Source organism: Spermophilus citellus (genome assembly GCF_964194105.1).
Source record: "Spermophilus citellus genome assembly, chromosome: 17".
NCBI classification, from domain to species: Eukaryota; Metazoa; Chordata; class Mammalia; order Rodentia; family Sciuridae; genus Spermophilus; species Spermophilus citellus.
The window spans coordinates 30,679,055-30,946,646 of NC_138199.1; the positions used below are offsets into that span (position 1 = coordinate 30,679,055).

The 267,592-nt window shown below is 39.2% G+C and overlaps 5 protein-coding genes across 10 annotated transcripts in view; 2 read left to right on the top strand and 3 right to left on the bottom strand.

Annotated features, from left to right (window-relative positions):
* ANKRD13B (ankyrin repeat domain 13B) overlaps positions 1–6,768 on the bottom strand; it is a 19,943-nt gene extending 13,175 nt beyond the window's left edge. The window contains exon 1 of one of the 3 annotated variants that reach the window (XM_081272267.1): positions 6,164–6,768. In XM_081272267.1, the coding sequence (XP_081128393.1) occupies positions 6,164–6,277 (114 nt within the window). In that variant the 5' untranslated portion in view covers positions 6,278–6,768. The remainder of the gene's footprint in view (positions 1–6,163) is intronic. The other 2 variants (XM_081272265.1, XM_081272266.1) reach the window with 2 other exon arrangements.
* Positions 6,769–10,201: 3,433 nt separating this feature from the next.
* On the top strand, positions 10,202–26,757 carry GIT1 (GIT ArfGAP 1). Its single transcript, XM_081272452.1, has 20 exons — positions 10,202–10,515; positions 16,759–16,892; positions 17,560–17,672; positions 17,795–17,900; positions 18,436–18,653; positions 18,736–18,830; positions 19,169–19,211; positions 21,627–21,675; positions 22,056–22,128; positions 22,654–22,751; positions 23,107–23,218; positions 23,354–23,487; positions 23,625–23,777; positions 23,905–24,135; positions 24,222–24,275; positions 24,440–24,526; positions 24,625–24,698; positions 24,833–25,015; positions 25,142–25,205; positions 25,365–26,757. The coding sequence occupies exons 1-20, from the start codon at positions 10,464–10,466 to the stop codon at positions 25,575–25,577; spliced, it is 2,286 nt and encodes a 761-aa protein (XP_081128578.1). The 5' UTR covers positions 10,202–10,463; the 3' UTR covers positions 25,578–26,757.
* Positions 26,758–27,517: 760 nt separating this feature from the next.
* On the bottom strand, positions 27,518–31,745 carry TP53I13 (tumor protein p53 inducible protein 13). Of its 3 annotated transcripts, none has more exons than XM_081272270.1 (7): positions 31,050–31,745; positions 30,750–30,860; positions 30,526–30,567; positions 28,900–29,028; positions 28,570–28,767; positions 27,930–28,485; positions 27,518–27,848 (listed from the first exon to the last, which is right to left on the bottom strand). In XM_081272270.1, exons 1-7 carry the CDS (start codon positions 31,368–31,370, stop codon positions 27,736–27,738), a joined length of 1,470 nt encoding a protein of 489 aa, XP_081128396.1. In that variant the 5' UTR covers positions 31,371–31,745; the 3' UTR covers positions 27,518–27,735. The 3 variants fall into 3 exon arrangements, with proteins under 3 accessions (XP_081128396.1, XP_081128398.1, XP_081128397.1); XM_081272271.1 differs by having other exon boundaries at positions 27,521–27,848; positions 30,792–30,860; positions 31,050–31,742; XM_081272272.1 differs by lacking the exon at positions 30,750–30,860 and having other exon boundaries at positions 31,050–31,744.
* A 504-nt stretch (positions 31,746–32,249) lies between these two features.
* Positions 32,250–38,879, top strand: ABHD15 (abhydrolase domain containing 15). Its single transcript, XM_081272277.1, has 2 exons — positions 32,250–33,874; positions 36,718–38,879. Exons 1-2 carry the CDS (start codon positions 32,994–32,996, stop codon positions 37,241–37,243), a joined length of 1,407 nt encoding a protein of 468 aa, XP_081128403.1. The 5' UTR covers positions 32,250–32,993; the 3' UTR covers positions 37,244–38,879.
* A 5,186-nt stretch (positions 38,880–44,065) lies between these two features.
* TAOK1 (TAO kinase 1) lies at positions 44,066–180,103 on the bottom strand. 2 transcript variants are annotated; one of them, XM_081270403.1, is made up of 20 exons: positions 179,425–180,103; positions 125,960–126,184; positions 114,869–114,940; positions 110,707–110,808; positions 107,745–107,790; positions 107,115–107,211; positions 105,380–105,493; positions 98,011–98,102; positions 94,308–94,401; positions 92,114–92,195; positions 88,908–89,075; positions 85,737–85,940; positions 82,907–83,041; positions 77,039–77,275; positions 74,075–74,203; positions 71,654–71,857; positions 68,776–69,015; positions 65,338–65,550; positions 64,142–64,324; positions 44,066–53,418 (listed from the first exon to the last, which is right to left on the bottom strand). In XM_081270403.1, the coding sequence occupies exons 2-20, from the start codon at positions 126,089–126,091 to the stop codon at positions 52,957–52,959; spliced, it is 3,006 nt and encodes a 1,001-aa protein (XP_081126529.1). In that variant the 5' UTR covers positions 126,092–126,184; positions 179,425–180,103; the 3' UTR covers positions 44,066–52,956. The 2 variants fall into 2 exon arrangements, with proteins under 2 accessions (XP_081126529.1, XP_081126530.1); XM_081270404.1 differs by lacking the exons at positions 105,380–105,493; positions 107,115–107,211; positions 107,745–107,790; ... (2 more) ...; positions 125,960–126,184; positions 179,425–180,103 and having other exon boundaries at positions 92,114–92,169.
* Between the last annotated feature and the right edge of the window lie 87,489 nt (positions 180,104–267,592).

The window sequence follows — 267,592 nt, forward strand, 5'->3', positions numbered from 1 at the left end:
TGTTTAGAAAGTGAGTTTGGCTTTCTGCCTTTTTAAAATTTTAGTTCTGGGGATTGAACCCAGATGTAGATCTACCACTGATCTACATGCCCAGCCCTTTTTATTTTTTTATTTTGAGACACAATCTGGCTAAATTGAAGATTCTGCCATTGAACTTGCCATCCTTCTTCCTCAGTCTTCAGATTAGCTAGGATTACATTGGCTGGGATTCTAGGCCTGGGCAACTGGGCCCGACACCTTTCTCGCCTTCTTGGCTCCCGTGTTTCCACTTTCTCCCACGTGTTCCTTCTGTGCATGCATGCTCACCCATGACTCTGTGACACAGCTGGGGGCCTGGAGCCTATGCTGGCACCATGCTGTTGGAAATTTTCAGCCACCAGCATCATGAGCCAAATAAACCTCTTTTCCTTGTAATATACTAGCTCTCAACTATGTGGGAGAGTTGTTTTGTTTTGTTGGTGCTGGGGATGGAACACAGGGCCTAATGCATGCTGGGCAATGAAGTCCTTGAGTTATAGCCCCAGCTCATCAGGTATTCTGCTGCAGCAACACAAACAGGATGAGCCACCTTGAGAATCACAAAGCTCTCTCCCTCACTCCAGGTTGCTGCCCAAATGTCACCTCCTTATATTAGTTTTCCCTGAAAATCTATCTGAGATGACAGTAGCTACTTATCTATCGACTGTCCCTTATTCTGCTCTAGTTTTCTACCAACATCCCATGCTTATTTACTTTTTCATTGTCTCCCTCCCCTAGAATGGAAGGCAGAGGTGCTTTCTGTTTTGTTCACTGTTAGCTTCCCAGCCCGGAGACAGCACCCGACAAGCAACTAGTGTTTATGTTTTTGTACCAGGGGAGCTTAACCACTGAGCCACATCCCCAACCCTTTTTATTTTTTATTTTGAGACAGGGTCTCTCTAAGTTGCTTAGGGCTTTGCTAAATTGCCGAGGCTGGCTTGGAACTTGTGATCCTCCTGCCTAAGCCTCCCAAGCCGCTGGGATTACAGGCATGCAATACTACATCTGGTGAAACTGGTGTTTAACAAATGTGTTATATTCATATTTGACTATATTGGAGGGGCACAAGCAATGGAAGGTAGTAAAGTGTAAAGGTGATAAATCAAGAGAGAGTTGTTGTCATATATTGCTTATAAATATGGAGACAAATAACAGAAGAACCCAGAGTTCAAAGTGGTTGCCTCTAGGGAATGAGATTGGGAGATGGGGAGTTATGGAGTAAGGAAGGCTGCTTCTCATTAGAAGCCTCCTAGCAACAGCTAAATATTTTAGAATATGAATATGAAACTGGTGTTTAATAATAATAGTAAGACTCCTTTGTCAAAAATAAGACATTTTAAATAATTTAAATTATATCATTTTTTGCAACCTGTGTTGGCATTTCTTCACTTTGAAAAACACTGGGGAAATTGAAAAATAGGTGTCTCAACTTCTGAGCTAGGGCTTGGAGATGTGAGAGGCCCCCTGCAGCTCCTCTGTAACAGCTCCTCACAGAGAAGTGAGCTCTTTGCCTGTCCTGGAGTGAGCTGGACCCCCGCCCACCCCAAGTCCCAACCTTGGTGGGGTCCGGAGCCCTCAGATGAGATTGGTGGAGGATCCACAAACCCTTATCTGGCTGAGGAAATCAGGAGGTGGCATCCCCATGGCACTAGAACTGAGCCACAAGGACCTCCCCCAGTCCTTACCTGCCCCAGATGCTACTGATGCTGCTAACAAGGCCCCAAGGAGCTGCAAGGCACCCTGCCCAGCCCCAGGGCCCCAGATGCTGCATATCCTCCCTGTCAGGTGCCTCAGCTCCAGGTCATAGGGAGAGGTTGGTGTAGCCTGCCAGATTGGTCTCAGCATGCCCCTACTTTTCAGGGGTGTTTCCAGCAGCCTTCCTCAGGGCATCATTGATTACAGAGTCAATGTGGACCCCGTACACCCAGCCAGGCTCCAAAGCAGCTCCCCCACCTGCCCAGAGCAGGGCCTGCAGCCCAGGTGGGAGAATTTATTAATCTCCTCAGCAAAGGCCTACAGCAGTTTAATTTCTGGAATGAAAAGGTTTCCCATGAAACCCAACACCCAGCCCTCCCCACCAAGAGAATAGAAACTCCTCTCCCTGACAGACCTCAGTTGGAGTCAAAGCTGGTATCTTTGGAGCTTGGGGCTGTGGCTCTCTGGGAAGAAAGCCTCCCTGCCTCCACTCAGGAAGGAGCACACATGCACACACACATACTCCTACATACTTCTGTTTCCACACGTGGTACCTGTGTACCCCTAAATGTACAAGCACATGAGTGCGCAGTTGCCCTCTGGCTCTGCAGGCATCTACTCATGTATAATACAACACACATGTTCATTGCCAGAATATCTGTACTAAATACCTCTCACACCCACATGCACTAGCAGGATATTTTTCAAACTCTTTTAGCATTGGCAAAATCCTTTTGTCAAGTGAAACCTTAAAAGCACACACCAAATGTATAGACTAAGCCTGGTTGCTGGAGAAAACGGGCCCAGAGTATGTGTGAAGCCTTGCCTGCCCAGCCTCTGTCCCCTTCCCAGCCTGAGGGAAGATAGCTGGAGTTTGATCTGGCTATTGCTTCTAAGCTCTACCACCAGACGCACAGTTAGGGACAGGCATGTCTGAGCTCTCTCAAAGGGCAGCATGTGAAGGGAGCATGCTCAGGTTGTGTAGGAGGCTCTGGGCAGCTGGGGACAGTGCTGACTCTCCAGCTCTTCCCTCCCTGGGCAGCTGCTTCGCTCATCCCAGAACACACTGATTTTTGGTTTCTGGGGTTTGTGGCTCCCTCTCCTAAACATCCTAGCTCACCAGCTGTGGTGATACCCCACACCCAGGATTGCCCACTTTAGGGCAAAGAGGGGTTGTAGGTGCTCCCTAAGGTCCTGGAAACAACCAGTACTTTTAGTAAGGCAGCATCTGAGCATCCTGGTGCCACCCACCCCCCCATCTCCACCACAACCTCACCTAGCCTGCCCCTAGGTGAGAAGGATTAACAGGGAAAGCAGGAAGGACTGTGGCAGAGGCAGCCCTAGGAAGAAGAAAATGTTTCACTGGGACCACAATCTGTCCCTGTTGCCAGGAGAAGAATCCTGCTCTCCAGGCCTTCCCTGCACGTCACCTCCCACAGGGAAATGTGCAGTCTAACCCCTACTCCCTCACCCCCAGGGAACACCGCGGACTCGTGATTCCAGAACCAGGGCTGTGCCAACCTCAGGGCTGTGTCAGGCAAGGGGGAACTGGCACATTCTCTGACTACAACCAGCTACCCCTCCTAACCTGGCAGGGTGCCAACCAGGGTGCCAACTAGGCCCTTTCCCTTTACCCCAGCATCTCTTACCTGCCTACCACTCCCAGAAGAGCTACCAGGGGGTTGAGCAAAGCCCATGAACCTACTCTGAAGGCTGCCATGCTCTCCCCTCCTCAGCCAGCCAGCATTGCCAAGCTTGCCCATGGGAGGGCCTCTGCAGGGCTTTTTTGGAGTGAGACAGAGACAGCTGTGCCAAGTGAAGATCAGGGAAACCCAGCAACCAAGTGCTTTAGGGAAGCCTGTCTGTTTCCTGTGGTGGCTGGCCCCAGGGGGACCAGAGGTCAGGGACCCCCCAGCTGGGATGCCAAGAGTCTACATGATTTTCATCATGGTGTTAGGTGGCTCACTCCCAGGACTGTCCCCTGCAGAAAACAGAGCCTGTTGCCCTGAAGACAGGACAGTGCACATTTGCATACAAGCATCACTCTGGGCCAGTCTTAGAATTGCAGTGTAGCCAGGAGCTCTCCCACCCAGACTGACTGATGCCCCTCTGGCTTCTCTACTGTTGAAGAAGGGTTAATCTCAACTATGCCCCATATTTCCCTGGCCTGGATTGAGGGGAGGGCAGGTGATGTCTGTTTCAAGGAGATGTTAACTCATCTGGGAGGGGATAGGGGTGAACCTGGTACCAGTTTTCTATGGCAGCCTGAGAGAGTGGAAGTGGATACACTCAGCAGCCCCAAGCCTTGTGCTCCCCGCCCAGCCTCTCTAGCAACATGGCTGCTGACTTCAGAACTGTCAACAGTGAAAAAGTCCTTTCTTCCAGGGCATTCAGCCTCTCTCCAGTCTACAGGAATTCTTCCTTGTCCCTGGGGCAAGGAAGTAGTATTGAGAAATTCTAGAGATTCAATCTCTAGCCTGCAGTCTAATAATCCTTGGACCTCCAGAAAATTCCTCTCAGATCACGTTTAAATCCCTCCAGTTATAACTTCTGTCGGGGGGCTTCTTTTGCCCTCGGGAGAAAAGCAAAGAAGAGCCAGCGGACTAGAGAGTCTGTGTTTGAGCATCTTGCACCTTGAACTGTAATCGCCTGTCCACACATGCCTCCCCAGAACCCAGGCTCCTTGAAGGCAGGCACATCATCGTTTGCCCAGGGTTCTCAACCAGGCCTCTTATGGCTGAAAACCACAAAATAAATAAAGCACCCAGGCTGAGGGACAACTTGGAGACTTCTAGTGTAAACAGAGGTAGAAAGGAAGTAGCCAGTGCCTGTAATCCCACCGGCTTGGAAGACTGAGGCAGGAGAATTCCAAGTTCAAAGCCAGAGACTTGGTGAGAACCTAAATAACTTAGTAAGACTCTTTCTTAAAATAAAAGGTTTGGGGATGTGGCTCAGTGGTTAAGTACCCCTGGGTTCAATCCCCACCAAGATAAATAAATGAAGGAAGATGGAAGTAAACACTTGGTCTAGCCCAGAAGTTTTCAAACCCAGGTCACCCTACTATTGATTGGGACTACCATGCACAGCTGGATGCCTGGGGGTTCAGGGAGGAACTTCCAGGATAGTCTGAACCTCCCCTGGCTCAGTCTGATGTCCAATCTTCAACTCTTTCCTTGGGAACTGGACAGCTCTTCATACTGAACTTCCATGGCTCAAGAAGTGGCCTTCAGAAGATAGACCTGCACTGTGGGCAACTCCTAAACTAACTACTACCAGCCAACCACCCCAGAGTCTCAGACCCAACCAAGTCTAGAGGTCTTAACCTGAGACACCCAGGGCAAGCTGTACCTATCTCTGGTCACTGCTCCCCACCTTAAGGTAGGTCTTCTGCACCATAAGTCCCTACCTGTGACCTAAGTGCTAAAGAAAGAATTACAGACTATCTGTGACCTATTCCTACCTTTGACCTAAAGTATGGCGGGAAGCCAGGGCCGGTGCCAGTGGCTCAGGAGGCTAGAGCAGGAGGATCTCAAGTTCAAAGCCAGCCTCTGCAACTTAGCAAGGCCCTAAGCAACTTAGACCCTGTCTTTAAATAAAATATTTTTTAAAAGGTCTGGGGATGTGGCTTAGTGGTTATGTGCCCCTAGCTCAATTCCTGGTACACCCTCAAAATAACCAGGAGACCCCACCCTTTCACCTGTCTTCTTGGAGGCCACTGAACACCTCCAAGCTGGCTGATCCATTGGTCCTCACTGACAGTAAGAACCAAGGAGTCTATTCTCTGGGCAGAACTTCAAGTTCTTCCTGAGGCCACTGTCCCCTAGCTTAAAAAACAAGCCCCAGCACCAGAGGGCAGGAGAGCGCCTTTCAGCACCTGGACAAGGTCCTTGGAGGCCTCCCAGGAGGGTCCTTCTCCACTCCCATTCCTGAGCCTTAGCTAGGGTGGAAGGCTCTGCCCTGTTTGAGCGAAAAGAGAAAGCACACAGGAAAGAAGAGGGCCCTGGGTGGGGCTAGGATGCCCGGAGTGTCACACAACCTATTCCCTGACCTGTGGCCCCCACCCCACTCAGGCGTTTCCCACCTCCACCCACTCATGCGGAGGTGTCGCGGCTCACGCGAGCCTGGATGGCTCTTTCACCACATGGAACAGAGAGTCGTCAGTCCCTCCCCGCAGCCCTCACTGCCCCGACGAAGAAGGGGTACAGTGTCCCCTACCCCAATCTGGGAGGGCCCGGAACTCGTGTGGGCCGCCTGTCCCAGCAGGAGGGGAGCGGGCGGGGGCCGCTACCATCACCCTCTCCTGGTCAACAAGCACAAAAGCCGCGGCTGCAAACAAAGAAGCGCTGCAAACTCGCCCGGGAGGCGGGACAGCTGGCGCCGCGCCCCCTCCCCACGTCGGACGGGCATGCCGGGCCGTGGGGTCCCCGCGACGCCCCGACGGCGCTCCTACCTGGCCCGCGCGGACCTTTTTCTCCAGCTCACGGTGGCGGTTGTGCCACACGAGGTAGTGCAGCGGGTACTTGCCCTCGGGCCCCTTCCTGGTGGAGGCGTTGGCAGGGATCATCGCCCGCTCCTCATGCCGGGGCCGCGGCGCCCAGCCGGGGAGGAGGGACGGCGCCGGAGTGCGGGCCCGGGGCCGCGGGGCGGGCGGCCGGCGCTGCCTGCTCGCAGGGCTGAGGCTCGGGCATGTGCGAGCGGCGGCGGCGGCGGCAGCGGGCGGGGGCGACGCGCCCGGCGCGGTGCGGGCGGCGCGGGCGGCCGGCGTCCTCGCGGGGCGGCGGCGGCGACTGGCGGCGCGGAGAGGCCCCCACCCGCCCTGGGAGGGAGCGGGCACTCGGCGGCGCGGCGCGGACTCGCGCGTCGCCTCCCACACCCCCGCACACAAAGACTCCGCTCCGCCGAGGGAGCAGGCGCCCGCAGCGGGGGCGCACGGGGCGCGGGCCCCGAAGACGCCGCCGCCGCCGCCGCCGCAGGGACGCGCGCCCGCAGCCTCCGGCTCCCCGCAGCCGCATAGCCCGGCGCTCAGCCCGAGCGGCCGGCAAGGGAGGCAGGGACTAGCGGGAGAGAGGAGGGGACCAGGGTGCCCGGGGCAGAGCTTGTTACAGCTCGGCCCCGCGGCATCATGGGGCTTGTAGTCCGTCTCGTGGAACCGAGCGTGGCGGGTGACCAGAGAGGGTCTCGCACTGTCCCCTGATTCCCTAAGAGAGTAGGCAGGGAGTCGGGCCTGGTGAAACAGGCACTGCCCTGACGCCGGGTGGGCTGGGGCACGCCTCCTCCCGCTGGCATTTTGCCTTTTACTAGAGAGGGAGGGGGCTACAGGCCACATGACCATTTGGGGGCCGGAGGGAGGTGTGGCCTTCAGAATCCTGCACGGGTCCCAGGGCCCTTGAGGAGAATTCCAGATTCCCAGAAGAGAGTGGCTTATGCAGGACACTTGAGAAAGATGCAGGGAATCAGTACCAGAGACACTGGAGAAGCCAAGGGTCTAGCACCTGAAATATTTCCTCAAGATATTCCCTGCCCTCTTATAAATAAACTCACATTCCACACATGACACTGGAAAGATGATTGCTCAGCAAGAACCAGAGTGAGGTTGGGTGGAGAAAGCAGCAGGTGGCAATTCCCCACCTCTACCCCCATGTGGGCCCCTCAATAAGGGAAGTTTACTGATTCCAGACTGCTTCCTCCCTGGACGACCCAGAGCAGAGGTCCTTCCAGAAGGGTCCCTGCAGAGGGTGTGGTAAAAATGGAATTGGCCTCTGGAGCCGCCAGTTGCAAGAGGGAGCTGGAAGAATCGAGAGGCTTGGCCCAGCCCCTGAAGGAAAGAGGAACTATGATGTCAGAGACCTGAGTTTGAATACCTCCTTCCTAATTGCTGGACCTTAAGCAAATGCTCACATCTTCTGTTTCTCGGTCCACTCACCTCTAAAAACAGACTGGATACTACCTCCTGGGGTGAGCTAAGGATAATAACTGCCCTGGAAACGGGCGCCTCCCTCCCACAAACAGGCAGACTGAGACAGGTGGTACAACCAGACACTGACTGAGACAGGTGGTACAACCAGTGCATTCTTGAGCCCACCTTAAAACAAGGCAGGAAAAAGGGATTCCACATCAGCCCTACTTAGAACAACAATCCAAGAAGTGTTTGTGTGGGAGGTGCCAGAAAAAGCTTGCAAATTCCCACGCCTCTCTCAGGTTTCTTTGTGTGGTCTTCTCTTCTTCCTCCTCCACACCCTATGGTGCCAGGCCCGGGCGGGAAAGGATGAGGGCGGAGCGGACTGCCTCGCCCCTTTCTCCAGCCTGGGAGGAGTCGGCTGGCGTCTCGGGAACTCGGAACCGCTGCCCACCTTCACCACTAGGGGTCAGCAGAGTGTCGTGGCTGCAGCCCGAGATGGGTAGTGCTAAAGCGAGGGAGGGGCGTCGAGGAGCGGCCTGGAGAATGCCTGTACATCTCATTAAATTGTTTTTAGACTCTTGTGTGTGGTCCCACTTTAGCTGTCCCGCTTCCTGGGGTGGTGACATCTCCATCGAGAAATCCAAAATCCTTTTATCCCCAGCCTCAAGCGTAGAAGCTTCGCTATGACGAGGCTAGGGGTTCAGGAACAAAGTTTAGACAGTGTGTCCATGCCAGGACCAATCCAGGGGCCAACCAGGAGATGGGTGGGGACAGGGGGTGAATCGTTCTTCTTTCTCTGCACAACCCCGAACCCGAAGGAAAGGAAGGTTCATGCTGGATTCGAAGGCAACTGTTCCCTGGGCAGCCCGGTTCTCTTTTTGCCAGGCGGCCATTGACACTAAATCTCCTTGGTCTGAGCGCTCTGGCTGCCACGTGCTCCAGACGCGCCCACACAGCGAAGAAACAAAGACAACCAAGCGGCTGGACTGCCAGCAGCCGCCTCGACATTTAATAAATGAAATTCCATAGCTGGGGGTCGATCGCGGGTGAACCGGCGGCCACCGTACGTGGGCTGAACGCCCAGTACTGGCTTCCAGGCCACTCCTCCAGTGCACCCCTCCTCCCATTGGAGCTCGAAGCCCATGGACTCCTTGGAGCGAGTGCACCACAGGGACTGCAGGTGGTGCTTCTCCCGCCCCTCAAACACACACCCGCAACTTATCTGCTTGCACAAACCTCACCAGCTGAGCTGCTGGGGAGAGGAGAAGTCTATTTTTTTTTAAGGTGCGATTATAAATATATCCCGTGGATCGCAATTTCAAACAAACTTGTCAATCTGGGCTGCAGTGAAAGGCGGTGGAAGCAGCCTTGCATGTATTTCGGGTGGTGTGACTCATAAGCATTCCTTGTCTTCCCTAGGGAAGGAGTCTGCCCACCTACAAGTCACTGCTGCTCTGGCACCGCTGGGATAAATCGACCCATCCGGGAACCATGCCCAAAGACTCCCCCTAACCCCTGCCCTGTTATTGAACAGGAGTCCCTTGGCGCGGGGGCGGGGAGGGGGCGGGGGAAGCTCTCCCTTAGTTGTGTCACCACTGAGCTGGCCCCCAGGCCTCGTCTTAGGCACCTCTGCCTTCTCCCCACAAGCAGAAAGCACTGGCCTTTTGCTGCTGCACAGGGATGGGGGCTGGGGCCACAAGAGGCACACGTGTATGAGGGAGCATGCTCAGTGCCAGGGTGCACCCACGTGCGGCCGGTACTTGGGCTCTCTGCCGGCCCCCCACAATGTCCCCTCCTTCCTCTCCGTGTGAAGTCTAGGAAGAAAGGCCTCACAAGAAACGGCCTGTGTATTATATGCACAGTCTCTGTACACACACACCTCTGGTGGCCTAGAAACACCATGTATACATACAAAGCAGATTTTAAAAAGGGGAGGATATTAATGCATACAGGCACACTGGTCACTCCTCAGGAGGGCTTTAAAAACATCCAAATGGAAGCAAGAATGAAGGGATAAATGTATTTTTAGTCTGGATGCAGGGGGACACACTGCATGACCTCTCTGGTACCTGGGCATCCATATTGTTGGCAGTGTGCATACAGAGCAAGGGTGTGACCAGATACCCACCTAGTCACAGATGTGGACACACAGGGAACCTGGAGGCGAACCTCGCCCCAGCCAAAGATAGATGGGCACCCCAAGGCACAGCCCCTTTGATGGGGAGGGGACCCAGGCCTCCAGCTCATTCCTCCCTTCCCTGATCTCCACACGACTTGGCTCACAGTCGCGGGGCCAAGCGTCTCAGGACCACCCCCGCCCTCAACACGCACGCCGAAAGTGAAAGGGAGCAGACCAGAAGAATGACTCACACAGCCTCCGGGCCTGGGGAGCGCCGGAGCAGAGGCCACCGTTGCAGGCAGCGCAGCCTGCGTCGGCCGCGGTCCCTTTAAGGACCCCCGCCCCCTCCCGCCCGCGCTCCCGGCTTCCTTTCTCCGGGAGGCGCGGCCGGCAGCGCCGGGCGGCGGGGCGGGGGTGTGGGCCGCCCCTCCCCCGGTGGGCAGGGCCTGCGCCGCTTCCTGCAGGAGCGGCCTGGAGCCGCGCAGGGGGCGGGGAGAGCGAGCGGCGAGCGGCGGTGGGGTGGCGCGGGGCGGAGGGCGCCGAGGGCGAGCGGGCAGGCGGGCACGGCGGGTTCCGGGCCAGCCCCAGGAGCGGACGGTTGGCTGGGCGCGCGGAGCCTACCCGGGGCCTTGCGGGAGCGGGGCCGGGCAGCAGGGCCGCCGCTGCCGCCCGGGCCCGCTGCCCGCGCCCCCCACGCTGGCCCAGAGGGCTGCGGCCGCGTCGCCGCTGAGGATGTCCCGGAAGGGGCCGCGAGCGGAGGTGTGTGCGGACTGCAGCGCTCCGGGTAAGCTGGCTGGGCCGGGGGCGGGACCGCACACCCAGGCCGCCGCCGGGCGGGCGCCGGGGCCTGGAGGGTGCGCTGTGCCCGGCCGGAGGGCGGGGCGGGGGGCTGCGGCCTCCGGCCTCGGCCCCAGCCCCAGCCTTGGCCATTGCGGAGCCGCGTCCTTGGCGGAGGGTCGGCCTGAGGGGCTCCTAATCGGTAGAGTCCGTGGACTAGTGAGGTAGGACATTCCCGGCGCCGCCTCCCACCTCCCCTCAGTTTGAGGGAGGCGGGCAGCTAGCTGCCTCTCCACCTCTATCTCGGTATCCAAACGGAAGCGCCAGCCTAGGGCGGCTGGAGGGCTCCGGCAGAGGCCGGCAGGATTTAGGAGGTGGGCGCGAGTCCGTTTTTTGTGTCGTCTCAGTGCCACCCCCGCGTCTTGCACCTGCTGCTTGCACGGTCCGCATGCTCGCTGGGGTGGCAGAGGGCAAGGGGCAGATGAGCCAGGGGGCTTAGATACAGTTGCCTCAGGAGCGCCTAAGGGGATGGCTATTTCTAAGACTCCCTGTCTCTCCCTGCCTCTGGTTTCCAAAGCTGGGACTCCTTGTAGGGCCTGGTATTCAGGGCTAGTCCGAGCCAGGGCATCTTCTTCCGGAAGCATCCCCTGGCCTGCTGGTTAACTGGGAACAGCTGGATTTGGCTTTTCCTGTTCCTAGTGAGGCCTGCCTGGGAAAGTGGTCTTGGCATTGACCAATCGTTTCATTGGTCTGGACACGAGCCTCTTCTGGTTTTCTAGCCCAGTTTGGCCAGAATTGGGTAGAGGGTAGAGAGTAGTGGCAAGGGGTGACCAGATCTCTCCTCATCCAGCTGGTTTCCTGGCTCGCCTTCTGGCTGTACTTATGCAGTGTTTTCCTTCTCCTTTCCAGCAGAGTTAGGTCTGATTGGCTTAAAACTCCTTGACTTGCTGAAGAAGTGAGGGGCAGTGACCCAAGAGGCTGCTCCCTTATGATATGGGAAGACACAAGCAATGATAGGGACTAGCAGCTGGTCTGGGGAAGGAAGCTCTGGACCTTGACCATCCTTTCTTTAGAAAAGGAATTATCTTCCTGGGCAGGCTTGGGGGGTCTGTGAACTCCAAGGAGACTGTGAAAGTATAGGGTGCTATTGTGTGGGCCCTTAACTTCAAGCCACTCACTTCTTGGAAAACCTCAGATCCCAACAATTTGGGCCCCACAGATGGCCTATTAGTTCTTGTGCTCCAAGCTAGAGCATTTGGGAGCTATGGATACCTTGCAGAAGCACTGGCACAAGATATCTCATTGTATCCTCTCTTGGTTTGGATAGCCCTAAAGGAAGTAACCTGGGATGGGTGTCCTTACCCCAAATTAGCTAGAAATTGTGATTCTCTTTCCCCAACCATGGTCAGGTCTGGGAATGGAAAGGGTAAGAGGAGACCTTGTCTTCCTTCTCTCTGTCCCAAGCTGTTATATACCACTGTTAGGGGAGGGAGAGGTTTAGCAGGCAGGCACCTCATCAGGTAGCCTGAATTTGGGTGTTGCCTCTCTCTCCAGTTTACTCTGTGATTCACTGAAAGACTTTCCTCACTCTGGGCCTCAGTTTCCTCAACTGTGAGGCAAAGGAATTAGAGTAGAAATGGATTCCAAGCCCCCACCCCACCCCCAATCTCTGAATCTGTGCTCCTGATTCTGGGGCAGAGGCTATAGAGCAATATCAGCAAAACAGTTGTCCTTTCTGCGTTCCCTGTGAGTGTCACTGGAGTCTCTGGATGCCCAGTGGCCTTGGGGAGAGGAATAGTATTCATCAGATGTGTTTGGCAGCTCTGCTCCCAGAGGCATTTGTGCCCAGGGTACCTCCTTTTCCCCTGATCTAGGATGGCCCTCACCTCATCAAGAAGATAATGAGGTGAGCAGGATATTGACAAAATCTTACTCATCATCCCACCTCAGCACATAGCATGGTGTCTGCCACATGGCAGGCACTCCCCAAATCCCAGTGTTTCAGAGCTTCTCAGGACTATACCATACCCCCACCCTACCATGCTGGCCCTGGCGCAGTGGCATTCTCAATCTGGGCCTGTAGCATCTTGGGCAAAAGAGACGTGAGGATACCCAGCAGTTTAGAGTCCAAACCCAGTGCCAACCTTCTTGGTGTATGACTCCAACTCAGTCACTAGCTTCTCTCACAGTGATAGAAACCCTACAGTCCGAGCCCCAGGGGTGGCACCATGGCCTTTTCATAATTGGTTCATTTGGGGGAGAGAGGCCGATGGACCTGAGAGGTAATGCAGCCTATGCCCAAAGGGCCCCATCACCCAGGGATTAATGTACAGTGCAAGACAGCTGGACATGGCATGGCTGCTATGGCAGTTTGTGCTACCTAAATAGTGATATCTGCATCCCTGTCTGCCTTGGAAGTCCAGGAGAGGAGCAGGCATTGGAGCATCCTGGAGCATGTTGGTTCCCCATTCCTTTGTCTTCACCCACCCTGACACATGGCCTCTGTCCCAAGCTTCCTGGCTTGTCCCTCAAGAACCTACTTACTCCATGGGAACCTTGGGCACAGGCATGAAGACCTCAAGATCCCCATCCTGTAGGTGGGCAGGCCACTGACAGGAGACATGTTGCAAGTTAACCTGCAGGCTCATTTCTCTTAATGTAGCTTTTGGGATGGGGTAAATGTTGGACTTTTCTTCTTCTTACTGAGGTATAACTCACAGACATACCTGCACCTTAGTGTTCCTCTTGTGGATTTTCACACTTGTGTAAACCTATGAAAATACCACTGTGTTCAAGGTGTAGAACATTTCCATTACTCTCAGGGGCTTCCTTCTACCCCTCTCCAGTCCATATCACCAAAGGTAACCACCAGTCTCACCTCTGTCCCCACTCTTGTCTGCTTTCCCTCTTGCGTACCGAGGATCTGGCCTTTAGCTCAGGAGAGGAAAGCCTGAGGCTGGTCTTTCTATCTATACAGACCTACTGGCCCTAGAAGCCACTGATGGCTTTGGGTAGTGGCATGAATTCACCTTAGTAGAGACTCCCTTGGGGTTGGCACTAGTTTAACATTTTATCATGATCCCTCCTGCAGCCTATTCACACATACCAGACCCACACCCTGACTATGGAGCCAGAAGGAAGCTACCACCTCCCCTTTAACACTTATATTCCCTGTTCCTTCTCCCCCAAGTTTGGTCCAAGGAGCTTCTTAGGAGCAAGGATTCCTTAAACTCAATAGCTGTTTGACTTTCAGAAACTCTTGCTAGATCCTAGCACATGCTTGTAAACCCAGTGGCTCAGGAGGCTGAGGCAGGAGGATCATAAGTTCAAAGCCGGCCTCAGCAACTTACTGAGTCCCTAAGCAACTTTTAAAAAAAAAAAAAAAAAAAAAAGAGCGGTAGATTCTCTGGGGATGTGGCTCAATGGTTAAGTGCTCCTGGGTTTAATCCCTGGTACAAAAAAAGAAAGAAAGAAAGAAACTCTACCTGACCCTTCTGCTTAGGAACTGGCCCAGGTAGGGTTTAAGGATTCTGTTTAGTAGACCCAAAGCCACTTGGGCAGATGGTGTAGGTAGAATGGTTAGGGTAGGCTCCCCTTCTGTGTCATCCAGAACTCAGAACTGAGCTGGCAGCAGTGTGGCCCAGACCAGGACAGTGTCTCCTGCCCACCCTTCCTGTTTCAGATCATCACAGAGGAGAGAGGAGCATTCTCAAGCTGGGCTGTCTCTATTGCCAAACAAAGCCTTGGACCATATTCATCTGGTCCTGGTCTTTTTTTTTTTTTTTTTTTTTTTTTTTTTTTTTTAGAGAGAGGAGAGAGAGAGAGAGAGAATTTTTTTTTTTAATATTTATTTTTTAGTTCTCGGCGGACACAACATCTTTGTTGGTATGTGGTGCTGAGGATCGAGCCGGGGCCGCACGCATGCCAGGCGAGCGCGCTACCGCTTGAGCCACATCCCCAGCCCATGGTCCTGGTCTTTTAGAGATTGCCATATCAAGAGCCTTACCATGTCTGGTCTGCCCACAGTTTAGAGCTCTGGGGCCACTGGCCCTGGATATCTAGCTGGCCTTTCCAGTCTTAGCTTGTTTGGTAGAGCAGCAGGCCTGGGGTGGAGGCCTCGGGGCAACCCATTTATGATCCTGGCCTGGGCGGCTCCCCACTTACAGGAAACCCCACCATTTCAACAAGAGGAATTTAGGCTGCATCATTTCCCGCTTCCTGCCTGGGCTGCCGGAGGTGACTGGCAAGCAGACCCCCTGACCCAGTGGTATTTGAGAGTCGGGAGGGTGGTTTCCATGCTTGGGATACATTACTGTTTTGGTAAAGCCAATACAAAAGTGTGCCCTATGGCTCCCCCTCTTGTCATAGATGGCTGGTTCCTTCCTCATGAATCCCTGGTATCAGCCCTCTAGGAAGGTATATGACAGTTGCCTTGTGCATCCCTCATTGCCCTGTTTTGTGGGGTCCCTAAAGAACCCTAAGCCCAAACAAAGACTGAGCTCTCTTCCACTTAGTGTTCCCATTCTTTATTGGGGGACACTGGCCATGGGCAAAGTTCAGACCCTTAGTCTGCTCACAATTGTGGAAATTTTGATGGGTGTCCTTCTGGGGAAGGGCCTTAGAATCTCCTGGTTGGGAGAGAATCTCATCATCTTAAGCCTGTTTCCCTCTTTGGGGGACCACTATTGGGCACCCTGAGCACTACAGTGCAAGGCCAAGAGTCATCTCCTTCATCTCATCACAGCTGCTGCCACCACCCCAGGAAAGGACTTCCTGAGCTGGGGTGGGGGCCTGGGCAGAGCCGAGTATCTGGGAGAGAAGCTCCCTGCCCCCTCTTGGGCTACACACAATGACTGCTTTCTCCCCAGTGACCTTTCCACAGCCTGAGTTGTATGCAGCTGTCTCCTCCCCCTCTCCTGAGGGGCCGGGGATGGGTGGCATCTTACTTGCCCTTCAGAAGGACCCCAGGGGCTCCCACCCCATCCTAGCACTTCTTGTTTCCAAAGCGTACTTCTCCCTAAGGAGTGGATGGTGGCTCCCAAGCTTGTGCCCATCCAGGGCTATAGGGGCAGAGGGCATCAGCAAGTATGTAGACCTGAACTGGTTTGGGGAGTCAAAATGCTTGGGTTCACATCTTACCAATTCTACTCATTAGCTCTGTAACCTTGAGCAAGACCTCTGACCTCTCTGAGCCACTATATCCTCATCTGTAAAGCAGTACAGCATTTCCTCCTATGCCTGGCAGTTGTAAGAGGCCTCAACTGCAAAGCATCTGACTTGTTCCTTTGCTCTATTCATCCTTCTTGGAAGTGGGTCCAGCCCACAATAATGGTGGTAAGGAGGCTCAGGTCTGAAAGGGCCTCTCACCTGCTAGTGCAAGGGCAGGAGCAGGAGCCTGTGGAGCAATGTGATCTGTCAAGCAGGTTCAAACAGTGTTGGGTGCCACAGCCAAGTCGCGATGGTGCCTGGCATTTTGCCAGAAGGAGTGGTTGAGAGGTGATGCCAGTGAGCCATTAAGATGATAATAATTAAGTTAAGCTGTGTATAATTGCTGTGACTGGATGATGCTGGATTGAAACAGGCTGTGTATTCAGTTGTATATAGACCCCTGCTGTCCGGCAATAGGGCGGCTCCTGCTTTTGAGTTCTCCTGGAGTTCCCATTGAGTTCTTGCGGAGCCCGGTAGAGGGCTGAGAGAGTTCCTGGGGAGTGCGCGTGGAGTTCTGGTGAGAGTTCAGGCAATAAAGTAGTTCCTGTTTGAACCTAAAGTGCCTCGTGGCGGCTCGGTTATTTTGTGCCCAGCCAGACTGCGGCCCAACAGAACCATGCGTGTAGGAGAAATATGGTACTGCCCCAGAAGAGGAGGGCTACCCTGGGCTCTCTGGCACATGATGTCAAGGCCACATCCCACAGGGGATTCTTGCCTTCCTGGGAGGAGACTAGGGCAGCAACCTTGCTCCCTGAGGAAAGGCTGTGAGATCTGTAGTGGTGGCTACAGGACAGGAAGCTTTACCCACTGAACAGGCCCTGGGGATCCTAGGTCCCCAGAGGAGCAGGTGTAAGAAAGGGTGTGGCTCTGTCAGTCCCCGGCTGTGAGCCTGAATGAGGGAGTCCCTCATTGGTAACTCAGCTCCTAGACTACTAGGGACTGAGTGACTGTGTATACACAAAGCACTAAGCATAGTATGGGCCCAGTGCAGGTACTCTCACCTATTGTTCAGCTCCAGCTGACCCTTGCCTTCTTTCCCCAGACCCTGGCTGGGCATCTATCAGCAGGGGCGTGCTGGTGTGTGACGAGTGCTGCAGTGTGCACCGGAGCCTGGGACGCCACATCTCCATCGTCAAGCACCTTCGCCATAGCGCCTGGCCTCCCACTCTGCTGCAGGTACAGGGCTGGGCTGGGTGTTTCTTCCCACAGACAGTGTACTGATCCTGGGCATATTTCCTTCATACCTACTATATACCTATCTGGGATCAGCAGCTTTTAGGGGCATTGCCCACCTGGGCAGAGCCTGATTCCTAACCTTTACTTTTTTTTTTTTTTTGGTACCAGGGATTGAACTCAGGGTCATTTAACTACTGAACTACATCCCCAGCCTTTTTTTGTTTTTTTTTGAAACAGGGTATCACTAAGTCCTTAAGGACTTGCTAAATTGCTAAGATTGGTCTTGCAATCCTCCTGCCTCAGCCTTCTGAGCCCCTGGGATTACAGATGTGTACGACTGTGCCCGTTTGATACTAACCCTTTCTACCAATCTGCTTACCCCACACAGAAAGGAACCTTTTAAGCCAGATTTGCCACTTATTATATTGGACAGGTGGCATTAAGCAAGTTGCTTAATCTTTCTGAATGTTGGCACACTCACCGTGCAACCTAAAGTGTTAAACAGGACCCTCATCTTTGGGTGGCCTGACTGGATGGAGGCATGCAGTGCCAGGCACACAGTAGGCCCCTTAGTACTGTTTCTAGCCATGGCAGGCACTCAAGGCGTGTTTCCCCCAGTGCCCGGCACGCAGTGGGCACTCTTTCACTTGGCATCTCTTCCCTGCAGATGGTACACACACTCGCCAGCAACGGGGCCAACTCCATCTGGGAGCACTCCCTGCTGGACCCCGCACAAGTACAGAGCGGCCGGCGCAAAGCCAACCCCCAAGACAAAGTCCAGTGAGTTGGGGCTGCAAGGGTGGTGGGCAGTGCTGTGTACTCTAGTACAGGGGCCTGGGAGGTGGCCAGATGACCAGCCTCTCTGGCCCTGCTCCCCATTGCCTCCTGTGTGCCCCATGCAGCCCCATCAAGTCAGAGTTCATCAGGGCCAAGTACCAGATGCTGGCGTTTGTGCACAAGCTTCCCTGCCGGGATGATGATGGGGTCACCGCCAAAGACCTCAGCAAGGTTCGAGGGGCCCCACAATGGATGGATAGACCTTTTCTCTTTTTCCCAGACCCATGACACCCTGAAGCCTCTCCTTCATTACCACTGAGCATTATACCCCCAAAGCAGCCAGGGAGGGGAGAATAGGGCACAGTGAGGGGGTAAGACTGCTCTGTCAAGCTGGAAGTGGCAAAGACTCTTCAGATTCCAAGTGGTCATGTAAAGCTAGACTCCCCCAGCTGTTCCTTGAAAGCTGGGACAATTTCTTAGGCAGTCAGTTTCCTCATCTGTAAAATATAGTAACAGCATCTCCCTCATAGGTAATGTCTGTCACAAGCAGAGCACACAGCATGTGGTACGTGATGATTGTCAATAACTATTAACTGGCATTAACTCTGAACAGGGAAACCCTCTGTCCTCCCTGACATGACCCAATTTTGGCTGGGCCCCTTGGAGCTGGTACGAGTCCCAGGAGCAGCCTGGGCCAGGTACAGCCTGGGTGTTGGCAATGTACCTTGCACACTCACATATTTACTGCACACTCTGCCCCTTACAGCAACTGCACTCAAGTGTGCGGACAGGCAACTTGGAGACATGTCTACGCCTGCTGTCTCTGGGTGCTCAGGCCAACTTCTTCCACCCAGAGAAGGGCACCACACCTCTGCATGTGGCTGCCAAGGCAGGGCAGACACTGCAGGCCGAGTTGCTGGTGGTGTATGGGGCTGATCCTGGTTCCCCTGATGTCAATGGCCGCACACCCATCGACTATGCCAGGTGAGGGTCAGCTGAAGGGTGAGGCTTGGGTGGTAGAGAGTGGGCTGCTGCTGCAGGGCTGAGCCATGCCCCCTCCCCACAGGCAGGCGGGACACCATGAGCTGGCGGAAAGGCTAGTCGAGTGCCAGTATGAGCTCACTGACAGGTTGGCCTTCTACCTCTGTGGACGCAAGCCGGGTGAGCAGAGCACAGAGTGGGCATGACTGGGCCAGGCAGGTGGGACCCAGACACACCCCAGCGGCAGGTACCATAGTGACAAAGCCAGCTGGGGAACAATGTTGCTAGGCAACTAGCTCCTATGAAATTGCTGCAGGCTCTGGGCTGCAGCATGTTGGGGCCAGGGAGTGGGGGTGGGCCTAACTTCCAGCCAGTTCCCAGTTCTCTTGGGTTGGGTTGCCCTCCTTCCTTTCCCCTGACACTTTCTGGGTGCTAAGCCTTGCTCTCAGAAGTGAGGTGGGCTCTGAGCTGCCTAAGCCACCCAACATCAGTGACTTGGCATTTTTATTTTTGTTCAGATCACAAGAATGGGCATTACATCATCCCACAGATGGCTGACAGGTAAGTGCCCACCTTATGCCCCTTCTTAGAGACTGCTGGATGCCATGTGGGTGCCTGACCCCAGAGCCCCACCTTGCCCCTCCCCAGGTCTCAGCCTGGGACCCCACCCTTCATCCCCAGGTGCTGGAGGCACAGGTACTCACAGCCCAGTCTTCACTCCCCAGGGTAGGTACATGTCAGCTCAGTATGTGCAACACAGCTAAGCCATATTATTGTCCAAGTACATGAAGGGCTTGGGTGCAAAGAAAGGCCCCAGGCTGGGAGGGTGGACTACTAAGTTCTGACCTGCCTTACAGTCATTAGGAAAAACCTCCACTCAGTGGGGAGAAGTTAGGCTCCAGGGAGCTGGCTTACTGTGTGACTGCTGACAAGGCCCCTGTGTCCTCTCAAATTGGGCAGAGTATGAATGGGACATTTCTGCCTCTGATCTTAGAGGCCCCAAGAGCCTGGACTGTGAGGGACACCCCTAGCCACTCAACCAGCTCAGAAGATAGATGCTGGCGCCACCTGGTGGCCCTCAGATAACCATATCTTCATGTCTCCATCTGGGGAGAGGATCTTTCCTCCCTAAGGGCTGGTAGGCAGATGGGATGGTCAGGCTTGGACAGGTCAGATCCCTAAACCCAGACAGACCTCCTCTGTTTTAAGACCCCAGGATTCTGCCCTACTTCTCTGATCTGATTCTGCCTGATATGTGTGCATGCATGTTTGTGTAATAAACATATCCACATATGGATGTACACTCAGTGAAGAGCCCGCTCCTCGTCAGAGCCCGCTTCTGTCTGGAGACACAAAGGTAACTCAGACATGATCCTTGCCCTTGAGGACTGAGACTAGACAGAGAAGCAGCCTGGCCAGGCCTTAGTTCACTGAGAGGAGTACAGCAAGAGCAGCATAACAGAGGCACAGAGGTCCAGGAATTGCAGGCAGCTTGTGTGGCCAGAGCATACTGTGAGAGACAGGGAACAAGACTGGAGAGAGTCAGGTGTGAGAATGACCAGCCCTGTGAGCTTTAGCTGCCATTCCCAGAGCAGAGTTCCAAGCATGGATGTGAAGAGTCAGCTCTGCTATTTATTGATTCTGTGACTTGAGGTAGGCTACTTAACCTCTCTGAGCCTTAGTTATCTCACCTAGAGATGGGGTGACCTAGCTCAGGACTATTGCAAGGATTAACTAAGAAATGCATGCGAAGTATTTTGCAAATAAAGTGAACTTTTTGATAAACTGGATGAAGGATGCTGTTATTATTGAAATGTTTTAAGGCAGGGTGTGAGTAGTACAACCAGAGAGCTGCAAGGCTAGGCCTTACTTTGTGCAGCTTCTCCAGGAGCACAGGGATGCCCGCCAACCACTTTCGAATCAGATCACCCTGATGGGATGCAATGGTGTACATCTGTAATCCAGGCTACTCAGGAGGCTGAGGCTGAAGGATGGCAAATCAAGGCCAGCCTCGGCATCTTAGCCAAATCCTGTCCAAAATAAAAAGAGGGCAGTTCTTATCAGGGTCCCCTACTCTTTAAAAAAAGAAAATAAATAATAAAATAAGGTAAAGAGAGTTGGAGATTGAGCTCAGTGATAGAGTGCTTGGTTAGCATGCATGAGACCCTGGGTTCAATCCCCAGCAACACACACACAAATAATAATAACAGTAATAGTAATAATAAGATTTGCTCTGTATGTGTAATATGAATTATAATGCATTCTGTTGTCATATGTACCAAATTAAAATTTTTTTAAAAAACAACTTTTAAAAAAAATAATAGTAAAAATGGCTAGGAGTATAGCTCAGTGGTAAAGTGCCCCAGGTTCAATCCCTGGTACTGCCAAAAAAAAAAAAAAAAAAAAAATCATCCTGGCTGCTGGCTGGAAAAAGTTCTAAGGGCAAAACTCAAAGCAGGAGATGGGTTAAGAGAGTGTTGCAAAGGCCCAGGCAAGAGGAAATCATGGCAGAACTGGGAAACTTGGCTAGGACTTTAGGGTTAGGAAGGCTGTAGGTAACTCCCAGGTAGCAGACAGTGGATGAATGGGTCACGGAGAAAGAGCAAAGCAGAGGATAAGAGGTCAGGGGGAGGTGAGTTCCCTTTTGTACACTCTGGGTTGGGTGTGTGTGGAGACCAGTCTGAGCTTGACACAAGAAGGTGTGTGCTGCCCGCTCCTGGGTAATTGCTGCCTCTGTCCTGTTCTCCCCTCTGCTGCCTTCCTCTGGACTTAGATCTCGGCAAAAGTGCATGTCTCAGAGGTATACTGTGCCTGCCGGGCAGCAGGCTTTGGAGGTTGGGTAGGGCGGGGGGGGCGCTTGGTGTGTGACATCAGGGTCTTATCTCCCTGGGAACCCTGCATGTTTGGGAGGTCACTGGCAGGGGCCTGGCCACTGCTTATGTCTGGTCTCTCCCCTTTTCCCTTCTTCATCTGCAGCCTGGATCTGTCAGAATTGGCCAAAGCTGCCAAAAAGAAACTGCAAGCGGTGAGTCTGCTCTCACGGGCCTGTGACACTTCGAACTGCCTCTCTTGACTGCTGCATCCCATGCTATTACTCCTCCTTCCTCTCTCCTGCCCCCTCACTAACCTTACTGGGCTCCCCTGTAACCTCTCCTTGCTCTTGTCTTTGACCCTGACTCTGCCCTCCAACATATTGGGAATCCCAGAGCGTTAACTGGCCTGACCTCTTGTCCTCTTCCTCTCTGGAGCTTGGCACATAGACCCCTACCCATTTTCCAGTTCTGAGACTGTTGGGGCTGGGCAGCACAGAGGATATGATCCATTCCCCACGTCTCACAACATCCTGCCCTTGTTGGCACTCTGGGGTGGTTGGTCAATTGAGCCTGGATCCCCCTCTGCCTCCAGCTCAGTAACCGGCTTTTTGAGGAACTCGCTATGGACGTGTACGACGAAGTGGATAGAAGAGAGAATGATGCTGGTGAGTGATGGGTGGACACCAGAGGTCTTGGGGAGAGGGACCTGCAGTAACATGCTGGGGCTTGATGTGGGTCTCTCTGATCCTTTAGTGGGACTAAGAAGGGGTGGCTGGGGTTTGAGCTACTCAGGGGCCTGGCAGGGAGCCTCTGCCAGTGGTGAGCCCGCCTGGCAGCTTCCCCCACTGGGCAGGGTGTGCCGAGCTAGAGGCAGCCAGCCTGTTCCTTCCGCCCCCAACCCTGGAATGGAGCTCATCTATACTCTGGCTGTCTCCCACTTTGGCTGTCTCCCCAGTCCTGCTCCGCCCCCCTGCATCACTCCTTCCTGGCCACAGCCAGATTCCAGCCCAAATTCTGAATGTGGCCTGGCGTGACAGGCCTTGTTCTGTGCCTCAGTCACTAATGGGCCTCACCCACCTCTGTTGGACACCCACTTGGTGGGTATAGGGAGGAGCTAGGAAGGCTTGACCCCACCTCCGCCCTGGAGGCCTGGCCCCTATGGATGATCTGCTCCCTTCCCTCCCCGACAGTGTGGCTGGCTACCCAAAACCACAGCACCCTGGTGACAGAGCGCAGTGCTGTGCCCTTCCTGCCAGTTAACCCTGAATACTCAGCCACACGGAATCAGGTAAGAAGGCTGGGGAGGAAGCTGAGGCGGTCTCTTCCTTTCCTGGGTGTCTAGTCTTCTCAACCTGGGGAGGGGAAGGCGGAGTGGTGGTGTTGACACTGGGATCTTAGAGCAGGAAAGAAGTCCTTCTTTCAGCACTTAGAGTTCCAGTCTCTTCCCAAGGGCTTCTGTGGGCACCTGAAACTATGCTGGCCCAGCTCCAGGTACAGCTACCAGGTGAAGTTGGTCTGGTGTTTTCTAGCTATGGTTGAATCAGATGGCAAGGTGCTATTTTGCTACTTTGTTCCCATCCACGTGGATCATCCATATATACTCCCCTTATCCCTATGCTGACCTGGCCCTTTCTACCTTACAGGGGCGACAGAAGTTGGCCCGCTTTAATGCCCGAGAGTTTGCCACCTTAATCATCGACATTCTCAGTGAGGCCAAGCGGAGGCAGCAGGGCAAGAGCCTGAGTAGCCCCACAGGTGGATGGGCATGAGTGGGGATGTGGGCAGTGGACACTGTCCCAGGATATTCTCCTCAGTGGCTCCCTTCTCATGGGAACATGATAAGTGGGTTGTATGACTGAGCAAGCAGAGTGACAGGTCTTTTGTCCTCAGACAACCTGGAGCTGACTGCACGGAATCAGAGTGACCTCGACGACCAGCATGACTATGATAGTGTGGCTTCTGATGAGGACACAGACCAGGAGCCCCTGCGCAGCGCTGGTGCCACTCGGAATAACCGTGCCCGGGTCTGAGCACTATCCCCACTTCTGTGCCCCCATCAAGGCCCAGCCCTGTCTTGTATCCCAAGTCCTTGGGAACACATGGGCTGGTTGCAGCTTGGAGGGCCCTTGACCTTATGGCTGACTAGCTTCTGTCTCTACAGAGCATGGACTCCTCAGACCTGTCTGATGGGGCAGTGACACTACAGGAGTACCTAGAGCTGAAGAAGGCCCTGGCTACCTCTGAGGCAAAAGTGCAACAGCTCATGAAGGTCAACAGCAGCTTGAGCGATGAGCTCAGGAGGCTGCAAAGGGAGGTGAGGGCTGCCGCTTCCCTGGGAGTAGGGGGAAGGCTTCTAGGCCTCCTGGAGGGGGGGAATCACCCTCTCCCAAAGGTGGGGGTGCCTACCTGTATCCAGCATTGGACACTGTGTGCACTCACAGATCCACAAGCTACAGGCAGAGAACCTACAGCTCCGGCAGCCACCTGGGCCTATGCCCACACCCCCACTCCCCAGTGATCGTGCAGAAAACACACCCATGGGGCCTGGCGGGAGCACCCACCGCAGGGACCGCCAGGCCTTCTCCATGTATGAGCCAGGCTCCGCCCTAAAGCCCTTTGGGGGCACAGCTGGGGACGAGCTCAGCACACGGCTACAGCCTTTCCACAGCACTGTGAGTTGCCCATGGGTCTCAGGTGGGGTAACAGGGATGGGGCTACCATAAGGCCCATCATGACACCCACTGTGCTACCACCCCAGGAGCTGGAGGATGATGCCATCTATTCAGTGCACGTCCCTGCTGGCCTTTACAGGGTAAGCTGGGCCTGGGGAAGGTGGGTTCATTGCAGCCAGAAGGTTTTGAGCCCCAGTGGGTGTCAGGCTGTGCTAGATGCTGGGACAGACATGGTCTCAGCCTTCACTGTGGGTGAGCTGGGGCTGGGAGGAGATACTGACTTGAGCCCTGCCCTGGATTTCAGATCCGGAAGGGGGTATCTGCCTCCGCAGTGCCCTTTACTCCCTCCTCCCCGCTGCTGTCATGCTCCCAGGAAGGAAGCCGCCATGCGGTAATATTTCTGCTCCAGTGGGGACCGTGTGGGAGACATGGGCTTTGTGGGCCCAGGGACACACACACTGACCTGCCACCTTTCCCCTCACCCTCTAGAGCAAGCTTTCCCGCCATGGCAGCGGTGCAGACAGTGACTATGAGAACACGCAGAGTGGAGACGCTATGCTTGGGTGAGGCACCCTCAGGTCTCTTCCCAGGCCTGCCAGCACCCAGAGGGAGGAGGTGGAGAGGGCACAAGCATCTATGGGCACAGGCAAGCTGCCTGTGGCTGGAACATCCTTCTCCTTTCCAAACCTGGGCTCAGGCTGGAAGGGAAGCGGTTCCTAGAGCTGGGCAAGGAGGACGATCTTCACCCCGAGCTGGACAGCCTGGATGGAGACCTTGACCCGGGGCTTCCCAGCACTGAGGATGTCATCCTAAAGACAGAGCAGGTCACCAAGAACATTCAGGAGCTATTGCGAGCTGCCCAGGAGTTCAAGCATGACAGGTATGGAAGTGGGCTCAGGCTTCTTTTGGCTTCCAGTTCAGGGTTGAGGGAGAGATTGGTTCTGTCCCTGGGACCCTTACTTGAGCATTCCCTCACCCAAACAATCTTCTCCATTCCCCTCTACAGTTTTGTGCCCTGCTCAGAAAAGATCCATTTGGCTGTGACTGAAATGGCCTCTCTCTTCCCAAAGGTACCAGGGCCAGAGGGAAACAAAAGTGGGAGGAGGGCCTTGGGGTGGGGCAGGCATAGGGAATCCAACTGCTGCCTGGTGGAGACACAGAGGCTGGGCCGTAATTGAGAAGCATGGCTTAAAAGTCCAAGGCCTGACCAACCTCATTCCTCTCTTCAGAGGCCAGCCCTGGAGCCCGTGCGCAGCTCCCTGCGGCTGCTCAATGCCAGCGCCTACCGACTGCAGAGTGAGTGCCGGAAGACAGTTCCCCCAGAGCCCGGTGCCCCTGTGGACTTCCAATTGCTAACTCAGCAGGTCATCCAGTGCGCCTATGACATCGCCAAGGCCGCCAAGCAGCTGGTCACCATTACCACCCGAGAGAAGAAGCAATGACCACTCTCCCTGCCCTCACCCACACCCTGGGACCTCACGGGAGCTGGGCCACTCTAGACACTAACCCACCCCAAAAGAGCCACTGGCACAAGTGCCCTTAGTGCTGCCACTCTCCCCTGGCAGCCAGGTGCCCTGGTGCCCATCCCCTTGAGCCCCAAGTATGGGGAGGTGGGGTGGCAGGAGCTTCTGTTCCCCACATTCCATGCACCTCCCCCCTGTACATAGCATCCCTCCCTTCTTTTGTGCAGGGGCCTACAAGGCATCACTCCCAGCCCATCACCCTCTGGGGCACCCTCACCCAAGGGTTGGATGGGGACACTCCAAATGGGGCAGCTCCCCCTACATGCACCCCACCCCCATGAGCCACTTCAGCCCTATTGGGGACTGAGCGGGGGCATCCCCCTCCTTTGTACATAATCTCCAAGGATGTCCCTGCCCTGTAGCCACCAGCCCCCTTGCTGCTCTCCTTTAATGCCAAACGGCCCCTACCTAGGGCATAGGCCCAACCTGTGTGCCGGGGTCCCCAGCAGCAAACACTGGAAAAATCTTTTTTTCTCTCCTTTCCCCCACTTCTTAATTTTAACTTTGTGGTAACTTGAGTGTCCCTGCGTGCCTGCGTGTGAGTGTGCGGGCGGCAGTGCCGTCCTGTATGCCTGGCCCATCTGGAGCTTTGAGGGGCAAAGGGAGCAGAACAGTGGGAACAGCATTGGGGATCAGCCTCCCTCTTCCACATCTGGGACCAGGGATTGCTGGGGTCACCAGCTGTGGTCCTACCACTGCCTCCACTTGGATCCCTACTCTACAAAACTTAAAAGCAACACCACTTCCCTCCATCTCTCCTCCCTTGAGGAGAAAGTACTGGCGAGTGGAAAACTGAGCACCTGGGGCTGGCTCCCCGGGGTCCCGCACTCAGCTGGTGGCTGTGGAGCTGAGAGCCACCTCCCTGTAACTTCAGTGGGCCAGCACTCATCCTCACTCCTACACCCATGGTGGTCCTACCATCTGGAGGTGGGGACCTGGCAGCAGTCTGAGAAGGCTGGAGAGGCAGACAGCAGCACCCACCAGCTCTTCTCTATAGCCTCCCCTAGGAGGCCAGGCCCTACCTGTGTGGTGGTGGGTAGGCTGACTGTCGAGATGTGTGTCATGTACATTTGTATCAAAAAATAAATAAGTGACCATGTGCCAGCTTCTGATGCTTAGAGAATTGGGGGTGGGAGTGAAGGCAGACCTGAAGTGGAGAGGGACAAACCTGGAAAGGCAGGGAGCAAGGGAAATCCTTAAGGGTCAGAAGCATCTTTTGGAAGAGGAGCTTGGAAATAATGTTTGCATAACTGATACTGATAAACCCTTAAAAGCCTGTGCCTAGGAGCAGCTGGGCACTGTTGGCGCATGCCTATAATTCAAGTAACTCAGGAGGCAGGAGAATCATGAGTTCAAAGCCAGCCTCAGGAATTTATCGAGGCGCTAAGCAACTCAGTGAGACCCTGTCTCTGATAAAATACTAAATAGGGCTGTGGATGTGGCTCAGGGGTCGAGTGCCCCGAGTTAATCCCTGATACAAAAAGGCTGGGGTTGTGGCTCAGTGATACAGCACTTGCCTAGCATGTGTGAGGGGATGCCAGTTGCTTGGGGCCAAATCTTTTTTTTGTGTGTGTGGAGGGATTACTGGGGATTAAACCAAGGGCACTTGACCACTGAGCCATATCCCTAGCCTTTTTTTATGAGACAGGGTCTTGCTAAATTGCGGGGTGCCTTGCTAAGTCGTGGCAATTTAGCAATGCCCTCTTCAACTTATGATCCACCTCAGCCTCCGGGAGTCTTATGGGATTACAAATGTGCCCCCCCCCACGCCCAACCCTATTTTAATGAAGCCCCTTCTCAAACACTGTTGAGATGGGCCAGTGTCCTGGGATAGCTGTGTCTGGTGGATGCACAGGCTCAACTCCGGGTTCTAACAAAATAATTTAATTAGAAACGGAGTTTAGGCCACCCTGCTCCCCACAACCAACCCCTCAAGGAAGCGAAGCCTCTGCAATGAATAGGCAGGGTCGCTCTGTTTGCCGCCAGGGGGCGGCCCTGCACTGGCCCACGTGGCAGAGGTAGGAGCCGCCCAGCAGGAGGAGGAGCCCGCAGGCCACAGCCAAAGCACTGGGACAAGTTAGTCGGAGCTGTCCCCATCTGGGCCGCTGTCTGGCGTGGGCGGGAGCAGGGGTCTCCGGCGAGAGCGTTTGACCCGGCGCGCGGGCATCAGCAGTCTCCGCTTCAGCACAGCTATGGGCAGCGGAGCGCAGTCAAAGGCAGGGAACCTTTGGGGGTGAGGCCTGCTGGGAGGTGGGTGAGGAGATAACTTACCAGCCACCGTGTCCTGGCTGTCCGAAGTGGGCCCCCAGTAGATGCTCTCACCCCGGCGGAAGTTTCGGTGCAGCCGTGTGCAGAGTGTGGCTAAGGTGAGCAGCACTAGCAGGAAAGTCAGGGCCATGGCAGCCCAGGCAGCCTCCTCGGTGCGTGGGGTGGGGCCCCGGGCTACCCGGGGAGGCCCTGCTGCCCGAGGGGCTGGGGAAGCCTGATTCGGGCAGGCACAGCCTCCTGAGCTGCCTTGCCTGTTGGGTATGTGAGCATCCGTCCTGGAGCTGGCATTGCTTCCAAGCTGTCCAGGCAGCAAGGAGACAGGGGACACAGAAAGAGCCTTACTCCCCTCACCTGGGTTTCCTAAAATGGGCTGCTGGGCCTTTAAGCTCCATGTAGAAGCAAAGGGAATCCTCAGGCCAGAAGGAGTGGGCTGAAGACCAAGGACAGCACGCAGCCCCCGCCTCTTGGCACTACTCAGAGAAGGCCGTCTTGGGCCTCTAGATGTCACCTCTGTACCAGGAGGCCGCCAGCTCCGCAGAGCAAAGGCCAAAGCTGGGGCCTAAGGGGAGAAGAGATAGTAGTCACCCCTGCCCTGTTCAGACTGACCCCACCCCCAACCAAGCCTGGGCCCAGCACCCCTCACCTGCACACACCCTCTCCTGCATAGCCTTGCTGTGCTGGGGGTTGTCACCAAAGGAGAAGGCCCAGGAAGGTTGTCAGAGTGGAACCATACATTTTTCCTCTGCTTCCTCCGCCGTCGCCTCTTTAGCCAGTGGGCAACCCAGGCTGGTTCTACCCATGCCATCTCTAGTGCCATCCCCCATACTGTCAGCACCAGGGGCTATGAAAGAGGTATCTGTTAGATCTGAGATGAAGGTGAGGAGAAAAAGGATGCCCCTGAATTTTCTTTTCCCTGCACATGAGGCTGCACCTTCTGCCAGAATCAGGCAACCATCTTTCATCAACCACTTACCCGATCCCGAGTGAGGCTGGAGTCAGGAGCAAGTGAGGGCTTAGCCACACAAACGTGGGCAAGGAGGACAAGCTGGAGCTTCAGCCAAGGGTGGGCACAGGGGTGGTAGAGGAAGGTGACATCCTCAGCCTGGAGGAAAGGCACAGAGACATCAAGCCAGGCCCAGGTCCTTCCCAGAGAATCACAAGTTCTCTCATCCTTGGGACCATTATAAAGCGACTCCCAGGATAGTCCAATGGTCCTTTCACTTTCAGAGTCCAGGAAAGAGCAAAAAGCCTTGGGCCCTGGTATGTACTCCAGACTAAGTGTTCCCTTCATCCCTCCTCTCCACCAAATACCACCAGTCAAAGCTGAGCCTCTAAGCTTCCAAGACTGGGCTACCCTGTTACACTCAGACCATACTCTTTAGCTATATTTCTCTGTAGCTGTAATGATACCTCTACTGATTCCCAGTCTTGACTGTAAACATCCCCCCAAATGAAGACCAAGACTTCTATTTATTAATCCAATCTATACATTCTCCCAAGAGCAACCAAATACAAGACATGCAGACAGCAGGTGCACAATCTCAGGATGAAAATATTTCATCAATCATTATTCTTTGAATGAGTTGAGCTGGTGCTCAACACTGTGCTAGATGCTGTAGAGGATGCCAAAAGAGAACTAGATTCTGCCTGCGGGGAATTTATGAGAAACTCAGGGAAACAACTAATGCCAATGAAAGAGCAAACTAACAAAACTCGAAGTAGTTTGTTGTTAAATTAAGAGACAGGTTATGAGCACTACAGGGATTCAGAGGGAATGAAGGAAAAAAGGTAGACATGATCAGGCAAGGTCTCAGGGAAAGGCGACACCAGCACTGGCATGTGAAGATAGATTGCGATGGATAGCAGGAAGGTAGGGAGCTGCATACTTCAGGTCAGGAAAGTCCAGGTGTGGAGAATAAACAAGAGCAAAGGTACCACCAGTGGTGGGTAACATGACTGACCAACATGACTAAAAGGAACTAAAGACATGTAACTTAGATGAAGCTAATTTAATTAAGGCCCGAGAAGTCAGGCAGGGAAGCATAGCCTTGATAAAACAGGAAATAAGGAGCCACTGATAGGTTCAGAACAATGAATGACTTAATGAAAGGGTGACCAGTGACAGCAAAGACAGGGACAGCCATGCAAGCTGAACCCACAGTCTGGAAGTCTAATCTGAGACACATTCCTAAGTGACACAACTTTGAACCTTCCAAAGTGCTATCACACAGTATTCATTCACTCCTTACAGGTAGGGACAAAATTAATACCCTCTCTTCTAGAAAACTGGAGCTCAGAAAGTCAGGAGACCTCCCAGTCACACAGGGGAGTTGGGGTGGATTTTCTCCTGCTACCCTCAGAGTTCCACTTGCCACAAAGCCAGCTATTTGGCAACATTTGTGACAGCATTGCAGAGGACTCCAGGCCTGGTTCACTGTCTGCCCTCTGTCCTGGGATGGGGAACTGGAAACCTTGCCTCTTTCTGCAGGAAATGGTAAGAAATGGAGCTCATGAGTAGAAAAAGCGGGGATATCTGCAGGAGTCTCAGCTGTCCCCAGGTGCAGAGATCAAGGATGGGCCGGCCCCTGCTTGTACTTACCTGCCCTGGTCTCACCTGTGTGTAGGTCACTCTTGGTAACACCTACACATGGGGAAAGAAGAGAGCTTAGAACAGCTACCAGACTCCGTGTGCGGGATGGAGAGGGGACAGTAGGCTCCAGGCCCCGTGCTGGGGTGGAGAAATTGGTAACTGAAGACGGGAGGAACTGGCAGAGGTCCCCAAGAGCGTAACCGTGGAAAGTTCAGAGAGGCCAGCGCAGCTACCTCTTCACATCCCTTTCTCCTTCGGCCCTCCAGGGCTCCTACCTGTGGGGGCAGAGGCCACAAGCCCTCGGGACAATGGGCTCCCGCCTCCTCCACCGTCTCAGCCACCACCTGTGGATCCAAGGCGCAGAGCTGGGGCGTCGGCCTCAGCGAGGGCCCAGTTCTTTCCCTTCCCTGGCCCGGAGTTGGGGTGAGGAGGACTCTACTCCCCTCTCCGCGCGCCACCCTTCCAGGACGAACTTTTTTGCAAAGCGCTTTGAGAACCCCAGCCGAAGCCTGCCCAGGAGCGGGTCGCCTTACCTCGCTGGGACCCAAGAATCCCGCTAGGGCTGCCAGGAGAAGCAACTTGGGCAAAGACTGAGGAGGCGCCATCCCAGCCCGGCCAGTCGCTGGGCCAGCGAGAAAACGCGTAGCCCTCTCGGCCCCAGCGCCCTGGCGCCCAGGCGCCGCCCGCGCGCCCACGTAGATCCCGGGCTCGCGCGCTGTCCTGCCCCCTCCACCCCCGACCGCGCGCCCGTGCCTCGCCCCGCCCCCGCTCCGCCCCCAGCAACCAGGAGTGCGCGCACGCGTCCTACACCCGAAGCCGGAAAAGTTGTGTGTGCGAGCGCAGCTGGAGAGCATCGAGACGCTGGGCGGGCGGAGACCACCTCCCGCTTGCTGGAGGATTCGTCCTGACGCGTTTTTGCAGCCCACGGAGCGCAGCAGTAGTGCCTGGGTGGGATCCTGGAGCGGAGCAAAGGGCGGGAAGTGGGAAAACCCGCTTAACACTCATCAAGTGTGACCTGCAGCTAGAAGAGTCAGGATCACGAAGTCCGAGCTGCCGAAGTGAGAGGATCCCGGTTCTAGAACTTTGTCTTCAACCCATTCCACTCCCGTCCTTGAAAATAAGGCCTGAATCCGGAGGAGCCTCGAAGGCTCTCAGCCCCTATTCTCCAGGAGCCCTGGAAGGCCGCAGCTAGCCGGCGAGCTGCTTTGTTTTCCACCTTCGCCCCATCCCTCTCTGGGGTGATGTGAAACAGCTGCAGACCTCTCCAGCAGCAGGGCGCTAGCTCTTCAGGATTTTGAGGAATGACAGGGACGAGTGTAGAGTGTGGGGCTTGAGGTGTCCTGCCCAAAACTTTGAAATAAAGCAAAAAAAAACAAAAAAGTGTTATTTCAGCTGTTTCACATATCCCTGACTTACAAGGGCCTTCTTCCCCCCACCTCCCGCCAGTAATTGTCAAATGTTGGGCTGATGAAGGAACTCCAGTCTATCCTCGCCGTGTCCCTTCGCCAGCCTCTTCCTCAACTTATTAGGGGAGGCTTGGGCCTGTTTCTTCTTCCTGGGGAACGTTATTGAGGATTTCCTCTATGTGAGGCCAAGCTCTCAAGGAGCCTCGCTCCGGGTGGGCCGCGGTCGTCAATCGGACAGCGCCCTGCTGCCTGTAAGGAAAGGAGCAACCTCCCGCCGCAAACTCTCGTCCAGAACCCGACGGCCGCTCTGGCCCTGGCCCTGGCCCCTCTGGCCCTGGCCCTGGCCCTGGCCCTCTCCAGTCGGGTGCGGTATCCCCCGCCCTGCCGCGTGATTGCGCAGTTGCTGGGCCTGCGGGGCCGAGACAAGCACCGAGGTCAGAGAGCGCAGCCAAGGAAGGGAGAGAGGGTGTTCGGTGACTCTGGGCGCAGCTGCAGCAGGCGGGCAGGAACTCTGGAGCCCTTGTCCGGAGCCGCGAGTTATTCACTTCTCGCTTTTGCAGCTCCTCAACGGCAGCCCACGAGGGCACAGAGACCAGTCTCCCATGCTAGCCACTGACTTCATAGGATGGAAGGACCGGAGCAGGAGGCTCAGATGCTCGCCCCCGGCCCCCAAGTCTCAGCCTCCGGGTCTTCCCTGGTCTCTGCTACTGACACCCCAGTCCCTCCTGCTTCACCGGCGCGCCCTCACTCCCTCCCTCTAACCCCAACTCCTTTCACCCTCTGCTTCTGCTTGTTGCAATCCCTGTACAAAGGGCTGGGGGCGGGAGTGGGGGGCGGGAGAGGGGAGCTCGACTCGAACTGGCTGCCTTTGCGGGGCTGCGACCAATCCGAAGCGCGCCCGCCCGCCGGCGCGGGAGGGCCCTGGGCAGCCGCTGGAGGCCCGGCGGAGCCGCGGGCAGAGCGGGGAGATCGCAGAGGGGACTGACTGCCCGGCTGCCTGCCGCCCGCCGCCCGCCGCCCGCCGCCCGCCGCCCGCCGCCCGCCGCCCGCCAGAGACTCTACAGCCTCGCCATGCCGCCGTGGGGCGCCGCCCTCGCGCTGTTCCTGGCGGCGCTCGCCTTGCTCCTCCTGCTAGTCCCTCGGCTCCAGAGCCCTTGGAGGCGCGCCGTCGGAGCGAGGACCCTGCCCGGGGCCCTATTTCAGGACGATCACAAGGAGGTGAAGAGTGGAGGCCCCGCAGATCAGTTCAGCGAAGGACGAGAGCCGCTGCCCGGCGGGTGCAGCCTCATCTGTAAGCCGTCTGCGCTGGCTCAGTGCCTACTGCGCACCCTGAGGCGCTCGGCTGCGCTGGAGCCCGGCCCGCGCTTCTGGCTCTCTGGTCCACACCTGCAGACCCTCTGCCACTTCGTCCTGCCCGTAGGGCCCGGGCCTGAGCTGGCCCGGGAGTACCTGCAGTTGGCGGACGACGGGCTAGTGGCTCTTGACTGGGTCATAGGACCTTGCCCCCGGGGCCGCCGGATCACCAACGCTGGGGGTCTTCCAGCTGTGCTGCTGGTGATCCCCAATGCGTGGGGGCGCCTAACCCGTAATGTACTCGGCCTCTGTCTGCTTGCCCTGGAGCGTGGCTACTACCCGGTCATCTTCCACCGTCGCGGCCATCACGGCTGCCCTCTGGTGAGTCCCCGGCTACAGCCTTTCGGGGACCCGTCAGACCTCAAGGAGGCGGTGACTTACATCCGCTTCCGACACCCGGCGGCCCCCTTGTTCGCGGTGAGCGAAGGCTCAGGTTCGGCGCTGCTGCTGTCCTACCTGGGTGAGTGCGGCTCCTCTAGCTACGTGACAGGAGCCGCCTGCATCTCGCCAGTGCTGCGCTGTCGAGAATGGTTCGAGGCCGGCCTGCCCTGGCCCTACGAACGCGGGTTCCTGCTGCACCAGAAGATCGCCCTCAGCAGGTGGGTAATGAAGACCCTAGACGGGCAGGGCAGGAGGAGAATAGAGGTCTTGAACAGGCTGGGTGGAGGGGTGTTCTGCCTGGTATGGGAATAGGTGTGGGCCAGTTTGGGCAAAGTTCTTACACATGTTCCAAAGCTGTTCAAACCCCATGTCTAGTCAGAACCAGGGAAGCAAGTTTCAAAGCCACAGGTGGCCTTATAGCGTCAGTGAGCATCACTGCTAGATCAGGGACTTCTGGCCGGGCCCCTTGCTACATCTCCTTCCTCCTCAGGTGTCCTAGCAACTTGAGCACCTCGCCTGTGGGTAAGCAGAGGTGATAGTCGACATTTACCACTTAGCCCATAGTGCCACAGATCAGCAAAGAGGGCTCTGAAAGCAATTCAATCCATTATCTTCCAGAATGTTTACTTACAGTCTCTGAGCCAGGAGGTGACAGAAATCAGAAACATGGCAGCATTTGATTTATTCAAATTTGTTAGACTTGACAAATGTCCTAGGCATGTACTCAACATTTAATTTTACATTTTTAAAAAATATTCATTTATTTTTAATTTTCAAAAGGAGAACAACATAACACTGAACAAACAAGAGTGATTCATGTAGATCAGCAGCTGCAAAGTTAAATGCTGGCTCTAGGGCTGGACAGGTGACAGATGAAACTTCCCACTGATACAGCCTGAGTGATATTCCCAGTTCTACCACGCGGCCTGAGCAGTGGTTTCATTAATGAGGTTCTAGGCATAAAGTTAGTTAGAAGAGATGGAAATAAAACACACAGACCAGTTACCTTATTTCTATTGCTAGGTCCCAGACGGCTCACCTCTCTGGTTCCCACCTCTAGCCGCCCAGCAGGGCAGCGAGGATTACTCAGGGCTAGCAGGAGAGAGAGAGAGCACGAACACGCCTGGGAGTAGCCCTTTATTGGGGAACAAGAGATTCAGGGGAGAATTCCATCCAATGAAGGTTGAGGGGGGGCTGCACTCCAAGGTCAGGGTCAGTGATTGGGTCCCCGGGGTCAGTGGTCACGCACACCCCCACACGGATGGGCTCTCTCATCAGGAAAGGGTCGGGAAAGCTTCCACACAGCCAAAGTGCCTCAGGCCCTTAACGGGAGTCACCCAATCACGTCAGAATGGCTTCCCACACCCAGTCTTTTCTAGGAGATGGCAAAATGAGATCAAAGGCATTATGGCCACAGGATGTTGTTGCAGAAAGACCTGGAATATGGTCTCAGACATGCTTAGGTTCAAATTCTAAATTTCCATGTCAGTTAACCCCTTTAAAACTCACTTTCCCCTTCAGTCAAATGGGGTTAATGATCACCTCCCAATCATTAAATGGAAAAAAGAAAAGTGAAGGGCTGGAATTGGGTAGGTGATCTCTTTCCTTTTCCCCATTTTGCCTCCTATTTGGTGAAGGTCAAACCCTGAGCTGAAAAACAGCCAGAAGTGCTGCCATGGCAACTCAGAGGGCTGGTGCAGCCCAGGGGTAATGTGCTCTGATCTGGCTTAATTGCCATAGTTTCCATTCCAAAATGACCATCACCAGTGCCAACCCTGGGCACCAGCTGGAGGGCAGAGGGAAGGAAGTGTAGAGGAAAACTGTGCCTTTAGGAACTGCTCTTCCATGGAAATTTGGGCCTGAAATCTCAGTGCAAACATCTTTGAATGTTTGCAGGAGATACATGTCTAAATTCAACTAGCCAAGGCTAGATGAATCACCCAAAGGACTGAGCTGTCAATCCTGGCCTCCTTAGTAGGACCCAAGGCCCCCTGCAAGGAGCTAGAAATAGCAATATTGTCTCTTTCCCCAAAGCAGTTGGTCTCAGGCCCCTATTTGGGAATACACTCAGTAAATTAATCACACTCCAAGTTGCTTTTTCTGCCACTTAGTACTTTCTGGGAATACCTGTCCCACATGTTCCTGACCAAGGTCACATTGATTTGTCATCAGAAAATCATATTAGTATAAAAATATAAAAACAACTAGTGCAATAAAAATGCAATTGATTAGGGAGAAGGGTGTCACCTACTGATTTTGGATAGTCTGAGCCAGTGAGTTCTTCTAGGAGAGGTCCAAGAGGTAACAGTTCATAACAAGTTCCCTGGAGATGGCTGAAGCTGATGTTAGGATAAGAGTGGTTCATGTAGATCAGCAGCTGCAAAGTTAAATGCTGGCTCTAGGGCTGGACAGGGACTAGACAGGTAATACAGGGAATGACAGGCCTGGCAGGCACTATGACACAGGAAGGAATATTCAGCCCATGTAACCAGATCTTTCTATTTGCCCTGAGAGGCCAGAAATCAGCATGTTATACAATATATCCTAATTTTAATTTTATTTATTGTACCAGGGACTGAACTCAGAGGTACTTTACCACTGAACTACATCCCAAGCCCTTTTCATTCTGTATTTTGAGACAGAATCTAAGTTGTGTAGTGTCTTAGTAAGTTGCTAAGGCTGATCTCCTGCCTCAGTCTCCCAAGTCACTGAGATTAAAGGCATCCACCACTGTGCCTGGCTGCAATATAGCCTAATTTTAAATGGTGGCCATTAAGTGGAAATTTTTAAAAGCACTATATAGTCAAAACGTCTCTGTGGCCAGAATCTGTCCTGTAAGCTGCTCTTCTGCAACTTTTGCTATTGCCTGGTGTTCTTCTTCTTCTTTTTAATATTTTTAGTTGTAGATGAACACAATACCTTTATTTATTTATCTGTATGCAATGCTGAGGATCAAACCCAGTGCCTCATGCGTGCTAGGTGAGTGTTCTACCACTGAGCCACAACCCCAGCCCCTGATTCTTCTTCTTTTCCTCTTTCCCCATTTAACTTCTGCTGCCAGGTATGCCACAGCCCTGGAAGACACAGTGGACACCAGCAAGCTGTTCAGGAGCCGCTCCCTGCGAGAGTTTGAGGAGACCCTCTTCTGCCACACCAAGAGTTTCCCCATTAGCTGGGATACCTATTGGGACCGCAATGACCCTCTCCGGGATGTGGACGAGGCAGCCGTGCCTGTACTGTGCATCTGCAGTGCTGATGACCCTGTGTGTGGGCCCCCAGACCACACTCTGCCCACCGAACTCTTCCACAGCAACCCTTACTTCTTCTTGCTGCTTAGTCGCCATGGAGGCCACTGTGGCTTCCTGCGGCAGGAGCCCTTACCAGCCTGGAGCCACGATGTCATCTTGGAGTCCTTTAGGGCCTTGACTGAGTTCTTCCGAATGGAAGAAAAAATGAAAGGGCTGAACAGGCGCCGAACATCATTCCTAGGGGGCCGGCGTCGCTGGGGAGCCCTGCAAAAGAGGGAGGTCTCTCCCTCTTACAATCTGGAAGAGATCTTTAGCTGGAAAAGATCATATACAAGGTAAGGCCAGGGCAGGAAAGCCTCTGGTCCTGAAAAGAAGAACAGAGTGGGGCATGGTGGAGTCAAGAAAAGATGGTAAGGACTGAACAGGGCAGCTCTTTGCTCCTAATTCTGTCCTTTGTCTTTTTAACTGGTCTGTGGAAAGAAATGGAACTTCCAGCAAGCCTGCGTTCACTACCATGAGCAGAACTGCTGCCCAGGCTCTGAGAAACATATTTTTGCTCCTCCTGGCCAGTGCTAGTCAACTTCATAAGCACCTTTGAAGTCCATGGACTCTGCCTCCTTCCTAGCCATGACTACACAGAAGATGAGTTGTTGCATGTCATTGGGCCACTCTGTCCCACATAAATAATCAGCTTAGTGACTGATTTTTGAGTTGGAGCCACTTGATGTAGAAAGGACAGGATGTTTGTGTCTCGGTCCCACTTCCCTCATGTGCTCTGTGGTTGTGGCTCTGCTCTGACTTCATGCATCAGCAACTGGGGAAGAGGCTCCCAGAGTTGCTTGGCTGCTTCAGGCTGGCCTGAGTCTGAGGAGTCAGCAGAGGCAGGAAGTGCTGTGCTAACATTGGCATTGGCCAGGGTAGGCAAGGGTGAGAATGTGAAGTCCTGTTCCTGCGTGCTGAGGTCCAGTCTCTGAGAGGAGTTCCACAAATTTCTTCTGGGAATGCGGCTGATCTGGGGATCCAGCCTAGGCCTTCAAGTCTCACTAGAGTGATCCCACAGGCATTTTAGGAATAGAAAGTGCTCTCACCCCCTGGTCTCAAGGCTCCACTAGACCGTGGGTTAAGTAGCCAGACACTTGGGCACCTCAGATGCTCCCTCCAATTCTATTTCAGGGGATTCCTCCAGAGAGTCCCTGAGATGTGGGCTTTCTCTAAGTCAGTGGATAGTATAAACCTTATAACTTTGGATTTCTGGTTAGTTACTCCCTTTTCTGACTCTAGTAGCCTCTCCTTTTCTAAAACCAGGAGAGACATCTGGAACCAGAGGAAACAAAGCACCAAGAGGTTGACTAGAGTTGACTCTGCAGTGATTTATGAGTGTTTCCCATTACCAGGCTTTGTTTGTTCAATTATTCAAAAGGCCATCCATGTAAAGGCAGAAGAGCTTCTTTCTGAACCTGACTACTCTAAGTGGGTGTTTCATTTTATGAGAACAATGCCGAAGACCAAAGTAAAATAAGATATGGCATACAGACCGATGTACATACCTTGGTTTTGATTAGGCCATTAAAATTTTGTTGACTACAGGAGATTTGGTTCCATGAGTTGTTAAGATTCATAAGCATTTCCCAAAGTTTTATTGATTGATTGACTGATTTTGCAGGGCTGGGGATTGAACCTAGGACTTCACACATGGCAAGTACTCTATCACTGAGCCATCCCTCTAGCCCAATTTTATTTATTTATTTTTTAAATATTGATTTATCTTTGTCACTTATTTTTTTAAGAGAGAGTGAAAGAGGAGAGAGAGAGAGAGAATTTTTTAATATTTATTTTTTAGTTCTCGGCGGACACAACATCTTTGTTGGTATGTGGTGCTGAGGATCGAACCCCGGCCACACGCATGCCAGGCGAGCGCGCTACCGCTTGAGCCACATCCCCAGCCCCCCAATTTTATTTTATAAATGGAAAGAGGGTATCTGTTTGACCTCACAAACAGCAAAACAATTTTAAAGAGATGTTTATGCCAAAAGCCACAACCCAAAGCTTGGTATGAGTTATTCCTAGGGCCCTGATACCATGTATGGATAATCTTGTTCGAGTCTTATTCTTTTAGACCAAATAAGAAAAGACTCTGAATTCCAAGAATCTAAACTGAAATACAACTCAATTGTCCAAGGCACAATATTCTGTTGTGAAAAAATGATCACCCTCCTTCTTACTCCTTGCTCCTCCTCCTTCACACTCCTTTTTTTTTCACATTCATTCACCATATCTGAGCAAGAGATATAAGAAACTGAATATAAAGAGTCAGTCTGTCATGAGATGGGAGGGAAAGGGAGAGAAAAGGGAAATTGCATGGAAATGAAGGGAGACCCTCATTGCTATACAAAATTACATATAAGAGGTTGTGAGGGGAATGGGAAAATAAACAAGGAGAGAAATGAATTACAGTAGATGGGGTAGAGAGAGAAGATGGGAGGGGAGGGGAGGGGGGATAGTAGGGGATAGGAAAGGTAGCAGAATACAACAATTACTAATAGGGCATTATGTAAAATTGTGGATGTGTAACCGACGTGATTCTGCAATCTGCATTTGGGGTAAAATTGGGGGTTCATAACCCACATCAATCTAATGTATGAAATATGATATGTCAAGAGCTTTGTAATGTTGTGAACAACCAATAAAAAAAAAAAAAAAAAGAGTCAGTCTGTCGTTGGTGAACCGCAGCCTTGGTAAAGGGTTGCTAAGGGAGAATTACTGGCAGCTGGTACATTGGGGATTTCAGTTAATTAGGGTCCTGGAGTCCCATATGCCTTTGGACCAACCATTAAGGCTGCAAAATGGGAAGCAGCCAAATGGTTTTTAAACCTTAAGGCTTAATGATTCCCTGGTGGCAAAAATCTGGGTAGTTTCTCTAGACCAAAAAGCACAGGATTCTGATTGTGATTCTGATTCATCAAGAGAATTGATTTTCCTTTCTCTTTAATTTTTTAAAAGTTTATCTAGGTTTTTTCTTCTTCTTTTTTCTTTCTTTTCCTTTTATATAGGCAAGAATGCTTACAGAGGAGAGGAATGTACATACTTTGCAATTATAATTATTATAATTTTTGGTGGTACTAGGGTTTGAACCCAGGAGCACACCCCCTCTGAGATACACTCCCAGCCTTTTAAGTAAGTAATTTATTTATTGAGACAGAGTCTTGCTAAGTTGCTAAAGCTGGCCTCAAAATTGTGATCCTGGGCTAGACTTGTAGCTCAGTGGTAGAGTGCTTGCCCACCATGTGTGAGGCCCTGGGTTTGATCCTCAGCACCACATAAAAATAAATAAATAAATGTATTGTGTCCATCTACAACTAAAAAAAAATTAAAAATATTAAAACAAAACCCTCATGATCCTTCTGCTTTAGCCTTCAAGTTGCTAGAATTACAGGTGTGTATCACCTATGCCCACTCCTACCGTTTTTTAGTTTTTAGATTCTGTCCCCTGTCCCCACCGTTGGGGATTGAAACCAGAACCTCACATATGCTAGACAAGTGCTCTACCACTGTACAGTTAGTCTTTAAGCTCTCAGAGGAATGTCAGAATAGCTCTAGTTCAGGTTCCATTAGTTTCCTAGGACCCTAAGCCCGTTACCTAAATCCTAAAACATATTTCCTCTATGTCCCTCAGGTCAGATGTGCTCACTGCATATCCCAGGAAGCTATTTCTCTCATCTCTGCCCATCACTGCTTGAAGACTAAAGCTGAAAAGTTCATTATTGCCAAGAAAGTATAGTTCCTGTTCAAGCAGGAAAGGTTTGGGTGACCCTGTCATTTAGCCAGATTGGCTCTGTTTTGGTAAATAACTAATCAAGTGAATTTGGAGGAGACCCAGGCACACTATTCTGAGGAGGTGTAGTCCCTTGAACAAAATGGCAGGTTCTGAGTTTAAGGAAGCAAAACAATAAAACAAATCTCTAAGAATTACCACTGAAGGGACTGGGGTTATAGCTCAGTGGTAGAAAACTTGCCTATCATGTGTGAGCCCAATCCCCAGCACCACCAAAAAAAAAAAAAAAAAAAAAAAAAAAACACTGAATTGGTGTTTTCATGTATTGAGTCTTTAGAGATCCTCTCAGGTCTTCTTGCTTGCCTCCCTTTTGTCCTCTTTATTAACATCTTCAAATGATAAAGGAAAAAGCAGCTGATGACTTCAGAGAGACATTATCTCAGAAGTAGAAACCAAGTCCTGTTTCCACTTGGGGATCAGAATGTAGGAAGCAGACAACTTCCCCTGAAGGTTACTTTCAGTTCTGCTAAGTTCTCACCTCTGATATCAAGATTGTGCTAAGGTATAATTTCTCCTGAAGATTTAGTTTATGTACTTATATATAGGTTTCCAGAGTGGTTTGGCTGGCAATAATAGTATGAAAAACAAAGCACCAAATTCTCTCTTTCAGAAGGCATCATCTGTTTTGAATGAAGATATCCTTTCTAAGACTTGAATACTGTAAGAAAAGTGGTCTTGATGCAGGAAGTGTCATCTTGTCTTTATGTATAACCTCAAAATCACCCAAGTCAGAAACTCTCTGGTACTCATCTTCCATCCAAACCACAAGATCCTTTGTCAGTCAGAAACCTTTAGTAATGCCATGTTATCATCTCTTAGAAATGAACTTTAGCATGAATTTCTCTTCCTGCTTCAACAAGCAAATACATCTGGCCACTTCAGTAGAACTTCCTACCACCACCAGTAGAGATCTATAATTCTACAGTCAAGCATAAAAGCAACATCAGAAGTTGTTTGCACTTGTTATCACAGTGTATAAAGATTATTTTTAGGAAGGCTTGAGTTCTACACTCAGTGGGAGGATCTGAGTGCCCAGAAATGGAATCAATGTCTTCAGAAAGCAAATCTACATGTTGGGATATTCCAGTTAGACCACCCTTGGCATTCACCATGGAGAAAATGTGTGCCAAGAAGTGAGGGTGGCCTGGATCAGATACAAGATCTTTGCTCAGGGCTGGGGTGTAGCTCAGTGGTAAAGTGCTTGCCTAGCATGCTTGAGGCCTTGGGTTCAATCTCCAGGACCATGGAGGACAAAGGGACAAGGTGTTTTCTCATCTGAGTCTGTGAATTGAAAGCTTGGTGAGTTGTGAAGACTTCTGGTTGTTTTTTGGGTTTTAGAATCAAGAGACCACAGACCTGACCTGGATACTGGAATCTGGGAAAACAATAAAGATTTTAATTAAAAACAACCCTACTGGACTGGGGATGTGGCTCAAGCGGTAACACGCCTGGCATGCGTGGGACGCTGGGTTTGATCCTCAGCACCACATTAAAAAAAAGATGTTGTGTCCACCGAAAACTAAAAAATAAATACTTTAAAAAAAAAATCTCTCTTAAAAAAAAAAAAAAAACCCTACCAAAGTGACCAGAGTATTTTTTAATGATACCAGTAGCTGGGGATAGTGGTACAGGCCAATAATCCCAGTGAAATGGGAGGCTGAGGCAAGAGGCTCACAAGTTTAAAGCCAAGCAACTTAGTGAGACCTTGTCTCAGACAAACAAAATAACCCCAAAACACTGAAAAAGGACTGAGGATATCTCTCAGAAGTAGAGTGCCTCTGGGTTCAATCCCCAGTACAAAAAAATGATATCCATTTTTTTGAGTAATTTTGCTCTAGTCACAACTATCCTGGAAGAGCTAAAGTTCTTAAGGTAAAATAGAATTTCATCAAAACAATGAAAGACATTAATGAATCAAAAGCAAGTCTCCAGGCTGGGGTTATAGCTTAGTCGGTAGTGCATTTGCCTTGCATGTGTGAGGCCCTGGGTTTGATCCTCAGCAACATAAAAAAATAAATAAATAAATAAAATAAAGGTATTGTGTCGATAACTTAAAAAAAGCAGCAAGTCTCTCTGACCCTCTTGCCTTCCCTGATAATAAGGCAAGCTTGCCCTGTGTTTATCACTAGTGCAGTTTAACAAACTTGTTTGCCTCTGAATAGTAAATAAACTGTAGTCTCCCTGCAACACCAGAATGTTATTTCTTAAATCTTCATAGACAAATACATGTTGTTTGTCTTCCGAAGTCCTCTGTGTACTGAGCCATGCTTACCTGCTGTGGAGTTTAACAGAGCCTCTCCCACATTGTGCACTCCCTGATTGTTGCCTCACTTCTGTGGATCTAGCCTGGCCTATGAGCACTAACCAGCGGCAGCTCTGTTTATTCAACAACCAGGCCTCCTGCTCTGGCTAATAATTTCTCAGCAGGTTTTAAACTCCCTGAACATCAAGGATACCTACATAGATTTTCAGTGGGTGATTCGTTTGTGTGTAGGACAGAATACTAAGGTAGTAACTTGGGAGATGTGGATTCTAGTTTCTACTTCATCAAGGGCTTAAATGACCCTAGGACAGTCATTTTATTAATTGTTCCATATGAAAAGACAGGGCAAATATAAGCCTTAATTTATAAGGTTTGCCAAGATATAATGATAGTGAAAGCATTGTAAATACCATTCTCCAATGCTATTTAAATCCTCAACCAGAGCTTGAAGACCTCTATGATGAAGAGGAATCTGCCTCCAGATCAGATTCTTATTCTCTAATCAATACCTTCCAAGTCCAGGAAGGTCAGTAACTCATTCCACTGCAAAGTTGGGAAGGCCCTGGAAGGGCAGCACTTTTGAGGCTCATGAGCTGGATTCTGTGTTGCCCAAATGAGGACATATTTTTCCTCTTCCATCCAGAACACAATAGCCTACTTCATTATCTGGGTAAAGAGAAGTTGAGACAATTAGACGAGAACATTCTTGTCTATATCAAGTACTTCACTCTTACGCATATTTTACTCACTTTTGTAATCCCAACATTGTGCCCAATAGTCACTAACTTGAAGTACAACTTTTTTATTTTTACTACCAGGGATGAACCCATGGGCTTTTAACATTGATCCCCAGCTTGCTTTTTTTTTTTTTTTTTTTTTTTTTTTTTAATTTGAGACAGGGTCTCACTAAATTGCTTAGGGTCTTGTTAAACTGCTGAGGCTAGCCTCAAACTTGCTACCCTCCTGCCTCAGCCTCCTAAGTTAGGATTACAGGGTGTACCACTGAACCTGACCCTGAAATATATCTTTATAAGAATAAAATTACTTTAAAAAAACAAGCAGACACTCTGTGTACTAAAATTACTTTATTACAGTTGATTTTTAAACATTTCCTTTGCTATGATACAAAGGATACTTACAAACAAAATATTACATATGACCTTGTTTTCGCTCTTATGTTCTGACAACTTGGTAACAGCTTTAAATGCACAATCTATACAATTAATACAGGTTATATATGAACTATAAGGTATGCTGAACCAGAAGAATACTGACAATGTACTGTACAATAAGCCTTACCAGTTAGTGCTGTGGACCATTTCTATCAAAAGGAAAATGCACATCTGTACAGTCACCTTTACCAGCTGGTGCTGACAGTGAGGGAGAGGCTTCTTCTCCATTGCAACCCTTGATAAGCCTCCACTGTGGGCATCTGTTTGGTCCAAAAATTGAGAGGACTGTGAATATTCAAAATTAGTCATCGGTAAAGTGGTAGAACATCACCACACTTTCAACATAATAAACTCTCACCAAAAAATCAGTCCCAGTTTTAAAAGACCACAAGTCCTTTGTCCACTATGAAAACCCTACAGGCTCAAGGGCTTTGGGAGATGAGAAGATGAAGGCTGCCAAAAGAGGAGGCAAGAAACCAAGCCAAAATCTAGGTCTTGCAAAATCATCATTTTTCCCTTCACCAAAGGGAACTAGAAATGTACAAATTCATTGATGAACCTCAATGATAACATATCAGTTAGCTGATAACCCTCATTTTATCTGGACCCCTGACTTGTGGGAATAACTGAAATAGAATTGATAATAGATACCACTTTTAGAAAAGAACATCTTGCTTAGTTAAAACATTCCCTTTTAGCCACCAAAGCTGGTCCTGGGCTATGACAGGTGTGCATTCATCTCTCAATGGTCTACTCAGAAATGATAAGGTTACAGCTTTTTTTCTTTTTCTTTTTTTTTTTTTTAAATAAAAAGGCAATTGACTGAAGCATTTTCTTTTTTTTTTTTTTTTAGGTAAATAGCAAAAATAAAAATAAAATCCAACCCTGGCATTTGCACAAATAATGCAAATGGGGTGATATGGCCTTTAAGGAAGGGGTTAGTAGAAAGTAAGAGAGATGTGAAGAAAATCCAGAGAAAATGATGTATTAATTTCTTTCTCTTTAAAAATTTCTACATGTGCAAAAAAATCATGCTGTTTAAGGAAAACAAAGGGAAATGAGAACATAAAATTAAAATATAAATAATGTTTGAATGACTGATAAAATCAGAAACCAACCTGGGTTACAAAAAGGATTATACATTCAAGATGCTCTTAAACCCAGTGGGATAACTTATGTTAAAACTGTGTTAATAGTTATGTTAAAAATCTCAAGTTTGTTTTTAAATCTTCACAATACAAGCAAAGCTGTTTAAAATATACACTATACATATTTCTCATAGTCTCTCCAACCTCATGAATGTGCATTAGGCTTTTTCATATACTAAAACAAGGGGGTTCTGAAAGCTAAATTGCTTATAGTAACCCATCCATTATTTAAATGTTGAAGGTTTTAAGTGGGTTAAAAACTTTAGCAGACTTACATAAATAGGATTTAGCAACACAAGTGTTAATTTAAAAAACTCTAAAGCATTTACAAATAATCTGGTTGAATAGTCCGGGGAAGTTATGTGCACTATACTTTAAAATGTTATTTACATCAGACCATCACTTTTGTAAAAATTTCCCTATACAGTTTAAAAAAAAAATAGGAGAATTAACCTGTTCTAATCTAGCAAAGAAGGATCATAAAAGGAAAGGTAAAGTAAAAACAAAATAACTATCTCTTAATAGAAACCCCACACATCCCTCTTCAGTTGGATTTCACTCTATGAAACCACTTGTAACTCCTAATAGGCTCATATATCAAGTGTCAAGATAATGTGGTAAAAGACCTTGTCAGACAAATTACTGGCCTCAAGTGGACTTCTTGTTTTTTTGTTTTTTGAAATGTTTTCCCACCTTGTGTCTCCAGCTTGGATTGTTTTGGGACTCGTGCAATTAATTGGAGGGGCACTCTTTGTAGGCACAATTCCCATTTTATGTGGAATAAAAGGCAGAAAATGTGCTAGGAAGAAAGGGTGGTGGTTTCTCTGGTAGTGTGAAATGCAAAGGAAGGACAACAGCACATTTGGAATGGGCACCAAATAACAGCTGTCTGGCAATATACTAGGGGCAGCCAACATTTTGATAAACTAAACATACCTGTTTAACATTCCCCAAAAGGGTTAGAAATGTTCCAATACCCCCTAGGTATTTTGATATGTGCCAAACTGTCACAATAGCTAGGAACTGCAAACAGTTGGCAGCTGCATCCTTTTTAATTACATAATTCACTCCATGACCATGTGCAATTTATACTAACAATAATGTTCATGCCTAGGCAATGTATTTGAGGGCTAAGAAAAAGCAAAAATGTGCCACTGATAGAAACCTATTCCCATATAACTGGTCTTCATGCTTTCAAGTGGCTCTAATATACCTTGGATACTAAGCCAAGCCATGCAAAAGCAAAGAGTACACACTTTTCATTAACACTGGTATCTCATTTCTAAAGCACTGACTTCAAAGTTGCCGTAGAAACATAACACAAGTACTGAAAGCATACAATTGAGGGTTCATGGATTTTTTAAAAAATGCATTTCCCTCATCTATATTCACCAGTCTTTAATACCTTGGCTACAAGGCATATCAGAGAAAGGGAAGTTAAGTGGGGGTAATGTCTAAGGAACATATGTAATTCTGGAAATAGGAAAAGTGTTCCAGAAATGGGATGAATGTGCCAGCAATAAGTATAGTTCGTTTCATTTGAAAATTCAGTTAAGGAGCCCGTAAACAGTCCCAAACCATAATGTTATCACCTGTGTAATTTACATAAACATTAACACACTTGCACTTTATAGACAAGACACACTCTGTAAACATGGCCACTGGGGGAGGGAGGCTCCCTACCTTACTCATGATTGAGAACATGTAATCATTATATTAAATAAAATTACTTAAATTTCAAAAGATTTCAAACCTGACCAATAATTAAGCTTCATTTCCCCCATGTTTAACAACATTTAAGCATTTATTCTAAAAATGTCACCTAGGATGGTTTCAGGGTTAGATGCTAGAACCACAACTGGCAATGACAGCAACTCCTTTCTAGCTGGCACAGACCTATAACTTTAGTACAAAACCAAAAAGATAAAAAATAAAAAATAAAAAAAATACAGAAACTAGGTCAATTTGTTAGCTACATATTTACAGCTACTTACATGATTTTCCACTCACAATTGCTAAAAACTATGAGTGAAAGGAAACTGTGCAGGTTGAATTACCCGTACTTTGAGGGGAATTCTTGGGCATCAAGATACCCTTTTTCATTCATTCGGAAGTCTCACCCTTACTTCACTTTTTCATGGCAACTACCTACAGATGTTCAGATTAGTACTGTCCAGTGGGCATTCTTCAGTTTGAGAAGATTAACCTTTTTCTCTACTTAAAGAAGAACCCTTTGCATAATTAAAAACAAAGAGTACAAACAGACACACACACGCAAATCTCTGAAATTTCAAAAAGTCTGGATCACTGGGAAACAATTAACAGTGATAGTGATAAAGCACATGGCTCCCTAGTTTTAATTCTCTGCCTCTTTTTTAAAAAATATATCTATCTTCAGGTGGGTGGGAAGTGCAAGTTTAAGAAACTCACAACAGGCAAATAAGGTGCATAATTTATATATTTGTTATGATCTGAAGAGTACCATTAGGCCAAATAGGTTCTATTCCCTTGTAAAAGTGAAATTTTGGAAATCTGAATATAAACAAAGAAGGGAAAAAAAATCAATACAACTTTAAAGAGGGGTACCAAAACTCAGTAGAAAATACAAATGCACAAAAGAGGAAGAGTTCTCAGCTTCACTTTTTTCTAGACAGTGTTTAATAAAACTTACTTCTTTACAAATTAATAGTCATTTCCAATGCAGATCTACTGTAGTGATTGCATAAAAGTGCAGCTAACATAACCAGACACAGCAAAACAGACTTAATCAGTAGTCCTTGCATTTAAAAGGCAAGTATGCTAAATGAACAGCACACTCTTCATCCTTTACAGAATCTGAGGATGGGAAATTTCCAGTTCTTAACAATTAAGAATGAACATGTGCCTTTTAAAAGGCAATGCTATACCTAGGTGGGAATAGTATCATGTCTGATGGGGGAGAACAAAATGGAGAATTTCTCTTCAATAATGATCTATATTTTGGTAAGCAGCTCAAAGATGACAGCCCAAATACTGGCTTTATTCCTTAAAGAAGGCTCTAAAAAATGAGAATCTCTTCTTCCATTGTTATAGGAGATTCACACTTACACACCTTAAATAAATTATTTTCCGACTGAATACACACTAGGACACTTCACATTTTGAGCATATGACAAAATGCAGAACTGTATAAACCTCCAAGGGTGCTGTGTTGGGCCAAATCTCTGCTTGAATAGTCGTGGCTCAGAAGGGGTGGAAGGTGCACAAAGAACTTACTATTAGCAAGCAAGAAGAGGCAGCTAAAAGGAGAAAGTCCCTCACACCATATCCTTCTCTCCCAGTGGCCATTTCCTGTTGATTTTATGCTTTAGGAGTACCTTAGATGCTTTCGTAGTAATTCCTTTTTTGGCTGTTTTGATCCTCAATAAAATATATAACTGCTACTATTAATGGAGTTAAAAAAAAAAGGAAGAGGATCAATAGTATCACAACTAAGAAATATATGCAAAAAAGTACATAAAGACTCTGTGACTTATTGGTTCTTTTTATCATCTTTGCAGAGGAATCACCACCAGTGTTCTTCCTTTTCACAGTTCATTTCTCTCTGCATCATTTACCTTTTTATTGTATCATAACATAAACTCAAAGAAATACTAGCTGGCCCTTTCCCCAGAACAATTTTACTGCATTGCAATTTATGGGTCCATATTTTACTTAAGTTTCTCTCCACTCACACAAGTGCTAAGAGGGGATTAAAAAGGAGAAGACTGCACAAATTGTCATCTTCTCATAAATATCAACCCAGAGTACACATTCTTTAAAACACATGCATTCTGGCCATAACTGAGGACTGAAATAACAAAAGCAAACAAACAACAGCAACAACAACAAACAGAACCTTAAGTGCCCTGATGGAAATGTACAGTATGAGTTACATCCATCCATTTATACACACATATAGACACTCATATGTATATACAATATATACATACAAATGATAATAGCTATACCAAAAATGTGCATATTTAACAGTTTTTAAAAGCCAGTAGATCATGGTATAATACAATTTATTTCCACTAGTGAATGGCACAAATGGAGAAATGCAAAGGAGGTGTTTCAAGTACAATAAAGTCATTTTTCACAGGTGAAAATAAACAGTATTATTCCAGTGTCTAACACAATGAATTCTATAAAAGTTTAAAATGCCAGACATTTAGTACTTACAGAAGCAGAAAGTCTGCCTTATGGTTTGAAAAAGACACAGAGTTTTCAATTTTTGAAAAGGCAGTGAGGAAAAAGTGGTGGAAGTGGGAGGGGAGTGTCCAGGACAGTTTTTTTAGTGTTTTGAATGATGTTTACATGATGTCCAGTCAAAAATCATAATGACTATGCCAAGAAGTTCAATTTAATAATTCCTTGACTTAGGGTACTTAGCATATTACACCTGTGGGTATGACTTTAAATGTAGGACTATGTGCTTCAAAAGAATGGCAGCTCTTAATAAAAATATAAACATTTTTTAGCTAACATTATCTACATAATGAAAATGCTTTCAGATACTCTAATTTGGGGTTAGAATTGAGTTTAAAAGGGAAGAAAAAAATATGTGCAAAGGGGAGGGAACCTAATTAGGAATAAAATGTTTCAAGGTATATGAGGCTTTGCATTTTTAAAATGCTAGCCCAAAAAAGGGAGAAGGTGAACACAAGAAGACTTTCACTGCCAGGCTCTGGATACCAGATATAGCATTTACAACCTCTGATATGCTACATAAATTTCCCATATTTAAAATTTTCTTAAACACACACACACACACACACACACACGCACACACACATGTATATATAAATGAACACCAACACCAGGGAGGAGGTAGTGTTAATTTGATCAAATGTTGACATTTGCACACTGATTCAGAAAGTGCTTGCTCTTTCCTTAGGATAGCTCATCAAAACCATTCAAATTTTCCTGTTACCAGTTTCACTATGTGATGATTCCTATCGTGTATGAGATTCCTCACAAGTTAGATCTCATAAACATAAATGAACCAATTTGAATCATTTTTGCAGACTACATATTTTAATTAAGATTAGTTTAATGGCATAATCCAGGTATAGTCATAACCTACATATAAACTGGTTGCCATACAATTAAATTACATACAAAGCCCTTCAGGATAGACACTTGGGAGTCAATATTCAATCACACTTTTATAAAAGTACATATGATCTCAATGAACTTAAGTGACTCAATTTGACTATTTGAAGTTCACAACTGGACTTTAAAATGTATTACTGGTAGTATTTTAGGTTTAAAAGAATTTTGTATGCAAATCTGATCTGCTTTCCTATTCTATCTCTGCAGTAGTAGAGAAGGGCCATATCTAAGAAGGGTGCGTTTAAAGGTATTCTATATTTTGGGGCATTTTGTTAAATTCTGAATCTCTTATTATTTTCCTCCAAGTAGGAAGATTTCTCTGCTTGCTTGAAAGACCTTATAATATCTGAATGGAAAAAAGAACATCAAGACTAAAAGTCCTTTTCATTAGATGGAGCAAGTACACATATTTATCTAAAAACTGGTGATCTGGAGCATAGCAAAGAGGACAATGTATCAGTGCACTACTTAAAGCACTGTCTAGAAGTGTGTATGAACTCCACTGTGATTTGATTTTTAAAAGATTTATATAAAAATATTAATTTTTCGTCTTGTTCACCTTCAAATCAGTGTCAGAAATTCCTAAAGGGGGAATTCTTGGAGACTGGACTGACATACCCAGGGAAGACTTAAAATTTGAGAAAATCAAGACTTTAGTGACATATTACAATTTGGTCACTAGTTTGGTCTAGGTGAAGAGTTTTATTTTGAGGGACGTGTAGAGTTCTACCTTGGAGCCCTCTGACTACATGAAAAGCAGGATGCAGAGTTAGCAGCAAGTTTTTCAAGATAACTGGGGAGCGGGCAGGACATCAACTTGTAAGAAACTCTGATCTGTCACAGAAAGGACATTTTTTTTTTTTCTTCAAGTCATATTCACAGCTCCCCCCCACTTCCAACTTAACTTCCATACAAGCAGTGGAATACCAAGTAACATCTGACTTTCAACATTGGGTTGATCCTTCATTGTAAAATAAAACAAAACATAAAACAAAACAAAAAACATGACCCCCAACTCCCCGAAAATTAAAAAAAAAAAAAGTTAGCTTTGTCAAGAGATTCCCTGACCACTATAACTTACTTTTATTTATTTATTTGTTGTTGTTGGTTTTTTTTTTTTTTTTTCCATTTAGCAAACCTCCTAGTTCCTTTTCAGTAGTATTTCAGCTCTGAGGCTTGAGACTTCTGGAAGTGGTGTTTCCTATTGTGTGATGTTAACATGATCCAAAATGATTACTAAGTCTCAATGAACTAGAAGTTTGTAAAGTACTGCAGCAACAAAAACAGCAATTAAAAAATAAGAGGACCTGCATATGCAGCAAAATCTACAGTGGTGATGAGGATTAGTCAGCAGCTGGTAGTCATTGGCTCAGTGACTCCTGGATCACTATGGCAACTAAACATTTAAATAATCGACTATTCTACTTGTAAACAGGAAATCCCATAAGCCAAAAGGGAATAATCAAATTCTGTCTATGTAGTGTGATGAGTATTCCAATAGATGGCAGTTTGCAAATATGGCATTATTCAAATACCTCTGGCATTTGATTTGTATTGGCTATGTCTTTGTTTTTGCACAAAGTAAAAGTACTGTTTGGGGTCTTAAAACTTACAGAGCTTAGCTAGGATGAGATATCACAGTATAAGCAACAAAATGTCAGGATATACAGGCTTCATCTCCTTACTAGGTTGCTCGACATACCTATCAGATGAACTTTCTAGGAACTGTCTCACCCCTTTGAAGGCTCACAGGTTTATTAATGCATTCCTCACACAACTTGTAATTTCTTTAAGCAACCCCATCTTACTGTGACACAAAGAAGGCACAACTGAATGAACAAATCATTGACAAATTTATGAAGCTTTCAGAAAAAGAAGTAAGTTATTTTCTACCATCTGAAATGATCAATATAATCCCTTAGTGTTTGTGGATTTCTGCTTTTTTACTCCAAATCAGGCTGAGAAGTCAAACCAATTTAACAAAAAAAATTCCTTGGTGGGGGTTGCAGGTGTATTCTAATAATACCTTGTTTCAGCATAGGCTGCCTGCTGTCAGTGGCTCATAAGAATTCGAAGAACACTTTAGATCTTCTCAAAAACTCTTAGGATATGGATACCCTCAAGTGATGACTCAAGCCACTTTGCTGCATTTTATTTCTGCAGTGTTCAGAAAATACCCCCTCTATCTAGCCAATTTCTTTTTACCACATGCATGAGATATTTAATATCAATTACCCTTTTCAAAATTTGCCCAAAAGTTTAAAAACAAAAACAAAAACAAAAAATACACACACAGTAACACAAAAAACCCGGCAGCCAAATACTATGACGTCCCAATTAGTAAACACAAAACAGAATGCTTTACAAAAATGAATAAAATATACCATATGCACTCAGCTCCCACACTGTAGTACCCAAGTGAGGAGACTGCTGTGACGATGTCTGTAGGCAGTTTCTTTTGGCAGACAGCTCCAGAGGAATTGCCACTCTCAATTATTAAGTTATGTATAAGACATGTGTGACCCATTGGATATTTGTGAAGTGACACTCGTGCTTCTGCTCATGCCCTGCTCCGTCCGTCCCCCAGAAGCTGTCCGCCTCAGAGCCTGAGGGCTATTGCGGACTCCCATGCTGCTACCTCGGGGTACCCCTTGCATTGGACCCGAGGGGTGACCCCATGGCTGGGGTCCACCTTGCATTGGATGGCCCCAAGCTTGTGGTGGGCCACCCATGGGATGACCCCAGTGAGGTCCTGGACCCCCAGTAGGATTGTGAGACCAACCAGAAGCTCCCGGGTAGCTGTGGCTGAATGCCTCAGGGGAGAGGTTAGAAAGGACCATGTTACTAAAACCTAGTCTCATGCTTTCAGAGTCAAAAGCTTCAATTTCTCTCGCTTGACGCTCTAGCAGGCTCCGTATTCGTTCTGTTCGTTCATTCTGCAAAGCCAACATTTCTTCTTCAATCTGTTGCGGAATTAGGAGAGGGAAGGAAAATAAAGCAATTTATTTTTTAAAAATCTAAGAAAGCAATTAAGTATTCAGCTTAAAAGAAGCTATTTTATTGATACATATTTATAATTTCAAGATGTACTATAAAATAATTCATAATTGTTATTTCTAAACATGTAAAATCAAATTCTTAAAAACAAAAGCAATAACCTCTATTGAAATAATAAATTAAGACAATTATCATGGATGGATGCTAAATCCATCAGGTAAGAAGCTGTTGGAAAATGCAAATGAGTGAGAGGAAATCAGCTTTATCAGATACCAAAATGTCACTCTAATAAATAAAATAAATATTGGTGTAGGAATAGATTGGTGAAACAGAATCAGAATGAATTCAGATCCTACTTAGGTTTTTAAGCCAGAACAGGGCTATAACTCAGTGGTAGAGAACTCAGCTAACACTCATGAGGCCCTGAGTAGTTCGATCCCCAGCAAGACAGAGAAAGAGAGAGGGTGGAGAGAGGGGGGGAGGGGGGGAGGCGGAAGGAGAGAGGGAGAGAGGGGGAGGGAGAGAGAGAGACACACACACAAAAACAGACACAGACAGACAGACACACACACACACATATACACACACACACCCATATGCAGAACAAAACATTAGTTAATTCAGTGGAAATAAGACAAAAATAAATAATACAGAAAAACTGGCCAACCATCTAGAGGGCAATAAAAATGGAACCCCATTTTATGCCATATACAAAGGTACATTCCAGATGGAACCAACCCTTAAATGAAAAACAAAAAACTATGATAATCTCATAAAAAGTTAAGAGACTATGTACAATAAATCAATAGTGGCTGTGTGACCATCATAATTCATTATGGAAAATTGGAAAGCATTATAAATAAGTAAATAATTTATATAGAAAAATATATAATAAAGTCCAGTTTTTAAAAGTTGAAGGAAGATGAGTGTGGTACTACATGCCTGTAATTTCAGTGGCTTAGGAGGCTGAGGCCCTAAGCAACTTAGCAAGACCCTATCTCAAAATATAAATAAATAAATAAATAAATAGGGCTGGGGGTGTGGCTCAGTGGTGAAGTGTCCTTGGGTTCAATACCTGGGACCAAAAAAAAAAAAAAAAAAAAAAGGTTGAAGGAGAACTTTTATTGGATGACTGGATTGACAACACTTGAATCTACCAACTAATATTAATATTACCTTAAAGTGGGATAACACATTATAAATGTCTTAATGTAACGCAAAAGGAAGTACACAGTAACCCTTATGAAAAATCCTCGCAAAAAAAATGAAAGAAAAAAAAACTGAACCTAACTATCAGTTTGTAGAAAATATATAATCAGCCAAACCCAAAATTTAGACATTTCTATAGTGCATGATTCAACTCATAATTAAAATAAGGTAAAGGGTACTGATAGATGAGAAAGCTTAAAAGGCAATTAGCCAAATGTATGGACCTTGTTTGGGCTTCAATCCAAATAAACCAACTGTAAAGAGTATTGCTTTGCCTTGCACAGTGTAACCTCAGCAACTTGGGAGGCTAAGGCAGGAGGATCACAGTATCAAGTCCAGTCTCAGCAACTCAGCAAGGCCCCTCAGCAACTTAGACCCTGTCTCAAAATTTAAAAAAGGGTTGGGGATGTGGCTCAGTGGTAAAGCACCTCAGGGTCCAATCCCCAATACCGAGGGGGCGGGGGACTTTTTTGAGATAATAGGGGAAATTTAGATGTGAACTACAAAGTTATTAATTTTGTTAGATATAACAATGGAATTATGGTTATTAACTATAATTAATGTGATTTCAAAGTCCTATCCATATTTTCAATAGTCATTGTTCTCTACAGAAATCTAGCTGAACAAATATGTTTAGTTTTTTATACATCAAGTTTATAAAAGTGCCCTTTAAAAAATACACTTCTTAAAAAAAAAAAAAATACACTTCTTGGGGCTGGGGATGTGGCTCAAGTGGTAGCGCGCTCGCCTGGCATGCGTGCGGCCCGGGTTCAATCCTCAGCACCACATACAAACAAAGATGTTGTGTCAGCTGAAAACTAAAAAATAAATATTAAAAATTCTCTCTGTCTCTCTCTCTCTCTCGCCTCTCTCTTAAAAAAAAATACACTTCTTTTACATAGAAAGCACATACAAGATTGCAATAGAATATAATAACACATAAGAGATTTATAGATATAGGATGAAATCATTTACATTATATGGAAGTGTTAAGGGGCAAAGAAATCTTCTCAAAAAAAGATGGTTTATATACTGGATTGTAAAGGAACAATAGAAGTTGACCAGATGCACAAGGCAGGAAAAGATATTTTTTAACACAGGAAAGGTGGAAAGGCATGGAGAAATAATAAGTGGTGTCTGGGAATGTATAAACACACCAGAATGCACTGGAGTAAGAAGAGTTTAAGAATTAAGCTGGGCACAGTAGCAAGCACATCTGCAATCCCAGCAACTCGGGAGGCTAAGGCAAGAAGACTATATATTTGAGGCAAGCTTGGGCAAATTAGGCAGACCCTGTTTCAAAAAGGGGAAACAAAAAATTCCAGTACCCCCAAAAAATAAATAGGTAAAAATAAGAGTTTTAAGAATTTAAAACTGGGATTTAAATTTAAATTTGGGATTGTGGCTTAGTGGTAGAACGTTCGCCTAGCACACATGAGGCACTGGGTTTGATCCTCAGAACCACATAAAAATAAAATAAAGATATTGTATTAATCTAAAAACCAATAAATAAATAAATAAACAAATAAATAAATAAGAATTTGTATTCTAGGGCTGGGGTTGTGGCTCAGTGGTAGAGTGCTTGTGTAGCACGTGTGAGGCACTGGGTTCGATACTCAGCACCACATATAAAACAAACAAACAAAGGTATTGTGTCCACATATAACAATTTTTTTTTAAATAAAAAAGGGGTTGGGGCCATAGTTCAGTGGCAGAGACCTTGCCTAGCATGTGTGAGGCACTGGGTTTGATCCTCAGAACCACATAAAAATAAACAAATAAAGGCATTCTGTCTATTTTACAACTACAAAAAATAAAAAAGTAAATTTAAAAAAATTTGTATTCTAAGTGTAAAAATGTTAATAAAATAGGTTTAGAAAGGCATTTTATATGAAAGTTGAAGGAGGATACAGATTAAACATGATTTCTTCTGAGAGAGATTAAATTGTTAAATGTGGTAATTTCTCAGTGGTAGAATGAAGGACAAATTTTAAGTTCTTTTTATGCTTCTCAATATTTTCCAAGTTTAACAAAACATGTAGAACTGGGGATGTAGCTCACAGACTACTTTTCCCAGTTCAACCTTGGTACCCCCCCACTTCTACACAAGTATCTGTAAAATAATTTTCCCATTATTTTAATATTTCTATAAAATACCCAATTCATACAGAATTAAACTTACACATCTTTAAGGATTCAGTTTTTATTTTAAATAAAAATGTAAAAAATTCATTCACTAAAATATTTATCTTAATTCAAGATGTAATAAATGATGAGAATGTGGTAGGCATATAAATGAACTGAATTTCTACATATATCTGAAGGGAACTCATGATAAAATAATAAAACCAATGAAACAGAATAGAAGAACACAGAGACAAATCCACATATCTACAATCATCTGATCCTTAACAAATATACCAAAAACATTCACTCGAGAAAAGACAGGCTTTTGAACCAGTGGTGCTGGGAAAACTGGTTATCCATACATAGAAGAATGAAAGTAGACTCTTATCTCTCACCCTGCATAAAAATCAATGCAAAATGGATCAAAGACATAGGAATTAGACCAGAAACTATGCAAGCCCTAGAAGATAACGTAGGGCCAACACTCCAGCATAAAGGCACAGGCAACAACTTTCAGTAGGACTCCTAACACTCAGGAAGCAATGCCAAGTGTTAATAAATGGGATGACATCAAATTAAAAAGCTTCTGCACAGCAAAGGAAATAATTAGGAATGTGAAGAGAGAACTTACAGAATGGGAGAAAATCTTTGCTACTATTCTTCTGCCAAATTAATATCCAGAATATATAAAGAATGCAAAACAATAACCCCCTCCCCAAATAACCCAACTAATAAATGGGTAAATGAATTAAACAACATTTCTCAAAAAAAAAAAAAAAAAATGGCCAATAAATATATGAAAAAATATTCCAATCATTAGCAATTAGGGAAATGCAAATCAAAACCATACTGAGATTTCATCTTACACCAGTCAGAATACCAGCCATCAAAAACAAACAATAATAAATACTGAAGAGGATGTGGAGAAAAGGGAACACTTTTACACCGTTGAAATGATTGTAAATTAGTATAAGCACTATGGAAATCAGTATAGAGGTTCCTCAAAATACTAGATATGCATTAAATAGAACACTAATCTTTAGAGTATATAAAGAACTCAAAAAGATAAACACCAAAAAAACAAATAACCCAATCAATAAATGGGCCAAGGAACTGAATATACTTCTCAGAAGATGATATACAATCAATCAACAAATATATGAAAAAATGTTCAACATCTCTAGCAACTAGAGAAATGCAAACCAAAACTAATCTAAGATTTCATCTCACTCCAGTTAGAATGGCAGCTATTAAGAATACAAACAACAATAAGTGTTAGTGAGGATGTGGGGAAAAAGGCACACTCATACATTGCTGGTGGGACTGCAAACTGGTGCAGCCATTAAGGAAAGCAGTATGGAAATTCCTTGGAAAACTGGGAATGGAACACCATTTGACCCAGCTATCCCATTCCTCAGTCTATTCCCAAAGGACTTAAAAACAGCATACTACAGGGACACAGCCACATCAAAGTTTATAGCAGCACAATTCACAACAGCTAAACTGTGGAACTAACCTATATGTCCTTCAGTAGATGAATGGATAAAGAGAATGTGGTATATATTACTCAGCAACAAAAGAGAATAAAATCATGGCATTTGCAGGTTGATGAATGGACGTGGAGGATATAATGCTAAGAAGTTGTCCAGTCCCAAAAAACCAAATGCTGAATGTTTTCTCTGATGTAAGAGGCTGATTCATAGTGGAGTTGGGAGAGGGAACATGGGAGGATTAGACGAACTCTAGATAGGGCAAAGTCGTGGAAGGGGAAAAGAGGGGGGCATGGGGGTAAAAAAGACAGTGGAATGAGATGGACATCATTACCCTAAGTACATGTATGAATACATGAAAGATGTGAATATACTTTATATACAACCAGAGATATGAAAAATTGTGCTCTATATGTGTAATATGAATTGTCATGTATTCTGCTGTCATAGATAACAAAGTAGAATAAAAAATAAATAAAAAAAAAAGACTAGGTATGGAACCACCATATGACCCAGCTACATCACTCCTCAGTATTTATCCTCAAGAATTAAAATCATTATACTATAGTGATACAGGCATATTCATGTTTATAGCAGCACAATTCAAAATAGCCAAACTATGTGAAACCAGCCTAAGTGTGAATCAATAGATGAATGGATAGAGAAAATGTGATATACATACACAACAGAGTTTTACTGAGCCATAAAGAAAAATGAAATTGAGACCATTATGTTAAGGGAAATAACCCAAATTCAGAAGGTCAAGGGAAGGGGTGGGGAGGGCAGGGATCTCATGAAATTCAAAGGTAGATCAATAGAAGAAAGGCATGGGAATAGAGGAGAGGGAAGAAGTGCTGGGGAGTGATACTGGCCCAGTTATATTGTGTACATGTACAAATATATAACAACAAATCCCATCATTATGTATAACTATAATGCACCAATACAAAATGTAAAAGGAGGAAAAAATAAACAAATTAATACTTATCAATATTTCCCAATAAGCATTGCTTCAATTTTTTATGCTGCTAAGTTTTGTCATACCTTTTTTTCTTTTTTCTTTTTGTTGGCAATGCTGGGTGGGGATCAACCTAGGATCTTGAATATTCTAGAATTTTTTTCAACTAAATAAAATTCAAATCTAAGATTTGTGACAGGTTACTCATTATTCCTTTTAAAACATGTTATTTATTACTATAAACTAGATAAGTGGTTTTTCCTAAGCAGGTAGTTACCATAATTAAACTTCTGAGAGGCTTTCCCAACCTATCTTCTTAGAAACCAATTATGATCTTTTTGTGTGAATATTTTCATTTTCAAAAAGAAAGGTCTTGTAAGATATTCCAATTAGGGCTGGGGATGTGGCTCAAGCGGTAGCGCGCTCGCCTGGCATGCGTGCGGCCCAGGTTCGATCCTCAGCACCACATACAAACAAAGATGTTGTGTCCGCCAAAAACTAAAAAATAAATATTAAAAAATTCTCTGGCTCTCCCTCACACTCTCTCTCTCTTTTTTTTTTTTTAAGAGAGAGTGAGAGACAGAGAGAGACAGAGAGAGACAGAGAGAGAGAGAGAGAGAGAGAGAGAGAGAGGGATAATTTTTTAATCTTTATTTTTTAGTTTTCGGCGGGCACAACATCTTTGTTTGTATGTGGTGCTGAGGATCGAACCCGGGCCGCACGCATGCCAGGCGAGCGCGCTACCACTTGAGCCACATCCCCAGCCCCTCATACTCTCTCTTAAAAAAAAAAAAAAAAAATATATATATATATATATATATATAAAGATATTCCAATTATTAATTCTTACTTAAACATTATCAACTAAGATGTTGATACTAAATAAAATATTGGGAGAAAATTAAATGAGATAATAATAATAATAAAAGGCCATCTAGCAGGGCATGGTGGTACATGTCTATAATTCCCAGCAACTCAGGAGGCTGAGTCAAGAGGACTGCAAGTTCAAGGCCAGGCTCAGCAATTTAGCAAGACCCTATCTCAAAATGAAAACATTAAAGGAGGGGCAATTTAGCAAGACCCTATCTCAAAATGAAAAATTAAATGGTTAAATGCCCCTGGGTTAAATACCTGGTACCAAAAAACCAAAAAAACTATACTTTGGAAATACTACTACTTTTTATTCATGTGTAAAATTCACATGGAATTTAACATTTATAATTATGTTGTTACTTAAGCCAAAAACAATGTAAATGAAGGATGAGAAAAACTGAAAATAGATTTCATATATACTGGCTGGGTGCGGTGATGCATGCCTGTAATCCTAGCAGCTCAGGGGGCTGAGGCAGGAGGTTCTCAGGTTCAAAGTCAGCCTCAGCAACTTCAAGGCACTAAGCAATTCAGTGAGACCCTGTCTCTAAATAAAATACAAAACAGGGCTGGGGATGTGGCTCAGGGGTCAAGTGCCCCTAAATTCAATCCCTGATACCCCTCACCCCCGCAAAAAAAAGATTTCACATATAACCAAGTCTCTGTTTTTAGTATCTCAACCTAAAGAAACAATTTTTTGTTCACTTGAAGCTTAAAGTAGTCTTCAAACACAGAATTACTACATTCATTAACATTCACTCTAGGGACCATTAACATTCACTCTGGGGGGCTTTTTGGTGCTGGAGATTAAACTCAGAGCCTTTTGAAAGCTATCTTACACAGTCTACTGCTAAGCAATAACTTCAACCCATATTTTTCAGTTTTTGTAGATAGGATTCATAGTCTTGGTGAATGTCAACTGACCTCAGACTGCCATGAAATCATGTACTTCACTTGAAATGTAAACAGCCCCACAAACCAAGTAACATCTCAGAGCACTATAGATTTATCATCCTTTTGTTCTTTTCTTCTTTTAAATACTAAAGCATCTTATGTATTTTAAACCACATTAAAAAAAAAAATCAGCTGGGCAAGGTGGCACCGGCCTTGTAATCCTAATGGAAAGCTGAGACAGGAGGATCACAGTTCAAAGTCAGCCACAGGCAAGGCTTGGCACTTAGCAACTCAGTGAGACCCTGTCTAAATAAAATACAAAATAGGGCTGAGAATGTGGCTCAGAGGTCAAGTGCCCCTGAGTTCAATCCCCAGTACCCGTCCCCCCAGTAAGTCTAACATATTAATCTAGCCACTACCAACACTACTTCAATTTAAGTACAATTTGCCTTTTTCTACTTTATTCAAATACCACAAGCCGTTTCCCACATTAACTCTTTTTTCTTTTGGTACCAGGGATTGGACTCAGGAGCGCTTAATCACTGTACTACCCAACTCTTTTTATATTTTATTTAAAGACAGGGTCTTGCTAAAGTGCTCAGGGCCTCACTAAGTTGCTGAGATTGGCTTTGAACTTGTGATTCTTCTGCCTCAGCCTCATGAGCTGCTGGGATTACAGGCATATGCCACTGGGCCCAGTTCTATGTTAATACTTTCCTGAAGGCCTTATTTAAATGACTGAGTAAGATTTTATTTGTGGTACTGGGGATATAGCTCAGTGACAGAGCAAGTACTTATTAGCAATGTGCAAGATGTACAAGGACCTAGGTTTAATCCCCAGCACTGGGGTGGGTGGGTGGGATTTTATTAGTCATATTTATTTAATTAGTTAAATTATACTCTACTTTAGAAGGCTAGATTATTTTAAGTTATTACAAAATGTTACAAGTAACATATTTGCCTATTGTTTTCCTTATACTATTATTTCTTTTCCTTAGAATGCTCAAAGTTTTAAATTCTTAACATTTTGTGGGCTCAATATACAATTCTAAATTGCTACCCAATGTGCACTGATAATGGACAATAGTGCCACTGCACATTCATCAATGGATATTGGTATTATACTCACACTTTACTAGACTTTTCTAACATAAGAATTTTTTCATGTATTAAAACAAGACCTTTCTGAAAAAGTGCAAGTTGACCTTTAACTCTACACCACTAGGTGGAGCTAAAATTACAACCATACTTAGAATAGTACCCATATTTTTTCCCACATCACCATTCCTAAAATACCATAGGGAGTTTTCCTTCAAGTGATAATTATTTTAAATATGAAAGTTGAAACCTGACAGATTTTTTTTTAGAAATATGCATCTCTCAAAGAAGCTGGTAATAAAGACAGTTGTGCCAGAGAAACAGTAACATCCTTGTACAGTTTTTATGTTATAACGTTTCCTATATCAGTTGAAAAATAAATTTAAGAGAAAAAAAGAAAAGAAAGAAAGGGGCTGGGCTAGTGGTACAAGCCCGTAATCCCAGCTATTTGGGAGGCCGAGGCAGGGAAATCAAGAGTTCAAGGCCAAGCTGGAAGCAGTAGCACAAACCTATAATCCCACACACAGCCTGGGGAGGCTGAGGCAGGAGGATCACAATTTTGAGACCAGCCTCAGCAATTTAGCAAGGTCCTAAGCAACTTAGTGAACACTGTCTCAAAATAAAAAATAAAAAAACTGGGGATATATAGCTCAGTGGTAAAGCGCCCCTGGGTTCAATCCCCAGTACCAAAAAAAACCCCCAGAGTTTTCAAGGCCAGTCTCAGCAACATGGCAAGACTGTCTCAAAACCAAAATCAACCAAAAACCAACAAAAAGAGAAAAAGTAACATCTTCTTTTTGTGTTTTTAAAAAGAGTTCATTTAAGGGGACTGTGAGAGTGTGGCTCAGTGATATTGCACATGTCTCACATAAGTGAGGCCTAAGATTCAATCCCTAGGTACCATCACCACTAACAAAAAAATATATATTTTTTAATTTAATAAAGTATTCTATTTTTATCACAAGAGCTGCAGGAAATAGAGGACAATCTACAGGCCTATGATCTACAAACAGTGACAACTTTAAGAGGACTGATAGGCAGGTATTAACAGTGCCCAAAAGACTTGAGACTATACCAGCTGTTGGGAACTTAGAATTCTGGAACATAGCTCTGAATCCTGGGTACAACTGATATTCTACCATTTCTTATAATTTCCCAACACACACACACACACACACACACACACACACACACACACTCTCTCTCTCTCTCTCTCTCTCTCTCTCTCTCTCTCTCTCTCTCTCCTTGGTATCCTAAAGGATGGAAATGAATTTGGAGATTCTAGTTCTATTCTCTATATATCTGACAAAGAAAAAGTCAGAAAAAAGTAAAGGTGTACCAGAAAGTAACATTTTTCAGCCTAACTTTTCACCTGTGTGGAACTGGTTTTACCTTCTGTCCCTCAGTAATCTTCCACCAATCTGTATAGTTCCAGGCCAAGGATGTATGAGTAAAGTACATATTCCTGATCCTTTGTCCCTGCCTCTCCCAGGCAATTACTGCAGTTCTTTTTCTTCACTATTCAAGTCTCTCTCCAACCTCCTTAGGTAGAGCTAGGTATACAAAAGAAGTGAGGAACATGGAGCCAGAGCTGCTACTCTCACAATTCAACTAACTGCACACAACCTCAAATTCTTTCTCTAACAACTACTACTAAACTATATCCTTTGATTTTTAGAACTCATTATTTATAAGGTTCATTACTGAATTAGTAATTTTAAATAAAAGTAAAAACAAAAACCGTACCAAGGGCTCAGGGTTGTAGCTCAGTGGTAGAGCACTTGCTTAGCATGTGTGAGGAGGCACTGGGTTCGATCTCCAGCACCACATAAAAATAAACAAATAAAATAAAGGTATTGTGTCCATCTAGAACTAAAAAAAACCAAGAGCAACCAAAAAAAAAAATTGTACCAAATTAGAATTAAGAACATAAGGTATTATGAAAGAAATGTAATGCAACCTGTCAATATAAAGCACATATTTATAAAATGTTTTTGATAAAAGCACATACTAGGATAATTATCTTCCTTCTATTATTTATACCTTTTGTTCTAAGAGTGCCCTGCGGAGGGAGACCCTCTGTTCAAGCTCCCGAAGCTCTCGATCATGTTGTGCCTCAGCCTGCATCTTGATTTTGCTCTGATATGCATTCAACAGCTCCAGTTCCTGCTGCAGCTGCATCTTCAAAACCTGGCACTCTGCTTCCTGTGCTTCATCCAAACGCAGCTGAAAGCAAAAGAAAACAGATATATCCCACTGTGAGTTATCTATTCATGACTTATGGAAAGGAGAAGGAGTGATAGAAAACAGACTACTCTTTTGTATGCTATGTAATTGTTTTCTCATGTGTCCAGGAGTAAACATATCTGATAAAGAAAGGCACAATAACCAATGATGGCATTATGAAGATAAAGCTATCATAAGCTATTTGAAGGGTGGTTGAATAACTACATTTTTCTTATGAAAAACCTAGAATCTGATTTGGTAATATAAAATTCAATTTCTTCCTCCCTAGTGGAAATAACTATACAACAAAGGACAATCAACTATATAGGTGGCTGCTTTACAGCCCTCAAGTTATGAATGATGTTTGGGGGATACCATGGATTGAAGCCAAGGGCCATTTAGCCATTAAGCCACATCCCTAGCCCTTTTTATTTTTTGAGACAGGGTCTTGCTAAGTTGTTGATGCTGGCTTTGAATTTGCAATGCTCCTGCCTCAGCCCCCTGAGCCACCGGGATTATAGCAATGCATCATCATGCCCAGCTATGTATGATTTTTATATTCGGAAATGATTATACTTTAAATGGTTATGTAAGTACTCACATATATCCTCAACTATGCTTCCTGGTCTGCAAAGCTTAAAATATTTATCATCTGTCCCTTTACAAAAAAATTTTCAATATATTTTATTTGCACTCAAATGTGACCATTTGGATTTCCAATATAATACTACTTTTTGCACACCAAAGCTCCTGTTGCAATCTTCTAAAGCTACTGGGCTCTGTTCCTGAATGGAGCTGATATAGAACCTCTTAAATGTTTCAGTGAGAATTCTATACAGATCACAACATTTCTAAGTAATGCTGAGAAAAGGAAGAATATGGATCACTACTACTGTTTCCCTAGCTTCAGAAGAGCTATCATTTTCAGCAAATATTTTAATTTGTTGGGATTTTCTTCAGTGGTAGAAGGAAAGAGGCACTAAATTTGTCTTGCCTAAATAAAGCAAACTCACAGCCTGTGTGGAGAGCATTTCATTAATGCTGTGATCATACTGTTCAGCCAAGATGGCTAACTTGCGGGTCTGCTCCTCCTTGAGCCTTTTCAGAACAGCTTTATGCTCACTCTTTGGTGTAGTCTCCAGTAGGTGATTTCTTAATGCTTTGTACTGTCTGGTTTGGATTTTGCAGGTATCCTGAAACTGCTTTTTTATTTGGAGTTCTTTAGACTGGGAAGAAAAAAGATGGATGTATGTTAAGTTTTAACATACTGCATTTGGTATATCTTGTGCATACTCAAATAAGTCTAATAAGAGGAAAACCAAAAAGGTCAGATACTAAGGTTGCAGGTACTTCTTGCATTTGGCTGTTTGGCCAAACTACTGGATTCTATGCATTTTCACAACAACAACAACAAATATTTTATCACAGGACTTCAAGCAATACTCATTATTTCACTAGTAAATTTAGTGATAGGAGTAAATATAAAATTACTTAAAAACTATGTATAATCATAATAAAACATAATCAAAACAAAACATAATCAAAAACTAAATTTCTTAAGAGTAATAAAAGCACTTTATTAGCAACTCAAATTTTCATCAGATATCTGAGACAGAAAATAAAGCATATTTATTCTGTTGGGGTTTTTTTAAATTTTTTTTTTTGTAGTTGTAGACAGACAAAATGCTTTTATTTTATGTGTTTATTTTTATGTGGTGCTAAGGATCAGATCCAGTGCCTCATACATTCTAGGCAAGTACTCTGCCACTGAACTACAGCCCCAGCCCTTTATTCTGTTTTTTATCTAAAATACCTTTCCCCCAATTTCTTTTAATGACAATCTCAACTCTAACTACACAGTCTATAGTAGACCATACTTCCTTTGTCCATTCTATGTATCAAACTTGAGGATGACTAGAAGTTTGAATTAGTAGTTGGTTAATATTAATAATGTTATTATAATTATCTTTTAGATATCTTAAGATAATAAATTAAGTAGAAAGATAATCAGTAATGGTCTACTCTTGTTTTTGGAGGAGCGTATTGGGGATTTAACCCAGACATGCTTAACCACTGAGCCACAATCTTAGCTTGTTTTTATTTACCTTTTCATTTTTATTTTGGCATACCAGGGGTTGAATTCAGGGGCATTTGACCACTGAGCCATATCCCCAACTCTGTTTTTGTATTTTATTTAGAGACAGGGTCTCACTGACTTGCTTAGCACTTTGCCATTGCTGAGGCTGGCTCTGAACTTGAGGTCCTCCTGCCTCAGCCTCCTTAGCAGGCGTGTTCCACTACACCAGGGCTTTTATTTTGAGACACGGTCTCTCTAGAGTTACTTAGGACCTCACTAAATTGTTGAGGCTGGCCTCCAACTTGCAACCCTCCTGCCTCAGACTCCCGAGTTGCTGGAAACACAGGAATGTGCCACCACATCCAACTAAAAAAATTTGTTTACTGGCTGGGGCTATAGCTCAGTGGCAGAGACTTGCCTAGCATATGTGAGGCACTGGGTTTGATCCTCAGTACCACATTAAAAAAACAAATAAAATAAAGGCATGCTGCCCACCTACAACTATATTTAAAAAACTAATATAAAAGTACATTTTTAAAAAATTTGTTTATTGTTGTGCAAAGAAAATTGTAATCATTACATACTACTGCCAAATAAGGTGGGGGGAACCTCCTTAAAAGTTTTTTCTTCAATGTGAATAAGATTAATGCTTTATACCAAGAATAAACTACATCCCTCAATGTTTGATTCAAGTAAAAACAAGAAAAACATTACATTATCTCTACTCTCATAACACTGACAAAAAAGGATCATCTGGATGGCAACTGAAGAAACAGCAGAGTAGGCAGCAGGTATTTACCCCACCCATTCCATAGAAACACCCTCCCAACATACAAATCTTAGTCAACATATATACGTGCTAGATATGAAGTCTCCCCTTCTCCAGTTTAAAAGTTTTACAGAAGATTGGAAGAAGCAATTATTGAACATAAATAAACACAAACAGGACTTGGTGTTAGAAACTATAATGTATTGTTCAAATTGACCTTTGAAAAGATAAACTTTAATAAAGAGGAAAATGGAGATTCCCCCACCCCCCACTAGAGTAAGACCCTGGGCTCATTTGTCATTAGATAGAAGTATCCTATTTAAAAGTCTGATTATAACTGTGAAACATTTTCTCTTCATTTGTTATGTAGCATATAAGAAAAAATATATTAGGTTTTAATAAGTTCTGAAATTAAAAAGGCTCTAACAACAGGACACAGAAAGAGTCAAACAATTATTCTTTACTCAAGCCCCAGAGAAATTAGTCATATCAGATTTATTGTATAATTAGAAAAAACAAACAAACTTTTAATTTGGTTTAGTTCTGGGTGCTGCTGGCTTTAAAACCATAATTAATTTAACAGACATGTTAAATCACAGGCTATTCTATGAACTCAATTAATAAGAATGTTTTAAAGTAATCCCAGCAGTTTGGGGAAGCTGAGCAAAAAGGATTGTGAGTTCAAAGCCAGCCTCAGCAACTTAGTGAGGCCCTAAGCAACTTAGTGAGACCCTGTCTCAAAAATACAAAGGTCTGGGGATGTGGTTTAGTGATTAAGTGCCCCTAGGTACAATCCCCAGTATCTATCTCTCTGTCTCTCTCTCTGTCTCTCTCTCTCTCACACACACACACACACACACAAGATTCATTTGATTCAATTTTCTATGCTCATTACAAGTTACAAAATTTGAAAATTTCTTAGAATTGTGAACTGTTAAGTCACAAATTTGGTAAAAGGGAATAGACAAGGTAGCTGAACAGACAAGGGAAGAAAGGGAAATACTTTATTTTAATATTTCATATAAATCACCTTTAGAGCAAATAAATATTCTAAAACTATATTACTTGAGACAAAAGAGAGAAGCGAACAGACTGTTGACATGGGAAATATAATCCGAGCATAGGACACTGGGTAGATGTATTTACTTTGGTACTAGTGACTGAACCCAGGGGCACTTTACCACTAAGCTATATCCCCAGTCTTTTTTACTTTATATTATTTTTATGAGGCAGGGTCTCACCACATTGCTAAGGCTGGTCTTAGTCTGTGATTCTCCTGTCTTAGCCTCCTGAGTTGATGAAATTACAGGCATGCATTGGATACAAGGCACCCGGTGGATACTGGATATATTTAAAATGAGAATCTTGGTTTTTATTTCCTGGTACTTCCCACAGTAGAAAGTTTTAGCCATTTGTTTGTACTTTGAAGAGAAATACATAAGCTAATATCTGCAGTTGACAAGCATTGAAACCCACTGAAGATGCTAAAAAGCGAAAAGGCTGCTCAATTTCATAGTGACCAGATACCTGTCTTAGTTTTTTTCTGCTTCTATGGATGCCTTTAATCTTTTTTCCCCTTTGTCAAGAAGCTTACACTAAAGATACCTTCAAACTCTTAGGCTGTTGTCGAACTTCCATGACATGCTTTCGCCTTAGTTCTCGTTCCCTTCGCTTATTATATTCCAGCTGATTAGTGAGCTCAGTTTGATGCTGCAATCTGATCAACTCACAGCGCATCTTCTGAATTGTATTGAGGTGGCGAAACTCCAGTTCTTGCATGGATTCATGCTGTCGTAGTAACATGGCATGCTCTAAGTCCTTTTGAGTCTGTCTTTTGTTTAACTCCTATTCCATAACACAAAAGACAAAGGTATAATTTACAGCTGTACAATGACAGAAAAAAAACAAAATTCTAAGGGGGAAAAAAAACCAGATGCAATTAAACCTCTGCTTCAATTATAGCTACATAGTAAATATTAGGGTTTTGTGATTTCTTTTATTTCTGGAGGTACTGGGGGTAAAATTTAGGGCCTGTGCATGCTAAGAACATAGTAAACAAAACCCTCACGCCCCCAGTCTTGTTTCACAGATTTAATGTGAGGAAGAAATAAGTTCATAAATAAAAAGTTCTCAGAATACTACCCAGCAAAGGTGTTCAATGTTATTCTTAAAACAAAATTTTTTTTAAGATTAAAAAGAACAAGTGCACACATACACATTACGTAAAAGTCATACTCACCCTCCCTTAGTTCCTGCAAACCCTCTCCCCAGAAGCCAAGAGTTTGGTGCATATGCTTCTCATCTTTTCTCTTTTTATTTGTGACATATTCATTATTTAAAAAACATAGTTTCAATAATATACATTTCAGGCATGTTTAACTTGCTCTTTTCACTTAACAGTGTAATATATATCTACCTCCAGATGAGATAAGTAGTTAAAAACTTTTCAAAAGTTTCACTGAAAGCTACTGGCTTCCCCCCGTCCCCACCTTTTTTGGTCCTGGATATTGAACCCATAGGCATTCTAACACTGAACTGTAACTCCAGCCATTTTAGTTTTTTATTCTGAGACAGGATATCACTAAGTTGTCCAGGCTGCCCTGGAACTCCTGCCTTGGCCTCCTGAGTAGCTGGGATTGCAGGTATGTGTGCTGCCATTACTGGCTCAAATACAACTTTGTCGATACCATTTTATTTTTCAGTACTGGGAATTTGTGGGAGACCAACCTTACACGTGACTAAGTCACACTCCCTGGCTGGGTGCTGAGGTGCTCAGTCACAGAAATGCGGGCGGTGTCTTGTGCATGGGTGTGTCTTGCTACAGCCCCATGGATGAAGCTACGCTCACCTGTTCCTTTGTAATATAACCCTTTGCCCTTGCCCTGTGACTGAGCACCTCAGCACCCAGCCAGGGAGTGTGACTCAGTCACGTGTAAGGTTGGTCTCCCATAGGGATTGAACTCAGGGGCACTCAACCATTGAGCCACATCCCCAGCCCTATTTTATATTTTAATTTAGACACAGGGTCTCACTGAGTTGTTTAGTGCCTCAAAGTTACTGAAGGTGGATTTGAACTTGTGATTCTCCTGCCTTTAGCCTCCAGAGCTGCTGGGATTGCAGGCATGAGCTAACCACATCCGGCTTTTGTGATAGCATCCCCCCCCCCCCAACTATTCCTATATGACTGGGTAACTACATTGTTTCCATTTTTTTTTTTAAAGAGAGAGTGAGAGGAGAGAGAGAGAGAGAGAGAGAAAGAGAAAGAGAGAGAGAGAGAGAGAGAGAGAGAGAATTTTTAATATTTATTTTTTAGTTCTCGGCGGACACAACATCTTTGTTGGTATGTGGTGCTGAGGATCGAACCCGGGCTGCATGCATGCAAGGCGAGCGCGCTACCGCTTGAGCCACATCTCGAGCCCTTGTTTCCATTTTTTGATTTTTAACTGTTTCAATAAACATCTATATATAACATATCATATAATCATGTTTTTGTTTTGGAGGATAAGAACTCAAGAAGTAGATAAAAGCATACATACATGTATTTTAAAAGCCAGGGCTAGTGGCTAGGGATGTGGTTCAGTTGTAGAATGCTTGCTGGTCATGCATGAGGTCCTGGGTTCAATTCCCAGCATCACAAAAACAAATAAACAAAACCTCCTAAAAACAAAATCCAAAATACTACTGCTAAACTATGCTCCAAAAGGGCAGTAGTAACTGATACTTTTACTAAGAGTGTCCAATAATCCATGCCACTACCAAGACTAGATATTATCTTTTTTTAAGTTTTTTTGTTTATCTCACGGATACATTTTATTAACATGGCTTTGATTATTAGAGTATCTGCAAAATTATGCTATATTTGAAGCTTTTAATCCACTCCTAGAAATAAATTTATTTATGTTAACAGGTCCTGATCATGAGGACAACTGTTTTCACTGGCATAAGTTTCTACATTATTTGCCCAATTAATAGTTAACATGATTATAAAAAATCTTAAATGGCAACATTAATAATATCCATTTCAAATCAGAGGCAAAGATTGACCAATTAATCCCCATATTTAAAAATAATATTTCTCTTATTCATATATTATTTAAGTTGTTTATTGAATGCCTACTATGGGCCAGACTGACAATAATATAAAGAACTGAACAGAGTCTGCAAATTTTATACAACTTCAATTCTAGTGAGGGGAAACAGACTCCATTTCCCCCAAAGTGTATGTGTGTGTGCATAAGAAAGGAAAGTGCAAGGACTGTTCAAAGGGAAAAAGATTTGGTAATCAGGGAAGGCAAGTCTGGGCAGGTGACATTTGAGTAAATAAAGAAAACAGAAAACAAGTCCTGTGATTATCTGGGGAAGAATGACTCAAGCACAGAAAAAAATAAGTACAAAGGCTCTGAAAGTGGGATGTGACTGGCATATATTCAGGAAAGAGTCTGGTGATAAAGGATTATTATTTTCACATCATTCACACACACACCTCCCTGACAAGGTCCTGCTCCAAGTTATGCCGTCCAAGTAACATTCTTCTCTTGAAGCGACGGCATTCCAGCTCTAGGTATTGTCTCTGACGTCGAAGAAGGTTAGCTTCTTCTTCTGCTTGGAAATGTTGTATATTCTCCTTTTGCTTTGAAAGCCACTCTTGTTTTTCTTTCTTAGGGGTGCTCTGGTTTTCATTCAGCTCCTGGCAACATAAAAACAACAACAAAAACTCAGTTCATGATACATAATTAGCTGTATGAATGCGTCACTTAGTATATGGTAAACTTAAATAGAAGTATTTAATAGCTTTCTCTCTAATGATCAGACAGGGTAATGATCTGGAGAAAGCAGGTAATATTTTCCTCTTTCTTGAGTTACTTATGAAACAGGACAAGAAAAAGATATATGTGGGGCTGGGGTTGTGGCTCAGCAGTAGAGCGCTCGCCTAGCATGTGCAAGGCCCTGGGTTCGATCCTCAGCACCAGATAAGAATGAATGAATGAATGAATGAATAAATAAATAAATAAAAGGTATTTGGTACAAGTAAAAAATAAATATTTAACAACAACAACAAAAAGATATATGTATTCTAGAAAACCCGCATACTTTCTAGCTTTACGCAGTTATATCTTTTTTTAATTACTTTTATATTTTTATTACAGAACCTCCTTTCGAAGTTACATCTTGATGGTTCCTAGCTTTAAAGAACACAATGATTGGTTAATAAAGTAAAACACATCCTTCTTTAAAGCTTTCCCTAGAAGACAGAGACAGTGTTTTCCGGTAAAAAAATTACATAGGAATTAAAATTAGGGCTAAAACAAAGTAAAATATCATCTCAATTTACATTCTTTTTTTAAAAAATATTTTTTAGTTGTCAATGACTTTTATTTATTGATATGTGATACTGAGAATCGAACTCAGTGCCTCACACATGCTAGGCAAGTGTTCTGCCACTGAGCCATAACCCTAGTCCTCAATTTACATTCTTGATACTATGTTTTCAACAAAATTATAGATAAACTTAATGTAAACGAACTAGAAAGTAAATGGAAAATCAGCAAAACCGTGATTAGAACAGAAATTTACTTTACTTCATTTTCAACATTAGTAGCCACTGAACAAATCAAAACAAATGCTTTCTATATCATCTTAAATATCATCTCAAAAACTACCATGAAAATGCATTTACAATGGGCAAAATGAAAAAAGCCCTAATGATATATTCAAAGAGGAAAACCCTAGGGTGTTAACTAATAACATTTTCAACCTAAAGAGTATCAACATTATATAAAATATAAATCAACTATCTTTCCTAGGTATGATTCTTCAGAGACTACTAATCTGTATTTTCTTTTCAGAAATCACTACTTTTTTGGGGGTGTTGGGGGTACTGTAGATTGAACCCAGGGGAGTTTTTACCACTGAGTTACATCCCCATCCCCAGCCATTTTCTGATTCTTTTATTTTTAAAATTTATTTATTTTTTAATTTTTTTTAAGTTATAGATGGACACAATACTTTTATTTTATTCACTTATTCTATGTGGAACTGAGAATTGAACCCAGTGCCTCACACATGCTAGGCAAGTGCTCTACCACTGAGCCACATCCCAATCTCACTACGTTGCTTAGGGCCTCGAATTTTAGATCCTCCTGACTCCAGCTCCCAACTTGCTGGGATTACAGGCATGTGCTACCAAGCCTGGCTATAAAGATCTCTAAAAAGAGATCAATTCTTTACAAGTTTAGTTTATAAGATATTTGAATAAATACATATAAAAAGCATATAAATGAGTAGTTTGTGAGAGTGATGCCATATAGGGTGGTGGTATATGCCTGTAATCATAGGTGATCTGGGAGGGTGAGGCAGGAGGATCCAAGTTCAAGGCCAGCCTCAGCAATTTAGCAAGGCCCTTAGCAATACTTGTTGCAAAATAAAAATTTAAAAGGGCTGGGGATGTAGTTAAAATGTCCAATTTTAAGATGTGATCTTTTTTTTTTTTCCTAATCTTTATTTTTTTATGTGCTGAGGATCAAACCCAGCACCTCACACATGTGAGGCAAGCACTTAACCACTGAGCTACACCCCAGCCCCCTTAAGATTTGATCTTGCAGTGTTTATTTTTCTCAGGTATTTTTATTTCTAATGAGTCAGTTAATTAATAGGCACTTAGGAAAGCTATTATAAGTGAAATAATTTACATTTTTCAGGAAAGGTTCTTTTTAAGATCCTCTTGAACCAGGAAACTCAAGCAGTTAAGGGTAATGAATTATAATCAATATCGTTGTATAAGCTGATATGCATTTAATGGTCACAGCCAATAAAAGAAAATTTTACCCTACATGCTTTATGAGTGAGAACCATTGAATATAATCAATAAGCAGGAACTGACACAAAATTTGTACAAAATAAGTACCTCTTTAAGCTGTTCTTTTCGAAGTTTATATTCTCTTTTCTGGGACTCCAAAAAGCTATTCAGTTCTTTCTTCTGTTGGGCCTGAATATGTTGCTGAAATTTTTTCTCCTCATTGGCCATCACTTTAGCCTACATGAAATTTTTAAAATGAATCAAATTAATTAAGTAGATAGATTTAAAGCAGATAGGTTAAAAGCAGCAGTTTAACATACATCACTAAAGATACTTATTTCTTAAGGACAAAAATCAGTAGAAACAACACCAAAATAAAATACCCAACCAAGTGGGTTTGGTGGTCCACCCTGTAATCAACAGGAGCTTGGGAGGCTGAGGCACAAGGATCACAAGTTTGAACCCAATCTCAGCAATTTAATGAGGCATTAGCAACTTAGTGAGACAATGTCTCAAAAATTTAAAAAATTTAAAAAGGGCTGGGGATGTGGCTGAGTGGTTAAACACCCCGGGATCTAATCCTTGGTACAAAACAAAAACAAAAAACCCTGACCAAATTATAAAGTGTTTTTCAGCATCCTTATCATTTAAACTTCAAAGAATCACTAATTTGGAATTCATTTTAAAATACTGGGATAGACCAGTGATGTAACTCATTGGTAGAGTACTTGCCTAGCATGCTTGGCAAGGCCCCAAGTTAGATCACCAGCACTGCAATAAATAAATAAAATATCAATCTCTTATTGGGCTAAAATGGTTTCATTTAACAGGAACACATCCTTCCTTCAATAAAACAAAACAAACAAATGTTTTCCTCAATCCTCAAATCTCTAGGATTACAGGAATGTGCCACTGTGCCTAGCTAAATATTGATCTTTATTTTGTATATTAAATACTATAAAAATGTTAAATACTAGATATCATACTATTTTATTTTTACAACTCTTTTTTGTGGGGATGGGGCACCAGGGATTGAACCCAGGGGCACTTAACTACTGAGCCACATCCCCAGCCCTTTTTAAATTTTGTGATAGGGTCTAAGTTGATGAGGCTGGCTTTATTTTTTTTAATTTTATTTTTTTAAAGAGAGAGAGAGAGAGGAGAGAGAGAGAGAGAGAGAGAGAGAAAAAAAAATTTTTAATATTTATTTTTTAGTTCTCGGCAGACACAACATCTTTGTTGGTATGTGGTGCTGAGGATCCAACCCGGGCCGCACGCATGCCAGGCGAGCGAGCTACCGCTTGAGCCACATCCCCAGCCATGAGGCTGGCTTTAAACTTGTGATCCCGCTGCCTCAGCCTTAGCTGCTGAGATTATAGGTGAGCACCACTATACCTGGCCTATAAAATATTTCATTTTTTAGTATATATGTAATACATATTAATTATAGAACATTTTAGAAATACAGAAGAAAAAAGAAAAAAAACTCATGTTTTAGCACCCAAAAATAAAACAATGTAAGCATTTTGGTACATACATGTTTTAATTTTTTCCTAGAACAACAACAAAAAATTTAATACTTTTTAGTTGCAGATGAACACAACACCTTTATTGTGTTTATTTACTGTTATGTGATCCTGAGGATTGAACCCAGTGCCCCACATGTTTTAGGCAAGCACTCTACCACTGAGCCATAACCCCAGCCCTAGGACAAAAAATTTAAAACAAATTTTAATCACATTATACATCCTGTTTCATGAATTGCTTTTCTAATATGTCAGCATCTACCTCTTCACAAGCTATTAAAAGTACTGCCCATCACCTAACAGTATTCAAAATATCAATAATTTTTTTATTAAAAAATTTCAAGGGCTGGGGTTGTGGCTCAGTGGCAGAGCACTTGCCTAGCATGCGGGATCCTCAGCACCAGATATCAATAAATAAAATAATGGTTCATTGACAACTAAAAAAATAGTAAAAAAAAAATATTTCAAGCTGGGTGAGGTGGCACACGCCTATAATCCCATATGCTTGGGAGTCTGAGACAGAAGGATTGCAAGTTCAAAGCCAGACTCAACTTTGAACTGAGTGAGACCCTCTCTCTAAATAAAATACAAAATAGGGCTGGGATGTGGCTCAGTGACCGAGTGCCCCTGAGTTCAATCCCTAGTACCACCCCCCCCCAAAAATTCAAAATCAAATATTTATTTATACCATAATTTATTTTGCCAATTTCCCTACACTGTCACAGTTTTTTCTTTTCTTTTCTCTTCTTTTTTTTTTGGTGGGGAAGAACAGGGCAGCTATGATAAAAATGCTTCAATGCATTACGTTCAACTTGGACATATTTTGATGAAATTATGTGATTTTACTAAGAAGTTTACATGTTAAACTTGATAAATGTGACTAGCAAAATAAAATGAAACTGATTGGACACCAAAAACACTACAGGAAAAAGCAACTAGAATACTGAAAATATAACCGTACCATATAGTAATGAAAATTCATTTATAAATAATCACACAGGTTCAATCTGAATCAATATATAATCTCAAACATTCTTTGTATTCTGACAGAATGCAACAAAAATTTTAAAAATGTTTCTTAAAAATACACAGAAGTAGAGACTCATGAATAATTTTTTGAGACCTAAATCAACTATTGATAAGATTTACCAAAGTCCTCAGATAAGCAGGGTATCAAAAGACTAAAATGGTTGAATGACTTACCCAATGGGATACTATAAAGCTATCAAGTATCAGGAAATGATCCCATGCCTATTATTTCCCAGATCTAGTGCTTGTATTAAAATATATCATAATATTTTTTCATACTCAAAATGCATATATTAAGTCACAAAATTAGAAAAACACACATGAACCATCTTTTTTGGTGACTGATCAATTCACAGAACAGTTTATACAAATTATATAAATACTTATCCCTTTCTTCAAGCAGTTTATTTGGTTCCTGGGAATAGATACCCCAATATTAAAATGCTATATTGGTTAATTATGAGATAGACAAAAGCTAAAATTAAAATAAACTAAAAATACTTCAATAGCCACCTACCTCTTTTTCCATAGCAGCTTGATGTTTCTTGATAAGTTTCTCCATTTCTGCAGCAAAATTATTACGCTGAGTTTCAAGATCTTTGTCTAATCTGAGGCGGTGTTCATCCATCTCAGCCTTTAGCTTATTTTCCAGAGTCATTAGTTGCTTTTGGTGCTGCCGCCTCATTCGCTTATAGCCAGACATCTGTTCTCTAAGCTCAGAGTCCTGCTCATGTTCTTGCATTTGCCTTGTAACCTAGACATACAAACAATGGAGAAAAAAGAAAAGAACAGAAAGCAAAACATTTTCTTTCAAAAGCATTTAGACCATCCTATTATTAATTAACTAGGTAATTAATTTAAGAGATCCCAATGTTGCAGTTTCCAATTAAATTTCCAGCAGGTCTTTTAAAGAAACAGACAAACAGGTTCTAAAATTTATGTGGGAATGTAAAGGACCTAGAATGCCAAAATAATCTTTAGAAAAAACAAAGCAGAAGGACAAGAGCACCATGATCAAGACACTGGTACTGGCAACATACAATACTCCCTTTCAACAAGGACAACAACAAAAAATCTATAAACAGACTACACATTTTTCTACCAAAAACTCAAGTTAATTCAGAGGGAAAAAAAAGCACTTTTAACAAATCCTGCTAAAAGAAGTGCTTCTTCTTCTTCTGTCTTTTTTAAACATTTTTTTTACTTTTTGGAAATGGTTGGAAACAATACCTTTATTTATTTATTTTTATGTGGTGCTGAGGATCGAACCCAAGGCCTCGAATGTGCTAGACAAGCACTTCACCACTGAGCCACAATCCCAGCCCCTAAAGGAAGTGCTTCTTTACACAGAAAAAAAAACAAACCTTAACTCTCACATCTCTCACTTAATGTATAAAAACTAATGTGAAGAGGATGACATCTTTCTTATTTTTGAGAATGATTTCTTATCTAACTATAAAATCTATAATAATAAAGCAGAAGAAATCATAAAATATCTTCATGACCCTGAAAGTAAGCACGTTTCTTGGGCAGGATGTAAACACCAATGATCACAAAGAAAAAAATATATAAATACGATTTTTAAATTAAGATAAAGTTCATAGAACCTAAAATTAATCATTTTACATTGAAAGATTCAGTGACATTTAATCCATTCACCGTGTTTTTTTTTAAATACTTGTGCTTTATCTAGTTAGAAAATATGTATCACCTGAGAAGAAAATTCTACTCACAGTTCCTTCATTTTTTTTTCTTTTTCTTTTTTTTTTTGGGGGGGGGGGTACCAGGGATTGAACCCAGGGCATTTAACCACTGAGCCACATCCCCAGACCTTTTTTATTAATTCTTTTAAGACAGGGTCTCTGCCAAGTTGCTGAGACTGGCTTTGAACTTGCAATCTTCCTGCCTCAGCCTCTTGAGCTGCTGGGATTAGAGGTGTGCACCACCACACCTGGCATGCACTTCTCATTCTTCCGCTTAGCAACCTAACCAACAAATTGCTTTCTGTTTCAACAATGTTACCTATTCTCAATATTTCACTAAAGAATGTGATATAAGGCTTGGTTGTGGCTCAGTGGTACAGCATTTGCCTCGCATGTGTGAGGCACTGGGTTTGATCCTCAGCACCATATTAAAAAAAAATAAAGAAAGAAAAGTGATACATGTCTAAATATATTTCATTGTGTTTTTGAGGTTCATTTATGTTGTTGAATGTATCATTACCTCATTTCTTCTTATAGCAGAAAAATATTTCATTGTAAATATATCATAATTAGTTTTTCACCCACTGACACACATTTGACCCTTTCCTTTTGGCTATTGTAAACAGTGCCTCTATGAATATGTATGTACATGAACTTGTCTGTTTTCAGTTTTTTATAAAGGTTAGTATTATTTTTTGGCAGCGCTGGGAATCAACCCCATGGCTTTATTACAATCTAAGGGTTTGTTTTACCACCAAACTATACTCCTAGCCTATAAAATTATGTTTGACTGACATTATAATTGTACACATTTATGGAGTACAATGTGACGATTTGACATAGATATACAATATAGAATGATTAAATCAAGCTAATTAACATATTCATCACTTCATTTACCAATCATTTTTTCATAGTGAGACATTTGAAATTTAGTCTTAGATATTTCAAAATATACAATATATCATTATTGACTATAGTCACCCTATTGTGCAACAGATCTCAAAACTTAGTCCTCCTGTCTATCTGAATCTGTGTGTGCTTACACAAACAACTCTACATATTCCCTCCCTCTCACCCCTACCTAGCTCCTTTTATGACTTCAACCTTTTTGGATTCTACATGTAAGTGGGACTGTTTCACTTAGCATAGCATATTCTAGATTTATCTATGTTGTTGTAAATGATGATCCATCCTCCCCAGCCCCCAGAACACATTCTTTATTCATTGATCGTCCATTGATAGACATTGATAGATACTTAGGGTGATTTCCACATCTTGGTTTTTGTGAATACTACAATACACTCAAGGGTATAGATATTCCTTTGGCATACTAATTTCAGTTCCTCTGGTTATGTGCTCAGGAATGGGAGTACTGGATCATATGGTAGTTCTTATTGTTAGTTTTTTATATATTTAATTTTGGTGGTATTGGGTATTGAACCCAAAGTGCTCTATCACTAAGCTAAATCCCTAGCACTTTTTACTTTATTTTTTGACACAGGGTCTCACCAAGTTGCCCAGGCTGGACCTGAATTTGGTATCCTTCTGCCTCAGCCTCCAAAAAGCTCTGATTGCAGGTGTGTGCCACCATGCCTGGCTCTATTGTTAGTTTTCTTTCTTTCTGTTTCTTTTTTTTTTTTAAACTGGGGATTGAACCCAGGGGCACTGAACTACTGAATCACACACCTAGCACGTTTTAGTTTGAGACAGGGTCTCACTAAGTTGCTGAAGCTAGCCTTGAAGTTGTGATCCTCCTGCTGCAGCCTTCAGAGTCTCTGGGAGTACAGGCACAAGCTAACGTTCCTGCCACTTACTGTTAAATTTTTTTGAAGAACTCCTAAACTGTTTTACATTCCCATCAATAATGTACAAGAGTTCCCTTTTCTCTGCATCTTCACCAACACTTCTATTTAATTTACCAGATGTTTTTAGTGATTTGTTTTTTTATTTTGTTGTTTTGTTTATTTTTTAGTGGTACTGGGGATTGAACATAGGACCTTAAGCATGCTAAGGAAGCACTCCTAGTACTGAACTACATTTCCAGCCCATTTTATCTTATTTTGAGACAACTCACTAAGTTGCCCAGGCTGGCTTCAAATGTGATCTTCCTGCCTCAGACTCCAACTAGAATGCTTATACATTACTAATTGGCATGTGAAATGCTACAGTCACTTTTGAAAACTGACAAAGTTTCTTATAAAATTAAAGAAACATATACCCTATAACTTGACAATTCTACTCTTAGGTATTTATTCAAACGAAATTAAAAGACCAGCTGGGCATGGTGGCACACACCTGTATTTCTGAAGCAGAAAACCACATTCGAGGCCAGCTTGGACAATTTAGTGAGGTCTCAAAATAAAAAATTAAAAAGGATTCAATCCCTAGTACCACCAAAACTTATAATTTAAAAAAAGAGATCACGTTCACATCATGGCTTGGTCACAAATGTTTACAGCAATCTTATGCATAACAGTTCCAAAACAGAAACAAACCAAAAGTTTATCAAGAAAAGAATAGATAAACAAATGGTGGTAGGGGGCTGGGGTTGTAGCTCAGTGGTACAGCAACTGACTAGCATGTATGAGGCACTGGGTTCAAGTCTCAGCACCACATATAAGCAAATAAATAAATAAGTATCCATCAATAACTAATAAAAATATTTTTAAAATGGTGGTATATATTCACACAATGAAAAGGTTTTTTAGAGAAAAAAAATTAACATTGTTGAACACAATAACATGTTATTCAATAACATGCATTCATTATTCTGTGTTATTCAACTCATATAAAATCCCATTCAAAACATATTATGAAACAAAAGGTGATACTCATGGAAATGAGAAATTAACGAAAAAGTATAAAAATAACTTTGTAAGATGAAGGAAATTTGACATCTCTTGTTTTATGTAATGGTTAACTTACATGTATATCAATTTAAAAATTCCTCAAATTGACTACGTAAGATCTGTACATTTTATTATATGAAGAAAAATTCAAAACAAAAGAAGGCAAAGTACTCATAAAATATAACACAGCAATGTTTATTTGTGCAAAAAGCTACATACTCTCTGAATATTTTATTTACAATATGTGGAAATACTAGGTTCAAGAATATAACTCTTGCCAGGCATAGTGGCACACGCTTGTAATCCCAGCTGCTCAGGAGACTGAGGCAGGAGGATCAGGAGTACAAAGCCAGTCTCAGAAACTTATAGAGGCCCTAAGCAACCTGGTGAGACTCTGTCTCTAAATAAAATACAAAAAGGGCTGGGGGTGGGGCTGGGGCTGTAGCTCAGTGGTAGCGCACTTGCCTAGCATGTGTGAGGCACTGGGTTCAATTCTCAGCACCACATATAAATAAAAATAAATAAATAAATAAAGGCTATCAACAACTAAAAAATTAAAATAAAAATTAAAAGGAGGGGGCCCTAAAGGTGTGGTTCAGTGGTTAAGTGATCCCCAGTACTCCCCTCTGCCAAATATATAAAACTTTTTCAGGTTTTTGATTTGTTAAATCTATAAATGTTATTTATTAATTTGAGGAAGCCAACATTTGAGATACAGACTTGCCTGAGAACATTTAATACATGCCATGTCACAAAGAGATTTTCCCCAGATCTCAACCTGCTTTATACATCTATCAAGAGACATCAATAAATAAATAAACAAACAAATAAATAATCTCTGCCATTTGCTCTGTTTAAAGCATTATTTTCATGTTGAAGAATAACAGTGCATGTATGTGGAGGGGGTACTGCATTTCTGACTCCACATGCCATACAGATTCATGGGCATAGGATTTATAAAATCTGATTATACAGTAATTCTGCTTATTATGTAGCAATTTAGATGACTCAAATAACTTTTTTTTCCCTGTCTTATTCTCTAATAACCTACTTTTCACATGATATATTAATGTAATTTCTTTCTATTCCTAGCATCCTTTATTATGTTCTTGGTCCCACGTGTCTAACTGAACAGAGTTTTAAATGCCCCACTATAACATGTTTGTAATGAACAAATAAATCTATATTTATTGTTATTTGGGAAATTAGGATTACAGCATACCAAATAGCATTATTTGCAAATTCCAAACATTACCTTTTTAGTGGTTACCCTCATGTTACCTTATTGTCAATTCTTACATGGAAATACCATTTCTCCTCTCCCTGTATGTAAAACCTAATCATTCTTTTTTTTTAATATTTATTTTTTAGTTGTACACAATACCTTTATTTTGTTTATTTATTTTTATGTGGTGTAGAGGATCGAACCCAGAGCCTTGCGCATGCCAGGCGAGCGCTCTACCACTGAGCTACCACCCCAGCCCTAAAAACCTAATAATTCTAAATGCTCCAACAATTTGTTTGATAAATGCTTCTTTTATGTTCCTAATAAAAAGTTATCTGAATAACTATTTAGTACTTTGTAATTATGTTAAGTATTTGATATATTCAAAAGATTACTTATTTGTGGGCATGTCTTGAACATTGTTAGTTTACCATGTTTCAGTGTGCTTTTTACACATTCTTCTCATAACAGGCATCTCATAACGCCCATGAATCTGAAAGTTTTGAAAAACAAACTCCAGTACAAAAAATAAGATATATTTATATTTGGGTCCAAAGTTCAACATGAAAAACTATATTTCCATCTGGGCCTGGGGAAGCACATACCAGTGATGCTGTCCTTATGGTTGCAAAGTGTTCTCGATTACGATAATGTGATTTGTGGCGAGATACTTGGGGAGGAGACTGTGGATCTGATACTCTTGTTCTAGGATCTCCTTCTTCTCTGTAATTTTCTTCTTCCTAAGCAAAGAAAGAGACAATATCATGTAAGCTACACAAACTGTTTGAAACTTCAAGAAAATTAAAGTTCAAAGTCAACTAGATCAATAAATCTAATAATAATTTTAGAAATCAAAAACAAGAAAATAAGGGCTGGAGTTGTGGCTCAGTGGCGATCATATGTGAGGCACTACATATAAATGAATTAATTAAATAAAGGCCCATCAACAACTAAAAAATGTATTTTAAGAAAATGATGGGTTGTGGTTGTGGCTCAGCAGTAGAGTACTCGCCTAGAATGTGCGAGGCGCTGGGTTCATTCCTCAGCACCACATAAAATGAATAAATAAAGGTTAAAAAAAGTTAAATGAGAATGCTGTCATTTTATCTTCAACACAACTAGAATTAGGAGAAACTGTTTCCACAGTGTATGAAGTAATATACAGATTCAGGAAAATGAACAGAGCGTGGTGGCGCCCACCTGTAATCCCAGTAGCTCAAGAGGCTGAGACAAAAGGATTGCAAGTTCAAAGCCAGCCTCAGCAATGGTGAGGGGCTAAGCAATTCAGTGAGACCCTGTCTCTAAATAAAATACAAAACAGGGGTGGGGATGTGGCTCAGTCGCTGAGTAATCCTGAGTTAAATCCCTCGTACCAAAAAAAAAAAACAGATTCAGGATAAGGAAATGTACATGGTTGGCTTATAACCTACATATTACAAGTAAAATTGAAAAGTTTTAATGTCACTTAAAAACAAACATAATGAAACATGTAGCTAATACTTTAATAGTAATAAAAATTAATGACATAAAGGCTTTTGGATTTTAGAAGCAATACAGCTTAAAACTACCTTTGCCTTCTGTACAAATATTTTTGCGTTCTGTACAAAACAAGCAATTAAAAAATGGTTTTAAATATTAAAGAACTGATACTGTTACTTATAAACTTCCATTCATTAACTGAAGAAGTCAGTTAAGTAACAACCATCTACTTACAGAAATAATCTTATGACTGATTCCATTGCCTATGAATATGAAAATTAAATGGAAGTTTCCCTGAACACTACTACTGCATAACCATCATTCTTAGTAGCTTTCATGTATGTGTTAAAATGTCTAACAAAAAACTTGCCATTTTAACCCAGATTAACTACATTTTCATGTTGTGTACCCATCACCACTATTTCCAAAACTTTTTCACCACCCCAAACAGAGACTCCATCCATTAGCAACAGCTTGCATTTCACCTTCCATTCATCCCATGGTAACCTCTAAATATCCCCATGAATTTGCCTATTATAGACATACATTTCATTTGAGTTTAATTATGGTATTTGTCCTTTTCTGTCTGGCTTATGTCCCTTAGCATATTTTTTTTTCTCTTTTTTCAGGGGGCAGGATGGGATGGGTACTGAGGATTGAACCCAGGGATGCTTAACCACTGAAGAAATCAGTTAAGAGCTATACTCAGGTGCTTTTATTTTTTGATTTTGAGAGAGGGTCTCAGTAAGTTGCTTGGGGCTTCAATAAGTTGCTGAGGATGAGTTTGAACTTGCAATCCTCCTGCTTTGGCCTCCTGAGCCAGGCAGGACTATGGACATGCGCCACCATGCCCAGCCTTTGGCATGATGTTGACATTTATCCACACAGTAGCATGTTTCAGAATTTCACATCTTTTTCTAAATGAATAATATTCTGTACAGCACAATTTGTTTATCCATTCATCTGTTGATGGACAGTTCGTTTTTTCCTTTTGGCACTGTACCTAATAACTTTTATTTTTATTTTAAATATTTATTTTTTGTTATAGTTGGACACAATATCCTTATTTTATTTTTATGTGGTGCTGAGGATGAAACCCAGGGCCTCACATGTGCTAGGTGAGCACTCTACCACTGAGCCACAATCCCAACCCTATAACTTTTAAAATACTGTAAGACATGAAGTAAAAAAGAAAACAGTCCTACAAGTTGCTAAGAAGAGTAATCTGACTTTTCCAAAATTTTTGAGAAAATTTAAAAACTTACACTCAAAATTGCAAAGAATTGCAATGCCTGTAATCCCAACTGCTTGGGAGGCGGAGGCAGGAGGATCACAAGTTCAAAGCCAGCCTCAGCAAAAGCAAGGTGCTAAGCAACTCAGTGAGACCCTGTCTCTAAATAAAATACAAAATAGGGCTAGAAATGTGGCTCAGTGGTCAAATGTCCCTGAGTTCCATCCTTAGTATCCACCCCCACAAAAAAAAGAATTACAAAGAATAAGGCAATAAGGCTGCACCTACATTTCCTAAACCCTAAATTTATAATTTTCTACAATTAGTCTTATTTTAAAGATACAATTATGAAAAATGTAAAAGTCACTTTTGATTTTCACTCATTCCAACTCTTTCCTTCATTCTTCAACAGCAATCATTATCATAAATTTCATGCACATCTTTCCTATTCTTTAATTTTTATTTTCCATGTAAGAACTTCAAATAATATAGTACATAATATTTTATATTTTTTTTCTAAGATTTTTTTTGCTTCTGTATTCTTGTATTCTCAAAACATTTAGTTTTCTAAATGCAGTTAACAGATTAGGAATTAACAAGACTACTGCTATTTTAAAATATGTTTCATTCTTTTGAAACGTAAAAGAAAACTTCCTTTACTTAAACTAATCAGATAAAAATTATTCACTAATGTTGAAATTTTTCACTGAAATCCAAATACTCACAGGTTTTAAATGGATGACAGAACTGTTGGACATCACCGTATGGTCTCCCTCCATCATGTCTAGTTCACTTTTATCATCTGAGGCATCTGGAAGACTGTTAACACTACTGCTTTGGCTGCTGGCACTGATAGACATACTGGGAATAGACTGATTACTTCCAACACTATTGACTGTTCCAGTCCGGCCAACACCATGATCTTGTTCCTAAGGAAAAAGAGCATCAGATTAAAATATCTGCATCTCTTCTGAATTCTTAACTAAAGCATCCAGCACAGATTCCACTTGGCACACAGTTATTAGAAATAAAATTAGAAGTCAGGTATAGTGGTACATGTCTGTAACAGCAGTGACTTGGGAGGCAGAGGCAGGAGGATCACAGTCATTTTGAGGCTATCCTCAGCAATTTAGGGAGACCCTGAGCAACTTGGTGAGCCCCTTGGCTCAAAATAAAAAATAAAAAGAACTGGGCGTGTAGCTCAGTGGTAAAGCATCCTGGATTTGATCCCCAGTACAATAAAAAGAAAATTAGGTCTACTGTAAAAACTTCCCTATATCTGCCAAGACCAGGAAGGCTTATCAACTGTTAATAGAAAAGTAAAACTGACCTACAAATAAATAACAAAAATCCTGAAATGTTGAGGGGGGAAAAAAGCCAGTTGACCAGTTCTGAATTATTTCCTTTCTTCTTCTTCTTCTTCTTTTTTCCCCCAGTTCTGGGGATCAGACTCAGTGCTTTGTGCATGCAGTCCAGTTTTAGGTGATTTCAGATGTACAAAATTTTCTCTTAATTGTCTGGCATTTTTTGAAAAACATTTCTATAACAAATGTTATGAGGATAGATATTTCGCTCACTTCTCAATAACTCTTGTGGTCAATGTAAATATTTCCTTAAAAAAAAAAAAAAGTTCTGGGGAGCTTGAGTATGAGATTCAATGTATAATTTGCCTGGCACGTGTGAGTCCCTGAGTTCAATTCCCAGCCCGCCAAAATGAATGAATAAATGAATGAGTGAATAAAATCCTGTAAATGCTTTTTAAAAATATTTAGTTGTAACAATACCTTTATTTTATTTATTTATATGCAGTGCTGAGAATCGAACCCAGTGCCTCACACATGCTAGGCAAGTGCTCTCCACTGAGCCACAACCCCAGCCCCTTTTTGTTATTTTTTACTGAGGACTTTTATAAAGGATGCTGTTCTTTCTTCCTGAAAGATTATCTATCACCAAATAATATTAATTTCTACGTATTCCCATATAAACTAAGAATTTCAAGTTAAATGTATAAATATATTTGATATTTATAAATATATAATTTATAATTCGGTCACAATCACAAAGTAATCAAATAGCCATGGGGTTAGGACACTAATATTAGTATAGTCTATAGTACCAAACTTTTATAAGATATGCTAGAATTTAATGAATACAGACAACATATGCACACACAAGTATGTGTATGCATGTACATATATGTATATATTTATAGAATTTTCTTAGATCCCTAGTGGAATAGATGCTTTTAAAGATTTGACCACATAGCTGGTCACAGTAGCATATGCCTATAATCCCAGCAATTCAGGAGGCTGAGGCAGGAGGACTCCAAATTCAAAGCCAATCCCAGCAACTTAGCAAGACCCTAATAAGCAACTTAGTGAGATCTTGTCTCAAAATTAAAAAGGGCTAGGATGTGGCTCAGTGATTAAGCACCCCTGGGTTTCATTCTGGTTAAAAAAATAAATAAATAACTACATAGAATTTTATTAATTTCACAACTTTATTAAAGTATTTCATAGGGCTGGGGATGTGGCTCAAGCGGTAGCGCGCTCGCCTGGTATGCGTGCGGCCCGGGTTCGATCCTCAGCACCACATACCAACAAAGATGTTGTGTCCGCCGAGAACTAAAAAATAAATATTAAAAATTCTCTCTCTCTCCTCTCTCACTCTCTCTTAAAAAAAAAATAAAAAATAAAGTATTTCGTATTTCTAAAACAGTAAAAATGATTTTTTGATTATGGTAAGAACTAAAACATAAACAAAAAGCCCCCACAAAAAATTACTGTTATTTTGCCACACAATTGCCACTACTGAATTAATGTATATTCCTGAGTATTTCATGCATCTTAATCTTGAACCAGTTTAGTAATAAATTATTTATAAGAAATATTGGCATGATATGTGTATGTGCGTGTGTGCGTGTGTGTGTTTTAAAAGGTTTCAATAATGACCACATTTCACATTTTTTGGTTTAAAAAAATTGGCATAAAATCTGTACTGATTTTGTAGTAAAATATAAGAGATCTAATATTTTATAGCTTATTAGTTATTTAGTGCTACTAAAATGGAAAAAAAAAAAAAAAAAAGCATTGCTCATGGTTTCAGAATACAAAGTGATCTCTCTCATTGAAAAGCAACAGAAAATAACCAAAGAGTCAGAACTGGGATGGGGTAAATTTGAAAACTATTTTTTTTTTAAATAGAGGAAAAAAGATAATTAATATATTATAAATATATAATAAACACTTTATTTGTAATTTCCTTGAGGAAGTTCTGCAAATCTGTATTTCCATTCTCCTTAAAAGGCAACACAGAAAAACAACTGGCTTTGAGAATGAGTTATAAATATAAATCCACATGCCCCCACCTATAATAAGTTAAATACTCTAAGCCTTACTTTCCTCATCTGTAAAATGAATATTTTAGAGCCATAGAAATGGAATAAAATTATGCAGAACTAAAAGGAATCAGGTTTCCTTTGTCACAGTCAAAGGCCTGTTAACTTTCTAATTACTTCTGAGGGAGAACAGTCAACTCTAAGACTCTATAATTTCAAGTACTTCTAAAAGCATGTCCCATGAAACTGAATGATAAGTCAAACAAGGGTTCAGTGGCCAAGAAATATGAGAGAACTAGACTAAATAAAGTTGAACAGTTTTTTCCTAATAAAAGACTTTCAAAAGCCTTTACCATACCAATGTGCACTTAACATTAAAGGGGCTGGGCTTTGAGCATACAATCTAAAACCCTTTTTCCTAAATGGAATATTATATAATTAATGCTAAGAAAATTACTTGGGAACCATTGATAGAAAAGGTAAATTCTTGGCAAGGCAAAGTGCATAAAGAAAAAAACCAATAAAGAGAATTCAAGATTTTAGTCATTGTAGGTATTACCTCTTCTTCTTCCTGTGCTTCTACTGTTGGTCCATTATGTGCCTCCTGGAAAAGAAGTTTCTTCATTTTTCGATACTGCAGATTGTCCAGCTCTCTTACTGCATCCTTTGTCCTCTGAATAAGATCTATTAACACTGTTTCAGGGCGCTCCCGAAGAACAAACATGTGCTAAATAGGGGAGAAGGTAAAAGTCAGGTTGATACTTAACTTTTCAATTGGTGCAAATTTACCCCTTCTCATACTTTAGAGTTACCATTCTATGATACATGATACATAATCTATACTATTACAATTTCTGATATTTACAAAATAATCACTTACATACATATACTCTGTACCTACATTACCAATCTTGTATGTTTCAATTTATTTATTTATTTATTTTACAGTAGAATACATTCTAACATTTAGTACACAAATGGAGCACAACTTTTCATTCCTCCGGCTGTACATGGTTCAGAGTCACTCCACTAGAGTAATCATATAATAGGGTAATAATGTCTGACTCTTTCTATTGTCCTTCCCATCCCCACAATGCCATCCCTCCCTGACTCCCTTCTACACAAACCAAAGTTCCTTCATTCTTCTGTATCCCTCTACTCCATAATCTTGTATGTTTTATAAAACCCTAGAACATAATTTTTTGTTGGTCAATTAAAAAACAGAGTTGAAATTATCAAAGGGTACAAACAATAAGAACTGTCAAATCAAAGCCCTCAACTCAGCCTCCTGAGTCACTGGGATTATGGGCATGCACCACAGACCTGAACAAAAATATCAAGTGTTAAATTTTATATTTTTAAGTTTGACCTTTTTGCAATTGCGAGCAGCATTCTACCACTGAGTCACAACTCCAGCCCTGATTTTTTTTAAAGTACATAGATTGTACGTTTCTTTTTTAAAAAATAACTTTATTTTATTTTACTTATTTATTTATTTATTCATTCATGTGATGGTGAGGATCGAACCCAGTGCCTCACACGTCAACGTGTAGGTAAGCGCTCTACCACTGAGCCACAATATCGGCCCACTCTTTTCTTTTCTTTGGTGGTACTGGGGATCAAACCTAGGGCCTTGCATATGCTATGATGTACTCCATCACTGAGTTATATTCTCAACCTTGTCTTACGTTTTACTAACATAATTGCTAGATATTTTAGTTTTTGTTGATATTCTTGAGTACCTATTTATTCAGGATTTCATTTCCCAGACCATGAGTAAGCTCATGGCATGGAATTCTTCAAGTATTACTGAAATTTTTATACTGTTCTTTTATATACTGTGGCTGCAAATATTACCAAACATATAATCTATCTATTTATTTATTTGCATTGCTAGCGACTGAACCTAGGACTTCATGCATGCCAGGCAAGTGCCTTACCATTGAGCCAGCTATATGATCTTTTAAGTTTCTTTGTAGCTTTAAATTAGGTGATGTATATCAGTGAGACTAAACTGAATTCTTAGAATTTCTGAAACACTGATATAAAATTAGCTTATTTAAATCTTGTGAAAAATCAAACAGATTCCTTAGGTCACAAAGAGTGATCTAATATAGATGTTTTAAGAATCATATTAGGGCTGGGGATGTGGCTCAAGCGGTAGCACGCTCGCCTGGCATGCGTGCGGCCCGGGTTCGATCCTCAGCACCACATACAAACAAAGATGTTGTGTCTGCCGAAAACTAAAAATAAATAAATAAATATTTTAAAAAAATTCTCTCTCTCTCTCTTAAAAAAATATTCTTTTTTAAAAAAAAGAATCATATTAAATTCAACATTACCATTATTGGTATTAATAATGCAGTAATTTTTGAGACCAAAAAGCATATGAATGACATATTTAAATTAGGCAACCAAGCCTGTTAAAAACTCATAAGACTTAATTTTAAAAATATATTCATTGCTAGGCTGGGATTGTAGTTCCGTGGTAGAGCTCTGACCTAGTATATGTGAGGCATTGGGTTTGATCCTAAGCACCACATAAAAATAAATAAATAGGGCTGGGGATGTAGCTCAAGCGGTAGTGCACTCGCCTGGCATGCGTGCGGCCCGGGTTCGATCCTCAGCACCACATACAAAGAAAGATGTTGTGCCCGCCGATAACTAAAAAATAAATATTAAAATTCTCTCTCTCTCTCTCTCTCTCCAGCTCTCTCTTTAAATAAATAAATAAATAAATAAATAAATAAATAAATAAATAAAGGTATTGTGTTAATCTCCAACTAAAAAGTATTTTAAAAAATATATTCATTGCTAAGTGAGAACAACAAAATTCCATAAGAAAGAAATGTTTTGGCTTTTGGGTTTTCTTTCTTTGAGACCAAAAATATCAAGTGTTAAATTTTATATTTTTAAGTTTGACCTTTCTGCAATTGCTAGCATTCTACCGCTGGGCCACAGGGTCTCACTATATGTTGTCCAGTCTGACTTGAACTCAGGTTCAAATGGTCAACTGGCCTCAGAGTCTGGAATAGCTGAACTACAGGTATGCACAAACATGCCCAGCAGGAACAAAAACATTGCATCCATTTTTAACAGTTTCTTTTCTCTTGTAGTATTTACCTAAATATACCATAGCATACTTATTTTTATATATTAATATGGGACAGATCAATATATAAAGTATGGTAGATAAAAAATTAGATCTAAAATTATTCTGTTTTACCAATTTGAAACAAGACTTTGCTCCACATTCATTAAAATTTACATGGGTTAGAACTAGGCATGATAGTACATGCCTATAATCCCGGTTACTTAGGAGGCTGAGGCAAAAAGATTCTGAGTTGGAGACTGGCCTGAGCAACTTAGCAAGACCCTATCTCAAACTAAAAACTAAAAAGAGCTGGGGATGCTGCTGCTCAGCGGTAGGGTGCTTGCCTACCATGTGCAAGGCCCCTAGGTTCCATCCCCAGTACCAGAGGGAGGCTCTGGGTTTCTGGGTTTCATTAAAAAAAAAAAAATCCAGAGAAAACAATATAAAAATTTAGTATATTATGGGTTGGGGTTTATCTCCAGTGGTAGAGTGCTTGCCTAGCATGCATGAGGCCTTGGATTTAATCCCAAACACTGTCAAAAAAAAATTTTTTTTCAATACAAACTAGTATAATATACTTAATCCAGTTTCAAAATCAAAGAAAAATAAAACACATTCTTTATTATCATTTCTCAAGGGTAAATACAGATTTATAGCATTACAGAACTGACCTTTAAAAGTTCCTCTGATGTTGGACGATCTTGAGGGATTTTCTGGAGGCAAGAATCTACAAAGTTGCGAAAATAATCAGACCTATTGTAAAGGAAAGTATCAAGTGAACATATTGCTATTTTCTTAAAAAAACACATCAAATATTAAGGTATATAAGGTGGGATAAGGAATGGAAAAGGAATAGTAATAATTTAAAAAAGCAGGGACTATACACTTTCATACCTCTATGAAAAGTTACCTAAAGCAACCAATAAGTCTTAACCATTTTCCAAAGATAAACTTGCACAATTTTTTTTTTAGTTATAGATGGACAAAATACCTTTATTTATTTATTTTTTATGTGGTGCTGAGGATTGAACCCAGTACCTCACATGTGCTAGGCAAGGGATCTACCACCGAGTCACAACCCCCAGCCCTTACTTGCACAGATTTTTTTTTTTTTTAATAAGATATTTTGGGACTGGGGGTATAATTTAATTCAGTGGTAGAGTGTGCTTAGCATTGATGAGGCCTGGGTTCAACTTCCAGCACTAAAAAACAAATTCCTCCTGCTTTCACATTTTGAGCTATCTCAACTTAATTCTATATTGAGGCCAGATAAGAAAGCCTTATTCCTTCTGCTTTTATTTTTTCCCATTGAAATACAACATTGTATTCCTTCCCACTTTCTTTTCCTTTTTCCTTTTCTCTAAGGCACTTTTTAAAATTAGTCTCTTAGATCTTTCTTTATATAGTATGTTTTAGAACATCACTCGACCTATTCTGGAGAAAGAACTTTTTAGACCTGAGTTATTTGATGACCTTGAACAAATGGCTAAGAAAAAAATCTGTATCATATTATTATATGGTGTTATTCATTAGAGTTCAGTGATTACATATTTTATATTATGTACATGCCTAAAATCCCAGTAAATAATAATTATTCCATCAATATTTGCCTCCAAAATTCAAATAAGATTTTTAAGTTCATTGTAGGCAAGAATGCTTTCTTTTATAAATCCCCAAAGTCTCAAACACAGTACAAGCACAGTTTGTGTTTAATTATAACTTACATATGTCATGCTATGGTTTGAATATTTTTTTCCTCAGCAAAACTCAAGATGAAATTTAATTCCCAATGCAACAGTTTTGGTAGACAGGGCCTAATAAGAGGTGTTTAGGTAATGAGGACTTTGCCCACATGAACAGATTAATGGCAAAATAAAAAGGGATGCAAGGACAGCTTTACTCTCTCCTGTTCTTTGGCCAACAGTCCTTCCCTCCTGAGGATGCAGGGTTCCAGGCACTTTCTTGGAAACAGAGATTGAGCACTAACCTGCTAGTAGTCTTTGTTCTGAACTTCAGAATGGTGAGAAAAAAATCCCGTTTTATTATTGTTGTTTCGTACCAGGGATTGAACTCAGAGACAGCTGACCACTGAGCCACATCTCCACCCGTATTTATTTTTTTATTTTGAGGTAAGGTCTGATTAAGATGCTCAGACCTCGCTAAATTGCTGAGGCTGGGTTTGAACTTGTGATCCTCCTGCCTCAGAATCCCAAGTTGCTGAGATTATAGGTCTGAGCCACCATGCATGGCTCTTCTGGTATGATTTTTTACCATGGTTTTAAAAAAAAACCCTTCTTTATGTGAATGAACTTAATTTTATCAAATAAAGGATGCAGTGGAAGGAACATTAGAGAAATCTGAATAATGTCACAATTATAACTAGAATGATCCCAAAGTTTTCAATTATCTGGCAATTTTGATGAAGTCAAATCATTTTACCTACAGTTTTATAATATATAAATTATAACCCATTCCTTGATCAAATATCATTATAGGTTGCAATCATCTATACATATGTTCAGTTTAAAATATTAATGTTTAAAAACTTTTATATAATTAGGGTTATATATATTCTTGAAGTTCTAAAAATATAAATTATTATAAAAATCAATATTTTTTACATCCATGTAACAATCTATCCTTTCCTTCTGACCTGAATTTCATATATATATACAAACACACACACACACACACATGCTATGAAATGCAGATAGGACAACATATATACATAAGGGTAAAATAAACCTATTTTGATATCTCTTAAGTAACATGATTTACCTAAAAAAAATTGCCATTGTGATAACAAATTATGTAAAAAGCATTTCATTTATACAATATCACACAGTATCTCTTAGTAATACTTACCATTCATTAGACTGTAGTGTAGGGGATTCATTTTGGGCTATGTGATATAAGGCACTCATTGCATTCATATTAAATAAAGGAGGCTTCCTTTCCGCTGTAAAAATAAAGGAAACTTTCCTATTAAAATATATGTGTTAAAGGGGAACTCAAGTATTGTTCAATTTTTTTCCTTTTCTTTAAGTTTCTTCTTTTGAAACAATCTTAAATCTATTAAAAAAATTGCAAGAAAAGTACAGATAACTTTTTCAAGTGAATCAAGTGAAAATAAATTTCTGATATGATGCTCCACCATTTCGAAATATTTAAGTATATATTTCCTGTCAACAAGAACATTTTCCTGAAGAACCATACTATATCCATTCAAATAGGCTTATATAATACTGATGATTCTTATCTATCCTTCAAACCCCCTGCAAGTTTCATTCTATGTCCTATGTAGCAAAAGTGAACTCTGATAGCTTGTGTCCTTTAGGTAATTTCCTTTCATTATCAAGTTGTCAAACTTATAGACAGAAAATTGTTCATATTTCCTTATTACCCTTTAATATTAATAAAATCCATAATATTTATAAAATCTTCACTGCAACTGGAAATTTTTGGTTTTCTCTCTCTTTTGTTCGTAATCAGTATCCAATATGTTTACCAATTTTATTGATCCTCAAAGAACCAGTTTTTTTATTTTGCTGGTTTTCTCTATTATTTTGTTTTCTATAAACTGATTTCTGGTTTGATCTTTATTCTTCCCTTTTTTCTGCTTGTTTCAGACTCAATTTTCTTTTTCCAGTTTCTTTCTTTTTTATATATATATTTATTTTTTTAGGTGTAGATGGACACAACACAATGCCTTTATTTTTATGAGGTGCTGAGGATCGAACCCGGGCCCCGCCTGTGCTAGGCAAGCACTTTACCAATGAGCCACAATCCCAGCCCTCCAGTTTCTTAAGATCAAAGTTGAAGTCACCACTTTTACAATTTGGAAGTAAAAGGACTCTTGAATGGCCCTCAGTTTGGATTTGTATTTTCCCATTATTAGATTTGGATCACACATCTTGGAAGGAATATTTTAAAGTAATGGTATATTTTGCTTATGGTACCCTATGAGAAACACATGATTTCAAGTGGTCTCCTTAATGATGGTGTTCACTTTGATGATGTGGTGAAGACCATCTCTGCCAGGCTTCAAGTTAGCTTCTCTTTTCTCCTGTGTACTTAGTAAGCATTTTATAAGAAGGTATTTTGAGGGGCTGGGGATGTGGCTCAAGAGGTAGCACGCTCGCCTGGCATGCGTGAGGCCCGGGTTCGATCCTCAGCACCACATACCAACAAAGATGTTGTGTCCGCCGAGAACTAAAAAATAAATATTAAAAATTCTCTCTCTCTTAAAAAAAAAAAAAGAAGGTATTTTGAATTTATTTAATAAATATCCTGTTTCCTATAAATCTCCCATTTATTTATTTAAAGATTCATACATTTCTATTTTATTTAATAAATTACTCAAATCAGGAAGATGAGAAAAGATGACCAAATTTGAGGCAAACTTGGCAACTTTGTGATGCCCTAAGCAATGCAGTGACACCTTGTTTCAAAATAAAAAGTAAAAAGTACAGGGGACATAGCTCAGTGGTAAAGTGAGTCTGGATTCAATCCTCAGTACCAAAAAACAGCCAGGGACCAACAGCATGTGCCTGTGATCCCAATGACTCGGGGATGAGGCAGGAGGATCACAAATTCAAGGAGAACCCGAGCAATTTAGTGAGGCACTAAGCAGTTCAGTGAAACCCTGTCTCAAAATAAAAAATGAAAGGGCTGGGATGTGACTCAGTGGTAGAGTACCTCTGGTTTCAATCCTCAGGACCAAAACAAAAAGTAAAATTATATTCTCTCATTTATGATGAGATGATGATGATGATGTCCATACTGTCTCATATTTGAGTAGTAGGAACCTTTTTTTAAGGTGGCTTCTTTTGTCTTTTGGATGGGATCTATTTATTGTTTGATCTTTTTTTTTCTTTTGTTATTCTGGTATATTAAGATATCCCAGAATCAGCTTGTACTTTTGTACCCCAAATTCTAGATCAGCTGTTTTCCCAAAAATGGATAGTATTAGGTATGCTCACTGCTACTGTGCTGTCATTGCTCTCAAGCTCTCAATAGTCATAGTTAAGAAATAAAAGCGAGGCACAGTGGTGCATGCCTGTAATACCAGAGGCTTGTGAGGCTAAGGCAAAAGGTTCACAAGTTCAAAGCCAGTCTCAGCAATTTAGTGAGCCCTAAGCAACTCAGTGAAACCCTATATCTAAATATAATATAAAAATGGGCTGGGATGTAGCTCAGTGGTTAAGTGCCCTTGGGTTCAATCCCTAGTACAAAAAAAAAAAAGAAAGAAAGACAGACAGACAGACAGACATATATACAATACACACTAAACATCTCTATAAACCAGGTTATGGGATCTCTTTATTTTACTCATTTGACTCTGAAACCCACCCCTGACTTACCACAGCCTATCATCTGGCATGGACACCTACCTACCCTGACCAGTGGCTTTACGATTGAGTAGTCCAGGAAAAGAAAAGGTTACTGAAGAAATTATGAATAAATAAAAGAAAGATATAATCTGTATCTATGACAACTATTAAGGTCTTTGACTTGGCATATTAGACTGACATTTTCTATCTCAAATTCTACTACTAAACCTAAATTTGACTTAAACCACATCTATTTTTTTAAAAAGTTAAAGATCCTATTCTATATTATTTTGTGAGCCTATTTATAAAATCTCTCTCTCCATATATGTGGATTACAAAATATCACCCAAAGTAAGAATAATGAAACTGAGGTAGAAAAAGAAGGTTTAGAAAGTAAATCTCAGAAAATACAATCCAATTAAAAAAAAGGGGGGGGGGAGGTTATTCCAGAGAAAAGGTTCATATTATTTATTCTTACATAGGAGAATAATTATAAAGGTGAAGATCAATGGGTTCAAATTTTGACATTTTCCCCTTATGATTAATACCTCTCAATGGAAAAAGTAGCTCTGTATTTGCATGGAAACTAGTGCTGACAATAAACTCAATAACAATTCAGACACCTATTTGGCTTACTTCCAGTGGGAATGTTAGTAATTATGCTGGTCCATTGCTTTAAGCATAGTTCTACTTAAAAATAACAGAACAAATGTGTGTATAAAATCAAACTGTTATAGGGAGTTGATTCTAATCTCTTTCCCCAATTGCAAAACACCATCACAATGGTTTCTATACCTATTTCCATAGTCTCCCGTGAATACAGTCTGTCTCAACATCTTTAGAAAACAAAACAAAAAAACTGCTACAATATAGTACACAGCCTGACAGCTAATTTTCATACCTAATGCAAAGTAATAACTACACTAGGAAAGGGTAAGTCATCTGCAAATGCTTCAGAAACCTTCTTTGGATGATAAATCTAGTAATGAATGGGCACATTCTAGATGTTTAAGAAATATTCATATTGTTAGGAATAGAGGGAAAATTATTTTAGACCTAATTTAATAGCAAATATTTCTAACCTACATACATAAAAATTACCAGATAACCAAATCTTTAATATTTAGTAAAAACTTTAATAGATTTAGCACCTGATAAAAACCTAAAACTTGGTATAGTAATTGAAGTAAACATTAATCAAAATTTAATCCACAGTAACGAAGAACAATGCTTACCAAGTTCAATACATGTTATTCCAAGAGACCATACATCAACTTTGCCATCGTATTGTCCTTCATCCATGGCTAAAATTACCTCTGGGGCCATCCTAAAAACAAAATGTTCATATACAATTTTAACAAAAACATATATTATTGTTTGAGAATATACGGAAGATTTACATAGAGTACATTGGTTTAAATTCCAACCAATATGTGGACATAAGAATTTTTATAATGGGAAACAGTCACCCTAGAAGTTGTGAGGTAAATATTTAGCAATGAATATAAAGTGAGATTCATTCCCACTGTCTATCATGACCATATAACAGCATCCCAAAAGGACAATTTTGCAGAGCAGGGCTGTCTCTGCATCTGTGCAAGTCTGCAGATTCCAGTATTGCATATATCTTTTAGGTCAGTGGTTCTCAAACACTTGGTCTCAAGATTTCATTTAAAAAGTCTAATTCTTGCTTTAAAGATTAAATTTTATCACTAGCAACAAATAGTGTAGGTTGTTTTTCTTAAAATGCAACCTCATTTCATTTGAGAAGTATCTGCCATAATTACCAAGACTGAATAACCATAGTTTGTGACTCTTTCAAATACTGTTTCATGATAAAAGTGGCTCCAACAACCTCAAAATTAATTTTATGTGTATCTTTTTTTATTGTCTTTTCCCCCTATAGCTTTATTGAGGTAAAATTGAAGTACAATAAAATGCACATATTTGAAGTATGCAATTTGATCAGTTTTGACACATATGTAACCAATACAGTCAATACAAAAAGTACTTCCATTACTCTTTTTAAAGTCTGAAATCATGCATACTGTTTCCTGTATGATTTATTACATTAGAAATCAATCATCTTAAGATATATAGAATCCCACCCAGGTGTCAATTATTTCAAAATTAAATGGCACACTTATAAATATCTCAGGGGTCAAGGAAGAAAGCACATGAAAGTAAATAAAAAGGTGCTTTGAACTATGTGATAATAAAAGCTTAAAATATCAGGATCTCTAGGATGGAACAATACACAGATGAACCTTTAAAGTACTTGTTTCAGAAAGAAGCTAGAATAACAATCAAATTATTTTCAAATGATGAAGTAGGAAGAAAGAAATAAGAGTAGGAGCAGAAATATGTAAAATAGAGAATAAATCATACAGCCAAAATTTGATTAAAAATAAACTTAAATTTAATTGAGAAAAAAGCAAGAACACAAAAATTAATATCAATGGAAAGGGAGCAATCAAAATAACTCTACAGATGATGAAAATATACTAAGGCAATATTACAAGTATATGCCAATATGTGATAGCTTACATCACATGGATCTATATTAGAGAAGGATCCATGTGCTGATGAGAAGAAAGTATATTCAGTCATTGATGGATGAATATTATATATACGTCTGTCAAGTCTAAATTATCAATTGTATTTTTTGCTTCATTATTTACTTTTTGTTTGGAGGATCTACCCCGTGGTGACAGAGGCAGGTGACATTGTCCCAGTATTATCTTGTTGTGATAATACTATTTGTTGAAGTTGAGAAGGGTTTGATGTCTGTAGATGTTCCATTGTTTGGGGCACACATATTTCCAATTGTTGCCTTGTTGATGTATGGTTGCCTTAAGCAGTATAAAATCGTCTTCTTTATCTATTATAACTTTGACTTAGAGTCCATTTTACCTGATATAAATGGACTGCTTGTTTATGTGATCCATGTGAGTTATACGTTTTTTCCCCATCCTTTCACCTTCAGTCTGTGAATGTCTTTGCCAATGAGCTGAGTCTCCTGGAGACAGCATATTGTAGGGTCTTGTTTCTTAATCCCATTTGCCAGTCTGAGTCTTTTGATTGATGAGTTTAGGCCATTAATGTTCATACTGAGATATGATTTGTATTCCTAGTCATTTGGGTTTACTTCTAGTTTTTACTTTGAATTAGTTCATCCTATCATTAATTAAGTATTCCTTTAATGTAATTCCTCCTTTTGCTGGTTTTCACTTTTTTTTTTTTCATTTCATCTTCATGGAATATTTTGTTGAGAATGTTCTGTAGTACAGAATTTCTATTTGCAAATTATTTAACTTTTGTTTATAATGGAAGGTTTTTATTTCATCTTCAAATCTGAAACTTAATTTTACTAGTTATAGGATTCTTGGTTGGCAGCCATTGTCTTTCAGAGCTGGGTATATGTTATTCCAGGATCTCCTAGCTTTGATGGTCTGGGCTGAGAAATTAGCTGAGATCCAAATTGGTTTCCCCCTATATATAATCTGATATTTTTCTCTCACATTAAAAATTCTATCCTTATTCTGTATGTTAGGCATATTCATTATAATGTGTCTTGGTGTGGGTCTGTTGTAATCATACATTGGGGGTCCTGTAAGTCTCCTGTATCTGACTTTCCATTTCATTCTTTAGGCTTGGGGATTTTCTTATATTATTTCATTGAAAAGGCTGTGCATTCCTTGGGTTTGTCATCTTCTCTCCATGGTCAACTCTATTTTCAAGATTATATACTTTGTCTTCATTGCCTGAGGTTCTGTCTTACAGGTGGTCTAGACTATTGGTGATGCTTTCTATGGAATTTTTCCTTTGGTTTATTGTTTCCTTCATTTTTGAGAACTTCTACGTTTTTTATTTTTCCAGAATCTCTGTCTCTTCATTGAAGTGATCTTCTACTTCATGCATTTTCTATCTGATTTCATTTCCTTTTTTATTTTTTTTAGATGTTGATGGACCTTTATCTTATTAATTTATTTATATATGGTGATAAGAATCGAACCCAGTGCCTCACACATGCTAGGCAAGCGCTTTACCACCGAGCTCCAGCCCCTTGGTTTTATTTCTTATATTGTCCTTTACTTTGCAGATCAGTTTAACCGTGTACATTCTAAACTCCTTCTCTGACATTTCTTACACTGTGGTGTTGATGGATTCTGTTATTGGAGTACCTTGATTTGTTTGGGGCTATTCTCTTGTTTTTCATGTTGTTTGTGTGTTTTATCATTTAACAGTATGGATCTGAGGCAGTGGACCCTAGTGTCCCTGAAGGTTTCCAGTACTTCACTATTTAAGGGGAAACAAATAATAACAACCACCCAAAAAATATATGCAGCATTAAATCAAATAGTTCCCACAATGATGTCTACAATGTCAATTATCACAACAAACAGAAATTATATGATCAGTTACTGCCTACAAAAACAGCAAGTTTGCAAAAGGGTTTAAAATTCCAAATGGTGGATAGAGAGAGAACAGAACTAATACAGGATATAATAATTATGAGGAAGGAGGAGAGAAGTAGTAAAGAGTAAAAAAAAGAGAGCAATACAGAAGAAAAGAGAATCAAGGGAAATAGGTAGGAGAAAAAATATATATACATAAAGTAAAAAATAAAAAGAATATAAAACTAAAATATGCTAATCAAACACCCATTCATTTCTGGCTTCAAAAATGCCAGAAATGAGAGGAAAAAACAAATATGAATGTATGAATGTCCATGTACCATTAAGGTCACAATTAAACAGAGAAAAAGAATAAAAGAAAAAAAAATCTTGATGAAAAGTTAAAAGAATTCTTTCCTTTGGAGTTCAAAAAATTCTGTTTCTCTTCTCATCAGTTTTAGGTGGGGTTGTCTGGAGCATGATTCTTCACCCTCTAGATTGCTGGAGTGAAAAAGATAATCCCATAGGTGGAATTCCTGGAGACAGGGTTTACACTTAGGTTGGCTTCAGGCTCTTCCCCAAATACCAATTGGTCTGGAGATTTTAAACAGTGCACCTCCAGTGCCCAGTACTTGCTGGTCCACACTGGGAGACTATACCTCAGGACTCTCAGGGTTCCACTTGTGTCGTGGGGGAACCAATTCTTAATCCCCTATGTCATCTGTGGATTCCACATTTCGGATTCAGTCTCTAAACAATCTCTCCTGTCCTTGCCTTTCTGAGTTCCCAGTCAAATGCGTCTCTCCTAGCTGGTCCTGCAAGCAGTAAGACTAGAGGGGGACAGGTAGAGCCAAGTGGGTTTCCGTGACCAACTGTCCCCTGTGTAAACCTCTCTCCACGTTTGATTTTCTCCTGGTCACTTAAAGATACTCTATGTCTTGCAGTGTGTATTTACTGGGCCTGTATTTCAGGACAAATTCAGGTTTGCCAGGAATTGGTCCCCTCAGCTGCAAAATGGTTCCTTCCTTAGTCCTCTGTATACCTCCTGGAGAGATGGCAGTTTCTTTCCCCACATACAGATATTGTGCAGTGCATCTTTCAGGTTTGCTAGGCAATGTCCTTGATCTTTAAACACTCCATACCCAGCTTCAGACAGCTTCAAGCCTCCTAAAAATGCAGGTTTCTTTAATTCCCTTATCTTTCTGCTATGCTCACAGAAGAACCGATCTGGCTGGTACTTCCAGCCCTGCTGAGGTTGTGCTACTGGGGATTTCTTCCTTATTTTATTATATCCAACCTCCTGAGTCCCCGATCTGTTTTGAATATCCAGTTTAAATATCAGTAAAGGCCCACACTTCTTTCTGTTAACCCACCTGGCTGAGAGTCTACCTGCATGCTTTCTTGGTTTTACTCCATGGAGCAGCCATGAAAACAACTTCCTCCATTCCCCCATTTTGAGAACCTCTCTCTTATGTGTTTTTAAGTTTTAAAATGAAAACCAATTCATGGCTACAACTAGAATCTAACATTCTTTTGTGTGTCTACATATGCGGTACTATGGATTGAACCCAGGTACACTCTAACTCCCCAGCCTTTTTGTTTTTTAGATAGGGTCTTGTAAAGTTGCTTAGGGTTTCACTAAGTTATAGCTGGCCTTGAATTTATGATCCTCCTGCCTCAGCCTCCTGAGTCACTGGGATTATAGACATCTACCACCACACATGGCTAAGTCTAATATACTTAACACTTCATTTGTATTTGGTGTTAAGCACAGATGAACACCTAAGAGTTACTAACTACTTCAGTAAGATGGACAGCCATTCCCAGCATGTGTGTATGTGTGTCTAACAATATAAACACCACGTTCTTATATTCCAAATACACTATATAAAAATTAACAAGTATGTTAATAAACTAAACTTTCCATTATCAATAACTGGGTGTTTAATAAGTTTTCTTTAAAATATTTAATTAAGTTTAGGAAATTTCTAAATCAATCAAATTTCAAGAGTAATTTTTATATTTTTTTATTGAAGGTCATTTCAGACCCTCTTTATCATCAAATATTCATCACCAATTTATAAAATGGGGTATTGTTAAGAAGTATTATTGGCTCAGAAAACTCACTAAACAGAGGATGAGGATTCTATATAGTATAGACTAACATCCTATACAAGCAGTGGTTTTCAAATTTTTTAATGTATTTGCCTCCTAGAATTTATAAAAATTTTTTCATCCCATTGTACATTTTGGGGTTGATATTTACATTTTTATAAATTTCATTGTATACAAATATTGTATATTATAGGTGAGCTTTAAAGATACTTAAAACTTGGAGTTGCAGAATTGGTTTAGTTAATTCATTAAAAACACTGTCACATACAGCTGGGAGTGGTGGCACGTGCCTGTAATCCACGCTGTTCAGCAGTCTGAGGAAAGACGACTGCAAATTCAAGGCCAGCCTGGGCAACTTAGCAAGACCCTATCTCAAAATAAAGAACAAAAAAGAGTTGGGACTCAGAGTACCCCTGGGTTCTAATCCCAAAACACACACACACAAAAAAAAAATTGCCATAAAACCTAATTATAAAGCTAACCTGAAGATCATACCAATTAGACAAATCAGAATCACTTTCTGTCATAAAGAGGTCCAACTTCATTTTTTGATGCAATTTAAACATTTTAATGTGAATTGGGGCTGTAGCTCAGTGGCAGAGCACTTGTCTAGTACGTATAAGGCATATATTAATTTTTAAAAAAATTTTTATGTATTCCCATAATCATCATCTCAGGTCCCAAATTCCATACTAGAAAGGAAGGAAGGAAAGGAGGGACAGAGGGGAAATAAGTTATTGGAAAGAAAGAAAATGTCAAGTAAAAGAAAAAAAAAAAAAGACAACTAGAAAGAGTGAGGGCTTTGCCATTAGTGTATGTCCTGACATTTCAGTATTTCTCATAGACACCCAACATTCTCAAAATGTCTTTCCAGTACGCCTCTGAGGCTTTTACACCCCAGAGCAATGCATCATTATAATATTCAAAATAGGTAAGAAGTTTTTCTATTATAAAGTAGGAAACGGATGATTTAAAAGGCAGGCAAGAAAGAAGATGCAATGAATATAAAAAGGATACATATGGAAGTTAAAGATCTGAAAATTATTCCCTTCAAACTTTTTTTTACAATATTTTTTTAGTTGTAGATGGACACAATATTTTTATTTATTTATTTTTTAAATGTGGTACTGAAGATCGAACACAGTGCCTCACACATGGGAGGCAAGCGCTCAACCACTGAGCTATAACCACAGTTCCTCCCTTCAAACTTTTGCTGACAGATACATTCTGCATTATTTACAGAAGAAATTAGGTGATGTCTAGGATTTCCTTAAAAATAACTGGGATGGGAAGAAATGGGAGTACACAAAGCAGAATTGATAATGTTTGTTTGGTAATTGGTATATTAAAAAAGAAAATCAGGGTCTGAGATTGTGGCTCAGTGGTAGAGCACTTGTGTAATAAGTGTGAGGCACTGGGTTCAATCCTCAGCATCACATAAAAATAAATAAACAAAATAAAAGTTTGTGTACATCTACAACTAAAAAAAAGAAAAAGAAAATCATCATACTTTTGTCCACTTTTACATATATATCTGAAATCCTCCATGCTAATGAGTCAAAACAAAACAAATCTGAGTCATAATTCCAAATCAGCTACCAGTCTTTGTTGTTGTTGTTATTGTTGTTACCAGGGATTAAACCCTGGATTGTTTAACCACTTAGCCACATCCCCAGCCCTTTTTTGTATTTTATTTTTGAGACAAAGTCTTATTAAGTTGCTGAAGCCGGCTTTGAACTTGTGATCCTCCTGCCTCAGCCTCCCAAGGGGCTGGAATTACAGATGTGAGTCATTGCACCCAGCAGTTACCAGACTTTAAATACTCTGTCTTAAATTTAAAGAAAGCATACAATTTACCATTTAGCATATCCACCTCCTACTCCACTTGAATTGTATTCACTTTTTTTCACTCCCACACCCAATATTTGATAAAGATAGTAATAGGAAAGCAAATGTGGCACAGATGAAAAAACAAACAAACAAACAAACAAAAACATAAAAAGGGCAGCACTCTAAAATTAACTATAATATTCAAAGTAAAAATGTCCAAAATGACATCTATGAGAATCAATACAGATAGAAACATTCTTACCAATATGGTGTTCCAACAAAAGAATTGGCAGGGGATGCCATGGAAGCAGATCCAAAATCAGCAAGTTTCACCTGGCCTGGTTCTGTCAGAAGGATATTTCCTGCTTTGATATCTCTGAGTTTAAGGAACACAGAAAATTAATTCGTCTTTTTTTCATTACATTGTGTTTAAAATGAAACAAATCAATTAAGAATTTTTAAAATGGAGAAAATGAAATAAAAATAAGTGCTGGGATAACTCACAACTGTGATAACAAGATTAGATAACAAAAAATATAGAATTTAAAATATAGTAACTTTTCTAAAAGAGAAGATAAATAGCAGTTTAAAAATGACAGACAGGTAACTGCAACATAGAGTCTATTTATCAAAAACAAACAATAGTTTTCAAAACAGAATTTAGTTGGCTAATAACCCCTTCACAATGTAAGATTTCTGAGTATCCCACTTATGCTTAAAAAAAGAAAAAAAAGGGAAAAAAGAACAAAAAAACTTTATTCTCCAAACTTGTTTTTTTCTTTTTTTAAGGTTTATTTATATCTTTTTCAAATTTCAATATAGTTCTCCTAACTCAATGTGAAATAAAAATTGAAACATATGGATAATGTATTATTAATGATCCCAAATTTACTTTCAAATTTATCCTTCTGAAAGAGCAAACATACTATCCATCTAAATTAAGAAAATTATGGATAATTAAATGATGGGACTGCATTCCAATGGGCAAGGGAACATACACTTAACCTTTCAACAATTGAAAAAGAGAAACTAAATTTCCAAGCACTTATTCATTCCTGAAGTATTATAATACATATAATACTAAGTGGATTTATTCTCCTTCCTCTTGTCACAGTGCATATAATAGCAAAAATATCTATTTTCACTTTTTTTTTTTTTTTAAGTGAGGAGTGTACTTTTTTCCTTTGTGCTAAGGGACTGAAACTGAGATCTTGTACCCAGAGAACTACTTTTAAGTCAATAAAAAATCTTAGGTTCTAATTCTAACTCTTGTTAATCATGTTCTAATAAGTGCATTTCCTTTGAACTTTACTATTCTCTACTAAAAACATAATAATCTGTTAATTCACAGTGACCCTATTACCTAGTCTAATATGTACTACCTGGTTCAAACAAATAATTAAAAATACTATTTTTTACCTAAAACAGTCAAAACCAATAACAGTGCCAAAAATGCATTATAAAGTGGTTTAATTTCAAAATTACTATCTATTATCAAGGATTAATGCTCAAAAGCATAGTCTTTGTCCATGTCATGAAATCAACAGGAAAAATATAGCAGTATCAGTTACTAAGAAGACAAAGATTTGTCAAGTTCTATCTCTAATATATTTGGCTTTTGCAAACTTTGGAAAATTATAGTCAAAAACTGGGGCATTGGCTTTTTTCACCTGTAAAAAAAAAAAAAAAAGACTATCTGATCCCTAATATCTTTTCCATTTGCAAATTAAATGATTCTATAATTAAATTTCTACTATAAGTCTACTAAGTGCATATACTTTAGAAGTCCCAGTAGTACAGGAGACAGAGATAAAAATTATCCTAAACAGAGAGATCAAATGTAGTACTGTTATTTTTAATTTATGAACAATCAACAAATGAGTTTATACAATTCAATTTGGCTATAACCAACAAACATGTCAGGGTTACCAAACTATATGGCTGATAAATCCAATAAGACAATTGCTTGTCACTGTGATAATTTTCAAAGCACTTACCTATGGATCATTGTATGAGAATGTAAGTAGGCTAATCCCTGGAGAGCACCATGTGTAATTGCTGCTATTTCCATTTCTTGTAATGGCTTTTTGTGAACTTAAAATTAAGAATGCATTTGAAAATAATTACTACACAGAAGTTTTTGTTTAAAAAAATAAACTTATATATCTGATATATGAGTAGTCTGACATTTAATAAGAGAAGTCTTATGATGCTAAAACAGTCTATTAACTTTATAACTGGTATACAGTTGTGCTAGCTATTGAAGTATAATTCTCAGCCAATATCCTTCATAGTTAAAAATATCAAAAAATTATTTGTTATTATAAAAAACAAAAGTAAAAAAGAAGTTTTCCATTTATTCTCACTTATCTTTGTTTTGAATGGAAGCTGAGTGACAAAGAATCCAGAAAAATGCTTGCAAAGTCACAAGTGAAAACTTGTTTATTTTATACACTATGTAGTATTTATAAGGATAATATAACATACTGAGAATCTGGAGAGAGTTAAGAATTTTACTCTTTCTAGAAATTATTGTTTATTTTGTATTAACATTATTTAAATAATCTCTAACTGAACTACCATTTTAACTGTTAATGCTTTTAAAAAAATAATCAAAGGAAACCTACCTTCTAATAAATCTGAAGCAGATCCTAAACAATATTCCATTACAAGCTACACAGGAAGAAAAATTACAAAAACATTAAAAAATACAGAATTATTCCAGTGGAGATAAAAATTAATTTGCCCAGAGGTCCAAAGGATACTTTGAAGTAAAACAAACTAGGTATTGTTTACCTTAAAAAATAGTTATACAAAGTACATGTAAGAAGACATGAATTGGTGTGAACATACTTTATATACAAACAGAGATATGAAAAATTGTGTTCTACATGTGTAATAAGAATTGTGATGGGGACTGGGGTTGTAGCTCAGTGGTACAGCGCTCACCTAGCACGTGTGAGGCACTGGGTTCAATCCTCAGCACACATAAAAATATTTTTTTTGTTTTAAAGAGAGAGTGAGAGAGGGGAGAGAGAGAGAGAGAGACAATTTTTAATATTTATTTTATTTTTTTAGTTCTCGGCGGACACAACATTTTGTTGGTATGTGGTGCTGAGGATTGAACCCAGGCCGCACGCATGCCAGACGAGCGCGCTACCACCTGAGCCACATTCCCAGCCCCAGCACACATAAAAATAAAACAGAGATATTGTGTCCACCTACAACTAAAAAAGCAATATTAATAAAAAAAAAAGAATTGTGATGCATTCTGCTGTTATGTATTTAAAAAATAAAAGAATTTTAAAAAATAAGGGCTGGGATTGTGGCTTAGCAGGAGATCACTCGTCTAGCATGTGCGAGGGCCTGGGTTCAATCCTCTGCACCACATAAAAATAAATAAACAAAATAAAGTAAAACTAAAATAGTCTATTTAGACTTAAATAAATAATAGTGGATAGAAATAAAAAAAATAGTTGCACATTTATCAGTTTGTTAAATAAATATTAAATTAAGCTAATGAGGAGATAGTTGTCTTTTAATAATGTCAACATGTAATCACTTCTATAAGCTGTGCATTTCATATGCAATTACTAATTAAAATTAAAAAGTAAAATAGATCTTCTGTTACTATTAAACTACAAAAACAAAACTGATTATTGGTAGGAGGTAGAAAACTCTGTTGGGGATGTGGGTCAGTGATAGAGCACTCGCCTAGCACGTGTAAGGCACTGGGTTCGATACTCAGCACCACATAAAAATAAGTAAATAAAATAAAGGTATTGTGTCCAACTTAAAAAAAAATAAGAAAGGAAACTCTGTTCTCTGGAAATATATGTACAAAGCTTAGGTGACAACTTAATTTGTCTCTTTGTTTTTTTGAGTTGGGTCTTACTATGTTGCCCAGATTGGTCTTGGAACTCCTGGGCTCAGTAATCCTCCCACCTCAGTCTCCAGAGTAGCTGGGACTACATGCATGCACCATCAAGCCCAATTCTAAATTATTTTATTTTTTAAAACCAAACACAGGGGCTGGGGATGTGGCTCAAGCAGTAGCGCGCTCGCCTGGCATGCGTGCGGCCCGGGTTCGATCCTCAGCACTACATACAAAGATGTTGTGTCCACCGAGAACTAAAAAATAAATATTAAATTCTCTCTCTCTCTTTAAAAAAAAAAAAACACAGAGAACCACTCTGTGCCAAGTATTTTAAATATATTAACCATTTTAATCCTCACAAAAACCTTTTAGTTAGGTCCTACTACCTCCTCGTTTTATAGATGGAGAAATTTGAAAGACATAAAGTCAGCCTGCCCAATGTTACTGCCTTTTCTTTAACCATAGACTCAGTTTTAGGAGTCACCACCACCAAAATCAAATTGAATAAAAATGTAAGTTGGGCGTGATGGTACACACCTATAATCCCAATGACATGGGAGGCTGAGGCAGAAGGATCACAAGTTTGAGGCCAACCTCAGCAACTCAGCAAGGCCCTAAGCAACTTAGTTAATGCCGTATCTCAAAAAATAAAAAGAAGTGGGGATGTGGCTCAGTGGTTAAGTGCCTCTGGGTTCAATCCTCACTTCCTGTACCAACAAACAAGTACAAAACATTACAAATCTAAGTATATTAAAATGATATTCAGCTGTAGCTTATTACTTATTCAAAATGAGGGGTAATTCTTATTTAAAAGAAATTTAATCTCTCTTTAAAAATTCAGTTATTAGGGGCTAGGGCTGTAGCTCAGTGTAGAACGCTTGCCTCACATGTGTGAGGCACTGGGTTTGAGCCTCAGCACCACATTAAAAAAAAAAAAAATCAATAAACAAAGATATTGTGTGTTCATCTACAGCTAAAAAAAAAAAAAAAAGAAGGATTCACTTATTATACCTATACCACTATAGAATTATTATCATCCCACCTCAATGGTAACAGGGCAAAATTAAACTCCTTGTAACAAAATGTTTCAATTCTATACTTTTAGTATTATTCAGCCAAAGAATCATGATCAGTTCAAATTTCACCATAACACACAGAACTTCACCAAAATTACAATACATTTATGTTAAAAAGGATACATTAACTTTTTGGGGGGGCACCAGGGATTGAACTCAGAGGCACTAAACCACTGAGTCACATCCCCAGCCCTATTTTTTATTTTATTTAGAGACAGGGTGTCACTGAGTTGCTAAGCACCTCGATTTTGCTGAGGCTGGCTTTGAACTTGCAATTCTCCTATCTCAGCCTCTCGAGCTATTAGGATTACAGGCATGCACCACCACGCTAGGCTAGGATACATTACTTTTATTTTTAAATTAACAGGACTGTTTTCACAATGTTTACATGGTATCATTGAAAGTATCAGAGGAAACTTTACCATATATATAAGTCATCTGAATTCTGGAGAAAATCTGCAGTAAACTTGCAAAAGTTCTATTATCTCTTATTGTCTATGAGTTCTAGAAAATGCTGCTTTTGCTAACACTTCAGGTGTTGGTTCATACCTTTTCACAATCAGTTCAAGACATTGAGAATTAATTCATTCTAAACCAAAACCAATGAAAATTACAACAAGGAGGACAGATACCAACCCATGCTGTGTGTTCACGTAAATAGCAGCCTTTGTATTCTATACTGTTGGGATGTTTTATTCTTTGTAGAAATTTGACTTCTTTAATAATGTCTTGCCATTTCTGTGGGGAGAAAAAAGAAATAAGGGAAAAGATATGAACAGTTTGTTTTCCTAAGAAAGCTATAGGAAAAAAAGCTTGATTTATGCTGTTTAGATGAAATGTCAAAATAAAAATTTAAAATAAATTATATGATAGAGTTTACAATGTAATTGCATAATTTACAAAATTATTTCATTTGTGGTAGTTCACACACTATCAAGCATGTGATAATTATGTAACACATTTAGTAATTTTTTTTTCCCCAAAAGAAAAATCAGTATTATGCCCATACCACTGTAGAATTACTACCACATCAATTACCCAATGACAGCAGCAAGGTGAAACTCACCTCCCTGCTTTTTAATTTTATTTTATTTTTCAGTTGTAGTTGGACACAATACCTTTATTTTATTTATTTTTATGTGCTGCTGAGGATAGAACCCAGGGCCTTGCACATGCTAGGAAAGCACTCTACCGCTAAGCCACATCCCCAGCATCCCCCCCTTTTTAAAAATATTTTTTATGAATATTTTTTAGTTGTAGATGAACACAGTATCTTTATTTATTTTTATGGGGTGCTGAGGATCGAACTCAGTGCCTCACACATGTGAGGCAAGTGCTTTACCACTGAGCTACAGCCTCAGACCCTCCCCAGCACCCACTTTTTAAATTTACATACCATAAAGTTCATCTATTGTGTTTTCTGACTTATTTCTTCTAAATGTTAATCTTCTTTTCGTTCTTAATTCAAATGAAATAATTTCTCTGAAATTTAAGTTCCTAAACGCATATTCTAAAATGCTAGTGGAATTAGTTATTGTATAGGCAAGTTCACAGAAAAGCAACAGTATGAAAACCTTTTCCTACACATTTTGCGAAGAGCCTTCCTCACTAATATCTACCAGGAAATACAGGTAAACTCTTGACTTCATACGTGCCAGGCAAGTGCACTACCACTGAGCCCCAGGGCCCTAGCCCCAGCCCCATGTGACACATAATTTCACAAATTGGAGACCAGCCCCAGCAACTTAGTGAAACTGTCTCAAATAGCTAGGAATATACCTCAGTGGTAGAATGCTTGCATAAAATACATAAGGCCCCTAGGTTCAACTTCCAGAATTGCAAAAACAAACAAACAAAAGAAATAAGGCCTTGGATCCATATGAAGAAATTCTAGAGGTCTAGTAGGTATGAAATGGGAACTAGGAATCTGTTTTTTGTTCTTGTTTTGGTTTTTTTGAAGCTTTACTGCTGATTAGGACTATATAATTAAGGGCAGGGAAAGTAGTATAATAGAAAACTTTAAGAAATGTTTTATACTAGATTTAATATCATATCTCTGATGTTATTTCACAAGCACACAACCAAATACACAAAATATTTTCAATGTTTTATACAATAAAACATTGAAACATGATTTATGCTGTTCAGATGAAATGTCAAAATAAAAATTTAAAATAAATTATATGATATAGTTTACAATGTACTACAATATATTATAAAATACTAAATTCAGAAAACCTATTTTATGAACTTTAAAATTTTAAATTTGAATACTCTGGGAGACAGAGTCTTATAAATTATATTCCTCTAATGAAAAAAACTTTCATAAAAGAAACCAATATTATATGTTATAGATGATGCTATAAATGAACTTTTTTGTTCTAGGTATGACTAATCAATTATTAGACTTAAGTATAATCAACAGCCCATGAAAGCTAGTCCTAAAGTTATTTTATACAATGATGAATAAAATTAAACCTGCAAGAAATATTAGGAGTTTTTAAGAGATCAAAATGATGAACCATGATATAATCCTAACAGTATTATCATACCCACAAATTATGATCATCACAAAAACATGATTCACCATAAATTAGATTCCAAAAAAGTATAAAACCAAAATCTTTAGAACAGATCCAGCAATTCTACTTCTGGGCATATACCCGAAATAACTAAAAGTAAGGATGCAAAAGAAATATTTTACATTCATAGCAACATTATTCATAATAGCCAAGGGCTGGAAGCAACCAAAGTATCCATTTATAGATGATACGAATATAAATGTGAGGTGAGAGTGTGTGTACAGATAGAAAGGCTAATATATTGATATGAGATACACATACAATGGAGTATTTTTCAGTCTTAAAAAGGGCATGATGCATGCTACATGACATAAGTTAGTCACAAAAGAACAAATACTAAATGATTCCATGTACAGAATTAAAGAACGAACAAGGCTCGTCGTCGGAGAAAATGCCCGTTTATTGAGGAACAGCTCTGCATATTTATAAGCCAGGGGTGGTTTGACAGTTATGACAGAATGGTTTTAACAGTTGGCATGGGGTGCTTTCCGACTGTTGGGTAAGGATCATGTGAGCCAGTAGGGCTAATCTGATTGGTGGGTAAGGATCATATGAATCAGCAGGGCTCACCATTGGACCGCTCTTCTGGGGGATGGGGAAGTTCTGATTGGTGGGTAAGGATCATGTGAGTTAGCAGGGCTCACCATTGGACGGCTCTTCTGGGGTATGGGGAGAATAGTCTTTGGAGCTGGGGCGACTCCCAACACAGAATACATACAGTACTCAAATTCATAAGAGAAAGGAAAAATAGAATGGTAGTTGGTAGGGGCTGGGGAATGGAGAATTATTCTTTAATAGAGTTTCAGTTTGTCAAAATGAAAAAGTTTTGGAGAAGGATAGTAATAATGGTGGCAAAATAATATGAATATATTTAATGCTACTGAACTGTACATTTATAAATGTTTAAGATGGCAAGTTTTGTTATGCGTATTTCATCATAATTAAAATCTCTTAAAATTTTTAAATTAAACACTCTCAGAATTTTAGATTTAAAAAGTAGATTATGAAGAGCTGGGGTTATAGCTCAGTGGTATAGCACTTGCCTCACATGTGCAAGTCAATAGGTTCAATACTCAGCATCACATATAAATAAATGAACAGAAATAAGGTCCAGCAACAATTAAAAAAATAAATTCATGAAAAAGTAGATTATGAGCTAGTGATATAGTTCTGAGGTGTAGAATTTGCATAGCATGTATGAAGCCCAGGGTTGAAGTCCCACAACCGAGAGAGAGAGAGAGAGAGAGAGAGAGAGAGAGAGAGAGAGGGGGGGGGGGGAGAGGGAGTGGGGGGGGGAGGCGGGGGGGGGAGATTATATTTTATAAACAAATTTAGAATAAAAAATAATCAGAATAGTAGTAACCTAAAAACAGAGGACACAAGTTGGGAGGGTTTTTGGGCTGCCATTAACATTTTGTTCTGGCCAGACGTTAATACTTAAATAAGAAAAATTCATTCAGGTACAAATGTAAGATTTGCATGTTGAGAGCCACAGCCAAAGGGGCCCCAGCAAACTTCCAGCTGCCAGCAACCAGCTGCCAGCTGATGATTGGCTCACAGCAGCCCCAGCAACATCTAGCTGATTGGCTCCTCCACGGAGCTGCTCATTGGGGGACTTCTTTGGCTCCGCCCACGCAACCCAGCCAATCGGCCTCAAGAACAGGAGGATTGTGGGAGGTGGTGAGGTTTGTGTGGGGGTGAGAGGCTTGTGGGAAGCCGGTGGTGGCAGTTGGGCTCTGAGGGGTTTTTCCTGAGGAGCTGTTTTGTTTGGCGTTTGTAGTTCTAAAAATAAAGTTTGTTTCTTTTGACAAGTGGCTCCTGAATTGTGCCCAGCCAGACTGCGGCATTTGCACATATTTACTTTATTGCTGTTATTGTTTTTTTTTGGGGGGGGCAGTACTGGGGATTTAACTAAGGGGCACTTGACCACTGAGCCCATTCCCAGCCCTATTTTATATTTTATTTAGAGACAGGGTCTCATTGAGTTGTTTAGGTGCCTTGCTTTTTTTTTGCTGAGGCTATCATTGAACTCTCGAACCTCCTGCCTCAGCCTCCAGAGCTATTGGGATTACAGGTGTGCACTACCATGCCCAGCTTGTACACTTTTGTGTATATTATACATTAAAATTCCTAAAAGAGTTCCAACTTTTTGTCTTCAGTTAAAAATAGTATTTTATTCCCTAACATATAAATAAAAATGTACATATTTAACTTACCTCTGTAGACTGCTTTCCACTATAAGACATTTTCTTGATGGCCACCACTTCATTGGTACGCACATCCCGTGCCTTCAAAAAAAGAATTTTAAAAGGATCATTGTAAAAATCAATAAATTTAATCTGAGCAAACATTTCTTTGAGAATAAAAGCATTTATAAACAACTATGTCAAAAAGGACATCAAAACTCCTTTAAGTGGGAGAAGAAATAAGGAGATGTTAAGTCAAAGAATGGAAAATTGAAAATATTTAAGATATGCAACAAGTCTAAAAACCTAATTGTAATATGAAAATTAATATTAATAAAATTGTTGTATATTGTGGACTTTTGTTAAATAAGTAGGTTATAGCTGCTTTGTCACACACAAAAAGTAAGTGAAATGGGGCTAGGATTGTGGCTCAGTGGTAGAGCACTTGCTTAGCATGTGTAAGGCCTTGGGTTCAAGTCTTAGCACCACATATAAATAAAATAAAAATCCATTTACAACTAAAATAAATATATATATTTTAAAAAAAGGTAAGATGACAGACATGTTAACCTACTTCATTTCAGTCCACTTCACTGTTTCCAAGTATCTGATAAGTTTATAAACCTCAAATACACACAATAAAATTTACTTAAAAAATAAAATGAACTAAAACCCTTCCTTTTAAACAACATTTGAAAAATAACAACAAATAATAACATCAAAACTCATAAAATTATCCAGGTGCTAGTATTTTGGAAAGAAAAATAAACAACCTATAACCTAGTTGAGAGGAAAAGGTAAACAGAGACAAAACAAGACTAGTATTTATAGGTATGAAATGGACAACTTTCTAGGCAAGAATACATTATTAATACTGGTCCAAAGAATAAAACACAAGTAAAACAATGGTGAAAGATTAAAAAGACGACAAAATGAATCAATTACCTTTAAAACAGTCTTTAATGGAAAAAAGTGTTACCAGGGGAACTTTTCAGGTGAGGAGGAAGAAAAGAAAAGCTATCCCATTAATTTCACAAAAGTAGTACACCCCATAATGCCTATAAGGCACTAAAACCTTATGAACAGCACAAAATGGAAAGTTAAATGCCAATTTCATTTGTAAATTTTACAAAACCAATTTTACAGGGCATGAAAAGAACTTCTTTTTTTTTCTCTGGCATGGTGGGGAGGAGGGTGTGGGGGTTGAACTCAGGGAAACTCAACCACCGAACCACATCCCCAGCCCTACTTTTTTTTTTTTTTTAAATAAGCACTCTACTGACTAAGCTATATTCTCAGCCCTGATCTGTAATCTATTTTTTTTAAGTTTTTGGCAGACACAACATCTTTGTTTGTATGTGGTGCTGAGGATCGAACCCGGGCCGCACGCATGCCAGGGGAGTGTGCTACTGCGTGAGCCACATCCCCAGCACCCCCAGCCCTATTTTGTATTTCATTTAGAGACAAGGTCTCACTGAGTTGCTTAGTACTTCACTATTGCTGAGGCTGGCTTTGCACTCTCAATCCTCCTGCCTCAGTCTCCTGAGCCTGGTGAAAAGAACTTTTCATTTGGATAACATACAATCACAGGAATGCAAAAGATTTTGATGCTACAAAAATATTTAATAATTTTCCACAATTTTTTTAAAAATCGAAGGGGAAAACACATGTAAACTTTCAATAAATGCTGGAAGCACAGGAAAAGCCTAATTCTAAATGTAGTAAATTCCTCAAACATAATAAATCATATCTATTGAAACCAATTGCTAATCAGGATCAAGAGTCCTAAAATGCTATCATAATGATGATTTAACAATGTTGCAGAAATTCTGAACAAATAAAAAAGAATAACAGAAGCATTATAATCGACTCTTTGGCAAAAGGGCAAACTCATTATATATGAATGAAATAATATATAACATTAAGAAGACACAAAAGAATAACTGCTAAGTATTTTATTTAATATTTTTACTTTTATTCATCTATTTTTATGTGGTGCTGAGGATTGAACTCAGGGCCTCATACCTTCGAGCAAGTGCTCTACCACTGAGCTACAGCCTCAGCCCACTGCTAAATATTTTAAATGAGTTTAGTAAAATACTCAAAACCACCTCAAATTACATGTGGAGAAACACATTTTCAATTCAGGCTTTAATAAATTCCCAAACATGAGTGTTTTAAAATTCAATTATGGAGGGGCTGGGGATGTGGCTCAAGCGGTAGCGCGCTCGCCTGGCATGCATGCGGCCCGGGTTCGATCCTCAGCACCACATACCAACAAAGATGTTGTGTCCGCCGAGAACTAAAAAATAAATATTAAAAAATTCTCTCTCTCTCTCTCTCTCTCTCCTCTCTCACTCTCTCTTTAAAAAAAAAATTCAATTATGGAGATGGTTGCAAAACTGAAATTTATTTTTTAAAAAAATCACTGAAATATACACTTAAAACTGGTAGATTTGTGTCCTGTAAATTATACCTCAAGAGCAGGGTGTGGTGCCATGCCATAATCCCAGCAACTCACAAATTCACAGCCAGCCTCAGTATTTTTAAGAAGGCCCTAACCAACTTAGTGAGACCCATCTCAAAAAAAATAAATTAATTAAATAAAAAATAAATTTTTTTAAAACAAAGAACTGAGGATGTGTCTCACTGGTTAAGCATCCCTGGGTTCAATCCTACACATATGTGTGTGTGTGTGTGTATATATATATCCTTTTTTGTTTGTTTGTTTGTTTGTTTTTGAGACAGGTCTTGCTACGTTACTCTGAGTGACCTCAAACTCCTGGAATCAATGGATCTTCCTGCATCAGTCTCCTGAGCAGCTGAGCCTACAGGCATGTACCACTATACCCAGTTAAAAAGTTCTTTTAAAAAAAGGAGAGCATCTATAAATTATGCCTTCAAAGTTGCTTACAAAAAATGTATAGCAGCCAAGCCTAGTGGTGCATGATTGCAATTCCAGTGACTCAGGAGGCTGAGGCAGGAGGATAATAAGTTAGAGACCATCTGGGCAACTTAGCAAGACTCTGTCTCAAAATAAAAAATAAAAGAACTGTTGTGGGGCGAGGTGGCACATGTCTACAATCCCAGCGGCTCGAGAGGCTGAGGCAGAAGGATCGCCAGTTCAGAGCCAGCCTCAGCAACAGCAAGGCACTAAGCAACTCAGTGAGACCCTGTCTCTAAAACAAATACAAAAAGGGCTGGAGATGCGGCTCAGTGGTTGAGGGCCTCTGAGTTCAATCCCCGGTTCCAAAAAAAAAAAAAGAACTGGGGATATAACAAACAAAACAAAAAACAATAAAAAAAAATTTGTTTAAACCAAAAAGTATAACATTGTATCATGAATTTATTAATATATTTATATGTAATACATGACAAGAATAGCATCATGAATACAGAAAGAGGTAAATGGTTTCAACATTTATTTGCAGTAAGATAATATTAATTAACTGAAAAGACATGGAATCTTGTAATAGAGAATAAGTAATAGAAAAGTTTACAAAAGTATTTGTTTACATAATAAAATACTATGTAGCTCAGAACCAAATGAACTATGGGTAATTAAAGAGAAATACAATACTACATGTCACTTACTCTCATTGCAAGAGAAAATGAGTAAAGATAAAATTAGCTGCAGATCTAAAGACAAACTATAAGTAGTAGAGAGTAAAAGAATAACAAAAGTAGAGTAGGAAAAAAGAAAATACATATAATCATTTGTTTTGTCTCAAACTAGAAAATTGCCTGTGAAGATCCATTTGGGAAATTATAATGAATTTATTTATATATTTATACAAGAATGATCCGAAATCACTATCAATAATCATTCTCATAACACAAATGTGAATAACACTAAACAATTTATGTAAATGTTGGAAAACATATAATTTGTAATAAATAAGTACAGATTAGTGTAATCTTATACTAGGAGATACTATATCCCATTTTTAAAAATGAATAAACAAAAAACTTTTACAAAGTAAATAAATGACCTTATTAGGATCACATATGTGGTCTGCCACATTTTTTTTTTTTAATATTTATTTTTTAGTTTTCGGCAGACACAACATCTTTGTTTGTATGTGGTGCTGAGGATCGAACCCGGGCCGCACGCATGCCAGGCGAGCGCACTACCGCTTGAGCCACATCCCCAGCCCTCTGCCACATTTCTTAACAAACTACTTACTTCATAAGTAGGTGTTCTCTTTGGCTCTTTAATTTCCACATCCTATGGCCTATCTACTGACATCGTGTTGGTTCTATTTAAAGTATTGGAGACTGAAAGAGAACGTTTATCTTCCTTGCAATCTACAGATAATAATCCTCTTGGATATCTGATCCTCTGGTTTGGTTTCAAATACTATGATACCAGTCTGTGATTAGATTTCTTGATGAGACAGCAATACTGGCTGCCTCAATTACAGTATTTTTAAATTTAATGTGATCCCTACTGCCAATTAATGAAAATTCAAGGACATGCTATAAGGACAACTTTTAGTTATCTAAAGAGAAGGTCTTCCCTCTATGAACAAGACACTGCATTTAATACTGTCATGGGTTGGAGGCAGGCAGAAAGGAGAAAACAGAAGAATATACATTCACATATGGCTTTATCTGATACCACAGAATACCCAGAAATGGAATTTCAGCAAATAGTCTAGGCTATATTCAAACTTTCCTTTTCTATGTGTTGTGTATTTCCCAGACAACAAGACAATAAGAGAAAAATATGTGCTCTTGGTCAGTTGCCCCTGGGTTTCTGGAATTGTCTTAACCTTAACTTTAGATTTTGGCTTCTTAAGTCAGCATATATTTTATGATATAAAGTGTTAAAACAGTGTGAAGTCAGTATAGCACAATAATCCCTTGTCATGTCTTCCTCTGTATTGGTAATTGGGAAACTTAGGACTGGGAATATAGCTTAATAAAAGAACACTTGCCTAGCATGTGCAATCCCCATCACCACACACAGAAAAAATTCCAATCCAAGAAATTGGAAAACTTTTTCAATAAAGGGAAAGACAGCAATAGGCTCTGTCGGCCATATACAATCTCTCAAGCATATTCTTTTTTCAGTCCTTGAGATCAAACCCCATTGCTTTGTGCATGACTACCAAAGCTACACCCTCAGTCCCCCCCCTTTTTTTTTAATGTATAAATCATTCTTAGTTTGGGAGCTGAACAAAAGCGGGTCACAGGTTGGATCTTGCCTGTGAGCTACTGTCAGCCCCTTATATAAATAAATACATAGCAAACATTTTGCCACATTTACTCTAGAACTTTCTATCTAAACATACATATTACTATTTTATTATTGAAGAGTCATGTGATATTAGACAAAAACACTTCTTCATATATATCCTGAGAACAAGAACATTCTCTTGTATAACCACAGTACAATGATAAAATTAAGAAATGTGGCACTGGCCAGGGATTGTAGCTTAGTGGTACAGTGCCTGCCTAGCATGTGTAAAGCACTGGGTTCGATCCTCAGCACCACATAAAAATAAATAAATATAGGTATTGTGTCATTCTACAAGAGAGTATGTGTGTGTCTGTGTGTGTGTAAAGAAATTCAACACTGATATAATCCTATAATCCATACATATAGTTGAATGTACATAGTTCATATTAAAATTTCAACAAATTGGGCTGGGATTGTAGCTCAGTAGTAGAGTTGTTGCCTGGCATGTGGGAGGCCCTGGTTCAACCCTCAACACCACATAAAAATAAATACTGTAAAAAAAAATCTTGAAAACTAAAAAATATTTTTTTAAAAATTTAACAACTGTCTTAGTAATGTCCTTTAAAGCACTTTTGTTTCTAATTCAGGATCTCCTATTATGCTTAAATGCCAATCTCTCCTAAACCAGCTTCTGATACATGGTTTAAAAATATATCACCTTTGGGGGGCTATCGTTGTGGCTCAGTGCTTGCCTAGTTCATGTGAGGCCCTGGGTTCGATCCTCAGCACCACATAAAAATAAATAAAATAAAGGTATTGACAACTACAATTAAAAAATAAATATTAAAAAAAAAAAGAAACATACCATCTTTGGGTTACTGACAGAACAGACAAACCAGAACAAAAAGAACAAAAAGCCCAACACATTATGGAAGGATTCCCAAGTTCTGAAGAAGTTAATCAACCATATTTGTCCTCCTGGTATATACTAAGCATAACTCCTAACTGAATATAGTAAACATTTGCAAAACATATAGTATCCTGACATGAAGATACATGCCTGTAATCCCAGCTACCCAAGAGGCTGATGCGGCAGAATCACTTGAGCCCACAAGATCAAGACCAGTCTGGGACACACAGTGGGACCCTAACCAACATAAAACAAAAGAGTACTGACAAATGCTAGGACATAAAAAGAACTCCTCCTACAAATCAAAAAAGAAAAATAGGGCCTTTTTTTTAAAAGGACAAAATATTTTAACAGACACTGCCAAAGATATGTAAATAGCCATTAAACCCCATGAAAAGGCACTCAACATAACCAATCAAGGAAAGATATTAAAACCATACTGAGCTGGGCACAGTGTTGTAGGTCTGTCATCCCAGTTATTTGAGAGGCTGAGTGGGGAAGATGGCTTGAGCCCATGAGTTCAAGACCAGCCTGGGCAACAAAGTGAGACACCCTCTCATAACAAAATAAAAACCATATAAAAGAGTACTACACATCCTGGACTGGGGTCCTGGCTCAGTGGTAGAGTGCTCGCCTAGCACGTGTGAGGCCCTGAGTTTGATCACCACAGATAGATAAGATAGACAGACAGACAGATAAATAAATAAATAAATAAAGGTGTTGTGTCCAACTACAGCTAAAAAATAAATTTAAAAAATGCTTAAAAGAAAAGAGTACTACACATCCATCATAATGGCTGAAATTCAAATGTCTGTCAACATCAAAGGTTGGAGAGGACATAAAGCAAACAGAATTCTTGTGCACTGCTGCCAGGAGTATAAAATTTCTGTCTTGATGAAAAAGTATGGAAATTTGTTACAAAACTAAACTTATAATCTGCCCTATGACCCAACAATTCCAGTCTCAGTATTTATGCAGAAAAATGGAATTGTAAGTCTACAAAGAGACCGGGATAAGAATGTTCACAGCAATTTTATTCATAAAAGCCAAAAAAGGATTATATGAGAACACCATTGCCCATGAATCAGATAAAAATAAATTCCTAGAAACCCCCAAATTACCTAACTCAAGAAAATTTTTAAATATCTCAATAGATTTAATAACAGTGTGAGGCATTGGGTTTGATCCTCAGCACCACATTAAAAAAAAAAATAAAGGTATTGTGTCTATTAAAAGAGGGGGAGAGGGAGAGGGAGGGAGGGAGGGAGAGAGAGATTGAATCTGTAATCAAAAACCTCCCAAGAGGCTGGGCATGATGACATACACCTGTAATTCCAGTGGCTCCAGAGGCTGAGGCAGGAGAATTGCCAAGTTCAAAGTTACTCTCAGTCATTTAGTAAGGCCTACCTTATCGAGTCCTGTTAATGAGTCCCTGTCTCAAAATAAAAAATAAGAAATAAAAAGGCTAGAGATGTAGCTTAGTGGTCAAACACCCCTGGGTTTAATCCCCAGTACAAAAACAAAAACCTCCCTAGAAAGAAAAGTCTAGAATCAAATGGCTTCCCTGATGAAAGAATCACTCTATATCATATATATATATATATATATATATATATTTTTAGTTGTAGATGGACGTAATACCTATATTTCATTTATTTTTGTGGGGTGCTGACGATCAAACTCAGTGTCTCAGATGTGCCAGGGAAGCACTCTGCAACTGAGCCACCCTCAGCCCCTACATATCTTTTACACATAAGTTTATATATATATGCTGTCATTCACCATTTGTTCTCTAAAACAAACACATTGTTTGTTTTATTTTGTGGAATTTCTTATTTTTTATATTAATTTATGTATAATAGTTGCTCTCCAGATTTCATTATATATTTGATTTATCATAATTTGCTTTATCATTTCATATGATTAGATAGTTAGGTTCTTTCTCTCTTTTTTTTGCTATTAAATATAATGCTGTGATGAACATCATTATATTCCTTTTTTTTTTTTTTTTTTTTGGTCAATTTGAGGGTAAAAGAAGTAAAGGAAAATAAGGCAATGTGTACAGCTGTTAAAATCTGAGCAACTAAGACAGGAAAAATAAATCAAAGCCATCCAAGTTTCAAAGGAATAAGTAAAACAGCTCCATTTGCAGACAATGTGCTCCTAAATATAGAAATTCCAAAGAATTCAAAAGAAAGCTATCAAAGCAAATAAATTCAGCTAACTTGTCAGATACAAGATTAATACACAAATCAGCTATGTTTATATACAGCAGCAATAAAAAATTCAGAGAGAAAATTTAGAAAGTAATTCCATTTAGAAATAAATTTAATGGAAGTGAAACATTTGCACATTTAAAACTCAAAAATAGGGAGTGGAGAGACAGTTCATTGGTAGAGTACTTGTCTAGCATGTATAAGGTCCTGTTTGAATTCCTAGCACCACAAAACAAAAACAAACCCTTTGAAATACAGCTCTAAAAAATTAAAGATCTAAACAGATATTTAGAAAGTCATCCTGTGTTCATGGATTTTAGAAGACTTAATATTTGAATTTTAATGGGCCCTAAAATAATCCTTATAAAGAATAAAAAAGTTGGGAGAGAAAAACTTCTTGAAATCAAACCTACTACGAAGGCACAAATAATCAAAATAGTGTGGTGCATCTATTTTGCATATTCTAGGCTATCAAAATATTGTAGGCATACAAAAAAATGTAATAGAATCAAGAGTTCAGAAATAAACCTAGATAATATGGTGAACTCATTTGAAAAGAAGACCAAGACATGCAAACTTCTATGTATCAAAATATTTTATCAGGGTTGGGGTTGTGGCTCAGAGGTAAAGCTCTTGCCTAGCATGTGTGAGGCACCAGGTTTGATTCTCAGCACCACATATCAGTAAATAAAGGTCCAACAACAATTAAAAACAATATTAAAAAAAATTATCAAGAAAAGGAAAAGATAAACTACAGAATGGGAGAAAATGTTTGCAAATCATGATAAAGATTTAATATCCTGAGCTGGGAGTATAACTCAGTGGTACAACACTTGCCCAGCAGGCTAGAAACCTTGGGTTAAGCACTGCACCAAAAAAAACCAAAAAGATTTAATACCCTGAATATGTATAAAGAACTTCTACACCTTAATGAAAAAGGAAAAAAACAACAATTTCACAAATGGGCAACAAAGAAATACAAATGGCACATGAAAAGACCTTCAATATCACTAGTCATTAAAGAAATGCAAATCAAAACCTCAATGAGATCTTCACACCTAGTATGATGGCTATAATCAAAATAACATAATTGAAACTATAACATTGTCACAGATGTAGAGATACTGGAACATTTTTAATCTGCTGGTAGTATAGCTACTATGGTGTAGTTTGACAGTTCCTCTAAGATAAACAGAGAACCTAGGATTCCATTCCTCAGTATACATTCAAAATTGAAAACAGGAACTTGTTGAGAAAACAGTATCACAAAATATGGCCATTTGACATGATCAGTACTCTGAACTAAAATGTAGACTGAAAATCAAGATCTCTCTGATCTTCTTTTGTGATCCTCTCTCTTCCTCAAAGCCAAAAGAGAGACTTTCTCTGAAAGTTTTAAACTGTGTGCTGTTCCGAGTAATTTCTCCATCCTGCCCAGGACATGAATGAATCATCTCTTTGTCCAGAGTATCCATGGTGCATGTGCTACCCACCCATTAATGACTTAACAAACTTCTTTTGTAACCTGATGTAACTGCTACAGTATCCAATGCTTGGGTCAATTAATGATTTAATAGCCCTTAAGCACAAGAGTAGTACTATTGGCAATTTGGATGTGTCAAAGAGAAATCATAAAGTATTTCCTATAAGTAAAACAGCAACTTAAGATAAGTTCTTGATTTAATAAGGAGGGAAAAAAAACTATGCTTTTGTTGATAAAATCTATAGTAAGAATGACTATTCATGAAATTATGAAGAAAAAAATCTGTGCTAGTTTTGCTATCACACTTAAACTGCAAAAATTATGGCTACTGTGCATGATAAATGTTCAGTTAAAATGGAAAAGACATGGGGCTGAAATGTGATTCAGTGCTAGAGTACTTGTGTAGCATTCATGCAGGTCTAGGTTCCATCCCCATGGAGAGGAAGCGAGAAAGAGAGGAGAGAGGAAAAGAGGGAGGGAGGGAAGGAAAGTGTAAGTCACTCTATAAATTAGACATTGGGACAATATAGTATCTTTTACATATATGTAAGCCATCCTATAAATAGTAGGAAATTGAGCACATATAATATTTGGAATGCTGGAGCAAAATGAGTAAAAGAGATGGTTTGTGGAAAGTCTCTAGATAGCCACAGGATGGTGGGCTAGTTGCCAAGGAAACAAACTACATACTCAGGTTTGGAACTCACAACCTCACCCTTAACCTTCAGGAGAAAGAAAAGACTCTGAAGGTTGAGTTAATTACGAGTGACCAATAATTTAATCAATCACAATAATAAAAAGCCTAAAAGGACTGAGTTCAGAGGCTTCCAAGAAAGTAAAGAAGAACTTATCTAGCATTCTAGACTTCATTCTACATCTCTTTATCTGGCTGTGTGAAGAGAAGTATTTGTATCTTTAAAACATCCTATATAATCATGATAAACTGTTTCCCCTAATACTGTAAACTACTCCAGCAAAATAATAAAACCCCAAAAAGGGGTTGTTAAACCGAGATTTCTAGCTGGCCAGTCAGAAACACAACCTGGAAATTTCAACTGGCATCTGAAGTGGGGATGGGGCAGTCTAATGGGACTGAACCCTCACCCTGTGGGATCTGACACTGTCTGTAGATACCATTCGTACAAAAATTGAATTAGAGGACATTGAGTTGATGTTTGCTGCAGAACTGATTGACTGCTTGATGTTTGTAGATACATCTGGTATAAGAAGCATGTTGTGAGAGCATATTAAGAATCCTTCTACTGAGCAAACTCTAGATCTCTTTATATTTTTGTTTTTTACTCTGACATAACCCTTGAACACTTACAAAATAGACTGCTCCAAAGCTTCCATGGCCAATTTCTCTGAGATCTGTGAAGAGCTTTTCTGGATCTTCTTTGAAGAAGAGCTCTGCAATTTCGGGGTCCTTTAGACTGCCTGCTCTGTTAGTTGATGGCATCCTGCTGGGCAGTCAGCTGTCTTATTCTAATTTTATACTGCTATCCCAATCCTTGGTTCATCTGTATGAATGAAGCCACGTTGGCATAAAGTACTGTAGAGAAATAAGAAAAAAAAAAGTACGAATGTTAAAAGCTGCTAAAAATAATTAAGATCATTTACTGACAGCACCCAAAAAATTATGTCAGGCCTAGAATTTCACTGAAATGATAGTGTGGGCTACTATTGCAGTAGTTCCTAAGCCTAGCTCATTATCATAATCACCTGAGGCACTTAAAAAAATTTCTACAGTAAAGAACTTTTAAAATTTAGATACACTTTATATTTCGGGAGAATTTCTATATCAATATTTATTACTATTTATTTTCTATTTCAATATTTATTTCTATATCAAAATTTATCTAATTCTAAACTGGGCATGATAGTGTGGTGGTACATGCTTGTAATGCCAGTGACTGGGGAGGCTAAGGCAGGAGGATCTCAGGTTCTAAGCCAGCCTAGACAACTTAGTGAGATGCTGTCTCAAAATAAAAAATAAAAATGACTGGATATGTAACTCAGTGGTAAAGCACCCCTGGGTTCAACTCCCAGTACCAGGAAAAAAAAAGAAAGAAAGAAAATAAAGAAAAAAAGGCTCAGGGCTGGGGTTGTGGCTCAGCAGTAGAGCACTTACCTAGCACGTGTGAGGCCCTGGGTTTGATCCTCAGCACCACATATAAATAAATAAAATAAAGGTATTATGTGCATACAACTAAAAAATAAATATTAAAAAAAGGAAAAAAGGTTCATCTAATTCGAAATAGTCTGCGAGCAGAAGAGAGAGTACAATACAAAGATTATTAAAAGCAAACAAAATAGCTAGGCATGGTGGTTCACACCTATAATCCCAGCATCTTGGAGGCTGAGGCTGGAGAAGCATAAGTTCAAAGCCAGCCTCTGAAACTTAGTGAGACCCTGTCTCAAAATAAAACAGATGGACTGGGGATATAGCTTAGTTGGTAGAGTACTTCCCTCACATGCACAGGGCCCTGGGTACAATCCCCAGCACCACACACACAAAAAAATAAAACAGAAAAAAGATAAAACAGAACAAGGGTTGGGTTTGTGGCTCAGTGGTTAAGTGCCCCTGGGTTCAATTCCCTGGTGTACACACATACACACACACACACACACACAAAAAAAAAAAACACATACATAATAACCCAAGATTTACTCACAGTGTGTTTTGTTTGTTTTTGTTTGTTTGTTTAAGTATTTTTTTAGTTGTGGACATAATGCCTTTATTCTTATTTATTTATTTTTATATGGTGCTGAGGATCAAACCCAGTGCCTCACCCGCGCTAGGCGAGTGCTCTACCACTGAGCCACAACCCCAGTCCCACGGTGTTTTTAACAACAAGACTCTATTAATGATCTTTATATATATAATACACAAAAGATGTAACATGGCACACTTTTTATTCCTTTCAGATGCCACATGACTGTATTAACCAAATCATACGCAGTAGAAGAAAGATGAATTCAACACAGATAACTGATTTACCAGATGTACATTAATATATGGCCTTTATCAACTAACTCTTTAGCTAAGAAGACCTAGAGATAACCAGTCAATTCCTTGGTGGTTCTGCTACCAATTCCTGTGTATCAGATTCTCCAATTTTTAAAATAGCTGTCCTAATTGAGACACTTCAGAATCTGGGTTCTGGAATGATGTAGCCTGAATATGAATCTCAGCAACACTATTTATAAGCTGTGAATTTGGGTAGTCTCATTTTCCTAATCTGTAAAAATGAAAATAATAACCTATTCCATAGAATAGTTGTGAGAATTAAATGAGTTAATAAGTGTAAGCACAGACTAGTACTATGGCATAATAAATGCTAGCCATTCTCTTAATTTCAGTAATTTAAAAAAACTTCAGAGGGCTGGGGATGTGGCTCAAGCGGTAGCGCGCTCGCCTGGCATGAGTGCGGCCCAGGTTCGATCCTCAGCACCACATACAAACAAAGATGTTGTGTCCGCCAAAAACTGAAAAATAAATTAAAAAAAAAAAAAAAAAAAAACTTCAGAATTGCCAGGCATGGTCAAATGCACTTGTAATTCCAACAGTTCAAGAGGCTGAGGCAGAAGAATCTCAAGATTCAGGCCAGATTCATCAATTCAGTGAGACCCTGCCTCAAAATAAAAAATAAAAGGGGCTGGAAATGTAGCTCAGTAGTAAAGTATCCAGGGTTCAATCCCTAGTGCCCAAACGAAACAAAATAAAACCCCTTTAGAACTGATTTCATTAGACTTCTAAGGGGAAAAAAGCTCCAATTCTTCCTATGCAATTTTAATTCCTGTTAGAAGATGTCTTTGCAGCTATATAAAACATATTCATCTGTCCTTTCTAACTCCCTAACATAATACTACACTGCAGTCAAAAGGTATAAACTGTCAAATTTGTATTTCATTTCTAACATATACCCAAGGTTGCCCCATATACTTTAACCAATTTCCATACTTTGGAAATTACTTAGAACAAGTACCAATTATATTTTTCCCAAGACATGTGAACACAGAAAGGTTACTTGACTTCTCATCCCTAAAATGAGACAGTTGAACTAAATTCCATTTAAATTGTTAATATTTACGGGGCTAGGAATGTAGCTCATTGGTAAAGCACCTGTGTAGCATATGTGAGGCCCAGGGTTAGACTCCCAGCATAGCCAGAAGGGGGGAAAAATTGTTAATGTTTAATTAATTGGGCTGGGGTTGTAGCTCAGTGGTATATAGAGCACCTGCCTAGCACATGTGAGGCACTGGGCTTGAGCCTCAGCACCACATAAAAATAAAATAACAGTACTGTGTCTACAACTTAAAAACAAAATTTTAGGGGATGGGCTGTAGCTCAGTGATCAAGCGCTTGCCTCACATGTGTGAAGCACTGGGTTTGATCCTCAGCACCACATAAAAATAAATAAAGATACTGTGTGTTCATCCACAACTAAATAAATATTTTTAAAATTTTTTTTTTTTTAATATTTTTTTTGTTGTAGATGGACACAATACCTTTATTTTTATGTGGTGTTGAGGATCAAACCCAGTGCCTCACCCGTGCAAGGCGCGTGCTCTACCACTGAGCCACAACCCCAGCCCCTTTAAAAAAATTTTAAAGAGAATTAAAAATATATAATTAATTGATCTCTAAAAGGCTTTAAATAAAAACAGTGTTAAGATCTTATTTAAATTTTTTGAATGATGAAGTTTTAATATTCTAAGAATTATTTTATGCCAGGCATGGTGGTGCATGCCTATAATCCTAGCAATTTAGGACTCTGAAGCAAAAGGATCTCGAAAGTTTGAGGCCAGCCTCAGCAATTAAGCAAGACTGTCTCAAAATAAAAATGGATAGGAATATTGTCCAGTGATAAGAGTATCACTGGGTTCAATCCCCAATAATATCACCATCCCCTACACAAAGAATTACTTCATGTAAAAATTTTCTAATCAGATCCATGACATATCTTCTCTTTTATCTGCCTAACAAATTCCCACTCAAATCTTTCAAGATTAGATTAAATGTCATAATGTATACAAATTTTAACCCTATTAGCAAGAGTTGGTCACTCTTTATACTTCAAGACATTCTGCAGTATTTATAATATTATATTGCAATTCTCTCTTCTGTACAAAATGTGTCTTATTAATCTTTGTATCATCTCTCCACCTCCACCTCCTACCACCTACTTCCTACAGTTAATATTAAACTAAAGAATATACTTAATTTGGGCTGGGATTGTGGCTCAGTGGCAGAATGCTCGCCTAGCACGTGCAAGGCCCTGGGTTCAATCCTCAGCACCACATAAAAATAAATAAATAAAATGAGGGATTTAAAAAATGAATATACTTAATTATATTCTGTACAACATCTTAAAATTATTGTCCTTATGTATTTACTGAACAAACAGCATGTACAAGATTATGATATACAAAACATTAAAGTTGATATAAATAGAGTAAATTCATAGCACCCTCTAGAAAATCAGATAGATAAAAAAATACTAAGGGAATTAGAACACTTGTTCTACCAACTACCAAAAGATAACACATATCTACTGATCTTCTTAACAATATAAAAAAAAAGAAAACTTAAGGGTGGGGTATAGCTCAGTGGTAGAGTGCCCGCCTTCTGAGAGAATCAAAGTTCAATTCTAGCATTGCAAAATATAAAGAAAACTTGGGAGGATGGACCATGGAAAAAGACACCTAAAGCAGAAAGATAAACGATAAACTTGGGGGGAAGGGATGTCTGAAATTTATGTAGAAAAGGGTTAATATCCCTAGTATATAAAATAGAGATTTGAAAAACATATCTCAAATGTGTAATTTCTAGAAAATACAAGAAAAAGACAGTAAAAGAGTAAACCTATGAAGATGACAAACAGACATGAAAATATGCTCAACACCACTGAAGGTAAGGGAAATACAAATTAAAACCATCCTAAGATTTCATTTACTATCTATCAGAAAGGCAAAACCCCACTATACACTGACAGTAAGATAGAAGGAACACATACACTTTCATTAACAGTAATAATGCAAAAGAGTACAAGCATTACTAAACAAATCTAGTAAATTCATAGTCATTTACCACTTCACCCCAAATCCTCCTTTAAGAAATCTGTAGCAAGAAAGAATATTTACACTAAATATAAGAAATGATAAATGCACAATGTAGTTCACGAAGGGCCATTTGTGTTAACAGAAGATTACAAATAAGTTAAATGTCTATCATATGGCACTGATCAAATAAATCGTGAATCTACATTAAGTACCAGCAAACTCTCTCTGTAAAAGGTGAGATAGTACACATTTTAGGCTTTGTGAGGCAAAAGACAAAATCAAGGATATTATGTAGGTATTTATAAGATTTTTTTTATAAAAATGTATTGACAATATTCAAAATATAATTAATTTTTTTTGTAATGCCAGTTTAGTAATGGAAACAATAAAATTCTCTTTTAGGGGGATTACATTTTGCTAAATAGGTACAAAGTAAAGTTATCTGTTCATCAAAATTTCTTCCATTCATCTATTAAAGCTGATCTATAATGACATTTACTTATTTCATTTTTGAAAATTTCACACATCCAAGTACTGCCAAATATTGATACAAATCCACAAACATATGGTTTTAATTGAGTATATCTGTCTCTCAAAAGACACTTATAAAATTCCATTGGCGGGCTGGGAATGTGGCTCAAGCGGTAGCACGCTCGCCTAGCATGCGTGCAGCCCGGGTTCAATCCTCAGCACCACATACAAACAAAGATGTTGTGTCTGCCGGAAAAAAAAATAAAAAATAAAAAATAAATATTAAAAAATTCTCCCCCTCTCTCTCTCTCTCTTAAAAAAAAAAAAAAATTCCATTGGCTTCTTCTCTTGATAGTTGACTTTACCATGTCAGCACTTTGCAGATCAATTGAAAGTTAAATGGAAGCTCCTCAACTTCAATTAAATGAACATTAAAAAATATGGAAATTTCCTCTGCATCTTCATCAAGGTTCTAAAAAATAGTGCTGAAATTTAGTTTAAACTCAGAAAACACACCTGGGCAAATCTGTGTCGGAACTGAAATCTTACTTTTTGTTTTAGCATCTGACAGCATGCAAAGCACATTAAAAAAACTTGACATTGTGATTCAAAAAAACATTGTCAAATGACTTTACAATAGAATATTTCAAATAAGTATAATTTTGCCTTGTAATTTTAATTTAAATGCATTCAGAAACACTATCAAGTCTGCACCAAAGTAAATATTCAAAGTCATTCAGTGTTCAATAATAATGGTTAAATCTCTTACTCAAAATAATTTTATTTGAGTCATAGATTCAAAAAAGCCACAACTTTAGCCCAAATATACCATCAACCTGCTGTGTGGTAGGTAGGCAGTATGGAAAGTCAAGATAGCTTCCGTAGGTGCCAAAATTTCAGTGCAGAAGATGGCAAAGTCCAAAAGAGTTAAGTTCACATTGAGGTTACTGGTTGAATAACACAAAACAGATTCAATTATTTTCCACAAAATATCTGCTAATAATAAAAGGTAATAAACAGGTTTTAAAATATAAATGAATCCAACTAAGTCTTTTTCTGCTTGATACATATTTTCACCACCATCAATTCTTGTTTTGTTGTGGTTATTATTAACTGTTTTGGTACTGGGGAATGAATCCAGGGGTGCTTAACCAGTGAGCATCACATCCCAGCCCTTTTTTACATTTGAGACAGGGTCTGCTAACCTCACTAAATTGCTGAGGTTGGCCTCAAATTTGCAATTTGCCTGCCTCAACCTTCTGAGTTGCTAGGATTAAAGGCATGGGCCCCCACACCCAGCCCTTTTCATTTACTTTATTTACTTATTTTTTAAATTTTGAGATAGTGTCTTGCTAAATTGCTGAGGCTGGCTTTGAACTTGCAATTCTCCAGTCTTAGCCTCTAGAGTTGATGAGATTACAGGCTTGTTCCACCACATCCAGCTTCACCACCATCAATTCTAACACATGAAATTCCACTTCAGGTGATGCTGAATTAATCTTTGCTCACCTCTGAAAATATTCTCACCTGGCTAACTATTTAGGCCCTTCAAATGTGGCATGTTCTCCTCAAATAAGCAAGCAAGCAGTATAAAGTAAGTTTTGTTGACTCATCAAGAACCAAGGATAATCACGCAAAATCATTAATGTTTGTTTTTTGTTTTTGTTTTTTAATATGTATTCTCTAGTTATTGATGGACCTTTATTTTATTCATTTATTTATATGTGGTGCTGAGAATCGAACCCAGTGCCTCACACATGCCAGGCAAGTGCGCTATCGCTGAGCCACAACCCCAGCCCTAATGTTGTTTTTTAATGGACTATTTGCTATTGCTCCTAATGTACACAACTCTTGGAACAGTTCTTCTCAAAGTAAAGTTAATTGTCCTAAGTGATTTTCTAAGTACACATTTTTTCCACTGCTGCAATCAAATATGTCTAAATCACTCATCATCAGTAAAGGACTCTCCATGCCTGGCTAATATGAAAGTTATTTAATTTTAGTCACAGTCTCATTTTCATGTTTTATTTTCGTGAAGAAATCCTGCCATAACAACATAGTCTATTTTAATTTTTTTAAATTTTTCAGTTGCTTTGCAATCAGTTGATACTATTGTGATAGGACTTAGTCTGGAAATACCTATGCATATCACATTATTTTAGCTAAGTTAGTGTTATTGCTTCTTTGCTACCTAATTTGATAACAAAACAACATGCACTCTCATCGACTTTACTTGTTGTGACATGATGGATATGCACTGGCAATAAAAATAAATACATTATGGGGCTGGGGATGTGGCTCAAGCGGTAGCGTGTTCGCCTGGCGTGCGTGCAGCCTGGGTTCGATCCTCAGCACCACATACAAAGATGTTGTGCCCGCGGAGAACTAAGAAAAAATAAATAAATATTAAAAAAATTCTCTCTCTCTCTCTCTTTCCCCCCCCCTCACTCTCTCTTTTAAAATAAATAAATAAATAAATAAATAAAATACATTAAATGTTGCAGTTCAGTGATAGGTCTTGAGTTATAATTGCATTAGTGCAATATGTACTGTGTCAAGCTATAGTGTCAAAGGATGAAAATATCACACTGCTGTAACTACTCAATTTTGCCACTGAAGCACAAAAGCCTGCAAATATATAATTGAATAAGTTGAATGTATCTTACATGAAAAACATACTTAGCTAGGAAAACTACAAAAGTCAAGCAGCAGCAGGACAGATTTGATCCTTGTGCCAATTTGGCAACCCCTCATTTATACAATGGAGATTTACAAAGTTATAAAAAGAAAAGAGGAACATGGCTAACTTCTTTTTATAACTGTATAAATCTCCACTGAATAAATGAGGGGTTGCCAAATTGGCACAAGGATCAAATCTGTCCTGCTGCTTGACTTTTGTATGGCTCCTAGCTAAGTATGTTTTTCACATGGCTAATGTATGCTAACTAATCTGTAGGTTATAATTCTGTAAGAAATAAAGCAAAGTGCAGAACAGTGTACATAATATGCTACCTTTTATTTAAGGGTGAAGAAGATGAAGAAAAGATACAAAAAACAATGAAATAATAAATAAAAACCTAAGTTGCCCAGGATGACCTCAAACTTTCGATCTTTCTGCCTCAGACCCTCCAGTTGCTGGGATTACAGGCATGTGCCATCGCACCTGGCCTAATCTTAAAATATTTTAATCTTCATATTATCAATAAATACCATTACCAAAGTATTTAAGATATAGCAAATGAGTAAGTATGTTAATGTCATGAGGAATCAAACAAAACATATTCAAAATCAAAGAAGTAAAAACCTTGCGATCATGCAGAAGTATGAAATCTGAGAGAAATCTATCTTTCTGGTGAAAGGAACTGGGAAAAGGGGACACAGAAAACTGAAAAGTACAGAGGCAATCCTGGAGTAAAGTGGAAAGGAGATTCATTAACTCTGCGTATCAACCCAACACAAAAATTGATGTATACAAGCAAAGAACAAATTCAAAGAAGTAGAGCAAGGACTGAGAACTGTTATATAAACCACTACTCAATTCTCAGACTGCACCTAAGAGATAAGTGCATACACAAAGAGCACAGTCAGGGTTTTCAAAACAGAACTTATATCTCTAGCCATAGAAAATAAGACAGATCTCATCATGTAAGTCATCTAAACTGGGTTAATAGATAAAATTCAAATTATTCTACTTGCAAAAACAAATAAACCATACATACACACATACACGCAAAAGAAAAATATGGCAAAATATCAAGGGACAAAAAACCAACAAATGATTACTTTGAGATGACTCATGTTAGAATTATCAAAGACTTTAAATAGCTATTTATAACAATAATAAATGAAACAATGGCTAACACTCTTAAAACAAAGACAAAGATTCTCAACAGAGAAACCACAAAAAAGAATCATAGGGCTGGGGTTGTGACTCAGTGGTAGAGTGCTTGACTAGCACGTGTGAGGCACTGGGTTTGATTCTTAGCACCACATATAAATAAATAAATAAAATATAAAGGTGCATCAACTACTAAAAGCCATATTTTTAAAAAATATGGAAAAATTAGAACTGAAAACACAGTATCCAAAAAAATTTTTAAACTAACTGCCATGGACTCAATAGCAGAGAACACAATAGAGGAAACAGTCAGTGAACTTGAAGACAAAACAGAGACATAAGTATAGGGAAAAAAAAAATGAGTAGAGCCTGAATGATGAATGGGTCAATATTAAATGGTTTAAGTTTCAATTACTGAACACAGAGAAGAAAAATAGATTAATAGAAAAAAATGGTAATGGTAAATAACTTCCCAAATTTGGCAAAAGACATAAGCTGACAAATTCAAACCCCAAACAGGACAAATTCAAAGAAAATCAAGACTACAAATATCAAAATCAAAATGCTAAAAAAAACAAAATATAAAGTAAAATTAGTATTACAGATTTCTCATTGGAAAAATGGAGTCCAGATAAAGCAGAACAGTTTATTTAAGGATATAAAAGGAAAGAATTGCCAACTCAGAACCCTTTACCTAGTGAAAATTTTTTTCAGTAGTGAAGGTGGAAGCGGGGGGGGGGGGGGGGGGGGGGGAGTACAGATACTCCTAAAGGAAGGAAACTAAGATCACCTATCATCAACAAATTTGCGCTAAAAGAAATGTAAAATACACTAAAAAAAAAAAAGAAAGCTGGAATAAGCTATTTTGGTATCAGACAAAAAACACTTCAGAACTATGAAAATTACAAGTAATAGAGACATTACATAATGATATGTCCTTTTATCAAATTCCAAATTTATATGCACCTAACAACAAACCTTCAACAAACATAAAGCAAAAACTGGTACAACAAAAAAGACAAACTGACAAATTAACAATTACCATTTTGGAGACTCTAACAATTCTCAGAAACTTAAAAAGTAGTGTCAGAAAATCAGTATGACTACAGAGCAACATTATCAATCAACTTGACCTAACTGACATTCCTGATAATCTAATAACAACAGAATACACTCTTTTCAAGTATACATATAACATACATATAAAATAGATCATATACTGAACCTTAAACAAACCTTAACAACTGAAAAAGAACACAATTTGTACAAAATTATGTAATCTGACTATAGTACAATTAAACTTAAAATCTGTTAGAAAAAGATAATTTTTTTTAAGTGCAGTATTGGGGATTGAACCCAGAGGTGCTTTAGCACTAAGTTATATCCCCAATCTTTATTATTTTTTATTTTGAAACCAGGTTTTGCTAAGTTCTCACTAAGATTGTGAGGCTGGCCTCCAACCTGCAATCCTTCTGCCCAAACCTCCCAAATTGTTGGGATTATAAACATGTGCCACGATGCCTGGCAAGAAAATAACATTTTAAAAAATACAAAATATTTAGGGCTGTGGTTGTAGCTCAGATGTAGCGCATTTGCCTAGCATGTGTGAGGCACTGGGTTCAATTTTCAGTGCCAAATAAAAGTAAATGAATAAAATAAAGGTACAAAAAAATACACAACATTATTTAAACACCTCATTTCTAAAAAAAAAAATTGCAAATTAAACAATATAGTCTAAATAACTCAAAGGTCAATGAAGAATTTTTAGGAAAACTAAGATTATGAACTGTGTGAAAATTATAATACAACATAAAATTTATAGGATACAGCTGTAAGCTATACCTAGAGGAAAATTTCTAGCATTAAATGCTATGTTAAGAAAAATAAATTCTCAGATGGTTATGGTGGTACATACCAAGAACAGAACAGAAATTGACAAACTGCAAAACAAAAGCCAACAGAAAAATCTATAAATTAAAAAACTGTTCCTTCCAGTCTAAAGCATAATAAAACTTAAAGCCTCTAGCTAAACTAACCAAGGAAAATAAGAGCAGACACAAATTACTAATAATAGAAAAGAAAGATGATATATCATTACATACCCTATGGACTATAAAATGTTCAGGAATTACAATGAACAGCTCTCAGCTCATCAATTTGAAAATATAGATGACATGAACAAATTATCTGACAGATGTAAGTCACTAAAATTCACTCAAGAAGAAATAAACACTCTGAATAATCATATGTATATTAAAAAAATTAAATTCAGCTGTGTGTGATGGTGCATGCCTGTAATCCTGGTGATATGGGAGGCTAAGGCAGGAGGATTTTAAGTTTCAGGCCAAACACAAAAATTATGAAGACCCTGCCTCAAAATAAAAAATAAAAAGGGCTGGGAGTGTAGCTCAGAGGTAGAGAACCTGCCTATCTGAGTTCAATCTCTAGTGTGGGGGGGGATTGGGGTTGGGGGGTAGACAACAAAGAACATCACAAAAAATGAAGATTTCTGACTAATATACCTCATGATATCAAAGCAAAAATCCTAGTGTGTGGGAGGCCAACCTTACAGGTGACTGAGTTACACTCCCCAGCTGGGTGCTGAGGCTCTCAGTCGCAGAAATGTGGCACCCTTCTTAGGTGCGAGGGTCGGTGTCTCCTCGTGCATGGGTGTGTCTTTCTACAGCCCCATGGGTGAAGCCACACTCACCTGTTCCTTTGTAATATAACCCCTTGCCCTGTTTAGGATAGAATCCTCCATGGAAGTGTCTTGTGTGTATCCCCTTCTCTTACTGTGCCCTTGGGTGTAACCTACCCAGGTGTCAGTCAACCTGCTGACAGTGGACATCATGAAGATAGACTCAGCCCCCTGACACCTGACCCCTTGCCTCATTTAAATAACTTCTCAATAAAAGGGGTCAGCAAGTGCTCTTGCTCTCTCTTTCTGCAGACCCTTAAGGTCAGAGGAGCTGTCACAGCGACCCCAAAGAAAAAGGTATTTGTGTCTCTTGTGTGGTTATTTCATGCAGCCCAGTTAGCACAGTTTAAGTAGAGTGACCACTGAGCCTTTTAGTCACCAAAACAGAAACCCGGCACTAGTGGTTATCAGAAACTGAGAAGGATAGCAAGTAAGAGGTGATGGAGGGAGAACAGTCTATGAGTAAAGAAGTACAGTTGAATAGGAGGAAAAACTTCTAATGTTCTAATAGAATGTCCTGAGGACTAGGATTGTAGCTCAGCGGTAGAACGCTTGCCTAGCACATGCAAAGCACTGGGTTCCATCTTTGGCACCACATAAAAATAAATTAATTAATTAAAGTATTTTGTCTGACTAAAATTTAAAAGAAAATAGAATGTCCTGAGTTTGAGCCCCACTACCATGTGACACCAGGGCAGGGCTAGTAGAATAGTTTGACTCTTCTCAACACAAAGAAACGAGTGATAGTTTCAAGTGACATTTAAGACAATTACCCTGATCACAAACTAGATACATGTATTGAAATATCAGTCTTGGGGCCAGGGATGTGGCTCAAGCAGTATCGCGCCCGCCTGGCATGTGTGCGGCCTGGGTTGGATCCTCAGCACCACATACAAACAAAGATGTGGGTCCGCCGAAAACTAAAAAATAAATACTAAAATTCTCTCTCTCTCTCTTTAAAAAAAATATCAGTCTACCCCCATAAATATTCATAATTGAGTCATTTTTTTATTTTTTAGGTACTGAGGATTTAATCCAGGAAAGCTTTCCCACTGAGCTACACCCCCAGTCCTTTTCACTTTTTGTTTTGAGATGGATCTCACTAAATTGCTTAGGACCTTGCTAAATTGCTGAGGCTGCCTTTGGACTTGCAATTGTCTTGCCTCCAGAGTAGTTGGGATTACAGGCATGTATGTCACCACACCCAGCTGTGTCATTTTTCAAAAAGGAAAGAAAATCAGTCAGGGGCGGTGGCACACGCCTGTAAACCCAGTGAACCCAGTGACTCGGGAGGCTGAAACAGAAGGGTCACAAGTTCAAAGCCAGTCCCAGCAATCATGAGGTGCTAAGCAACTCAGTGAGACCCTGTATCTAAATGAAATACAAAATAAGGCTGGAGATGTGGGTCAGTGGTCAAGTGCCCCTTAGTTCAATCCCCAGAACACGCCCCCCCCCAAATTGAATATACAATATAGAATCTACATGTAATAAAGAGGGCAATATAACAAAACATTAAGGATTACTTTTAGGTAGTTATTATGGCCAATATTATGCACAATATTTACAAGTCAATATACTTTGCTTACATTCCAAATTTTAAAATATAATCATACATTCAACTTTGCCAACCAAAAAAAAGATGCATAACATTTATGCATACGTTACAAAATTAAAAAGTGAAAAATAAGACAAAATAATATAAGAACTATAAAAAAGTTAGAAAGCTCTGAAATATATCATTACACTATTAGGCTAGAATTTTAACAGTATTCATTGCATAACTGCTTCTGTTCTATACATATTCAAATTCTTAAAAGTAAAGTACTTTATTATAAAAATTAGCATCATCCTAGTTGCTCTTCGCTCATTCCAAATATTGCTACAATAAGATTATCGATGTAAAGTAAATAAACAGTCCATCTACAACTAATTGTCCATTTTAAATTGCTATCATGAAAAAATACATGAAAACAAATTAGCAGAGAAGCTTTTACAACAATGCTAATCATAAACTAAACTACTTAATTCTTCTAGTACAGGATTAATAGAGGTTGATAAACTATAGTTTATTTCAGAAGACATAAATGTTAGTAACAAGTTCTTAAAGGTTCTAAGACTGCATATACAATCTTCTTTTAAAAGACTATTAAAGGGCTGGGACTGTGGCTCAGTGGCAGAATGCTTGCTTCACATGTGTGAGGTACTGGGTTCAATTCTCAGCACAAAATAAATACATAAATAAATGAATAAATAAACAAGTAAATAAATAGAAAGTACTGTGTTCATCTACAACTAAAAAAAATACTTTTTAAAAAAAGACTTAGAGGATCAGGGGTTATAGCTCAGCAATAGAGCGCTTGCCTTGCATATATGAGACTCTAGGTTCGATCCTCAGCACCACATAAAACAAAATAATATAAAAAATAAAGGTATTGTGTCCATCTTAAAAAAAAAAAAAACTTTAAAAAAAGGAAAGACTGGGGCTGGGGTGGCTCAGTGGTAGAGTGCTCACCTAGCATGCATGAGGTAGTGGGTTCAATCTTCAGCATCACACAAAAATAAAGTATTTAAAAAAAAAAAGGAAAGACTATTAGATTACTGTGGGAGGCAATATGTGTGCTGACGATTGAACCTGGGGGCACTATATCACTGAGCTAAATGCTATATATCCCAGCCAAGATCTTTATCTTTTGAGACAGGGTCTCACTAAATTGTTGAGGCTGGCCTCAAATTTGTTATTCCCAGATCCCAGCTTCCATATTTGCTGGGATTATTTGTGTACATGACTGTGCTTAGCCAATTACACTTTTTAATGCCAGGTGCAGGGCTGAAACCCCAGCTACTTAGGAGACTGAAGCAACAGGATTGCCAATTTGAAGCCAGTCTCAAATTAGCAAGAGCCTCTTTCAAAATTGGGTTGGGGGGCTGGAGTTGTAGGCCAGTGGTCCAGTGCTTGCCTAGTATGCGTGAGGCCCTGGGTTCGATTCTCATCATCGCATTAAATAAATAAGATAAAGATCCATTGACAACTAAAAAATATTTTAAACACAATTGGGTTTGGATTGTAGTCCAGTGATATAGCACCCCTGGGTTCAATCTCCAGTACCCCCCAAAAAAATAATCTTAAATACTACATTTTTTAAAAAAATCTAATCTGTACTTAGGAGGAACTATAACTGAAGTATTTTGCCATATCCTTTCTGACAAAGAGCATAAAAAGAAATTAACAACCATATAAATGGTCAATGCCATTTTGTTTGAGTCTACAAAAAAAAAAAACAGACCAGAAAAGACTGTCATTTATTAGATTATTTGAGTTTGAAAATATAAAAATCACGTGATTTTTTGTGGGTGGTATCATTTTGTTCAATCCAAAAGAACGTATCCTCAAGAAAGCTGATAAAACTAGAATAAAAATCCAGTATATTTTATTTTAAAACTTCAAATAGGAGATTTCAGAATTAAGAAACTGTTCTACATTTGCAAAACACATAATTGACAATATTATCAGTCAAAAGCAATAGAATTAGAAGATGAGGAAAGGATACTGATAATCACAGCACATCAGTATTTCCTGAGGAATGCTCCTTGGATCAACAGTGATGACGTCATGGTATTCCACCTTTTAAGAACCTTAAATTTTTCACAAAAAGAACACTGTTGATCCTAAGCAAATAATTTAATATCATAAAGCTCTTTTCCCTTCATCTGTTTATCAAAAGTTTCAGGCTTAGAAAACAGCCAATTTAGTCATATGTTTGGTCCCTTTAGAAAAAGAAAAATGTCTATTTACACAGAAGCAGCAGAGATTATACTATCTACTATATCCTCCCTCAACAGATAGATGGACAAGCAAGCAGATACACATGCATATCATAATAACAATAACTAGAAGCTGAGCACAATGGTGCTCACCTGTAATCCCAGTAACTCAGGGGGCTGAAACAGGAGGATTGCAAGTTTGAGGCCAGCCTCAGCAACTTAGCAATACCGTCTCAAAACAAAACATAAAAAGGATTGAGGGGGCTGGGATTGCAGCTCAGCAGTAGAGCACCTTGGGTTTAATCCTCAGCACCACATAAAAGTAAATAAATAAAATAAAGGTATTGTTTCCCAACCACTTCCAAAAAAAATAAAAAATGTTTAAAAAAATTAAAAAATAAAAAGAACTGAGGATGTAACTCAGTAGTAAGCGTCCGTGGGTCCAGTCCCTAATACACTCCCCCCACCCTACCCCCCAAAAAAAACTGAAAAATATTAACAATAAGATAAATAGATGTATGATTTGGGTATAATCTATAAAGAACTGACTTGATGCTTACTGTTTCAACCTGAATTTATATATATATATTTATATATATATATATACATACACACACGCATTTATCTTTATATAATTTTATTTTTTGCAAGGCTACTGGGTTATGAATCCGGGGCACTTCACCACTCATAAGTTATAGCCCTAGTTTTATTATTTATTTATGTATTTATTTTTAGTTGCAGATGGACACAATACCTTTATTTTATTCATTTATTTTCGTGTGGTGCTGAGGATAGAACCCAGTGCCTCACCCATGTTAGGCAAGCACTCTACCACTGAGCCACAATCTGCACCCTTTTTTTAAAAAATTATTTTCTATTTTGAGACAAGATGTCACTAAGTCGCTCTGGGCCTCGCTAAATCATTGAGAATGAACTCAAACTTACTATCCTCCTGTCTCAGCCTCCCTAGTCACAGGGATTACAGGTGTGTACCACTGCACTCAGCATATTTTAATTTAAAAATGGGAGATACAGGCAATTTTTCAAAAAATGGTCTTAAGCACATGACCTTGTTAATTATAATTCTATGCATTCTTCTTGCTCCAATCATTCTAGCCATGTGAAACTTTCATGCACCTTTCGCAGTCTTATGTGTAATAAGTATTTAATAAAAATCTATATGACTAAGATTACAATTGAAATGTTGGAATTATTTAACATTTAGTAAAAAAAGCCAATCTGTACCTTAGTGTTTATTAAATATTTGCATGAAATCATTCCATTTATAGCATTTTGGCAGGTGAGAATTAATGAAAAAAATGAATTTCATTGTTAATTCAACTTAACTATGGATTAGAAAACCTTATCGAAGTGGCAACAGTATATTTTCATTAAAAAAAAAAAACCTTGAGAAAAATGATCACTTTTTTGAAAGCTATTGATCTTTGTTATGGGCTTTCTTTTTAAAAAAAAAAAAAAAAAATATTTATTTATTTATTTTTAGTTCTCCGCGGACACTCAAACCCAGGCGGCACGCATGCCAGGCGAGCGCGATACCACTTGAGCCACATCCCCAGCCCCTGGGCTTTCTTTTTATTCACTCATTTTCTTTCTTTTGTTGGGGTGGGAGTTGTTTAGTTGTTGTTAAATTTGAAAATGACAAATAAGATTATATAATGGGACATTCTGGTAAACTGCTTGCTAAATTTTGATGTAATAACACAACTGAAATCAACTTTACTTTTTCACATTTAAAAGCACAAATATTTATTTTTAAAATACAAGATTGTCTCATACTAATCTTTATGAATTATTTCATGAAAATATATAAAATAAGGATATGAAAACAAAAAAATAAAGAAAATAAATTGTATTGATAAACCTGAAGAAATTCCCTTACCCCCAGAAGTAAAATCATCAGCAGAACAAAAACAGGGAAAAGAACTATTACATGTAAGTCTTATACTTTTACATAACAACAAACTTGAATATATTATTCTGCTTAAAATCTTGGAGTTAAAAAAAAAAAAGGTCAAGTCTACCATTAAAAACACCCGTCTAAAATAAATGAAATAAAGATTGAGTACAATATGACAAGCCGTGTTCAGTGAAAAAATAAGAACAGAAATGTATGAACTATACTATGCTGTCTCTGTGTGGAAGCAGGGAGAAATACATGGGTTTGGGTATTGATATGTATTTGATACATATAGACTGTCTCTGGAGTAATGTTCCAGTAAATGTTTTATATTATTTGCCTCCAGAGAAAGATATTGAGCCTTTGAGGAACAAGGGTTATGTTATACTCTAGTTAACTGCATAGCCTCAGAAGCCAAACTGCCTGAGACAGAATTTCAGCCCCTCTACTCACTAGCTATGTGAAGTCACTCAACTTCTCTATGGCTCAGTTTTCTTACCTGTAAAATGGTTTAGAACTACACTTAGGGTTGCTGTGAGCATTATTACTATTAAGCAGTATGTATTCTATTGTATAGATATAACAACACTGTTTATTCTAGAAAACTTATACATCATTTCCTACTCCTGGTAAATGGGAACAATAAAGAAACTTTCTTAACCATACTATTCTATTTAATGGTGAAATACATTTCTATCAGTCAAGAAAGAAGCCTATCTTCTATTATTCAACATTGTTCCAGAGGTACTAGCTTTGTTAACAAGTATCATAATACATAAAGCATTACTACAAGCCAATAATAAGAACAAAAAAAATAAGTTCCATGAATAAGGAAGTTCACAAAATAAGAATTACAAATAGCCGATTAAAAAGTACTCAGGGAGATGAGCAAATAGTGAATAGTGTAAAAAGAGAAAGTCAACCATAAAAAAGGAAAACTCAAAAACAAAAGTTATTTAAAAAAAAAAAAAAAGAAAGAAAACTCAAGTAACTCAAATCAGGAATGAAAGCAGAGACATTACCACCAAATATACTGTAAATTTCTTACTATAAAAATATCAATCGTATGCTTCTCTGGAATATATTAATCAATATTAGTCTGATGCCGTGGTGCATGCCTATAATTCCAGCTACTTAAGAGACCGAGTCAGAAGGATCACAACTTTAAGGCCAGTCTGAGCAACTTAGTGATATCCTGACTCAAAATAAAAAAGGGCTGGGAATGTTGCTCAGTGGTAGAGCACTTGCTAGCAGCCATGGGTTCTACTCTCAGCACTGCAAAATAATAATAAAAATAATAATTTGCTACTTAATCTAAATAACTTTTCTACATTTTTTTTTTTACTTTGGTGCTGGGGACTGAATATATTCTTTTTAATCAGGTTCACTGAATTAATTTGTATTCAATAAAATTCACCCATTTTAAACATAGTTTGATTACCTTTTTGAGGGGAGAGGGGCAGAGGGAGTACCAGAGATTGAACCCAAGGGCACTTAACCACGAAGCTACATCCCTGGCCCTTTTTTATTCTCCAGTTCACAGTCATTTGAGTAGTATCCAATTTTGGGCTAAAATGCATAAACTTGCTATATTATTGATTTGTATTTAAGTCTTTTGTGAGCCCATGTACTTTCATTTATCTAGGTTAAATTCCTAGGAGTGGAATTGCTGGTAAATATTTAACTTTTTAAGATACAACCAGACTGTTTTCTAAATTGATCAGAACATTTTGCTTTCCTACCAACAATTTATTTGCTCCATTCACTTCTTCACCAACACTTGGTGTTTATGGTCAGTCTTTTTTTTCATTTTAAGATGAACTACATAAGACACTCTCTACTTCTCCCTATAATTAATCTCATAAACCACTAGAGTCAATTAGATGTTAAAGACTACCAAAATGTCATAAAAAATACAAAAATTAATCTATAATAATTTAAAACTTCACTCTGCTCCAAGGTCACAGAAATAGAATTTAGATCTGAAAGGAACCCTGGAAAAAGTCTTATATGTTCAGCTAACAAAATGACAGGCAAGAAGCAGGTTCAGGATATAGGCTCAGAAGTAGAAAGATGCTTAGCATGCACAAAGCTATGGAGTCAATCCTTGTTACCAAAAAAAGAAACAGAAAAAAGTGAAATTACTTTCTCAGAGTCTATCATTATTATTATCAGGTGCTCTTCTAAACACTTCACATATAATAAATACCTCAGATGATTCTCATAGCAACTCTATGAGACCTATTCTTTTATCTATTTATTTGGCAGTGCTGAGAATTAAACCCAAGTCTTCACACTTTAGGCAAGCACTCTACCATTGAGGCACATCCCCAGTCTAAAACCTGTATTTTTAACATGCCCACTTTACAGACAGGGATACAAAGATTAGTTTACCAGGGGCTGTGGTTATTGCCCAATGGTAGAGTGCATGCCTAGCATGTGTGAGGCACTGGGTTCAATTCTCAGACCACACAAAAATAAAGGTCTAAAAAATACATTAAAAAAAAAAAAAGATTAGTTTACCAAGACATGCAGCCAGTAAGTGATATGGCCACAAATCAACCCTAGGTTCCATGGTCTTGTTTTTCCTTCTCTCCTGTTTTTTTGTTTTGTTTTTAAATTGTTGTTTGTTTTGTTCTTGTTTTTTTCTGTACTGGGGATTCTAGGCAAGCAGTCTACCACTGAGCCCAATCCCAAGGTCCTTATTTTATTTTATTTATTTATTTTGTAGTGAGGAATGAACTCAGGGGTGCTTAACCACTGACCTGAATCCCCAAATTGTCCAGGCTGGCCACAAACTTTGAATACCTCTACCTCAGCCTTCTGAGTTGCTGGGATTACGGGTGTGTGCCATCACATAGGGCTCACAGTCCTTAATCTTAGCCATTACCTCTTATGTAGAAAACTAGGGCTCTAGGTCTCTGTTTTTTTAGATGGGGCATCTCTAGAAGATCCTGCCTTGACTTCAGTACCCCTTTAGTATGTAAAATATATCTATAGCGTAAATAATCACATTCCAGGAAGAGCAGATCAGTGTAAGAAACCCTTTTGTTTCAGTTTCTAAAAATCTCATTTAGTTACATGTTACATATTAAATCGTAAAATTAAAATAAATCCTGGCTTTTTTCTTCTTTTTCATTCAAGTAGACTACGGGAAAGAAGCCCTACATTTGCAAAGGTACATAAGTACAGAATTTAATGTACAACAGTTAATACCTCTAAATGAATTCAACAAGCAATTTGAAAAAGTAAACATATAAAACATAAGACATCATTTTAAAACTACAGAGAGCATGCCCAAGGTTCTGGATTCAATCCCCAGCATCACAAAAATAAATAAATAAATAAACAAACCTACTAAGACATTTGGGTATCAACACAAGCAAAGTATACTGGAGGTAGTCGTACAAAGACAACTAAGATTCAGAGTTTGTTACTATTATAAACCTTAATATTTTCTTAAAGTGTTTTTTTGTTTTGTTTTTCAAGAGTGTGATAGTATTGGGAATTGAATCCAGGGCCTCATCCATGCTAGGCAAGCACTCTACCACTCAGCCACAACCCCAGCCCCAACCTTAAATTTTTTAAATGAGAAATAGGTCAAGAGTACAAGAATCATGGATGTTTTGTGAGGATTAAATGAGATATGTGTAAAGAAACAGTGCTCACGACCAATAAGCACTTCATTCAAAATTATTCTGCTTTCTTCAATTTCTGGTTATCATCGCCATTTGGGAAACTTCCCCTAATCCAACAATTTACTCCAGGCACATGTAATTGGTTTTGTGTGTGTGCTACTACCATAAGATTTGGTTATACTCAATTAGCACTTACATCATCTCTCTATACTAATTTATATATCTCATTCTATCACTAGGTGAATTCCTCAAAGGCACAGGCTATTTTATTTCTGAATCTGATGTAATGATGTCTCTCATAGATAGTAGGTGTTCAAGAAATATCAGAGTGAATATAAAAATTACATAGATAAATAATGAAAAATGTTTTTTACTAAGCAGAATTGGGGAAAGTCTACATAAATTTTTTGCACTCATTCATATTTTGTCAGATTTAGAACCATGTTTCTATTTATAGTCCACAGAACCCTGCACAAGAATCCCCTAGGGTGTCTATCTAAAATACATACATTTAAACCTAAATCTGAGTTTCTGAAAGTACAATTTTTATATAAATAGCATTTTTTGCTAAACTAATGACTAACAGTAAGTAGATTAGAATAATAAAAACTAACACAATTATTAAATGTACATTTAAGTAGGAAAATGCATAATGGTCAGACGTTCAATATTACACTTCAAAGTCCTTAAAATTCAGGAAGTTTTCATTAAACCTACTATTGGATCAAAGCCAATTATACATCAAGACTAGTGGTAAATTGTGTTCAGTATTTCTAAGTGGGAGAACATGAGGGATAAGATACAACTATCTTCAAAATTATTTCCAATATGACATTCTACCTAATACAGGATTTAGAAGTGAAAAGGGGCAACAGTTAAAAATGTGAATAGTTTATCCTGTACCAAATCAGACCCAAGCCTGAGAATATGTAGCAAAATAAAAACTACTTCAAATTATTCAAGATATATCTGCTCTTACTTACCTCCATGATAAACTCTATGTGAAGATCTACTTTAAAAATGAACTTCTAAGCCATTCTATCTTGCTTAGGGCTCCAAAAAGAAAACACAGGCACTTTAAACAATGTACATGCTGAGCCCCACACTACTAACACATCTTGTGATTAATATTTGAAAGGAAATTTTTTAAAATTTTCATTTGTTTATTTATTGCAGTAATAGGGACTGAAGCCTGGGATCATGCATGCTTGGCAAGCCCACTCTCCCACTGGGCTATTTCCCCAAACCTTTTTTATTTTTCTAAGACAGGGTCTAACCAAATTGCCTAGGGTGGCACTGAACTTGGGATTCTTCTACCTCAGTCTTCTTGTAGCTGGGATTAGATGTGAGCCATCTCACTAACAATTTTCCTTTGGAGACAAGTTCTGGCCATGTTGCCCTGGCTGGCTTAAAACTTCTGGGCTCAAGCAATGATACTGCCTCACCTTCCAGGTAGCTGGAATTTTAGGCATCACTTAACTCTTCAAATTATGTGTCCATAATTTTAAAGAAAAGAAACACAACTGAACATGGTGGTGCATGCCTATAATCCTAGCTACTCAGGAGGTTGAAGCAGGAGGATCACAAGTTTAAGAGTCGACATCTCTCTTTCCTTTACTCATAACCCAACTATCACCATGGCGGGGAGATTTGTCCTCCTAAATTTTTCTAAACTTGTCCCACTTTCTTCCATCTCTGCAATCACCTCTCAACTACTACTTTATCTCACTTGGGGTACTTACTGTAACAACCTCCTAAATGGTGCCACTGCACACTCCTGTCAACTCTCCAATCCATTTGATCAATTACAATGAGAATGACCTTTCAAAATGCAAATTTGATAATGTCATTTTATTCAATGCCTTTATACTGCACTTTGGTTGAAATAAAAATCCTGTGAAGTTCAAGAATTTATACGTTCTTACCCTATCTAACTCTAGCTGTATCTCAGGCTTCTGTTTTTCACCATGTTCCTCCTTCCACAAAGCCTTAAACACAAAGTAATTAAGAACACCAATTAAGAATCACATTACCTAAGTCCCAAAACTCTATCTACCAACAAACCAATTATATATTCTTGGGCAAATAACCTCTCTCTTAATTTTTTCATCTCTACATATTTTGCTTCAATGTATAATATTCTAGGAAAACATATATTTAGGTGCTTCCTTCATCTCATCAGGATGCCATACCAGAATAACTGACTTAACAAGATAAATTTAAAGCACACAATGTTCCAGGAGCTAATCTTTCCTATCAGGGGTCTCTTAAGCTACCAAACCTTTGAAGTAATTTTTTAAAAGGGACTTCCTCCAAGGATATGCAGTCCCATAACAAGACTTGAATAACAGCACAAGCTGAATTTCAGCCCTCACTCATCCACTTGCCAGATGACCTTGGCTTATAATCACATTCCCACCATATCATATCATGTCTTCCTTGAAATCTTTAACTGTAGCTTGGGATGCCTTTATCTCACCTTTGACCCAGAGTACTACCTACACCTACTCTGTTTTTCAATTCCCAACTTGGATTTGGAGTCTAGCCTCTGTGCTATAATATCTGTGCCAGACACAGTGGCACATGCTTTAATTCCAGCTACTTGGAAGTCTGAAGCAGGAGGAGAAGTTGGAAGGCAGCCTCAGGAACTTAGCAAGACCCTATTTCAAAATTTAAAAAAAAAAAAAAAAAGGATGATGGGCTGGAGATGTGGCTCAAGCAGTATCACGTTCGCCTGGCATGTGCGGGGTGCTGGGTTCGATTCTCAGCACCACATACCAACAAAGATGTTGTGTCCGCCGAGAACTAAAAAATAAATATTAAAAAAAAAAATTCTCTCTCTCTCCTCTCTCACTCTCTCTTTAAAAAAATAAAATAAAATAAAGATGTTGTTCCACCGAAAACTAAAAAATAAATATTAAAAAAAATTATCTCTCTCTCTCTCTTAAAAAAAAAAAGGATGGAGATATAGCTCAGTGGTAAAGCACTCCTGGGTTCAATCACCAGAATGGCAAAAAAAGAAAAAAAAGGGCTGGGGATGTGGCTCAAGCGGTAGTGCGCTCGCCTGGCATGCGTGCGGCCCGGGTTCGATCCTCAGCACCACATACCAACAAAGATGTTGTGTCCGCCGAGAACTAAAAATAAATATTAAAAAAATTCTCTCTCTCTCTCTCTCTCTCTCTCTCTCTCTCTCTCCCCTCTCTCACTCTCTTTAAAAAAAAAAGAAAAAAGAAAAAAAATAGAAGAAAAAATAAAAAAGAATATCTGTGGTACCACATTTATACTGGTTTATAATTATATATTTTCTCCTTTATATCCCTGCCCAGTACAAAAATACTTCTTACAGTAAGTAATTTTTAATCTTCCTATTTTCACCTACTAGATACTACCTAAACATAGTAAATTCCAAATTAATGTCACCATGATGGAAACTAATTCTTATGTAAAACATTAAAAGATGAATCAAAAATATATTTAAATTGGGTTAGGGATAGGTAGTGCATTTGCCTAGCATGCACAAGGCCCTGAAAGAAAAAAAAAAACAAAAACATCATTTGAGTCAATATAATCTAGTTTCACTTGATTGTAGATTGGAAGAATGATATTTATCTCCCCTAAAGTAAAAAGTTTTAAAGTGAACAGCATAAACAACTTCTATATGAACCAATATCATAAGTATTTACTAAAAATTTTTAATGGTCAGTTGCACTGCTAACTACTACCTGGTTTTCATGATAGAGGCAAGGCATTATATCTCAAAACAACACACTAACATTTATTATAGGTATAGTAATCAATTGTGAAGAAAAATTCAAGGAGAAAAAAAAACGTTAAAACATTCAGAAGTATTAATCTATGCAAGTTGTTTCACACAATTTTCTGAATAGCAAAAACAGAAACTACAGGTCATCAGTCAACAAAGAAAACTTATGACAGCTAATTTTACACGACATAAAAAGAAGCACTTGCTACTATTGCTCTTATTCTATCAGGGAAGCACAACTTCCAAAGAAATATATGTAGGCCACCCAACTTCTACACTTTGGCAGCCAAAGAGAATTAGATGAGTCTTCCTAGTTCATTGCTTGCTACCTTTCCCTTCCTTTGCAAATGTTACTGTGTCTCTACTTACACAGATGGAAATTAAATAACATAGTACATGCTTAATAAATTGTTATTCAGAGGCAACTGTGAAAGTCAATGCTTCTCCATCTGGTTAATAAACTATGTTTTATATCTTCTAATATTTTCTACGATACACAAATTTTACAACAAGGCAAACAGGAAAAAAAAGTGTAAGTCTTTTTTAACATGACACAGAAATATCAGCAAGCCTCCTAAACCTTCAAACTACAATTTCAATTCAATGAATCAATTATGTTTATTATAATAATAGTAAGTATGCTTATAAAACAATAGCTCATTTTCTATGAAAAAAATAATGGGCAATTATTCTAAATGATGCTATTTTGCTAAGATTAAAGCAATGGCTCTTCACTATTATAACTATTGAGTTTTGTTTGTTTTTTTTTTTTTTGAGAGAGAGAGAGAGAGGGAGAGAGAATTTTTTTTAATATTTATTTTTTAGTTATTGGCGGACATAACATCTTTGTATGTGGTGCTGAGGATCAAACCCGGGCCGCACGCATGCCAGGCGAGCGCGCTACCGCTTGAGCCACATCCCCAGCCCAACTATTGAGTTTTTAATACTTAATTTTACAGAACTGGGTGTTATCAACTATCCTAATGAGCTCATTTATAAAAACTCATATATTAGGATAAACTATTCTGCTAAATAAGCAAACAGGCATTTCAGAGATATATGACTTTATTTAGCTGGGCACAGTGGTGCACATCTATAACAGCAGCAATCTGGGGAGGATGAAGCAGGAGGATCCCAATTTTGAGGCCAATCTGAACTACTTAGCAAGACCCTGTCTGAAAATTAAATTAAATTAATAAAGGCTGAGTAAGTAGCTGAGCGGTAGAGCACCTCTGAGTTCAATCCTCGGTGACAACAACAATAACAACAAAAAGTAGAGTCATATTCATAAATAAATGTCATTGGTGTAAGCCGTCACAATGCAACCACTAATCATGTTACAACACTAGCCATTACAATAAAACAAGATTTTAACCAAGCAAATTGTCTTTGAAACTTGTTGTATACATATTTGGGATCAACTTCGGCTCCTTAGAAAGGATTTACCTTTCTCCTATAAACATGTAAAAAGCTGGAAAAATATAGAACTACTTTTCAGACAATGGACAAGAGGCAATATAGGATTATAATCTTAAAAGAAGCTAAATAAGCAAGGTTAATTTCTATGGCTACTGTCTTTCTATCAGAAAACATTTTCTGGAATATGATATGAGAAAGAAGTTCTGAGTAAAGTCTCACCGAGTCAGGAGGACAGAAATCAGAGTTTAGGAAGGCTGAAAGCTCTCCAGGGAAAATATTACATACGGTTTAGAGGACTTCTTTAGTATTTAACTAAATATTAAGTTGCACATGCATAGGACACAACTCCATAGGGACAGAAAAAGATCAACGGCAATAGTTAGTTGATCCAATAGTTCACATAGGACTAGAAGGTGTCATGAATTCTAACTCAAACACTTATATAGAGTTCCTCCATGAAGATCTAGAACTTTTTTTTTTTTTTGGGTGGGTGGTGGGGATTGAACCCATGGCCTTATTGCATGCCCGTCCCTGAACTTATATCCCCAGCCCCCCTCCTAGAACACTTAGTAGAGATCCTAAAAAGGTACATATCTTTGTTTCTGTGGTATTGGAATTGAACTCGGGGCCTCACACATGCTAGGCAAGTACTCTACCACTGATCTATACCCCACCCCAAAGGTGAACATCTTAAGAGTAGGGCTACATTAGTTCTAGAATAAAGACTACTCTAAACACAACTTAATAAAGCGTAAGAACAGTAAAACTTGGGATGTTGCTTAGTGGCAGAGCACTTGCCTAGCATGGTCTAGCATGTGTCTAGCAAGGCTCTAGTTTCAACCCTCAAAACTGCCAAAAACAAAGGAAAAAGGCAGGGGTGGTAGTGGAGGCAGCCTAAAAAAGGATCAAGCTGACCCAACAAAATACAACACTCTTTAAAGGTAGTCAAAAATTCAGCATTCAAAAATGTAAAGTTGACAACATACTCTACCCAATCAAAAATTGAGATGCAAAAACCAACCAACCAACCAAAGGAAATATTAGCCCAAACCAGCAGAAAACATTGCTCAACAAAAACAAATCTCATAATGAAACAGAAATCAGCAGTCAAGGGCATTATGTTAATTATTATAAAAATGTTGGAGTAGCCCTGCACAACTTGGCAAGGCCCTGAGCAACTTTATAAGACCCTATCTCAAAAGAAAATATTTAAAAAAAAAATGGGCTGGGGATGTGACTCACTGTAAGCACCCCTGGGTTCAATCCCTTATACCAAAATAAATAAATTCTAAGTATCTACATAAGGAAAAAATAAATACATAGAAATATGAGAGATATGTTCCACTGTGCATAATATGCACAGTGGTACATATCTATAATCCCAGCAACCTGGGAGGCGGGGTCAGGAAAATTGTAAGTTTCAGGCTAGACAGAGCAACTTAGAAGACACTGTCTCAAAACAAAAACTATTTTAAAAGATCTGGGGATGGAGCTCAGTGGTAAAGTTCCCCTAGGTTCAATCTTCAGTACCATAAATAAATAAATAAATAAATAAATAAATAAATAATAAAATGAGACTTTAAGAGATGAAAAATACAATTATCAGAAATAAAAATGTGGGGCTGGGGTTGTGGCTCAGTAGTAAATGTGTAAGGCATTGGGTTCTATTCTCGGCACCACATATAAATAAATTCATTAAATAAAGGTCCATTGACAACTAAAAAAAAATATATTTTTTTTTTAAAGAGAGAGCGAGGGGGGGGAGAGAGAGAGAGAGAGAGAGAGAGAGAGAGAGAGAATTTTTTTTTAATATTTATTTTTTAGTTCTCGGTGGACACAACATCTTTGTATGTAGTGCTGTATGTGGTGCTGAGGATCGAACCCGGGCTGCACGCATGCCAGTTGAGCGCGCTACCTCTTGAGCCACATCCCCAGCCCCTAAAAAAAAATATTTTTAAAAAAAGAAATAAAAATGTATTAGACGGGCCTAACAGTATTTATGACACTGCAAAAAAAAAAAAAAAAAAAAAAAACACTATAAGTCTGAAAATGATACATTAATAGGAGATACAGTAATATAAAGAACCAAATAAAAGCACAGATAAAAAACAATGAAATAAAAACGTACAGCCAGACTTGATGGCACATGCCTATAATCCCAGTAGCTCGGAAGGATGAGGTAGGAGGATCACAAGTTCAAAGCCAGCTTCAGCAAAATCGAGGCACTAAGCACTAAATAAGACCCTGTCTCTAAATAAGATACAAAATAGGGCTGGGGATGTTGCTCAGTGGCCAAGTGTCCTTGAGTTCAATCTCCAGTACCAAGGGGGGGAAAAAAAAGAAGAAATGTTCAGAATCCCAGTGACTATGGGACAATATTAAGTGTGGTCTAACACATGTGTCATTTGAATACCATGTGGGAGGTTAGACTACACAAACATTATCAGAAGAAATAACTAAAAACTTCTCAATTTTGATGGAAATTATAAGCCTACTGATTCAAGAGGTGATAAACATCTACCAGGATAACCTCAGATCAAGACCATGGCACATGATAATCAGTTTCCTGAAAAACCAATGATAAAGTCTAGAGCTGGGACTGTAGCTCAGAGGTAGAGCACTCCCCTACTGTGTGCAAGACCTGAGTTAGATCTCCAGCACTGTGAGAGAGGGTGATCAAGAGTGACAGAGAGAGAAAGAAAGAGAAATGTGAATGTAAACTTAAAAATGGTTAGAGTGAGGGGTATAGCTCGGTGACAGAGCACTTACCTAGCTTGTACTGCCCTTAGTTGATCCCCAGAAACAAGGGAGGGAGGGATTAAAATGCTCAATTTTTGTTATGTTTATTTTCCACAATTAAAAAGAATGGGAGTAAGGATGTACCCCCCTTCCAAAAAAAGCATTTGACAAATGAATGTCTTCGTTCATGATAAAAACTCTTAGAAAATTACAAACAGAAGAGAACTTCCTTAGCTGGGCATAGTGGCACACGCCTGTGAGGTTGAGTCAGAAGAATCTGAAGTACAAGGACAGCCTCAGAAATTTAGTGAGAACCTGTCTCAAAATAAAATTTTAAAAAGGGCTGGGGAGTTCAGTGATAAAGTGTTCCTGGGTTCAATTACCAGTACTCCCTCCAAAAAAGAGAAACAGAGAGAGAGAGAACGAATTTCCTTTACTGGATAAAGAGTATCTATAAAAACCCTATACTTAGCCAGGAACAACGGCATACCTGTAATCCCAGCAACTAGGAAGGCCAAGGCAGGACTGCAAATTCCAGCAACACAGCATGACCCTGTCTCAAAACAAAAAGGACTGGGGACTTTGCTCAGTGGTAAAGCATCCCTGCATTCAATTCCTAGAACCTCTGCCAAAAATAAATTTCTTTAATTAGTAAGTTAGTATCATATATAATGAAAACAGACTATTATGTTAAGATGAGGAACAAGGCAAGAGCCATTCTCATCACACCTACATAACACTGTACAGTGAAATAAAGCAAGAAAAAGAAGTTAAAAGCATTCAGATTAATAAGGAAGAAATAAACCTTGTCTACTCATAATTGTCTCAGAAAATCCCAAATAATCTACAAAATCTACTGGAACTAAGAAGTAAATTTACCAACTTGGCAGAATACAAAATCAGTACACAAAAATCAAATGTATTTTTATGTATTAGTAATGAAACTAAAATTTGGAGGGAAAAAGTAATGTTTATAATAACACCAAAACTATGAAATTGAGGCTACAAATGTAGCTCAGTGGTAGAGCACTTATCTAGCATGCACAAGGCCTAGGTTAGAACCCCAGCACCACCAAAAAAACAAAACCTCATGATATATTTATGCATATTTTCCCCCTGTGCTAGATATCACACTCATTCTAGACAACCTCTCTACCACTGAACTACACAACTGACTACTATACAACCTTTCTACCACTGAACTACACAACTGACTACTATAATATATTGATGAGAGAAATCAAACACCACCAAAATAAATGGAGAGACATAATATTCATAGAAGGGGAGGTTGATGATTGTTGATGTCAATGTCCCCCATAATAACCAAAAAATTTGACAAAATCCACAAAAACCAGCAGCACCTTTTTGTGTAGAAAATGACAAGCTAGTTCCAAATACACATAAAAAAGCAAACCAACTAGAATAGCCAAAGTATTTTTTTATTTCTTTTTTTAATTGTAGATGGACAGAATACCTTTATTTTATTTATTTATTTTTATGTGGTGCTGAGGATTAAACCCACAACCCCAGCCCCAGCCAAAGTAATTTTGAAGAAAAGAATTTGGAGAACTCAATCTAACTGATTTCAAAACTTACTATAAAACAACAGTAATCAAGATAGTACGATACTATAAGAAGAGAAACAGATTAACAGAAGACAACAGAGTCTTTAGAAAAAGACTCATATACATATGGTCAATTAATTTTTGAAAAAGATACTAACAGTAGGGCACAGTGGCACACACTTGTAATCCCAGCAACTCAGGAGGCTGAGGCAGGAAGATTGAAAGTTTGAGGCCAGTCTCCACAACTCAGTGAGACCCTTAGCCACTTAGCAAGACCTTGTCTCAAAAAGTAAAAAGGGCTAGTAATGTAGCTCAATGGTAAAGTACCTCCAGGTTCAAACCCCAGTACCAAAAAAATGAAAAAGTAAGAAAAATAAACTAAAGGTCTGCAGATGCCCAAAGGGTAACTAAAAGCAGGATAAAGTTTGGCATCTGTGACTTTATTTTGTATCTACCTTCTTTATTACCTTAAACTGTATAACCTGCTCCACACATAGGTATGTTAATAATTCACAAGTGTTCATCTAAAAACAAGTAGTCCAAGGTTTGATTAGTCTTAAATTGACCTAACTTATCTTGTCCCCCTTTAAGACTGAGAAAAGATTTACAGCACCTATTTCCAAACCCTAGAGTATCACCTAGAAGTATCCAGTTATTGCCAAACAGCAGAGCCTTATAAGCACAATGAGACAGTCCCCTAAGCAGAAGCAATCATAGGAACCACGCGGCCTCCCTTCCAGAGTCACATGTCTGACAGAAAAACAGTTTAAGTATCAAGTGGAAAATACCTCCTCATGTGGTAAGAACTTCTCCAGAGCCACCTTGTGAAACAGAACTGAAATAGTAATCAACCAGACCACGGTCTGACCAAGACTGCTTACATATATATATCTTGCCCCCTTACCCTATTCTTACTCTATTTAAACCTAAAGCCTGTGGGAGAACCTTGAAGACAGGGTTGAGATGCTGGATCTCAATTTGCCTTCCAAATATGGCCGAATTGATTCACGTTCCTTTCCTGTTTTTCACCATTAACTTTTCTGTTTGATTTTGGAGTAATGAATGGACCTGCTTTGTTGGAGTCCTAGAGTCAGGCCTTTCACCTAGGACTCCAGTAATGCAAAGATAAATTCAATGGAGAAAAGGCAGTTTTTTCAACATATGTTAAGAAATATGTTTGGGATTTTGTTTTTTGCTATGCAGGAGATAGAATCCAGTGCCTTGTGCACACAAGCCAAGCACTCTACCACTAAGCTAGATCCCCATCCCTGAAATATGTTCTTGTTTTTTTTTTTCTTTCTTCAAAAAACCCTTATCTCATCCTTAAACAAAAACTCACTCAAGTCAGGCGTGATGACACACACCTGTAATTCCAGCAGCTCAGGAGGCTGACAGGACAATCAAGAGGTAAAAGCCAGTCTCAGAAAAAGCAAGGAGCTAAGCAACTCAGTGAGACCTTGTCTCTAAATAAAATACAAAATATGGCTGGAGATGTGGCTCAGGGGTCAAGTGCTCCCGAGTTCAATCCCCAGTACCAAAAAAACAAAACAAAACAAAACAAAATCACTCAAAACAAACATAGACCCTAAATGTAAAATTTAAAGCTAAAATATCCATAAGAATATTTAGGATAAAAATTCATGACTTTGACATAGAAAAACAATTCTTAGGTAAAAATCAAAAGCAGCGCACGGATGCTGGTAGCTCAGTGGTAGAGGGTTTGTCTAGCACATGTGAGGCACTGGATTCGATCCTCAGTACCACATAAAAATTAATAAATAAAGGTATTGTGTCCAACTACAACTAATAAACCCAGCCTAATTCCCTCTTAAGACCGGGAGCCATCTTGTCACAAAGTCATGAAAACTTAATTTCGGCTTTATTATGAATTACTGCGATTTCTAACTTGCTTGGAATGCCTGCCCATGCCTTGAACTCACCCATGCCTGGCTTTCCCTGACCAGATAATAACCCTCTCTGAAACTTTAGTGGTGTCTCATAAATTCTGGCTTTCCCTGGCCAGATAACAACCCTCTCTGAAACTCTAGTGGCACCTCATAAATTCTGATGTTGGGATCCAAATTTACTCCCTAAGTGCTGAACCATTTAGACCATTAACCTAACTACCTGCCTTTGTATTATGCTTGTCAAAATCCTGTTATCTGGGGGCTGGGGATGTGGCTCAAGCGGTAGCGCGCTCGTGTGCGGCCCGGGTTCGATCCTCAGCACCACATACCAACAAAGATGTTGTGTCCACCGAGAACTAAAAAATAAATATTAAAAATTCTCTCTCTCTCTCTCTCTCTCTCTCTCTCCTCTCTCACTCTCTCTTAAAAAAAAAAATCCTGTTATCTGTAAGTTCTCAAGACATCCCCCTTTTGCAACTTTTTGGTGCTATAAAAACTACGCTCCTAGAAAGCTGGAGTGCTGTCTTCTATTCCCACTGGTTTTGGGAGAGACAGCCCCAGCTGGTCGGAATTACAAGCTTGCTTTAATTTGATTTAAATTGGAGTCGATGGTCTTGTCTTTGCATCATGGCTTAACATACATTCATACATACATACATACATAAATGTGTTGTGCCATTACAACTACAAAAAAAAATTTTTTAAGCAAGGCTGAAGTTATATTATAGCTCAGTGATAGAATGATTGCCCTGATTTGATCCTCAGCCAAAAACAAAAACAAAAAGCCCTCATAGAATACTGATAAACTAGATCTCATCAAAATTGAAAATGCCTGCCCTTTGAAAGATAGTCAAAAAAAATTGGGGGAGGCGGGGTGGAAGTTACAGGGGACTGAATCCAGAAGCACTTCACCACTGAATCACATCCCCAGCCTTTTTGTATTTTGTATTTAGAGACAGGGTCTCACTGAGTTGGTTAGGGACTCGATAAGTTGCTGAGACTGGCTTTAAACTCGAGATCCTCTTGCCGTTGCCTCCCAAGTCGCTGGAATTACAGGTGTGTGCCACCATTCCCAGCTAAGAAAATTTTTGAAAACCATAAAAAGTCATATAATGAGACAGTATTTGTAAAATACATTTCAGCCAGGCACAGTGGTGGCACATGCCTGTAATCCCAGCTGCTTGGGAGGCTGAGGCAGGAGGATTTCGAGTTCAAAGCCAGCCTCAGCAAAAGCAAGGTGCTAAGTAACTCAATGAGACCCTGTCTCTAAATAAAATACAAAATTAAGGCTGGGGATGTGGCTCAGTGGTTGAGTGCCCCTGAGTTCAATCCCCAGTACAAAAAAAAAAAAAATTTTTTTTTCAATAAACAGGCTTATATCCTGAATGAAGAATTCATAGTTACATAATAAGAAAACAAATATCAATTTAAAAATGAAGGGGGGTGTCTTGCACAGTGGAACATGCCTGTATTCCTAACTACTCTAGAGCCTGAGACAGGAGAATCACAAAATCAAGACCCTTCTCTGCAATTTAGGAAGACTGTCTCAAAATTTTTTAAAGGGCTGACAATATAATTCAGTGGTAGAACCTCCAACTATATATCCCCAATCTAATCATGAGAAAATGATAAATAAACCCAAATTGAAGTTATTTTTCGCCCAGTTCTGAGTATCAAACCCAGGGCTTAGTGAATATTACTCAAGCAATCTACCACAACTATATCCTTAGTCAAACTAAAAAACATTTTTAAAATAACTAATCAATTGTCATCAAAAGTAAAGTTCTCTCTCTCTCTCTCTCTCTTTTTTTTAAAGATGAGGAGTGTCATAAGGGCTGGGGATGTAGCTTAGTAGTAGAGTGCTAGCCTAGCATGCACAAGGCCCTGATGCAATCTCCAGTATTGTTAAAATAAAAAAAATTAAAAAATAATAAAAAGTCATTAGAAAAACTGGTAAACATCAAATAAAGGCTGAAGGTTAAATTCATAATACCCAACTAATATTGACTTTCTTGTCTATAACTATTCTATGATTATATAAAATTAGGGGGAGTTGGGTAAAATGGATATATGAACACTCTACTAATTTTGCAACTGTTTTCTAAGCCTAAAATTATTGCAAAATTTAAAATATAAAAAAAGAATGGCTGGCTCTTTAGTGAAATCTCCAAAATTATAAGTTCTTAACTAAGAAGTATGCATTAAAATAATATTCCAGCATTAACTTTGATTTCTACAACTAAACCCAGGAAATAATATTAAATTTTCCAAAACCAATCCCTTTGGACTTTTGAATATTTATGGTACACCAGAATATTAGTGAATGGAGAGATGCATTTTATTCTAAACAATTTTTTTTCTTTTCTTCTAAGTAATTCTTGTAACAGCTTTTTAAATAAAAAGGCAATCACATACAGAACAAAGAGTAGCAAATCACCCTTTAAAAAAATGTAAAAATTAGGGCTGGAGATGTGGCTCAAGCGGTAGCGCGCTTGCCTGGCATGCGTGCGGCCCGGGTTCGATCCTCAGCACCACATACAAACAAAGATGTTGTGTCCGCCGAAAAAACTAAAAATAAATATTAAAAATATTAAAAAAAAAATGTAAAAATTGGGCTGGGGTTGTGGCTCAGTGCTAGAGCGCTTGCCTCGCACGTGTGAGACCCTGGGTTCGATCCTCAGCATTACATAAAAATAAATAAACAATAAAGATATTATGTCCATGTATAACTAAAACATTATTTTAAAAAAATGTAAAAATGGCTGGATATGTAGCTCAGTGATAATACTGTGTACTTGGCATGCAAGGTCTTGGGTTCATCCCCAGCATCAAAACAAGCAAAAGTGGAATTTCCCTTATCTTTTTATTTATTTTATTTTTTTCCTTTTTGTGGTGCTGGGGATCAACTCAAGGCATACCAGAGATATACCCCCAGATCCAGAAATACCAGTTTGAACATGTTAGAAAATATAGTAGCAGGAAATAATTAACACTAAGATTTAGCTAGGTGCAGTGGTGCACACCTGTAATTCCAGTGGCTCAGGAGGCTGAGACAGGAGGATGGCAAGTTCAAAGCCAGCCTCAGCAAAAGTGAGGGGCTAAGCAATTCAGTGAGACCCTATCTCTAAATAAAATACAAAACAGGGCTGCCTTTTTTTTTTTTTTTGGTACTAGGGATTGAACCCAGGCGCTTTACCACTGAGCTATATATGGATCCAGCCCTTTTATTCTGAGACAGCACCTAAGTTGCTTAGGGCCTCGATAAATTGCTGACCTCCAACTGTGGTCCTCCTGCCTAAGCCTCCTGAGTCACTAGGATTACAGGTGTGTGCCCATCACAACAAACCTCAATGTGCTTTCACTGGATCTAACTAAACAATTATCAAAATCAACTAATAAATAAAATAATAACAACTCATTTAACATTTACAAGGCCTTTACAATGTGCCAGGTACTATTCTAGATGCTGGAGATTATGAAAATATAAAGTTGGAAAGGCAAATATAGGAACGAGTGCAATTTCATTTAACAAATATTTATTAAATAATAAAAAGTGAATAAAATATTCTGCCATAAAGATTATCCCTTTTAGAAAACCGAGTTCAAAATTTACCTCTGTACATTCAGATGCAGTGTCATACACCTATAATCCCAGAAACTCAGGAGGCCGAGGCAGGAGGATCACAAGTTTGCAGTCAGCCTTAGCAACTTAGCAAAGCCCTAAGCAACTCAGTGAGATCCTGTCTCAAAAAATTCAATTAGCCAGGTGCAGTGGCACAAGCCTATAATCCCAATGGCTCAGGAGGCTGAGGCAGGAGGATCGCGAGTTCAAAGTTAGCCTCAACAAAAGCAAGGCACTAAAAAACTCATTGAGACTCTGCCCTAAATAAAAATACAAAATATGGCTGGGGTATGTGGCTCAGTGGTAGAGTGCCCCTGAGTTCAATCCCCAGTACCCCCCTCCCCGCCTCAAAAAAATTCAATTAAAAAAAGGGCTGGAGATGTGGCTCAGTGGTAAAACACCTTTGGGTTCAATCCACACTACCAAAAAAAAAAAAAATATTTACCTTTGTACAGTACTAACATGATGAATATAATTTCAGGTGGAAAACTAAAATATCGTCAGTTCAAAAAATTTTACTCAACATAGTTTAAAATTAAACAAGGCTAAAAGATGACAAGCATATACCTTCAGGTTGCATTAAAGGAAGAAGCCACATCTGTTATACTAGTTCCCTATTCTGGTGATTCAATTAATTTCTCTAGAACTTTTCTCTAATTAAAATGGGTTGAATTTTTTTTTGCATTAAATCTAACAAGTATTTGAATATTACAAGTAACTACTTCCTTCCATGCTTTGAAAAAAGGAAGTTACAAACTATCCACTTCTTTCAATACTGAATAGCATATATATTCAAGAGTATTTTACTAGAGGATTCATTCATATCAGAGCTTTATTTTCACCTGTTTATTTGTTTATATATTATGTATTTTATGTTAAGCCAACTAAAATCAAACAACTTAATATCTATGACTTCAAAAATTGTGTTTTTTCTAATGAAAAATGAATGGGCATCTTTGGATGCCAAGTCAAAGGAAAATACAAATATCTGAAGTGAAAAAAGCCCCAAATTGGTTTATCTGTATTAAAGTTTATAATTGTTCATAATGTCAGAAGGATCTTAGCGCTGAGGTTGTGGCTCAGTTGTAGAGCGCTTGCCTCACACGTGTGAAGCACTGGGTTCGAATCTCAATGCCACATAATAAAAACAAAATAAAGTTATGGGACTGGGACTGTGGCTCAGCGGTAGCACACTGGGTTCGATTCTCAGCACCACATATAAATAAATAAATTAAATAAAGGACTATCCAAACTTAAAAAATAAAAAAATTTAAAAGAAGGATCTTAAACATTCTTTCACACAAAGGTCGAATCAGTTTCACCATATTTTGTCTTTTAGTTACTCACAGTGCTTTGTATTTATTACTTAATTTTACAGTAATATCAAATACTTAACATTTTTAAAGGTTTTTTCTGGGAACTAAAGAACACCAATTTGAGAATCAACAATTTATATTTTTTCATAGAGGATATACACACAGTTAACCAGCATATGAAAAGATGGTCATAATTTTAATCACTAAAGACATGCAAATCAAAGCCACAAAGAAGCACCATTTTACATGCATTAGGATGGCTATAAAAATATAGAGGACATAGAAAATTTGGAACCTTCATGCCTTCTGGCAATCATGTAAAATGTTTCAGTTCCCGTGAAAAACAGTTGGCAGTTCCTCAAAAGGTTAAATACAGAATTATTATATATCCCAGCAATTTCACTTCCAAATATAAAAAGATTAAAAACAGGTACTCTGGGCTGGGATTGTAGCTCAGTGGTAGAGCACTTGCCTAGCATGTGTGTGAGGCACTGGGTTCAATTCTCAGCACCACATACAAATAAATAAATTAATTAAATAAAGGCCCATCAACAACTAAAAATATGGTACAAAAAAAAAAGTACTCAAACAAGTACATATAGAGGCATGCTCACAAGAACACTAAAGGTGAAAAACAATCTAAATGTCCACCAATAGACGAATAGAAAAACAAATCGTGGTATGCACTTGCAAAGGATTATATATTCAGTTATAAAAAGGAATGAAGTACTAGTATATGCTATAATGTGAATGAAGGTCCAAAACATTAAAGAAGTCAAATACAGTTGCATATTCATTTATATGAAATATCCAGAAACAAATCCAAAGACAAAAAATGAAGATTCATAATTATCAGAGGCAAGGAAGAAAGGAGATAAATGAACACCTGCCAAATAAGAATAGGGTTGGGGCTGGGGTTGGCGCTCAGCGGTAGAGCGCTCGACTCACACATGCAGGACCCTGGGTTTGATCCTCAGCACTACATAAAAATAAGTAAGTGAAATAAAAGTATTGTGTCCAACTACAACTAAAAAATAAATACTTAAAAAAAATAGGCATAGGGTTTACCTTCAGGGTAAGGAAGTGCTTTGGATGAATAAATGTGGTAGCTGGACAACACTATAAATTAAATACCAATGAACTGTTCATTTTAAAATGGTTAATTTTATGTTATGTGAATTTCACCTCACGTTTTAAAGAATTCGTAACAGAAACATGTCCTAACTCAATTAAAACACTTCCATGAATTCTTAGCTCTCATTTATAAAGCAGAAATCTCTGGACCTAATTAATATTTTTCTGATTCAGGATTGTGATTATGAATAACAAAGACTATATGAGTAAGCCATCCTCCATGTCTTAATTATCTCAGCCTCAGCTGTATCATCCATAAAATGATGGATTGCATGTGCACATACATAACAAGTTACATACAACATCAAGAAATTCATATACCTATTGTAACCCATTCAAGCAATTCCTCTAGACTCAACTGTGGGGGTCATAAGGAGAGCACATATTTTATCTCTACGACCCTTTTCAGTTCTAAATTTCTAATACTGTTGCAGTCTAATACAGTCAGCCTCAGATTTATATTGGCTCGTGGAGCTGTACTACGCTTTTTCCTTCTTATATAAATAGTTATTCAAGTTCACTGTCAAATACACTATGATTACTAATTGCTATCCAACACTTCATTTTAAGTTTTTAAACTTTAAAAATTCAATAAGACTGGCCAGGCACCGGAGACATGCCTAATATTCCAACAGTTCAGGAGTCTAAGGCAGGAGGATTGCAAGTCTGAGTCCAGCCTCAGCAACTCAGCAAGAACCTCAGACCTGCTAATAGCAAGACCCTGTCTCAAAAATAAAAGGCTGGGGATATAGCTCAGTGGTAGAACATCTCTGTTCAATCCCCAATATCACACACACACATTTTTCTTCAATTAGATTCTATTCAACAATTAGTACTATACATCCTATTTTAGTCATTTAAAAGGAGGAATACAAAATAATGATAGTCCAGGTAAAAGCTAAAACAATTAGCCCAGCGTGGTGGCAAACACTATAATCTCAGCTACTCAGGAGGCTAAAGCAGGAGGATCCCATGATCCAGGCCAGCCTGAGCAACTTAGCAAGATCCTGTTTCAAAATTGAAAAAATAATAAAAAGGGCTATAATGTCCCTCAGTGGTAGAGCACACCTCAATTCAATCCTCAGCACCACAAATAAACACACACACACTCAGCACAAACCCTAAGACAATTAAGTAATTACAAAACAAGAAAAACACCTCATTAAGTACTAAACTAGGACATTGATAATGAGCCAAAAAGAACTTAGAGAAGAACAAGGACAATGTAAGCTGGAGGGCTAGGGACTGGAAGAAGACTTAAATGGACAGGGAAGGCAAGACAGATGAGATCAAAAGGGCATTAAAGGGACATTGTGGGACTGGAGTTGTAAAGCTCAGTGCTAGAGCACTTGCCTAGCATGTGTGAAGCACTGGGTTCAACTCTCAACACAACAAATGAATAAATAAAATAAAGACTCATCAACAACTAAAAAATATTTTTTAAAAAGGGACATGATAGAAATAGGCACAGAAGGAATATACAAAAAGGGTTGGGCTGGGCAATAATGTGAAATAAGGTCACAATATATATGAAAGGGTTAATCACAGTTAACCTTAAAAGTTAAACAAAACAATTACCTACCTACAAAAATAATCTATGGAAGAGAACAGGAACAAGAGAGATGATTATTGAGGGGGTGGAGGGAGGGAGCCTATAGGAATACTAGAAACTGTAAATTTTGCCTGTAATTTCAGTGAAGTATTTGTTACCCTGTTTAATGAAAGAATAAAGAAACCTTCTACAGCTTTAATCTGAGTAGCAGAAATATTTGTAAAACTTCATTGATGTATTTTACTATTTGTATAACATACCACAATTGCAAAATAAGACACAAATAATTGCAGATGATATAGTAAGAACCTCTGTAGTTTTGAACAAGTGAAAGAAGAGTGCTAGGGACAGGAATGCATCTTGTCCAGCATGCATGAGGTCCTGAGTTCAATTCCTAGCACCCCAAGGGGAAAATAAAAGAGTGCTGTATTAGGAGATAAGTCTTCTGGTAATACATGAAAGGATCTGAACTGGCAGAGGACAAAAGTCTTTTAAGTAATATTCAATTATAATAATACTAGCACTGACACCTAACATAACATATCAGGTATTATTCTAAGATGTATATATAAAAAATTGCTTCCAATCCTCTTAACAACCCAACATGAAAAATATTATTTATTCCCACTGTACAGATAATCAAACTTATGCTCAGAGAGATTAAGTGATTTGCTCAAATTCACACAGCAATAAGAACATCCGTGACAATAAACTTTTCACCACACATACCAAGGGCACTTTATCACTAAGCTACACTCCCAGACCTTTCTACATGCCCATAAATATACAACAAATGAAAAACAAACTAAAAGTAGCAAGAAAAACAAAATTATCAACAGATGCCCAGTGCAGTGACACATGCCTATAATCCCAGCAACTCAGGTAGACTGAAGGAGGAGAACGGCAAGTCTGAGGCCTGCCTTAGCAATTCAGTGAGACTGTCTCAAAATAAAAAACTGAAGAGTTTTTAGAGTGCCCCTGGGTTCAATTCCCAGTAATGGGGGTTGGGAGGAGTGGTTACCAGTACTAAAATGCTGCTTATAGGCACTAAGTGAATCCAACAGCAACAGCCCTTATCCACATCTTATAACCTCAATATCAGCATCACCCTATCACCAGTCAACATCCACACCTGACCATAAGCCTCACTCAGAATTACACCATATACACACAGAATTACACCATCTACATCCCTGACTCCTAAAATAAACTTCACAAAAATAAAAAGTAATTTCTTACAAGAAAGTTACAGATTCCTAAAAAAGAGAAAACTGAAACATTTCAAAAGAAGAAATATCATGATTTCATAACCTACTTATGAATTTACATAGGAAAGAAAAAAAAACAATCCTAAAATTTCTAACTTGGAAGACTTCAGGATATTAACAAAAACAAAAATATAGCCAGGTTTATGGTGGTACACACCTATAATCCCAGTGGCTCAGGAGGCTGAAGCAGGAGGATCACAAGTTCCAAGCCAGCCTCAGCAAAAGCAAGACGCTAAGCAACTCAGTGAGTCCCTGACTCTAAATAAAATACAAAATAGGGCTGGGGATGTGGCTCTGTGGTTAAACACCCCTGGGTTGAATCCCTGGTGAAATGAAGGGAGGGAGGGAGAAGCACATCGATTAAAAACAGCTACACAGGGCTGGGGATGTGGCTGAAGCGGTAGCGCGCTCGCCTGGCATGCCCGGGTTCGATCCTCAGCACCACATACAAACAAAGATGTTGTGTCCGCCGAAAACTAAAAGAATAAATAAATATTTAAAAAAAAAAACAGCTACACAAAAATGTTCATAGTAGCTTTAGTCATAATAGACAAAACCCAGAAACCAGAAATGATTCAAATATCAACCAACAGCTGGAAAAGTAGCTCACTGGTAGACAGCTTACCTAGCATGTTCAAGGCCCTGGGTTCAATCCCCAGCACTGCCAAAAAGGAAAAAGGCCAAGGAACTGACTTTAAGCTTGAGGCCAGCCTTAGCAATTTAGCAAGACCCTTCTCAAACTAACTCTCTCTCTCTCTCTCTCTCTCTCTCTCTCTCTCTCTCTCTCACACACACACACACACACACACACACACACACACACACAAAGGTTGGGGTTGTAGTTCGGTGATAAAGTAATTGCCTCTCATGGACAAGGTCCTGGGTTTGATCCCCATAAGTACAAAAACAAACAAAAACCAAAAACAAAACATGCAAGGGTGTATTAGCTCAGTGGCAGAACATCTGTGTAACATGTGAGACCCTAGCTTTAATCCCCAGTACTGGGGAGAAAAAAATGCTTGAATTGCTCATATCACAATGCAATCTGAATAAATGAAACTAAATAATAAACACTAAATTCTGGGACACCGTTTTATTTAACTTTTTTTTCCTAACAGAATTTATGTTAAAAAATAGAATGAGGGCTATGGCTTTAGATCAGTGGCAGAGCACTTGCCAGCGTATGTGAGGCACTGGGTTCAATCCTTAGCACCACATAAAAATAAACAAATAAAATAATGTCATTCGTCATCTACAACTACCAAAAAAAAATGGATTGATAGTATACTTTCACATATTAACTGTCAAGGAAATTAGATTTTATATCAATTATTTTGCTTACTTAACATTTCATTTTTCAATAACAGAACTACCTTATTGTTTTTTGTTAAAATTTTTTTTTTAGTTGTAGGTGGACATAATATCTTTATTTCATTTTTATGTGGTGCTAAGGTTTGAACCCAGTGCCTCACGTGTGCTAGGCGAGCACTCTCCCACTGAGCCACACCCCAGCCCCTACCTTATTGTTAATGAATGGATTCACCACCTCAACAAAAGTCATAGAACACATTTCAAATGTTTGCTTACTGTATTTATTTCACCATTCCTGTCCTAATATAGTCCATGCCATCACCTGAAAGACTAAATGAAAATCTGTATTTACAAGGCTCTTAAATGTTAACCAGATACCTTATTAAATCTAATTGTTTAGAGTTATTATACACACACACAGACACATACACACACACACACACACACACACACATATATATATATATATATATTTTTTTTTTTTTTTTTCGGTGAGGGAGGAACTAGGAATTGAATCCAGGGGCACTTTATCATCCCTAGCCCTTTTTATTTTGAAACAGGGTCTCTCTAAGTTGCTGAGACTGGCCTCACACTTTGGATCTTCCTGCCTCAGCCTCTTGGGTCACTGAGATTACAGGCATACACCACCATGCCTGGCTTCCTTTTACTTTGACTTCTACATACAGCACCAGCTCCTTCCTTTTACTTTTGATTAAACTTCCTGGCATTACATTATAGAACTGAACATTCAAAGATAAAACACAAAAATACATGTAACTACCTAAACTGAAATCTTAAAAATATTTTAATTCATTTTCAAATTTTTTTATTTTTCATTTTTGGTAGAGAATGAAAAAACATTATCATTAACAACTACATATCAAACTAAAGAATCTGAAAGTAACACATTATATTGTCCCTCCTGGGACTCAAAACCCTTCAATTTGGGCTGGGGTTGTGGCTCAGCAGTAGAGCACTTGCCTAGCATGTGTGAGGCACTGGGTTTGATCCTCAGCACCGCATATAAATTTTTTGTTATTGTCCACCAATAACAAAAAAAAAAATTTTTTTTAAAGCTCAAATTCTAGGAAACAAAATCAACTAAAATACCATATTCCTGTTGTGTGATGATTGCTATAAATTTCACAATCATCATCATCCATTTACACAACATGAGATTAAATACTATACCATGTACTATATAGAAATCCTATGCAACAATGAGGAACAAAGTTTCTTTATCCAGAGCAATTACATGGGACTGGGACTATAGCTCAGTGGCAGAGTGCTTACCTAGCACCTGTGAGGCACCTATATTTTGTTTATTTTGTGGCGCTAAACAAAATAAACAAAATATAGGCATGATGTTCATCTACAAATATAAAAAAAATTTTTAAAGAACAATTACATGCTAAAAAGTAATTTTAGTTTTCAAAGGTCGATATGGTTGCTTTTGGCAGAGACAAAACTTTTCAAATTTTCAGTGACACTAAACTCCTGAGTCTAAAAGAAAAAAACCTTGAACTTTAGTAATTCTAGTCATCAACTTTTACTGAAACCTCTTTTTCAGTGTCCCTGAGAATAAATTGGTAAAAATCAATCCAATATACAGACAGAGATTCATAATTGCTAGCATAGGTGGATTAGAAACATCAACCATACTGGGTGTGGTGGCACATGCCTGTAATCTCAGCCACTTGGGAAATTGAGACAGAAGGATCCCAAATTTGAGGCCAGCCTAAATGGAAACTTAATGAGACCCTGTTTCAAAATGAGGGGGAAAAAAGTGGGGGGCCAGGGGGCCAGGGGGAGAGTCCAGAAGCTGTGACCAAGAAAGAATTTAAGAGTAAATGGACTGGTTCTTACGTTCACTGCTACTCAACCTGAGGTTCCAAACTGGTCTGAAAGCATGCAGGATCTCATTAGGTTGCCCAGGTTGGCCTCAAACTGTGCCTATCCTGCAGTTTCCTACTGAAGACTGGAAAGCCCGTCTTCAGCAACTAAAGACTGGTCTGCAGTTTCCACTGCTCAGGTCACTGAGCAGACAGGAACAACCACCAAGCAAAATGGAAATATAATTATGGAAAATAAATAGTAGCTTCTAAAACAAAAAAAGGGGGGGTGGGCTGAGGATATAGTTCAGTGTAGAGCACCCCTGGATTCAATCCATAGTACCGCAAAAAAATTAAAAAATAAAATCAACCAAAACATAAGGACTATGGTTAGATATAATACATTGAAGCACACTGAAATCCTTTTAATATACTTATTTAGACTATTAAGAAATCATATAGGGGCTGGGGTTGTGACTTAGCGGTACAGTGCTCGCCTAGCACATACAAGGCGCTGGGTTCAATCCTCGGCACCGCACCACATATAAATAAATAAATAAATAAATAAAGGTATTGTGTCAACTACAACTAAAAAATATAAAAAGTCATATAATAAATTTTATTAAACTACAAATTACTACATATTACAATTCCTATTTTAAAATTAAATCTATGTCCCCAAATTTAAAAAAAAAATAATATGTCCCAAGTTTTTTAAAAAGTTCTCATGCAGGATGTGATGGCATATGCCTGTGATTCCAGCAACTTGGAAGGCTGAGGCAGGAGGATTACAGGTTTAAGGCCAGCCTTAGCAACTTGGTAAGGCCCTAAACAATTTACCAAGACCCTGTCTCAAAACAAAAGTCATTTTTATTAAAATGACTGGAGATACAGCTCAGTAGTAGAGCATCCCTGGGTTCAATCTTCAGTACCCCCCCCAAAAAAAAATTTATCTTGCTGGGCACAGTGGTATGAGCCTATGGAGAAGAGCTCCTCCCCGCCCCCCAAATACTACAGGTGTTTGAACCCAAGGGCACTTTAGTACTGAGCTATTCCCCTGCTCTTTTTACTGTTTAAGAAAGGATCTCATTAAATTGCCCAGCTTGGCCTCAAACTTGTAATTCTTCTGCTTGTTTCCCAAGTAGCTGAGATTACAGGCATGAGCCAGTGTGCCAAGCCAGGATGCTCTCTGGAGCCCAGGGGATCAAGGCCAGCCTGCACAACATAGTAAGACCCTGTCTCAATTTAAAAAAAAAAAAAAAATTAATATATATTCTTTTAGTTGTCAATGGACCCTTATTTTATTTATATGTGGTGCTAAGAATTGAACCCAGTGCCTCACACACTAACTACCCCTGAACTACAACCCCAACCCTCTTTTTCTTTTAATAAATTCTGCAATTCATGAGAAACTGCATTCATACAGAGCATATGACACACATTTCCCAGTATCAAAATATCAAAATTTGCCAGGCACAGTGGTGCCTGCTTGTAAATCCCAGCTACTCAGGGGGCTGAGACAGGAGGATCATGAGTTCAAAGCCAGCCTCAGCAACTCAGCAAGGCCCTAAGCAACTCAGTGAGACTCTGTTTCTAAATCAAATATAAAAAGGGTTGAGGACATGGCTCAGTTGTTAATCAACCCCGAGTTCAATCACCAGTTTAAAAAAAGAAAAAAATCAAAATTTAACCATCATTCCCAAAACTGCTAGTACCCTGCCTCAAATCTTTTGGACCAAGTGCACTATACCCTCTAACTCTGAAATCTAGGAAAGATAAATATACTCAACATGACTACCAAATAACTGGTGATTGCAATGAGTATAGATTAAGAGTAAAGTTACTGGCATAAAAAGGTAAAAAATAAATATAAGCATAATTTGGGAAACATAAGATTATAAGTTAAAACAGGTCTGGAGCATTTGTCTAGCATACACTGGAACCTGGGTTCAATACCCAGCAATGGCAAAAAGGGAAAAAAAAAAAAAAAAAAAGAAGAAGGGATGAGGTGAAAAAGAAATTTCAAAATAAAGTTAACTGGATGCCAGAATACAAAAAAAATATGGCAAGCAAAAGTGTCCCATAATAATGCTTACCCTAACTTGGGCACCAAACTCTGACACTGCCAATTATTTTTTCATTATCGTAGTTCTCTAAATGGAATTCATAAGCCATTAAGGGGTCACAACCAAAGAAGCAAGTCTTTGCTTTCTTATAAATATTTAGCTTGAGAAAACTATTCAGGAAACAAAAAAAAAAAAAAACTGAGAAGACAAAATTCATACAGAGCATGGACAGTGTCTTAATGGCACATAATTTTCACTTACAGTTTGTTGAATTAATTCATTTTTAAATATAAAGCATTTGCAAGGTGAAGATACACCTACAAATACCATCTAAGTAAAAAAGCTTAGAAAAAAATGAGTACTCCAATGGCCTTCAAAATCAAGGATGGTGAAAAGAGCTTAGGAGGCAGAAATGGGATATCAAAGTTTTCTTAAATAAACAAATGAAATGCCAAAGAAGAACAGAAATTTCATTCCAGGCAAGGAAAAAAGAAACCTTCTCAAAGATTAAAATTCACATTAGGGCCAGGCATAGTGCCACATGCCTGTAATTCTAGCTACTTGGGAAGTTGAGGCAGAATAGCATTTGGAAGACAGCCTGGGTAACTTTGTAAAGACTATAAAATAAAAAGTAAAAATAAAAAGAACTGGGGGGGCCAGGCTTGGTGGGCGAATGAATGCCTGTAATCCCAGCTGATCAGGAGGCTGAGGCAGGAGAACTGCGAGTTCAAAGCCAGCCTCAGCAAAAGCAAGGCCTAAGCAACTCAGTGAGACCCTGTCTCTAAATAAAATACAAAATAGGGCTAGGGATGTGGCTCAAGCGGTAAGGTGCTCGCCTGGCATGCGTGCAGCCCGGGTTCGATCCTCAGCACCACATACAAACAAAGATGTTGTGTCCACCGAAAACTAAAAAAATAAATAAATATTAAAAATTCTCTCTTTTAAAAAAAAATAATAAAATAAAATACAAAATAAGGCTGGGGATATGGCTCAGTGATTGAGTGACCCGGAGTTCAATCCCTTGATTACAACCCCCCCCCAAAAAAGTTACAGAAGTTATACAGCTAATAAATGGTAATGTTAAGTGCTAGTTTTATTATTATTGGTGTATGAAAATCAGAAAGCTCTGTTCCACTCTATTATCTCATAATTCTTTCTCAGAAACTAAATTTTGAATGTCTTTCTAAACATTGTAGTAATTCACCTACATCTAAACCTGAATAAAATTATTTGATCAAATAATTTATCAAAAGGAAAAATGGGCCCCTTTCTCAGCTGAAAGATAAGCTAGAGGGCAATTAAATATAGTTATATTTAAATAATGTAAGGGGCAGTTACAGTTATATTTAAATAATAACTTATAGATCAGTAGTAGAGTGCTTGTTTAACATGCATGAGGCCATGGAGTTCAATCCCCAGCACTGCAAAAATAAATAAATAACAACCTAGGACAGAGGCCGGGTTGTGGCTCAGTGGTAGAGTGCTTGCCTAGCATGTGTGAGGCACTGGGTTTGATCACCAGTACCACATAAAGATAAACAAAATAAAGGTATTGTGACCATCTACAACTAAAAAAATATTTTTAAAAAACTCTGACAACTGACATTGGCTTTTTTTTTTTTTTTTTTTTGAGATGGGGTCTTGATGCGTTGCTCAGGCTGGCATGTCAAACTCTTGGCATCAAGTGATTCTCCAACTTAGCTCAAGAGCATTTTTACTAGGCTGTGGTATTATGCAAAGTACTCAGTAACCTGTACCTTTACTTACTTTATAGGCCAAATCCTTCTCCCACAACCTGTCACTCCCACCCCACTCCCATCCCACCCACACCAATACTGGGGGTTAAACCTAGGGGCACTCTATCACAAAGCTACATCTCAAGCCCATTTTATCTTATTTTGAGACATTGCCTAGGCTAGCCTCACACTTGCTCTCCTGCCTCAGCCTCTAGAATAGCTGGAATTATAGACATATGCCACTGTGCCCTGCAAGGTACTTTGAGAAACTTTTTTTTTTAAAGGACACAATACCTTTATTTATTTATTTTTATGTGGTGCTGAAGATCAAACCCAGTGCCTCACAAGCTAGTCAAGCACTCTCCCACTGATCTACAACCACAGCCCAGAAACCCCTATCTTTTATGAACCACATGTGTCATCATGTAAGAAGACACAGCCTTAGACTATATTTCAGAACAAAAAATCTGCTTCTAGCACAAATTGAAGGAATATAGAAATAGAAATAATTGTTATCAAATGATGACAAAAACATCAATTGAAAATAGCCGGGCTGGGGATGTGGCTCAGCTCAAGCGGTAGCGCGCTCGCCTGGCATGCGTGCGGCCTGGGTTCAATCCTCAGCACCACATACCAACAAAGATGTTGTGTCCGCCGAGAACTAAAAAATAAATATTAAAAAAAAAAAAATTCTCTCTCTCTCTCTCTCTCCTCTCTCTCTTTTTAAAAAAGAAAAAAAGAAAATAGCCATTTCTAGCCCTTCCGAAGGTTTTAATTCATGTGATATTTTAGAAGATATAAAACATCTTTAATGAAATTAAAAATCAAATTTTAGCTAGGTATGGTGATGCAGGCCTGTAATTCCAGTGGCTTAGGAGGCTGAGACAGGAGGATCACAAGTTCAAAGCCAGCCTCAGTAACAGCGAGGTGCTAAGCAACTCAGTGAGACCCTGTCTCTAAATAAAATACAAAATAGGGCTGGGGATGTGGCTCAATGACCAAGTGCCCCTGATTCAACCCCTGGTTCCCTCCTACCCCTGAAAAAGTCAAATTTTAATCACTAAAAATTCAACTACTTTAACCCAACAATGGAATATAAAGGAACAAAATATTGGTTATATCTTCTCACTTTCATTTTATAACAGGAAACCTTAAAGAATATTTAAAAAAAAAAAAAAAGTCCAGCCATGAAGAAGTTCAGAAACCTAAAAAGCAGATGATCATATGTTGGCACACTGTTTAATGAAATAGTCCAATTTTATACAAGACTTGACTATAGAAATAGTAGTCAATAGTCAAAATTTTAAAGAAGAGATTCATTCACATATGATCCTAAACTGAATCCTTAACTCTTACCAAAAAAAGCTCTTAATTTCTTGAAAGTTAAATCTGTATGAATGCAATTAGCTGTTATAATAAAAACTACTTATAATCAAAAGGAGATAGATTACAAATGAGAAATTAACTGATTTTATTTTTTTTTAAAGAAAGAGTGAGAGAGGAGAGAGAGAGAGAGAGAGAGAGAGAGAGAGAGAGAGAGAGAGAGAGAATTTTTTTTTAATATTTATTTATTTATTTATTTAGTTCTCGGCAGACACAACATCTTTGTTGGTATGTGGTGCTGAGGATCGAACCCGGGCCGCACGCAGCCCAGGCGAGCGCGCTACTGCTTGAGCCACATCCCCAGCCCAAATTAACTGATTTTAATAAATAAACAAATCAGCCAAATGCAAAACAACTTATTTCCAGGTACTACATATAATAACATATAATCTCAACTCTACATGAAATGCCAACAGTTGGCAAAGGTAATTTCTGGATTTACTAAGTATTCATGTCCACTAAGAATCATCAAATTATTAAAATCAATTATACTTCTTTGGGAGTATCCTGTCATTATGGTATCCTAATAACTAATCAATTTCATTCTTATTGATGGAATGACATCAAAGAATGGGACCAAATACAATGCATATTTTTATTTAGCTGTAGATGGAAACAATGCCTTTATTTTATTCCTTTATTTTTATGTGGTACTGAGGATCAAACTCAGTGCCTCGCACATGCTAGGCAAGTGCTCTACCACTGAGTTACAACTGCTGCCCCCGTGTATGTCTTGATAAACAAATCTTATTTTTTAATAACATATATTCAATTAATTGCCATATACACAGTTCTCCAGAAGTTTATATTATAGAAAAAACAATAATTATTTTCTATTCAGCAACCCCTCGTACATTTTGGTCTTACACACTACTGTATCTCTTTAAAACCTCTCAAGAGCAGGGTGAGGTAGCATGCACTGTAATCCCAGCTGACAGAGGAGGATCACAAATTTGAGGCCAGTTTCAGCAATTTAGCAAGACCCTCTCTCAAAACAAAAAATAAAAAGAACTGGGGATGTAGCTCAGTGGTAATGTGCCCCTGGGTTCAATCACCAGTACCAAAAAAAACCCTCTCAGAGGGTTGAGGATATAACTCAATGGTACAGCGCTTGCTTAGCATGCACAAGGCTTTGGGTTCAATCCCTGCAGTTGGGTGGGTGTGTGTGTGAGCATACACACAGACAAAAAAAACCTTTCAGAGTTTCAATTTATTTTTGATAATATTCTTCAGTTTAGAAGCAATGTTTTGTTATTGTAAAAGTCTCTAAACCAGTGGATTCTAAGATATTCCTCCATGTATAAGACATGAGATTATAACCAAATTAACGAATCAGAGATCAGAATGCCAAAAATTAAGTCATTAAAAGGGAATCCACAGAAAGAGCCAGTTGTGAAAGAACAGGAAGTGATGTACACTGCCATTTTGTACACGAACTATTTAGAAACATAAGAAGTGCCATACTAATCTGGAACCAACCCAGACTAATAGCTCTCAGTATTCTCTTTCTGACAGTGACATCAGAGGTCATCTTCTGAAAAAACCCTCAGGCAGTTTTTCCTTAATAACAAATTTAGCTAATTGATCCTGAAGACACTTTTACCACTTTTAGGCAGAGTTCCTATCAGCTATGGAAAACAGTGTTTCTTTTTGTTACCCCCAAGAGTACCACTTAGTCCCGGTGTGCTGAAATACAGCAAATACACACCCTGTGTATATTCTTAAATTTTATAGCTTTTATTGATAAAGCCTCTCTTCCTGCAATCTTTCTAAGATAAAGGAAGTCTCTAGTAAGCAGTATGGTTGGATATACACATGCTAGTATACATGAATTCATTATCAACAAACCATAATCTACAGAAATAGGCCTTATGGCACAATTTGCCACATAGGAGAAAACTCCACACATCACAACATGAAATTTTGTATCATGAAATACAGATTCAAATGAATAGTGCTGCTTAAATTAAATCAATTGAAATGAACATCAAAAGGGAAGAAAGAAGGAAAAGAGCATTCTATTTTGTGAAGGGAAAAAAATGATAAGACTACATCAAAATCATGAAATAAGATAATAGAAACTATTAGTGCCCAGCACTATTGCTAACATCTTTATATCCCTGTATTCAAACAGATTTCAAAAAGCAACACACCAAGAAAGTTCTGGGTACATTTAATGATAACATAAACACAAAAGTATTTTTTAAATAAATAATTCACTAAGTAAAACTTAAACACCAACTATAACTTGTTTGTAAAATATCAAGACAGATCATATCTGTGATATTACATTTTAGTCATCTTCATCACTTTGGGAAAATTATTTAATTCTACTAATATTCACATGTGGAACATTTTTAAATCACTTCCCCAGTAAACCTAAACACTTAAAGGAAAAAATATTGACAGTACATCAAGATTCCTTCAGGACTTGAAGACTACTTTTTGGTCACAAAAAGCACGTGGCAATGTTAAAATTGTTTTTATTTATGTTTACCCAGACAAAACCAACAAGTACCAAACCAACTGAGATGACCTTTTTAAAAAAAATGATACAAAGCAAAAGTTAATCATAATTGGGCATATTAATATCAATTATCTTCATTTCTTTAAGAAACAGAGCATTTGCTACAGAAAGATTTCTAACCTAATGATTTTCAGAAAAATTCCAATTTCAATATTACACAAAACAGTATTAACCTTTAAAATCCACAGCCCAGGGACAAACGTCTATCAGAAAGCCTGTCTGTATGTAATAATTGGTTTTTTAAAAATATTTTTTAGTTGTTGATGGACCTTTATTTTATTTATTTGTATATGTTGCTGGGAATCCAACCCAGCGCCTCACGCATGCCAAGCAAGCGTGATACCGCTGAGCCACAGCCCCAACCCCTGTATAATTTTTAATAACTCTTCAAAACTTGCAAAAGCTATAGGAAGAAAAATAAGAGAATACAAAATTATTTTATTTGAATTCTAACGAAAACTCAACCTGCTCCAAAAAAAAAAAAAAAAGCCCATCCAGAGACACATCAACTGTTCCAACTTGAGGGGTCCTCTTGAAAGGCCATACCCCCTAACAATAACAACAGGAGCAGCTATACTTTCCATGGACAGATCTCAGGAGAAGAGTATTAACGGTACTGTTATCGATTTAAAAATCAAAGGAAGAAGAGTAACCTTTCCAAGGGAAGCGCCATTACTTCTCTCTCCTGCTCCCCCTCCCTTCAGTGTATACATGGGTCTGTGTATGAAGAAATTGCCTCGGACTTCTGCAGCATTGCAGTACACTAGACGATGAGGAAGGGGGAAGGGTAGGGGGAGAGAAACGCTTCCATCACCCCTAAAGAGAAGTATATATTTCTTGAGGGTTGAATCCACCCAGTAGGCTATTCAGAGCAGTCTCCCTTCCCAAGAATACATAGACACTACAAAGGAGGAGGAGGAACAGGAGGAGCAGAGAGACCTGAGGGAAAGGGACTTCGCGCCTTTAAATCGGGGTGCACTTCAATCCTGTCTCCCTACGAGGGCCACACCTTCCTCGAAACATCCCCTTCCACCACCCCTTCCGGTGACCCTCAGGAAAAAGGAATGTAATTGCTCCTGCCCCTCATAACAGGAGGGCGCCCAGCTAACCAGCTTCTTCACCCCACCCACAGAATCACAGACCCTCCTTGTCTCCCTCCCCCACCCCACTCCCACATCCCTTCTTCCGTAGAGGCCTGAGTGGGCCGAATTTCCCCGCCCCCCGCCAGGTCTCCTTTCCCTAGCAGAGGTGCCCTTACCCTTTAGCCGTCAGGTCTGCAGCGGAGTAGGCAAACGCAGCCCCCCGCGGCGCTCAGGTAGCTGCTAGCTGGAGGGCGAGGAGTGAGGAGGGGGCCTGGCGACCGACCGCCGCCCCCCACCCCGCGGAGCCCCAGCGAGCTGCCCAGCCCAAGCTCTGCGACAAGGGGCGGGGAGGGGGGCGGCGAGGGGACGACCAGAGTCGAGGAGGCGCCCTCAGCGCTGGGGCTCAGCTAAGATGGCGCGGGGAAGTGCCCGGAGCCGCCGCCGCCGCCTCGGGGGAACCGGCCCGGGCCTCGGCCGCCTCCCGTTCTCACACAGCCGAGGCCCTCTCGGTCCCCCGCCGCGGCCCCTCGGCGGGCGGGCCCACGCGTGGCCCTCTGCCACCACCACCACCACCACCCCTGGGAAGGGGGCGCTCACAAAGAGAAGCGAGGCCGCGGGCCGGCCGGCGGGCGGCGGGGCGGGGTCCCCAGGGGCCGGGAGGCCTGAGAGGCTCGCGGGTGCTTAGCACTCTTGGCCCGCGAAGGGCGCAGGGCGAGCGGGACCCCTCCTCTTTCCTCAAGCAGGCAGTGGTACCGACTCACTCTCTTTGCCACCCTCCCTCTCTCCTTCAGAGCCCTGAAGCCACAGAGCCCGGCCGCTGCCCAGGTTCCCCCCCTTCCCCAACACCACTCCCCTCCTCCCGACAGTCATCCCAGTCTCCGATCTCGCGAGATTTCCCGCCTGACAGGCCCGACCCTGCGCAAGACACGACTGCGTACGTGCGCGCGCCCGTGAGGGCGCGTGTAAACCTTTTAATTGAGCCAAGTTCTCCGGGTGGCCTATACTCTGTCCAGCGCAACCTCACTCAGCTTTTTGAGCTTCTGTGCCAGGCGAGTGACAGGTGTATTCACCCCCGGAAGTCTAAGAAGACTAACTTGTCTGCACTCCCCTTCTTCTCACCTCCAAATCATCAGCTCCTCCCACCAACCAATACTGCTGGTGTGAAAGTTTGTCCTAAAGTGTAAAATATCCCATTCCTTAGATACCTTACCTCGACTCCTCCTTGGAATTCAGAGGTAACCTGAGCATCATAATCAATATATAATTCAGTTTTCAGATTCTAATAGTTTATAGTAATTTTTGGAAAGGCAGTAAGATTTGGAAATATAATTTAAGCCACCCTATATATTGGTGATGGTAGGAAAGCTACTTAAAAAGAATTTGCAGGTTTGGTAGTTTGAGTGATGAGTGGTTTTTTGGAACAAGTGCAGCAAACCAAAGGATATGCAGGGAGAGGTAGAACTCCTTTGGGAAGGGCCGTGCACAGTAGCGCATGCCTGTGATTCCAGCAGTTTGATAGGCTTAGGCAGTAGGATCACAAGTTTGAGGCCAACTTCTCAATAACTCAGAGAGACCCTGTCTCAAAATAAAAATAAAAACCGCTGGGGATGTGACTCAGTGGTTAAGCGCCCCAGGGTTCAGTCCCAGGTACATTAAAAAAAAAAAAAAACAACTTGTGTGTGTGTGTGTGTGTGTTGAATAATTTTTCTTCTTTTTTTAGGGACATAAAGTGGTTTGTTTGGGGTTTTTTAATATTTTTTTAATGGTAGATAGACACAATACCCTTATTTTATTTATTTTTATATGGTGCTGAGAATCAAAACCAATGCCTCACACATGCCAGGCGAGTGTGCTACCACTGATCCCCAACCCCAGCCCTCTTACAGTGGTTTTTAACTCAAGAACAACTGAAGGGTTGGGGTTGTAACTCAGTGGTAGAGCACTTGCCTAGCTCATGTGAGGCACCACATAAAAAAAAAAAAATAAAGGTACTGTATCCATCTACAACTAAAAAAAAAAAATATATATATATATAACACTTTTAGTGTGTCTGAAGTGCAGTCACAAAAAAATCGTGGCTTTTCAACCATCTTAACTGAGACAAATATATATCTGTTTTGTTTACTGTGGAAGAAATTTCTTTGGAGCAGTGATTGGAAGTTTCAGTAAACATCAGAAAAACAGTGCATATGATTTTTTTCTCAATACTTTTTCCTGTAATAGGGTACTCTGTGAGTCATTCCATTTTTTGCCTGTATTGTCAACCACTGTCAAATGGCATGTCCCCCTCAGCATATAAAAACTTGCCCTTTCTCCTTTTGGGGTGGAAGGTGTGGGAAGATTACCATCTTCATCTCTTCACAGCCAGGCTGCTTGGGAAACGTGGATCTTCCCACCTCCACTGAAACTGATCTTGCTGAAGTTCAAGAGTGACCTTGGTTGCTATATCTAGTGAAGTCATTTAATCCTGCCCTTCCTGTCATCTGCAATATTTGACATAGTTGACACTCCTTCCATCTTGAAACTGCGCTCCTCCTTGGCTTTTCAACACCACTCAAAACCAGTTTTCCTTCTACCTTCTTTTCCTGACAGGGGCCCTCTTCCTCCACCCTATCCTTAAAAGATGCCCCTCCAATTCTGATGTGTTCCAGCAAGAAATTATTACAGCATGAATGTTCTCTTATAAGAGCTAGGAGTATAGCCCAGGGGTAGAGCACATACTTCGTATGTGGTGAAGCCCTGGGTTCAATACCTAACACTCCCCCTCCAAAAAAGAATGTTTTCTTCTTCCATCTAATTATTTCACACATTGGGGACTAGAAAGAGATTCAGTTTCCCATAATATATTTTTATGGAAAATTCCAAACAAATACAAAAGGATTAGAATAGAATAATAAACTTATTGGGCTGGGGATATAGCTCAGTGATGGAGTGCTTACCTAGAATAAATGAAGTACTGGGTTAAATCCCCAGCACTGCAAAAGAAAAAAAGAAGAAGAAAGAGGAGAAGGAGGAGGAGGAAGAGGAGGAATAATAAGAAGAAGAAGCTGCCTTGTGTCCATCACCCAACTTCAACTATTTAAAACACTACCATTTCCCCCTCCACACAGCCCAAATTTTATTTTTTATTTGGTGTGTGATAATGCGGATTTAACCCAAAGACTGTTGATCAGTGAGCTACATTACCAGCTCTTTATTATTTTGAGACAGTCTTTCTAAATTACCTGGGTGAGCCTCAAACTTGCGATTCTCCTGCCTCAGCCTCCCTAGCATCTGGGATTACAGGCATGTGCCACCTAGCCCAGCACAAAGAAAAAAAAAATTAGTTCTACCTCTTCCCTGCATAAAATCCTTAGGACTGGCCTGGGGCTGTAGCTCAGTGATAGAGCGCTTGCCTAGCATGCATGAGGCACTGGGTTCGACTCTCAGCAGCACATAAAAATAAATAAAATAAAGACATGCTGTCCATCTACAACTACAAAAAAAAAAAAAAAATTAGGACTTTCAGTTTGCTGCTTTTGTTCCTAAAACTGCTCATCACCATGTCCAGCTCCCCTGGAGTATTTTTAAGTAAACTTCTTGTAAACCATAACATTTCACCAGCACATACTTTAATATGTATTGCTAACAAAGACTTTTTATTGTAAAATAACCACAATATCATTATCAAACCTTTATAAAAAGTTTTTAATCCTTTAATATTATTTAATACTTAATCTATGTTCAGTTTTTCCCAATAATTTCCAGAATGCCTTTTACAGTTCATTTATCTGAATCAAAATCTGAACAAGTTCCACATTTTGCATTATTGATAAGTACATCCATAAATATTCTTTTCATGCGTAAAACTTTCATTTCATTTTTGCTTTCTTCTTCTTTTTTTTTTTTAATTTTGAGACAGTCTCACTAAATTGCCAACGGTCTCACTAATTTGCTGAAGTATCCAACTTGGAATCCTCCTGCCTCAGCCTCTAGAGTCGTTGGGATTACAGGTGTGCACCACCAAACATGACTGCTTACTTTCTTTCTTTTTTTTTTTTTTTTGTATTGAGATTAAACCCAGAGGTGCTTTAACCACTAAGCCACATCCCCAGTTATTTGTTTGATTGTTTTGAGACACAGTCTTGCTAAATTGATGTCTTTTTTATTTTTATTTTTTAGTTGTAGATGGACACAATACCTTTATTTTATTTATTATTTTCATATGGTACGGAGGATGGAACCCAGTGCTGCATACTTGCAAGGGAAGCGCTCTGCCACTGAGCCACAATCCCAGTCTGCTGAGAGTTTTATTTAACTTCTGAGACTGACCTTGAATTTGGGATCCTCCTGCCTCAGCCTGCAAAATCTTTGGGATTACAGGCATGTGCCAGGATGCCTAGAACAAATGCTTTCTTTTTGGTGGGGGGACGGTACCAAGGATTGAACTTAGGGCCACTCCACAAATGAGCCACATCCCCAGCCCTATTTTGTATTTTATTTAGAGACAGAGTCTCACTAAGTTGCTTAGTCCCTCGCTTTTGCTGAGACTGACTTTGAACTCGCAATCCTCCTGCCTCAGCCAGCTGAGCCGTTGGGATTACAGGCGTGAGCAAGCATGCCCAACTCCAAATGCTTTCTTAAAATTTCTTTCTTTTCTTCTTTCCCTTCTTTTTTCTTTTCTTTGAAGTTTGTTTATTTACAGGTGGCTGTTAGGTCGGTGGTGGCAACTTGGTGGGACTTAGAACAAAACAGCCCCCCCCCCCAAAGGGACATCAATCAGGCACCAGCGAGATCGCCTGTCAATCAGCGAGATCACCTGACTAACGCCTGTCAATCAGCAGGACCCCCTGGCCAATCCTGGAGTTCAGCCAACTCCACTGACCAACTTCAATGCAACAAGGGACCCTAAAAACACCTTTTCCTGTCCCAAGCCCTTCCCTTCCTGCTGTAAGCCCCATAAAAGTCCAGCCCAGCAAGCTTCCACACGGTTTCTCCTCAGACCCTTCTCCTGCCACTCTGGCGGTTTGATCGAGTTCCATCTGGGAGTGATATCCCAATAAAGCCTGTTCCGTGGCCCTTTTTAAATCTGCCTCCTTTGGTCGCTGCCCACCTTCGCCTGATCTGTCAGTGGCACATACCTGCAATCCCAGCAACTCAAAGAAACTGAGGCAGGGGAACTACAAGTTAGCCTCAGCAACTAAGCAAGGGCCTAAGCAATTTAGTGAGATCCTGTCTCAAAAATAAAAAATACGCCAGGCAAGATGGTGCACGCCTGTAATGCCTGAGACTCCGGAGGCTGACACAGGAGGATCTGGAGTTCAAAGCCAGCTTCACATGCATAGCAAGGTGCTAAGCAATTCAGTGAGACCCGGTCTCTAAATAAAATACAAAATAGGGCTGAGGATGTGGCTCAATGGTTGAGTGCCCCTGAGTTCAATCCTCCGTACCAAAAATTAACAAATTATATATATATATATATATATATATATATATATATATATATAGAGAGAGAGAGAGAGAGAGAGAGAGAGAGAGAGAGAGAGGATTTTTTTATTGAAGAGGTCAGATCAATTTTTTGCATTCTGGACTTGGCCCATTTCATCCTCATCATGTCATTTCATGTGTTGTTTCACATTTTCCTTAATGCTCATACTTCTTGTAAACAAGTTGATTATATTTATGGCATAATTGTTTCTTTAAGAATGTTGCATGGGTGATGTTTTTATAATATTTACTATCTGCTATCACCTCATTCTTATTCTTACCTCCACCTCTACCATAAATTATAGTTCCATTCTTTCCAATTTCCCCAGCACTAAGAGATTTTTTTTTTTTTTTGGTGTGGTGGAGGGGGGATCCAACCTGGGGTCTCCCATATGCTAGGCAAGTACTCTACCACTGAGAAACACTCCCAGCCCAAAAAAGAATCTTTTTTTTTTTTTTTAAGAGAGAGAGATAATTTTAATATTTATTTTTTAGTTTTCCGCATGCATGCCAGGAGAGCGCGCTACCACTTGAGCCACATCCCCAGCCCCCCCAAAGAGAATCTTAAAGAGACCCTGGATGTCTTTCATTTATTCTACTTCTGTGCCTGTGATCTGGTGTTAATAGGTTTCTATCCTCAAAATTCTCCAAGTTTCATACACACACACACACACACACCCCACACACAGCACACACAAGCTTTCTTAACATTAAGTTTATTTAAGAATAAAACATCATTAATAAATACTACAAACCATAGCAGTTATTTCATGTAAAAATTAATTTTAAAAAGATAACAACAGGGGCTGGGGTTGTGGCTCAGTGGTAGAGCACTAGCCTAGCACGTATGATGCCCTGGGTTCCATCCTCAGCACCACATAAAAATAAATAAACAAAATAAAGGTATTGTGTCCAATTATAAAAAATAAAATATTTTTTAAAAAGATAACATTTGGGGTGGGGTTGTGGCTCAGTGGTAGAGTGCATGTGTGAGGCACTGGGTTTGATTCTCAGTACCATATATAAATAAATAAAGATCCATTGACAACTAAATTTGAAAAAAATAATAATAACATTTATCAGAACAGTTTGCGTATATTGCAGTTCCTGGGTATTTAACTCCTGAACATTTCTCTTTGATCCATACTGCCCCATCTGAGATAGTTCATACTCCCAGTTTCTCAACTCTGTGCTATAATTGCCTTCCAACTATTCCCCACATCCCCTCCACCAGTATGCCTCATTCTCTATACCAAGGTGAATAGTTTTATTGTTCCTAAAATATAATTTATTTTTCTTTCTTGTTTTTGGTACTGGGGATTAAACTCAGGGGCACTCAACCACTGAGCCACATCCCTAGCCCTATTTTGTATTTTATTTAGAGACAGGGTCTCATTGAGTTGCTAAGCACCTTTGAACTTGCCTCCTCCTGCCTCAGCCTCCTGAGTCACTGGGATTACAGGAGTAAGCCATCAAGCCCCGCTGCAATTTCTTTTTTTTTAATGTATTTTTTAAGTTGTCAATGGATCTTTATTTTATGTATTTATTTTTAGGTGGTGCTGAGAATCAAACAGAGTGCCTCACACATGCTAGCAAGCACTCTACCACTGAACCACAACCCCAACCCATAAGATTTTGTGTGTGTGTGTGTGTGTGTGTGTGTGTGTGTGGTCCTGGGGATTGAACCTAGAGCTTTGTGAATGTGAGGCAAGCACTCTACCAATTGAGCTATACTCCCAGCACCTTAATTAAGTTTTTTTTTCTTTTTTGGTGCTGGGGATTGAACCCACGGCCTTGTGCTTGCAAGACAAGCACTTACCAACTGAGCTATACCCCCAGCCCTATCAATTAAGTATTTCTTAAGTCTGTAAATTAGAATCAGAAAGATGTGGAGAGAACTGTGGATACCAACTACATTTTGACCTTGATAGAAAAGTTACTTGAGACTCCTGGGCATGGTGGCCCATGCCAATAATTCCAGAGACTTAGAAGACTAAAGTATGAGGATCATAAGTCCAAAGCTAGCTTCTGCAACTTAGTGAGATCCTGCCTCAAAAGAAAAAAATAAAAACAAGCAACTCAGTGGTAAAGCACCCTGGATTCTATTTCCAGGCCAAAAAAAAAAAAAAAAAAAAAAAAAGAAAGAAAGAAAGAGAAAGGAAAGTTACCCAAGCAATGACAAAACCGAGAACAAGCTCTTTCCACGTTTTCTTATTTCCTCATAACAAACCTGTGAGCAGGTAACATTAACCAGCTTGTAACATTTGCCTCAATCACATAACTAATAAGTAAGTGGAGAGCTAGAATTTGAACCCAAAGGTGTGAATGAGATCAAACATCTTTCCATTATATTGAATTATTAGTACTTTGATAACCAAGAATACTTTGATGGTACATACACATTTCTGGTGTGTATAAGAGATACCTGAACAGGTGCAATGCCAGTATATTTATTGTCACACATGTATCAGTATCTGAAAAGATAACTTGTCAATGTGTCACTGGATGCACAGACTGAGAAGAGTAGAGGTTCTGTTCAATGAAATTATTTTCAGTATTGTAACTCAAGTAAAGGATCAAGTCAATTTAACAAATACTTGTTAAAATCTCAATGTGTGTTAGTCTTAAAATACAGAAGGAACAAACAAAACTAGCATTTATGGAGTTACTCTGTGCCAAGCAGTGCATGAAGCAAGGGCTTATATTCATTATTCCCTTGGTCTTCCCTACATCCTTGTTCGAGTTATGACTGATGATGATGATGATAATAATAATAATGATGATTTCTGTTACAAAAAAAAGAAAGCTCAGAGAAGTTAAGTAACTCTGTGCAACATCACATCTCCACTAAAAGAAAAGCTAAAATTAGAATACAGACTCTTTGATTATTAAGCCCCTATTTTTTTCACTGCCTCCCAATCCACTTCTCTAAACCTTCTCTCCTGCCCTACCCCGAGGAACTCAAAATCTTCTTATAGAAATAAGATTTTTTAAAAAGAAAGAAGATTTTCATGTACAAAACATTTAAATAATCATGTAAAATGACCTGTGAGCAAAGGATGCATAGAACAATATCTTACTTTTAATAGAAACCAGTTATGGGCCTCAGCTTCCAATCTAATGAAAATAAATTAAAATTATCTCTAGAGTCCCTTTTAGTTCAAAAATATATAGAGGAGGGCTGGGGCTGTAACTCAGTAGCTGAGTGCTTGCCTAGTATGTGCTGGGTTTGATCCTCAGCACCACATTAAAAAAATAAAAATGAAAAAATAAAGGCATTCTGTCCATTTACAACTACAAAAAAATTTAAAAATGTTTAGAGGAATGATGCAAATAACACAGGCAAATAATTTGAATTCTGAAGTGTGTGTGTGTGTGTGTGTGTGTGTGTGTGTGTGTATCTTACTAGGTTACCCAAGGTGGCCCCAAACTCCTGGTCTCAAGAGATCCTCCTGCTTCAGTTTCCTAAGTATCTAGGACTACAGGCATGCATCACTGTGCCCAGCGAGTGTGTGAATATTTAGAAACAGAAATAGAAAAGTCTTCTTTTGGTATTCTGCTAGAATACTCTACTTGAATATTAAAATTTAGGATAAATTCATTGCTTGTGGTGATATCCCAATCCAGGGTTAGATAAAGTATAAATTTTTTGCAATCACATCATTATTACTCATGGAAATCTCTATTTTCTTACAATAGAAGGTAAAAAAATAAAAATAAAACTGAATGAAAGGGTATTTTAGGGCCAGTTTAGGGCCAGGCACAGTGGTATATGCCTGTGATCTCAGCTACTCCAGAATCAGAGGCAGGAGGATAGAAAATTTAATGCCAGCTTCAACAATTTATCAAGAATCTGTCTCAAAATAAAAAGGGCTGGGGGTATATCTCGGTGATGAGCACCTCTGGATTTAATCCTTAGTATCACAAAAAAAAAAGGAAGGAAAAAAAGAATTACCAAATTTAGAAACTAGAGGTAAGGTATTCCATAGAACTAATAATAATCAAATAAATAAATAGATAGATAGATAGGTTATTGGAAGCCCATTCAGTGTATCCTGGGATGATATCAGTGCATCCTTAGACTTTATTTTTCTACAAAGAAAGATATTTTTCTTTTTTAAAAAATTTGTTCTAATCAGTTATACATGATAGAATACATTTTGACACCATACATAGGGTATAACTTCTCATTCTTCTGTTTGTACATAATGTAGAATTACACTAGTCATATAATCATATACGCACATAAGATGATAATGTCCGATTCATTCTACTATCCTTCCTACCCACATATCACATCCATAGCCTTTTTAATATATGTAAATAAATAAATATATACAGGACACAATACCTTTATTTTGTTTATTTTTATGTGGTGCTGAGGATCGAGCCCAGTGTCTCACACTTGCAAAGCAAGTGCTCAACCGCTGAGCCCCAGCCCCAGCCCCCACATTCATAGACTTTTATCTTTAGATGTCAGGACCAATTAACTATAAATAGGTTGCAATGTAATGTGGCTATCATATGTCACTTAGATATGCCTAGTATAAGCAAAGTTTCACAGGCTAGAAAATAAAGTTGATTATGGACAGAGTTCTTTTTTGTGTGGGTGGGGATACTGGGAATTAAACACAGATACACTTTACCACTGAGTAAGTCTCTAGCCCTTTATTATCTGTATTTTAAGACAGGGTCTTGCTAAGTTGTTTAGGGCCTCTCTAAGTTGCTGAGGCTGACCTCGGACTTGTGATCCTCTTGCCTCAGCCTCATGAGTTGCTGAGATTACAAGCATGCACCATTGTGCCTGGCCAGAGCTGTTCCTTGACCTCTACATTCTCATGTAATGAAACTTGTTTTGTGAACATCTTTTTAAAATGCCAGTCTTCTGCACAAGGCCCTGGGTTCTATCCCTCATACTTGAAGAAGAAAACAAAACAGGGCTGGGGATGGGGCTCAAGTGGTAGCGCGCTGGCCTGGCATGCGTGCGGCCCGGGTTCAGTCCTCAGCACCACATACAAACAAAGATGTTGTGTCCGCCGAAAACTAAAAAATAAATATTAAAAAATTCTCTCTCTCTCTCTCTCCCTCTCTCTTTAAAAAAAAAAAAGAAAAGAAAAGAAAACAGTCTTTTTAAAATGCCCCATGTGGGGAAGGACCAAATCCTTCCATTTTTAACCCTCAAGAATAAATAAATGCTGGGCCAAAGTACTAAAGGATGGTAGGATGCAATTCAATATGATACAATCCTGACCTAGAAACCTTCCAGTCTCAAGTATCAGATAAGTTTCTACTATAAGCCATGAATAAGTTAGAACAGCCACTAAAAGAAATCCAGTCCTGACGAAATTAAGTAGTAAAAGAGGTACAATGATAGTTTAAAATATTGACTTTGGGGTTCCACTCCCATCATTTACTAATGTCAATGACCACCTTATTTTTTCATTTTTATAACTATGCTGAACGTGGGTTTCTTCATCTATAAAATGGGGTTGACATTACCCTTCTCAGGGGGTTCTTTAAGAATTAGATAAAATAACATGTAAAGTGCTTAGCTTAGTTCCAAGCTTAGTCCATGGAAAATGTTTTAAGCAGTTATTGTGTATGTGTAAGGAGGTAAATATTCATCCCACTGCTCTGACACTACCCTCTGGCAGGCATCCCATGATCAGTGCATCACAACTGTGATTGTCTGGGACATCTGTGACAGTGGGAAGGGTTGGATAGCATGTTTGTGGACTGAGAGGTTTTTTGGAATGTATCCTCAGGACAAATTGGCGATTTTGTCATGCCCTTTTCTTTGGCTGACATCTGCCAAGATTTACAAAAAAAAAAAAACTTTGTGAATTCCTACCAGATTTGTGCCACAGAGAATATAAAACAGAAACAGCTGGCAATCAAACATAAAATAAGTTGACATTTATTGCCCCAGGATTGTCTTTGAGCCTCCTCTTTGGACTTCTCTTTACTAGGTAGTAGTACTGTGCTATAAGATGTCTTTTGGTTTTGGTTGAAAATGACAATTCAAATCAGTTTAAGCTGGGGATAGGGTGGAGGGGAGGATACTGTGTGTGATGCTGGGGATTGAACCCATGGCCTCACACATGCTAAGCAAGTAGGCTACATCCCCAGGTTTAAAAAAAAAATTATTAAACCTTATATCTAAAAAATCAGTGTCTTAAAAAATTTTTTTCCTCAGCTATTTCTTTCTGTCTCTTCTTTTTCAGTCTCTCTACATACTACAGCCAGCTCCAAATTCCTGGGTTTCTCTATAGGCTGAATTTTGTTATAAAATTGTATGTGGCTTGTTGGGCATGGTGGCACACCCCTGTAATCCCAGTGAGTCAGAAGGCTACGGCAGAAAGATCACAAGTTTGAGGCCAGCCTGAATGATTTAACAAGACCCTGTCAAAATGAAAAATGAAACGGGTTGGAGATATAGCTCAGTGATAGAGTCCGGCTGGGTTCCCTAGTACTGTAAAAAGAAAAAAAAAATTGTTGGATGTGTCCATCCCGGGGACAGGAGTTTCAGATGCTTCCCACTGTTGCAACCTAGTTTAATGTACTCCACTGAATGCTGCCATTGTTAGCGTCTACACACAGGAAACAAATCAGAAAAACTTCTAACATGGGTTTTAATCAAGTGCTTCCTTTACTGATATGTTATACTCACTAGTGATGGGAGCCAAAGTTCAGGTTTTATACAACATTTAAGTTTGCCTGATATATGACCTTTCCTACATAAAACGCTCTCTCTTACCCATTACCCCAAAATTCCTGAAAAAAAGAGGTCTCATCTAATTATCAAATGGTATCATGTAAATAGATATCATGAAATTTATTCTTCTCTTCATAAATCTTCTCCATATAGAATATTGTGGATGTAGAATTTGAAGGCATTTGAGACTTTGTGAGTGTAAGTAGATATCAACTGAGTATTTGCCTGGCACCATGGCCCACACCAGTAATCCCAGTAGTTTGGGAGGCTGAGGCAGGAGGATCTTGAGTTCAAAGCCAGCCTCAGCAACTTAGCAAGGCCCTAAGTAACTTAGTGGGTCTCTGTCTCAAAATAAAATATAAAAAGGGCTGGAGATGTGGCTCTGTGGTTAAGAGCCTCTGAGTTCAATCTCTAATACCAAAAACAAACAAAACAAAACTGGGGGCTTATGAACCATAGTCATAGTTTAATAGAGGTCTCACATAGATCATAACTGAAGAAAAATTGCATCTTAATAGTTTCTTTTGGGGGCTGGGGATGTGGCTCAAGTGGTAGCGCGCTCGCCTGGCATGTGTGCGGCCCGGGTTCGATCCTCAGCACCACATACAAACAAAGATGTTGTGTCCGCCAAAAACCAAAATAAATAAATATTTTTAAAAAAATAGTTTCTTTTGGGCTGGGATTGTGGCTCAGAGGTAGAACGCTCGCCTAGCACGTGCTAGGCGAGGCCCTGGGTTCAATCCTAAGCGCCATATAAAAATAAATAAATAAAGGTATTATGCAAACAATAGTTAAAAAAAATATATATATATATATATATATATATATATATATATATATATATATATATATAAAATAGTTTCTTTCATGTAGCAAAGGGATGCTGGACTAGGGATGCAGGGGAAGGGGGGGGGGTGAAAGGAACAGCCTCAGAAGGTCCAGAATTACATAATTGCAATTCAGTGACACCCCCCCCACAAAGAAAAGGGAAGCTTCTCACCCTGGAAAAACAGTTCATATAATCCAGATGAACAGCTCTGAGTAGTCCAGTTTGGGCCCTGTGTTATATGCCCTTCCCTAAAGCCAGCTGCTTTGCCAAGGAGTAAGATATTTTGATTACTCAAGCTATGCTTGTATGCTCACCTTGTGTCAAGAGGCTCAGAGTAACACCCCCACAATAAGTACATAGAATGATGGAGAGGTAATTCCCAGAAGGAATGTAGGGTACTTTTTGCCAAAATAGAGAAAAATTCTGGACAGACAAAAACAACAGATGTTCACTACAAGTACAACAGAACTGCTGGTGAGGCCAAATGATGTGGCATTGAGGGAATCCTAGCTAGAGTAGACTATGTTAGCACTTACTGTGGTCAGATAAAAGAAAACAACTATCACCTAGATACAGTAGAACTTTCGTATCTATGACTTCTTTTTTTTTTTTTTAAAGAGAGAGTGAGAGAGGAGAGAGAGAGAGAGAGAGAGAGAGAGAGAGAGAGAGAGAGAGAGAGAGAGAGAGAGAATTTTTAATATTTATTTTTTAGTTCTCGGCGGACACAACATCTTTGTTGGTACGTGGTGCTGAGGATCGAACCTGGGCCACACGCATGCCAGATGAGCGCGCTACCGCCTGAGCCACATTTCCAGCCCTCTATGACTTCTTTTGATCTTCACCATAACTCTCAGAAATGAGCAGGGAGCACTCATTTTACTGAATATGCTTTTGAGACTCAAGTGATACAAAGAAGCCTTGCAGAAAACACATGGTTCATATGACAGGTGTGACTCTGGTTCGTACCTCAGATGGAGAAGTAGATGCTTTCCAACATTTTTGGAACCTTAGACAACCCTGAAAACATTTGGCCATGTGCAGGAACCCAGAAATGCTCATCAGTCAGACACAGAATACCAAGGCAACAACAACTTTCAGCGGACTCTGGAATGTGTGTGCGTCTTTTCCTAGCATTCTCTATCATACTAACCTTTAGAGTGATTATTCTCCCATATACTGCAGACAAACAATGTTAAGTCACTCATTTTTATTCCCATTCCCTGTATCTAACCCAATTTCTGGCTCACAGCAGAAAATGTTTGTGGAATGACTGAATTGATAAGTAGCAAACGTTTATTGAATGTTAATTATGTACATGATGCTAGACTCTGTGGATGTGGAAATGAATAAGAGCATTCCTATCTCAAGGAGATCACAGCTTCCTGGGAAGGGCCACAGATAAATAATTCTATGTCACTTAGGACTCTGATTTTAAAAGATAGAGAACCAGACAGAAAGTAGCCTCAGAGAAATAGAAATATTTTGGCTTACCCATACCAAAAGGAAAAAAAAAATGTCTAGAGTAAGGGCTGGCTTAGGAAGTTAGTTCTGGGGCTTAAATGATCTGGTTTCATCTCTAGAACATGCCTTTCACTGCATTGCCTTGGGTTTGGGGCTTCCCAGAAAAAGAAGTAGCAATTCCATTCCTTACATTTTCTCAAGGTTGTGAAAGTGGGTTTGTGGCTTGACTGTAAATTGGCTGTGAGACCCTTGACAAGTTGGGCAGACTTTCTTTTTTTTGTGGTGCTGAGGATTGAACCCAGGGCCTTGTGCATGTGAGATGTGAGGCAAGCACTCTACCAACTGAGCTATGAGCTATATCCCCACCCTCAATTTAATTTAATGTTGGTTTGTGTGTGTGTGTGTGTGTGTGTGTGTGTGTGTGTGGTGGTGCTGGGGATTGAACCCAGGGCCCTGTGCATGTGAGGCAAGCACTGGGCAAACTCTCTGTGCCAGGCTGAGGACGTGGCTCAGATGTAGATTATGTGTTTAGTGTGCGTAAGGCCCTGGGCTCAATCCCAGCACTATAAAAAGACAAAACAAAACTGTGCCTCAGTTACACCACTTGTAAGAGGAAATAATAATCATAGCTATACAATATGGTTATTGTGATGAGTAAATAAATTTAGTATTTAGAATTCTCTCTGTCAGCTAGGCACGGTGGCACACCTATGATCCCAGCAGCTCTGGAGGCTGAAGCAGAAGGATCACAAGTTCAAAGCTAGCCTCAGAAACAGGTAAGGAGCTAAGCAATTCAGTGAGACCCTGTCTCTAAATAAAAATACAAAATAGGGCTGGGGATGTGGCTCAGTGGTCAAGTGGCCCTGAGTTCAAGCCCCAATACCAAAACTAAACCAAAAAAAAAAAAAAATTCTCCCTGTATAGAATAAGCCCTCAATAAATGTTAACTATTTCATTATTATTGCCATCATCATCAAATGTCAGGAAAAAGAGTGAAAGAGAAATTATTTCTCCTAAATGCCAGAGAAAATCTTATTGCTTTCATTGACTCTAATTGGATCATGTGCCCATCTGTAACCCAGACTTGAGGAAAAGTCATACACTATACACTGTACATGCAGATTGGTTTAGGCTGATAAACAAGTTCCATCCTTGGGGGGCTGGGGATATAGCTCAGTTGGTAGAGTGCTTGCCTTGCATGCACAAGGCCCTGGGTTCTAATCCCAAGCACCACACACACACAAAAAAAAATCCTTGGAACACAATAGGGTCAACTTCACAACTTCACAAGAACAGACTGTGAATAGAGGAAGGGCTAGTTTCCAGCAAGAAATTAAGGTACAACTGTTCTGTTACCAGAAAGAAAGGCAATGGATGCTAGCCTGGGAAAATAAAAGATTGGCAACACAATTGGCTTTATAATACAGTCTGAGCAGTGCTGTGATCAAATAAGCATTAAAACCCATCTGTAGGGCTGGGGTTGTGGCTCAGTGGTAGAGCACTTACCTAGCATGTGTGAGGCACATGCTAGTCCGCATATAAATAAATAAAATAAATTCCATTGACAGCTAAGAAAATTTTTAAAAATTAAAAAGAAACATCTGAAGCCGGGAGTGGCAGCTCAGGAGGCTGAGGCAGGAGGATGGAGAGTTCAAAGCCAGCCTCAGCAAAAGCAAGGCGCTAAGCAACTCAGTGAGACCCTGTCTCTAAATAAAATACAAAATAGGGCTGGGGAAGTAGCTCATTGTGGAGTGCCCCTGAATTCAATCCCTGGTACCAAAAAACAAACAATAACAACAACAACAACAACAACAACAAAAACACACACAAAAAAACTCATCTGAGGAGCTTCTGACCCAGACTGGGAAGAATTTCTTTTTTTTTTTCCTTCCTTATTTTTGTTTTCTCAGAAATGGGTCTCACCTGATCCTTCTGCCTCAGCCTTCTGAGTAGAATTGATTTATTTTCATCAATGGCTTAGGTTCCCTAGTCAAAAAGGGAAGAACTTTTTTAAATGAATTGCAATAAAATAAACATAGCATAAAATCTATCATTTAAACTCCCCCTTCTTATTGTAGTTCCAGAAGTCCATCCCAGGGCTTTGTGCATGCTGGGGGAAGTGGTGTACCACTGAACTATGCCCCCAGCTCTTCATTTTATCCGTTTTTAAGTGGCATCACATTGCTGGGCTGAGGATATAGCTTAGGGGTAGAGCTCTTGCCTAGCATGTACAAAAACCTGGATTTAATCCCCAGTCCATAAAACAAAAATACCCATATTGTTGTAAAACTATCACCACCATCCATCTGCAGAAATTTTTCATCCTCCAAAACAGAATAATAAACAATAAAACATTAAACAATAACCCTTCATTCCTCCTGTCCCCCAACTCTGGTTACCACCATTCTACTTTCTGACTCTATAAATTTGGCCATTTGAGGTACCTATATAAGTGGAATCACAGTATATGTCTTGTGATTTGTTTATTTCACTTAGCATATTGTCTTTGAGGTTCATCAATGTTGTAGAATGTGTCAGATTTCCTTTCCTTTTTAAGGCTAATATTCCATTGCATTACATATCTCATTCAGCTGTTGGTGGACACTTGGGTGGCTTCCACCTTTTAGCTATCATAAATGTTTCTGGAATATGGGTATATAAATAATCTATTCAATTCCCTATTTTCCATTTTTCGGTTATATAGGAGTTGAACTTTTGAAAAGAAAACAAAAAGCAACTTTCTTAGCTATTTTTTTTCTCTTTCTTAAAGGCTATGTAAAATTCCCAGACTCTCATGCCACTTCTAGCCTTGATGATGATGACTCCTGCATTGCAAAACCAGAAAGTCAGCCCTTACCACTCAGGACATACATGAATACAGATATTTCCTCCATCATCACCATGAGACCAAGCAGTCTGTTTTGAAATTAGATAATGCATGGAGAAAGCTAGTTTTCCTCTCAGATCAGACTCTTTGGATGATAGAAGGAACAGTGGCATTAGAAACTTAGGTTTCCTGGGAGGGAACATGCCAGCTGTGAAAAGCCCAAAGTTGTAAATTGTCAGATGGTGACTGCCTGTGAAACCTGTCAAGATTCCTGACAGCTCAGCTGAGAACCTAATTACCAGTTACAAAGAGAGACAGGAAAAACGTGTTGTTAGACGTTGCCTGGTCAGAGAGAATGAGGTACAGTATCCCGGCCTCCTTCTTGTTTCAACTAGAGCAAAACACATTAGTATAATTGACATTACACATGTTTATTATCTGGAACAAAGAAGCCATGTCAAACCACAACCCTGTGTCAGCTGAGTCTTTGGTAATCACATAAATTGAACAGTGGCCCTTGACTGGACTGTACTTCTGATATTCTCAGTGCCAAGGATAATACCATCTGTACTTAACTTTTCTCCTGGAGTTTATAGACTTCCTTGTTTCCTAGAGTGAAGAAGAGCAATGATCCTTTCTCTGTTCTAGTGAAATCCAAAGAGGGACAATGAGTTACCTAAAGTCACACAGTCCCAGTCTGCAACTAAGCTTCTTTTCTTCCAAGGAAAACACTATAAAAATAGTATGAGAAAATCAGCAGTCTTCACCAATAATCCCTAAATTGGTGAAAAGCGACATTAGTGTATTCACATACTGCTTTCTTGGGACATTTATTTTTCAGGCTTTTGAAAACAGGAACCTGGCACTTACAGCCTCAAGAAACAAAGAGAGGTAATTAATATTTATTAGGCACCTATTATGTTCTAGATTATATGTCTTGCCTCTATCTAATTTAATCTGTAAACCAATTGGCAAAGTAGATGCTAGTATATACATGATCAATGCCATATCTAGAACTCAGATTAAGTAAATTGCCCAAGCTCACCCAGTAAATGGCAAAGCAGCTTGATGTGGTGGTTCATGCCTATAGTACCAGCTACTCAGGAGGCTGAGGCAAAGGATCACTTAAGTCCAGAAGTACAAGGCCTTAGGTTGGATTCCCAGAACCAGGAGGGGAAATGCCTGGCTCAAATAGAAGGCATTCAGACAAAACACTCTACCAGATTCAAAGATACTACAGAGAATTGGGAACTGGGATGCAAAATGGGAGGAATGAAGGGAAAAGAAGTGGATGAGGAACAAGAAGGACCAGGAAGGGAATATGCCTGGGAAACTTAATGATAGTGAGAGTCCTTCTCAGAGACCTTCCACCTATACCCACAGAATATGCAGAAGCTGATACTTTCTTTCTATTCTTTTCTTTCTTCTTTTTTTTTCTTGCTTCATTCACCATTTATTTTCTCTTCTGTGAAAGGATTAGCAGGATGGGCTCAGTGGGAAAGGAGGCCCCTGTGGGATCCTGTTACCAGCCATCTGTGTTCTGTTCTTTACTTTCGAACAAGACGGCTCCAAAACTCTGAACTGGAGAGGGAGTTGGAGCTGCATACAGATCAGCAGAGCTGTTGCTAACAGTTCTGACGCCTGCAGGATGACTCAACCCTCTGTGCCTGGCAGAGTCAGCTGTGGTCCCCTGGAGCCTCCCACTCTAGGGAGAAAATGAGAGATGTGAGAAAGTGGCTCTGGGAAAGGGAAGGAAAACCCTTGATCTTGGGTAGGAATTCAGGCTGGAAGGATAGGACGGGGTGCCCTGAGACAGTTAAGATGACGGGGGAGGGATTAAAGGTGACTGAAGAAAGCACAATCCTCTGCACACTTAGCTGCTTCCAAAAGGGAAGTATATGGTCATCATATACTGGAGCCAGATAGCTTGAGCCAGGAATGCAGCCCAAATACAAATCTCACCTCTCTGGTGAGTTTCACCCAGGTACAGGCAGCTGCCACTATTATCTCACTTTCTGAGGAAACCCCAGGCTGTTCCTATAACATACAGAGAATGTTTTTGTGGGAGACAGTTGCTAGTTTCAGACCACTCCCCTAGTCATTCACTCAGGTTTCTGAGACACTGGCAATTAGGTAGAAGAAACCATGCCAGGAAGCTCTTAGGTAGCCTTCCTGTTTGCTAAGGTTTTTGCTACTTGTGCATCCATAGTGCAAGTGGCATCTGGATTTACCCCATGCTAATACATAAACACTTTGCTTCACCTCCTCCCACTCCTGAACAACCCCAGGCTTCCCTCAAAGAGCTGTCCTTTCAGTTGGCTCCTTATCATTCACCAATAAATAGCCCCCTCCCGGGTTTGGCTTCCGGTTGCCATGGCAACTCAAAGGAACCGGTTGAAGCTGCCAATAAAAGCATCTGCAAGAGCTCCCTACAGCCAGACTCCTTTAAAAACAATAGTACAAAGTGGAATCACCACTTTATCTACCCTTCCCCCACACACCCGACATACACACTCTATTGTTGGTTTTATGGAAAGACTGTCAGTTCTTAGAATAACTGAGAAAGTGGTTGGGTTAGCTCTGCATGAAAGGTTTTCATACTCTGATACGATTCTTTCTTTAGATGCTGGCCTAGAAATCTGACCAATCTACCAGGTGTTCATGCCTCTAAGGGGCCAAGGAATTTACAAAATAATTCTGTATGTGACTTTTATTTATATTTCATTTTTCTGTGCCTAAAAGAAGAATCTGGGTATTTGGTATTTCAGGGCTAGAACTTCTGGCTAGTCTCACACAAAGGATGAGAAGAATCCTGATGACCTCATATAATATATGTAAAAGAGCTCTGTACATGAGTGTTCAAATGTTCAGATTAACTACTGCTCCCTTTCCTCATTCCCCTTTGGTTCAGGCTATATGGCACAGTAGTTAAGCAATTAAACTCTGGAGCCAAACTTCTGATTTGAATCCTTTTCTCCCCCGCCGCCATGCTTTGTAAATGTTGGCAGGGATTTCTCTGTGTTTCACTTTCCACATCTGCAAAATGAGGGAAATAATAGTATCTACTTCAGAAGGCTTTATATAGAGGAAGTAAATTAAAATCTATAAAGTGCTTAGGACAATATCTGGTTTTATATTCTAAACATCTTTAATATATCAAGTATATTGCTGGACACAGTGTGCCGCTGGGAAATAGACAAAGTACTCTGTCCTCAAAGAGTTCATAGTCTTCTCATGCTAGAAATAGACAAACCAATAATTTTGTAGGTAATGTGATAAATGTTTCTCTAGATGAAGAGAGCAAACAGATGAGGGAGTCAGAAATTTTAACCTGAAGAATACTTGGGTTTCCCCAAAACAGAGAAATGATATATTCTTGAGTTACAAAGAACAACTCACCAGTTGTGGTGGCACACACCTGTAATTCCAGTGGCTCCGGAGGCTGAGACAGGAGGATCATGAGTTCAAAGCCAGCCTCAGCAATTTATCAAGGCCCTAAGCAACTCAGAGAGACCCTGTCTCTAAATAAAATAAAATACAAAAAAAAAAAAAGAATAAATAAATAAGGTCTATCAACAATTTAAAAAAATATTAAAAGAAAAAAAAAGAATAAGGCTCAGTGGTTAAGCGCCCCTGATTCACTGCCCAGTATATTAAAAAAAAAAAAAAAAAAAAACCAACTCACTCCAATTAGCACAACAATTTTAAAAATATACGTCATAGAAGCTCAGGAAACTAAAAGCCCAGAAAAGCAAGACACAGCATTTTTGCCATTTTACTCTGATGCTTTATCATTAGCATGACTTAGCTATTTTTCCTCCTGGAAGAGCCTCTTTTCCCACTAACAATTGTTTCCTTTTTCTTCACTTTGTATTTCTTCTGTAGCTTGCTTTGATCTGTCATGAATCAGAGTTTATTTTAGATATTTTAAGGTATCATTTTAGCTCTTGTTCTTATCCTTAATAAAGTAGCTGTGTGTGTGTGTGTGTGTGTCTGTGTGTCTGTGTGTCTGTGTGTGTTTGTGGAGATTGAATTTAGGGCCTCAAGCCTGCTGAGCAGTTGCTCTACTACTGAGCTATACTTATAGCCCTCTCCTTTTTTCTAACTCAAATTTTAGAGAGTGGCCTGGAGTTGTGGCTCAGAGGTAGAGTGCTTGCCTAGCATGCGTGAGGCATTGGGTTCCATCCTCAACACCACATAAAGTAAAATAAAGACACTGTGTTCACCTATAACTAAAAAATAAATATAAAAAAAAGATTTTAGAGAGTCAGAGAATCTGATCAATCTACTCCTTTCTTGGTGCCAGGTATGTTAAAAATTGCAGACTATGGGGCTGGGGATGTGGCTCAAGTGGTAGCGCGCTCGCCTGGCATGCGTGTGGCCTGGGTTCGATCCTCAGCACCACATACCAACAAAGATGTTGTGTCCGCTAATAACTGAAAAAATAAATATTAAAAATTCTCTCTCTCTCTCCCTCTCTCTTTAAAAAAAAATTGCAGACTATGTTCTTGACTGTTCACCATTGCATCAGATGCCAATTCTGGCCCAGTCAGCTAAAGCAAAAGAACTCTGTGGGTGATGACTACAGCTAAAAGGCTGTCTCTTCAACAGAGGTTATGGGTGGGAAAGTTTTCTTGGAAAGGAAAGATGGACTTGGCAGTTATTTTGCCCTGTCTAAAACAGAAAGAAGAAACAATATGTACAAAAAGCATGGTAAAAAAAAGGGTTCCACAGATTGGGGTATTGCTTCATATCAGTCACTATTCCAGGAGTGGATAACAAATGTTATAGGGAATGCTGGACAGAATGTTATGGAAGCCCACCGCAGGATCACCTGAACCAGACATGGGGAGTCAAGAAAGACTTTTTAGAGAAAGGAAACTTCACATTGGGAGTTATTGGGATAAATAGGAGGATGGCACATTCCAGGATCTGAGAGAAGCTTAAGAAGGATGTCAGAAAATGGGGGGAAAGAATTAGGTACCGAACACACACCTGAGTACTATGCTCAGTAAATATGCAATATATTGTAAAATATGTAATATTTTAAATTTAAATCAGTGTTATATGTGATGTAATTTTTACATATATTAGCTTATTTGATCCTCCCAACAACTCTATGGGTTGTTCACATTTTGTAGGTGAGGAAACCAAAATTCACTGAGATTTGGTAAATTTCTTATGATCATATAACTGGCAAGTGCCTAAATTGCTAACAATGAAATTATACTTGACTTGTAGGTCACATAAAGAATATGGCAGTATTTATTTTGAGAATAATGGGAAGCCATTGAAGGGTTTTTTAAATATTTATTTTTTAGTTATAGGTGGAAATTGAAAGGTTTTTAAGAAATTTGCACTTTGGGGGCTGGGGATGTGGCTCAAGCGGTAGCGCGCTCGCCTGGCATGCATGCGGCCTGGGTTTGATCCTCAGCACCACATACATACAAAGATGTTGTGACCGCCAAATACTAAAAAATAAATATTAAAACTCTCTCTCTCTCTCTCTCTCTCTCTCTCTCTCTCTCTCTCCCTCTCTCTCTCACTCTCTCTTTAAAAAAAAAAGAAATTTGCACTTTGCATGGCTGTAGCTGTAGCTCAATGGCAGAGCACTTGCTTAGCATGTGTAAAGCACTGGGTTCAATCCTCAGCACCACATAAAAATAAACAACAACAAAAAAATAAATGTATGCTGTCCATCTACAACTACAAAAGTAAAAATTTTTTTAAAAAGTTGCCAGACGTTAAAAAAAAAAAGAAATTTGCATTTTGGAAAGATCAATCTTGCTCTAGAGTATAATACAGATTTAAGGAAGCCAAATAGTAGATAGGGAGACCATTGGGATCTGCAGCAGGTGAGAGAGGGTAGTAACTTGAACTCTTATAATAAATGTAATGTGGATGTAATCATTCATTCATTATTATTAGTAGTAGTAGTATTTTTTGGGGGTAGTGAGGATTGAACCCAGAAAGGCTTACTATAAAACTACATCCCCAGCCCTTTCTTTTATTTATTTATTTATTTATTTATTTATTTATTTATTTATTTATTTATAAACAGGGTCTTACCACATTGCTTAGGGCCTCCCTAAATTGCTGAGGGTGACCTTGAACTTTTGATCCTCCTGCCTCTGTTTCGAAAGTTGCTGGGATTATGATGTGTGCCACTGTGCTTAGCATTATAACTATTTTTAGAGACAGAGTTTTTCTATGTTGCCTACATTCCCAGGCTGCCCTCAAACTTATGATTATCCTGCTTCACTTTTTCAAGTAGCTGGGACTACAAGTGTGTACCACAGTGCCTAGTTTCATGTTTTTTTGTTTTGTCTTTGGTACTGGAGATTGAACTCAAGGCCTCACACATGCTAGACAAGCACTCTTACCACTGAGCTACATCCCCAGCCTTTTTTTTTTTTTTTTTAAAGAGAGAGTGAGAGAGGAGAGAGAGAGAATTTTTTTAATATTTATTTATTTTTTTTAGTTCTCGGCGGACACAACATCTTTGTTGGTATGTGGTGCTGAGGATCGAACCCGGGCCGCACGCATGCCAGGCGAGCGCTCTACCGCTTGAGCCACATCCCCAGCCCCCCAGCCTTTTTTTAAAAGTATTTTTTAGTTGTCAATGGACCTTTATTTTATTTATTTATATGCAGTGCTGAGAATCGAACCCAGTGCCTCACACATGCTAGGCAAGCACTCTACTACTGAGCCACCACTCCAGCCCTGACCACTCCCTCCCCCAGACTTTTTTTTTTTTTTACTTTATTTTGAGACAGGGTCTTTGTTCTGGGATTATTTTTTTAGCAAGGCATTGGAAATGTATAAATGGAAAAATAGCCTGGACACTAAATTGAGAAGCCTGGCCTTGAACTTGCCTCTGACGTCTGAATTGCTGGGATTACAGGTGAACACCATGCCCAGTCTTCATGTATCACTGTGATCAATAAATATTTAATGAGCTTCCAGAAAGAGTGCTGTGCACAAAGGATACGAAGATGAGCAATTTAGATAAAGTCCCTGTCCTCAAAGAGCTTAGTGTAGAAAGAGAATATATAAGACCTAATGATGGAAAAAAAAAAAAAAAAAAAAAAAACCAACTAAAACTAAACTAATAATGAATTGAATGTGCTAGTGATGGAAAGTAAGTAGTTTGGTATGATTCGCTGACTTCTAATTAGCTCCAACACCCATGCTCTTCACCATGCTACTTCCCCAAGAATTTGTATGTTAGTTGGGAACAAAGGATGAAAGAGTGAAGGGAGGAAAGAGGAAGATCAGGGAGAAAATGGGGAAAGTCTTGTATGCCATTCATATCAGTTCAGACTTTATTCTGAAGATTGCTTAGCAAGGCATTGGAAATGTGTAAACAGAAAAATAGCTTAGACAGATACACTTGTTAACAAGATTAAGATTTATTCCCCTCTAACAATTCCTCTAGGGCTAATTAACCAGTCTGAGAGGATGAGAACGCTCTAATCTTCTTTTCGTTTTCTGCCCTCTAGTGGTAATAGGAAAAACAGCAAGTTCCAACACCACCAATTTTTAAGGTTTTTAAATTAACTTTGATTTGCCCTGAATGTCACGACTCCTGAACCTCTCAGAAAGTTTTATTATTCAGATGGTCTTTAGCAGACACCATCCGTTCATTTTGAGATTCCCACAGCTCATGGACTCCACTCTACAACTGACTGCAAACATCTTTCTGGAAACTCTCGCGAGCCTGGTCCCCAAACTTCCCGCCTGATCTCCACATTCTCGGGCTCTTTTCAGGGCCTTGTGGTGCATCTTACAGAAGGAAGTCATGAGCAGTCTGCAAAAGCTAACACTGCTGCCCTCATGTGGTAACGTGGTGAAGTGCACATTACATTTCTGGAACCACGCCCTCCTTTTCAGAAAGGCAATTTTTAAAACCTGGTATTACATCTGAGTTATAAAAAGATAGTGCCCCTTTCTACTCAGACCTAAGGAAGCAATGTGGAGAAAGTAAAAGTAGGTGCCCTCACCATGTATTCATCATTGTTAGCATCACCATTTCACCATTATGGGCAACAGACTCTTAAAACAAATAGAAGATAGGGGAGGTGAAGGGCAGCCTTTTCAAGGAGATCTCCTGTTTCCTTTGGAAAATGATTTTTTTTAAACCAGGGATTGAACCAGGGGTGCTTAATCACTGAGGCACATTCTCAGCCCTTTTAAAATATTTTATTTAGAGGGTTAGGGATATAGCACAGTTGATAGAGTGCTTGCCCCGCATGCACAGGCCCTGGGTTCAATCTCCAGCACATATATATATAATATATATATATATATATATATATATATATATATAATTTATAAATATTATATATATAATTTATAAATATAATATATCAAATATATATAATTTATATATTATATATAATATATTATATATAAAATTTATATATATAATATGTATAAAATTTAGAGACAGAGTCTCGCTGAGTTGCTTAGGGCCTTGCTAAATTGCTGAGGTTGACTTCCTGCCTCAGCCTCCCAAGCCGCTGGGATTATAGACATGCGCCAACATGACTGGCTGGAAAATGATGTTTTCTTTTAAACCTTGACCTTTAGTCCCTTTGTCGCAGAGTCCCTATGCTTCATAGAGCTCTGACAATGCCCACCATAAAAAGAGAGATATTAATTTATGTAACTTGGAAATAAACACTGGAATTGCTTCTCAAAAATCTAGTTAATTTAAACACCCTCTATCAAAGTTCTTTTGGCATCCTCTCCAATTTTAAAGAACTTGGGTCACAATCTCCTCCACTCATTTAATCAGCATTTAGTGACAAAGTGACCCTTTAAATCTTATCTCAGCTGAGATTGCTCCTCTACTTCCTAAAAGGGTAATTTTATGAATTAAACACTGATGCTCTTTTCCTGATTTGGCACATAAACACCACCCACAGATAATTTATTTCTGAATTTCTTTCTTAAAGCTAGGGGCTCTAAGATCTCTGACCAGACAGATCCCTCCCCCATCTAAGCCCTCTACACACTCAGGAATTTGCGATGGAAATAGTGCTGCTTGCTGGAGTCAAGCTGCATACCAGTGCTGCCCAGAGAGCAGAGTGGCGGTTGCCATGGGGGCGACAGTGTTTGTATAGGACTGTCTGTACAAGTTGGTAGGCTTGAGGATTGTTTCACTTCAGAGATGATCGAATTGGAAATGAGCCAGTCCCCTTATTTTATAGATGAGGAAACTGAGGCCCAAGACTTAAACCACTAAGATCTCAGGGAAAGTTAAAATCAGAGTTGTGTCTTTTGCAATGCATCATCCTTTGTAGTAAAACACCTCTTCCGGGGCTGAGGATATAGTTCAGTGGTACAGTACTTGCCTAGCATGCTCTAGAGGCCCTGGATTTGATCCCAGCACCACACACACACATGCACACACACACACACACACAGACACACGAAAATACACAAAACAACACCCTTTCTGGTTGAGTGGCTTGCTTCTCCTGTCAGTTCCACTAATGCCACTGTGCCATTCCAGCACCATCAATTTCAGGTAGAAATGCCAGAAAATGTGGGACTGACAACAATGTGAATGTAAATATCCTTGTATTTGCATACCTGTCTAGCTTGCATCATTGACTTGTGCACACCTGAATGTGAATGCACTAACTGGTATTTGTATAGTTCTCTGATAACTGAAATCCCTTAAACCTCAGTTTCCTTAAGAGTAAAATTTTTTTTTATTTATTCTTAAGTTTTAGGTGGACACAATATCTTTATTTTACATTTACGTGGTGCTGAGGATCGAACCCAGTGCCTCGTGCATGCTAGGCAAGCGCTCTACCACTGAGCCACAACCCCAGCCCCAACAGTAAAATTTGAATAAGAAATAGTACCTATCTCAAAGGATTAAATGAGATAATGTGGTACTTAAAAGTACTTAGTACAGTTTCTGACATATAATAAATGTTTGATAATTGTATTATTTCTATTATGTCTTGCTGCAATGGAATGTGTCTGGAACTGCCTTCAAGGTACTGAACTAAATGTTTTAATTTTTTTTAATATTTATTTTTTAGGTGTAGATGGACACAACACAATGCCTTTATTTTTATGTGGTGCTGAGGATCAAACCCGGGCCCCTCCCATGCTAGGGGAGCGCTCTACCAATGAGCCACAATCCCAGCCCTAATTTTTAAATTTAATTTTCACAACAAACTTTTGAAATAGGTTCTTTCAGTTTCTGTACAGCATTGATGAGAAAACAACCCCTAGAGAAGTTAATAAGGTCGGTCCCAAAGCTAGGAAGTAGCTGAGCAAGAATCAAAACCAGGTCTGTCTAATGTTAATGCCCTCAATCATAATAGTAATATGCTTTGCTTACAGAAAAGAGAAAGGATAACTGGTCTATTATAGTGTATTTAGACTTATTTGCTAGAATTCTAAGCCCAAATACATGAGAAATATATTGCATATGGAATGGGATGGCTCAGCCGTATAAATATATTTTCATTAAACCCACTGAGGACTGGGACTCTAATTTAGTGGTAGAGTGTTTGCCTAGTATGTGCTGAGGCCCTGGGTTCTATCCCCAGTACTAAAAAAACAAAAAAACAAAAACACTGTCCAGGGTTTGTTTTCACTTCCCTTTTAGAAAGACCCTACTTAGCCATTTGATACAAGATACAACCTCCCAATGAATGACTGCCATTTTTTAAATAACTTTATTTTATTTATTTATATGTGGTGCTGAGGATCAAACCCAGGGCCTTGCATGTGCAAGGCGAGCGCTCTACTGCTGAGCCATAACCCCAGTTCCTGACTGCCATTTTTTTTTTCAAAATCCTATTGTTTCAAAACTTGTAGCTGATCTTGTTAAAATTTTTGTAAAAAATACCAATCAAGGGGCTGGGATTATGGCTCAGCAGTAGAGTGCTCGCCTCGCACGTGCAAGGCCCTGGGTTCAATCCTCAGCACCACATAAAAAAATAAATAAGTGAAACAAAGGTATTGTGTCTAACTACAACTAAAAAATAAATATTAAAAAAATACCAATCAAATTGAAGTCATATCACCAAATGCTTGGAAATCCTACTTATCTAGTAAGCTCTTTATTATTAGCCTCTTCAGACATGAGAGATAGACATTAAACATATTTCTTTAATGATACTCTCCCACTCCTGTTAAAAGTGCCAATTTTAGGATCTTCCATAGTCTAACACAGATTTCACTTACAGTCACAACTATTTAGTTTCTATCAGATCAGTTTTATTCAGACTTTAGTTGTTGTTGACTGTTCCCTTTTTCTTTTCTCTTCTTTTGTGATTGTCATCCACTCCTACACCTTCAACTATCCCTGCAACATGTATAAAATTACCACATCAACCCTATTAATTGGACAAACATTAATTAATTTCTTGCAACAATCTGGATCTCATTTGTGCAAACATCTGTCCTAAGTTCATATGTTTGTGGAACATTTTTAAAAGGATTTGGTGAGCTATCTGACCTCCCTGTAAAAATAACTTTAGGGTCAAATTGTCAGGGCTGGGGTTGTGGCTCAGTGGTAGAGCATTTATATAGCATGTGTGAGGCACTGTGTTTAATCCTCAGTATCACATAAAAATAAATAAATAAAATAAAGGTATTGTGTCTATCTACAATTAAAAATATTAAAAAGGAAAAGAAGAAAAGAAAAGAAAGTAGCTTGTCATCTCTGTACTCCAGTCTTGGCATTACCTCTAAGACCCCATTCACAGTCTCTGGAATCCTCTACACTGATTCTGCAAATCTCCTTGTCTCAATACAACTTGGGAGTGATGCTAGAAATAACCAGTGTTAGAAACCCAATGTCAAGAAGACCCAGAACAAAGTCATCATCTTCCTCCCCAAACCACACTGCTTTTAATTTCCTCTAGGATTCATTTAGTAAAAGCAATGTTTCTCTAAAAATCCTCTAAAACCCCCTGATTTCCTCCCAACACACATGCCATTTAGTAACTACAATAATGTTTTTTTTTCTTAGAATTTTTAATATTTATTTTTTAGTTCTCGGTGGACACAACATCTTTGTTGGTATGTGGTGCTGAGAATCGAACCCAGGCCGCACGCATGCCAGGCGAGCGCCCTACCGCTGGAGCCACATCCCCAGCCCTACAATAATGTTAAAACACAAATCCAGTCATGTTATTCTCCTGATTAGAACCAATCCACACCTTTTCCCAATGTTCTGAACATGTAATTCAAATTCCTTCCTGGGGCCTAGAAGACACCCTGAACAATCCAGCCTCTACTGAAATATCCATTTTCTTTTTTGTGATACTGGGGATTGAACCCTGGGGTGTTTCACCACTGAGCTATATTGCAGCCATGTTTATTTATTTATCAATTTTTTTAAAAAAATTTAAGGCAGAGTCTTGCTAAATTGCCCAGGCTGGTCTCAAACTTGCAATCCTTCTGCCTCAACATGCTGAGTAGCTGGGATTACACATGTGTGCCATTGCGCCTAGCTCCTGCCATATTCCAACCACATGTGTTGCCAAAAGCTTGGTCCTTGTCTCTGATGCCAATTCACTAATGAGAATAAATAAAAAGGTTTATTGCTTTGTTAGCAAAGGAGAAACACAGGGGACTCCTGTCCCAAAAGTTGTGATTCTGCCCATTAGCAGAAACGGGGATTTTAAGAGTCGTTCAAAGAAAATGAGCCTAGGGAGGAGAGATCAGGAAGGAGAAGATCAGGGAAAAGAAGATCAGGTGGGCTGAGGTTGTGGCTTAGTGGTAGAACGTTCGCCCAGCACGGGTGAGGCTATGGGTTTGATCCTCAGAACCACATGAAAATAAATAAATAAAATAAAGGTATTGTGTCCAACTACAACTAAAAAAAATTTAAAAAAGAAGAAAGATCAGGAATAAGGTTAGGGAAAAGATCAGGGAGGAGAAGTTCAGGGAGCAGAAGGTTGGGAGAAAGAAAAAAAAAACATGTAAGTTTCAAAGCAACAAAGGATATAGTCAAAGCATCAAGTAAACCCCTGTTACATATGTAACATGCAGGGGCTGGGGATGTGGCTCAAGCGGTAGCGCGCTCGCCTGGCATGCGTGCAGCCCAGGTTCGATCCTCAGCACCACATACAAACAAAGATGTTGTGTCCGCCAAAAACTAAAAAAAATAAATTAAAAAAAAAAAAAAACATATGTAACATGCAAAATTCTATCCAGCTTTAAGGCTTGAACAAAAGCTCTTCCCTATGATCTTACCCTGGTTTACTTCTTCATTCCACCTCTCCAACCTGGCCATCACCCCTATTATTCCATTATTTTTTCTCACAGTACCATGTTTCTTTTTTTATTTTCTTTTTTTGAAATATTTTTTTAGTTGTCAATGGTTCTTTTATTTATTTATATGCGGTGCTGAGGATCAAACCCAGGGCCTCGCACATGCCAGGCAAGTGCTCTGCCTGTGAGCCATGACTCCAGTCCCTCTTTCTTTCTTTTTTTTAAAATTAATATTTATTTTTTAGGTGTAGATGAACACAACACAATGCCTTTATTTTTATGTGGTGCTGAGGATCGGACCTGGGTCCCACCCATGCTAGGCAAGCGCTCTACCACTGAGCCACAACCCCAGCCCCCCTCTTTCTTTTTTTAGTACCAAAGATTGAACCCAGGGTCACTTAACCACTGAACCACATTTTTTTTTTTTTAATTTTGAGATAGGGTTTGACTAAATTATAAGGACCTTGGTAAATTTCTGAGGCTGGCTTTGAACTTGCTATCCTCCTGTCTCAGCCTCCTAAGCCACTGGGATTACAGGTGTGTGCCACCAACCAATTGTTTCTTCATAACATGTATCCTAATGAAAATATTCAAAATTTTAGTACATACTTATTTGTAGTGTGCCTCCCCTATTAGATGGTAGGCTTCCTGAGGGCAGGGGCCATGGCTGCTGAATTCAGTTACTGTATATCATGCATCTGGCAGAATGCCTAGCTCATAGTAAGGGCACATAAATAGTGATTCATACCATTGTTCCTCATGAACTCCATTCTCATTCTGCAAAATGTCTGTTCAAAGCTTTACCACTTTCTAAGTAGCTCCTCTAATCTCTTGATCCTAAAATCTGATTAGAAATTACTACTTTATTTTCATTTTTTTTCTTTTCAGTAGTGGGGACTGAATGCAGGGGCATTCTATTATTGAGCTAGAGTAACAGCCCTTTTTATTTTTTATTTCGAGATAGGGTCTTGCTAAATTGCTGAGGCTGGACTTAAATTTATGGTCCTTTTGCCTCAGCCTACCAAGTAGCTGGGATTACAGGTATGTACCACCAAGCCTTGTTCTTATTTCATTTATTATAATTTCCTTAAATGTCCTCCATTTGAGTGACACTGGACCACTCAACATTCTATTACACTAAGGTAGGATAAAAGAAATAAAAAAAAATAGTTAGAAAGGAGCCAAGCATGGTGGTACATAATTCCAGCAATCTGGGAGGCTGAGGCAGGAGGATTGCAAGTTCAAGTCTAGCCTAAGCCATTTAGTAAGAGCTTTCAGCAACTTAGTGAGATACTATTTCAAAAGAAAAATGAAAAGAGTTGGGGATGTAGAATCAGTAGTAGAGTATCCCTGAGTTCAATCCCCAGTACCGAAACAAAAAACAAACAAAACACACACACACACACACACACACACACCCCAAACAAAACAAACAAACAAATAACCAGAAAAGGTAAAAGGGAGACAAAAAGAAAGACAATGAAATATGATTTTCATTCAAAAGTTCTGCATACTTTACCATCCTTGTCACTCCCAGATTACTAGGAAATCTATAATCTACCTGTATACTGTTAATTAATCCCCAATAAATTATAAGTAAGAGCTGGGAACAGTGGCGCATGCCTGTAATCACAGCAGCTCAGGAGACTGAGGCAGGAGGATCACAAGTTCAAAGCCAGCCTCAGCAACTTAGGGAGGCACTTAGCAACTCAGTGAGACCCTGTCTGTAAATAAAATACAAAATGGGGCTGGGGATGTGGCTCAGTGGTCAAGTGTCCCTGAGTTCAATCCCTGGCAACCCCCCCCCCCCAAAAAAAAATTGTAAGTAAGGAGAGATATGATATTTTGAGAAAACATAACTTAGGGAGATTTTCCAGCATTATCTATTAATCAGATAATGAAGACCACATCAGCCTAAGGATCCTAAGATTGACCAAACCAAACTAGGCTTGAGATCATCAGACTGATTTCATTCCTACATACCTTTCCACACCCACTCCCAGAAAACCCAAAACTATGTTTTTCTTGAGATAGTCTGCATTCCCCCCTTGAATTCATATCCCTTGCTTTACCCCCAAAGGCATCTCTCTTGAGATTGTCTTCATTGCCCTTTGAATGTGTACCTACTTTCTTAAATAAAACTCTGTCTATGCCTTTGTCTGGAGTGTCCTGAAGTTCTTTTCTGTCACATATATGCCAAGAACCCTGTTGGTCTTGAGTCTTGGAGTTTCTCCTCCTTTTTGGGAATTCCTCCGACCCTACCTTGGAGCCACCTCCTCTCCCATGAGAACACTTCCAGCCTATTGTTCATGCTATTTCTCCGCCAGGAATGCCCTCTGCCCAATTCCTATCCCTTGCTTTCATCCTGTCAGTTAATGCCCAGTTCAAAGGGCAGGCACAGTCCCTCTTTGGTTTTTTCTAATAGCCCACTATTAACTGCTCCTTTATATGCATCCTCAGGGCCTTTCCTAATACTTTTATGTAGATGTCACACAGTTTATCTGTGTTATCTCTGTGTGTGTGTGTGTGTGTGTGTGTGTGTGTGTGTGTGTGTGTTTCTCCCCTAGGTACTAAGGATTGAGCCCAGGGCCTTATGCATGCTTGCAAGTGCTCTTCATTGAGCTATATCCCTAGCCCTAGAAGGTAAATTTATTTATTTATTTTTTATGGTGCTAGGGATCCAACCCATGGTCTTGTGCATGCCAGGAAAACATTCTACTATGGAGCTGTAACCGCGGTCCACTTTATGCTTTGAATGTAGCCTTTGCTGCTCTGCCACTGCAACTTATTTTTAAAATGGATATGTTCCTTTCTCTTCTTCTCTCTCTGCTCCTCTTTAATGTCTCCCCCTTGCTAATCTCAGGGGAAACACGATTATTACCTTTTCTCCCCATTTTAGGCAGATTTATTTGTCCTTGAGTATACACTCACCATAGGATGAAGTAATCCAGACTTTGAGGATGGTACCAGAAAAATCTCAGAAATGACTATATCCCAAATTTTCAAGTGAATTACATCTCCAACTCATAACACGTGGAATATAGTTTTTGAATCACCTCTTTAAAAGCCTCCTCTTCCTGCTGATGGGCAGAATCACAACCTTTGGGACAGGAGTCCCCTGTGTTTCTCCTTTACTAGCAAAGCAATAAATCTTCTTTTTCCTTTTTCTCCAAACTGTGTCATTATTGGATTGGCATCGGAGACAAGGACTGAGCTGTCGGCAACAGAGCTACACTACCAGACTAAAGGAGAATTCTTTAAATAAAATAATTTTATTTTCTTTTTTAAGTCTCCACTACCCAACACAGCTCTTTTCTTTTGTTCTTTCTTTTATGATACTGGGAATTGAACCCAGAGGCACTCTACCACTGAGCTATATCCCCAACTCTTCTTCTTCTTCTTCTTTTTTTAAATTGTGTTTTAGTTGTAGTTGGGCACAATACCTTTATTTATCTATTTATTTATTTTTATGTGGTGCTGAGGATCAAACCCAGCACCTTGCATGTGCTAGGCGAGTGCTCTACTGCTGAGCCACAACCCCAGCTCCCCCCCCCCAATCCTTCTTATTTCTGATTTTGAAATGGTCTCATTAAGTTGCTTGGGCTTTGCTAACTTGTTGAGGCTGACCTCAAACTTTCCATTCTCCTGCCTCAGCCTCCAGACTCACTGGGATTACAAGCATGCCTACAGTTCAGTCAGAACAGAACAACTTTAGAAGATATCCAGGGATTGTCCCAGAAACTAGTAATGAGAAACCTGATAGGACCCTGAGAAAAGGAAATGTGCTAATTATTCCTCAGATATCTCTTTTCTTCAAAAGCTACAGAAATAGCTCAAAGAAGCTTCTTTGGGGACTTTTTTCCCTCAGAGAAAAACCAGGAATGAAGTGAAGACTGAAGCCAGGGATCCTTGCAGTGAGGGGCTTATTACTCCTGAAAAATGTGAAGGCTACTCTTTTATAACTTTCCTTCATTCTACAATAAACAACTGGGCTCTATCTACAGGTATTTTGATTTAATTGATCTAGTATATAGGCATTTATTTTTTTAAAGTTCCCTAAATGATTAATTTCAGCCAGGATGGAGAACCAATTCTTAAAATGATGTTATAGACTGAATATTTCTGTCCACCCAAAACTCACATGTTGAAGTCCTGAATCCTTGTGTGGTATGTGAAGATGGAGCCTTTGGGAGATAATTAGGTTTAGATGAAATTATGAGAATTATGTTGGTATTAATATCCTTATAAAAAGGAGGAGAAAAACCAGACTTTTTTCTTTTTCTCCCTGTCCTGTTGAGGACACAATGAGAAGACAGCCATCTGCAAGCCAGGACGAGGGCTGATTTCAAGAAACTGGTCATATTGACACCTGGTATTATTGGACTTCCCAGCCTTCAGAACTGTGAGCAATAAATATCTGTTGTTTAAATCACCCAGTCTATGGTATTTAAGGATAGGGGCTCAAGCTGATTAAGACAAACGGCAATCGACTGGTCTTTCAATAAATGAGAATGAACAAAAATAATATAAGATAATTAAATAAGATAAATAATAAGACACTGAGAATTAGAGGTTCAACAAACTATTATTATTATTCAGAACACTTTGAAACATTACCTGGTACATTAAAAAAATGTTCAATAAACATATTTAGTAGTAGTGGGATTAGCATTATCATAGCCTCCATCAACCAAATAACTAGGCTGTGATGGTGACATGTAATTCCAGTTACTGTGAAGATTGAAGCAGGAGGATCACAAGTTTGAGGACAGCCTAAACAACCTAGTGAGACCCTGTCCCAAAGCAAAATAAAAAAAGGGCTAAGGGGCTGGAGATGAAACTTGGATGAAGAGGGCTTACCTAGCATGCTTAATGCCCTGAGTGAAATCCCCAGCACCACAAGCAAAAACAAACCAGGCACAGCAGCACATGCCTATAATTTCAGAGGCTCAGGAGCTGAGGTAGGAGGTTCATGAGTTCAAAACCAGTCTCAGCAATTTAGCCAGGCCCCAAGCAACTTAGTGAGACCCTGTCTCAAAATAAAAAACAAAGGGTTAGTGATTTGGCTTAGTGGTTAAATGCCCTTGGATTCAATCCCTGGTAAGATAGGAAGGAAGGAAGGAAGGAAGGAAGGAAGGAAGGAAGGAAGGAAGGAAGGAAGGAAACTATTTTCCTGATAAAGAGATTTAGACTTAAGAGAGTTGAGTGGTTTGACCATGGTTTCAGAGTCAAGATTAAAATTTATGACTGAAATCCTTCTTTCACTTTTTTCCTATGATTCTGGGGATTAAATCCAGGCCTTACACAAGTTAGACAAGTGCTAAACCATTGAGCTACATTCCCCCTCCCAAATTATGATTGAAATCCTAATGTCTTTCATTATAACAAGTTAGTCCAGGTCATTATTTGCATCCTATTTTAGAAACCAAAACTGAATGAGATTTTTGACAGTCTGAGGTAGGGAAAAAAAATCCAGAGTTGTATTAAATTTTCACAGGAAACACTGTATTTCTCTTAGCTAATATTCTTTGTTAAAGAACCATCTTATTCCAGGGATGTAACTCAATGGTAGAGCACTTGCCTAGTGTGAATGAGGCCCTGGGTTTGATCCAAGCATCATGAAAAAACAAAAAGTAAAAAAATCTCTTTTTTGGCTGGGGATGTAGCTCAGAGGTAGAACACCCCTGCATTCAATCCCCAGTACCAGAAAAAGCAAGCAAGCAAACAAACAAACAAAAAACACCTTTCTTTGAACTGAAAATATTTTCTTCTGTGGTCCCACATTGGACCAGCCTTTATTAAAATAACACTTATCATTGTATCAGAATTACTTGATTACTTTTCATTTCTCTTCATCTTATTATGAACAAGTAGAAGAATCATATCCTAGTTATGTCCATTCTCCTAACAATAACAATTGCATCCTGGCTGATTCATTGGAGATGCTCAATAAATGATTGTTAAACAAATTAATGGATGAATGGCTAGTAGGCCTTTGGGTCTCATTTAGGCTTGAAGTGATGATAAAATTGTAGAGGCAATGATAAAAATATATATTTGCATTATTTGGGCCCATATCTGTGCATCACACTAGGTGATAAATGTTTTGATACTTTATTTTGCATTATTCATAATTGTAGCTTTCAAAGGATCAATTTTCCAGACCCTGTTGGGGGCCAGGTACAGTGGCTCATGCCTGTAATCCCAGTGGCTCAGGAGGCTGAGGTAGGAGGATAGAGAGTTCAAAGCTAGCCTCAGAAAAGGTGAGGTACTGAACAACTCAGTGAGACCCTGTCTCTAAATAAAATACAAAATAAAGGGCTGGGGATACAGCTCAGTTGGTAGAGTGCTTGCCTTGCATGCACAAGGCCCTGGCACCAAAAAAAAAAAAAGATCCTGTTGAGAGTTGAGTGTCTGTTTTGCTCAGAAACACAATAGGATTCATGGGTTTTTTTTTTTTTGTTTTGTTTTGTTTTGTTTTTTTTGTGGTGCTGGAGATTAAACCCAGGGCCTTGTGCATGTGAGCCAAGCACTATACCAACTGAGCTATATCCCCAGCCCCCATTTTTTTAATATTTATTTTTTTGCTGGACACAAAAGTTTTTTATTTTTAGTTTTATTATTTTTTTAATGTGGTGCTGAGGATCGAACCCAGATCCTCGAAAATTTTAGGTGAGTGCTCTACCACCGAGCCACAATCCCAGCCCGCCCCATTTTTTTTTTAAAGAGAGAGTGAGAGAGGAGAGAGAGAGAGAGAGAGAGAGAGAGAGAGAGAGAGAGAGAGAATTTTTTTTTAATATTTATTTTTTTAGTTCTCGGCGGACACAACATCTTTGTTGGTATGTGGTGCTGAGGATCGAACCCGGGCCGCACGCATGCCAGGCGAGCGTGCTACCGCTTGAGTCACATCCCCAGCCCCCCGCCCCATTTTTTAAAATATTTGTTTTTTAGTTGTAGTTGGACACAATACCTTTATTTTATTCATTTATTTTTATGTGGTGCTGAGGATAGAATCCAGGGCCTTGCACGTGCTAGGCGAGTGCTCTGCCACTGAGCCACAACCCCAGCCCTGGATTCATATGTTTTAACTGGGGCAAAGTCCATCCATAAATTTAACAGACATTTATTGGGTTCTTGCTATACACAGAAAACTGTGAGAGATAGGAAGTGTAAAATGTTGGTCCAGGATTAGTTTTATAGGTGATGCAAATCTGGAGCTGGATTTTACAAATCGTAAAAATGGGATCATAAAATTACAGGGCTTTTTAGGTTATAGGAAGGGTATAATCAAAAGGAGAAAAGCAAGAATGATTATGGTATGTGTGGGAGGCATTGATTATATAGCATGAAGTGTCTGTAGTCATTTGTTTTCACCAGATATAAAGAGAGGACTAAGAAAACAGGATAAGAAGACTGGCGGGGTACGGGGGAGTAGTGAGTGGTAGGGCAACTTGCCTACCATTCATGAGACCCTGTACTGAAATCCCCAGCACTGAAAAAAAATGGGGGGACAGGAAAAAGATTATCAACATTATTAGTGATTAAGGAACTTCACCCTCATTAGCATGGTTATAAGAAAAAAGTCTGACAATGCCAAGTGTTGATAAGAATGTGGAGACATTGGAATTTTCATTTATTGTTGGTGGGATAATAAAATGAAATAGTGACTTTGGAAAACAACTTGGCGGGGAGTTTCTAAAATGTTCAACATAAACTTACCACACAATTCAGCAATTTTCCTAAGAATTGCCCAAGAGAAATACAAATATATATTCACACAAAAACTTGTACGCAAATATTCATAATGTATTATTCACAATAGCCCCAAAGAGGAAATAACCCAAATGTACATCAGCTTGGTGAACAGATAAACAAGACACGGTATACAATGGAATACTGTTCAACAACAAGAAGGAATGAAGTACGGACACAGAGTACAACACAAATGTCAAAAACATCATACTATCTGAAAAAAGTCAGACACAAAACATTCCATTTATATGCAATGTAGGATTCCATTTATATAAGTTAGAAAAGCCAACTCAATAGAAACAGAAAGCTGATTAGTAGTTGACTACAAATGAGCACAAGAAAACTTTTTGGGGGTGAGTGAAACTTTCAAAAGTACAACTCTAAATTTACTTAAAATTATTGAATTGTATACTTACCAAAAGTGAATTTATGATTTGTAAATTTTGTCTAAATAAAGCTAGGAGGATGGAGGAGAAGATACAGGCCAGCTTAAATCAAACCCTGACTTTCACTACCCAGCTGTGAAACTTGGACAAGTTATTTTGGCTTTGTTATCTTCCATTTTCCCATCCTTGTAAAACAGGGATGATAAAAATAGTACTGTAGCTAATCCACCAGTGAAGACTAAGTAAGGTCATGCAGTCAAGTGGGTAACAGTAATTTCTCAGTGAAATTTAGTTTTTTTTTTTTGTTTTGTTTTTGGTTTTTTTTGTACTGGGGATTGAACTCAGGGGCACTCAACCACTGAGTCACATCCCCAACCCTATTTTCTATTTTATTTAGAGACAGTGTCTCACTGAGTTGCTTAGTGTCTTACTTTTGCTGAGGTTGGCTTTGAACTCGGCCATCATCCTGCTTCAGTCTCCTGGGCCACTGGGACTACAGGCATGTACCACTGCACCCAGCTGAAGGTTAGTTCTTATTACTAGCATTATTGGGAAATAGTAAGGAGATCTGCCTGATAGGATGAGTATGTGGCTCATGTTGGAGGGGCATAAGAGCTTGGGTGCATTAAGTGAGGTGGAACTAGTTGATAGAAACTAGTTTGTGGTTATTTTAAAAAGGTGTATGAAGAAGGAAAGAAATTAACTGCGAGAATTTTTGTTTTTGTTTTGGGTACTAGGATTGAACTGAGCCACATCCACAGCCCTTTTTTATATTTTATTTACCGACAAGGTCTCACTGAATTGCTTAGGGCCTCACTAAGTTGCTGAGACTGGCTTTGAACTCTGATCCTCCTGCCTCGGCCTCCTGAGCCACTGGGATTACAGGCTTGCCTCCACCCTGCCTGGCTCCCTTTTATATTTTATTTTGATACAGGGTCTCTCCACATTGTTTATGGCCTCACCAAGTTGCTGAAGCTGGCTCTGAACTTGTAATCCAACTGTGAGACTTTTGAGAAGATGCAGGTAGCAAATAAAAATACAGATGAAAACTGTAGATAAGTAAATAACAAGAGAAAAGAAGGAAGTGATTACTAATTGGATGAGTAGAGCTGTATTGAGAACGTATCTCTTTCTAAAATGGATTTGTATATAGGTAAAAATTTTTTACTTAATTTTATTTACACATGTATTCATTCATTCATTCAACAAAATGTGCAAATAACAGATAATAGGAGTACCTACTAAACCAGGCACCATGGTACATGCCATAACCCCAGCTACTCAGGAGACTGAGGCAGGAGTATTTCAAGTTTGAGGACAGCCTGGGAAAATAAAAAAGACTGAGGATGTAACTCGGTGGTAGAGTTTGCCTAGCATGCCTATGGCCATGGATCAATCCCCAGTGGAGGGGGGATTGAAGGGGGAGATTACCTACCATATAGAGTTGTCACAAATTAAATTAGGTTAATTCTTGTACAGTTTATATAGGATGTGTTATATATCATATTAAGGAACTGGATGTGAGCTTCCAAGAATTGTTTTTGAACCCATTAATATTAAGGCTTAGTAGTTAATTGGCAGCTCTGTTATACCACAAATTCTTGTTAGAAATAGAATCTAGAACTCATTGTCATTCTATACTTTTTAAAAACTTAACTGAGAAAAGTAATCTTTATGAAAAATGCAATTAGTTCATCATCCATGCCTTTTTAAAGATCTGTGGTTTTTTTGTGTTGAAGTCTTAGATGTCTTTGAAACTTAATGAAAATTTTAGAGCAGTAGTTTTCAAACCAGAAAATCTTTTTTTTTTTTTTTTTTTTTAGATACTGGGGATCAAACTAGGGCATGTGCACACTAGGCAAGTGCTGTATCATTCAACTACAAAAAATGTTAAAAAAACAATGAACTTTTGTTTATGTGGGTTATATGCATCAATAATTATTATATTAGAAATTAAAGCAAAATAACAATAAACCTATTACAATAAATAACATTTTTGTGCAAAACAGCTGTATTTTCCAGAACAATAAATAACATAACAAGTGTTGATATATTACATTCTCACAAATTTCTTCAATGTCTTCTTTTGCTAGATTTTCATGTATGTATATACACTCAGTCTGTTGTAATATGTTGTTTTACTTGATATATATGAACATTTAGCCTATTTTTTAAAATTGATTCATTTCTGGGGATCAAATCCAGGGCCTTGTGCTAAGCATGCACTCTACTATTGAGCTAAACCCATAGTCCCTCAACAAGTGGTCATTTCTTAATGGTTAGTTGCAATATGGCATCCAAAAACCACATTAATGAACTTTTTGTTCTGTGTTTCATTAAAATCCATTGGTACTTCTTGCTCTTTTTTTAATATTTTTTTTTTTAGTTTTTGATGGATCTTTATTTTATTTACTTGTATGTGGTGCTGAGAATCGAACCCAGTGCGTCACACATGCTAGGCAAGCGCGCCACCACTCAGCCACAAACCCAGCCCCTCTTGCTCTTAAAATGAATCTTTTACCTAGGCATAACTTAATGTATACTCTGGTGTTTTGAAAAATATTGGTCTGTTCAGTTATACAGATTTTCCAAATATCAATATCTTTTTTAAAAAAAGTTTTTAGTTGTAGATGGACACAATACCTTTTATTTTATGAATTTTTTTTAGTTGTAGTTGGATACAACACCTTTATTTCACTTATTTATTTTTATGTGGTGCTGAGGATCAAACCCAGGGTCTTGCACATGCTAGGTGAGTGCTCCACCACTGAGCTACAACCCCAGCCCTATCAATATCTTTACTTATACAATATCAAGCAAATGTGGTTTTATGCAGGGGTGTGCTGGGGATCAAGCCCAGGGACTCATGCTATGCAAGTGCTCAATCATTGAACTACATCCTAGCCTTCCTTACATGTTATCAAAACTTCTTATTTATTATATTAGGAAGGTCTTTTAAGTGTTAAGCTATTCAGTTCATTATAGTGGATATAAGTTTGCTAAATTTCTAATTTTTATTCAAAAACTCAAATTTTATCATTGGCAAGAAACACTTATCAGATATTTTCCTTAAAATGCAAGCTCACTTTGTTCATTTGGGGTGAAAATTTCAGCACACACACAAATCTGAATACACATGATTTGCCTGTTAATCATGCTTTCAAATAAAAATGGTGGTCAGTGAGAAAAGTAACTAGTTTAGTTCATAGTTTGATGAACACACAAGTGTGGTTTATTTGTTTGGTTTTTAAAAAATATTTTCTAGTTGTAGATGAACAGAATACCTTTATTTATTTATGTTTATGTGGTGCTGAGGATCGAACCTCACACTTGCTAGGCAAGCCCTCTACCACTGAGCCACAAGTCCAGGCTGGTTTATTTGTGTTTTGTTTTGTTGCTGGGATTTGAACTGAGGGCCTTGCACATGCTAAGTGCACACTAAACTGCTAGGCCACCTCTGTTGCCCCACACCCATGTTTTTCAAGACAACCATCCATCATTCTTTGATATGCAGCTGAAGCTTCATGCATATTTCCCATTTTGTCATACAAAACAACTAATTAAAAACATGTAACAAGGGGGATCGATTTAATATTTCTTCCTACTTCATCAAGGACATTCTTATATAAAACTGCAAACTTTTGTTTATTATTTAATTGCAAGTGGGTGGTGATAAGTGCAATGAATACTAGTATGGTTTGGTGTCACCACCTTGTTTCCTGCTAACAAACCAGCACTCTTACCTATCATTGTTTTCGCAACATTAATGCAAATGTCAGCACAGTGAAAAAAGCAAATAACATCTTAGTATCATGAATATCAGCCACTCTCCTTTTTTTTTTTTTCCTTTTCTTTCTTTTGGTACTGAGAATTGAATTCAGGGGCACTTTACCAGCTACATCCCCAATCCTTTTTTTTTTTTTTTTTTAAATTTTGAGACAGGGTCTCACTAAGTTGCTGAGGCTGGCCTTGAACCTACAATCCTCTTGTCTCAACTTCCACCAAGTCACTGGGATTTCAGGTGTGTGCCTTAGTACTCAGCAGCCACTCTCACTTTAAATACCACTGTTTTATACACCTATTCCCAAATTATGATCTGAAGATCAGCAGCAGTGGCATTACCTGGAAGCTTGTCAGAAATGCAAAATCTCAGGCCTAACCCCAGATATCAATATTTACATTTTCACAAAATCCTTAGGTGTTTTGTATTCATGTTTATTTTGTACATTAGAAATACTTGTGTAACAACAAATTTCATCATTATGTACAATTATAATAACACATCAATAAAAATGTGGAAAGAAAAAAAAAAAGAGAGAGGAAAAGAAACTCTTGGTGAGCTTATCACCCATGCCCAGTTTTCTCCAGGCCAATTAAATCAGGATATCTAGGGTCACTAAGTGATTCTAATGTACAAACTTGAAAACTAGTGCTCTGAATTTTTTTCCCATGAAAATGTATCTAATCATGCACAAAATGTTTTTGCATATGATTTCAGAGAATTTTTTTTAAGTTGCCACTAAGCTAAACCCTCAGGCCATTTTCAGAGATTTTAGAATATCCTAAATGTTGTCCATGAACCTCAGATTAACAATTTTTATGCTAGATTTTCTTTTTAAGTTAGCCTTCTTTTTTTTTTTTTTTTTTTTTGGTCCCCAGGATTGAACTTAGGGGCACTCAACCATTGAGCCATATACCCAGCCCTATTTTTTGAGTTGCTTAGTGCCTCACCATTGCTGAGGCTGACTTTGAACTTTAGATACTACTACAAGAGCCTCCCAAGCAGCTGGGATTACAGGCGTGCATCATTGCACCCAGCTCAGCCCAATTTTTTTATATCTATATTTTTTTAGTTGTAGATGGGCACACTATCTTTATTTTATTTATTTATTTTTATGTGGTGCTGAGGATCGAACCCAGCACATCACACGCGTTAGGTGAGTGCTCTACCACAGAACCACAACCCCAGACCCATACTAGATTTTTAAATGAAAACTTCTCAAGGATAGATAATATCAGGAGAGAGTTGTTTATCTTCACAGTAGTGTAATAATCATAATCATAATTGTAATCATAATCATAAATTGTCTTTATTGTACTATATTTAGCTATAATGTGTTCAGCTTTTATTATGGGCGCTATAAGAAATAGCCCCTTGGGCTGTGGTTATGACTCAGTGGTAGAGCACTTGCCTAGCACCAGTGAGACACTGGGTTTGATCCTCAGCACCACATAAAAGTAAAATAAAGATACTCTGTCCACCTACAACTAAAAAATAATTTAAAAAAAGAAAAAAGAAATAGCCCCTCAAAATTTCTCTTCATGTGTACTGTAAGGAATGTGTTGTTGAAGGTGACATTGTTCACTGGATTTGCTTTATGAGAGAAACTGGGTGTGGTGGCAACACACTTGTAATCCCTGTTGTCTTTAAAACAAAAAACAAAAAACAAGTTTTGTTTTGTTTTTTCTCCCTGAGAGAAAGCATCGGAAAAAGTCTTATCTTCAGTAACAGTGGTGATTTTCCTTAAGTAACCAGACTGTTCTTGCCTATGAACACTGCAAATATTGTAACTGATTGCTTTCTTGTGTTTTTATTGGTTGCCAGGGAGCTTAAAGTGGAGATTTTTGTTTTGCCCTTCTTAGTATATTAGAACTTCTGAAAGTGGTGTTCTTGCAAGAAGAAACTATAGACAAATGCATGAAGTATCAATTAAAATAAAATAGGGCTGGAAGTGTCACTTAGTGGTTGAGTGGGCTAACTGCATGCATGAGGCTCTAGATTAAATTTCCAGGACCAGGGGCTGGGATTGTGGCTCATCGGTAGAGCGCTCGCCTCGCATGCGCAGGGCCCTGGGTTTGATCCTCAGCACCACATAAAAATAAATAAATGGAATAAAGGTATTATGTCCAACTACAACTAAAAAAATAAATATTAAAAAAAATTTTCAAGAACAACAACAAGAACACAACAAAAGACAATTCTATAAAGCTCCACCTTGGGAATCTCTATCAAAGTCAGAATTCATCATTTTTCTTAAGTGGTCACTCTTTTTGCAGGGGGTTAGGGCGGGTACCTGGGATTTAATTCAGGGGCACTTGACCACCGAGTCACATCCTCAGCCCTGTTTTGCATTTTATTTAGAGACAGGGTCTCACTGAGTTGCTTAGTGCCTTGCTTTTGCTGAGTCTGGCTTTTAACTTGTGATCCTCCTGCCTCAGCCTCCTGAGTAGCTGGGATTACAGGCATGCTTGACTGGTCAAATACTCTTTAACTAAACATCTGTTATCTATCCGTTTCTAGGCAGCATATGTTATCAGAAAATTTAAATACTAATAAACAAACAAGTTTTCCAAGTAAGAAAAGTAAAAAAGTTGAGGAGGGCGCAGTGACACATGCCTGTAATCCCAGCAGCTCAGGAGGCTGAGGCAGGAGGATCCTGAGTTCAAAGACAGCCTCAGCAAAAGCAAGGTATTAAGCAACTCAGTGAGACCTTGTCTCTAAATAAAATACAAAATAGGGATGTGGATGTGGCTCAGTGGTTGAGTGCCCCTGAGTTCAATCCTGGTACTCCTCGTGCCCCCCCCAAAAAAAATATAAAAGAAGTTTTTAGTTGCTTTAAAATCTTTATATTCCTTCAGCAAATGATTCCACTTCTGAAAATTTAACAGAAGAAGGGGCGGGGAGCACATCTGTTAAGAATCATTATCTTGGGGCTGGGGCTGGGGCTCAGTAGTAGAGTGCTTGTCTAGCATGTGTGAGGCACTGGGTTCAATTCTGAGCATCGCATATAAATAAATGAATAAAATAAAAGGTCCATCAACATCTGAAAAAAAAAGAGTCATTCTCTTATAATATTGAGAACAAGTTTTTAGCAAGTGTATTAGACACAACTACTTCTCAGAAAAGTGGGAGGATTTAATGAGAAAATGCATGCAACTTCCCTTAGTGCATTGAAAGTCACAAAGTATATGCTTAATAAAAGGTGACTGACTGGTCTTAAAGCTAACAAACAATCCTCATTTCTGAAATGCTGATTTCTATCCCTTCAACACCCACATTTATATTTAACAGAGACTTGTACACTTGATTTGTTTTGGTTTTTGGGTACTTGGGATCAAACCCAGAAGCACTTTACCAGTGCTACATCCCCAGCCCTTACTATTCTTTTTTAAAAATTTTTTAGTTGAAGATGGGCACAATATCTTTATTTTATTTATTTATTTTCATGTGGTGCTGAAGATGGAACCCAGTATCTCACATGTGCTAGGCAGCACTCTACTGCTAAGCCAACAACCCCAACCCCTCTTTTATTTATTTATTTATTTATTGCAAATATTTATTGATCAACCCCTCTATTCTTGATTTTGAGAGAGGGTCTTGCTAAGCTGTTTAGGGCCTCACTCATTTACTGAGGCTGGCTTTGAACTTGCAATCCCAATTGCTGGGTTTAACAGGCATGTACTACTATGCCCAGCTGAGACCTGTATAGTTGAAAAATTGCCTTAGGAAGGTCAACTGTGCTTCTAGAGCTCAAGTAAGCTCCTATACCCTTAATTCCATAAAATTTCTAATTTCTCATTTGGAGACTATCATTCTACCTCACAACAGAATATCTTCTAAAAGTACCAATAAGAACTACTATAATCACTTTGAAGTCTTCAGCTGAACAATCTTCTAGGAGAGAGAACTACTGCTGTACTACCTATATCCTCATAATTACCCCCTCTCAGATCCCCATGTGGAAGTTTCTAGGATTCCTGCCAAAAGTAGAGCAAGAGTTCTAAGAGGTACTGCTTCTAGAATTTCCTCCCAAGTTCCCACTATCCTCCCTTTCCCATCTTTAGGCCCTGTGGTAGAGCCAAAAACCTAGTTAGTGAGCAAGTCTAATTCCTGTTGCCCAACCAGAACTCTGTGTGTGTGTGTGTGTGTGTGTGTGTGTGTGTGTGTGTAAATGGAGATTGAACCCAGGGCCTTGCACTTGCTAGGCAAGTGCTCCACCACTGAGCTACACCCCAGCCCATGCCTAATCAGAAATTGAGCTCAATAGCACTTTTTTCTGTGGAGCTAGAGTTTCAAAGAAAGACAAGGGTTAAATAAAATTTTGTATGCTGATCTATGACCGGCCAATTCTACTCAATTAAATTAACATTTACCAAGTACTTGCTACTTGCCAAAGACTGTTTTGAGTATTGGGGGTACAAAGCAAAGCAGAATAAGGTCTTGCATTTCTATTGGCCAAAAAGAATTTGGCAGGTAACAGAAACAGGATATATAAATCAGGGTCTTTTCCAACAAAAACCAAGGTAACTAGGTCACTAAGAATCACTGGTAAGGTTAGGGAACTAGGTTCACAGTTATATGCTCCAGGACAATGCCCAAAATCTAACCACAGAACCATCCTTGGGGTCACCACTGCCATTGCTATGGAGTATCAATAAGAACAACTTAAACTGCCAATATCATTGGATCAGGGGATCAGACAACATGGTTTTCACTACTGCCACTGTCCGCCAGGAATCTCTTCTTACTGTAGGAGTCTATCCCACCAAATTTCCCTTCCTTGCATCATTAGCTCCTGATAAAAACCTGGGCAACTATGTCTGCTTGGCAAAATGTAGATTCTGTGTCCACACCCTTACTTAAAGGAGGTTGAAAAAATAACTGACACATTTATGGGTGGGTGGGTGTGCATCTCTAAGTGTGTGTGTTGCTAGGTATTGAACCCAGGCATGCGCTACCACTGAGCTACATTCCCAGCCCTTTTGATTTTTCATTTTGGGATTGGGTCTCTCTAAGTTGCCCAGACTGGTCTTGAACTTGCAATCATCTCCCCTCAGCCTCCCGAGTAAGTGAGATTATAGTTGTGCACCACCATGCCCAGCCAACACTTGCAGTTCCTATCAAGGATGCAACTCTGCCTCTCATCAAGGTTCAAATCTCAGAACTCCTGGAACATAGGAAGAGGCTTCTCTTGCTGCACTTTGAAAACAATAACAAATGTCTACTACAGAGGAAGAGAGTGGGATGATATGAGGTTGGAGAAGTAAACAGGGACCAGATAATTCAGGGTTTACAGGAGATAATAAGGAATCTGGATTGCATTATAAACACAGTGGGAAACCCTTGAATGAGCTGGAGAATGCAATGACTGGATCTGTGTTTTTAAAAAAGATGATTGTAGCTACTGTGTATAGATGGACAGTAAGGAGGCAAAAGTAGAAAGAGCCAAGCATGGTGGCACACTCCTGTAATCCCAGCAACTTGGGAGGCTGAGACAGGAGGAGTGCAAGTTCAAAGCCATCCTCAACAATTTGGTGAGACCCTGTCTGAGAGAGAGAGAGAGAGAGAGAGAGAGAGAGAGAGAGAGAGAGAGAGAGAGAGAAAGAAATGAAAAGGGATTGGGGATGTGGCTCAGTGGTAGAGCCCCTCCTGGGTTTTTTGGCACTGTGGAGTACCAAAAAACAAACAAACAAACAACAAAGTAGAAGGGAGACAAGTTATGAGGCCACTGAGGGAGTAGCATGAATGAATGTGGCAGGAAGAGAAATTGTTTATTGTTATTAATTTATTGTATAACAACGGCTAATACACATGATACTTTCCCTACGTTTCCTCCATTTTTACAGTATTCCATGTAAATGTTTTCATTTCTTTATACCTATTTTACTAAAGAGGGTGACATGCCCAAGGACTCATAGCTAATAACTTTTGTAATTGATAAAACTAGAATTAGAACTCAAACTGGTAGCAAACCTTCATGCCTATTTTCCAACAAAAATCTCATCTCATCCCCCTATCTTCCTGCTCCTGCACACTTATAGAGAGAGTGTGTGTGTATATATGTGTGTGATCCTTGCCTTCTTTCTTTTACCCTCTCTTTTTCTCTTTTTTTTAATATTTTATTTTTTATTTTTTTTATTGTTGGTTGTTCAAAACATTATATAGTTCTTGATATATCATATTTCACACTTTGATTCAAGTGGGTTATGAACTCCCATTTTTACCCCGTATACAGATTGAAGAATCACATCAGTTACACTTCCATTGATTTACATATTGCCATACTCATGTCTGTTGTATTCTGCTGCCTTTCCTATCCTCTACTATCCCCCCTCCCCTCCCCTCCCCTCCCCTCTTCTCTCTCTACCCCCTCTACTGTAATTCATTTCTCCCCCTTGTATTATTTTTCCCTTTCCCCTCACTTCCTCTTGTTCTCTTTTTCTCTTGACACTCTGTTCTTTCTATAATTTCAGCTTTCTCTCTGTGGATGACTCCAATATATAATTTCATTTAAGTCTAACCTGATTTTTTTTTCCTTTTGTGGGAATGAACCCAGGGTCTTGGCATGATAGGCAAGCACTCATACCATTGAGCCACAGCCCCATATATTTATTTATTTACTTACTTACTTACAGTACTGGGGATTGAACCCAGGCCCTTGCACATGCTAGACAAATGTTCTACTACTGAGCTATACCCAGTCCTTTTAATTTTATTTTTGAGACAGGGTCTGCTCAAATTGCCCAGGCTTACCACAAGCTTGCAATTCTTCCTTAGTCTCCTGAGTAGTAGGGATTGTAAGTGTGGGTCACATACCTGGCCCCAGCTCTGAATCTTAATCTCATGTTTTAAATTTCTTTAACATACCACAATTAACCAGTTCTGAATCAAAGTCAATGGTCCTCATTCGGCCCTTTAGGACTGTCTCAAGTATAACTTTCATCTTTCTGACTTCCCTTTTTCTGATAACTGACACCACTAATATTTTAGTTACCCTTACCCAAACTCTAACATCATTTTTTCTTTTATTTTTAAAAAATTAATGTTATACACAACTACTATATATAACTATAAAGCTCTAATTAAAAAAGAAATAAAAAAATTAATGGTGTAGAGTCTAGGAATGTAGCGTGATGGCAAAATGCTTGCCTACATGTGGTAGGCCCTGGGTCAATCCCTTGTAACAACAACAACAACAACAACAAAAAGATAAGAAAAAAAGAAAAATTAATAGTATAGACATATTGCAGAAAATGTAAACAAGCAACAGAATTTTTTAAATTTAAAATCATCTGTAGTTGATGTTGGTAGTGCATACCTGTAATCCCAGCAACTTGAGAGGCTAAGTAGGAGGACTGCAAATTGGAGATCAGCCCTGGCAACTGAGAGAGTTCCTGTCTCAAGATAATATATAAAGAAATGGGGATGTAGCTCCATGGTAGAGAGCACCCCTGGGTTCAATCTCCAGTACCAGAGGAGAAAAAAATCTATAACCAACAGTATGAATAACAATAAATAAAAAATTTGAGAAAGAAATTATGGGGGGCTAGAGTTGTAGCCCAATGGTGGAGCGCTTGCCTGGCCTGTGTGAGTCCCTGGGTTCTATCCTCAACATTGCACATAAATAAATAAAAGATCCATTGACAACTAAAAAGAAAATATTTAAAAAATTATGGAACAGCCATACAATAGAAGACCATGCAACAATTAAAATTTTTAAAAAGAGGAGGCAAAATTAAAATTTATACTGCAAGGGTGGGATGTGGCTCAGTGGTAGAGTGCTTGCCTCACATGTGTGAAGCACTGGGTTCAATTCTCAGCACCACATATAAATAAATGAGTAAAATAAAGGTCCATCAACAACTAAAATAAATTTAAACAAAAAATTTATAGTGCATATAAAAATCAACTTTTCAAGCCGGGCCTCGTGGCCCATATGCCTATAATCCCAGCAAACAGTTTGGGAGGCTGAGGCAGGAGGATTGCAAGTTCAAAGCCAGCCTCAGCAATGGCGCTAAGCAACTCAGTGAGACCCTGTCTCTAAATAATTACAAAAAAAACCCGGCTGGGGATGTGGCTCAGTGGTTAAGTGCCCCTGAGTTCAATCTCTGGTACCCCTCCTCCCCAAAAATGTCAACTTTCCAAGCTATAGGTATACTTGTAGGGAAATCCTCTTTTTCATAGACGTAGACTAAAATAAATGTTTATATTCTCTTCACTGTTCACAGATGTGGTTCTGTTTTGTTCTTTCACTTGTAGAGTGGTAGTAACATCCACCTAAGTGAAGAAACAAGAAAATTCAAAGTTGTCTTCAACCTCTCCCCATTTCTCACTGCTGCTGCTAACAGGCAATTGCTTTCATAGATCTTTGTTCCCCAATGCACGTCCTACTACACTCAAAGAGATTCTTTATACTTCTAGACAATCACAGTATCATCAGATGTTCAGGGTTTTACAATCTACCTCCTCTGACCCATCTTTATATTTGCCTCAGTTATTAAGCCTAGATCCAAATAGCAATAGATTATTTTTCAGCTATTGCTTTCTAAGACTTACAGGAAAAAGTTTAACTCTGAAAATGCCATCTCTTTACTTATGCTCTTCCTTCTGCATACTATGACTGTTTTCTTTGCTGTCTGGCAAATTTCTTCTCGTCTTTTAGTACAATTCAAATGTCACTTCCTTTCTGGTTCTGCCAGCATTACTGTACCCTTCTCTGTGCTTCCAAAAGCACTTTGCATATGCTTCTTTCCTTCTTACTTCCTTCCTTTCTATTTCTTTTTTTTTCTTTCTTTTGAGATGAATTTCATTATGTTGCCCAGGCTAGTCTTGAACTTTTTTTTTTTTTTTTTAAGAGAGAGAGAGAGAGAGAGAGAGAGAGAGAGAGAGAGAGAGAGAACTTTAATATTTATTTTTTAGTTTTTCGGCAGACACAACATCTTTGTATGTGGTGCTGAGAATCGAACCCGGGCCGCACGCATGCCAGGCAAGCGTGCTACCGCTTGAGTCACATCCCAGCCCTAGTCTTGAACTTTTGGGTTCAAGCAATCCTTCTGCCTCAGCCTCCTGAGTACCTGAGACTACATGCCTAGCTCCCCCACCCACACTTTTTTTAAATTCACTTCCTCCCACTGCTACTGGGAATTGAACCTAGGGTGCTTTAGTACTGAGCTACATCCTGACACCTTTTAATTTTTTTTTTTTTTAAGTTTTGAAACAGGCTGGCTTAGTTGTGAGGCTGGTCTAGAACTGCCCCAGCCTCCCATATAGCTTGTATTGCAGGTGTGTACAACTGGACTCAGTTTATTATTTATTTATTTATTTATGTTTTTAATATTTATTTTTTAGTTTTAGGTGGACACAATATCTTTATTTTTATATGGTGCTGAGAATCGAACCCAGTGCCTCACGCATACCAGGCGAGCGCGCTACCACTTGAGCCACATTCCCAGCCCCTGCACTCAGTTTAAATCACTTTTTACTTCTTCATTTCCAAGTTTTGGTATAAAGGGGAAAATACTATGTGGCAAGTCAGAAATCCATTTTATATCTATCTTAGCATATATCAATCAAATATTTTGTTGAACCACTTAAAATATCTGTTTATATTTAAATCTACGTTTGGATGAAAGCAAAGTACAGAAAATGGAAAGAAGTGCTTTATACTTTGCAACCACTTAATTGACTTGAGATATATCATTCAGTTTTATTATTTTTGAATATATTTTCAAAATCTGTATTTAAGACATAGGAAAATTTTTGGATAGTTTTCCAAAGTGTGAAGTGAAATGATGGTATATCTAAGGAGATTAAGCATTCTAAAAGTCACAGTTGAAAATTGTATCTTTTTTTTTGTACACAATACCTCTATTTTATTTATTTATTTATTTTTATGTGGTGCTGAGGATCGAACCCAAAGCCTTGAACATGCTAGGCAAGCGCTCTACCGCTGAGCCACAACCCCAGCCCCCAAAATTGTATCTTTGTATACCTAGATACAGTTAGAAACATGGGGACTGTAGTTTTGTAGGCTAGAACATATCTGTATTAATTAGAGCTCTTTATGTTGTAAATGGTGAAAAATCCCACCACAGCTGGTTTAACAAAAACAAAATAAGTAAAGGTTTGTTTATTGGCTCACATACCAGGCAAGTAGTTTCTTGCTACTTCTGATGGAATTTGTTCCAGGATTCAAATGATGTCCGCTTCCTTAGTGATGATTCCATTTTTAGGTGGGCCCTCCAATCATGGTGCCAGGCTGGTTGCTGACAGGTCCTAGAGATACATACTTTCAACTGGTAGAAAAGAGATTCAATTTCCCTGACAGCTGGAAGAAAGGTCCCCAAACTTGGTATTATTAGTCTCAAATATCCTGAGTTGGGTATATGTTCACATACCCATTCCTGAACTTTTGGTGTTGGGGGTACAAGGAATTAAGGGAATATGAGATACAGTGATTGACTTGAATTGATATCTAAGAGTTGAACATGTAGAGAAGGAGGAAAGGGAAAGGGAGAAATATTTGATCAGTCAATACTTTAAAATATGCTTTCTATAGGACAAATGCCAAAACCATCAACTATGATATTTATGGAGCTCCTAATTTTATAAATAGTTGGAAGAACATTATATTAATTGTGACTGCCTCTCCTTGCTACAAGGAAATTTTCTATTATTATTATGGTACTAGGGATTGAACCTAAGGGTGCTCTTCCACCAAGTTATACCCTGAAACCCCACCTCCTGTTTTGTTATATGAGTTTTTGTTTTGTCTTTTTAGACTGGGTCTTGCTAAATTGCAGAGGCTATCCTTGAACTTGCAATCCTCCTGCCTCAGCCTCCCCAGTCACTGGAATTTCAGGCATGTGCCATCATGCTCAGTGTTACAGTGAAATTTATAAAGAAAAATAAAAAATATAATCAAATCAAACTTTACAGATCTGGGTCATCAATGTCATCCTTCTACCCAAATCCTTCTAAATTCTTTTTTTTTTAAAAAATATTTTTTAGTTGTAGATGGACACAATATTTTATATATTTATTTTTTTAATGTGGTGCTGAGGATTGAACCCAGTGACTCACACTTGCAAGGCAAGTCAATCACTGAGCTAAAACCCTCTTTTTTTTTTAATATTTTTTTCTTTCTTTGGTACCAGGGATTGAACCCAAGGGTGCTTAACCACTGAGCTACACCCTCACCCTTTTTTATATTTTATTTAGAAACAGGCTTTCACTGAGTTACTTATGGCCTTGCTAAATTGCTGAGACTAGCTTTGAACTCATGATCCTCTTGCCTCAGCCTCCCGAACAACTGGGATTACATGTGCTACCACGTCCAGGAGAATTTTTTTTTTCTTAGTTGTAGATGGACCTTTATTTTATTTTATTTACATGTGGTGCTGAGAATTGAATCCAGTGCCTCACAGATGCTAGGAAAGCAGTCTACCACTGAGCCACTGAGCTTTATGTAAATTCTTTATCTTTCAAAACTCAAAAATTATATTAGTAAGATAATCATTAATTTTAAAATTTAATGTTTGTTTTACACATGTACTAGTTTCAGACAAAAATTGGGAAATAAAAGAATGACACCTTCTCTGGTCTTTTTTAGGGGGAGGGATGCTAAAGATTGAACCCAGGGGCCTCTTCCATGTAGATTACATGCACTTCACCTTTTAGCTATATTAGCAATCCATTTCTGTTTTTTTTTTTTTTTTTTTTTTGCTATACTAGGGATTGAACCCAGCATCATCTACCACAGAACTATATCTCTTTCCTTCCATTTTTTTAAATTTTGAGTTAGGATCTCGCTAAATTACCCAGGCTTGCCTCAAACTTTGATCCTCCTGCCTCAGCCTCCCTAGTAACTGGGATTACAGGCCTGTGCCACTGCACTACACTGGGTTCCTTTCTGTGTCTAGTATATAGACTTTATGTGTACTGCACTTTTTACAAGTTTTTTTTTTTTTTGAGAGAGAGAGAGAGAGAATTTTTTTTAATATTTATTTTTTAGTTTTCGGCCGACACAACATCTTTGTTGGTATGTGGTGCTGAGGATCCAACCCGGGCGGCACGCATGCCACGTGAGCGCGCTACCGCTTGAGCCACATCCCCAGCCTCTGTACTGCACTTTTTAAAAATATATTTATTTTATAGTTGGACACAATACCTTTATTTCACTCATTTATTTTTTATGTGGGGCTGAGGACCTAACCCAGGGTCCCGCATGTGCGAGATGAGCGCTTTACCACTGAGCCATAACCCCAGCCCCCTGTACTGCACTTTTTAAAAAAAAATTTTTAGTTGTAGTTGGACACATTATCTTTTTTTTTTAAATATTTTTTATAGTTATAGATGGATACAATACCTTTATTTTATTTATTTATGTGGTGCTGAGGATCAAACCCAGGGTCTCACACATGCTAGGAAAGTGCTCAACCACTGAGCTACACACCCAGCCCACATTATCTTTATTTATTTATTTTTATGTGGTGCTGAGGATGGAACCCAGCGCCTCACAAGCACTTTACTGCTTAGCCACAGCCACAGCCCTCTGCACTTATTTAAAACATTTTTTTTTGTAGTTGTAGATGGACAGAATGCTTTATTTTATTTTTAAGTGGTGCTGAGGATTGAACCCAGTGCCTCACATGTGCTGGGCAGTTGCTCTATCACTGAGCTACAACACCAATCCTGTACAGAACTTCTTAATATATAAATGCATTAACTATATGCCATATAATATATGCTCCCCTATGCATTCTCTCATGTCCCCTGGATCTTAAGGTGAGGGGAAATGTCATCATCCTTCAGATGCTTTTCCAACCAGCACTCTACCCTTCCTTTGAAGCCCATGCTTTCCTGTCATCTTAACCTTTTACCTCTCCCTATCACTGCTTTGGATTGACCCTCCAGGCATGCCTCTACATTTGTTTCAAACTTTGGCAATCTGGTTATTTTCAACCCAATGCCTGTCATATTTTGGCTTGTGAAACTTCAACATTCATGTGGATGAGTCATCTAAGATTCCATCTTCAAAGTTTTTTTGATATACCATTTCAATAGCTCTCCTTTCCTTTCTAAACATCTAATTTTCTACTATGCTCACATTTAAACTTTTTTTTTCTACTGAAAACCTCCACCCTCTTAACAAGCTGAAACTTGCCATACTGTTCTCTGACCCCAGCAGTCTTTCCTTCTCACACTTACATTCTGCTATTCTTATCATTCTAGTTCTTCAATATTATTGAACTTTATTTTTTTTTATTTTTATTTTTTTGTGGTGCTGGGGATCAAAACCCAGGGTCTCACATAATGCTAGGCAAATGGTCTCCCACTGAGCTACATCCCCAGCCCTTGAACTCACTTCATTTTTCCAAAAGCCAATGGTTCTCTCCTGCCTTTATTTCCTTCCCTATTATTCAGTTCTAGATGGACCATGAAACTCTACAATTTCCTCCTGAGAAAAGTAGCCTGGGGTGACCATGCTTTATGTCATATAATCCTGTTAACCCTGGTCATGACTGATTAAATCGTAAGTCTATAGTAATAGCAAAAGACAAACGTACCACTTAAAATATCTATTTTTCCAATTGCCTGGCAAATGATTATAGGTTAAACATGAAGGAGACAAGCAGTCTTTTTATGTGATCCATATTGGACGGGCTTGACTGATGCAATCAAATCCTCTTTCTGGTGAGTTTGTATCCAGACACACAGAAAAATCAGTGTAATCCCTGGGGTGGGGGGGAGTAGTAAGTATATGCAGAAGAAGAGAGGCACTAGACAGTAAGAAGCTAAGTTAGTTATAAATATGGTAGAGTCCTTTGAGCAAATGGGCGACCAGTTCTGAGAGTTAGAAGACACATGATCAGAGGTGACATTAGTATGTTAAAACTTTTTTGTACCCTAGTTATTTTTTTATTTCTCCCGTGATGTCTGTCTGCACAGCCAATTTCCTAGGCTTCCTCCCTTCTACTGGAGTGCCATCACCTTATACCTGAACTGAGGGTGTCTCTGTTCTTTGCCTCTCTCAAAGAGCCTAATGCTCCATCCAATAGTTTATCACCTCAATTCTTCTCTTGCCACTGCCTCATAAACCTCCAATCTTAGATGAATCTACCATTTTGTCCTCTGTCCAACTTTGTCTGGGCTATTTACTGAACTATGGTGGGAAAAAGAATCACATAACTTTTTTGTAGATTCATACTACCATAAACTTATCTGTTCTCAATGGATCCTTGGCAGGAAGCAAGAATCCTTGTAATATTTCCCACTCAGTTTTGCTTTCCCATTCCCTGAAAAAGCTTTCTAAATATCTACCATTATTCTTGAATCCTTTACTCCTTCTCCCCCGTACCTCCTTAAGCACCCTCGAATCCCTAGCATTAGGCATAGGGCTTGGCACATAAAATTTGTCCCCCAAAATATTTTTGAATGAATACCATATTCATCCAACTTCTACTTCTACTTCTTGCCCTTCTGAATGAATATCTCTGTGTTACCAACAATCCTCATCTTTTACCCCCAATCTCCAAGAAAAATGAACTCCAGTCTGCTCTCTGAGGCTATCTTTGAGTGCTCTAGAGCACATCCTGTTCTGGTATGCCCTGACACCTTCCTTCCATCAGTTTTCTGTCTCATCCCTCTTCTTCCATCTTCCCTTCTCTTCTACTTTCCTGTCAGCCTTCTTTATTTGTTTATTTTTTAAAACATTTTAATATTTATTTTTTAGTTATAGGAAAACATGATGTCTTTATTTTACTTTATGTGGTGCTGAGGATCGAACCCAGTGCCTCATGCATGCTAGGTGAGCACTCTACCTCTGAGCCACAACCCCAGCCCATATATGTTTATTTTATTTTATTTTTTTTGTGGTGCTGGGGTTTCAACCTGGGGCCTCACACATGCCCAGCAAGCACTCTAGCACCAAGCTTCTCTCCCTGTCCTCTTTATTCTTTTCCATTGATCTATTTGCCTATTCTCTTGGCAATACTATACTGTCTTGATTACTGTAGCTTACAGTAAGTTTTTAATGGTTTTGATGCTGGGGATTGAACCCAGGGTCTCACCCATGCTAAGTGCACATTCTACCACATTCTATCACTGAACTACACTCCCAACCCTGGTGTCCTTGCTTTTAGTTCTGTCCAACCCATTTGCCACACTGCAGTCAATGTATCTTCCAAAGCATAAAGATCATGTTACTTCTCTGCCTAAAAAACTCAATGGCTTCTGTTGCCTTAAAATGAAATCTAAGCTTCCTTATATAACTTCAAGCAACTATAAGATTGAGCCCTTGTCTTTTTCTCCAGTTACATCATATGTCACTCTCGCTCCCTTCCTCACTTATTATCTTTAGTCATTGTAGCATATTCATTTTTTGCTATAGTCTACTTTTCTGACTGGAATACACTACACTAGCTTGTTTTTTTGTTTTGTTTTGTTTTGTTTTTGAGACAGGGTTTCTCTATACTGCTCAAGCTGTTCTTGAACTCCTGGGCTTAAGCTATCCTCTCAGCTCAGCCTCCCAGAGTGCTGGGACTACAGGCATGCACTAGTTTCCCTTGAGGTGCTGGGATCAAACCAGGGCTTCACATATGCTGAACAAGGAGACTTTATCATGGAGTCACATCTCTAGCCCCTACTTTTATTTTATTTTTACCTTGTCCTATAGGTCTCAACTCATGTCACTCAAAGAGGCATTCCTTGGGCTGGGGTTGTGGCTCAGTGGTAGAGCGCGATCCTCAGCACCACATAAAAATAAATAAAGATATTGTGTCTGTGATCTTCAGCACCACATAAAAATAAATAAAGGTATTGTGTCCAACTACAACTAAAAAATAAATACATTTAAAAAAAGCATTCCTTTAACACAGTGGTCAGTTAAAGAAGATTTCATCACCCAGAGATTTGGCAATATCTAGAAACATTTTTTTTTCTTTTTCTCCCCCTACTCTGTGGTGCTGGGGATTGAACCCAGGGCTTTGCATGTGGTTGGGAAAGTGCTCTAGAAACATTTTTTTAATGTTATTTTATTTAAAAATATTTTTAGTTGTAGGTGACACAATACCTTTATTTGATCTATTTATTTTTATGTGGTGCTGAGGATCAAACCCAGTGTTTTGCATATGCTAGGCAAGTGCTCTACCACTGAGCTACAACCCCAGCTCTAGAAACATTTTTTATTTTCATCAACTAGAGGGATTGTATTTTACTGGCATCTAGTGGGTAAAGGTCACAGATGTTATTAAACATCCTAAAATTCACAGGATTACCCCCTTGCAAAAAAAGAATTATCCAGATCAAAATGTCAATAGTGCAGATGTTGAGAAACTCTTCAAATAATACTTTAAACAATACCCTACTTAAAGTGGCTCTATTTGGTTGCCTTATTTCCTTCACATTACTTATCACAATCTGAATTTACCTTATTTATTTATTTTCATTTGTTAGTTCTGTGCTTGTCCCACTAAATTATAATCTCCATAAAGCCAGGATTCTTATTTGCCTCTATCACGACTGAATCAATAAATGAAACACTGCATACACCTGGAACTACTCAATAGATTTTTCCCACTGAAGCTTAGTTTTACAAACTAATTGAATTCATTTTCCATCAAAGCATCTATTTTTATTGATTAATGCAACCAATATTTTTTGGAATATCAACTACATGCCGAGCAACGAGCTAGGTGCTGTGTATTTAAGAGGGAACAAGAAATAGCCCTTGGTCTCAAAGAGCTTATAAATCAAGGGTTGATTGGGGAGGGATACCTACATGGAAAAAGGCCAGTTATACTTTGGAATATGCTGGGGAATTAAGGAGAATACAGGGTCTCTCCTCTCAAGGGGCTTAATTTGTTCTGGGAGGGAGGATGAAAGATGTACATAGGCAACTACAAATCCAGAAGAGAACACAAATAAGAAAAGCAAGCTCTTTACCAGTTATGGAAATCTAGAAGGCTAAGTGGAAGAGATGCTATTCAGTTTGAGGTATATAGGGAGACCAATGAGAGTTTGATAAATAGGCAGAAGAAATAGAAGGGAAGAGGGCATTCCAGGCAGAGAGAATAGCAAGAGCCAAGGCACAGAAGTATGTGTGCCAGGAACAAGTAGACGTGTTTGGCTAAAGCACAGGAGACCAGTGAGAGCTTAGGCTGGAAAGAGAGACTGGTCCAAACTGGGTCAATTGGGTAAGAATACAAATGACCCAAATCTTGCCCATATTTCCTATAATTTAAGCAATATCTCTCCCGTGAACTCAGAGAGACGGACACTTAAAGAAATCTGGTGACTCAGCAAGGCACTGGTAGAGCAGTATTGTTTTAACTGTCAGGATTTTGGGGAGGTTCCTGGCTTACCTCCCCAGCAGCAGGATAAGGCAACACCCATGAAGGGATAGAGTTCCTGATACATAATAGGGACGCTTCCCATTTTAGCGTGTAAACAAACAATATGTTGCCAGATTTTATATTTTGAGGGGCGAGGAGATTCAGGAGGGAGTTCTTTTCCTTTTGTTCCAAGGTATGGAAGAAATGAGTGTGTACTAATGAAAGGAGGAGGAGGAAACAGGAGGGGAACCAAAGAATGGAACGAATAGGTCAGTTTGTTTGAGAAATGCTATGCTGAAGTATTTATTTGCAAAATTCCAGTTGCCATAGCAATTGGATGCTGCTCTTTCCACTGTTCCTCCTTTTATCCTTTGTGAAGTCTTTAAAGAAGTTATTTCCTAGGTAGATGCCGTCCTTTCCATTGATCTTAAAGAAGATACCTGCTTTTCCTTTTCCCTTTTTGCCATCCAAATCCAGCCACACATCTGGGAAGAACTGGATAATGCTGGCTATTTCAGGAGCTGGACCTTCAGATCAAAGGAATATTATCAAATAGCCAGGTCTGAGTTGAAATAATCAGTTACTGTCTTTTGTGGCATCCTGGCATATAAATAAATGATAAGCTTGGGGATTAAGTAGGTATAGAATGGCTTAAAAACAAAATCAAAACCCGCATGCAAGTTACAAACAATATAGTCAAAATTCTCTGAAACTCAAGGAGAGAATTAACCACATTAGGAGGGAGCAATAATAATCATATGAGTATCATGCTATCTAATCCCAACAAATCTTCACAACAACCCTATGAGACAATCAAAGCTAATATTTACTGAGCACTTACTTTGTGCCAGGCACTCTAGAGACTATTATCTCATCCAAGCCCTCCTCACAACCACTTTTTTTTTTAAATAAAATATAGCCTTTTTAAAAAAAAAATTATTTATTTTTATGTGGTGCTGAGAATCGAACCCAGTACCTCATATGTGCAAGGCAAGCGCTCTACCACTGAGCTACAGCAACAGCCCCGGCCCCCTCATAACCACTTTTGCTGCAGATATTTATACTCCTTATTTTAAGACTGAAAAAGGTGGGCTGGGGCTGGGGATGTGGTTCAAGCCGTAGCGTGCTCGTCTGGCATGCCTGCGGCCCGGGTTCGATCCTCAGCACCACATACCAACAAAGATGTTGTGTCCGCCGAGAACTAAAAAATAAATATTAAAAAATTCTCTCTCTCTCTCTCTCTCTCTCTCTCTCTCTCTCTCTCTCTCTCCTCTCTCACTCTCTCTTTAAAAAAAAAAAGAAAGAAAAAGGTGGGCTGGGGATGCAATTCAGTGGTGAACACATATTCAGCATGTCCAAGACCCTGGGTTCAATCCCCAGTACCACCCCAAAATTAGAAGAACATAAATTTACAATTAATTGGATATATGTGTCAAGACACTGTCCTAAAACTTGACATGCATTTTCCTATGACAAACTTCTGAACTAGGTCTATATTTTACTGAGGGTCAGAGAGATTAAATAGCTTGCTCAAGTCTACATGGGTAAGAAGCAGCTGAAGCAAGATTCAGAACTAGATTTTCTTATTCCAAAGCTCACAAGCTTAAGTACTCCAAAGATAGAAAAGAAAGTTCAGAGAGTTTAAGAGACTTGTTCAAAGTTTCACAGCCAGTATGTCACAGACTAATTAATATCTGAGTCCAGAACTGAGCTTAGAACTGTCTGAGCCTAGAACTGAAGTGGTTGTGTGTGTGTGTGTGTGTGTGTGTGTGTGTGTGTGTGTTGGGGGGGTACTCAGGATTGAACCTGGGTCTCCCACATGCTAGACACACATTACACACTAAGGACATTATCAGTTCCCTTTTAAAAAAATTATTTTGAGGGCTGGGGTTGTGGCTCAGCGGTCACGTGTGAGACCCTGGGTTCAATCCTCAGCACCACATAAAAATAAATAAACAAAATAAAGATATTGTGCCCATGTACAACTAAACAAATATTAAGGGTCAGGGTTGTGGCTCAGTGGTAGAGCACTTGCCTAGCATGCGTGAAGCACTGGGTTTGATCCCTGGCACCATAAAAAAAGAAACAAATTTAAAAAAGGTATTGTGGCAATCTACAATTAAAAAACATATATAATTTTTTTTTATTTAGAGAAAAAAATATGTAATTTTTTTTTTTTTTTTTTTAGAGATAGGCTCCCAAGTAGTTGGGATTACAGGAGTGCACCACCATACCCAGTAAAATATTGACATTTTGTAATATGAAAAATTTTAAAAATTAGTCTTCTCATCTAAAGTTAATTCTGAAAGCAAAGCAATCTAATGGGGCTTTATTTTATTGTGTTCTTTAGATAAAGTTACTTCAGATGTTAGTCTGTAAATCATCAGCCAGATAAAGATGCTCTTACTTTTTTTTGAGATGGAGTCTTGCAGCTGGGCACTTTGTTGCATGCCTGTAATCCCAGCTGCTTGGGAGGCTAAGGCAGGAGAATCGTAACTTCAAAACCAGCAATGGCGAGGCGCTGAGCAACTCAGTGAAACCCTGTCTCTAAAAAAATACAAAATAGGGCGGGGGATGTGCCTTAGTGGTCAAGTGCCTCAAGTTCAATCCCTAGTACCAAAAAAAAAAAAAAAAAAAAAAAGATTGGGTCTTGTTATGTTGACCAGGTTGGCCTTAAACTTCTGGGCTCAAGTGATCCTCCTGCCTCAGCCTCCCAAATAGCCATGACTACAGACCCACAGCTCAGTGGTAGAGCACTTGCCTCATAAAGCAATACCCTAGGTTTGATCCCCAGCACCACAAATCAAACCAAACAATGTTCACAGGCAATAAACACAAAATAGATATAGTAAACTACATCAAAATTAGGGGATCCAAGGACATAATTAAGTGAAAAGGCAACCCATAGAATGTGGGTAAATATTTGCAAATCATAAAGCTGGTTAGGGATTAACACCTGGAATATATAAAGAATACCTACAACTCAATAACAACAATAACAACCACAAAACCTAGGTCAGGGCTGCAGGAGTAGCTCAGTGGTAGAGTGCTTTCCTAGTATTCATGAGGCCTTGGGTTTAATCCCTGGCATCCTCACCTCCAGATTGAAAAAAAAAAAAAAAAAACTTAGTCAGTTTTGGGCTACTGTAACAAAATACCTTAGACTGGGTAATTTATGAACAAGATTAATTTATTGCTTATAGTTTTGAAATCTGAGAAGTTCAAGATCAAAATGTCAGCAGATTTGATACCTGGCAAGGGCCCTATTCCTCATAGATGGTGCCTTCTATGTGCTCATATGGCATGAGGGTAAAAAGCTCCATTAGCCCTATTTCATAAGCATACTAATCCTATTCACAAGGGCTCCACTCTCATGACCTAGAAATCTCCCTAAGATACCACTTTTTTTTTTGGTACCAGGGATTGAACTCAGGGGCACTCAACCACTGAGCCACATCCACATCCCTATTTTGTATTTTATTTAGAGACAAGGTCTCACTGAGGTGCTTAGCACCTGGCTTTTGCTGAGGCTGGCTTTGAACTCGAGATCCACTTTTTTTTTTTAATATCTACTTTTAAGTTTTAGTTAGACACAATATCTTCACTTTACATTTATGTGGTGTTGAGGATCAAACCCAGCGCCTCAAGCACGCCAGGCAAGCACTCCACCACTGAGCCACAACCCCAGCCCAAGATCCACTTCTTAATACCATCACTTGGGGATTAGTTTTCAACATATTAATTTTCTATCGGTGGGGCGACACATGCATTCTAACCATTACAGACATATATTCCTCCCCTCTAGAGGGCCTGGTAGTAGCAATAATCCAATAGCAATGAGATCAGTAAGTACCCATATCTCCATTTCTACTTATTTATTTATTTGGTATTAGGGATTGAACAAAGAGGTGCTTAATCACTAAGCTATATCCTCAGTCCTTTTTATTTGGATAGAGGGTCTTGCTAAGTTGCTTAGGGCCTTGCTAAATTGCTGATGTTGGCCTCAATTTGTGATCCTCCTGACTCAGCCTCCTAAATTGTTAGGCTTATAGGCATGTGCCACCACACTTAACCATATCTCCAATTCTAAATACAGTACTCTCTGTTAACCAAGATATCAGGGATACTGTAACAGCTTATTCCAGAGATGGGATATGGGAAGCACTACTACTCAAAAAATTGTGGGGACATGTCAAAAGGACACAGAAGCCAACTGTAAGGTGCTAAATCTGGGGCAATTAGGGCATCAAAATACATATATTGGGGCTGGGATTGTGGCTCAGTGGCAGAGTGCTTGCCTCTCATGTATGAAGTACTGGGTTCAATCCTCAGCACCACATAAAAAAAATAAATAAAATAAAGGTATTGTGTCCATCCACAATTAAAATAAATAAATAAATATATCTCTGGGTTTGGTGGTACATGCCTGTACACCCAGCGGCTCAGGAGGCTGAGACAGGAGGATCGTGAGTTCAAAGCCAGCCTCAGCAGAAGCGAGACACAACTCAGTGACACCCTGTCTCTAAATAAAATACAATGGGGCTGGGGTTGTGGCTCAGCGGTAGAGCGCTCACCTAGCACCTTCGAGGCCCTGGGTTCGATCCTCAGCACCACATAAAAATAAATGAATAAAATAAAGGTATTGTCAACAAATGGGCCAAGGACCTGAACAGACACTTCTCAGAGGAGGACATACAATCAATCAACAAGTACATGAAAAAATGCTCACCATCTCTAGCAATCAGAGAAATGCAAATCAAAACCACCCTAAGACACCATCTCACTCCAGTAAGATTGGCAGCCATTATGAAGTCAAACAACAATAAGTGTTGGCGGGGATGTGGGGAAAAGGGTACACTTGTACACTGCTGGTGGGACTGCAAAATGGTGAGGCCAATTTGGAAAGCAGTATGGAGATTCCTGGGAAAGCTGGGAATGGATCCACCATTTGACCCAGCTATCGCCCTTCTCGGACTATTCCCTGAGGACCTTAAAAGAGCGCACTATAGGGATACGGCCACATCAATGATTATAGCGGCACAATTCACAATAGCTAGACTGTGGAACCAACCTAGATGCCCTTCAATAGATGAATGGATAAAAAAAAAATGTGGCATCTGTACACAATGGAGTATTATGCAGCACTAAGAAATGACAAAATCATAGAATTTGCAGGGAAATGGATGGCATTAGAGCAGATTATGCTAAGTGAAGCTAGCCAAGCCCTAAAAAACAAATGCCAAATGTCTTCTTTGATATAAAGAGAGCAACTAAGAACAGAACAGGAAGGAAGAGCATGAGGAAAAGACTACAGGAAACAAAGACGAATGGGGGGAGAGAAAGGGAGAGAGAAGGGAAAGCATATGGAAATTGTAGGAGACCTTCAATGATACACAAAATTATAAGAGGTTATGAGGGGCAAGGGGGAGGGGGATAAAAGGGGAGAGAATTGAACAACAGCAGAGGAGGTAGAGAGGGAAGATGGGAGGGGAGGGGAGGGGAGGGGGGATAGTAGGGGATAGGAAAGGTAGCAGAATACAACAGTCACTAATATGCCCTTATGCAATAATGTGAGTATGTAACAGATGTGATTCTGCAATCTGTATTTGGGGTAAAAATGGGAGTTCAAAACCCAATTGAGTCTAATGTATGAAAGATGATATATCATGAGCTCTGTAGTGTTTCGAATAATCAATAAAAAAATAAAGGTATTGTGTCCAACTATAACTAAAATAAATAAATAAATAAAAATTAAACAAAACAAAATAGAGCTGGGGATGTGGCTCAGTGGTTTAGTGCTCCTGAGTTCAATTCCTAGTAACCACCCCCCAACTTAAATAAATAAATATATCAATGGGTTATATAAAATAAGAATCAATGAGTCCCTACTGATATAAGTAAATAACTGAATAGTAAATGGGAAGACTAGAAAGATTTCTTTACAATCAAATACTAATGAATAAATGCAGAAAGAATTCTGAAATTAGAAAGCCACCATTTGGAAATCATCATATTAAATCAGCCAAGAAACATTGTAGATGCTAAAACTAGTGGGTGAAAATTTGATGAGGAACAGGATATTTACATAGTCTCAAAATATCTCCTCACAAAATAGTTAATAATTATAAAGTGAAATGGAGGAACTTTATAGTGGAGACACCTGGCAGATGCACTTTAACCAAGCCATCAGTTAACATCGGCACTTAGTAGGACCAATTAAAATTGTACCACCCAATAAGATGCAATAAGAAAAAGAGAGCATCACTTCTGTCATAATCTTTCCAGAATGTCTAATCATGAGGTCATCAGAAAAAAAACAAATTCAGCAATATTCTATAAAATAACTGGCCTGTAACCTTCAAAAGTATAAGGAATTGAAAGTCATGGAAAGATTGAGGAAATAGTATTCTAGATTGAAAGATACAATTAATGTAACATGATTTTTTTTGGTACCAGGGATTGAACCCCAGGGGTCCTTAACTACTGAGCCCCCCTTTTTTAAATATATTTTAGTTGTCAATGGACCTTTATTTTATTTATCTATTTTTATATGATTCTGAGAATTGAACCTAGTGTTTCACACATGCCAGGCAAGCACTCTACCACTGAGCCACAACCCCAGCATCCCCAGCCCTTTTTTTTGTATTTTATTTAGAGACAGGGTCTCACTGAGTTGCCTAGAGCCTGGCTAAATTGCTGAGGCTGGCTTTGAATTTGCAATCCTACTGCCTGCTCAGCCTTCTGAGGAGCTGGTATTACAGGCATGTGCCTGAATAGAATCCTATAGCTACAAAGGACATTATTGGATCAGTGGGAAAACCTGAATAAAGTGATAATAATGTATCAGCATTAATTTCCTAAAAAAAATTTTTTTTTCAGTACTAGGGATTGAACCCAGGAGTGCTTGCCACTGAGTTTCAGACCCAGCCCTTTTTATTTTTTTGTTTTGAGACAGGTTCTCATGAAATTGCTCAGACTGGTATTGAATTTGTGGTCCTCCTGCCTCAGTCTCTGGAGTCTCAGGGATCCTGGTGTGCACCACTGCATCCGGCTAATTTCCTGACTTTGATGGTTGTAATTGTGGTTATGTGTGAGAATATTCATGTTTGTAGGAATTACACTCTAAAGTATTTGTGAGTAATAGGATATAATGCTATCAACTCTCACATGGATTGAGGTGTGGGGTAGATTTATTTGTATTATTCTTTTTTTGGCACAGGGATTAAACCCAGGGGCACTTAACCACCAAACCACATTCCCAGCCATTTTAATATTTTGTTTAGAGACAGGGTCTTGCTGAGTTACTTAGGGTCTTGCTAAATTGCTGAAGCTGGCTTTGAACCCCTGATCCTCCTGCCTCAGCCTCCTGAGCTGCTGGGATTATAGGTGTGTGCCATCATGCCCAGCAATTTATTTGTATTATTCTTGCAAAAAAAAAATAGAATGAACCCATGATGTTAAGTACGTGACTTATTAGAATACTGTTATTAATCAATAACATCTTTGTATGTATGAGAAATTAATACCCAGTATATTTTCTGATCCTAGTCTATGGGCATGACATCAAATAATCTCTATTTAGCAGTGTGACAGAAACTCTATTAGTTGCCAACCCAACTGTTGTTCCTTCTTCCCGTTTTTTAAAAAATATTTTTTATTTTCCATGGACCTTTATTTTATTTATTTATATGAGGTGCTGAGAATCAAACCCAGTACCTCATACATACTAGGCAAGTGCTCTACCACTGAGCCACAATCTCAGTTCCCTTTCCATTGTTTTTTGCTAACAGAATTCCAGTTTTCTTGAGGTATGGATATCTGGACCTTCCTACCTCCAGGAGGTGAATTTTTCCTGGTCTAAGCTAGTCATGGTTTAGGCATGAATATGTGCTATAATTCTGGATAATGATACATGAAAGCAGGTGTGCTGAGGTTGGGGCAATATTCATCAATACTCTATAAAATAACTGGCCTGTAACCTTCAAAAGTATAAAGAATTGAAAGTCAATTGAAAGTTTTGGGAAAGATTTTCCTTGCTAATATTAAGACACCCACAACATTGGAATGGTTCCTCTTCTATTTGATGTGGTCATGTCTACAAACGATTCCTGGAACTTTAGCAGTCATCTTGAAACCATTAGGAGACAAGCCTGAGGACAAGAGCCAATACATCGAAGAGGATAGAGTAGAAAGATAATCTACATCTGTGAAAATGTAATTTCTGGCTACCATCCCACCTCCTGCCCCTTTGGGAGATAATGTATTTTCCTTATCATTTAAATAATTTGAACTTGAGCTTTCTGTTAGTTGCACCCAAAAACAACCTGGGCAAGACAGTCAAGGGAAAGTTTTAGCTCATAGATTTTTCTGAGATAGATCTAGTTTTTCTTAGAAAAATAGCCCTCTTCCTAGATAGTTAACATGTACCCGATTTCCATGGATCTGGACGGAGTTTGAACTTAAGGAAGAAGATAGTGAGTCAAAAACTTAGTTAACTCACATATGAAGCTTGACACAATTTTTCTAAAAACCTAATGGTATTGCACTGGCTGGGAGAAAAGCCTTTGACCACCATCTGGACTGTTCTGCTTGATGCATTACAAAAATTTCCTAAAGATTTATATGGATAGCCAGGGGCAGTGGTGCACACCTATAATCCCAGGGGCTCGTGAGGCTGAGACAGGAGGATCGCCAAGTTCAAAGCCAGCCTCAATAACGGCAAGGTGCCAAACAACTCAGTGAGACCTTGTCGCTAAATAAAATACAAAATAAGGCTGGGGATATGGCTCAGTGGTCGAGTGCCCCTGGGTTCAATCCCTGGTACCAAAACAAGAGAAGATTTATATGGAACATTCCATCCTTTGGCATAATACAAATGATATATACTGTTCTTCACTCTTTCTGATTCCTGTACCCAGTGACTAACTTTAACATAAGGATCAAGCAATAAAAATTTTGTGAACATCTCTGTTAACTGCATACGAAATAGATTAACATTGACTAGACAAATCCCTATCTTACCCTCCTTCTTTGTTGTACACTAAAAATATTTTAAAAGACTTAGTGTTTTTGCCTTACTTATTTTATTTTTTTATAGCACTGGGAATTGAACCCAGAGCTTCATGCATGCCAGCTAATGTAACTCTGAGCTTATTTCTGCTGGGAATAAAAATTGTCATTTTAAATAATTTTTATAATTATTATTTGTTTTTAATAATTATCATTCGGTTTATCAGATTTTCTATTTTCCAATTTCTGACCTTTTAGTGTTCTTTAGGTCACATGACCATTCTTGGAATAAGAAAAATGAGGCGATTGGGGGATGGGAGTGTAGTTCAGTGGGAGAGTGTTTGTCTAGCACATGTGAGACCCTAGGTTTGATTCGCAGCAATGCAAAAAAAAAAAAAAGTTAAAGGACTAGACTTCTTATTTGCTATGTAGCCTTAAACAAATTACATTGAGGACCCAATTTGGTAGCTTTTATTAAGTAAGGGAGACATAATACTAAAATATTACCTCTTTATCATCTTATATAACTTCATGTAGAATTTGAATATCATAATTTTTAAAACTAGTTCCTTATTATAAGACTTCAAGAGGTAATAATGATGAAGTGCATTTGGCTTTGGAGTTGAGTAGATTTGTGTTTAAATCCCATGTCTACTACTTATTATCAGAAGGATTTTAGGCAAGTGATGTAACCTCTCTGATCTTCAATTTCTTTATCTAACGAGATTCCCCAGCCTATAGCTGATTCTCATTATTTCCAGGTTCTGTATTTGCGAATTTGCCTACTTACTATAATTTATCTGTAACCCTAAAATCAACACTTGTGGCACTTTTGTGTAATTCCCTGGACATATGTCAAGCAGTGAAGAATATGAGTTACCCAAAGTACATGTTCCCAGCTGAGACTGCACAAGGCAATCTCTGCCTATCTTTGTTTCAGTTCTCATACTGTAACAAACATTTTTTGTAGTCTATTTAGCAACATATTTTATTTTTGTTTTTTGCATTTTGTGCTGTTTGGATTTTTTTTTTTTTAATGTACCAGGGATTGAACACAGAGGCACTTTACCCCTTATTCATAGCCCCAGCCCTTTTTATATTTTATTTTGAGACAGAATCTTGCTAAGTTGCCTAGGGCCTCGCTAAGTTGCTAAGGCTGACTTTGAACTTGTGATCCTCTGTCTCCATCTCTGGAGCCTCTGTGATTACAGGTGTATGCCACCGTGTCCAGCTGGATATGGTTTTGCTATTTAAAATAGCACCCAAGGGTATTCTTGAAGTTATGACTATTGTTCCTAAGAGCAAAAAAAGGTGATAAAGAAAATACATGTTAGATAAGTTTTATTCAGATATGAGTTATATTGCTGTTGGCTATGAGTTCAACGTTAAGGAATCAACAATATATTTTAAATACAGTGTCTCTGTTCAGTGGATGTAAATATTGTGACGAGAGGCTCTCAATAAAGTAACCTTGTGTTTACTGAGGATTGAACTCAGGGGCACTAGGCCACTGAGCCCCATCCCCAACCCTATTTTGTATTTTATTAGAGATTTGATCTCACTGAGTTGCTTAGCACCTCTCTGTTTGCTGAAGCTGGCTCTAAACTCCCGATCCTCCTGCCTCAGCCTCTGGCGCTGCTGGAATTCAGGCATGTGCAACCATGCCAGACTTATATTTTCCATAGGAACAATAGTTTGGTATTCACTAATTCAGTGGTTGCAGTCACTTTTATTAAACATAACTACCATAAATAAAAAGAATTAATTGAATCCTGTAGGTTTGTAACTGAACCATTGCATGCAGATGTTCAGCACTGCAACTGGTACATGGAGGGTAAGAGCTATGTTGAGTGGAGGTAAGAGTAAGACTCATTCTGGATACATTCTTGTTAGTTTGATTTTAATAGTTATCTAGGTGCTCATACATGGTTCAGAGTTGGAGTATATTTAAATGAAAGTCATGAAGATCTAGAAACTTCACAACAAAACTCTCAGGCTAAGCCAGCCACTGGCTGGATTTCCCTTGAGAAAGCTTCAAATAGACCATTTCCTTGCAAATAACAGTTTACTTTCACAAAAATAGATGACCTAGCTCATGATCATAATTAGCTTTCTGGAATTGAATGACAATTACAAATGAGTGACTATCATTCTCTCCTTTCACTCTCCTAAACTGATTTGGTGTTCCTACTCCTCTTCCTCAGGACAAGCATTGTAATAGTAAAAATGTCACATTTTGTTGATTAATGCATATATGTTTATGTAATATCATAATAGGGCAAGTATCTTAAAAATGAAATAAAATGAATTTTTACAAGCGGTTCAGGAAAGAAATCCCTTTTTCTCATATTGAAGATCCTGAAAAAAAAGACCAAACAATAAAGTTAAATAAAGTGACAGACCAGAGGAAAGTGAAAGACCTGTGTGGCTGGGAATAAACTGGAGTAGGAACAGTGGTGCTTATACATGCCTTTCCATAAGAGATTGCACTGTACTTTCAATTACCCAAGGCTCTGACCTTTTTTCTACTTTATGTTTTTTTCCATATGCCATTTTCTTTTCCTGGAATACGCCTCTCCATCCTTCTCCTAACTCTCCCTGCCCTTTGCTTTTCCCACCCCCAACAGAGAGATCATGTTTGACTAACCTCTTCCTACCCTAACCTCCCCCACCCCATTCTCTTTCATAGCATTCTTACTTTCCTCCATAGCACTCATCACAATCTGCAATTACAGGTCTATTTGTTTATGTATTTGTCTTTCCCACTAGGCTGTCAGCCCTATGCAAGCAGGGACCAGATCTGTTTTGTTCTCCACTGTAAACCCAGCGCCTAATTCAGTGCTGCATGTATAGCAGGTTCTTACATAAATATTAACTGAAGGAATAAATGGATGAATAAAATGTTGTTTGGCACATAGTACTCTAGTAAAGGATAGCTTGGACTGGAAATGGATGTTATGAACAATACTTTAATAGTTGGTGTTTGGTATATTTCTTTAGTTATTTTTTGTTGTTAGAGGTTAAATCCAGGGCCTTGTTCAGGCTAAGCATGTGCTCTACCATTGAATGATATCTCCATCCCTTGATGCTGGGTTTAAACATCCTTTATTTCTCCCTGTCTCTACTCTCACCATCAAGTAGCCTTTGTCTAGCACATCTAATTTTATAGAGCTAAATCCTAATCTCTATAAATTTGAAGACTACTTTTGGGAATAGATAGATGAACCAAGACTGACTCAATTTACAGGATTTTAGGCTTAAAAGTTCTTATTGAAATAGAGTTTGATTTCATATTATTTTGGAGTAACTCCAGGCATTCACTATTCAATGTGAATAATTCAATATTATTCTGGAGTAACTCCAAGGCATTCACCATTCAAAGGAAAAAACATTTGTTTTGTTTTGCTAGAACAAAAACTGTATGAAAGACACTGCTGCTTTTAAATATAATTTGTGAATTTTAGGCATCCAACAATGGGTATTGCTTTCGGTATTGATACATTCTTTTTATTCTTATTGATATCCTATAAACTTTGTGTTATCTATTTTAATTAATGGTTTACTTTTTCTAATTGTAGAAACAAGCATGTTATTTGTACACATTCTGGATAATGCAGTTAAGATGAAAGAGAAAAAAAAGAAAGAAACAAATGAAGGACTGAGAGTGTAGCTCAGTGGTATACCCTTGGTCAGCCTTGGTAAGTGGTCAACCTTGTTTGTATGCATTATAATAGTTATCATATGCACACATATGTAATATCTATTATTTATTGAGCATGCCAGGAACCTTGATTTCCTTTTTATACATATTATCTCTTGCAATCATCTCAATATAGTTCTATGAGAAGACATCATTCTTACTTTACAAATGAGCAAAGAGGCTGACAGTATAATTTATTTGCCTAAGATCGCTTAGTTAGTAAATGGTAGATCGGAGATGCAAATCTAGATCTGATTCTACTCCACAGTCTTATATGCCATATGATTATCCTGCATTTCTATGTTTTAAATCAAGTTAGAATTATCATCAAAATGATTTTATCCTGCTTTTTAAAAATTTTTGATAATATTTTCTTGGGGCTGGGGCTGTGGCTCAGTGGTAGAGTGCTTGCCTGGCATGTGTGAAGCACTGGGTTCGATCCTCAGCACCACATACAAAAATAAGCAAATAAAATAAAATCATGCTGTCCATCTACAACTACAAATAATAATTTCTTATAACAATTCACATCTTTTACTAATCTTATTTTTTTTAAAGAGAGAGTGAGAGAGAGAGAGAATTTTAATATTTATTTATTTTTTAGTTTTCGGCGGACACAACATCTTTGTTTTGTATGTGGTGCTGAGGATGGAACCCGGGCAGCACGCATGCCAGGCAAGCGCGCTACCACTTGAGCCACATCCCCAGCCCTTACTAATCTTATTTTAATGTTTTATGATGTTCCATGAAATTACTAAAATAATAAGTGAACAAATGAAATGTTTATTACACATTATTCTGGCAAAGGATAGATTGGATAGACATTCTGATGCTTCAGATTATTTTTGTTGTTTTTGGTATGTGGTTCTGGGGATTGAACCCAGAGTTGCTTTACCACTGAGCTATATCTCTAGCTCTTTTTTTTTTCTTTTTTAATTTTTAGTTGTTGATAGACATTTAATTAATTAATTAATTTTTTTATGTGGTGCTGAGGATTGAACCCAGTGCTTTACACATGCTAGGCAAGCATTCTACTACTGAGCCCCAGCACCAGTCCCTCTTTTTATTTATTTTTTTTAATTTTTTAATACCTTTATATATTTTTATGTAGCTCTGAGGATTGAACCCAAGGCCTCTCACATACTAGATGAACATTCTACCTCTGAGCCACAACTCCAGCCCCCTCTTTGTATTTTTTCATACTCTGGATTTAACCCAGGAATGCTTAACCACTTAGGTACATTTCCAGCCCTTTTTATTCTTTATTTTGAGACAGGGCCTCTCTAAGCTGCTTAGGGCCTCACTACATTGCTGAGGCTGGCCTTGAACTTGCAATGCTCCTGCATCAGCTTCCTGTGTTGTTGGGATTATAGGTATGCACCACTACACCCAGTTTATCATCTTATTTTCTTAATCATTTTTTGTATTCTATGTGATTTTATCTTTTTCTTGTCTTCTTACTATATGAACTATGTTTTCTCGCTTTTTAAAAGAATACATCTCTCTTTTTTGAATGCTTTTATTTATTTATTATTTTTTAATGTGGTGCTGAGGATCAAACCCAGTGCCAAGTATCGAACCCTCATACATGCAAGGCAAGTGATCTACCACTGAGTTACAACCCCAACCATGTGTTCTTGGTTTTTAAAGCTTTGGAAATTATACATCCTGTTTTTATTCTAAAAGTATTTACCTTTAAATAAATGTTTTTTTAAAAGCCTCACCTTTGAAATAATAGCTCTTTATTTCTTCTGATTTTGATAGGGTATTTACCATACTTTTATTTATCCATATTCTTTACTTCCCACTCCCCCATCCTCTCAGTTTGATTTCGATTATGCTATTTGTCCTTTTAGACCTTGATTATTCTTCTTGGGAAAAAGACATTTCTTTTCTTTTTTCTTTTTTTTTTTACATTATTTTTTCTTACAAAAGTTATTTTAGACACTTAAATAAAGTCTTATTATGCATGAATCCTTTAGGCCATGACTTCTCTCTTTTTTTCTTGAATTCTCAGTCAGCAGAAAGTATATATTTGCGTAATCTTTTCTTTCAGAATAGATAGCCTGTGTGGTATCATTTGTACCATTCTTATTTTTGAGGTCTTTATAACAATACGGCTGCATGTTGAATTCTTAAATGATAAACATTTACCCTCCGAATTCGGTAGGGTATGCTCTATTGATGGGTTTTATGAAACTTCAGAATCCTGAGGTTAATTTGATTTTTGTTCCTTGGAGATTTATTTTTCCTTTCCTTTTCCTGCCTGGATTCTTAAAGGTTGTTTTTTTTTCCATTATTTTTAAATGCTTTTAAAAAATTTTCCTGTCTAGGTTAATGTTGATTTATTTCCATTCATTTGGCCAGCAAGCTTAAGTTTTAAGAAATTTGTTTAATTAGTGATTCTATTCCTACTCTGTTCCCACTTCTGAGATTCCTAATGCTTCATTCAATTCACTCAACACATACTTTTTTGAGCAACTACTGGGGACCCATCATTAGGAACAAAAATGCATTTTTTTATTGGATCTTCTGAATCTGTTCTCCATATCACATGTTTGTTCTGATTTTTAAAAAGGACTTCATTCTTTGAATTATTGCATCCTTTCATAATCCTGTGATTTTTCTCCATTTGCTTACTTAACATAGAGAAGTCTTCTATACTTGTATAGCTTTGGTTAACAAGTAAGAATTACTTAAGCTGGCGTGGTGGTGCATGCCTGTAATCCCAGCTGCTCGGGAAGCTGAGGCAGGAGGATGGCAAGTTCAAAGCCAGCCTCTGCAAAAGTGAGGCGCTAAGCAACTCAGTGAGATCCTGTCTCTAAATAAAATACAAAAAAAGGCTGGGGATGAGACTCCGTAGTTGAGTGCCCCTGAATTCAATCCCCAGTACCAAAAAAAAAAAAAAAAAAAAAAGAATTGCTTAAGAATTACTTAAGTATTAGAATTTCAGTTCTGTTAGAGACTGTAATTGTTCTAAGTGCATCCCTCATCTGCCTTCACTTAAGTCTTCAATTCTAGAGAAAGGGGATGTTCATGGAATTCTATTGGAGTGATAAAATATTTTACAGAAATGGAATCTTGACCTGTCCTCACCTTCTAATTGGCCCTTTCTATATTCCAACTGCAGAAATTCCTCAAAGTTTCTGGCATATGAAAGGTTTTTCCTTTATTTTTGTTTCTTTGATGATTTCAATGTGAATTTAGAATGAGACAATTTAGAAGCTTGTCCTCACAAAGACTTCTTATTTTAAAAACCTCAAACTAACCTCCCCCCCCCCCAACCCCTACGTCAAGAAGGTTAGGGAAAAAATGCTCAAGACTCATAATTACATGTAGTTTAAAATTTTTTCACAAAAGGTCTCAAATTCCTTGGGAAGCTACATGGTCTAGTGGGAGTTGGGAGAATGAAGTTCGATTGTGACATGTAATTTTACTGTGGCTTTGAACGAACTATTTGAACTTCAGGTTCTCTAATCTCAGCTCTTCTTACGTCATAGTGTGACAAGGAAAGCACCAGTAAAAAAAAAAAAAAATGTGGAAGCCTTTGAACTGTTCAAAGATAGACACTAAGGAAATCTGAGGCCTTTTTGTTATTGTTTGAATGCTATTATAGCTTTGAGCACTTTCAATCTAGCCCAGAGAGTGTCTGCTTGAGGGATAGAAATGAGGCCTGGTTGCTGGGAAGCTGGATATGCAAACCAGTTCTGAAGTGTAGTTGGGGGACACTATAGCTTTGGACACTGTCATGTTGTATGTAATTCAAGAGAGTGGCAAACATAGTCCTACTTTTCTGTAAGTTCAAATTACTATGCCAGGTTTATCTGAAATTAGTTTGCCTCCCCTCTTTTCATGGAAATGAAGGCCTCTGGGTGGGTTAATTATGCCTTCGTAAACAACTTTTGTACTTCTGGCCAGCAAAGGCAGCAGATGTTGTCTATTTTTGTAGGATGATTTTAAAGTGTGCAAAAAGAAACATCCCTATGGTTATCTTAGAAGTTTAAAGAAACTATATTATGGCCTTAGGCAAAACTTTTCAAAACTTTTATACTATTAATCCTTCCTATAGTTTATAATTCAATTTCTTTTTGAAATTTCTGGAAGATTCAGTATGAAATTTTCTTAACCATGGGAAAAAATATTGTTTTCACTAAGATCCATGACACTGCAGCTGTTTCTGTGCTACAGAGATAAATGGCACTCTATGTCATTAGATGAGGGACTTCTTTTTTTTTTTTAAGTAATGGAAATAAAATTAAGAATTTCTTTTTTCTGTACCACGTTGTTGCAAATGCATCATTCTTGTAACCCACAGGCCAAAACAGAATAGGGAACCTATTCAATCCTTTTCAATACACTCAACAATGTACCAGACACTGCAACAGAAGCTAGATATACATCAGTAAACAGGACATAGTTTCTGTCCTTTTGGAACTTCAAATCAAGTGGGGAGAACTAATACATTAATTGGGATAAGATGCTATGAAGGAAAGGTATAGGATAAAATAACTGCATATAATAAATAGTAAGAGAAGAGAGATCTACTTATATAGGTCAGGGAAAAAAAGACTCAACCTAACCTAGAAGCAAGGCATGGTATTGTGTGCCTGTAATCTCAACACCATGTGAACTGAGGCAGGAGATTCATTTGAGCCAACGAGTTCACAACTGTCGTGTGCAACATAGAGAATTCCCATTTCAAAAAAGACAAAATCAAAGGTTGTGGTTGTGGCTCAGTGGTAGAGTGCTCACCTAGCACGCTCGAGGCCCTGGGTTCAATCCTCAGCACCACATATAAATAAATAAATTAAATAAAGCTATTGTGTCCAACTACAACAACAACAACAAAAAAAATTTAAAAAAAAACTAAATAAACAAAATAAAGGTATTGTGTCCATCTACAATTTAAGATATATTAAACAAAATTCAAGCCTTAGGATGAGAAAGAATCTACTATGGGAATAGCAAGGGAGAAATATTACAAACAGAATGTGCTAAGGGTTTTTTGTTGTTGTTGTTTTGTTTTTGTTTTATGGTGATAGAGATTGAACACAGTGCCTCACATATGCTAGGCAAGTAAGTGTTCTACCACTGAACTATATTCCCAGCTCTTTTGGTACTAGGGATTGAACCCAGGAGTGCTTTACTACTGAGCCACAGCTCCAGTTCTTTTTATTTTTTATTTTGAGACTAGATCTTGCTAAATTGCCCAGGCTGGCTAAATTGTGATCCTCCTGCCTCAACCTTCCAAGTAGTTAGTGTTTGCTTTTTTTTTTTTTCTTTCATGGTACTGGGGATTGAACACAAGGGCATTTTACCACTGAACTACATTCCTAGACCCTTTTATTTTTATTTTTATTTTTTTGCAGGGGGGTGGGTACTAGGGATTGAATTCAGGGGCATTCATCCCCTGCCCTATTTTATTTGGAGACAGAGTCTCACTGAGTTGTTTAGCACCTTGCCATTGCTGAGGCAGGCTTTGAACTCGAAATTCTCCTGTCTCAACCTCCCAAACTGTTGGGATTACAGGCATGTACCACCACACCTGGCTCCCAGCCCTTTTTATTTTATTTATTTATTTATTTTTTAAAAGTTTTTTTGGGCTGGGGATGTGGCTCAAGCGGTAGCGCGCTCGCCTGGCATGCGTGCGGCCTGGGTTCGATCCTCAGCACCACGTACAAACAAAGATGTTGTGTCTGCCGAAAAACTAATAAATAAATAAATAAATAAATTCTCTCTCTCTCTCTCTCTCTCTCTCTCTCTCTCTCTCTCCCTCCCTCCCTCCCTCCCTCCCTCCCTCTCCTCTCTCTTTAAAAAAAAATAAAGCAGCATGTGAGGACACATTATTCCTGTGTTTAAATCTCTAATGCACTCACACAGTACTGAGCCTTAGGTTTAGGAAATTGTGCAGATTAAGACATTCAAATACAGCTTGTAAACCCAAATAAAGGGTAAGATTCTTTTATTTAATATGATTATCTTACAGAGAAAAAAAGGCAAACATATATATTTATATAAGTATAAAATGTATAAAAAAAGAGTTTAATATATATATTAAAGACTCCTATGACTAAAGTAGATGAAGACTTGCAAATAGAAGATAGAAAACTGGATCCAGGCACAATGGCAAATGCCTGTAATCCCAGCAGCTCAGAGGCTGAGGCAGGAGGATCACAGGTTTGAAGCCAGCCTCAGCAACTTAGCAAGGCCCTAAGAAACTTAGTGAGACCCGGTTTCAAAATAAAAAATAAAAGAGGGTGAGGATCTAGCTGAATGGTAGAGTGCCCCTGGGTTCAATCTCCAGTACACACACACACACAAAAAATAGATGACTACATGATTGGCTGGCTGGATGAATGGATATAGGGATAAAAGAACATTTACTAAATAATTGACAAATGGTAAATCTGTTTTCACCAAAAGACTGTTGAAATATCCATAGTGTACTGCTAGGTTACTCATGATTTTCCTTTTGATGCATAACAGTGACTTTGATCTAAACAGTACAATTTTACCTTACATCGGTATATGAACTTAACTTTCATTGTTGACAAAATGCCACATAAGTCCCCATATCTCTTTATTATTGTCTTAAATGAAACTTCTTATGGATAGGGATCTTATCTTTTCTTGTTAAGACTTTGTGTTTCGAAACCAGTCATGCTAGTACACTCCCATACTCCCGGAGGCTCAGGAGGTTAAAGCAAGAGGATTACAAGGTCAAAGCCAGCCTCAACAATTCAACAATTTATGAGGCCCTAAGCAACTTAGCAAGACCCTGTCTCAAAATATTTTTAAAAAGCGGGGGGTGGGGGGGTGGGGTGGGGGGGCTGGGGGTGTAGTTCAGTGGTTAAGTACCAGTGCAGTGAGTTTAATCCCCAAGTATCAAAAAAAAAAAAAAAAAAAAAGACTTCATGGTTCTAAGTCAATATTATGAAGGTAAGACTTTATATTATAGTTATATTTAAAGATAGTCAGGTTTTGGGGCACTATGATATGTTCCTGTAGTCCTAACTACTCCAGAGGTTGAGACAAGAGAGGCCCTTGACTCAGGAGTTCGAGATTAGTCCGAGCAGCAAAGAAAGACCCCCTGTCTCAAAAAAAAAAAAAAAAAAAAGATAGTAGGGAAATTATAGAAGAGATTGAGGGCTAAATTTATTGTAGTAAAGGATTTTTAAAAATCTTTTAATTTTGAAATAGTTAGATTCACAGGATGTTACAAGAAATACATAGGGAATTCTTCCTCCAGTCTCCTCCAACATAAACATATATATATATTTTTTGTGGTACTGTGGATGCAACCCAGGGGCCCTCTGCTACTGAGATATGGCCCTTTTCATTTTTATTTTGAGACAGGGTCTCACTATATTGCCCAGACTGGACTTGAACTTGTAACCCTCTTGTCTCAGCCTCCCAAGTAGCTGCAATGATAGGCATGCGTCAATGTGCCCACCAAGTCTCCCTGATCCTGATATCTTACATACGTATAGCACAAAATTCAAAGCAGGTAGTTAACACTAACATAATTCAGAGCTTATTCAGATTTTACCAGATTTTTTTCTTAACAACACACACACACACACATTCATTTTTGTGTCTCTGTGTGTATATCAGATTTTTTTTTCCTTTGGTATTGGGGATTGAACTCAGGGGCACTTAACTACTGAACCACATCCCCAGCTCAGATTTTTTTGGTAAGATAAATGTGGATATTAGACTGAGAAATTAAGTTATTTAGTTCTTAAAGTAAATAGGTATATATTTGATGAGAGGCTGCCATTGTAGAACTTGATATTGTGTTGGAAGAAATGTTTCTTACATTCAACTTTGCTTATATCCAAGAAACTTACCTCAAGTTAAGTTACCTTCTTGACCCATGTAGGAATTTTATATCGAATTCCTATTACAGAGGGAAATCTCCTGGCTGCTCTCTAGGCCATCTCAAGATAGCAATATAATCCTGGACCTGGTAACAAGTTCAGGTTTAGCTGCTCACCAGCAACCAGCATTAAGGCATGGGCTCACACTAACTAAAATCACAAGTCTGGAAAATGACAAAATTCTAGTGTTTAAAAATATTTATAGCATTCGATCCCCAGCACTGTGAAACAAACACACATTTGTTAATTTAGGACTGGGGTTGTCTCTCAGCGGTAGTGCATGTGCTTAGCATGCATGAGGCCCTGTGTTGAATCCTCAGCACATAAAAATTTATTTATTTAATAAATAATGAGGAACTTCTGTGTGCTGCTTAGTATACTCTCTTTTCTTACAAAAACATCACATGTGAAATGAGATTATATTGAGAAAACAGAGATGATGACATCAGACCAAGCAGAGTAATTTTAATTAATGTTCTTTTTTATACCTTTATTTTTTTAATATTTATTTTTTAGTTGGAGTTGGACACAATACCTTTATTTATTTATTTTTATGTGGTGCTGAGGATCAAACCGGGGCCTCACACATGCTAGGCGAGCACTCTACTGCTGAGCCACAACCCCAGCCTTTTATACCTTTATTTTATTTATTTATATGTGGTGCTGAGGATAAAACCCAGTATCTCACACATGCTAAGCAAGTGCTCTGCTACTGAGTTATAACCCTAGCCCTTGATGAATGTTTTTGTGCTGGCAGTAGCTAGCCTCTGAAATGACCCCCCCAGAAATCTCTGTCTCCTAGTATTTATAGCTCTCAGTGATCTCCCCTTGTGTGTAGCTTGGACTAGGATTCACTTTTTTTTTCCCCTGAAATTAAATGATTTTATTAGAAAGTTTGACTAAGTTAGGCAGAGATAAATGGACAGCCTTCTTGAGTAGTAAACATAGGATACACATTATTTCCAAATACCGACTAAAGTGTTTAAAATGGAAAGATTTTAGGTCTAAAATGTGTCATTGTGTTTATAACAGCAGAAATACAAGAGATCAGTCAGGCATGGTGGCACATGTCTATAATCCCAGCTGCTCAGGAGGTTGAAGCAGGAGGACCTCAGGTTCAAGTGAGTGAGACCTGCAACTTAGCGAGACTTTGTCTGAAAATAAAAAAAATTAAAAGGGCAGGGAAAGTAGCTCAATGGTACCTCAAAGAAAAAAAGAGGGAGAGAAAAAAAAATCAATCCAACACATTTCCAAACACTGTCAAATGATAATAGTAACTGTCAGTTAAAGTGAACCAGAGTTCAAAGTACTATTATACCAAGAATTATTAAAAGACACAGAAATCACAAATCAACATACAAAAGTCATTTGCATTTCTAAACACTAACAACAAAATACACAAAAAAGAAATCTAGAAAATGATCTCATTTACAATAGCATCAAAAGAATAAAATACTTAGGAATAAATTTAACCAAGAAAGTGAAGGCTGTGAATATTGAAAACTACAAAGTATTGATGAAAGAAATTGAAGAAGTCACAAATATACGTAGCTATATCCTGTGTTCATGGAATCAGAGAATTAATATTAAAATGCCCATATTCCACAAAGCAATCTACAGATTCAGTGCAATCCCAGTTAGAATTCCAATGGCATTTTTTCACAGAAATAGAAAAAATCCCCAAATTAGTATGGAACCACAGAGACCCCAAGTAGCCAATGCAATATTGAGAAGGACAAGCTGGAAGCATCACACATCCTGATGTCAAACTATATTACAAAGATATAGTTATCAAACCAGTATAGTACTGGTATAAAAAAAGACATAAATACTAATGAAACAGAATTGAAAAGCCATAAATAAACCTGTGCATATACAGTCAACTAATTTTCAACAAAGGCACAGGGATATACAATGCAGAAAGCATACATTTATCAATTAAATGGTATTGAAAAACCTGGATAAGCACATGTAAAAAAATTTTTGAAATTAGACCCTTCTATTCTTATCATCATAAAAACAAATTTAAAATGGATAAGGACTTAAACATAAGGTCTGAAAAAATGGATAAAGACTTAAGCATAAGTAAAACATGAGTTTTACTAGTTTTACTCTGATGGAGTCACCATAAGCCTTCTAAAAGAAAACAGGGGAAAACTCTTTGACGTAAGTCTTAGCAATTTTTTGGATTTTATACAAAAAGCACACAAAAGTGAAAATGAACAAGTAGAACTACATTTAAGTAAAAATATTCTGCATAGCAAAGAAAGCAACCAAGGGCTGAGGTTGTAGCTCAGTGGTAGAATGCTTGCCTCACATGCATGAGGGCCCTGGGTTTGATCCTCAGAACCACATAAAAATAAATAAATAAATAAAAATAAAGATATTATGTCCATCTACAACTAAAAATATATTTTTAAAAAGAAAGCAATCAACAAAAAGGAAAGGCAAGAAGAAAATATTTGTAAAAATAAATATATGGTCAATAAGGAGATAATTTCCAAAATATTATGACTCATTTCTAACCATAGGCTATAGAGGAATTAATAAGATGTCACTTCAGAAATTAGGTTTCAAAAAGCCTGGGTTTTCATCTTAAGAGAGTTCTTTTTCGTTCTCTTGCTCACTCTGAAGGGAGGCAATTACTATGAGCCACCCCTATGGACAAACCCTTAGCCAAAACCAGTGAGCAACTGAGAGACTCAGACCAACATGTCATGAGAACTGAATCCTACCAGCAACCACATGAATTTGGAAGTGGATTTTTCCAGAAGTTCTGTGAGAGACTTTGAGCTGGAGGCTACCAGTTATTCAGCACTTAGATTCCTGACTCAAGGAAAACTATGAGACAATAAATGTTGGTTAAGTTTTGGAGTAAATTGTTATGCAGCAACTAATAACTACTGATAACAACAGTCTGATTTTTGAAATACTAGTTTAGAAACATTAGAGAAAGAAATAAAATCAATAGGCTGTAGTTTCCATGGTTACACTATTTTCATATATATATATGAATATATATATTTCATATATATATATATATTCATATATATATATATATTTTAGCTGAAGATAGTCACAATATCTTTATTTTATTTATTTTTATGTGGTGCTGAAGATCCAACCCAGTGCCTCATGCATGCAAGGCAAGTGCTCTACCACTGAGCTACAACCCCAGCCCAAACTATTTTCTTATAACTTCTTGGACACTCTAATCACACCGACAAGATGCCCTCTTACAGACTAACTTAATCCAGTTTATGCTGAGTTTTACTAGTTTTACTTTGATGGAGTCACCTTTAGTCCAACTTCTAGGTCCTCTAATGTGTTCTGACTATATATACTGACAACTAAATATTGATTCCTTCAAACATAAATTCATTTTGTCTCTTGGAGACTAAAAATGCAGCCAAATATCATCTTTTTATTTTTTAAAGAGAGAGTGAGAGGAGAGAGAGAGAGAGAGAATTTTTAATATTTATTTTTTAGTTCTCGGCGGACACAACATCTTTGTTGGTATGTGGTGCTGAGGATCGAACCCGGGCCGCACGCATGCCAGGAGAGCGCGCTACCGCTTGAGCCACATCCCCAGCCCCAAATATCATCTTAATTCCCTTGTTCTCTATTCTGAATTTATGTTCACAATTGTATGTTGACTTTGTTTTCTTTATAATATTTATTTATTTTATTGAGGTGCTGTTGATTGAACCCAGAGCCTCATGCATGGTAGGCAAGTGCTCTTCCACTAAGATAATCCCTAGTCCTTTTTTATTTTAAGATAGGTCTGGCTGTCTTTGGGCTTGTGATAGTCCTACCTCAGCCTCCTGATTACCTGGGATTACAGGCATGTGCACCCATTAATTTTTTTATTTTTTATTTATTTATTTTTTTATAATTCTGGGCTCTAACCAGAGCTTCACAAGTGTTTAGCAAGTGCTCTACCTCCAGGCCCTATTACAAAAAAATAATTTTTTCTTTTTTCTTTTTTTTTTTTTTTTTACAAAAGAAATAAATGTTTAACGCACAATCGAGAGAGAATAGAGAAGCAAAAAAGAAGAAAGTGAAAGTCAACTTTGAACTTGCTACTTAGGACACACTCTAGACTAAAGGTACTCTTGAATTTCACTTCACAGCATTTGCCTGTCCTTTTAAAACTTGGGGGGAAAAACACCTCTATTTTTGGTTAACTTGCTAATTAATTTTTCTAAAACTCAGTTCCTCAATTAACTATCTAAAGATTTAGCTTTATATATTGTGTTAAATTCCATCACTGAGACAAAATAGCTGAGATAAACAATTTAAAAGCAGGAAAAAGGGCTGGGGTTTGTAGCTCAGTAGTACAGTGCTTGCCAGACATGTGTGAGGCACTGGGTTTGATTCTTAGCACCACATTAAAAATCAAATAAATAAAATAAAGGTCCATCAACAACTAAAATATATATTTTTTAAAAAAGGAGGAAAGATTTATTGTGACTGATGGTTTCAGTCCATGGTCGGTTGGCCCTATCACTTTGGGCCTATGGCAAAACAGAACATCAAAGCTGCTCCCCTCATGGTAATCAGAAAGCAGAGAGAGGAGGGGGCCAGGGTATCAGAATCCCTTAATGACCCAACTTCCTTTCACTAGACCCCACTTCTTCAAGTTTCCACTACCTTCCAACAGTGCCACATGCTCATTATCAATCCTTTTAAACACATGAGCCTTTGGGGAGTTGTTCGAGATCCAAACCATAACATATATAATATTTAATAATTTAGTGTCTCTATATTCAAATTTTAATACCACTTGCTGATGTGATAAGCACTAACTTAACAACTTTATTTAAACCTCACCAAACCTTGTGAATTAGGTTTTAATATTATCCCATTTTTTGGATGAATAAACTAAAGCTTAGAGAGTTTAAGAAATCTGACCAAACAAGGTACAAAGCTAAACAGAATAGGGATTACATCTCAGTTCTCACTACAAAATTTATGTTCACACCACTTTGCTCCAGCATCTTCCTCAAATATTTCCCAAAATACTTTTTTTCATGAAAGCAATGTCAGATTTTAAAATTTTCATATTCAGAAAAGTCGTCGTATTCTGGTTGTTAAAAGACTAACCTAATTTATCCATACCTTTATACAGTTCCTTTGAAAGTTTTTGAAGTTAGTGTCTCCAGGCAAAAATTTTAAGATCTAAAAGAAATATACATGAATAAAATTCTTTTCCTGCTGAAATAAAACAGTGGATGTTACCAGTGATTTGCCTCATCTGGAATCTGGAACTATCATCAGAGAGCCAATTTCCATTTATATAAAACTACATAAAACCGTTTCTGATTAAAATTTCTGTTATAGTCACTGTTATAGTTGAAAAACTAGAATTTTTCAGCTAAATTTCCTGCTGGTCATAGTTTTATTATAATGGAAAAAAGGAGTTGTTTATGGAGAAAGAGCAGAGAATATGATCATAGAATGTTTAAGTTAGGAGAAATTTAGAGGCTTCCAGCCTCATGCTTTTTTTATTTGATTTCTTCCCATTACTGGTGATTGAATACAGATATGCTCTACTACTGAGCTATACCTCCCAGTTCCACCCCCCACCCTCACCCCGCTTTTTATTTTTATTTTTTTAGTTTTTGTTTTGAGACAGTTTCTCCCTAAATTGCCTAGACTGAGCTCGAATTTGGGATTCTCCTGCCTTAGGCTCTAGAATAGCTGGGAAAGCCCTCCTGAGTAGCTGGGATTGCAGGCGTATGCCATAACGCTTGCTCAGTTCCATTCTTCATATTTTAGAGATGAGAAAACCGAGAGTTAAAACCCAGAGAGTTAAAGGTTTCTGTATTTCTTTCTTTTTTAAAAATGTTATTTTAGTCGTAGGTGGACACAATACTTTTATTTTATTTATTTATTTTTATGTGGTGCTGAGGATTGAACCCAAGGCCTCACAAGTGCTAGGCGAGTGCTCTACCAGTGAGCCACAACCCCAGCTCTCTGTATTTCTTAAATTGCCATAGAATCCAAAGTATAAGACAAAAGGTATGTGAAATGTGATTTTCATTTGATAATTGAGATGGTCTTGGAAATATATTTAACCAGTTTCCAAAAGTGTTTAAATAAGAAAAAAAAAAAAAAACCTTCCCCACTCACTCAAGAATCCAAATAGCTAGGAGTTGTAGCACACCCGCAATCCCAGGAATTTGGGAGGCTGAGACAGGAGGATCAAAAGTTCCAGGCCAGCCTCAGCTATTTAGCAAGACCCGGTCTCAAAAGAAAAGATTAAAAAAAGGACTGGGGATGTATTTCAGTGATAGAGCCCTCCTGGGTATAAAATCCCCAGTACTGGGCTGGGGATGTGGCTCAAGCGGTAGCGCGCTCGCAGTCTGGGTTGGATCCTCAGCACCACATACAAACAAAGATGTGTCCACCGAAAACTAAAAAATAAATATTAAAAAAAAAATCCCCAGTACCATGCGAAAATATTCAAATTTATTTATATATGTATAATACACATAAATAAATGAACAAATGAATAAAAATATAGTATTTTTCAAGTTATTCATAGTCTTTGGATTCATTTTTTATAGTTTTCATAGATATAATTTGTGGCTTTGCTTTTTGCACTTCAGTTATAGTGTCAGTATTTTTTATGTTGTTATAATAAAATATGACATCAAGTATTTTTTCTGTTGTTATAAAAATATAACCTTTTAAAATACCTTTTGAAGTTATGACATTTCTGAGTCAAATTTTAAATCTTAACATTTTAACAAGGTAGATCCAAGTTTCAGATGGTACTCATTTACAAAAAAAAATTACAAAAATATATTACTCTAAAATTTTACAATTTTTTTTTTTTTTTTTTTTTTTGGTGGTGTTGGGCTTTGTGCATGCTAGGCAAGCACTCTACCAACTGAGCTATTTCCCTAGCCCCCTTACAAAATAATATTAATAATTAAAAACCCTGTTTAAAAAACCCAAACATTTTTAGGGCCCCTCCAGGATTTCTTAGGGATCTTATAGGATACTGAATCTTCATTAGTTTCACAGTATATCTGTCTTGGTTAATAATTAGACACTATCTTCATGGTGGTTCTGATATAATATGTATGTATGTATTTATTTATTCATGGTTCTGGGGATTTAACCAAGGGGCACTTTACTACTGAGCAACATCCAGTCCTTTTTTTTATTTTGCTTGTGATCCTCCTGCCTCTGCCTCTCAAGTCACTGGGATTATAGACAAGTGCTACGGTGCCCAGCTTGAATAGTTTTTAGAAGTTTGCTAAAAGCTTAGAAATACATATCACTTTTTTTTTCCTTGGTACCAGGGATTGAACTCAGGGGCACTTGACCACTGAGCCCTATTTTGTATTTTATTTAGAGACAGGGTCTCACTGAATTGCTTAGTGCCTTGCTTTTGCTGAGGCTGACTTTGAATTTGTGATCCTACTCACTCAGCCTCCTGAGCTGCTGGGGTTACAGGCCTGCACCACCATACCCGGCTACATATCACATTTAAAAGAATATTTTTTTAGTTGTTGATGGACCTTTATTTAATTTATTTATTTATATGCAATACTAAGAAATGAACTCAGTGCCTCATACATGTTAGGCAAGAGTCTACACTACCACTGAGCTACTTACTACCCAAGCCCCACATCACATTTGGATAGCATTAGAAATACTTTTTGGTTGTATTTTCGTGCTGGAGAATTGAACCCAGGGCCTTGGCACATACTAAGTACCACTAAGCTATACCCCTAGCAGTTTAGTAAGAAAATTCTTTTACTTCCCCTCCCCTCCCCCTCCCTCCCTCCCTCCCTCCCTTCCTTCCTTCCTTCCTTCCTTCCTTTTCTAATTCAACCTCCACTACGAATTTGCTGGCTTTTAAATTATAGGCAAGTATTTTAACTTCTTCAGTTTTCAAATTCCTCATCTGTAGAATGGGCTTAATATTTATTTC

Excerpts from the sequence above, each read along its gene's own strand:
- GIT1 (XM_081272452.1), top strand. The coding sequence starts at position 10,464 with ATGTCCCGGAAGGGGCCGCGAGCGGAGGTGTGTGCGGACTGCAGCGCT. Across the intron at positions 10,516-16,758 it reads TGCGGACTGCAGCGCTCCGG|ACCCTGGCTGGGCATCTATC; the intron begins GTAAGCTGGCTG and ends TTCTTTCCCCAG. Across the intron at positions 22,752-23,106 it reads ACTCAGCCACACGGAATCAG|GGGCGACAGAAGTTGGCCCG; the intron begins GTAAGAAGGCTG and ends TCTACCTTACAG.
- TP53I13 (XM_081272270.1), bottom strand. The coding sequence starts at position 31,370 with ATGCTCTCCAGCTGCGCTCGCACACACAACTTTTCCGGCTTCGGGTGT. Across the intron at positions 30,861-31,049 it reads GATTCTTGGGTCCCAGCGAG|GTGGTGGCTGAGACGGTGGA; the intron begins GTAAGGCGACCC and ends TTGGATCCACAG. Across the intron at positions 30,568-30,749 it reads GGAGAAAGGGATGTGAAGAG|GTGTTACCAAGAGTGACCTA; the intron begins GTAGCTGCGCTG and ends CCCCATGTGTAG.
- ABHD15 (XM_081272277.1), top strand. The coding sequence starts at position 32,994 with ATGCCGCCGTGGGGCGCCGCCCTCGCGCTGTTCCTGGCGGCGCTCGCC. Across the intron at positions 33,875-36,717 it reads CAGAAGATCGCCCTCAGCAG|GTATGCCACAGCCCTGGAAG; the intron begins GTGGGTAATGAA and ends TTCTGCTGCCAG.
- TAOK1 (XM_081270403.1), bottom strand. The coding sequence starts at position 126,091 with ATGCCATCAACTAACAGAGCAGGCAGTCTAAAGGACCCCGAAATTGCA. Across the intron at positions 114,941-125,959 it reads GCTTTGGAGCAGTCTATTTT|GCACGGGATGTGCGTACCAA; the intron begins GTAAGTGTTCAA and ends CTTTTTTTGAAG. Across the intron at positions 105,494-107,114 it reads TCTCATACAATGATCCATAG|AGATATCAAAGCAGGAAATA; the intron begins GTAAGTGCTTTG and ends CCTTAAACTCAG.